This window comes from Drosophila bipectinata, chromosome 2R (assembly GCF_030179905.1).
Source record: "Drosophila bipectinata strain 14024-0381.07 chromosome 2R, DbipHiC1v2, whole genome shotgun sequence".
Lineage (NCBI taxonomy): Eukaryota > Metazoa > Arthropoda > Insecta > Diptera > Drosophilidae > Drosophila > Drosophila bipectinata.
The window spans coordinates 12649444-12857427 of record NC_091737.1 but is presented as its reverse complement, the minus strand read 5'-3'; the positions used below and the strand labels follow the sequence as shown (position 1 = coordinate 12857427).

The window sequence follows — 207984 nt, the reverse complement described above, 5'->3', positions numbered from 1 at the left end:
TTTGGCCGTTTAGCAGTACTTGAAACATTCTCAGGGACGGAAAACACGACTTTTACCCACATAATTGTTTTGATTGCCGATGAAAGTTTATGCTCCTTCCCCTTTGACAGAAACAAAATTGGAAAAGGAAGCGGGTTTATGGAAAGATTCGAGGCTTTAGTACCCTAGAAGATTCTAAAGATCCCAAGATTAAATCGAAAAAATTTAAAAAACATAAGAAGATATAGTACATGTAGTCGAAAATATTATAAGAAATATATTCGAAATATATTCGATATTTTTAAAACTTACCAGATAAAAACATGCAAAGATAAGAAAGAAAAAAGTCATCGAAACCTTATGAATATCATTGACAAAACACCAAAATACAACCTCAAAGGAAGTCTTAAATTGACTGCTAGGTTCCCGAAAATGTATTTTATAAAATCTTAGAAAAAAAATATTTTTAAATTTCTTAAAAATATAAAAATTAAGACCCCTTTCCCAAACAAAACTTGGTCTGTGCCCTTTTGACCAAGAACTTCACCGAATTCGCCTCAAACACCAGCGATCGCAGTTCCAACTCCCGATCGAACATCCAACACTCTCTCGAACATGTTGCAATGCTCTCTTGTATCTCGGCGAATCGGGGAAAGTATCTACAAACCGTAAAAAACGGTAAAGGATAAAGATACAATTTATATGATCAATAAGATTGATGATCAATATAACAGATTCTTAAAGAATTAAGGCCCTAAGCTTGTTTAAAAATCAAAAGCTGCGTATCCATCAGTGCGAGTATCTTGTATCTGAGAGAGGCACAAGCACAAGAGCTAGGCAGCTATATAACAGCCGCCAATAACAACCCCGCAGGTTAAAAAACAAAAATTTTCAAGCGAGTCGGACGTGCTGCGGATGAATTCGATTCAATAAAAGGAGGCTTTTGAATCTTGGCGCGGGTTTCCGGCAAACGAAATCGAGATACGAGATAAAAACAAACGAAGTGCGAATCTAAGATATATAAAATAATTAAAATGATTATAATTAGTGCTATATAACTAGTGCAATAAAAAAAGGATAATAGAAAGATACATTTCCATCAAAGCTAAGAAAAGATAAAATTTAATCTAAGGCAAGAAAAAGGATTTCCAAATAACCACGAGTGGCTGATACCTTTGACATATTTTGGAGATATAATTTATCGCAAATATGTAAAATATAACTTTTTTGAAAAAATCCCACCATAAACGACAGTCGGGGAGGACAAAAACCCCTATCCAGCTCTCCAAGATCGATCGATCAGGCCATCTCACATCGATCTATAGGTGTTCCTGCACCGTTTGTCGGCTCGGATTTTTAATTGCGTCACTAATGAGCTGCATTTATGTTAATCTCCGCACTCGGGACGTCTAAGCGTTGCATGACACAAAGATCCAAAGATTGAGAGGGATACCGTCTTTCGGCGCTTCTTTTTGGCTTTTTTTGGTTTCTTTTGGTAGTTTTCACCTGCTGAGCCGTTTATGGTTATTGCCGCAATTCCGTTGTGACAGTCGGAGGCGCTTTATCATAAATTAAAAAGTCGTGTTGTCGGAAAGGGACAGACAGAGCGGACAATCGGACCAACAGACCAGCGGACACCTGGACGGACAAGAGTACCCGCCCCCGCTTGGCGGTCCAACTGATGGATGATGATGCCGCTGATGGCAGTTTCGGCTTTTGAGTTATGGCCGGTTATGGCCAAGCCGGAGATTTGCATGAATGAAACGTAAACGCACGCGCTGATAAACGAGCTCCATCTCCCCGATTCGGTGATTCGGTCCTCAGCTTTGGTGATCCGATCTTGGTGCTCTCGCGATGACTTAATTGAAACGCCGCTGGCTGAAGCAGCATAAGGTGTTAATTAGCATACGAACAAATAAACAACAATAAAAGCAACAATAAGAAAGAATACAACTTCCCAGCCTCATCCGTCGTGTATTTTTTATATAGTTTGTATTTTGTCCAAGTCGGATTGTATTTCGGTTTTCGGTTCGATCGTCGTATCGGTTTTAGCCTTCCTCGCGATGAAGTATTAAGTGCTGCCGTCTGCTTTTTCGGATCATTAATAACAAAACAGAGGCATTAGCTCCTTCTGGTTCGATCTGTGGGTTTCCTATGGCACTGTTTTATGTGTAAAAAAAAAAAAAATCCAAGGCCCAAGTAGTGAAACAACTGTGGATTGGAAATTGGACTCCGGGTGGGCATTTTTGTGCAAAGCTCAGCGAATAGAAATTAAAACCCCAAATGGGTATTCAGACTTTTAGTGCGAATAGAATATGATGATAGTGGCAGCTGTACGGGCTCTCCTCGGATTTGCATCGTCATGTGGAAAATACATAACAAGCTCTTAATCTACATACTCTGGATTATGGAAATAAGGTATAGTAGCCCCATAAATGGTATGCCATTAAAGAGTTAATGGCCAAACAGTTATTTTTTGTTTTCCTTCTCCACTGCTGTGAATATTTTGAGTCTTGAATGTGGAGCTAGAGCGGTGCCCCCCAGCGGTGGGTCTTTTGTTTGGATTTTTTTTCTTCTACTTCTTTCTAGTTTTCATTTTAAAAAATTTCCCCCATGGTTTCCTTTCGGTTTTTCTCCTTTTATCTTGTGACAGATCTGCACGAGTTGACAACTCTTTCGTATCGCATCGCATCGCTGGACACGATCGCTAATTTTTATCTGCAAAGCCACGGCGCGATGTATGTAAATTGTAAATCCTTATCGAACGCCCAAACAGTAAACGCCTCCTGGCTGGTAGTCGGATCTCTCTCTGGTCGGTATTCTATGGTTGGCGGTTGGTTGGCCCCAGAGTGGTGGTGGGGTGGATAGAGTTGGAAAAAATCTCATTAAAATTGGCAATTAAATGGCAGGCAGCAACTAAAACACAAAACTGACAGAAAGACAGCAGTCTCTCATCGTGGCTAGTGCCATTTGTACTGCCAGCGAATCAAGCTAGGAGCAGCTTGACTGAAAGAGTGGGAGGAGGGGGCATGGGGCATGACAGGGGGGAGGAGGTAGTAGCAACGACAACTGGAAATCAATTTTTGCCATAAACTCATCAACGTTGCATCAGTGGGTCTGCCTGTGTGAGTGCGCTATCTAATTGCCTTGATGCAGTTGCAGTTGCAATAAGCTGAGTGTATCTTTAAGATACGCGACTTTAGTTGGCCGTTTTCTGCATCTCTTTCTCTCCTGCCACTTCTTCTGCTGGCAGTGGGATGGGCCTTGTGGGCTGAACTGAAGCCAAAACTGAACCTGAACTTAACCAAAACCAGCAAGAAGCAAAAAAAAACAAAACATCAAAGGGTCTGGGTCTTAACCCAGAAATGCATAGCTCGTGTAATTGAGGTTACTGCAATTTTAAAGCGCATGCCTCGAACAGGAAACCAGCTGCATCTCCTTTTAGCCACTCCTGCCCCGCTCAGGTGGCTCTCTCCATTCCACTCCACTCCATGGAGCTCTTACATGGACAATTGGAACGCATGAACGTGCAGACAAACGCTCAAATTGCGATCAAGATCACTCTGCGCCAGTTGTTGTCCAAGTCTCTGCATTTACAAGCCCAAAATGGCATAAACTCTTGCCTGTTGCAAGTTGCCTGTTTCCCTGTTGCCTGTTGCAAGTTTCTCAGTTTCCCAGGCCAACCTGCAGCCAGTGCGGGAGCCGTCGGTGCGGTGGTCGAGGAATCCGTTTTGTGGCTCTGACTCTGTTTGCTTCTCTTACCACTTTTGTTGGTCGGTTGTGGCTATGGATGAGTGATCGACTGCAAAACCTCAAAGCACAAACAAAACTATCTGCCGTTGATCTGTTTGCCAGGGCGTGATGGCAAGGGCGAGAGCCACAGATCCCAGCCGAGAGATCGAGAGACCAAAAACTGACTGGCCAACTGTCCAACTGTCCAACTGGCTAACTGGCCAACTGGCTAACTGGCTGAGTGGCCATTCGACCACTTGGCCTCTGCCAATTGCCCATGACGAACGATCCGTTTTGGCTTTTACCTGTTACATGGACACAATGCCCAAACACTGCGAGAAGTTCTTATTTAAAGTACTAGAGCTCTTATTCTAAAGTCTTTTCATAAAAATGAAAAAAATGGAATATGTTTTCTTACAGTGCCTGTACATATGTCTTTCTCTGGTCAATTACGTCGTCGTTTTTGTGGCCAGGATGGCCAACAATTGTTGCTGGCCGTTTGTCTGAGCGTGGCAGCGACATTTTTCTTGGCCCTGACCATGGTCGGCTCGCTCCACTGGCGGCTTGCTCCTTCTCCATCTCTGCCTTCTAGTGCCACCTTCTCCTTCTGCTCCGAGCTCGGAATATTTGTATTTTATTGATGGCATGTTGAACAGCCTTTATGGGCTTTCGGTTGGGTCCTCTCCCCCCTTGGCCACCAGCTCCGCCACTGCCACTCCCTCTCGGCTCCGCCCACTTTACATGCTGCAGCTGTAGACACACACACACACACACACACAAAATATACCTTTCAAATGCCCCCAAAAACCAAGCGAACCCATGAACATTCCCCATGGACCGACGCATTGTTTTCGCTGGATTAAAGCGCCTTTGTTGCTTCCGCCTCCAATTGGCGCTTTGGCTCTTGGACAGAGGATGGTGGACAGACCAGGCAGAAGGATAGGAAGAGTAGGGTCTCAAGCGGAGGTGCAGGAGAGTCATGAACATGTCAGCAAGGCATGTAATTACCAGTCGGAGCGCCAGCCATATATATCTGCCTGCTATTGGAGGCGCTACTGGTCAGATACCAGAAACCAAAGAGCCAAAGAGCCGGGAAATAAAAACAACCGCCTTCGCAGCGGTGGGTCGAAACTATTTGGTCGACTAGATTCGCACAATTATGACAGTGCCCTAGGATCGAGAATCGAGCAAATATATATGTATGTACAACTGGAGACAGCGTATGCGGCAGTCGCAGATTCCAGATCGCCAGTTCGGAGCTCCCAGTTGTGGAGCTGCTACGCCTGCGCGTGAAAATATTAAAGTCATATTTTTATGAGGCTCCAAAGTGCGCATTAAGTTGGCATTGCTTGCTGCATTTTGTGGCATTTTGCTGCTTTTGCTTTTGGCCAGCTTTGCTATTGGGTTTGGGCATTTTTGCTGCTGCCACTCGACTCATAAGTGGCTGTGGCCCGGCTGTCGTTGAATTATGCGACTGGCTTAATCCATTTTTAATGAGTCCGCGTTGTCGTGGCCAATATTTTTGTGCAAATTAGTGCCTTGAGGAATCACCAATTTGTCGGACAGGAGAAGCCATAAGACTGTCAATGGAACTAGTTTCCCATTTTGTAAAAGCCATGCCATCTCTATTTTGGTTCGGGATGAAAGGATGGCAAGAAACGAGAGCGGTAGCCGTGGTGGAGGCGGAAATGGTATCAAGTTCATGACAGGTCCTTGCTCTCACGCAGACCCAACCCCGATATAGAAGAACAGATAAACTCAACTGGCAGTCTGTAAGGACCAAAACCAGGGGGGAACTCAAAACAATGCAAAAATCAAGCACACGTGACTCGGAGTGTTCAAGAGGCTCAAGATCATGACAAGGATTGGAATGAGGGCACTGAAAGAAATCAGGTTTAAGGCAGAGGTTTCAGAACTTGCAGGTAATATTTAAACCTATTTTGGGCTCACTGATTTCTCTCTCTATTTAGGTTTAGTACTTAAATCTGTTCTGGTAATGGCGATGATGATGTTGATGATGAAATTGTCGTTGCTGACATGCAACAGGCATACAGGCCGAGTGGCAGAGGTACGGGGCAAGCGACAAATTAAATAAAGCAGCTCAAAAACAAAAGGGTTGCGAGGAGATGGAGAGATGACTGCCTTGATTGCCGGTTGGGTATTGGAGTAGCCGGCGGGTTAAGCGATGAAGGGCCGGGAGGGGCCGAAACGACGGTCACGCTGGGCGAACGCACGTAAAAGCTATTGACTGAATTACTAAATGACTGAATGACTGACTGACTGACTGTCTGCTGGAGCGGATGCGCTGACAGATCGATCGAGCGCGTATTTCGGGCCAACTCCAAAGTTGAAGGTTTACCGCGATTGCGACCGCATCCGTCCCGTCCCATCCCATTCCATACCTTCAGTTCGGGCCTGTTAAACGAGCCTAATTATTAGTTTTACCACCAATTTCGCCGTCGATCGTCGGCCGATCGGTCCATGTTAACAGCGTGTTCAACAAACCAGCAACATCGACAGCGATCCCGTATCAGCAATCGAAAATCAACGTACCAAGGAGGGTTCACCATAAAGCTCATGTCTTCGTGCACCTCCTCTGCGGTTGGTAAAATGTGTAATTTCTGTAAATTGATTTAATTGCTGCATTTAAGAGTGGCTCACAAACTGGAGTTTGGAGATGGGGGATACTGAACCAGGAGACACTCGAAAGCAGTTTACATCTGTTTAGGCACAGAGAGAAATCTATAAAGATCTCTCGATCTATAGTTTTATAGCTCTTGAAGTTTTGTATAGTTCGAAGGCTCAGTGTAGCCCAGTGGCTTGCTTTTTAAACTTTACATGGCATTTGGAGTTTACGTTGGAGTTGGAGTTGCCCACCCGTGCGTCGTCAGTTGTTTGGCCCCAGGGATCTCTTCTCTTTCCTTTAACAAAAAAAAAATAAAAAATAAAATAAAATTGTAGCTTAAACTCCGGACAAAAGGCGAGCAGGCGATCGAATGATTATTGCCGGTGCAGCTGTTTTGATGCTGATTGGTTTGCCAACTGAAATCGACAGGTTAGACAACCGACACGTCTCGGGAGTGGGTGGGCAACCGGCCAGTGGGTGGTACTTCCACAGAAAAGGCCATATAAAGAGAGAGAGAGAGAGAGGTTTCCGAAAATTGGCAATTTGCAACTCATTGTCAAAACTCATTAATCCCATTTGGCATTTTTGACTGTTAGCATTAATTTCGCCATTTAACTCGACAACTCAACTCACCCGAGTGAACTAAACGCTGGCCTGACTTGATTAGACACTCCAGCGAGTCACGACGGATGGCCGAGCTGCTCCATCTGCATCTCCGTGTAATTATGGCTAATAATACAGCTGGGGGCTGGGATTTGACTAAAACTGACAGTATAACGCCCAAGCCCACAGCCACCTGCCATTGATGCACAGCGAAAAAAATGGTTAAACTATTAGCTATTAATGTCTGAATTTAAATATTAAAAGGCTTAATCATATTTTATAATAGAAGCTTAAATCGCCTGAATTAAAATATATATTTAAATGAAAGCCCTAGTTTTTATTTGTGCATCAAACCACTGCCTCGCATTAATCTTGGCTAGACTTTTGTCTTCGATTGGCTCAGATCTGGAGCCGTGGAGCTCGAATCTTGAAGCTGCCAGCTCCAAGCTGAAGCCCCAGCCTCCAATGGAAATGCATTCGAGCAGCCGGCAAAAAGAGCCGGCGGCATTTGCTGTGCACGACTTTTCAGCCATTGCCAATCGAGCCATTGCGATCGATCCGAGTCTGGATCAATCGATCGATCGATCGCCGCCTGTTTGTTTTGTCATTTATTCGTTTATTTATTTATTGTCGCTCCATTGCTCTAGACTCTACAGTCTACAGTCTACAGTCGACACAGGCTTTTATTTATGGTTCTGTTTGTATTTGCCTTCTTGTCAGATTAGTGTCCAGCTTTACATCCGCCATGCTCTGCGCCCGGATACCGGGCCTGACCCCGGCCCAGCGCCATATGTGCGGCGAGATGCCCGATGCTCTGATCGCCCTGGGCGAGGGCCACCAGCTGGGCGCCCAGGAGTGCCAGCACCAGTTCCGGGGCCACCGCTGGAACTGTTCGGAGGTGTGGCAGCGTAATGTGTTTGCTCATGTTATACCCACAGGTGAGTGTACATCGTTGACTTAATTTATGTTTATTTTTGATAGTCATAAAATAAAGTAATAATAGAAGCATAAATAATTTTAAATTTATGTGAGATTTTTATAAATTATCATCCTTACAGCTTCACGTGAGGCAGCCTACACCTATGCGATAGCCAGTGCCGGGGCGGCATATGCGGTAACTGCCGCCTGTGCCCGTGGCAACATCTCCACCTGCGGCTGCGATGTGCGGCACAAGACTGCTCCCGCAGCCGAGGGGGCCGCAGAAGAACCCTGGAAGTGGGGCGGTTGCTCGGCAGATGTGGATTTTGGAATGCGATATGCGAGAAGATTCATGGATGCCCGCGAACTAGAGCGCGATTCGAGAACGCTAATGAATATACACAACAACAGAGCAGGGAGAACGGTGCGTATGTGTTATATCCTCATTTAGGCGTTTAAAATAAGTTTTATTTCCAGTTGGTTAAGAAAATGCTTCGCACAGACTGCAAGTGCCATGGGGTGAGTGGATCCTGTGTGATGAAAACCTGCTGGAAGAGCCTGCCGCCTTTCCGCCTGATCGGCGACAAGCTTATGCAAAAATATCAAAAAGCCAAAACTGTTCAAGCCGTCAAAGGCAAACGTGGACTGAGATTAGTAATAAGCAGGTAAGGAATGCATAAATATCAACTTAATTGACAAGTCCTTTAATCCAATCTCATAATACGCTTCTAGAAAGAAGCACCCTGGAGTAGCTCGTGCTGCGAAACCGGTGCTCCATTGGCCAAAGCGGATGGAGCTGATCTATCTGGAGGCGTCACCCAATTACTGTGAACGTAGCCTGCAGGCGGGCAGCCAGGGCACCGCCGGAAGGATCTGCCAGCACGGTGGCCACGGCCCACAGAGCTGTGACCTTCTCTGCTGTGGGCGTGGCCACAACACGCAGCACATCCGGGTGACGAAGCAATGCCGCTGCCAGTTCCGATGGTGCTGCGAAGTGAAGTGCGATGAGTGCGACGAGAGCTACGAGGAGTTCACCTGTAAATAGATCCAAGTTCCCAGAGTAGGAGTAGGAGGAGGAGTAGCCACGCCAAGCCGGAACACTGCTAGTATTAGAGCTATTAGAGTCATAGGAAATGCGTTTATTAAGTATTATGAGAAATGTATTACACTCACAACAGACACACCACAGCCCTCAAGGCAGACACATTCCACACTAGGAAGTAACCAGTTAACCCTGTACACTATTTTCAAAACAAAATACAACAACTATCTTAAAAACTATTAAATAAATTCTAAAATTAATAAACAAGAAATAAAATACTATTTTCAATTTGAATGATATTCCATTAGCCCATAACTAGGCTAATTCTTATCCAAATGACAAGTGCTATACCTTCCCGCTCTTGTTTCTTCGAGTAGAATAACTATCAATCAAATCCTGGCAGCAAAAATTTTGACCCATTTTTCGAAATTTTTTGAAAGGGGTAACATCATAATTTTAGCCAAAAATTAGCAGAAAATTTAATTGATGAATTTGGTGAAAATTTTGATGCAGATCAAAGGATAAAAGAGCCCTGATTCATAAATGGTGTTCCGTTTTTGAATTGGTTAGGAAATAGCCAAAATATTTACTAAAATGTGTCTAAAAAATTTTGACCCATTTTTCAAAATTTTTCAAAAGGGTCCCTTTATGATTTTGCCAAAATATGGGACAAAATTTTTATTGTTTGATTTGCACAATTTTTTTATGCAGATCGAAGGAAATTAGAGTCCTGATTTATAAATGGTATGCCATTTTAAGATCGGCTGCGAATTACTTAAAATATTCACTAAAAACTACATAAAAAGTTAAAATTTTGGCCAAATAAATTATATAAAAAACTATATATGCGAATTTGTTCACTTTTAGTTACAGAAAAATGTCTCTAACTTGGCTAATACCCGTCAGATTCAAAAATGTCGTACCTTCCAGATTTTGTTTCTTTGAGTAGCATCTATCTCAATCAAAATTTCACAATGCAATTTTTTACCCATTTTTAGCATTTTTTCTAAGGGGTAACATCATAATGTTGGGCAAAAATTGGTCAAAAATTTAATTGATCTATTTTTACGATATTTTGATGGGATTCGACGGGGATTAAAGTCCCAATTTAAAAATTCTATTCCGTTTTGAAATACTCTTCGAAATAGTTTAAATATTTGATTTAAACTGTATGAAAAGCTCATATTTTCGCCAAATAAAAAGTATGAAAATTTTTGCATCAATTTTTTACTTTTTTTTAACAAAAATTACCATAACTTGGCTAATAATTGGCTGAGTTAAAAATGTTATGCCTTCCCCATCTTGTATCTTCGAGTAGAATCATATTCAATTAAATTCCGGCAAACAATTTTTTGACCCAATTTTTTCATTTTTTCATAGGGGTAACATTGTGATTTTATCCAAAAATTGGGCATTATTTTTTTTTCTTGATTTTCTTTGTCTTTTGGTGTACAACGAGGGGGTTTGGTGTTCTTAATAATAAATGCTACTCCTTTCCGAAATCAGTTGCAAAATGGCTGAGATTTTTGCTAAAAAGTGAGGAAAAAGGTTGAATCATGTGCCAGGACATCTACGTGTTGATTTCTCATCCTTTGAAAGCAGCATTGTGTTCCAAAGAAGAAAATATAAACAACCTATGAATCTGAAAAAAAACATAGCATACCTTTGCGGGCATTTCAAACAATTCGCGGGCAGCATTGCCAACGCAGAATATCCGGCGGAAGACGTAAGGGCCTTTTCGGCAAGCGTAACGCAATGTGCTGGCTCCATATTTTGGTATTGGAATTCCGGAATCCATTAGGCTTGCCGTTCGCACCGAAAATGCCAGCACTCGGCGAACTGCGCGAGCGCCAAAAAAGGAAAATTCATTGATTGCAATCGCCCACTCACTCACTCTCTCTCGCGCAAGGATAGAGCTGCGGCGGTGGGTGGTTGGGCGGGGGGGGTGTAGTGTGGAGAGTGGAAACTCACCACTGGCAGTGCCACTATAACAGCGACTGGCACGGACGAGCGGCGCTCAGTTCTTTGAGGGTAGTTAGTTGGACAACGGCGTTGCCGAAAACGGGCCACCTCAGCTGCCGCACAATACATTTTTGGGTTAGGAACATACACACCATCGCATTCCCTCACACTGACACACTCACATACACACACACTCACGCACGCGGTATATGTATCTGGCCGAGAAATGTATAAGGCCAAGAAAAATTCAACTTAATTGCATTCGCAGTCGTAACGGAGCAAAAAAGAAAAATGTGAAATACAGCGCGTAGAACTGACAAAGCCAAGAACTATTAAATAGACAATTTCCCGTTATAATGGCTCTGTCCATGTGTGTGTATCGATATGCGAGCTGGTTATATGCGGGTGCGAGTGTGAGTGTGTGCGTGTATAGAAGCAATAGCGCCAGAGGCTGCTCCCTGGATACAGAAAAGTGATTTCCTGCAAAATGTGCAAAAAGAATATATAGTTTCGTGTGAAAAAGAAATGCCGCAAAATACTGAAATACAAGTGATGGAATCGAGGAACAGCTAAAATGGGATTTCATATACCCCACTATATATGTATATGTGTGTGTGTGTATTGGGCCTACAAATACTCTCATAGAGGAAGGAGTAATCCGTATCTGGCCCACTAAACGCTGCATATCGATTGTGGGTTGTAAGGGGAGAGACAAAAAAAAAAAAAGGAAAAATTATTATAAATTGCTTCAACCTACATATAAGCCATACGAGATATACACCCACTCCCAAAGACACACACATACAGATACTCCCCCTCACACACAGACGCATTCGCCTACAGAGAGACATTAAGTTTGAAAAGCTATAAGCTGTATAACAGAGCCTAGGGCCGAGCGAATGAAGTGGCAGAAGGTGGTGCCAGCATAATGTTGTACAAAACCACCCAAACACCACCCAACCGTTCAACCGCCCAACCACCCACAAAACCTCGCCTCACCCCGCTCCCCATGTCCCATTCCCCATTCCCCGACCATGCTTCGTTACGTCGAACATTACGTTCCTCGTGAGCGTAACTCGTGCGTAGCCAGCTCTCCACTCCAATCTGCGGAGCACTCTTAAACTCCCTATCTACTCTCTGCATCTGTATGTGTGTCTGTGTGTTGGCCTGTGGGTGAGAGCTTCGTGCGTCGAATGTGTGTCAGTGGTTTTTTTTTTTTTTCTGCTCCCCACTGCTCCCTCTCCGGAGCAAACTCCTAAAAAATTCTCGTTGGGCACGAAGCCACCAAAAGCACTTAAAATCCGAAATCCTGAATGAATACTTTAATTAGTTTAACGCAGAAAAAAAAAGGAGTTGTTCTTCCACTCATGCGGTTTCATTATCCTTTCCACACAGCCATGTACATACAAACAAAACCCGTTTAAACAACAACAACTAAAAAAAACAGACACTTGCAAAATGCAATTAGCCAGCGACAGCCCACGAAAGTCAACAAACTAACTAAGCCAGTGTCATCAAACTAAATTAGTGCAAGCAGCTAAGCGAAGCAGCCGAGCGAAGGAATAGCCGCCACCTTCCGGAACCGGAAATGCCCATTGAGCCGACAACGCCGCCGACACCGACGCCGCCTGACAACAACACCCAAAAGCAAAAACAAAACTAAAACCAAAACCAAATACAACACTAACAACAACAACACGATATAATATTAAAAGCCATAAAAGCCGAAAGCAACAAATCGCAAGCCCCCTTGTCCCCCCACCACCTCACATTAAAAACACACATGTAGTTGCAGCGTGATCCTGGTCCGTGTGCGAGTGCGTGTGTGTCAGTGAGCCGAGCAAATTGTTGCGGCTCTGAAAACCGGAAACGGAAGTCAAGAATAGGAGGAGACGAGGTGCAAGAACCGGTGGAACAGCCGGAGCCGGAGCAGGATCCGGAGGAGGAGAAGGAGACGGAGACGAGGACGGAGGAAGGAGAAGGCTGAGGCGGAGATAGGAAAGATAGATTAGAAAATTTCATTTTCCCGCAGTTCGTAAACGAAAATCATTCAAAATTCATCGTCTAAGCAAAGCGGGTGAGCTACTTAACCACATCAACTTTTACACACTCACACACTCGTATACGTAATATCCACACACTAATACAAAGACACACACACACAAACACATATACAAAAATATATGTGAAAACCCAACTTCAATTTGTGATGTGAACCGTAAGCGATATTGATTTCTGATTTGTGCGTATGCCTTGTGTAACAGGACCTCCCATAATTATGAGTAATCTGATTCGTGTTATTTTTTTTTTCTGTCTACTTGTGCCTGTCGTATGCATTAACTTTTTGGCTTTGTTCTCTCCTAAACGTAGCCGTAATCGTAACCGTATCCGTATCCGTAAACCCGTATCTGTTGTAATTTACTTCCAACATTTCGGCGGCCAAGCCGTAGATTATTGCCATTTATCCTTGCGAAGCTCCCCCATTATAGCCTTAGTTCGAGTCCCAAACAGTAGCCTTAAAATGTAGCTTAGAATATTTATGCATTACCCATACGCCCCGTTGTGCTTCAGTCAGCCAGCCAGTCAGTCGGTCAATCAATCATTCCGATTGGCAAGCAATTTGAAAACTTATAATTAGATATGTGGATGGGTAAATTGCCGGATTTCCAAACGCACTGAAGAACCTGGCTTAGACTTCGATTTGCTCGCATGATTTGTCAGTCTCAGTTGGGTTCGTTTTTTTTTTCTTTTATTATTGGTATAGGGTGGTATGGGAGGGGGGTAACCACCCACTTTTGGGACCACCCCCTTGCGTGTCAATGCTGCGGTGTTTGCCTTTATTATTTATTTCTTTCGGTTGTTATTTGAGTTGCCTGCTCTAATTTTAGATCAGTCGAATAACTTTTATTGATTTCAAATTTTAACCTTATTTTACATGTGGCCCAGAGTATGCCTATGTATGTATGTGTTTATGTGTGTGAGTGACTCTTGGAAGAAAAGAAAACGCCGCCAATCCATACATCGTGCCAATGGTAACAACAAAATACGGCAAAATATTTTACGATGACGCTATTGTTGTGAGCACAACGAGGCGGTTAGGGAACTTGGAGCGGTGACAACGCATTTGCGCACAGGCCCCTCTATGGTGAGTTCTCTCTCCGGCTTTCTCTCACCGGAGACCAGAGACTAGGCTCACTTTTCTCCACCAGAGACACGGCGACACATTCTCTAACATTTCCCTATTTTTTTTCTTGTGCTTCGGGGGCTATTCAACATGTTTGTTTTGGGGTGTGGAGGCCCCCGAAGGCGGTCGGTCTGCGATAAGACCCGGACAACAATCGTACACGGTCCCGTTTATCCAGCTCCTGGTCCCTTAAGTATGCAGGCTCAAAGTGCAATCTATCCGGGTTTCCTCGTCCTAGCCATCTCCCAGCCATCCCCCAGCCAACCACCCTGTTTGCTTAGCAAAGTGCACTGCTTGGGGCTCCTTTAATGGCATGGCGATGTAATCGAATCTCGGCCAGATATTTTATGGCCCGTCTGCCATATCCTGACCTCATCTGCTGGCGTTTCCTTTATCCTTTTTTTTTTTTTCGTTTTCCTACATTTTCTTTTTTTTTTGTGTTTGTCGCAGGCTCAACGGGAGACATCCTTCTTGTGGTTGTGAATAGGCTTCCGGCTTGCTGATTCGTTTAGTTTTCATTTGAACCGCTGCAGTGGCAGTGGCATGTGCAGTTCTAGTTGCAGTTGCAGTTGCAGACGCAGCTGCTGTTGATATCCGCACTCTTGGCCCATTCACACGGCATCAACACTGCGCTTGTCATCGTTCCCTTTTCCGGCTTATTGTTTATGCGGCAGGACTAATGCCAATTTGCAATTCATGACATTCATAGAAATGTTCCGAGTCTTCCATAAGGTCTTAAAAGTTAGCAATTTTTAAGAAAGACTTTCCTTTGAAAAGAGTTCTTTAGTTTATTATTCAGTTACCAAATTTTCTCTTAGAAGACCTAGACCAAGTTCTCTGAAAAATAAGCCGCATAAACTCCTCCTTCGACTGTCAGCCTCCGTGGGTGACTTTTCTTTTTAGACGTGAAGCAGCCGCTCAAGTGGCAATTTGCATGCGATTTGTTGCCCGTCTACCGAGAATACCCCACGAATTTGCATAGACCCGCCATAATGCAATGCTTTGAAAGATGTATTCCGCTTTCTCTGTTGCTTCTTTATCATCGCTACCAACCCGCCACCCGGAAACCACCCGCACTTTGAGACTGTTTATGGTATTTGTTTATGCGCTTATGGCCGGGTTTGCTTCTGGCTGAGATTTAGGTAAAAAGGTTAAGGATATGCAAGAGCTAGAGCCAATTTAAATGCAAAAAAGGAAACCGTTGAATGCTTGGGATGCTAAAATGCTAAAAATTCTAGAAAAAAATAAAAACGTATTATAGCTAGCAGTGTACAGCGGGGCGTATGCGTAATGTAATATATTGTTTTTATGAAGAATATGTATCACAACGTGATGTGTACTATTGTGTGTATGTTTTTTGTTCTCTTTTCACTTCTTCCACTTGCAGATGCCGAAAAGAAAGAAAGAGTTTAAGTCGTTAATAGATCAATCAATCAATCTATGAGTCAATCAATCAATCAAAACCGTGTGCATATCAACCGAAGAAGCCAACACTGAGAACCAAGAATCAAAGTTGAACGTTGCATTTAAGCGAACACCGGACTCACGAGACATTCGTCACTAAACCAAAAATTATCTCAGTCAGACTCGGGGACTCATTTTATTGGCTGGTGATTGCATGCCGCGGATGAGCCGCGGATTATGTCACGTGACGAATATAATCCAGTAACTAGCTCTGGTGTGCGCAGTCCGGGTCGCGTGCGGCGGCTCCAGGAATTGCCGACGGTCGATCGATCCCCATCCCGGGACTACGGCGCACGCGGAAGTCCTTTAGGTGAATGACTCCTCCACCACAAAAATCCTATCAGAAATCTTATATATATATCCGGACCTAGTCCAGGCAATCCAAGCACAAACGTAGTCCAAAAGCACTCAATACTGAAAACTAAATCAAGAAATCCAGAAAAAAAAATAAAGAATATGTCACAGTATGCACTGACGTTTGTGCGAGAGCTTGGCGAACCATGATTTCAAGAAATCCAAAACATCATTATTTCATTGGTCAATTGGCAAAGCTTTAATCCTGATTTCGTAATCCTTAACGAACTACTAACCCCGCTGTGTTGCATGCTGCGATGGCAATGCAACATGGTATCGTGCTAAATTCATTATCCAAAATTTCATAATTCTTTTGTGTTTTGTGAGAGATTTTTTGTACAATATATATATATATATCGCTCGCTAGCTCTCTAATTATATTCGCTAACCATAACTAACCATTTTCATTTTGTACTATTTGTAGTCGACTCAAACTAATGCAATTTCTAACTAAACTCTATTATTTCTGTCTAACATCACACGCATGCGCATGGTACATAAATTTGATTTCATTTCATTTCACTTCGATTCGATTCGTTTCGATTTTCATTTATTTATCGTATAATACGTTTCGCTTCACTCATCTTGCGAATATATATATCTACCGATTTTCATTTCAATTAACCCACCACACCACACTAACTAAAAAAAAAACAAACTCCAAACACCCACAAACACATGCAAATTGAATTCTCCCTCTTGTGGGGGGAAAATGGAAATTGAATTGAATTGGCATTTCCATCCGCCTACGCAACAGTTGCTGGAAAATTGCATTAGTAGACCGGGTAGGACATCCAGGATAACCAACTGACAGGACTGACAGGAAAATGGCCAACAGCTGTCGCTAAAGGAGATCCAAAGAAAGAGAAGATTCAACCCATAAACTGAACTTACTTTGCCGGGGCGCATAGCTTGATATCAAAGCCTCAAACTGGATTACAATTATGGTTAGCTAAACTGTTTTGCACTTCAACGGGGTCAACACTTAATTACCAACTCATGAAGCCCGAAGCTCGCGGCTAATTAGCATTTGGCCGCCATTCAGGGGGCAAAATAAACCATTTATGAGCCGTTCGCTGCCACTACCGCTGACGAATAACGAACAAGGACGAACGAACGAACGTTTGCAGGACTAACCACAAATTCAGTTTCGTGCACTCGACGTGCAAAATGATTTCGTGCTGGCACAAACTTAGTTTATGGCCCTCCAAAGGTGGTAGATGGTTGCAGAAAGGACGCGGCTAGGACGAGGTGTGGGCGAACCACAGCAAACACAGCAGTCTGAACAGGCTCTGAAATATGAGAGCGCCAGGACACACACAGAGCACTGGCAGAGCCTTGCCGCACAATGTAGCAGCTACTTTATGAGGCACTCTTTGTGTTTTGTCAAGGGGGGCGGTGGGGGGGGCGAGGGGATCTGTTGGTTCTAGAGGGGGAAAGGAAGTTGAAACACCAAACCAAAGCCTGAACACGACAAACATTTTCCCGTGCCTTCGTTTGTTGACTTTTTTCCATTTTTCTTTTCTTTTTTCTTTATTTTTTGAAACTTACCTGCGTTTCTTGCCACTAACCAAGCCCGCAAAAAAAAACTCTCCAAAAATAAGATAATGAAACTGAATAATTTAAGAAAATAAGGCAGATCCTCCACTGCACTAGATGCCACCTTAGATACACTTTAATTTCTTACTTTTCCGTTTGGCGTTTTCTGTTTGTGTTTTTTCGGATTCGTTTTTTTCTGTTCTGGTGGCCGTCGGATGAGGTGCCTCCGAAACGAAAACACGAAACAACCACCTGAACCACCACCTCCACCACCAGAGATAAAAACCACCAAGCCACTATCCACCCACCTACCACCCCAACCGTCCGTCTCATCCACTCATTTGGTCATCCTCATGAATTCTGTGTGTGTGTGAATTTCAGCAATGGGCAGTCCATACTACCGCGACATGGATGAGCCAACAAGTCCGGCCGGAGCGGGTCACCATCGCAGTCGGAGTGCCAGCAGACCACCGATGGCCCATGCCATGGACTATCCAAGTAATGACCACACAAGTCAAATAGAACATTTTTATTTTCACATTAGAAGATAACTCTGAACTAACCACTTTTTGAATATCCTTAGGAACCCGCTACCAATCGCTGGATCGCGGCGGACTCGTCGATCCCCATGATCGCGAGTTCATACCCATTCGGGAGCCACGCGATCGCTCCCGCGACAGATCCCTCGAACGGGGCCTGTACCTAGAGGATGAGCTTTATGGCAGATCGGCGCGCCAGAGTCCCAGCGCCATGGGTGGCTATAATACGGGCATGGGTCCCACCTCGGATCGAGCGTACTTGGGCGATCTGCAGCACCAGAACACCGATCTGCAGCGGGAGCTGGGCAACCTCAAGCGGGAGCTGGAGCTAACCAACCAGAAGCTGGGCAGTTCGATGCACAGCATCAAGACCTTCTGGTCGCCGGAGCTGAAAAAGGAGCGGGCTCTCAGGAAAGAGGAGAGTGCCAAGTACAGTCTGATCAATGATCAGTTGAAGTTGCTCAGCACGGAGAATCAGGTGAGTTTCTAGGACATCATAATCCCTAAGAACCAACTAAATCCTTTTAAATCCTTTCCAGAAACAAGCCATGTTAGTGCGTCAGCTGGAGGAGGAGCTGCGCCTGCGAATGCGGCAACCTAACCTGGAGATGCAGCAGCAAATGGAGGCCATCTATGCTGAGAACGACCACCTGCAGCGGGAGATCAGTATCCTGCGGGAGACGATCAAGGATCTGGAGTGCCGTGTGGAGACCCAAAAGCAGACGCTAATTGCCCGCGATGAGAGCATCAAGAAGCTACTGGAAATGCTGCAAGCCAAGGGCATGGGTAAGGATATCTCATTATCCTTTAAGGATACTCTAACTAACTTGGATTTTAACTTTTAAAGGCAAAGAGGAGGAGCGCCAGATGTTCCAACAAATGCAAGCAATGGCCCAGAAACAGGTAAGACTTTGCTTTTGATCCTTTGGCCCCCAAAAAAAAATTTGACCGAAGGATAACAAAAAAAAAGGGACGAGGTCGAACCCCTGACTCGCTCCCTTTCCCCTGACTCTGTACCATTCTCTCTCTCTCTCTCTCTACTTCTCAAACTATCTCTAATTTTCTTTCGTTCGGCAAACAATGCTCTAGAGAATGATTTCGTACACGGGCAGGTGGGGGGCAACAGAGAATTGGAGAAAGTGATAGAATTCTCCCCTCTACGCTCCGGTCTCTGTTGCTCCGGCCTGTCCTTTTTCTCGCTGAACACACGATAACCAACACGAGAAACACTTTTTTCTGCATCTTGAGTTCGAAACATTTGATGCAGCATCAGAACTGTAACAACTTTTCTTTTTTTTTTTATATACCCATACTTGTACACAAAAGCCTTTATATACTCAGCCTAAAAACACACACAAATATACATTAAAAATACACAGAAAAAAACTATATATATACATAACGCTATATCTGTTACAATCTAGTCAGAAAAAGAAAACATGTAGAGCCTAGAATATGTTCGCTTTTATATGCCAACTGAAGCTTGAGTTTGGTCCGTAGTGTTTTCACACTCACTGTTGATTTTTCATTTCCCACACAGACCAACACACAACTCACATCCCTTTTGACAAGTTTCATTCAGTTTTGTTACATGTTTTGCATATATATGTTTTGTGTTTTATCCTTTTTTTGTTGCTGTTTTGTTCCTGTTGCCGTTGTCGCTTAATTAATTTGCAACTTTGTGCCGTCGAGAATGAGGACAGTGTGGAGGAGCAGTCGACATCAATGAACGTCGTTCAAATTAACATTAAGTGCAGTGCACTACAGCACTACATAAAACACACCCACACACATACATACATACATATACGCTCTTAAACACACCCAGACACACGCAGACACACACTCACTGTCAGACCAGCAGCTTAGTCATTTCATTGTTCGGCCCTCAATATGGGCCAAGCAATAAAATCTCGATTTTGTTGCACAGTTTTCGGCGACATAATGGATATGCATCTTCGTTGCCCCATTTGAGCAGCCAGTAATGCATTGCACACAAAAAAATAAGTATCTATATCCTTGCTACTTAAATATTCCCATCCAATATTCATAATGCTAAAAAAATGATCCAGAAATAGTACTCTCTTCTGAAAAGAATGCCCTTTTTTTTGGGGACATTTTCTTGCTGTGCGCAGTGCATTTTCCTGCTCATTGTTGCATTTCATTATTTATCGCCTTCTCAGTGGAAGAAGGCAACGGGGTGAAGATATAAAGTGCCGCCACTGGGGAAATCAATCTGAAATGGCCTGCCATATTATGTGTCGGGGTCTAGAGTTTGCTGCTGTTGCTGCAACTGCAACTTAAATTTCTACTAACCGACCTCCCCAAGGACGAAACAAACCGACCAACTACTTATTACCGATCCAAAACTCTATCCTTACCCATTCAGTTCTCTCCTCTGGCCCTCACTCTTTAATTACATGTTTGCCTTAAGCTATACTCCCACACAGACCCACACGGCGTATGCGTAATATTAAGCACAAACAGAACAAAAGCTAGCCAAGCCAAGCAAACAGCAAAATAGAAAATACAAAATGGGGAGAAAAGCAGAAAACAAAAAGGCAGAACCATTTGCAGAGCATGGTCAGACAGATGGGAATATTCCCAGTGGGCAGCATAAATAACCTTGATACAGAAAAACGAATTCTATTTAAGGACAACACAGTCTCTGGCCAGAGAAAAGGCCAACAGCGATTGGAGACCCAATGCCGGACCATGGGGAATTATCCAGGGTTGTCAAGAAAATATGATTATTATCAGGCTTTGCTTGTTAAGATTCAAGAAGTACTTTAAAGAAGACTTACTTTTCAACTGAAATATATGTAACTTAAACCAATCACTGCCTTGAATTCAGGATTTAGAATTCATTTTGCATGTGCGCCATGCATACATTTATCAATGAATGGCCATAAAAAATGTCAACTAAAGTGCCAGATATTAGTCATGGAAGGCCGCTCCGAGAAGCCACTGCCTCTATCCTTGACTGAATTTAAAACTTCATATTTTATCTCAATTGCACAGAGACCCCGGAGCGTTAAAACCATTTGCATAAGCTCGGCATCCTTTATTCGGTCACCGATTCTTTTTCTCTTCGAAACGGTCGAGCACAATAAGCATTCAAATACTATTTTTTTTTTTGGCTCTACACCCACTGGATTTTCTCATTTTATTTTTTGGGTTAAGCTTTGTACAATTTTCGTGCCAGCGGGTGGGTGGCAGCAAGTCTTTATTATATTTCGCCAATTGAACTGCCTCGAACGGCGATTGGCATGATGGTTCAAAATTAATTTGTCGCTGATATAAAAACAAACAAATGGCCGGAAAGGAAATGTGGCTCAGAGCTACACGGCCCGCAACACCAGTAATTAAAAATCATCCAACAAAACCAACAGAAAACAAAAAAAAATCAAGCCTAAAAAAAGAATACCACCCACAAACTGAAAGAGCACGAATTTCGACTGGTTTTCCCGGCTAGCAATTAAAAGTTGTTGCGTATACGCCGCGTTGGCTGGGCCGGAAAAGAGAGCAATCGGCTGCGGCAGTCCTTTCGAGGTCAGTGCGTTTTACATATCCTACGAGTATTTTCGTTGCAGTTTCTATTTATTGCAAACTGCTGGAAAAGCTGCAAAAAGCCTACCACTTTTGCACACTTCCTCTGTGTTCTAGTTGGGCGGAAAAAAAAGGCAGGAGCAGAAAAAGGAGGAAAAGTTTCAATAATTCATCTTGTTTAGTAGTTGGCCCGAATCGGGTTCGAATCAAGTTTTCCCTCTGACTTTTGGCACTCTTACATAAGCCAAAGGCTCGGCACGCATCATCTCTCTGTATCTCCATGTATCCTGGGCCATGTATTTTTGGGGCTGAAATGTACACTTTTTACGAGAAGATATTCCTCGTTTTATTGTCTACTTCTTATGGCCATTTAACCGACGCCACTTTGTCTGCTTGATGCTCCAAACTTTTGGCTTACACACGCTATACACACACTGACACATACACACTTAGACTCATGTATAATATATGTAAGGAAAATTTAAGAAACTTATGCGAAAACTCAACCTTCTCACTTCTGGTGAACCCAACAACAACAACAACGACAACAAAAATGGAAACAACAACCATACAGCTTGATTTGGAGCGCGAAATCAAGAAATACGCTCAGGAGGAGCAGGGGGTAAGGGTGAGTGTGTGAGCCTTCTCAGAGAAAAAAAAAATAAAATAAAAACAAAAACCCTAGAGCTAAAGACCTTCTTAGGGCCAATCTACCCGACGCCTTTAACCCCTCCGGATGACCGAAGCTTAGCGTTGCTACTCAGTATGCCAGACCACACCAATCCATATTCAAATATTCATGTTGTTTGGCTCGCCCTCTTCTCTAGGCCCTCTAGACCCACTCTTCTCTTGTCGTGCCCCTCCTCTCTGGGTGGGGGGAAATTAGAAACTATGCAAAACGATGCCAATGGCTGAATTTTAATTAGCAGCCTAAGCCGGCGGCTAGAGAGAGGTTTTAGGGGAGAGATCTAGATGTATTACGGGGATTGGCACATGCCGGCCCTGGCAGGAGCGGGTTTAAGTGCGTTTTGGCTTAAATATTTCAAGAATTTGTTAGTGGAATGGTATTTAAGTAGTTATCCCAACTAGAGCTTAATTAAATTCAATATTTTTCTAGTTATTTTGTTGCCTTTTAATCATATTATGAAAATATTACAAAAACTAAATGAACTTAGTAAGTGAAATTAAAGGATAATAAACTAGTATTTTTACAAAGCGGTAAATTACACATAAAATATTCTTATTTAAGAAAATTTAAAACCTCTAGAACCAAACTGGCATAAAATACTGCCCGACTCTATATTAAATTCCCCACTTACTGGCAACCGATTATGGCAGGCGTTTCACTCGCAGGTCACTAAATAAAACTCACACGACAGCCCCTCATAAAATAGCCGGCCAAAGAGCCAGTCACCCACCCAGTCAGCCATATAGCCCGGAATCCTATGCATACGCATAAATAATAATGGTCATGGAGCACGGAAAGCGGGAGTTCTCGGAGGAAGGAGCTCCAGACCTCGAACCTCGATGCTCGGATATCGTTATGGCTGCCAGTGGGCCTTGCTCAACGCTTGATATATTATGCTGTTGGCTGGCAGAGCTCTTTGTTTTGCGGGGGCATAAAATAATTACGCGGCGTACCGCAAAATTCATTTTCCCAGCACAGCAAAAAAAAGAAGAGAAACAATATACAGCCCGGCCACATAACAAGTTAAGTGCGTTATAGAGTTTCAGAGAAAAGAATTAAAAGCATTAAGGTAGGACCTGGCCAGGCAGGTGGAATTTGTACTTCGATTTATCGATTGCCGAACTGAAATTGAAATTCCATTTGAAAATGCATTGGAAAAAAAATGAAAAACAAATGACTGCCTAATGAGTTGCCCACTTAGCATAATAATTGAATGGAAGCTGGAAAAATATGCAAAGTGTTGCCTACTTTTGAGGGCCAGTTGGCCCGGAATGCCATTTGCGGGCCAGATCCGGATGGGTGGTGAGTGTTGGGTGGAGGGATGCGGTGGTGCAACGGAAAAGGAGGCTAGGCTACTGCCAGCCACCCACTGGCAGCTCGCCTGCTTCAAGTCAGCTGCTCGAGAAGTGCAGAGCCTTGTCATGCGCAGGCCATCAGATGCAGCAGCGGGCTAGGTCGATTCAACTAACAGCAGCCATTGGAGGGTTAAGCTACTGGCGAGTATGTTGCCTGTTTAGCGAGTTCTTCTCCCTCGTCACCGTCCTGCCAAGACTCCCCCCGGCATCCCCCTTGTTTTTCGGCAGCAATCAATACCGCCGCCAGCTTTTGAGCGTAAATGAACGTAAAAGCTCTCGCTTGGCGGTTAAAGCTTTTTTTTGGCACAGACCACATGACTAAAATTTGTGAGTGGATTCCGAGAGAGGAGCTCAATCGGGAGCTGAGTTTGAGGACACAGTTTGAGTGAGAAAGTAGCTTTAGTGACGAAAGATCTGATACTTATAAATAGGAGAGCAAATAAGTGGAAATATATTTTTTTGTAAATAAAAGTTAATGATAGAATGCTGCTGCTGCTTTGATATTAAGTTTTTAAAATATTAATAATAATATTTATAATATATAAAACTAATTGCAAGCTATAGAACCCAAAAAGTAACCCTTTGAAACTGAAAATCTCATAAAAACTTTATTACCCTATTAAGTACCGAAAGCTATCAAATCATAAATGCAAATCCTAAACCGCTTTGGTTTGCGAGCCAAAATGAATGAGTGGCGAGAGACCGAAGGAGCTTCCGCTCCGACATCCCAACGGACCAACAGAGCGTATGAGTGATATATGGGGCTGCTGAGTGGCCTCGTGGTTGGGAAAGCTCCGCAGGCGCGAACAGTTGTACACGCAACGCTCCAGCCGACGAGCCGAGACACGGACGACCCAAAAGAAAGAGCCAAAGAGCCCATCGCGTCGCGAATCGCACAGAAAGAAAGAAAGTGTGGCATACAACATACAAAAAAAAAAAAAAGAAAAAAAAATAAAAGAGGCAGAAGGCAAATGGCAGAAAAAATTCTGTAGTGGGCAGTGAGCCAGGCCAACCAAAGTGAATTAGGACTTTGGGCTAGGATACGCATAAGCAGAGGGACCTATTTTTGTGGAAAGCCAAATATTAATCGCAAAAGAAAATCCCACTCGAACGAGAGGTCGTGGCGCGAACGCGTGTGTTTCAAATAAAAAAAAAAAATAATATATATATATCTATGTATATGTATATGTATTTGTGAAAAAATTTCATTCCTTGACCGACGAAGAATGTAAAATAGAATAGGAATGTGGAGCATTTCAATATTGTGCCTTTACCTGTAAATGCCTGTGTCTGTGTGCAAATAATAGCTTGAGTGCAATTCAATTTTCAATTCCTGCATCAACATCGTTTTGGCAGGAGCAGGAGCAGGAGCAGAATCAGCAGGAGCACCACCAGCAGCAGCAGCAGCAGCATAAAATCAATAATTTTTGCTTAAGCAGCCGCAGCAGCCAAAAAACAAAAAAAAGAAAAAATCTTTCGCAGCAGCAGAAGCAGGCTGAAGGCAGCAAACATTAACTAGCAACAACAAAGACAACGAAAATCGGGCTAACACCAACACAAACAAAAACAACAACAGCTAGCGAGGAAAAACAACAATTTCTTTTTATAGCTCGCCAGAAAGTCTCCCTTCTTCTGGCAGTTAGTGTGTTTGCGTTTGCGTTTGTGTGTGTGTGTGTGTGTGTGGGGTGCCTTTCTCTCATTGAGAATATGTACGAGTGTGTGTGGTGGGCCAGAAGGTTACACTCACATTCACATTAAGCAGACAGCGCTAAGAATCAGGAAGCAGTAGCGCTAAGATAATAGAACAACAACAACAACAAAAATACAAGTAACAAGGAAGTTAGAAGTATTATTACAACAACAAACACACACACACTTACCTGCGCACATACTACTGCAGGTCTCAAATTACATAAATAGCTGAAAGCCAGCCACTAATTCCAAGTACAACGAACTGCAATCGCAATTTGCATTGCGGCAACATTAGCTTTTAAAGACCAGGCCCGACACCCACAAACCTATGGACAATGCCTATGTCTACTACAAGGTATTGTAACGAGTTCTTAGCCAAGCGCCTAACCGGAAACCCAACTTCACTCACCAAACCAAACAAAACAGTCAGTCGCGGCAACTGAATACCGAAACTTCACATCAACTCCATCATCGAGAACAATCATCATGTCATCATCAGATCGAAATGTCATTACTTCATCATCAGTACATCAGAACACAAGAAATGTCAACTGCAACTTCGGCTTCAATTTCATTCAAAAGTCAATCAGCCAAAGGCAACTAAAAATAACAAAATCGACGACAGCCCCCCCAGCTCTAAATGTCTGTGTGGGGTGTGTGTGTGTTTAAGGGGTTAGGGGTTAAGGGCTAAGGGTTGCGGGCGTAAATCAAAACGATGGCTATCAATGGGGCCATAGACTGCAGCGGTAGGCGCACTACAATCCCAGACACCCAAAGCCATTTAAATGTCCTGTCAAGGCGTAACACGAGACACTCAACCCCCCCTAGAGGGCGAACAGGATAGAGGAGCACAAAAACCGAGAGAGAGAGAAAACTAGACTGCTTTTTTTTTTATAAATTTAATGTAGATTTGAGTCTTTTTCTGTTTTAAAATTCAATTAAAAAACCTCAAAAACCACTAAAAGCTTTTATCCTTTTACAAATTAAGATCAATCATGTAGATTATCTCTTGCAGTAATTAATTTATAAACATCCAATTAGGATCTAAAGCGGACAAGGACATTCGAAAGTTTTCCTCTGTGTAGAACAAACGAGCACGCAAAACAAACAAAATGGTTTAAACTTCTTCTTCTGTGTCGCCTGTCCTTTTTTTTTTGTGGCCTCGAGTTGCAAATTAAATTCCACACTCATACTAATACTAACACTAATACCCGAACCAGAGAACGGCAACTTGCCACTCGCACAATGAGTGGCACGAAAAACACCGGGTATTTTAGGCACCCGAGTGTCTTTCATGCACGAAGTTTTGTGCATGAGTATTTACCATGCACGAAACTTCGGGTGTCTGGAAACACCCATGATTTCGGGTGCTTGCCTTTTTTTTACCCAGTAAGTTTCTTATGGGTGGATCGCAGGCACAAACAAAAAACGGATGGGTGGATCGCAGGCACAAACAAAAAACGGATGGGTGGAAGAACGGCACAAAAAAAGATCATAAAACGATCGTAGGAAAGGGTTCTAGGAACCCGTGCACGAAGTCTAGACGCGTAGGTAGTTAGAAAAGGACAGAAAGGAAAGAAAAGGAGAAGGACAAAATCTTTCCCCTTTTTTTAGGGTGGTTGGTATGATCCGAACAAGCGACCGAAAAACACTCGGGTGTTTTGCGGCTCAAGACACATAGGCACAAAATCATGGGTGGAAGAAAGGCAATAGGCACAAAATCATGAGTGCAAGAAAGGCAATAGACACTTTGTACTCATCCAAAAATTGTGTGTGTCGTTCTTGCCTTTTTTGTTTTGTGTGGCGAGTGCACTATAGGAAATATGAACACTTTTTCTGGCCAAAAATAATATCTCAAGAACGAAACAAGATATTTAAGTTCTGATTTTTGATTTGAGTTCACATGGTCAATAGATTCAATATTTTAAAAAAATGTGGGCGTGGCACCGCCCACTTTTTAAGAAACACATTCTAACTCAAAAACTAAGCAAGATATTTAAATTTTGATTTTTGATTTGAGTTTATATGGTCAAAAAAACTCAGAAATGAAAAAATTGTGGGCGTGGCACCGCCCCCTATTTAAAAATAACATTCTAACTGTTCGGTTTTGCACTAGTCTCACAGCTAACAGATTCACATTCAAGGTGTTGAGGTTGCCTCCTTAAATTATGAATTTCTTCGAAAGTGCATTTTTATGCATATTCATATTTCACTCATTTGAAGAAAATTAAACAATCTACAACATGGACTAAATTACATTGTCCGACTCCGCCAGACTTGGTTTAAATCTCTTTTTAAAAATGTGATTTATTTCTAAAAATTTCTTATGCTAGACTGCTTACATTTTCACTTTATTATAAGGACAACACAAGTTTTTTGGACACTTCACATACACAAACACACAATACAAACCACTTAAAAAAGTATTCATTTCAAAACTTTTTATTTTGTCCATAAAATTTTAAGTATTCGTGTTTTTAAAATCGCACCAAAAAATCGTAAATTCTAAGCTCATGTAAATGTTAACATCAACAGCTGTTTGTAACAGCTGTTTTCTTCGCAGTGGCGCCATCTATGAAAATTTCTGGTATGCAACATTAAAAATTAATCTATTGTGAATGATATGCAGTTAAAATTATTTAAATCCTTTAACTTTCAAAAAATGGTTTTTGGCCAGAAAAAGTGGTCAAATTTCCTATAGTGGAGTGGTACTCGCACACAAATTTTTATGGGTATGCATAGGGTGTCGAAAAGTGTCACCCGTGCCGTTCTCTGACCCGAACTATATAAAAAGTAACGAAAAAAAGCATTGCCTACTTTTCTGCGTAATTAGTGAAATTCGGCAACAGGGCCGGAACTTGGAGAGAGAGAGTGGCGGCGGCGTGCGGCGGAAAAGTGCAAGATGCATAGACAGAAATGCTGCAGCTCATTAGCAGAAAAGCCTACCGACAAAATTTGTGTAAAAGAGAGCACTGACAGGGATGCACTTCATAAATGTCACTTGAAATACATTTCCAGCAGGCACGTGCGTTCTGCAAAAAAGATGGGGCAGCCACTGACAATGGGTTAAAACTGAAACTGGGACTGGGACTGGAGTGGGGTGGGGGGGTGTCTGCAGGACACAATAGGGGGAAAAGGACTCTGTCTGGCCTTGCTCGCATACAAAACGAACATGAACGTGATGATTTGTCATGATTAACACTAGGGGGGTTTGGGGAATTCCCATTCTTCAATTGGAAAAAGCTGAAAACAGGGACTCTTCCCCCTCTAACAGTCGACTTTTGTTTGTTCTGCGTGATGTGTTCACATGTCAATGTCGCCGGGGGTACAGTCTGCCCCTCAGTCTCTAAATCATACCTCTCTTACTCTCTCTGTTTGTGTGCATATCTCTCTTTTTCTCACTCAGTCTTCGGGGGTCATAAAAGTTGAAACTGCTTTCTTTTCGTTTTTTTTTTGCAATTTTCAGTTTTTATGTGTTTGTTTTTTAATTTTATGATTTGTGCTGGGCACGCAACAATAACAATAACCAAAACCAGAAGAAATGGGAGTAAAACCAGAAAATACACTCTGCTACATGTATTTTGCACTTAACACACTTCCACCAACCAACACACACAGACACACACACACATGGACATTTCTCGGCTTTTGATTTCGCTTCTTACTTGCATTCCTTTTGGCTTTGTTCTAGCTTGCCCCCCGCCCACCTTTTCTTACTCTCAATCTTTCTCTTTCACTCTCTCTCTATACATCTCTCTTTCCTCTATTGTTCAAAAATGAAAAAGAAGAAAAACACACAAACACACGTGACGTATACGTAACCTTGTAACCAAAATGTTGTTATTTCGGTCCGCAATTTCCATATACATATATGTGTGTGTGTGTGCGTGTGTTTGTGTGTGGAAGTCTGCTGGCATTGTGTGGGTGAGCAAAAGTTCTTGGCATTATTTTAAGTGTTCTGCTCACCTGTGCTCTCCCCACTCCCAATCTATCTCTCTCTCTCTCTCTCTGTAGCTTTCTCCCCTCTAGCCTTTCTAGCCTTCTCTTCCTCTTGCCAGTTGGCATCATTTTTCTAAATTTATATTAATCCTTGTTTTAACTTCAAAACATAAATATGTGTATTAATGTGAGTTTTGTAACTGTTTTGTGTGCGTGTCTTAATGTTGTTTGTAAAATTTAATTCCGTAGTACCGTTGTACCTTTTTTCTAGATTTGATCACTTGTTTTCCATTTACTGTTATTTTCACTTGTTTTTCATTTTTCCTTCTCCTTCTTCTTATTTTGATATCCTGTTACACCCACACACTGACACACACAATCCACACTCACACAATGTTTGTTCTGCGTTTAATGTTAACTTAGCATTTTGAACGGAACGCTGATTTTTTAACTCCCTTTTTTTTTTTAAACTGTACTTACATAATCAAAAAGTAATATATAACATTTAACCAACACAACAAAGAGCAAACAAATAGACAAAATCAGAAGAAAAAAAAATTAATTCAGAAAAACAGAAAGCTAAAATCCCACCTGAAATGATCAGATACAAATTAACAAACCATTAGTGAACTGTGATCTATTTAGCATACAAGAATAATTCTTTTGTCATTTTATTGCCAAAAGATGCAGATGATTTTTTCACGAAACTTATCGATTGTAATGGCTCCAATAATTGGCATTATCGAATCAAAATCATAAATCATGACACTTTCTAAAAAAAAAAAAGAAAAAAACCGTAGGCAACAAATCTTGAATAAAAACCAAAACCAAATAAAACAACTTAATTCAATAAATGCAAAATATACATATTTGTTTCCAGAATTGATCTTTTTTAATTATATCATTACAAAAAAAAACTCTATTTTGTTGTTGTTCTAAAAGCAATCAAAAAAAAGTATACAAATCAAAAAAAAATACATTAACAAATGAGAAATTTGTTTACCAAGAATCGAAAAACGTATGCAACTATTTACAATATGCTTTTGTAATATTTTCGCACGATACCAAAAATAATCTAATAATCTATATAAAATCAAAAAATAAATATAAACATCAAAAGAAACAAATAAATGAAGAAGAAAAAGGATAACGATGAAACATCGAGTATAGACGGGCAAGAAGAAGAAAAGGAAAGAATATCGAATCGAAATCGAAATCGAAATCGAAACACTGACAACTCTTTGACGATAAAATGATAAAATAATTACGACGTGTATATATATTCCACAATATGGCTAACAAACATATATATATTTATATATATATATATATACTGCTACCTCTCTGTTTCTGTCTCTGTTACTCCCACTCACTCTCTCTCTCTCTATACCCTTTCTTTAAATATATATCTCTCTCTCTGTCGCTGCTTAAATATACATATATACATATATATATATATACCTATCGAATATCAGCAACTACAACTATACTTTATATATATAAATATATTATTATCCAGTATGTTGTTTTTGATATCTATTGCGTTACTTCGCTTACCAAAACGACAGACCGAGACCCCATACCCACCCACCAGCCCCACCCACCCAAAATCCAAGCCTAGATCTCAAGGCCGAAAGCCAAAGACAAAAAGAAAATTAAAGAAAGACCAGTGTCGTTGCGACTGACTTACTTATAACTTACTGTACACGCCCATATGTGTGTGTGTGCGTGTGTTTCAAAAGTGCATATGGGCGTGTCCTTCGTGTTTGTGTATGATATATTACTTTTTGGTTTTTGTAAATATCGAACTTTCCAAAACGAACTTTAAGACCGGTTCCAAACAAAACTGATCTCACACACACACACAACACGCAATGCAACAAGAACATCACTCCATGATGGGTTCCTTCTCACTCGCACACCGACACACAACTCTTCTTCCATCCCTTTCTCACGGACACAGTTAGACCCACACACTCACACACACACACACAACCACTCACTGTTCAAAAGGATAAAGGATAACCCCCAAAAAGATACTATGCTCTGTCGACACTCTCTCTCTCTATCTCTCTCTCTGTTTCTATGAATCTTTTTGTAACTGTCTCTTTCTCTAACTCAAACTCTGTCTCTTTCACAACACACTCTCTATCTCTCACTGTCTGTCTAAAAAAATATTTAAAAAAAAAAACAACTATATGAATATATATTTTGTTTGTTTTCTCTAACACACCGAACCAAATTATTTAACAAATATACTTTTGCACGTTATTTCTATAATGCATCTGAACTATATATTGTTATACGAATATTTATGTTTCTTTTCTGCGTACAAGATACTGAAAGAAAAAATTGTACAAAAAAAAACATACATACTATGTATATTCCCCCGAAAAAAAAACAACAACAATAGAAAATATATATACCGATACACCAACCAACCAACCTCTCTGCCTCAAAGTTGAGAAATACGAAATCAGAATCCTCCGAGTTGCATTTGTATGCCACGTTGATCTCGCAACAAACTCACACTAGTACATATATGCAACAGAGAACAGCATCGACACCAATATCTTTACACACACCCATACCCATATAGGGACTCTCACACAAAGATACAAAGATATAGCAATACTCACATAAATAGATACAAAAAGCAGCGACATCCTCGTGGCTGTCAACCAAGTGACACACATTTCATGTTGCGCCTGCCTCTTAACCCCTCTCGACCACGCCCCCTCTATGCCCTTTCAGACACACACACACACACACATGCCTCATACACCTCATACACACACACCCACACAAACACAACCTCCGCCCTTGTTGAACTTTTTTTGGGTGCCAACAAGAGCCGCTAAAAGTGCCTCAGAATTAACTATATAACTATATATAAACCGAAAGCTAACCGAACTGGAAAGAAAGCAAACCAAACGAAAAATCATAACTCATTAATCAAAAAAAAAATCTCATCTCTATTACAAAACCTTATTGTAAATTAAGCGCAAAAAGTGTACAAAATTGAAAAACTTAAAAACTAAACAAAAACTTGTAGAAAAACAACAAAAAAAATTATGATAACAAGAACTAAGAAAACTATTGAATTTTTTTCAAATATGGGGCCAGAATAGTCCGTAAGTGTTCGGGCAAAAATCGTTTTCGCTTCAATATGTTAAATGTAATCCAATTCAAAGATACCTATATATCTCTATATAAACGTAGTCCAATATATCATTATATATACAATTTATATATAGATACGTAAATGTCTAGCTAATGTTTGTTAAGCCACGATCATGATAATGCCACACAAACCCGAAACTGAAATCGAAATCAAAAGGTATAGCTGCCAACAACTGTGTGAGCATCGAGACAGCATCGGAGCCGGAAAACCGAAAGAAAGATAACAGATAACATAACACCAGACCCCAAAAACTACTACTACTACTATTACAACCGACCCAGAGATATATAGATATATATATCTCTTTATATAGACCCAAGTTACCAAGTAATCCAGTTAACAAGTCCATCTGCCAAGTCACAGCAGTTACAGAAACCAAAACCATTTGAAATCGCCCCGTTTCAGATGTACAATAACTACGCGGGCGCCAGCGGTACGAGTCCCCCATTGCCGGATATTATTGGCCAGTATTACGGCCCTGGACTGGGGCCGGGCAGTTTGCCGTACGGCTCGGGAAATGGTTACGGACCCGCCGCATCCGGGTACGATCTGTACGGGCCCACAACCTCCGCCGGCTACGGCGGTCTCTATGATCCCACAGCGGCCCAGATCTACGGCCCAGTTCAGACCTCGCCAATCCGGAGACGGCGCTACAGCATCGCCGGTCTGCCCTCGGCCACAATGTACAACGATGTGTACGGCTATCCTGCACCGCCACTGCACCAGACCAGCTCCTCCAACATTGTCAATTTGCTGAACGAGGCCCACAAGTCGATATCGCGCAGCAGCCAGATCCTCAATCTCACCAATCAGGCTCGCCAGTTGGGCCAGCTGGTGACCACGCCTCTGGGCGGTATGGGTCGGGTGGTGTCCAGCTACCCGACGCTGCATCCGGGGGACACCTCGCCGCCGTATCTTAACGACAATCTGCTGCAAATGTCCACGAGCTTCTCCTCGCAACCGAACATGTACTTCCAGCCGCAGGTGCCGCAGCAGCAGGTGCCACAGACGGTGCTGCCCACGCAGCTGACAGCGGCCCAGAGTGCCGCGGCGGCGGCAGCCCGACTTAGGCCCGCCTACTCCGTAACGAACCTGGTGTCCAGCTACCCAACCACGGGCGGCTACGGCGCCTACAAGTACGGGGCCATGGGCAGTGGGTATGGGAATCCGTACCAGAGTGACCTGGGGGTCACGTCCGGGTACGGGAATCCTCTGGCACCCTTCCAGCAGCGCCAACTGATGGCCCATTCGCTGCACGCCTCGAATCCCGCCATTTCACAGTACTACCAGAATCACGGACTCGGAACCGGAATGGGAGGAGGAGTCGGAGCCGCAGCCCTGGCGTACAACCTGCAACAGCAGTTCGCGGGAACGCAACACTACGGAGGAAGCGCCCCGCTAGGACACTCGCACATCCAGGCGTCGGTGCAGCAACAGATGCATCCGCAATACCAGTACCATGTCCACCAGCACCAGAATCACCTGCAGACCCATCCGCTGGCGGCGCTGGCCAATACGAGCGGACCGTTCGGCGGGACGCTGGCCAGCAGTGCCCGGGATTATGTCGATGGACTGGTCGGCGGTCATCATTCGAGTCATTCGCATACGCATCCGCATTCGCATACGCACTCGCATCCGCACCACTCCACGCATCATTCACACCACACGGCCTATCCGCATTCGCATCCGCACCACGCGCCGCACCAGCAGCCGCATCAGCAGCAGCCTTCAGCCCATCCAAGTCACCATCACCACCATCTGCCATACTCGAAACTAGACTTAGATTACCCGAAACTGCCGCAAGAGCATAAGCGACAAGTAAGTTTTAAATTTGACGTAGACACGCTATCCCTAGACTCTTAAAAAAATTCAAATCCAAAAAGATAACGCCCCCCTCCCCCGAAAAAAAATTAAAAAACCCCCTTTTTGAAATTCGAAAACTTCCCAAAAAAAAAAAACATCGAATATCGTAATCGAAACTCACCACCATTAAAAACCATCGAAAAAGCATCATCAAGTTCAGAATCAGAATCAGCTAACCCATCAGCATCCTATATATAAATATATATATAACAATCAGTGAACGAACCGATAAGAATTGGATTAGATCTGCCCATCTATATAGAAGTATATGTATATAGATGACTGGATGATCTGCATTTAACGCTTTCCTCTGCATAACCAGTAAGCCATTTGCAGTGATCGGTTCTCGAGTAGGGAGAAGACAAGACACCAAGTATTATACATACAATATATATATATATACAAGAATATATGATAATAAAATGGAATACTCCTTAATAGAGCCTAGGCTAAGATAAGATGAAGTTGAAGTGTTCGCATTGGAGAAGTTTGGAGAAGGAGAACTATTGTTTCATGTGCCATTTTAAAGTAGCAACAGACAAAAAAAAAAAGAAAACAAAAAGTTACTTTCATTTTGAATTAAAAACATTTTTGATCTAAGTTACTTGCATAGAGCACTCAGGGCAGAAATTTTCAGAGAATAATAACGCCGAATTCGTCACTGAATTCGAATTGTTATGGTTGATTTTTTTTTTTTGAAATTATTTGAAAATTGTAGAACCTTGCTCTTGACTCTCAAAAGTAAAAGACTGTATATAAAACTAAATGAGATTTACTCACAAATTAACAACAATTTATATATACACAGAAAAGTGAAAAAATATAAGTGAATATTAAGACAAAATATGCGAAATAAAAAATTTACTTTAAACCGGTCGGTCGTCTCGCGAATGTGAATGTTGCAAGTTTTTGCGAGCTGACATAAACCGAAATAAAAAATGAAGCTTAAAAATTTATTAAATCAAAACCTATAGAGTAACTCGTACTTAGTATGAAAATTCGAAAACTTAGCCAATTGTTAGAGCAGCACACGGACACATTCTATATCTATAAAAAATATCTAAGCGAATAAGTAACGAAATCCTTGCATGGTCTTAGTACTATAATTCCACGCCGTCAAGGACCTCCTCCTATACCCAAACTACCTAGTAATTACCTAACTAACCAGACTAACTTTAGCCCAATTAAAAGTTGATCTATTAGCGGCCATCATTTGCGTAGAATAATTATTTGAATCGGCCCGAGCTCTATTCCAGATCTCTTTCTATATCTCTCGCTGTGTACGATTAGGGTTTTTTTTTTATTGGATTACGCCCTCTATAACGCCTTCCCCAGCAAAAGCAAATGCAAGAGTTATAAACAAACTAGCGTGTGATTAGCAATGAAGGTCAATTATGAACGAAAACATTGAAATTTAATAAGAAAATGTGCAATCTAGAAAGTCTAGGAAAGTCAGTCGGTCTTAAGGACTTCTTAAGGATTAGTTTTGTGTGTCTGAGACATCGAGCAAGTGAAACGAAGAAGCATTCAAAATGTGTCTATGCGAATATTGTATTGTATTTATTATATGGTATATTCGACTCAACGACTAGTGTTTGTAATTCGTATTCGAAGAAGCGCTTTATACACTTATAGATCGATATATAATAATATACATCTAACTGAAGCTATCTATCTATTTATTCCCTTGAATCGTTGGCTAATACTATTTTCCTTGACTTTAAAGTTGAAACTCTAAGTTAGTTTATTGAAATCAAAATTTATTTATTTCGAAAGCATGCTAAACGAGTAGTGAGAGATTATTTAGTCGGTCTATCGATTAAAACGTGCTATCGATTGTTTTCTGTGCTTTCAAAATCGAAATTTTATGCTTAAAGGATTTCTCAAAGAAAGTAAAAACTCTTGTTAAAGTAGTGATTAAAAAATAACTAAATAAAATATAGATAATCGGGAGTAACTTTTTTTATTTTTTGCCTAGTTGTAGTTGGTAGTTCCAGTCGCAAAAACAAAAAAACAAAAATTGTGTTCATAGATAAACTCTTTTTCAATTGTTTATAAAAAAAAAAAAAGCAAAGTGAGTATAATCGAAAGATAAAAAGCTTATCACTAGCCAATTCGAAAATACAGCACAGATGTGCGAGCGTGTGAATAAAGATAAATAGATACAAAACATACAAAAGATACAAAGATACTAACTAACCCCTAGAACTTTCCACTTCTGTTGTTGCTCAGCCAAAACTGGACGATTCCGAATACCCTAACTTCGAATTAGCTTAATTTGTAACCATTTTTTTTCTACAAGACGACAAGGACAGAACAAGAAACGAGGCATTTGAATATTAATATAAGATATATACATTATACATAACTCTCTATATACTTGTATTGTATTTGAATAATTATGGTTAATATTCTGATTATACGCATATACATTTACGATCCTGCGGGATGTACTATTTATACAATGATTTAACTGTAAACCTAATTAAGATTGCATTCCGACTTAATTCCGACAAGCAAATGAAATATTCTCAAAATTTGTTAAAAAAAAAAAAAACAAAAACAAACCTAAGCTGTAAGCATTATAAAATGGAAACTTTTCGAAAGCAAACAATAAAATTACATACGAAAACCGAACGTTGACCATCGTTCCAGCCCACCCCCCCCAACGACACCACCCACCCAACAAAATAAAAAACACATACCAAATGAGTCCTTAAAGGACTCATCACACAACGAGGGCGGCTAGGATTACGGAACGGGTAGGGGGCCCGACAAAAACGACATATCCAATCCATTTAATCCAAGCTCATTTTAACAAAAAGGCGTAAGCTCGCTCTTGGCACCTCTTAATCGCTCATTTCACACTCAGTTGCCACAGCCAATAGCAATCAGATACTTTCCATACAACTCTGAAAACATAAAAAAACACTAACCACCCAGTACCATACCAGTACTAGTAGTCCTGGCTAAGGCTACACTCATGTCTGTCCCCAGGCAACTATTGTGCGGCACCATATTCTGATCTAATCTCTATCTGTACTTGTTCCTTTTCCAAAAAAAAAAATAAAACCAAAAACCAAATAAAAACCCCCGTACCGTAACACTTCCCTTGGTACTCCAATAATCAGCTGGACGAATTCCGTCTTGAAATACAGAGAAGGGATCAAGAGATCCTGGCGATGGCGGCCAAAATGAAAACACTCGAGGAGCAGCATCAGGTAAATTGAATCGCTCCGCGTCCAAGTTTGTCGTTTGCACAGTAAAGTAATTCCCATTAGGACTACCAGCGGCACATAGCGGTGCTCAAGGAGTCGCTATGTGCCAAAGAGGAGCACTACAACATGCTGCAGACGGACGTCGAGGAGATGCGGGCCCGGCTCGAGGAGAAGAACCGCCTGATCGAGAAGAAGACCCAGGGCACCCTGCAGACGGTCCAGGAGCGTAATCGGCTGACCAGCGAGCTAACCGAGCTCAAGGATCACATGGACATCAAGGATCGCAAGATCAGCGTGCTCCAGCGCAAGGTCAGAAACCCCAGTACATCCTGTAGAAAACCATCCTAGTTGGGAGAATCCTGTAGAGAGTTAGTCTTTTAGTTTGTTTCATGTTTTTGTTGTTCAAAAGAAGGGTTATGTCATTCCCGGGTCATTCCTCAAGTGCTGCTCTCTTCCATTAGATCGAGAACCTCGAGGATCTGCTCAAGGAAAAAGACAACCAGGTGGATATGGCGCGTGCTCGTCTGTCCGCCATGCAGGCCCACCACAGCAGCTCCGAGGGTGCACTGACCAGCCTGGAGGAGGCCATCGGCGACAAGGAGAAGCAGATGGCCCAGCTGCGTGACCAGCGCGACCGGGCCGAGCACGAGAAGCAGGAGGAGCGGGATCTGCACGAGCGGGACATTGCCGACTACAAGATCAAGCTGCGGGCCGCCGAAAGCGAGGTGGAGAAGCTGCAGACGCGCCTGGAGCGGGCCGTCACCGAGCGGGAACGGCTGGAGATCAAGCTGGAGGCCTCGCAGAGCGATCTGGGCAAGTCGAAGGCGGAGCTGGAGAAGGCCACCTGCGAGATGGGCCGAAGCAGCGCCGACTGGGAGTCCACCAAGCAGCGGATCGCCAGGCTGGAGCTGGAGAACGAGCGGCTGAAGCACGATCTGGAGCGTTCGCAGGTACTCGTGCATTATGACCAGTTCCCCCCCTCGATTTAGACCATTAACTTATCGCCATTAAAGCCGTGTGTATGTGCGTGTGTGCTTATGTACATAAAATATATATAAAATATAGTCGGGAGACATTCCTACATACATGCATACATACGTACTGCTATCGTTAATCTATGAACCCATTCTGCATACACATATCTATGTGCCTATCTGTACCAACCATCTATATCTATATATTATATCTATATATATATATATATATCTATATCTGTATCTGAAAATGTATTTACATGTACACTTAACGCATCCCAACTACCCAACAACAACAATAACTACAACAACCAATCAACCTAAAAAAAAACTCACCACCCAACATAAAACCAATAATAGATGCAGCTAGAAGAACAGACCACACTACACAAAGTAAGCCCGAAAATCCAAATGCCAACTTCCAATTACCAAATAGATTGCATAATATCGAATAGCGTAGATTTCGATAGATCATTTTTGAAAATCGTATTTAGACTAATACTAACATTGTACTAACATTTTTTTTTTAAACTAACATTTTGAAATAAGTATTATCATAGTTATTCATTTTCGAAACAAACGAGACTCGCTATTATGCAAAAACCGCACCATTTATATATCATATTACGTATACGTACCGTGGTACATCACGTAACTGGCACTCGTTACTACTATCTAACCCGTTTAGTCACACACTTTTCACCACGTTTGGTATTTTTCGTTTGCCTGCCCTCGATTCAATTGATTTCCTCCAATTCATTTCGCGCTAGAGCCAGCAGGCTGAAGTCTTACTTAGTCCACCACCCACCCACTAGTGCAACCATCCAACGATTTCAGATCCGATAAAGCCCTGACATATTGCGCACTTAGATACTTAGACAGGATTAGCAGCACTCGCCTAGTTGGGTTTTGATTTAATCGTTCTGTGTGCAGAAAACTACATAAAAAAAAAGCGGAGGTGTGAATAAGTTAAATTGCTGCCGAACATGCATTACAAAAATAAATAAGTAACTTAAGATTAAGACATCAAATATGTATATATAAAATACTGTACCTGTGTACCTGTGTCTTGCAGAATGTACAAAAGTTAATGTTCGAAACGGGCAAGATATCGGTAAGTCGGCCCATCTGCTGACCCAATATTATAAACCACAAAGATCACGCCCAAAAATATCCAGAAAAATCTTGAAAAAAAATATATATCTAGAGAACCAAGCGTCAAATGCACCCAAAGCACAACTAATTGAACGAAAATCGTTTTAAAAACTCATTGAAATCATTCACAGCTTCATGGATTGGATCCATTATTAAAAGCTTGCCTGCTGGACTCATCAGACCATCTACATCCGAACATCTAATTCGAAATATTTAATTGATAATTATATAAAATCTTAACTTTAGCTTTTGATTGTTGTGTTGCACTTGTTTTTTATCGTTCTTTTAGTCAGACCAATAAACTAATTAAATTATTTCTCGTTTCTTCGTAATTCTTCGGAAATGAAGACAACGTTTGGCAGGACCACAATGACCACATCCCAGGAGCTGGATCGGGCACAGGAGCGAGCCGACAAGGCCTCCGCCGAACTGCGACGCACCCAGGCCGAGCTGAGGGTTACACAGGTATGGTCCAAAATACTGCCACATTTTGCCTGCGAATCGAGACAGCCATATATACATATATCGATATGCATATCCGAATGCCTCTTTTAGTTAGCTTTACATACAATTATCTTATGTACATGATTTACGTCTATACATTATGTATAAACCGAAACTCTGATTTCGCAATTGCAAGTGCAGTTCTCATACAACTCTATATCTGTGTGTGTGTATATAAGTTTATAAAAAAAAAAAAAACATGAAATACTATATCTTGGTGTGCGTGTGCTTTGTTGATGGACCAAACTTTCGCCTGGCGATGAGGAGACTTCTTCACACACACCACCACCCCCACCACCACCCACTCTCGAACATCCCAACACAAACACGGGGAATCCCAAACGCCTCACCTGTCTATAACTACAAACACAGATACACAACGCCTACACCACCCCGAGCACTTGCAAAGTCCTTTTCGGGCTAAAGATATAAAAAAATGTTTAATAACTCGATTTAAAGTCCTATTTTTTTTTTGTATAATTTTATTGTCCTTGCTTATTTTAGTAACTTTAACGTAACTGTAAATGTATTAGTAACTTGTAAATGTAACTGTTAAAGATTCTATTGCGAAAGCCACCGTTGAAGACAATGTATACTAAAACCAAACTCTATCTAAACTCGTTGTGCTTACATTCATTCTCTAAATATAGGGCGAAACTGAAAAACGTTTTGTGAGTAAACCGCTTCCAACCAATCAATCAATCAATCAAACAAGTTTTTAGTAAAGCAACTAACCGTAATTGAAAACGATTGCAAACTTGAACTGCATCTGACAATGCATCTAAAGAAAATTACCCAAAAAAAAAAAAAAATAATAAGAATAACCAAAAGCTAGTTGCAATCTTGTCACTTGTTCAATTTAATGTAATCTAACTTGCATTGCCTGATGTACTAACATTGCCATTGCCACACATACATACCTACTAATACATATATAAGATGTACATGTACATACATACACACCCACATACCAACATTGTACAATACATACATCGATTGACCTTGTACGATACTGCCTCTCGAACTCATCTCTCACAGTTCCGGCATCTCGGTATGAAAACCTGCCCCAAAAAAAACCGGATGCAAGCAAAGTATGACAAAGTATCCTTCGAGCAGCTAAGCTCCCCCACACACACACACACACATACACAACAAAAATGGATATAAACTAATACACATAAATAAAGCATAAAGCTGCAAAGGGAGGACGAAAGAAGGAAGCGGAAAGTGGTCTATACTCCCAGGCTAATTGACTTAACGGTGCTACGCTCTCACTTTCACTCGCTCTCTCACACCCATGCACCCACACCACCCACTCACTCTCACACCTATACACCCACGCACCTGCAAACATTTCTTGCGCACACTTTGCCTTACTTTGCTCTCGCACTTTCTATCTCTCTTGCCCAATCAACTCACGCTACTTTCTCTCTAGCTCTTTCCCTCCTCTTAATTTCCCACTTGCACTAATGAGCCCATCTGTGGTTGTCTACTTCATGTCGAACTCATTAACGCCATGTGTTCCCTGAACACTTGCTAACTTGTTCCCATCTCCTTGATGTAATCGACATGTCAATCATCGAATTAACGGTTATTAAAGTTTTGGGGAACGGTACAACCTTGCCTTTTGTTAACTTGATTTTTAATATTATTATGATATATATTTATTTTTGAAATAAAAGCCTATCCTTTACCATTTCCATTATCGTCGCTATTTAAGCTATCTCGCTCACTCCTTTCCTTAACTCTATGTCAAAAGCTCCTTTGCAGCATCAATCGCTATCTCTCTCTCTCGCTCGCTAGACGTTGTGATCGTGTTTTTTGTAATCATTATCGTAATTTAAGTACTATTTGTCGTTATATCGTATTTGTCGTTTGTTAACCTTTAACCTTTGTTCGTGTCTACTAATCAGTCAGACATTCAATCAGTCAGTCAGTCAGTCAGTCAGTTAGTCGAATCAGTCATTTAAGTACCTTCTCCCCCATGATGGCCTGTAAATAATATCCGTTATCCAACATCCACTCTACCCCTCCGATACTACAACTACAACAACAACAACGACATAAAAATGAAAAATCAACGAACGAAATCGAAACCCCAACCCCTTCAACCAAAAAAAAAAAAAAAAACAGTCGGATGCGGAACGGGCAAGAGAAGAGGCGGCCGCCTTGCAGGAGAAGCTGGAGAAGAGCCAGGGCGAGGTCTATCGGCTGAAGGCGAAGCTGGAGAACGCCCAGGGCGAGCAGGAGAGTCTGCGCCAGGAGCTGGAGAAGGCGCAGAGCGGTGTCTCGCGCATTCACGCCGATCGCGACCGGGTAGGCATACGAACCGTTTAACTTAGAACCCCCCCCCCCCAACCAAAACCAAACCAAAAAACCATACCAATCAACCCACCACCTACACCTACCTCACTGACCCAACCAACATGATCCTCCGTTGCACAGGCCTTCTCCGAGGTGGAAAAGATCAAGGAGGAGATGGAACGCACGCAGGCGACACTGGGCAAGGCGCAGCTGCAGCACGAGAAGCTGCAGAACTCGCTGGACAAGGCCCAGAACGAGGTGGACCATCTGCAGGACAAGCTGGACAAGGCCGGGGCCGAGAACCGGCGTTTGGTGCTCGAGAAGGAGAAGCTCACCTACGACTACGACAACCTGCAGTCGCAGCTGGACAAGGCGCTCGGACAGGCGGCCAGGATGCAGAAGGAGCGCGAAACCCTCACCCTGGACACGGATCGCATTCGTGAGAAGCTGGAGAAGACGCAGGTATGACCGGGTCCCGTCCAAGCCCAGACCCCCGCGCCTTTCCAATCCACTACCACCACCACCACACAACCACACCACTATACTCTGATCCACACAAAGCCCATCTTCGAAGAGACTAGCTTACCGATAATGTATCTGTAACTGTGAACGTAACTGTGTATGTTGTGCTAACTCCCCCTCAGCGGTTAACTGTAAACTAACCCACTATAGACTAAAATACTAAAATACTTAAATACTATATACTATATACAACCTGAACCCTCGCTTAGATCAATGTGACTGCTATTGCTTAATCCCACAGAATCCCCTAACCCCCGAACCCGAATCCTCTGCCTTGTATATATAACTATAACTACGTATCCCTAACATGTATCTTTACGTATGCGTAACTATCTTTCGACTGTCACACTGCCTTACACTTACAAAACGAACAAACAAAAAACCAAAAACCACCTCGAAATCCCAGATGCAACTGGCGCGCATCCAGAAGGAGCGGGATCAATTCTCCGACGAACTGGAGACGCTCAAGGAGCGCTCGGAATCCTCGCAGACCCTCCTAATGAAGGCCGCCCGCGACCGGGAGGCGATGCAAACGGATCTGGAGGTCCTCAAGGAGCGCTACGAGAAGTCGCACGCCATCCAGCAGAAACTCCAGGTAATTGATCGACATCCAGACTATCCCTGTTTCCCAACAAACCACTCTAATCTCTGAAAGAAATTCAAACCCCAAAACAATTGGCATTATCTACTACTCTAATAGACCTACAAATTGACATGTCTGTATTGCATATTGTTTTGAAAAACGAAACGAAAATCGCATGAAAACTGAACTGAAATATCAGTGATATTGGCTGTTTGTAAATCCGTAGCTTTCCCACGCATCCCCCCCTCCAGACCCAGTTGGTATACCCCTCGGAGTATCCTGGTCTCAACTCTATAACTCTCTTGCAGATGGAGCGCGACGACGCCGTCACCGAGGTGGAGATCCTCAAGGAGAAGCTGGACAAGGCACTGTATGCCAGCCAGAAGCTCATCGACGAGAAGGACACCTCCAACAAGGAGTTCGAGAAGATGCTGGAGAAGTACGATCGCGCCCAGAACGAGATCTATCGTCTGCAGTCGCGCTGCGACACCGCCGAGGCTGATCGGGCCCGTTTGGAGGTGGAGGCGGAACGGTCCGGTCTGGCCGCCAGCAAGGCACGCGAGGATCTGCGCAAGCTGCAGGACGAGAGCACACGGCTGCAGGAGGCATGCGATCGGGCGGCGCTCCAACTCAGCCGCGCCAAGGAGTGCGAGGACAATGCTCGCAGCGAGCTGGAACACAGCCGCGATCGCTTCGACAAGCTCCAAACGGACATCCGGCGGTCCCAGGGCGAGAAGGAGCATTTCCAGTCAGAGCTGGAGCGGGTCACCTACGAACTGGAGCGAGCCCATGCCGCCCAGACCAAGGCGGGTGCCAGTGTGGAGGCGGCCAAGGAGGAGGCGGCTCATTATGCCGTCGAGCTGGAGAAGATGCGCGATCGCTACGAGAAGAGCCAGGTGGAGCTGCGCAAGCTCCAGGACACGGACACCTTTGGCCGGGAAACCCGCCGCCTCAAGGAGGAGAACGAGCGGCTGCGCGAGAAGCTGGACAAGACCCTGATGGAACTGGAGACCATTCGGGGCAAGTCGCAGTACGAATCCGAGTCGTTCGAGAAGTACAAGGACAAGTACGAGAAGATCGAGAACGAGGTGCAGAATATGGAGTCGAAGCTGCACGAGACCAGCCTGCAGCTGGAGCTGTCCAAGGGCGAGGTGGCCAAGCTGCTGGCCAATCAGGACAAGCAGCGCTCCGAACTGGAGCGGGCACACATCGAGCGGGAGAAGGCGCGCGACAAGCACGAGAAGCTGCTGAAGGAGGTCGATCGTTTGCGCCTACAACAGTCCTCGGTGAGCCCCGGCGATCCGGTCCGAGCGTCGACGTCCTCCTCTTCCGCTCTGTCCGCCGGCGAGCGGCAGGAGATCGACCGGCTGCGCGACCGTCTCGAGAAGGCCCTGCAGTCGCGCGACGCCACCGAGCTGGAGGCCGGTCGCTTGGCCAAGGAACTGGAGAAGGCGCAAATGCATCTGGCCAAACAGCAGGAGAACACCGAGTCGACTCGCATCGAGTTCGAGCGGATGGGCGCCGAGCTGGGACGCCTCCACGATCGTCTCGAGAAATCGGAGGCCGAGCGGGAGTCACTGCGTCAGTCCGGACGCAACGGCGGCGCCGGTGGTGCGCATCCCCAGCTGGAGAAGCATGTCCAGAAACTGGAGTCCGATGTCAAGCAGCTGGTCATGGAGCGGGAGCAGCTGGTGCTGCAGCTGGAGAAGAGTCAGGAGATTCTCATGAACTTCCAGAAAGAGCTCCAGAACGCCGAGGCCGAGCTGCAGAAGACACGCGAGGAGAATCGCAAACTGCGCAACGGCCACCAGGTGCCGCCAACTCCCGCCGCCCCAGCCGGCGCCTCTCCCGCCGAGATCCAGGCCATGCAAAAGGAGATCCAGGCCCTGCAGCAGAAGCTCCAGGAATCGGAGCGTGCCCTGGCCGCTGCCGGTCCGTCCCAGCAGCCAGCTGCGGCGACCGGAGCCAGCAAGGAGGAGATCGATCAGTGGCGCAAGATCATCGAGCAGGAGAAGGCCAGGGCCGACATGGCCGACAAGGCGGCCCAGGAGATGCACAAGCGTATTCAGGTGAGGATCTCCTATATCTTATACAGGATACTGCCACAGAACTCTAAACATCAAAAGCTATATAACAGTTTGATGATTCATTTTGATATTTTTAATATAAAGTTTTCAACACACATTTGCATTAAAAATATATATATTTTTAACACATTTTATTAAACAATATGTAAGTAATTAAATTAGCACACAACATAAACAATTATATTATAAGATTGCTTTTAAAAAACATTTTTATAAAAATAAGAATAAGTAAGTATTTGAAAAAGTAGTAACTTATTTTGGTTTATTTTTAACAGATTTTTGATTATTATTTATTAAAGTTAATTTATTTATTTATTGATTTTTTAAAGCTTGATATTATTAACTTTAATGATATTTTTTAAAACTTCCTACAGACTTAAACTTTTCAATTGAAAACTCAACAACAAAAGTCCATCTATAATTTATCAAAAAAGAACTTTTATAAAATATCCATGTTGTCCCTTCCTAATCCCTTGCTTAGCTCATGGATCAGCACATCAAGGACCAACATGCCCAGATGCAGAAGATGCAACAACAAATGCAGCAGCAGGCGCAGCAGATCCAACAGCAACAACAACAACAGCAAGCTGCGGCGCCCAGTGGCTCCGGCGGAGCCGATCCCAAGGAACTGGAAAAGGTCAAGGGAGAACTGCAGGCGGCCTGCACCGAGCGAGATCGCTTCCAGCAGCAACTGGAGCTTTTGGTCCAGGAACTGGAAAAGAGTCAGGTGGGTACATCAATACCAAGAATACCTTTGAGAGAAATCACAATGTCCCTGTCCTGTAGATGTCCAACAAGGAGCAAGCCAAGCAGCTACAAACGTCGCAACAACAAGTGCAGCAACTGCAACAGCAAGTGCAACAGCTGCAACAACAGATGCAGCAACTGCAGCAGGCGGCCAGTGCGGGTGCTGGTGCCACCGATGTGCAACGCCAGCAGCTGGAGCAGCAGCAGAAGCAGCTGGAGGAGGTGCGGAAGCAGATCGACAACCAGGCCAAGGCCACCGAGGGCGAGCGGAAGATCATCGACGAGCAGCGGAAGCAGATCGATGCCAAGCGCAAGGACATCGAGGAGAAAGAGAAGAAGATGGCCGACTTCGATGTCCAGCTGCGGAAGCGCAAGGATCAGATGGACCAGCTGGAGAAGTCGCTCCAGACGCAAGGTGGCGGCGCGGCAGCAGCCGGAGAGCTCAACAAGAAACTCATGGATACGCAGCGCCAGTTGGAAGCGTAAGTATCCTGCTTCTCTCAACACCCCCAAGGACTCCTGGTTATTATCCTTTTTCATCCACGCAGTTGCGTCAAGGAGCTGCAAAACACAAAGGAGGAGCACAAGAAGGCGGCAACCGAAACGGAGCGCTTGCTGCAATTGGTACAAATGTCGCAGGAGGAGCAGAACGCCAAGGAGAAGACCATCATGGATTTGCAACAGTACGTTTTTCTATTTTATTTTTAATTCTTCTAAATAATAATTTTATATCTCTAATTTTTACTTTTCAGAGCCTTAAAGATCGCTCAAGCCAAAGTCAAACAAGCACAAACGCAACAACAGCAGCAACAGGATGTAAGTATTCCTTGAAATAATACTTTTTGGGTCCTTGTAGATGGTCTATAATGATTTTCGTGGAAAAGTACGGTTTCATCCACATTAATGTCTATATCTGTACCAATAATGATCCAATTCTTGAGCGGAGTACCTCAAATTTTCTAGGGGACCCCCTTCAGAAAGTACAAAAATCCTTGGGGTCACATTATACCCCATGTCGATGGCTATAACTTTTCCAATAATCATCCGATTCTTAAGCGGAATACCTCAAACAAATTGTAGATCAATTTGCCATCAATCTGCATTAAAATCTAGAGACAAATAATTTTTCAGATTTTTTTCGAAATTTTCTAGGGGACCCTCTTCAGAAAGTATAAAATTCCTTGGGGTCACATTAAGTTCCACGTCGATAGCTATAACTTTTCCAATAATCATCTGATTCTTGAGCGGAATACCTCAAACGAATTGTAGATCGATTTGCCACCAATCTGCATTAAAATCTAGGAACAAATTATATTTTAGATTTTTTGTGATTTTTTCTGGGGGATTCCCTTTAAAATTTCTGAGGGTTTAATATATTCACATCTAATAAATAACCTTTAATTGTTTGATTTCAGGCTGGGCCAGCTGGCTTCTTGAAGAGCTTTTTCTAAACAGTGCCCACAAGATAACCAACACCAACAACTACAACCACACACACATCAGCAAAAGCAGATATGGCAAAAAGGATAACACCTGTACTATTTACCTAAAAAGCAAAAATAACAAAGATTACCAAAAAGCACTGTCTAACTATTTTGTATACTACCGATGCCGATACCAATACCAACTATGCAGTATTTCTATCACAGATACACACACACACACTTTACACACACTTTACACACACATACACACATTTGTAAATGACACCATGTAAATGCAATGCAATTTATTGTGTAATTAGGTTGCCGCTATACTCAAATTGTGGATGCATTTAAAAAAGCAAAAAGAAAATCAAGAAGAACAGCTCTTATAGCAGCGTAAACTTTGTAAACTCTCTATTAACTCGATCTCAATTCTATCTCAATCCTTTTTCGAACTCGAAACTCAAACTCGAACTTAAAGTTTATCGTTATCCCTATACTTGCTATCAGCCAGAGCTATCTGTCCTACACTTTCTCTCTGTCAGATCGTAGACTACGTCCTTGGGCACTACAACAAGATACTTAAAGGAAGGAAAACCCCCTTTTGAAGACCCCACCATCATACCTTGGAAAGAGAATCAGAAATTAGTTGCGCGAATGTGATTAAATCAAATTAATAATTGCATTATAAACTACAGCATACTGTAATCACGGTTATTGACTTTATATATATGCTAGTCGCTGTTATAGTTAGTTACACCCAACAACCACCCCACTTGAGACACACACACACACCCACACCATACATCACACTGTACATATAGCATTGGCATCATTCATAAGTGTTATCAGAAATCACGAAACAGTCTAGATACAGATACGGATATAGAGCAATAAATGATAAACCACAGATAATACAGATATGATAAAAATAAACTATATAAATACATATATATATATGTACATGTAAATTGTAGTTACATGCATTGAAATTAAAATAAATTCTATTGCATAGCCTTTAGCCGTGTACCAAAGAACTATCTATATATATATGTATACATAGATATATATAGACCCGAAAATTAAGAACACTACCGTTCATTCGTATCAGCTAATATATGAATATTATCAATTAACTACCAACAAATGCAATCGCTATATATTTTAATTAGTTAAATTTTACACAATATCCCGACATAACACCTAACATTCATACCATACATAGATCGAGTCCAGTATGGAAGCTTTACCTATTTGTCAGCTGTGAATGCGCATTAGTACGAGTACTTACTTATATAGTAGATCGGTAGTTCCAGTTTCCACTCTAGTCCAAATTCCCACAAAAAACAACTTTTGCTTTTTTTTTTTAGACCGGAAGTGCGGGAAGTGTTACTGTTATCGTACATAAAAAGACACCTATTATCTATAAACATATACATATATATATATTTACATAGCTATGAGAGCAAACAGAAAATAGTTGCAAAAGGAGTAAAATTGTAAAAAATTATAGAGTATCATATTCGAATAACCGGAAATTAGTGTTTTCTCATTGAGTGCATTTGTGTTGAATCATTTATTTATCATACCTTGATGGAAGTTGCAAGACGATGCGATATATGGAGTTATCACTGCCAGTGTAAGCGAGAATATTGATAGAGCGGTTTGGGGGTATGCTTTAATTTTTGACAATTCACAAAAATTAAAAGTCATACCCGAGAAACAAGATGACATTCAGCAAAAGACGAAGCAAGAGACACAACACAATCATATCATACGAGCCTATATCATAACCCGAATCCGAGAGGATTATAGACCCTAGGGATGCTAGGGTATCCATTTAGCGCTTTAATTCAGATCCTTCCACCCACTAACACACACACATACCCACATAAAAGGAAGCCTAGGAAAGGGATCGATTATTCTATAGATAAAACACTTTCTTTGATAATCGATTTAACGACCAAGTAATATACGATAGAGCTGCATACATTGCTTTCACCTCCAGTTCCATGATCGTTCCATTTGTGTACATAATTTAGCCCCAAAAAAAACCCATTTTCAAGCCTTTCTCGGCGCCAACCAAAGTCCCCCCAAAAAGTTCCTACTACCAGGAACCTCGGGCGTTCAAAGTCAAGAGCTGAAGGCCAGCAAAAATTATAAAAACGAGTTTGCAAGTCAAGTAATAATTAGAGAATTCTTCTGAAAAGTTCTGAAAGAAGGACGACGATGACGTGTACATAAGTGTCTAGTTATGTAAGCATAACAGAAACTGTATAATATATGAAAGTTTACTATAAATACGATATAAAATAATCATCAAACATATAAACCAATCATTTAAATCCCCACAAGAACAAATCGACAAATCAAACACAGTAGGACACATCAAAGGATACACACCATGTTGACAATACAAACCACAACCCACAATAAAAAACACACAATCTTTGGAAATAAAAAACCACAACATATCCACAAGAACGCATTATTCAGATGCATCTGAGTATCTATGTATCTGAGCAATTTCCTAATGCTGCAAATTGATTTTTTTTGGTCACACAATCCGCGCCCCAGTTCACTTTCACCCTCACTTTCACCTTCGATCTCGATTCGAACTCGATTTCCAGTTATAGAGGATGAAACGTTTGCCTTTAACTACTTAACTTAACTAATCTTAACTTAACTTACCACGTATTGTATTGTTAGCCTAGATAGTCTCAATTACAACAACAACAACAACAACAACAGCAGCAAAAGCAGCAGCAATAACGGTATACAGTAAATAGATGAAAAACTGAGAATAAGAACTTGAACTAACGGTACTATCTACTTATATATAGTATTTTGCCGTAAAAAAACAAAAAAAAAAACACTTTAATCATATTATCCCCGCCGTCGTGTACCCTACTTACAAATACAAAATACGAAACTAACGGATAGCAACGGAAAGCTTCGATAACTTTTTCTATCTAGCGAATATAAACAAAATAATAATAATAATAATAATAATAAATCTAAACAATTGAAAAGTCTCGAATAATGTAATTTAGAAAATTTAGCACACACACAGATCCGAAATAATATATCAGGCAATGAAGTTAAGATCCCGAGCAAGGCCACTAAATGAATTTATATGGGAAGGAATCGATAAATAATCGAGAATTACCTATTTATATATTGCAAGCGATGAATTAGCCCCATTGTGTACTTCTCTGTACATAGACCTATATATATATATATATATTTAAATGATATATAGAGATATTTATGACTAGAGCAAAGCATACGATAGATGAATATAGGAATACAATACGGATAACAAGAACATATAAATAGCAGATATGGAAAGCGAGCGCAAATTATATAGATACTACTATAGCATCATCCATCAGAGCCGAAGATCGTAGTCGAAGTCAAAACTTGGATAGAGAGGAAGATGAGGCCCATAGAAAACAAACCCGATATGAAAATCCCCAAAAAACCGATTCCAAAATTCCGATTCCTTCAGAAAAGTCAAAACTCAAAACAATAGAACCACAATTTCGTGTAAAAGATTTTTTTAAAACAAGTTTGGTGATCTACGATATTGGTAATAATTATTGATAAATAATATAAAATAAATTAAAATAAAATAAAATAAAATAAAAGAATATATATATACATATATATATACATACATAAATTATACAAATATATGAAGAAAAGCCTAGTACTCAGATCAACAAACTTTTCAGCAGGAATTGGAAGAATTTCAAATAAGACCAGATAAGAAAAACTTCGCAGTAGATGGCCACACCATGCATGACATTTCGAATTTCGAAATCGAAGAAATTAGGTATTTTCTCCTGCTTTCTATCGAAAATATTGTCGATCTGAGTACTTGGCTTAAAGCTGCAATGAGGTGTAGGCAAAAAAGGATGGGAAACAAGAAGGATGCATACATAAAGTACGAGTAAATATTTATTATATAATGTTTTTTAAGTAACTTATAGTAAGCCATTATATATACACACATATATATATACATATATATATAAATTATACATATATGAAACTACATAAGTTTACAAGGTATATGAAACAACAAAAACAAGAAAAAACCACAAAGAACAACATAAAAAATAAATAACAAACGCAATCGCAGCAACTAAACAATGTAAACGTGAATTAGTGAAGAGATGGGAAAAACAAAAACATAATAATAAAGTAAATAAATTTATTATATACATACATACATAGAAGAATATTACAAATGGGAGAAAGCAAAGCAAAAAAATGAAAACAAGATGAAAATGATTATTTGAAACATGTTCATTATATATAAATGTCATTACAAATGTTCTTCAAAACTGCCTACCAATAAAATATATTTCAAATAATATCAACAAGAGTTTTATTTAATCGATTTCTTAGTTTTAGAATTTAAATTTATATATTCAGACTTCCGGTTGCCATTTTGGCGCGTATTTAGTGGCGCCCTCTCATTGCATTCAGCTCAGACGCATTTCAGAGGTTTGTGTATAAGCTAAATTAGTGCTGCCAGACTGTTTTACTATTTTAACAACGGTTTCTAGCGCCAATTCTTTAAAATAATTCAAAACTAGTTTGAATTTTTAAAATTTGACATAATTTTAAGGTTTTAAACTTCTTAAAACAAACATATTTATTAAAATACTATTCTGTTTCTGTAAAACTATAGGAACTATATTGTATATCTTTCTAAAATAAACTAATCAATGGCCAGATTAGATATTTCAGTCTTGTGGCATAAAATATTTACAATGTCTGGCAAAAATTTAATCAGCCTTAGAAGAAAAGACATTTATTACGGGCACTTTTATTTATTTTATCCGTTTGCCCCAAACTCCTTTTTACGACCCAACAGTTTGTGGGCGCGATGCTCTTTTTTTTTTTTGTGGCAAGTGGAGCAGTGACAGCTGCCCCATAAAATATTAAAAGTCTCACACACACACATACACCGAAAGTCGTTCTGCAGAACCTCGTGTGATGTAATCCATATTGCTGGAGCCATGTAACTTTTATATAGAATAAGGGCATACATATGTACATATATACCGCATACATGAAAATACATTACAAGTTATATATTTAGAATTCCTCTGGCCCACCTACAATTGGATTACCAACAACAGGCTCTCTTGGTAGAAACGAAAAAAAAAGGAAAAAAGCTCCTTAGGCACCACATCCATCCCCAAAAACCCCCATCCCTCTCTCATAATATCAGCCCCACTTTTGGCGCATGTGCCCCACTAGCTGCCTCTGCTGACTTTGCTGCTGCGCTGCGGCTGCCTCTTTTATCGATTGACCCAATTCGAAAGTACATACAAACACACACATAGTTATCTTGCCCCCCACCACCCCCCCGCTTGGAGGCAAAATTGCGCCATTCTGCTAGCTATGTACTTGGTATATAAACATTTACTGGAGTATCTACCCCCGCACATTCCAATGGATTCCTTGTCCTTTCAACGTCCTTTCCGCACAGGAATATTTGAGGGCTTTGGGGCTATGAAAATTTTGGAATTTTAAGCTTTCAGGTTTTGGTTTTTAAAACATAAACTAAGTTGAGGCCCAGTCCCTCTTTTTAAAAAACAAACTTTATTTGAAAAGCTACATATGTATCTACAGTCCGAGGTCCATCCATAAAACTTCATAAAAGATAAACATTAAGAACCGCCCATTGCAGTGTTTTGGCCTAGAAACAAAAGGAAAACATGGAAAAAAGAGGAAAAAACACAAAGAGTGAAGAAGGGAGAATGAAGAATGAAGAATGAAGAACTAAGCAAATAGTAAACTTTTGATCAGGCCACGAAAAGCAGAAAGCAACAAAGAGCTTGTTTGATTATGCTGGCCAAGCATAAGACCTCCATATAGTTAAAGATATGTACATTGTACATATACATATGTACATAACTATGTACATATGTACTGTATGTATGTAAAGAAACGCTTGTGTACATCTGGGCATACACATACAAGACACGTGTAATTGACCTACTTTCCCCACTAGAAAAAGCAAAGCCAGCAGATGTGTGTATGTGTGTGTGAGTGGTTCGAGTATCTGTGTGAGTTGCTTGTCCAGCTATTTCAAATGCGCTGGAAATACGAGTGGAAGTGAGGAGTACAACAAAAAAAAAAGCTGAAGAAGCACAAAACTTAGATAAGATAGTAGACATTAGAGGTACAGTACACTACTTAACCAAATAGAGTATATACCCCACAAACTAAGCCAACTTTTTATTCAGTATTAGATTTAAAATATTAAAATTTGAAAAGTATCTTGCAGATGCGAAAAAAAAAAATATTAAAGCTTTTCAGCAGCTACAAAGCTCAGCGACAGAGACACACTTTTGGAAGCAACAAATAAAATAGTTTGTAGCTTTGTAGCCTTGTCGCCTAGCTGGTTGCTGGCCAGCGACCTATTTACCACTTGGCTGCAAAAGCAACGCGCACTCGTATCCATCAGATACATGCACAGAACAATTGCTCTAGCTCTCCCTCTCCCTTGACTGAAAGTGAGGAATCTATTGGAATGCACTGTAGCTGTGAAAAAATGCATAACAAAAATCGCCCACCAAAAGCTTAGGTGGGGGGGGGAAGGGCGTTGTGAAAGGCAATTACTCGCTATCTGGTGGGGCCTGCAGATACAGATAGTTTTGTTTGTTCTCTGGCGCGACACTGATAAAGGCAATTAGCACCGAACATGTGCGAGGAAACTGAAGCTGAAGAAGACCAAAAAAAAAAATAAAAAAAAAAAAACGAAGCGCTAAACGAGCAACTTAATTAATTAGTTTCAAGTGAAACGCCCCCATACCCCCATCCTATGAAGCGCGAAGAAAACCACATACTCCACAAAAGTCTACTTCCTTATCAGATACTCTTTGTTTTTTTTTTTTGGCCACAATTTACCGTTAGTCAGCAAGTGGCATGGTCCGTGTTAGCCGATTGTTAACACGCCCGTCGCTTTGGCTATTTTAGACTGCTGATGTAATCACCTTTTCTTTTTTTTTTTTAAGCCAAAAGGGTGAGTAAAAAACTGCAGGCGAGTAACAAAAATCAATTGCTATTTAATATCGTCAGTCGGCGGATCGCGTCGACCCATAAGATACACTACCATAATAAGATAATAAGATATTAACCATTAACAGATACAGATACTCGAAAACACTACAATTTCTTAAATACAATGCTTAGTTTAGAATTTGCACTTGATTTCCCTAAACGTTAATTTCCAAAAACAAAAAAAATATTAAAAATAATTATTTATAATTTTAATTTTTTTTGGAAATTAAGGTTTAGTGGCAAAAAATCAATCGGAAGGATCGGGACTGGAGACTTGTTCGGTTCCAAACTGGACACTTTCTTTAACATTTGTATAGGAAGTACGGTTCTGGTTGGCCTGTATCGGTTCCGGCTTGGCGAGATCGGCCCGTCTTCTCTTCAGGTCCTGGCGGGAGGTGTTGAACCTCTTGTTCCGCTTCATGTTGGTGAACCTCACATAGATCTTGCCCCGTCTCTCGGTGCGATAGAACGGCAGCTGTTCCCGCGGGAAGAGCTCCAGGATCTCGCGTTCGAGTAGGTGGCTCCGCTGCAGCGTCAAGTGGAGTTGGTTGTCCTCGTAGTAGCCGCAGATCAGTTGGATCAGCAGTAGGCGCTGCACTGCATCCAGTGGCTCGTTTTGTCCCAGGCAGGCCAGGAGAGACTGGGCCTTCATGCCGGACGATTGCAGAATGCCCAGTACAGAGACGCCACGGTCCTCCGAAGATCCGCCGTCAGCTGGAACGACCGCCTCAGCCAAAGCCACTGGCGTTCCCATCGGCTGTTCTGGTGCCTCACTCTGGACGACCTGGGACCGTGGCTGGTAGGCAGGGGAGACGTCAGGTGGTGGCTCGCTGAGAGCCACCAGGGACTCGGCAGGACCGTTTGCGGTCAAGTCCTCTGTCTTTTCGTCCAGCTCCGCCACGGCCATCTGGGCCGGCTGGCAGCCAATGGGCTGGTTCTGGACCAGCACCTCGCCGCAACGACAGCCGCTACAGTGGCTGCCCCCCTGACCTTGCATCCCCTGGAGGGGCACGTTTAGCCAGCGGCGCCACCGCTCCAGGTGATGCTCGAAGCGGATGCGAGTGCCGAAGCGGAAGTTGCGCAATAGCTCCGATAGGTGGTGCCTCTTGATCATCTGCAGTTCATCCACGTTGATGGCTTCATCTGGAAAGGGATTATTTTAAGGTCTATAGGGTTTATTGAGACATAGGGTGTCTTCTTCTCTTAGATGATAAAATTACAATACCCTTTCCCAGAGTATAAACAACTATTTTTTTAAAGGAAAAGAAAACAAACCATAAAAAGTGTCTGGGAAGTGTAAGCCTATTCCCTAGCCGAACACTAGACACTCTTTAAGATATTAATCCAGTCGGTTAAGGAGGAAAAATAAACAAAGTATCTATAAGATACATATGTATCTTACTTCTGGGAGAAAAGAACTGTTTCTTTTTTGAAGATAAAGATTAATATTAGTCTAAATATTTTTTCAAAAATTAAAAATTTAACAAAATATCTTAAAAAGAACCTCGAATCTTCCAAGGATTGTTCCATTTCATTGCGTTCCACTGTGGAACGAATCTCAGCTTAGTATCTCGAACTCGAAAAAAGAAAGAGAAAGAGAAGAACAGATGTAGAAATTGAAAAAAAAGAGACCAACGGGCATTAAGAAAAAAACAAAAAAAAAAGAAACAACAACAAAGTATTCTGAGAGTTGAAAGCAGCAAACCTATCAAGAAAATGACAAAGCCTCGGGTTGTCAGGTTACGTTAACTTTATCGAAAGCTTAACGAAGCTTCTGCGGAGCATTCTAGTTTCGCGTCGTTGATGTTTTTCATTACCGGTCCGTTTCGCTTACCTTGAAGGTGGGGCAGCAGATCGGCAACATCCCACGACTGTAGCAAGTCGCGCAGCTCGTCATAGTCCTGCTCCTTGGTGCCCATTTCCAAGAGCTGAAGGCCGTGCGATTCCAGGTTACCCGGGGACGGGGGAGCGCCGGTGGCTCCACGGGAAATGTACGGGTGTGTGGGTGTCAGCGGTGATGATGTACACGGATTCATTCGGCTACAACCGGGCCGTACATCCTTTCTTCACGAAAGAGAATCGACGAATGAATGTTGCTTCGGCGATGTAGCTATTTTCGCAACGCTCTTGCCCATCCCTCCGCCCTGCCATCCCTCTTCACCGCCGTATGTGTACGTCTGTTTCGTTGATTCGTAGTCGTCGGCAACTGAACGAACAACGAACGACCATATGTACATTAAGGTGTATATGGTACATACACGTTTGTACGAAAAAAAAAAACCGATTCATACATACATTGTAGTGTATGTATGTACATACATACATATGTATGTATGTAGGTTGTACATTGACTTTAATTTTAGCTTTGAGTTTGAATCATTTGTGAAATAAGGTGAAAATAAGGTGCATATAATAATATATCTTGTCGAGTAGGTCAACAGATATTTAGATATTTTTTAATAAAATATTCTATAAGCTCTTAATTAAATATTTACATAGTTTTATTTTTAATTTTGGTTAAAAGGAAACTAAACTAAAATAATAGGTTTATAACACTATATATAAAAATTGTTTTTAGATAAGATAGCTTTAGTTAGAATACTTATTTCAATTTTTTTTGACTTCCTTAATATATATTTCAGCTTATAGATTTACATATGTATGTACATCAATCTCCAAACAATTCATAGATACAAATATACTGTTAGCTTAAAGATAAGATTAAAGAAAAGTTCTCTATAGAACTTTCTTTCAAAGTTGCATCTAAAAATAGGTAATCTCACTTTTTACTTTATACTCTTGAAATTTTGTACTAAAGATATTTTTAAACATATTAAATATTATGAGATTATAATAGTTATACGATTATTAGCGAAAAGTTCTCTATAGGATATTAACCTCAACTTATACTCTTTCAAGATATACTCATTTTAAAGATTTTAAAGATATCAAGATTATAAAGACCTTTTTTTTTGCAAAAATTATAAGATTTAATAATCTAGAGAGAAAAGTTTTCTAAAGAAAGTTCTTCCAAAATTCCACCTAAAACTAGATAATCTCAACTTTTACTCTTTAAATCTTTTAAGACCTTTTTACAAATTTTAATTATTTTAACATTTTAAAAACCTTCCTTTTGAAAGAGTTATAAAATAATAAGAGAAATTTCATCCAAAAATGCATCTGAAATTAGATAATCTCAATCTATACTATATAAATCTTTTATCTGAAATATTTTATTAAAGATCTTTTTTAAGATATTAAAAATTATAGGATTATAATGAAATTTCTATGTGAAAGGGTTATACGATTATTAAAGAAAAGTTCTCTATGGAATATTTATCCAAAGTTACATCTAAGAATAGGTACTCTTTAAAGATATACTCTTTATAAAGATCTTAAAAATTTATAAGATAAAGATATATAAAGACCTTTTATTGTGAAAGATTTATAAGATTAAAGAAAAGTTCTGTAAAGAAAGCTCTTCCAAAGTTTAATTTAAGAATACCTAAGCTTCCTTATAATCTTAAAATTTTTTATCTAAAATCTTTAAAAATCAATTAGTCCTTTTTTTTGTTAAAGACCTAGAACTATTTGGCTTGGAAAACCTCAACTAGCTCTAGACTTCTGTAAGCTGATCTGCATTCGGTTCGGGACTACCGAGTATCAATTTTTCCAATTCTGAAAAGTGGGTGCTAGGAAGGGGTCAATGACGTTGACATTTCTGTGTTGCTGGGCTGTTGGGTTGTCTTGGATTGTCTTGGGTTTTGAAATTCAACCGCAAGACGTCATCAACATCCACGGGAGTCACTTGGCTGGGTCGTGGCCCATAAGTAAAGTAGCCAACGCTCAGTTCTCCTCCGCTCTACTCTACTCTACTCTGCTCTGCTCTGCCCTGCCGGTTCAATGAACTTTCTTTTGTAAATGTTTTCCTTTCTTCGGTCGCTGTCCCTCTTTCTCCGTCATACCCACCCCTCCCGCTTTCTTTGAGGAGCGGCTGTTCCCTCTTTTTTTTTTTTTGTTTACTTAGCTGCATTGTCGCTTCTCTTTCCTTCTTCTTCTTTTTATTTTTTTGGATTTTGGACACCAACTTTCCGGAGCTGGAGTTTCTTCAGAGGAGTAGGGGGAGGGGTGTGGGGAAGTGCAACTTGTTTAGCTCAAATGCCTTCATTAACGCACACACACACTCTCGTGGAAAGTGGGGTGGCCAAATGGAAATTCCATGTCATGGACTCACTCCGAGGGGGAGAGGAAGTGGAAATGCCCAGCAGCTACGGCAAACGACCTTCTTCTCATCCCCCGATACCGATACGGTTTACATTTTTCGCAACCTCTACCTGACCTGAGAACACACATTTCTCTCCCAAATCCAAGGCAGTGATATGGAAACCTCAAACCTCAAACCCTATTCCTGACAAAATTCCCCCTGAATCAAATGCTGAAGACCTTCCTTTCTAATTAAATTTTCTTCAGTGAGCTCTTCGGTTACCAATTAGAAGGAGATTGTTTTTCCTTCGAAAATATGTGTATCTTGCAGTTCGATTTTGGGATTATCCATATAATGGTAGAAAAGATAAGACCTTGTTAGAAGTATCATACAAGTCTATAGGTATTCAAATGACACCAAACTGGTTGCATTTTCACTTAGCATCCCTTGCTGTCGCTGGGTGTGGAAAATCCCGATACAATGGCAAGAGGAAACCCCTTGATAAGGCGCATTTTCTTGCCAAGTTATCATTCTAATGAAAAATTCCTTTACGCCGCCAGGTAAGAATATGAAACAATGAGACTATATCTGCCCCTATATGTTGGAAACATGCGCAGTACCGTTCGACTTTCCAGGGAGGGTTTTTGGGTGCTTTGAGGTTTTGAGGCGGGAAAAAGCCCAGGGGTGGCTTGTTTTTCCTGCATCGGCATTCATTTGAAGAAAAAAAACAAAAAAAAAAAAACAAGCAGACTTTGAACTACATTGCTGATAAGCGGTCTTCCAATCACTTCCAAGGCGGAAACGGCGAAAAAACTTCTATCGTCTGGAAGTGACTAAGCGAGTCGGTCCCTACATACATAGCTCCCTCCCCTCCTTACCCAGTTTCCCTCTTTTTTCTTATCAACTGCGCAGCAGCTGGGCCAAGTTTTTCCGCTTTTCCGCCGCTTTCCCGCCGCTGACTTTTATGCGCAATTCCCGAAATTCAGATCTTCCATTCAAGATTCGATTCCGAGGGTTTCGAGGTCTAAATTTCTGCCGCAGACATCTTGGGGGCTGGCTCGAGTGACGCCAGCCTCGACGACGACGTCGACGTTGACGTTGACGCCACGGTGCCTCAGTGCCTCGGTGACCTACACAGTGCCACCCGCACACCCACTAGCCCCCCCCTACTACACACACATACATACAGAGAGTAAATGAAAAAGCTTATAGAGAACTTTACTTTATGTACACTTTTTATGGCCCATGTGTATTGGGGAGGGAGGGGAGGGGGGGAGGTAGGGACGATACGCGTATAGAAACGATTTTCGGCCGAGCAGAAAGCGAGTTGGAGTCTGATGGAGCATTCGCCAATCTTGATCCGTTGGCATTAGACGCGTTGTGTTGTGCCCCAGCGGCTGATGTTGCCACTACGAGTGTTATAGGAATGTGCTGATTGTGGGGCATGTATGTACATGCATGTATGCCAATCTGAATCGGTGTGTGTCTGTGTGTGAGACCGCGTTTTCGCTTATCAGTTGCGCTGATAAACCAGTTCCTGGAGAATCTGGACCACGTAAGTAACGAAACTACAGTCGAAAATGCCCTCCCCCCCCCCCCTGCTTTGGTGATAACAGTTCCTCCCCATCATACCAGGGTATACAAGTTTAAAGTCCCCCATGGATGCCAGATGCCAGATGTCTCCCATTAAATGGTAATAGCTATTGGCAATAGGCCGACATGCAGGCTAAATAATTGCATAAAATTACAGAGACAAATAGAGACTATCTCTGACTATCTAATTAGTCACTAATACTACGTGGGGGTTGCTCAAGGTGTACAGGTTTTTGTTCCCAACTGATGGATTAGAATTTAAAGTTCAAAAGCTCAATCCCCAAGGCCTTCTATTAGAAGTGATCTCGGGAACGGGTTTCCTAACCAAAAGGAAGAACATCTCTACAAGATCTCTGTTCCCATATCCGAAATTTGTGCGTGTATATCATAATTGAAAGATTGTTTCCAAAAAGAGTTGGGGGAAGAACATCAAAGATTCGTGCCTCGAGCGCATTAACTTTTAACCCAAAAAACTCTGAAAACATTTTCTCCGTCTCGGCCACAGTCTCCATCTCTGTCTCTGTCTCTGTCTGTCTCGGTTTCTGTTTTGTGGTAAACGTAAACAGAAAAGCCAAAAAAAAAAAGCCGAAAGTCGAAAATTAAACGAAATCACATGCAACACACACGTCTCAGGTGGGAGCGAGATGGCCAGAGATCAAAGCAAAGAAGAAGTGGTAGCTTTCTTTTGTATTTTCTGTTTTTTTATTTCTCTTCATGGGGGGATTTGTGGCTTTTAATTTTTTCAGCATAAAAACATAAAACGCAATAAAAAAAAAACAGAAACACACAGAGGAGCAATTGTGGCGTCATCGCCGAAAATTTGTACGCTTTCGAACTGGTTTTTTTGGTCTCTTTTGATGTCGTCATCATCACGAAGGCCCAAAAATTGATGCAATTTCCGCCCACCTTTCGGGCCAAAAAAAAAAAACGCCTACCCCCCACCAAGCCAACGACGCCGCTATTCCCGTTGCTTGGCAACTGCCAAGTGGAAATGCAGTAGAAAAAAAAAAAAAGAGGGAGATTCGCGCGCCAATAACCCAGTTTTCTGTTTCTAGTTTGTGCTTGCACACAAAGCGTTGCCACTATGTTCGTAGGTTTGTGCAAAAAAAATAAGAAGAAGCAAATACAAATTGTTTTTATTTTATTTTAAATTCAAATTCAAAGTAAAACTAAAGATAAAGATGAATATTTTTAAAATAAAGCATAAATGAAAATGATTATAAGTATGTACATATGTATGTATGTACTTGGTAAATAGCTTAGTGATGACATACTTTTTCATACATGTCAGTATAGGAAATAACCATGTATGTATCTGCGGACACATTACAGCGCAATAACTAATCAAACTAACCCACTTTCTATACAAATGTACTATAGTAGCCAGCATGCAGATTTCTAATTAGATTCAAGTCTCGAGCTGGGGTTTATCTCTTGTAATTTATCTGGGCATAAAGTTGGCGACTTTACATGGTTACGTGCCCGCTGAAAAAAACCATTGCGTTTCAGTGGAAAAACATCGAGAGGCGGAAAATTTCAACAAAAGCCCGCTACACGGCGACAAAGCGACACTTGAATGGAAAACAAGAAACAAAAAAGTGAACAGCACTTGAATGTGTGTCAGCGACAAAGCAGCAATAGCAGCCGCCGTAGCAGCAGAGGAAAGCTACAAAAGCTTTGTATGGCGACCTCACTCGCACTTGGCGCGTTCGGATAGCGTGCACCCTCTCGCACGCGCAGCGACTAGCGCTGCCGACGACTCGGCCAGGGGCGCCGGAGCTCGGTGGCCGAAGCACTTGGGCCCGATTTTTCCGTTCTGCGTTTCATTCGTCGCTCGACTGGCGGAGAGTGTGGTTCGTTCAGCGCTTGCTCAACTTGGTGAAAACTAGGGATGTCGAATTTTTTAAAATTATCGTATCGATAATATTTTCTGTTTTAAAAAAATATCAAAATGATATAAATATATATCGCTACAAAAAATCGATATATCGATGTTTTTGATATTTTTTTTAGTTTCCTAAAAAGTTTTTTAGAATATAAAATAATAGAAATAAAACACAGAAATTATTATTGCTGTTTAGTTTTTCTCATCTTTAGTTTTTTAAATCCATAAACATAACATTTGAAAATCATAAAGAAAAATATAACATAAAGAAAAATATAACATAAAGAAAAATAATATTCTATTTCATTATAGTCTTTGCCTGAGATTCGAGTTCTATTCATAAAAATAACATAAAATTTATCTTAAATTAAATTCAAAGTTCTTATATAATAAAAAAATAAGGAGATTGTATTCCATTATACAGTCTTGGTCTTGTATAAAGTTAGTGCCAATATTTGGCATTAATAGACTTTAAAAATACCCGTTGCGTTATGTGATTATCAGTCATTCGACTCCTTGAATCACAAACGACGCATTTTATAGCCGAAGCCAGTCTCTCCGAAGGCACTGAACTCCCAGGTGTAATTAGGTATTTCCGGGCGAGTTGATATAATCCTGGCATAGCCACCTTGTGTGCATTCCAAAATGTTAGGGGATTACTTTCCCATGATGTTTGGGGCAAACTGAGATATAATTTTAGCTCGCTGTGATCAGAGTTTTGCAAGGAAAGGCCCTTTAAAATTGACCTATTGTGGGCCTCCATAAAATCGACACACTGTTCCTCTGCATTGTCATCAGAAATCTGTAATAATTTAAAGGAAATTAATATATACTTTATTTTTGCTTCGGAATAATAAATAAATTATTAATGAATTAATTACGTTGAGTTATTATTATTATTAATGTAAATGTAAGTATTACTATTAAATTATATACATGATTACGAACTCTAAAATTTGACATACCGGGGTTTCCTTTGAAAAGGTAGAAATTTCGTTCAACAAATCATTTGTTGCCTCCTGTACCCCGATGGGTGATATGTACATTTTTTTAAATCTTGGATCAAGAAAAGATGATTTCACCAATATTTTATTTGATTCAAGTGTAAATTTTATTTTACAGTGTAGTGTAGATTTTATTTCGTGTGTGTGAAATTTTGCGACATTTTACTGCGAAATCTACATTTTTTTTCACACACACGAAATAAAATCTACACCTTCGCGGTAAAATGGCGCCAAATTTCGGCGTCATGTTGTACACATAAATATATATATTAGCGGTGCCCACACAAATACATTTACATATGTGCACAATTATACTGCGAATTTCTTTTCACACACACAAAAACACTGAAAAGAAAACGCTATTTTATATATAAATTTATTAATATGTACAAACCTTTTTTTGCTGACACTTTAAAAAAAATTCGTTATGTTTATTTTTAACATGTGACGTCAAATTTGTGGTGTTTCCACTTGTTTTTACCATTTTATTGCACAAATTACACTTTGCTGTTCCGTTTTTTATTTCACTATAATTCTTTTTTATTAGCTTTATGTCCATTTTTCTCACACCGCCGATCTTCACTTTTTTCAATTTGATCAAAGAGTGACCAACGCAGAAATATCAGATAATATCAAAAAAAACTATCGCACACTCGATATTTGGGGGAAAAAAATATTACGATATAAATATATTATTTTTCCCAAAAAATATCGATATATTGATATTTCGATATATTATCAACAACCCTAGTGAAAACTAAAGAAAAAAAATAATAAAATTGAAAACAAAAAAAAACTGAAATTCAAAATGAAACACAAACGGGAAATCCAAAGGAGAGCAAACCCTATTAACTGAGAGAGAAGGCTGTTGCTAACGTCGAAAATAGTCGTTAAACAGTGGCGCGACGGTCGATTTTGGTGGTGGTTTTTGTCGGCAGTGAACTTTCCCAGTAACAATAAATTCTATTGGAATTAGAAACCCAAGCAGCGGACACGCATTCGCGGCCCAAAACCGATTTCTGGAACATGGAATCTTAACGAAAAATTATACACGCGGATTACGTAAAGAGCAGGAATTTCAAGGAGAACCAGAGCGAATAGAGTGAGACAGCAGCAGGAACTTGGCACGCGGACGCGTCGCTGGATGACACATTTCTTTTTCCGAAGCAATTACGCAACTTGCAAATAGCTCTGCCCTGCTGCCCTGCCTTTACGCCCGCTGGTCGTGTTTCTAAGGCCCTCTGGGCTCTGTGCTTTTCATTATCGGAAGACAGACGGCAAGTTGGGGAGAAAAAAAAAATATTTAAAAAAAAATCCACAAATACATATTTTTTCAACCAAATTCGAGAGAAGCAACCGAGTGAGGGAGAGCGAGAGAGAGCCGAAAGCTCGGACGACGTCATATTTTTATGGAACACACAGACGCGCGCGCGCACGCACACAGTTAGTGGCTTTCGTCGTCAAGTTTGCGTTTCCTTGGTTTCGATCTGGCTGGCTTCGTTCATTCGATTTCCACCACGAACCGGGAAGGTCTGTACGGACCGGGAGGTTGGTGGAAGAACTAAAAAGTTGGCCGCGTTTTTTCCCGCTCGCGTCTCGCGTGTTTTTCGCCTGCTCTGCCCTGCCGTCCGTTGCCGCCACCGCTCTCGCGCAAAATCTAATGGAATTTTTTCGCCTGCTTGTGCAATTGTTGGCTGGTTTTTTTTTTTACAGCCGCGAATACGAATCGTGTGATTAGTGGACTAGTTTTCATTAACGTACTGCAACCTATGTGGGAGCGAGACGGGGACTCACTGTGCTTATTAAATAGTCAGTCTTTTTCTCTCTCCTATACAAATTGCGGGCGTATCAACATGTCGACGTTAATAATAGTTTTTGTGCCTATTCTTAAGCTGACATATATATTTTAGTTTGTAATAGCCAGGAGAAAATAATTAAATTAATATATAAAAATTGAAGTAAATAAATTTTCTTCCATTTCTCTTCCATCAACAGCCATTCAACTGAAACCGTTTGCGCCCTGGCTCTGGCTCATGGCCTTTCTTTTTCCAGTTTATTACACGTTTTATCATTCCACACGCATCACTGGTGCTGCTGCCGCTGTCCCTGTCACACGCATACACTTTGACCCAGGGCTCCCCCCTTGGTGGGTTTTTGTTGTTCTCGCTTTGTTCTCGCACGCAAAGCTAGTGGGGGTGTGTGGGAGAAAGGGAGGCAGATGGTGGTGGTAAAAAGGGGAGAACGGGAGAACCGTTACGACAGCGCGTGGTTGTTGGTGGACTTTCTGTGTCTGTTGCCAAGAGTCGATGTTTTTGTTGTTGTTGTAGTCGCTGTCGTCGTCGTCGTTGTCGACGGTGAATGATGTGTTCTGTTTTTATGGACAAGAAATGAAACTGTACAATGAGCACAGTACAGTGGGTAGAAATACAACAAAAGCGAAACTTACGTAAACACGCACGACCAACCGATCGACTGTGTCAGTATGTGTGTGTGTGTGTGCTTGTGAATTATGTTTCTAGTTTTTCGAAAAGGAGAAGTAGAAAATCAAGTTTCTATCGCCAGAGCGCGGGGTATGAATCATATTTCGAAGAACGAGACACTCGTAGACTTTCAAATACAAGCTCACATAAACAATCTCTTCCATTTGTCATGGGTTTTTTTCTTTCTTTCTTCAACCAACATATGACTAAGAGACTCAAAAAAAAAATCTAAAGAAAAGCTGCAATTTATTGCAATTGCTGGTGATGCAATGCGGGCACTGAAATTATTTTCAAAATATTATATAAATTGGCTTTTGTGCTGCTGCTGCTGCTGGGGGTTGTTCAGGTGCTCATTACCTGAGGCATTCAGTTGGAAACTGTATATATTTGCATAGTACGATAGAAGGGGAGGGTTCGGGAGAGGAAACAAAATATATATCTATACAATTGCATGTTAAAAAAAAATCTCTCGATTAGAGATATTATATTTTTTTTAAACAATGTCTGTAGTAATTGCGTTCACAGAACTGTGGACCTTGGAAAACCACACAATAACTATACACCATGTATAATTTATTTTTTTTATATTTTTTTTTTGCATTTGTAACTTTGAATTGGAGGTCCGGAGTCGAAGTTTTTGTTTCACACATTCCATCTCGCTCACACATTCCATCTAACAACTGCAGCAGCCTGACCTTGGGAGCCGGAGACAAAGCCCGCTAACTCGCAAACAGCAAACAGATCTTTATGTACATTCTAATTTACATAAATGTATGTACATATGTATATAAGAGGCTATATCGAAGCTTCTCCAAGCCCCAAGCCCTCTAAGCCCCTGTTTTTAAAACTAAACTTTCCAGGTTATAAATACTTTTCTGTTAAAAATAATATTTCATTTTAATGGGAACGGTGTGGAAAGGCAATAAATATCCCCCAAAGCACGTACCGATAATTCATTATTTACAAGAAGATTAAAGTTATCTTCATGTGAATATTTCTTCAGTCAATATTTTCCAAGAAACAACAGTTCCAAGTAATAGCAGATAATATTCTATTATGGGTGTGGGCTTTTTAAGTGTTTCTAACCTCAAAAAAAAAAGTAATAATCGATAGTTAATAAAAAAAGAAGATAAAAAAATAAACTATTGTTTCACTGTGGGTTGTGGGGGTTACTCATTAGAGGTTATATTCCCTCCAGCCTCTGACAACTATTCTCGTAATAATCCGGATTTCCAAGCTCAGATGACGCCATCTTGCATTTGATGATCTTTGAAAGCTACATACATATGTATGTATGTATGTACATAGTTTTACATCCAACCGATAGTTTTGAGAGGGGAGAGAATCGAGCTTAGCACTTGATCTTTGGCTCCATTAGTCTGTAATTATATTTCTGTCCTTCTGGCCACTTGCAACGCTTCTGTTCTACTGCTCACATCTTGGCATTTAATAAGAAGTTGGCCTTGAAGCGGCGAGTTTCAAAATTTGTGGCGTCAGAACTGTTTTTTTTTTGGGTGTGTGTGTGTGTGAGATAAATGGTTTTTTTTTTTGGTTAGAGAAGCCTGAGCTTGGCTTAGCTTTCGGTTTAACGACGATTGGAGCTTTCAGAGTTGGGGCCTTTGAAGTCAAGGTGGCTGCAACACAAGGGGCTATATCAGAATGCCCTCTAAAGTTAAAGCCTTAATCCATGACTTTTAAAGTCGGTTTGAAATTAGTCTGGCCATTAATTACAGTTGTCGTTTTAAATTGAAATTTAATTAATTTACCCCATTCCAGGCATTCTAAAGCCAAGTTCTCCCCATCCTCCACATTATGCTGGACATGTCGTTGTCAGCGCTTACATTGTCGCCCCAAATTAGATGAAATGTGGCACATGTTTCGTGTTGTAAATGCAACCAAACTGGTGATACCACCGATCCAACATCGATCCACACGCTAATTGCCATTAATCAGAGGCCTCCATCTGGTCTGGAGTGGATTGGGCAGGCGGGTGGTTTTCCCCCCATTCCCGGTGTCAGCTGACATCTCTACTCAGTCAGTAATTATCGGGCTGCACTCTTGACCGAGGAGCCGCACTTGAAGATGACTCTCCCTGACTAAGTTAGCCGCAAGCCCGAGACCGCAACCACCCCCTCCTAGCTGCCACCACAGTGAACCACATGACATGCGAAGCGGTTCCAATTTATTGCCAGAGGCAGTACTGAGAATGCTGCTTGCCAGTCATTGGAAAAGCGATTCAACAAAATTTAAAACAATTTAGCTTATGTCACGTCTGTTCGCCGCCACGAGGGGGTGTCATCAGGGGCTGCTGCTAAAAGGGGGGGCCTAGAAGAGTTTCAAGCGCTTAGAACAAAGCGCCACAAATTGTATTGTGTCACGCTCGATCTGTGGCCATGTGAACGGGGATATAAGCCCCACACTAGTGTACTATACATCGGATATCTACTGCATATGTGTGTACTTGTACTCATTCATATGGATATGCATGTATGTACATATGTACATAGAACTCTGGCCATATAGTCATGTACATGCTATTTATAAATTAGTTCATTTAGTTTGCCTGTTTTAATTATAATTAACGCCACTTTGTAAATTAACCAGAAAAAAACGAATCATCCATTGGAATTTGTATGCTTGTAGTTGTTATGGATCATTTTTATTGAGAGATTATGTTCTCTGAAGGGGTTTGGATTTTATGATAGATGTAGGTTCTATGATCAAATATATATATTTGTGGTAATGTCTTTAAAACAGAGGTCGGCACGGCCCTATCTCGGGGGCATAGGACATTTCTCTGCCCGAGCTCTGCCACACACACACAGTATAAATGTGTGAAACGTCATGCTCAAAGCCTACTTTCTGCTATTCGTTACTAACACTAATGCGGTAAAATCATATCAATGTATTGGGGTGCCGACCTCTGCTTTAAAAGGTTCTAGAACTACTTATAAGATGGCTTTTTAAGGTGGTCTAGGTAAGAATGGTAAAAAAAGCATTCTTTTAAGGTTTTTTTAGATCTTTGTCTTGGGATATTATTTATGTTCTCTATGAGGTTTTAGATTGTATGATAGATGTAGGATCTATAATATAGATTCTATATTAGTATGTCTATTTTTAGCCAAGTCACTAAAAGGCCCTAAAAGTAGTAATTTAGTTAGGTAAGATTTTCTTTGATCTCTGTCTTGGGATATTCTATTTTTTATGAGGTTGTAGAGGTTTTTAGGTTTTAGATAGATATAGGTTCTATGATAAAGTTCTATAAAACGTCCTGAAACTAGTGGTTTAGTTAGTTCATTCATCAGTACAAACATTAAAGGTTTTCTTTGGATCTTTGCCTTGGGATATTATATTCTCTCTCTATGAGGATTGGGATTATATGATGGATATAGATTCTATTATTGTATAGGGTCCTAAAATTGGTGGTTGAATAATTCTATCGGCTTAAAGTTTTTCTTTTTTTGGATTTTTAGCTAGGAATATTAAGTTTTTTATGAGAATTAATGTTCTATGATAGATGTAGATTATAAGAGAGTATATATATTGAAGGCCAGGTCTTTAAAAAGTTATTAAACTACTAGTACTAGTCTAGTTCTATCTATCGACTTACTAGTTTTAAAAGTTCCTCGATTTTTTGATAGTTTCTATATATATCTTCTTGTAACCAAGTCCTTAAGAGGTTCTAAAACTACCCAGATAGTCTAGTAATCACTTTTAAAACCCTATTCTTTCTCTCTTAACAAAATTCTTCTAAAACCATCTACAAATCCAATTTCTTTAACCATATTTCAGTAATCTCCCATTGCATATTATAGTGCTCCTTCTACTCGACCTGGTTGTCAACTGTGAATGAGTTTTATGGCTTTCGGATGATGTGCTGAAAGCACCTGGGCAGGTTTGTCTGTCAATCAGGTTGTCGCACAATCGTCCCGAGCGGCGCCTTAATAATTGATCCCGCCTGGAGGTGCAAGATGATGTTGATGGCAGTTGAACAGAGAGGGGTATTTGGTTATGGTTATGGATGTGGCAATGGCTATAGCTTCATGGGAGTGGAGTATAGTGGAGTGGAGTGGTTGCTGGCAACGACAGGCAACTTCAACTGGGCCATGACGTGAGGCGAACGCATCAGAGCGAAGCTTAAAGGAAGCGTGTGAAATCCCATTTGGCTAATGGCCAACAGCGTCAGCAGGAAAATCAACCTGTTTCGTTGCCTACCTCCGATATACTCCTCCCCCTGGCCGTGCCACCAAATTGCTGCAGCGAAACTGGGAAAACTCGATTCCATTTTCCACAGCAACTGTGCAAATGTGGGCCACCAGTGTGTAAGTGTGTGCGCGAGTGGGAAAACGGGTTTTTCATTCGGGTTCTGCAACTGTTTTTTGGCGACTCGCTGACACGCTGGCCTCCTTTTCTTCCGTTCCAGCTGGCACTCCTAGCTATTCCACTTGCCGAGCTTGTTTTCCCTCCACTTGACTTTACTCCACTCCCTTCCCATTTCCACTCCCACACCCACATTTTCCTCAAGCTTATCTGATTTTCCTGCAAAAATAAAAAGGAAGGATCTCTGCCGGGCTCCCCGGAAAATAAAATGTAATGCTTTTGTGGCACAGAAGAGGGAGCCTTCCAGGCCAAATTTTCCAGGGGTGGCTGGCTTGGCTCAACAGGGTGTGTCGGGGTCACCTTTGTTGCCATTTTTTGGGGTTGGTTGGTTGCCCCATCTGCAGGGCCATCATAAAACGAGGCGCTTGGTTTGTGGATGTGGGTGGTGGAGCGGTGGAGCCGGGGATGGGCCGATGATATCAGCTATTTGGGGGGTGGAAACCTCTGAGAAACCCAACTGAGATTAAACCCACCCCAACGCTCAGCTGGCTGCCACATAATCATAATCAAAGGTGCCCCGACTGGAAATCAATATTGGAAGATTGCGAAGGGACATTGCTCATACGCAACGTGATCCGTACAAAGAACTTTATTAAAAGTGATTCACCCCAAAAACAAGAAAGCCGTGTTGCATGCATCAACATAAATCTGTGTGCGGCGTGAATCCCATGCAAATCTTTGAATGTTTCATCTCGCCTGACCCACATCGCAACTGATTTGAAATTCGAATTTGGCGCGAGTTCATCAGGAGTTCAACAAACTTCCTCGAAAAAAAAGAAAACTCAGAAAACAAAAGAGCAAACACAAATTTATGCTCAAGTCACAGAACAAAAGGTAGCCTCATATTTATGGATGAATGTTTGCTTCGAACAAGTCAGGAATTTCTTTAAAATTTTAAACCAACCTAGCTGGCATTACATGTTTAATTGTATAATAACATGTTATATCCTTTCTATAATTAAACCATTTAAGCAGCAAAGCAAAGCAGCTTATTATTAAAAAAATTAAATGACTTTTAATTATGAAGGTAGAAAACAAGCAGGTTTGTTGACATAAGAGGCGTGTGAATTCTATCGCCCACTTAATTAAGGACCTTCTCTGATCCTGTTATTAAATAAAACCCAATGGCGTGACTTGAGGTTTCCCTGAGGGGGTCCTATATAAAAGGATGTCTGCTTAAAATCAAAGAAAACCTCAGTCATGTACCCGCGATTTCTGGACCGCAACTATCCGCTGAAGAAGCATCTGTTCTTTGTGACCAGATACTCCTTCGGCCTGCTGGGTCTGAGTTTTGGCCAGAAAATGTCCTGGTTTCAGTTGGCCTGGTTGGTCTTCAACTTTGTCAACCTGGCCCATTGCTGTCAGGCGGAGTTTGACTTTGGTTGGAGCCATCTGCGCACCAGTCCCGTGGATGCCATGGATGCCTTTTGTCCTTTGGCCTGCAGTGCCACTACCCTCTTTAAGCTGGGCTGGATGTGGTGGCGCCGCCAGGAGCTGACCGGTCTGATGGACCACATCCGACAGCTCACCGAGGAGCAGGAGCGAAGAAGGGATTCTCGAAGGGACAATGCCCAGAGGAGCTGCTACGTCATGGCCACCAGAAGTGGTATGCTGGTGTTTACCCTGGGCAGCATTACCACTGGAGCCTTTGTCCTTCGATCCCTTTGGGAGATGTATGTGCGTCGGCGACAGGAATTCAAGTTCGATATGCCATTTCGAATGCTGTAGGTTGTCCAGATCCTTTTAATATATTATGATCTTAGGGATACCTTTTAGGTTTCCGGACTTTGCTCATCGAATGCCCTGGTTTCCCATTTTCTACTTGTACTCCACTTGGAGCGGTCAGGTGACAGTCTATGCCTTTGCCGGCACCGATGGATTCTTCTTTGGTTTCACTCTCTATGTGGCTTTTTTGCTCCAGGCACTCAAATGGGATGTCTTGGATGCCCTGAGATCGGTTCAAGGTATGTGGTGGATTCCTTTTGGAAGGCTTTGAACTTATTCCTGGTTTTAAGATCCTTCAGGAAGAGAGTCCAAGCTTTGCTGTCAACAGCTGGCGGATATAGTGGATCGCCATAATGAAATCGAAAAGATTGTGGAGCGTTTTTCTGGAATCATGGCGGCTCCGACTTTTGTTCATTTTGTTTCCGCCAGTGTGGTTATAGCCACCAGTGTGATTGATATACTTCTGGTGAGGATTTGAATATTAATTTATTTAATTTTTAACTTAGTTTATAGCCTTTCCTTAGTATTCTGGCTATAATATCATCCGCTATGTGGTGTACACCTTTACGGTTTCTTCAGCCATTTTTCTCTACTGTTATGGCGGCACCGAAATGGCTACAGAAGTGGGTTTCTTTTCTTTCCTTTTTTTTTTTAAATATCTTTCTTAAATATTATTTATAATTTTTAGAGCCTTTCTCTAGGGGAAGCTGCCTATTGTAGTGCCTGGTACAAGTGGGATCGAGAGACCCGTCGTAGGGTTTTCCTCATTATTCTCAGGGCCCAGCGACCCATCACCGTAACAGTGCCATTTTTTGCACCATCACTTCCGGTTTTTACCTCGGTTTGTATATCATATTTTAGAATATTTTGTAAGTAGATAATATAATGTCTTTTTCAGATTTTAAAGTTTACTGGTTCTATTGTAGCTTTGGCTAAAACAATATTATAAATGTTTTAGTTTCTTTCTTGGCTATGACTAGCCTGAAAGTATGCAATTTCAGCTTCTTGTTTAAAAAAAAGGTTTTTTAACTTGTATTTTATTATAGCCAATTATCTCAAGGGTCAGGGACTACATGTGTACAATAGTAGCCACTGAAAAAGTACCAGAGTTAGCCTTAAGGGGGGCCGGCTAACTTTATCCCAAGTGCTGCAATTACTTGGGTAACCATAAAGTTCTTAAGTGAAATGTTTTTGCACCAAAGCCATTGACGTCAATAAAAGTTGGCCAACACTTGGGAAAACCCCAAAGTTTCAAAATGAAAATAATAAAATAAAATCATTTTCCAGACTCTTGAGCAATTAAATGGATTCTATATATATGTAACCAAAAAAAATATTAAATCAACTTTGTGGTGATGGCACGTGAGCAAGATTTGGTAACGGTATTGATTCCTTGGCTCTATGATTCCAGTTAACTGGTTGTTCTTGGCCAGCCATAAATGATGATTTGATTGAGCCGTCTAGATTAGTTTTCTTTGGCCAGCGCTGATTAGATTTAGTCTGATACTGATTACTACTAGCCTTAGTATACGGCCTGGTCAGCTTTCAGTCTTCAACCAAGGTCCGTCCTTCACACAAGTCTATCGATCGGCTTTGGCAACGAAGAAAACATGGCCAGGAAAGTGATCCTGTTACTCTTCATAGCCGCTTGGTTATCCGCGAGTGTTAGTGGACACGGAGGTAAGAATTAGGATAAAAAAAAAAAATATCTAAAAAAAGGTACATAGGCCGGGGTCTAACCTTAAAAAAAAAACAAAAAAAAAACTTAAAAAAGGTCGGATCGGATTTCAACATGTATTTCTATTCCATGTATACCATGTATTCCAAGGACTATTTCAAAATAATAACAAAATAATAATAATAAAAATATAACAAGAAAAAAAATTATTCCTTTTTTCTTAAATAAAAATTAAATATTCAAAATATAAAAATAAAAATACAAAAACATAGCAATGGTAATCGGGGCATTAGGGACCATTTCAGAAAAAAATTAAAATATATAAAAATAACTATGTCCAATAAAAAGAGAAGAAAAAAAAAAAATAAAAATTATTTTTTCTTAAATACAGAATGTTTTAAATGTTTGAAATGTTTGTAATGTTTCAAAATATAAAAAATTTTAAATAATAAAATAAGGAAAGAAGAACTCGAGGAGATGTTACATCCCAAAACAAATCCAACTAATGTAAAATTTTAAACAAATCGGATAGAAAAATAAAAAAAACAAAGAAAATAAAAAAATAATGAGAATACGCTGTGAAAATATTACATAAGATCCTCAATCGTAGAAAACAAAAATAAAGTTTATCAGAAGGATTAAAATCTGCTCTTCAGATTACACTGGCCATGTAAACCCACCAACCTATGCCTATAGATAAGACTCGAATCTGCCGATTAAAATAAATATTAATTAAAAAACAAATTTAGGTAAATAAAAAAAGAAAATAAAATAAGAAAATAAGAAATTTAAAAGTTTATAAGTCTTTATAACAAACATTATTTTCATCATCCAGCAAAACAGTCATATATGACAGCAATATGAAGCTCAACGTTATAATCTTGGATAAAAATAATAAATAAATCAGTTTCCAAAAAAATAAAAATAATAAAATAATAATAAGAAGAAAATAAGAGAGGTGAGAAGGCATTGAAGACCCAATGCAGACTGAACTAAATCGACAGCCTCACCCCAAAGGGTAACATTTTTTCGAAGACAAGGCCTACTTCTTAGAAACTTTCTTTCAATTACAACCCTGTTTCGATATTTTAGAATTACTCAACACTAACTAGTAATTAAAATTCCAACATTATTATAGACCGTTATAGCCCAAACATTTTCAAAATATTCTTCATAAAACCATTCGCTTTTTAGATCATCCTGTTCCCGGTCGTGCCCTCGATGGCCAAACCTATGCCATTAAGTATCCGGAAGAGCAGCAGACCCAGTACTGGGTGGACAAGGCTCAGGCCAAGATCCTGTCCAAGCTGGCCGAGGCTCAGGCCACGAACACCAACAAGGCCAAGAACGTGATCCTGTTCCTGGGCGATGGCATGTCCGTGCACACGGTGACGGCCACCAGGAACCTGCTGGGCGACAGTGCCGAGCAGGTGTACTTCGAGGGATTCCCCTACACCGGCCTGTCCAAGACTTACTGCGTCAACCGCCAGGTGGCCGACTCCGCCTGCACCGCCACCGCCTATCTGGGCGGCGTTAAGGCCAACTACGGCACCATTGGCGTCAATGCCAATGTTACACGGTACAGTTGTGATGCCGCCCAGTACGAGGGAAATCAGGTCCTGAGTATCGCTCAGTGGGCCCAGGCAGCTGGCAAGGATGCTGGTCTGGTGACCACCGCCCGTGTGACTCACGCCTCCCCAGCCGGTGTGTATGCGCACATCGCCGATCGCAACTGGGAGAACGACTGGGAGGTGGCCAACAGGGGCTGTGATCCCGAGCAGACCATCGACATTGCCCGGCAGCTGGTGGAGCAGCCGGTGGGTCAGGGGCTCAAGGTGATTCTGGGCGGCGGCCGCCAGATGTTCATCAACGACACCTTTAGGGACGAGGAGGGAATCCCCGGCCTGCGCAACGATGGACGTCACTTGATCAATGACTGGTTGGAGCAGAAGAAGGAGGCCAATGTCTCCGCCAACTATGTGTGGAGTCGCAAGGGTCTCAGCCTGGTGGATCCCGAAAAGACGGACTATCTGCTCGGCCTGTTTGCCACCTCGCATCTGCCCTACAACGGTGACCGGATCAGGAAGCGCAGCCAGCTGGCGGATCCGTCGCTGAGCGAGCTCACTGAAGCCGCCATCCGAGTGCTGAGCAAGAGCTCCGAGGGATTCTTCCTGTTTGTCGAGGGGGCCCGCATCGACATGGCCCACCATGACACCTACGCCCGACGATCCCTGGAGGACACTGCCGAGTTCGCCAACGCCGTGAAGATAGCTCGGGAGCTTACCTCCGACGAGGATACCCTCATCGTTGTCACCGCCGATCATGCCCACGTCATGTCCATCAATGGTTATCCGGTAAGGAGGTCTTAGTCGGGTTCGGCCTTCAAATGCTAATCCCTTTATCCCCCTGCAGGAGCGCACCCAGGACATTACTGGCCTGGCCCAGAATGCAGATGATGGTCTGCCGTACACCACCCTCTCGTATGCCAACGGTCCTGGCTACTACAATGGCTATAATCGCGTCGAGGGACGTGCCAAGCTTAAGGCCAAGTCCCTGGATGATGCCGACTACCAGTACCCGACTTTGGTGCCCCTGGACGCGGAAACCCATGGCGGTGATGATGTGGCTGTGTACGCCTCGGGTCCCTATGCCCAGTACTTCAGCGGCACCTACGAACAGAGCAACATTCCGGCTCTGATGGCCCGGGCCGCTGGTATCGGACCCTACGCCTAGGATCAAGAAAGTATATCCTTGCTCAGTCCTCCCACTTGGGGTGAATCCAATTAAAATGCACCACAGCTAAAATGAGTTTTCCACAAAGGGTGGTGGTCATAGAAGGTGTTGGGAGGGAAATTTGAATATCGACTTTTAATTGAACGGCACGCTGTGCAATTTCCTGCTGGAACTGGAGCTAGACCTGGAGGTGGAGCTACAGCTAGAGGTGGAGCTGGTGCTGGAGCCACACCTGGAGGCGAATTCAATTAACGGTCGCTAGAAAATCGGGCAACTGGCAGTTAACAACCTGCAGGCAGCCCCAATCAGTCACTCAGTAGTCGCAATCATTCCATCAATCTGCTCTCTCAGGTGGTCCATGGACGATGGTTTCTGGCCATCTGTTCCAGCTTTGTTTCGTCATCACAGTTCCGATGTAGAATCAGCATATTGCATATGGAATGTGGAATCAGTGGCTTGTGGCAGAGCCTGCATTCATGTTGCATTCATGAGGGGATCACCATGACAGAGCACTTTCGTCAGGAAAGCTGTGTGTCAAATCCTTCAGGATTTCATTGCCAAACATCCTTTTAACTCTATGAGGTTTATGCGGTTTTATTATTTTAAGATAACTATAATATCATATCATTTTAAAGGTTTATAGTTAGAGGTATGATAGCTATAGTAAGGTTATAAATACAGGTATAATCCTGTAATGTTTTCTGTAATATCACAATTTCTACCCGCATAAACATGTCTGAATGATTGAATTATGTTTTCCCATTAACTGTCAATATCTTCTGATTGACGATTTCACCTGCAATCGATTTAAGGATGAATTGGCCAAAAGGAATACTTTTTGGGGACTATCAGTGCTCTGGGGTGGATTCAAATTTCCGATTTCTCTTAAGCTTTTCTTTTTTTTTAGCAATTTCCGCTGCAATTTGTGTTCATGGAGAGAGAGAGAGAGAGAGAGAGATTGAAGCGATGGTCTAGTTTCAACTGGACTGGGCTTAATCATAGGGTTTTGGTTGTGGGCCGTGCAACTCGGCCAACAATGTATGTAGTCGTGTCGGTGTGCGAGAAAGCCCAAAGTCTGACTAGTCGGTGCAGGCCTAGATAAACTGGGTCAAAACCCGTTGGGCCGGTGGGGCGGAGGGGGTGCAGTAGTGCAGTGCAGTTTTGTGGGAAAAGAAATGCAGCTGCGGTCTGGTTCTTGGCTCTGAAAAAAAACCTTTCAAAGAGCCAGGCAGGAAAAGTGAGGGTTTTCTATGTTTTTTTTTTTTTGTATCTTGTTATGTACAGCTTTTGTATCTGAGTATCTGGTAGGGCTACATAAAAACCTCGACATTTTTTGGAGAGGCAGAGGCAGGGAAGCAACAGCAACAGCAACAAAAAAAACTAATGGCCTGACAGAAGCATACACAAAATGTGCTCCAACTAATGGCGCTGTCGCTGACTCAGCCGCAAAAAGCAGCCAAGAAGCTTGCTTCTGCTCACACACAGATACAGCTACAGCTACAGTTACAGATACAGGTACAGGCTACTCTACAGATACAGATATGCGGCGAACACGTGACTGTGTTAGGGCGGCCGTGGCTGGAAGCTTTTTAACGAAACTCGACGCAACTATCTCTCTCGCACAGCAGCGCGCGCGCGCACTTCTAAGCTCATTCAAATGGCTACCTCCCAGCACCGCCCCCCGCCCCGCCACCATCCATATACGACGAACGTTAGGCAACAAAGCTGCAGCGCCGCGTTTTTGTATCTTTCGGATACCCGCCAGGGATGGCAAATGGCGGGCGGGTAACGGGGTGCTCCAGGGTACTGCGGGGGTACACATTATTATGTATGTACGTTGGGGAATTTTTTTTTTTGCGCAGCGACGTCGGCAGAGCTCAAGTGTGCCACATTCTGTTTCCAAGCGCTCACACAGATACGCACCCATACCACTCAAGCTCCACCATCCAACTCGTTGGGGCATTTGTTCTCTACGGGTTTTTTTTCTCATTTTTTTTTCTTTGGCTTCGTGTCCATTCGTGTCGTTTATCAGCCTTATGACAAATTCATGTGAATTGGCAACGAAAACTAGGGAAGGGGAGGGGGAGAGGGAGGGAGGGAACTACGATGACTGCAGCATTTCAATTAATGCTGAATTCGTGTCACAAAATAGATATAGAGACACAGACATCATACATATCAGAATACACACTACTGTTCAGTTTTCCAAGCAGTAACCACACACACACACACACTCTCTCTCTTTCGGCATTTATCGACATTTTCGCCGAGGGTCCATGTTTACTTAACCCAAATGCGCCCCACCAAGCAGCTGCGGGCGGTGGGTGGTGGTGGGCGGTTGGGTTATGTAAGTCAGGGTGCGGAAATGGGCTACATATGTACATACATACATGTATATGGGGCCTTTGCTCCAATAAAATGAGCTTTTTTAAGTGTTGCCCCACTCACACACATAACGGGCATTAAGGGAGAGGAGGCGGAAAAGGGGGGAAAATATTAGAGCTGCTCAAGTGACTCACGACACGAAGAGTCTTGAACGATGAATAATATTAAAAAAAACTCTTTAAATTTTTTTAAAATTTTGCCATTTATACATTTAATATTTGTTTTTGTTTACATATTAATTTGTTATATATATATATATATATATTTATATATATTGATCTTCTTAATGCGTATCGTTACTTATTTCGATTGTAATGGATTATTATTTATATATGTAGACTTGTTGTGTTTTCTTGTGTCGCAGCTTTTGTTAATAAATGTAATGTATATATTGTGTTGGTTGATCGGTGAACGCATGTCTGTCTATATGTCTGTACATACATCATATACATCAAATTATAATCAATTTCATCACGTCTTGGCCATTGCAAACGGAATTATGCTATAATGAGTCTAGGGCTTCCACCTTCAGTTCTCCTACTTCGCCAAATCTACATTAGCTTTCTACAGATCGGCCAGACATGTGCATTTCTAGCCAGGCTTTGGGCTTTAGGCTTTAGGCTTCAATATTCAGTTTAATTCAAAAATACATTTTTTTTTGAAGTTCGTAGGTAAATACAATGAATGTTCTTTCTGTTTTAACTAAAAACTAATAAAAATTAGGGCAATGTTCATTTGCTGCAGTGGGTGTTGGGTGTTTGGGTGTTGGGGGGGGGTGGTGTTTGAGTGCATGAGTTGGGGGAGTGGGTTCAATAACACACATGAATTTAAGTTTTTTTTAGTTTTAGACCAAATACCACTCCCTGTGTGCTGCAATCAGATCGATTTAGATTTATACATTACGTATTTATATTTAGAAATACATTTTTTATATAATTATATATAGATCTATATAGATAACTGCTGCGACATCTCTCGCTTTCTATATGCATATCGAACTCTTTCTGATTCTAACAGCTTTATCTTTACATTGGAGGATCAATTATACGTTTAACAAGCTAAGAGGTGTTTTTTTAATGCAAAAATTCATGTTCAATTAATAATCAGTTCGTAAAAAAATATTTAAGTAAAATTAAACAAAAAAAGGTGGCGCATACATTTGCAAATAAGATCAAACAGTGATTGGTTGTTGTTGTTGTTGTTAGTACTACTCTTCTTATAGTTCATTGTTGTGCGGGAACATTTTAAAAATTAACGTATACGAGAAGACTGAGTGGGACTCTTAGAGATAAAGATACATTTTTTTTGCAAATTATACATCGTACTTTAATTAGGGGAAGGTGGTAAGCTACTTTGACAACTCGAATTATTTATTGACTTGAGGACTTCAAACGCATCGTATCATCTTTCTGGTCTATACACTAGGTTTCACTAGGTCTCCTCTTCCTGCTGGACTCCTGAACAAATCCTATATATGTATGTGGCTGTTGATGATGCTACTCCAACAATCCTAAGCAACAAATCCTCTTTCTTTGATCTAACTTGGATGGTTGTTGTTGTTTGCCCTTCGATTTGTAGCAACAACAATCTACATATTTACATCGCATTTGTTAGTTTTTTTTTCGCATTTTCTCAATATACATTTTTCAATTTTTTTTTTTGGTTTTTTTTTTTTTGTTTAATTTTCAGTTTTTTTCATAAAGTTTTCTTTTTTGGGTTTTTTTCTTTCGTTTTTTTTTAAAGATTTTTTTCTTTGATTTCTTTACACAGTTTTTTTTTTAGTTATTCTCATCTACCATTTATAATACAACGCATTTAAAAATTTGTAACATTCCACAATCACGTGTGGGCGGGGCATTTAAAATGTTATCGTTTCGTGTTCGTTTAAATACAAGTCGAATTTAGGTTTCCACAACCCCACAGCAGTGTTGGCCTAGCCTGCTGGTTATTCTATAATGTTTCGTGTCTCTTTTTTTTTTGTTTGTTTCTTTTTTTTTTTTGTATCTGATTTCACTGTCTTCTTAAAAAAACGATTTTCTTTTTTTACTAAAAACTAAGCACGATAATTGATAGTAGAGCTTATCGAAGGGTATGATGTTGTTGTGTTGCAGTGTGGCGTGGCGCGTGGTGGTGGTGGTGGTGTATGGTCGGCCTTCAGCCCAGGCAGCTACTGCCTACGTCTGGGTCGGGCACAGACCTCTAGGCAGAAGCGTCGGACGGTGGCGTTTTCTCAGTTGATGTTGGCTACCTCCTGGCCCTCGCCATCGACAGCGGGCATGTTGAGTTGCTGCGGGGGGTTCGATTTGGCCAGACAGGATCGGGCAACCGACTCGAAAAGCCTAAGGAAATACCAAAATAAAAAAATAACACATTTAATTTAATATTTAACTTTTATTTTTTTTTTTGGAATTTTGCGGGGCAGCTTCTAAATGGTTGACTTGCTTGACTAAAAATATTATATTTTCATAGATTCATGCTAAATTGTATAAAAAAGAGGAGTTACAAACGAATATAAAGAAATGATAACATGCAAAATGAGCGGGTTGGACAGGTAGCTGGGGCTTGCTTTTGAACCTTGAACCCTGGCTCTTGGCTACGTTGCACATTGAATGCCAATTAAATGCTCAAACCGTTTAACTACAATCAGAATTTCACCAAAATATCTGTAAACAAAAGGTTGTGGATGGGAGATTGGGTATTATAAATTAGTCTCCCGATTCTGAAAAATCTTATAATATAGTCTTCCCTCCTCCCTCTTTACTTACTTGGTAATCTCCGGCGCGCAGTGCACAAAATCATGGTCCCAGAACTTGTAAATGGGATTCTTAATCAGTTCGATGAACGTGATGAGCAGTCCCCATGGATGCGGGCGGTTCACGATCAAACGTTCAAGAAGGACACGCGTTATCTGCTCCTGAATCGCCTCCGAGTTGGCCTCGGCAAACAGATGCAGCACCGCACAGCTAAAGTAGTGCGTATGGCTGTTGGGGTAGCGCAACTGATTGGCAATCGCATTCAGGAATAGATAGCGTCCCTCAGTATCCAGGTCGACGGCCAAGTTCTGGAAAATGTCCATGTGGGCGCTGTGCGCAATATTTGAGGTATTGGGCACAAAGTTTTTGTTTCTACCAAAGACCAAGAATTAGTTAAAGTCTTTAAAAACTAATCAATTAACTAACCTGATTAACGCAATTGCTTGTGTTCCCACATACATAACAAGGGCATTCATGAGCGTCATGTTGTAGCGAGTACCAGGCTCGCTGGTCACCTGCAAGTGTCCGCGCAATTCCGAAAGGAAGGTTACCGGTGCCCGAGCCTTCAGGTAAGAGTCGAGATCCTTCTTAAAGTTTGGCGGCTGTATGTTCATGATGTAGCTGCTGGACACCTTGGGTGCGTTGCTGCTGTCCGACAGCATGTCCACCTTTAGATTGGGCGTAAACGGATCGGGTAGTCGCATGTTGCGCGGAAATGCCGACAGTATAATGTTTCGCATTTGGACACAGTTTGGTGGAATCGTGTCACAGAATCCAAAGTGATAATCGCACAGGAACTCGGGGAAGTCGTGCAACAGTACCAACAGGACACGAAGGGTGCCCTTGTACAGGAGTTGAACGGGTTTTCCCAGCTCCGTGTTGCGCAGGAACGGTGCCAGATATTTGAAGAGATCCTGCAGCAACTGGGCGTAAAGTGGCCATCCCTTTTGGCCGGGTATCTGGACCAGGATCCGGCCCAAGAAGACACGATGCGAGATGAGCTCCAGCCAGGCAAAGCAGAATCCGGGAGCAACGCTGGGATTCAACAGGTGATAGGTGTAGGCAAAGGCCGACACAATGCTGTGCATCAGCGACTCGAGGATCATATCCGCCGAGCAGAGCTCCATGAAGAGCATCATGAAGAAGCGATGGTAGCCCACCTGCTGGAAGTTGGTGCCGCGCATCTCTTGATCCTTCAGCAGCGTTCCCAGAACGATTCCCAGCACCTTGTTCAGCAGGTTGATTTTGGTGGTCGGATTACCCGCCTCGCCCGAGTGCCGAACAAGCATAGCGATCAGGTGGACGAACGCATCGATCCACTGGAATATCTTGTTCTTGGCCTGGTTCAGTTGGAGATTGGGCTCCGCGAACATGCGGTACACCACATCCGTGCAGATGTGCGTCGCTTGGCGGAAGAAGCGCGTGATTAGATCATCCGTCTTCAGGATTCCGTAGGTGTTCATCTTCTGGACAAAGGCACCAAAGTTGCGGGCATCCCGGGTGGATTGCTGGTTCTGCTGGGTGTACAGTGCCACCCAGTCCTTGAGCAGAAACTCGGTCTTCTCCTGCAGTCCTGGCGGATCGTCCGTGTCGCATGACTACAAAAATAATTAAAGCGATTAGTTAAATGATATGACTAAATGGTGATTTGGTTTCTTTTTTTTTTCTGATCGAAGTGTGTTTTACCCTCACATGATGCATGCCGGAGTGGATGTAGTGCGAGGCTCCCGCCAAGTAGCGTTCACTGGCGTTGAACGGACTGAAGTCACTGCTCGAGTTGAAGTTTCCGCTCCACAGCGTATCGATGGCGTTGACGATGCATTCCGGGTAGCGATGCCTGTGCTGGGTGAGTCTGCCGAGCAGCTCCACGGTGGCCATGAACTCGTTGTCCTGGACAATGTTAATGGCGCGATCCTCCATGATGAGGCGCTCCAGTAGTGCGATGCCGAACGAGATGGCCACGTAGTTGTTGCCATTGTCCATGCAGTCGCGCAGCATACCATCGAACTGGTTCAGATTGACGAAATGGGACGTGATCAGGGATCGGGCCGCCTCCACGTTGTAGCGCACCTCCTCGCGGATGTCGAAGAAGCACTTGGTCACAGCCCGCTCCGTGTTGGGAGCACCGAAGCTGTTCTGCAGGAGACTGAGGATGCGCAGGTGAATATTCTGATAGAGTTTCATCTGTTCGATGTGGTCCGGCACGTTGACCAGCCCCTCGGTTAGGCCCTCCACGGCGCGAGTCAGCAGATTGAAGGCCGACTCCTGGTCGCGCTGGCGGCGGGTGGACATCAGGGCGTTCAGTAGCATGTGCATCTTGCTGGCCTGAACCTGCAGGGACGGCACACCGATGGCCGTGTTCATGAAGGCCTCCATTTTACTGGCCACCTCGGCGTACACCATGCTGCTCTCGTCGTTGGCGAACACATTCGGTGGCGGCAAGTCCTGTGGCTTTGGTACGAAGAGCGCAATGTCCCGATCACTCATCTGCTGGAATCCGGGAATGCTCCTGGCGAACTCCGAGTATACGGCGTACAAAGTTGCCGGGGCAGGGCCCACCTTGATGCGCACCGCTTCCGGAAGGCGCTCCTGCTGGTAGCTAAGGATCTGGGCATCCACAAACCGGTTGCCCTCCTCGCGCGCAATCTTCCGGGTCTCGAAGTCGGTACTCAGTCGCCGATCGATCTCGGCGGCAGCCTTTTCAGCGGATGTTTTCTGAATGAAGGCACAGACCAGTTCCACATTTTCGTTGGCCAGCTGCATGGCAGCGGCCTGGACCTCGGTCAAGCTGGGCATGCCAGTCATCGACGACACGAATGCCTTGTGCACATTCTGGCTGATGGCCCGTGCAATCTCATCCTTTCCCGTTATCATGGCCATGCCGGCGGCCAGGTTGCGAACCATCTGGTGGGCGGCGGTGCGCATTCGGTTCTCATCCGCGTCCAGGGCAAAGTCCTTGCGGATAATCTGCTCGGTGGTGGCGCAGGCGATCCGGATACTCCGGTCAACAACGGGCTGCAACCAATCGGTGATAGTGCGCTCCACGGCGTTGATCACAATCAGTTTGATTCCCGGATTGGTGTGCAGGAATGGGATGTTGGGTGGCAGAATCAGATGCTGGGCGATCAGCTGGAAGTTGCTTACGTTGACGTCCACGTAAGAGTAGCGCGGCTCTGGTGGCGGTAAAACCACTTGGCTGGGATCGGTTGGCAGATTGGGCGAGGCCACCGATCCGGGCGTACTGTTTGCTCCGCTTCCTCCACTTCCCATCATCATGGCAGCTGCTGCCTGTGCGTCCACATCGGCCGGCGGTGGCGGCGGAGGTGCCTGCTGCTGCTGCTGCGGCTGCGGCGGTTGCTGTGGAGCCTGTGCCGGGGATGGCTGTTGACTGGGCAGAGCCGGGGCAGCTGCAATGGGCTCCGGTTGCTTGGGTTTCGGCTGCGACATCTGCTGCTCGATGAGCAGGGCGCGCGTGGGATCCTTCAGATATATGACAGGTCGCAGCTTGGCCAGCTCCAGGTTAAGGGTCTTGCACAGCACCTCGATCTCGAACTTCAGATTCAGTTTAAGCTCCGGCTCCTGGTGGAGTTCGCCCAGCACGTACATGATACCCATTGTCCAGGGATTGGGTGAGCGGAAAATTCGCGACTTGGCCGACGACTCGAGGATCTTCGCCACAAAGGGCACCACAAACAACAGCTCCTGCTGCCCCTTGTGGTAGGCCTCGGCCAACAGAGACTTCAGATCCAGGTCCAGCTGCAGGATGGGTCGATTGCGTCCCAGGGTCATCATGCCCAGCCAATGACCAAGATTCTTCAGCAGGCTGCGATCGGAGAAGTTGATCACTCCCTTGTCAGAGCGCAGAAGAACCTTGATATTGCGCAGCGTCTCTTTGGTCACGAATCGATTGATCTCGCCGTTCTTCAGGGCATCCAGGAAGTTGTAGTACAGGGTGTGGAAGTTGAACTCCATGGAGGCACGCTTCAGCACCAAGTATTGGGCTAGCCATGGCCAGTACTCCTTGGTCATGATTTCCTTGATCTCCTCGCACTTCTGCGGGATGTTCAGCTGGCTCAGGTTGTTGAATATAAAGGCTGTTTTATCCTGGACTGGCTCTGGCGGCACAGTGACCTTCTCCTCCTGGTTGGCAACTAGCAGAGTGTCGATGTTGGTGGCATTGGCAATCGACTTCATCCGCGTGGCATGCGACACAGCAACCGATGTCTTGGCTCCCGATCCGAGGGTGACACCGGGCACATTACCTTCAAGATAGAGTTCAAAATTATTAAAAGTTAAGAAAGATTGGAAGTTAAGTCCTCACCTGGCATGGAGTTAGCTCGGAAGAGTGGCTCTGTTGGCGGCCCTGAGGAAATCGCGGATGGGATCGTGTTGCTGAGGCCAATTAGCTTTTGCGCCGGCGGCTCCTGACCATGCATTCCGTACTCCACATACTGGATTAGATGTGGCGGGAAGTCCGAGAAGTGGGGAATCGAACGGATATGCTCACAGTACTTGTTATAGGTATGTAGTCGAGTTCTGAAACGGTCCAGCGCCGTGATACCAAAGTAGAATAGCTTATTGCCCTCCGGTTTCCGCAGTGCATCCAAGACACAGCGCAGGGATAGGCCGAGGGCCACGAAAGTGGGAACCAGATTGCGGTCGATGATGCCGCCGAATAGCTGCGCCGTGATCTGCAGCTCCTTCTCGGGATACTGACAGAAGAAGCGATACTCCTCGAACAGGTTTCTCAGCATGCACAGGAACACCTCCTGTTCGCGGCGGTTGCTCGACTCCTTGAATCGCTGCAGAATGTCCAGCACCTCGTCGATGGAGAGCGTGGGATTCGGCTGGTGGTTATAAATGCGTTGAAAGTACGAGTTCACTTCATCCTCCACCTCCTTGGACACAGGTATCTGAAGATCTGCCATCACGGGGTTGTTCGGATTGGGGGCCGTTGGCGTTGGCGTGGGCGTCGGCTGTTGTGGTCCGCCGGGCAGCATGCGTCCAAGATTGCCGACATTGGGCGGCGGTGGTGCCTGCGGCATCTGCATGGGGTTCAGTGGATATGGACTGGCTCCGGGATTCATCAGTCGTGATGGCGACGTTAGCATGTTGCCAAAGTTGAACCCGCCGTTCGGCCCACTCAGATTAAGCCCGGCGAGGTTGTTCGACATGTTTGTGAGCGGATCCATGCCAGGAGCGAACATCTGGGCGTTCAGGTTTCCAGAGAAAGGCTGTTGCGGCGGCGGGGGCACAATGCCGCCGGATAGATCCATGCCACGATGGCCGCGCAGCATATTTGGCGGGGGCGGCGGAACCAGTCCTGGCTGCTGCTGGGCACGAGCCTTGTTGGCCATTATGGCGACGTTGGCAGTCATCTGCATTACCACCTCGACCATTTCCGGCTGCATACAGTTGTTGATGCAATTCTGGAGGCAGTTAATCATTGTGGTGACCGTCTCGGGCAAGAGCTGAGCCTGTTTGGGGGGCAGCTGGTCCTCGGATACCTTGGCGTTGACCAATTGCGGACAGCGCCGAAGTAGCACCTTGATCATGGCCTGCATGAACGGCTCGCCGTGGTCTCGAATCTTGTCGGTGAGCCATTTTTCCAGCTTCAGGTACTCCCGTCGCGAAGCAAGGCATGCCAGGTCGATGATGAACAGGAAGGATCGTGCGTTAAGCAGCGACGACAACGCCTTCAGGTCCTGGGCAAGATCTAGGATGCGCGACAACTTCCCCTGATCGAAATCATTTCCCCTCAGGTACCATTCGGACATGGCGTTCATGATGTTGGGGCGTAGCTGGAAGTTGGTCGAGCTCCACGCACTGGCCAGAATGACGTTCGAGTTCGGATGATTGCCCAGAAACGTTGGGATAAGCTGGTTAAACAGATCCAGGCGCAACGGCGAAAGCGGAGGGTTAATGTGCAGCAAAGCCAGAAATAGAACATCCGGACAGTTCTGAGCGGGAAACTTGAAAATCTCATGGACTTGGGTGTAGTATCCCTTGTCGGCAATCGACAGCAGCACCTCGACCAGATGCAGGGACTTCCACGCTGATATCTCCTTGTTTTCCGCATCCGGGGCAGTCTTGAGGACGTCCAGAGCTGGCTGGCTGAACACAAAGTCGGAGAAAGAGAAGAGATCCGGATTCTTAAGCATTGTGGTGATCAGCGACAGCTGCCCCTCCGTGTTCGCCCAATGGCGGTAAATGCATTCTGGATGAGGGAACAAGCTGGAACTGGTGGCCAACCGCAATATGGTCAGGAGCAGATCCAAACCGATGCGATCTTTCAGCACAAACTCCGGATGGTCGAGTTCTGGACAAAGAATAAACTCCAATTAGATGGAAACTAGATAGAATAAGAATAATAATTACCCAGGCACACGTCCTTCCAGTTGAGCTGGGGCACCACCTCCTTGAGGGCCTGTACAAAGACATCAGGCTTCCAGGTTTGTGTAGCTTCCGTCGTCTCCTTCTTGTCCTTTTTATCACTAGACGAGTTACCTTCGGCGCCATCGTTGTTGTTGCTGTTGCCGGAGCCCTGCTGTTGGGAAGTGCTTTGGGTCTGCGAAGATCCGCTACTACTGCTGCCAGCTCCCTGTCCCTGACTCTGTCCTTGTGCCTGGCCTGGCCAGAAGTTGGCTGGCGTTGGAAGGTTTACATTACAATCGAGCAGCGATGAGTGCCGCCGACACATAAGACCCACGATCTTGGCGACATCTTTGGCCTGAACTTCAGCGCGTTCTCGTTCGCGGGAACACAAATGATTCTTGCACTCTTCAACGCTCGATGTAAATTCGTAACCGATTTCATGGATTAAATTAATCCAGGATGTGTCCATAATATTATTTTTCCCCTGGAATTAATGCAATTTCTCTTTATCAAGATGGGTCAGTTTGGATAAAATGATAATACGCACCTGGTTTGTAAATATTATCTCGCTTAAATGGTCATAGATATCCTCGATTCCCACCTCGTTAGGAGCATCCGCCTCGGAACTGGAGCTATTGCTGTTGCTGGCCGTCGTCTCGGCCTCCGCATCCGTTTCACTGGCACCTGCTCCCGCAACCGCCGCCGTCGCCGTCGTCGAGCCGTAAAGGAACGGGGCAAGAACGAGTGGCACCGCTTGGCGCGGAAATTCCTCGCGTAACTTGACCAGAAACTGGTGCTCAAGTTCCGGCTTTACGTAGTCGCTCAGACAGCACAGCAGATACTGTAGCAAATCAAAGGAAATCTCTTGAAGACCACTGGTCGCCGCACTGCTATTATTATTCCCGAGATAGGAATTAATTAGCTCCGGAAGGGAGACTTCCAAGTTGTTTTTCGCCGATTTCCTAAGCTCCGGATGCGAAGAATGGGTCACAGCCAAAGCAAAGATGCACTCACAGAGTTTGTTGATGCCGGTTAAACGCGACACGTGGCTAACGAGATCCGCAACTGCTGCCGGTTTCAAAGACTGCAAAAATCCGGATGGTTAATGATAGTTCTTCTGCTAATGGATGGTATACACTTACCTTCTGATTGGTAACAAAGTACTGATCGAAAGCGAAGCAGATGTTGGACACAAACGATGAACTCTGCAGCTGACGCTGCAACTGGGATCCCAAAAGCTTGGCCTGCAGCTGAACGGTAACCGTCGGCGAGGCGTCGCTGAAGTTGATCACGGAAAACAGGTGACGCAGACTGCTGCGATCCGCTTCCAGGCCGTGCTCTTTAACGAACTGAAAAATTATGAAAGGTGGGGGTGAGCAAAGGTGCATCGGTGTATTATTTCGGATGGCCAGTAGCATACGCGCCCTGGCAACGGCAGCCTGCGATCTGGGACACATGTCATTAGCATTAAGGCTCTTATTGATTCTTCGGAATGTGCGGCGTCCTATGTTTATTTTTTATATCATTTTCATGACAAACTTGGAAATTTTGACCGACCTACTGGGTGCAGAAGTCAAACCTTGACAGATCGCCCCCGCCTGCCCCACTGGCAACTTTGTTTTTCCGTTCGGAGTCTGGGGTCTGAGGTCTGGAGGTCTGGAGGTCGGGAGTCCGGAACCAAGGCGCTTCAAGTTGGAGGTGTATACGCAGAAGCGAGACAACAGCTGTGACCCTCGCAGTCGCAGCTGCTACACAACAAATTACACACAAAGTGGAGGCCAGCCCTCTCACTCCCTCTCCCTGGCACTCTGCCTCTGGCTCTTTTGCGAACTTTACATGGGAGAGGAGAAAGAGAGAGAGCCAAAAAGATGACGATGCGAGAAAGGAAGGGGGTCACAAAAGGAGTTCGAGAGCATATTGCGAATGTGCGAAAAGAAAGCTGCCTGGGATTATAAGGCCCTGGATTTAAAACCCACTCATAAACTTACTAGATCAGCAGTATTCGTGCGATTTGGTGAAAAAGAAAAGGTGGTTTTTTTTTATGAAACCCTTGCTAAGCTTGGGCTTCCACTACTAGCTGCCTTGAATTTGCAGCTAGGTTTACTATCGATTTCACCGCGAATTTCACACTACGCCGCACGCCGAAGTCACGTGCTGGGTTCGGAACACCCGATTTGCCTAATATGATACATTTTAAACCACTTTTAGCTTAAACAAAACTGGAACAATTCGCGCAACGCCGTGCAGAGAAATTTTTTCTCAAAACTGTAATGGCGTCGGCAAAAATGCACGAGTGAGTGAAATGGCAACAGTGACGGGTCGTGAGCCCAGCCAATTGGCAACTCTGGCGGCCAGGTGCGATATATGTGTGCCAGTTTGGCAACCCTTTAGCACTGCCACAATTTCCTCATGCCCCTCTTCATGGACACTTTGTTGTTGTTTTCGTTGACAAAAACAAAAATTTTTTCGAGAACTTTGGTGGAATATGTATATATTGAGACTTACCTGCTTTATATGCTCGCAGGTTTCATTAAAATTTCGCTTGTTCACGTGTTTGACCAGATTGCGTATGTGCGTTAGCGGTGTCTTCAGTTGGCTCTCTACGTTCATAATTCTACGTATCAATTGTCAATTCTTGATCAGATTGGAAGGTGTTGTTCTTCTCGGTGTTAGTTTCCTAGTTTGTTCTTGTTGTTGTTGTTGTTGTTGGCCACCAGAATTTCGAGCAAGCACACACAGTCAGGCGATGACCGATGTGCAATGGTATTAGTATTTGACGTATATGTTGCTTCTTCTTTAAGCTTTTCCTTTCAATTGCGGCGTAATTGCAAGTCCACCGACTTTAGTTTTTGTTTTTTTTTTCTTCTTTCTATCGCGTTCCCTGTTTCGTTTTTTGTCTGTTCTGTTGAATTCGCTCTTATTGCATCGCATTGGCCGCGGCCCCCGTTTTGAAGGGGCCATCAGCAGCTCTACATTGCAAGCGGCATCTATTTGCACATTCAAACATACAACAAAAATACGGCCAAATTCATAGTCGGCCTTCTAGGGCTAACGGGTCAAGTTTCGTGGTGCAATTGCAGTAGGCTCACGTAATGAACAATATGAATCAATCCGAACGTCACGTACAGCGAAAACAGAACTGAAAAATACTACTACACGCCCGCACGCACACACATGCACATTAATATGTACGTTTATATGTATTTCCTGGCCCTCGTAGTACTCCTCTTCTTATAAATATGCTGATGGAATTTTTTGGGTTCGGTATGGGTTCGTTTTGTTAAAAAATCACTGGAGATTTTCTTGCACTCGTTGATTTTTTTCAATTTTTTCAAAATAAATGATTGCCGAAACTGTTTTTTACTCCCAAATTGTGCTACAGAATAGAGCTGGGAAACTATCGATGGCACTATCGAGGTATCGATTTTTACCTTGAGCCACCATCGATATACAAGAAACTATCGATGGTGCTGGATAGATTTCCTACTTGGCACAGAACATTGCAAAAAAATGTAGGTTAGAAATATTTAAAAACATAAAAATTAAACATAAACATAATAAAAATGCACTTTGGATTAACTTAAACTACAATAAAATCGATAGCATCAAATGTTGCTCTCAAAACATCTAAATATCGAAAGATTTAAAATAAATTCTTTGAAGGTTGATTCGTGCCTCTGGTCACACTTTAAGCGCCAAAACCGCCCCAATTTAAATACAAAAATTTTCATTTTTAGACAATTTATTGTTCTTTTTTGAAGATTCATAACGCAACCCATATTTTTTCAGAAAAACCACAAAGTTTCATTGAAGAGCAAGTGTTTATTTGAACATTCTTATTGACATTGTTCCTTGATAAAATCGTTGTAATAGTGCATGAAAATGTCTTTTTGCTCCGTTGCTAAATATTTTAGCTTTTCTTTAAAGCATTCCAGTTCCTTTTTGTTTATTTCACATTTCTTCAATGCAACAATATCCCAGAGATAGGTCATCTGGCTGATAAATTCCATGGACGTATCCCCACATTGGGCCGCTGTGCTTTCTAGATTCTTCCGAATGATTCTGGCTAGATTTTCGTAGTCAAAGTCAGTTAGACTACATACTTGTTCTATTGGTTAGAGAAAGAATAGATTATAAAACTCTTTTGATGTCCCAACATTTATCCTTACCATCCATATCAGCAAAGCAAGTTGTTACTAGTACTCCAGCCATGGTACCCTTCAGACTATGATGTTCCACTAACCAGGTGTCTAGGTTATCGAATTTTTCGTATAGTTCCCGCCTCTTTGAAGAATCCGAACTGGCCTCGATGAGGTCTAGGAACTCGTTGTACCAAGCACAACTCTGCCGTTCATTGCAAAATGGGCAAACAATAGGGTTATCAGCATTTTCTTGCATCCACCAAGTGATTTCATTCTGTTGAAGATTAGGCACAAACGTTTTCTTGCAACTCTCTTTTTCGCAACGGTATTGATGAAAGGAAAGCTAAAGGAATGAGCAAAGAATGATTACACAGATTTAATGTTGATTTGATTGTAGTCCTTACATAGTCCTTGTCAGGTTCAGTTCGGGTGCAAGCAACGCAACAGCACTGGAATTTGTATACCTCCTTCAGTGGCTTAGTGCGCTGGCTTCTTAAGCTATTCTTACAGTCCATTGTATAGCAATTAAAGATTTCCTCATTAGCAGCTATGTTGCTTCTGGCATAGTTGACCACCAAGCATCCATCGAACTTGGTTTGTATCGAGGGGACACAGGCATGATTACACAAGCTCAAGTAGGGAAGGTTAACGGCCGTCACAAGTTCCGAGTGGGAAAGATTGTGCAATTGTCCCAATTTTAAATGGTATGGTTTTTGCCACATGTCCGGCAGGAGTAGGGCAAATTCATTCACCTCCAAGCCCACCGGAATCAGTGCATTGCCGACGTGGCCATTAACTAGTAGTTGACCCGCCGAACGCAAAATAAGGGCTGCAATTATAGTTTTCCAATCTTCCAAACCGGCAGCTGTAGTGCTAAACTGCTCGAAGAATTCTGTGTGCTTTTGTAAGTAGGTCTGGAGCAGATTCGCACAGAGCATGTGGTAGACAAATTCAGGGCGTGCAGCCTGATCCAAGTGGCTTATCATACGAAGGCTTCGCATATACTCAGGAACATTCTTTCCCACATCTGGTTCATTGACTAGCTTCATAAGGCTTTCCCAAATCTCTGCGGAGCTCTTACAATCTCGGAGACCTGGTAATATCTGAGGCATGTACACCACGACCATGCGTAGTGCCAAGTGCGATACGCCCAGAAGCTTGAAGAGGTCCATTCGGTAGCCAGCGCACTCGTATCTGTGGATGTCAGTGTGCTTCTCACGGCACTTTCGCGAACAATAGACTACCCTTTGGTGGCACTGAGGACATGGAATTGGAGCGCTCATCAGACTGGTAGCACACTGCTGGCAAATCAATCGTTGCTCCAGGGGAACAAAGCAAGATGCTCGTTCGGAAAAAATGACTGTCCCTTGGGGTATCGCCTCATTGGCCACCATATAGCGACCCCGCTCACCAGGATCTTCAAGTCTAGCATAGAATGATGATTTTAGTTCGATATTTTAGATAAAAACAAAATCAACCTACATTTTTTCCAAGGCCTTCGATTCATCCTTTTCTTGGGACACCACTGCATCCGCTTTTTGTATTTTTAGTGCCTCCAATTCATTCTTCAGGTTTTCCAGTTGCCGAACAAAAGATTCATTTAATTGAATCTGCTCCAAGCTAGAGACATGCTTTTCTAGGACATCAAGCTGTTCTAGCTTCCAGGCACAGTGCGCCTGTCGCATGATAAGCTTGTGGCGCATATTCTCCGGATAACCGCAGTCCAGGGCATTTGCGCAGTCGTCGTAGGCTTCCCGGAAATACCCGTATTCCTGCAGGGCTATTCCCCGGTTGGCGAAAGCCAAGGCCAATTCAGCATTCACATCCTCCGCTTCGAAAACGGCTCCCGTGTAAAGTTTGCATGCTTTCAGAATCAGTTCCGGGTCCTTGGAAGCACCCCGGAAAACCAGGTTTCCTTCTTCCCTCAGCTGGCGTGATCTTTCGGTGCATTTTGAAGGATCTACTGGTTGGAGCAAATCCTCCAGAAGTTGGAGCGTCAGCTGGTGGAATTTCTCGCTCTTTTCCCCCGGTAAGGTATTCAACGACTCGAAAGTTAAGTATTCATCTTTGTTAGGACCCTCCAGAGCTATTAGTTCATCCTGCTGCGAGAAAACCTTCGCTAAACGATCCATACCATCTGTTTTAGAAATTGTTTACAAAAAATAAAAACGCAATGGTACTTTTCAGAATTTATCGGCAAATGGCGCCAATGATATTAATCGATAACTTTTCAAACTCAACAAATACACAATTATTAAAATTTTGTCTTAAATTCTTAATGCTTTTTCCCATTTTGAAATTGTCTCTGAAAAGAAAGAAACACATCGATTAGTTTTTAAGCAAATTAAACTATTTATTATAAATTATAATTTATATAAACATAAATAACTTTTATTACAATTAAACAAAATCATATTAATTTAAAAAATCTATATCGTTCAATTCTCTCATTTCTTCCAGGACATCTGGAGAAATAATATCTTTTACATTAAATTCGCTTCGTCGCTTAACTAAATCTACATCCTCCCGACCATCTTTGCTGCACGTAGCCGAAGCCCGGCTTGCATTATCAAAGTGGAAGTGAAACGTTCCGAAACTGGGTGCCACGTCCATCAAAAGGGACAAAACGCGCTCCCGCAGATCTAAGTCTGGCTTTTTGTACCCGGGATAGCGGGAGTTGTACTTAAAATGTTTCATATCGAGAAGCACCTGTCGCACATCGCTCAGCAACTTCGCCGACAGGTTGGGAAAGAGTGTCTCCAGAATGGGACCGCGAACCTTGCTCAACCTCTTATCGAATTTGAACAGAGCTTCCTGGTAGGTGGCACCCACTAGGCAACCCTCTATCTGGTTCTTAATAATATCATCGACTGTGAGCGAATCAAAGAAACGATAAACCTCTAGCTTTCGGAAAATAACGTGACTCCATAGAGACGTACCGCCGACCGGCTGTGGACGACTAACCACAGTGTTATTATTACTATTGTCTGAAATTACCTTCCGCAAGGTGACGTTCGCGTTTAAAAGCCATTCCAACTGGGACGAATTTAGGAGAGTGTTGCCCAGGGCGAGATCCTGCGAGGCGGAAATACCCGATGTCGCGGTCTGAGCCACATTTCCTACCTTTGGATCCGGTGGTTGGGGATCTGGTTGTTGTGGATCCTGTGGAGCCGGCGATTGCTGCTCCTGTGGAGCCGGTGGTTGCTGATCCTGTGGTACATGCGCTACATGCGCCGTTAGCGGTAGTGGCCCAGGACCATTCGGCAATGAAGCGTTATCAGTTGTGTTCGGTTCCCCTGAAGTTAGACCTTCCGTGCGATCTGTTGTGGAAAGGGGCAGCGGTCTAAAGCCATGCCTCAGTTGCGGAACATTATCCTTCGCTAGTCGCGGACGTTTGGCAGGCGGATTATTATTGGCCGCATTTTTTTTCTTACGAGTTACTGTAGCTTCTTTTTGACCTAAGATTTCTTCATTTTGCCCCCCTTCTTTTGCATTAACTGTAGAGGGTTTTGGTGTATTGGCGTTTTTCGGGATTGCAAAACAAGCCAGGTCCGATTCTTCATCGCTGTCTAAGCAGACTAGTTCCGTGGATATGGATTCCCATATACATTCAGTGATGGAACTGTCGCTAATCGCTGCTCGTAGATTGTTAAGAAACCGTATGGGCTCTTGCTTGATCGGTGTCAGCGGGTCTGTGGACATTTGTTCTATTTGTGTGGCTGGGCATACGTTGTCCACATCGACAAAGTTGGATGCATTGACCGCAGCTTCTGGTTCTTGAGCATTTTCTCTTTCTGCCTCTGGAATCGTTGGTGTTGCAACCACTGGTTCCAATTGAGGTGTTTCAGTTACAGGTTGATTTTGAACTGGAGGGTTTTGTTTTTCTGAAAGAAACAAGTATTTTAATATGTATTTTCTTTTAGAGAAAGTAAACTTACCAACTACCGTCGTTGTGGAACTACAATTGCTCAAAATTGACATGTTTTCACTTTCCGAATCGATACCTAATTTTTAAAATAACTTTTATTGGAATGAACTAAAAAATAATAATTTCTGAATAACTCACTCTTTTGGAGCTGTGTTGTAGGACAGTCACTGTCCATATCCTCTAAGTTGGAGGCATTGCTTTTGCTATAAGTGTGATCTTCTGAAACAAAACTATTGATTAGCTTGGGTTTTAATTAAAAAAAATAAAGAATATACCAGAAAGTGCGCCAGAGAGTTGACCAATTGGAGCGTTTATTGTTTCCTTATTGCCAAGGCTACTAGCCGCAGTGTCCTCAACAGTTTCGCAGTCAAACACCGGCCCTGGGATAAAACACTGCTATTAGTAAAGTTCCTTTTATAGGCAAAAAAATAAACTTACTCCAAACAAAGTCAACTAATGGTGGCACGTCCTCTACAGGCATCTCGTTTAGTCGCCCGTCCGTAATCTTGGGGGCTTGGTAGATCCACTCATCGTGCTTCCAGCAGGCTGCATAGAATTGCTTACGCTCCTGCCAGAGGGTTTTTTGGTCTGAAAACTTCATACCAGTGCGTTCGGTGTACTGCAACTCGACAATTTGGTCAAAATCTGTATGTTGAACCAACTCGTTCCAATGTAGTATCTTTGGGGATACAAGACTGAGGTCCAATGTATCCATCTCCACACCTTTGGTGCGCATCAAGTGCCTTAGCTTTGAAAGCCGGACATACAGATTTAGTGGCCAGTTTCCCTTGATTACAACATGCTCATAGCATTGTTTCAAGTCCGTTTCGTTAGTATACAGGTTCTCCCCACCGTGAATATTTGTGTAGCTCTGAAATTCCTCCAGATTTAATTGAAAAAGTATACGCCACATGAGTCCTTTAAGTCCAACGTTCGTGCAGATCAAGAGCCGCAGGTTGTGTTCCTGTTTGGGGTAGATTACTTGTTAATAATAGTACACTATATAGAATATAATGTCTAACCAGGCCACTTTGGGTGAAGAATATTTCTTTGGCTTCCTTTAAGAGAGATTCTCTGACCGGATCAACTTTTGGTGAAACTTCCTTTTCTTCCCTGGAAGTATCTGGTCCAGTTTTAGTCGTGCTCGCTGGAGGTCCTGAGGTCTCAATGAAATTATTTTCTTCTGGGGGAGGTTCAACTGCTTCATCTGAACTGGGTTTATCAGGGATATGACAATTGCCATGTAATACATGAGTGCTCAGGTTATAGCGAACATTTTCCAAAGTTTTACTTAAAAAAAAAAAGGAAATAATAAAAATAATAATTGTATATTTAATGTAATACTTACGAATATAATTCTTGTCTTCGGGCGGCATAAAGTTCCTTTAGATCTGATGGGTTTAACTGACTTTGCGCTGGAAATTTCTTTATTGGCTGGTCTTTCGATGGAATCATCAATATTTTATTCAATAGTTCTGGCGGACAAGCTTTTATCTGATATGGATACTTCAACCGTACTCTTGGATTGTTGTAGAACTCTCTGTAGAATATCTTTTTGCAATTATCATTACTTTCTTGTGCATATGTTGGCTCCTCTTGCATTTTCTTAACCACCACATCCAAGTCGAGAAAACATTCAAATATTTGATATGAAATGGGTGGATTGCGCTGCAAAGCTGACTGATTGAAGTGTTTCATTAGGCGATCGATTGGAACCTCCTTAGACTGACACAATATAGGCACAGCGAATTCATGTAGCTTTGCAAGAGTTGCCAGCGGTGCCCCATCAAAAGACCAGATGAATCTTTCTTTTTCATCGCGAGATGTGTAAAAATTGTGGTAGAATCCACGTAACAGGTGAGTGCTTTTCCGCTCGTCTGCTTGTATTTCTGCCACTTTCTTGGAGCTCGCAGTTGGTGCTGCGTCTTTAATTAGCGACACCACCAAGTCTTCTTTATTAATATATTGGATAAAGGTTTCAAAAGTCACTGGAAACTTGTAGACGACACCTTTTACGTTTATCAATTGTGATTTTAATGAATGTTTGGCCATGGAACTCTTAGCTTTCTCATCCATGGGAATAGCATATTTCTCCAATTGTTTTCGAAATTCTGGATCTGCTGTTTTAACATGATAGGCAATTTTTTGTCGATAATGGGGGAACAGAAAAAATTGAGTATATATATCGGTGCAGTACGATGTGTATTTGTTTAGGTCTGCACGTATCACCTTTTTATCATTGGTTTTCATCAACTTGGCCACAATATCATCAATATTAATACATTGGCAGAATTTATCAAACGAAACTGGCATTTTAAAAAGACCAAATCTAAATAAAATGTAATTTTTTAGGAACTTTCGGATTTAAAAATGTTTTCATTTCTTACCCCAAGTCCTCCACTACATCATAGTCCACTTGTTTGGTTTTATGACTAAACGGAAGTAAGAGTTATTAATAAGGATATAAGGTTTAAAATCTACCAACTTACTTAGTTTCTCTCCGATTCTCTTTGTCTTCCACCGCATAGCTACTCAGCAAATCGCGAACTCTCCCAGGACATGGTTTCCATTTGCTAACAAATATTTTTCGAAATTTGGGATATGAAAAATAGTTGTTGTAAAATGTTGTAACGCACTCCATATCCGATTTGTCTCTGTATTTGGGCCATTGTTTCATTTGTAATATTATACTATCAAGGTTTTGAATTAATCGGGTAAACAGCTTGAATGATATTGTTTTAGGTATCACAACTGAAGAAGGTTTCTTCGTTTGTTTCGCCCGATTTTCAGGTTCTATTGCAGGCTCATTAGCTTTTGTTTTTTCATAGTTTTTGACCCACTTTTCAAGTACATCGTTGGGTATTGGAGTTAATTCCAATGCCTCTAAAATTTGTATACCATTATTCACAGGAGAACGTTCCAGTTCTTTATCTGGCTGCGGAGGTATATCCTTTTGATAGCTTAGCAGAATTTGGCGTATTCGAGCCGGGCATGGCTTCCACTTACACTCAAACTTCTTGTGAAAATCGGGGTCTGAATACAAGTCCTTATACAATTGCTTAGCGCATTCTTTTTCCGATTTATTTTTGTATTTTTCACACGCCTGCATTTGCAGAATAACTTCGTCTAGGTTTTTAATGAAACGCTTAAAAAGTCCAAACGTAATTTGTTTCTCCGCATTATCTTTTTTCGTCACTTCCGTGATAATCTCCGGCAAGGGAGTTGTGGTAACCATCGAGTTAATTTGAGGGAGATTCTGGGGCATGCGTCTCTTCAAAAACTCGGCAGTCGCTTTGTTAGGTATTTTTAGAAGGCGATCCTTCATCCGTGGGTGGCACTCTTTAACTTTGAAGCCGTACTTTTCTCTAATCTCAACATTAAGATAAAATGCAAAATAGTAGGCTTGGGAGTAATCTGCCCACTTCCAGTTTTTGCCAGATCTATCTTCAGATTTGATTTTTGCCAAAATTTCTCTTAAGTTTAAAATGTGATCCTCAAAGATTGTCAACGAAATGATGGGACACATTCTAAAAAATAAATTTTAAGTTAATCAGAATAGATTATTCATTTAAAAATCTTACAATTGAACTGTCGTTTCTGCCTTGTCATCTATAGGTATCCCATATTTAAAAATACGTTCCTTTAGTTCTTTAGGAAGTCCAACAAAATATTCTATATCTTTTCGTTTAAACGGGAATATATAGAATTCGTTGTACACCGTTGACAGCTGCTCGGCTAAAGGCATAACTTCTTTGACTTTTTTAGGGATCCATGAATTTAAAACAGTTTCCTGGTTTAAATACTTGAAGAATATATTTCGGTGCAAGGGTAATATAAAGTTCCCCGCGCTGTTGATACAAAAACGAATAAAATTTAAAGGTTTTTCTAGTAGACTATAGTGTACTACTTACTTTTTTATATTAACTTCGACGTCTTTCGCAAACTCCTCAACATTTATTTTCTCTTTCGACACTGACCTTTTATTCGTGCCATTCTTGGGACATGCAGGAACATCAGTGGATTCGCTAACGCTATCCGAGTATCCAGAGCTACTGTCTGGCAAGGCCACCATCCAAGGTGGGGGGTTCTTGTCGGTTGCGTTGAGGGTTTCTGGAGGTTTCCGGTTTTCCTTGGCCTTGGTTTTGGCGGGCGTGGGTCCTAGTTCTAGTTCTGTTGGTATGCTGAAGAACTTTTTCTTTTTAAGCCGTGGACACGGCTTTATATTGACAGGATACTTTTTCCTTATGCTGGGATTTTCGTAAAATTGTTTATAGAAAAACATAGCGCACTCATCGAGCGTCATGGCGCCTTTTTCGCTTTGCAGTTCAAAGCAAATATCTGGCAGATTGGTTACCAGGTTTTTGAACTCTGAAAACAACACCGGATACATTGAATCCCTGCAAAAGGAGAGCATTAGAGTTACTGAAATCAAGATGTTTATGCCGTACCCTTTGCGCTTTGTTCCTCGTTTCCCCTCTGAGGTGGACATTGTAATATTAAATGAATTGTTTTTTCCATGAAAAAAGATTCCTTAACAACAACGCGTCGTAGATAGTTTCGATAAACGATAGACGATTGCTTTATCTCTAGTTTTCAAGATATATTAAAGGAGTGCGATTGCAAAATTCATATACATATAAATTTAAAAAATATGTTTAATATTAGGAAAAGCATAAAAGAAAACCTTTTCTGTCAATATTAATTTATAAATTGTTTCCAATAAAGTTACCAGAAACTTATCGATTAAATGGAAATTTCCTAATTGCCATCTCTAGCCGATAACATAAACAAAAGTAGAACGCACACTCATGCAGGATTGCAAAATTCCATTATTAATTTCGTAAAACTAGATCGACATTGCTAGGCCAGAATTTCAAAAAACCTTTCAATAACCAGTCCAGCTATCATCTTGAAGAATGAAAGACGCCAAGGTGAGTTATCCGACGGATAAAAAAAGGCAAGCGCAGTTACATCATGTCCGGTGTCCCGGCAGTTGCTTGGACTTCGACTGGTGTGGTTGTGGTGCCTGCTGCAGCCGACGAACGTGTGCAGCGATCAGCTCAAGACCGATTCCCCCTTGCAGCCTTTCCCCGTGCTCAAGAACGACAACCTGCTGCGTGCTGCACGCGGTGAGGTGGTGGACCGTGTACCTGTGTGGGTTATGCGCCAGGCTGGCCGCTATCTGCCGGAGTTTCAGGAACTCCGTAAGCAGCATGACTTCTTCACAGTTTGCCGCACTCCGGAACTGGCGTGTGAGGTTACCATGCAGCCCTTGCGCCGCTTCGATCTGGACGCCTCCATTATCTTCTCAGACATCTTGGTGATTCCTCAGGCCCTTGGGCTAACTGTGGAAATGCATGCTGGTGTGGGACCCGTCCTACCTCAACCAATAAAAGTTCCCGAGGACCTGAAACGGCTGACTCCAGATGGCGCTTTGTCGCGGCTGAGTTATGTGGGCGATGCCATTACCATGATGCGTCACAAGCTAGACGGGCGTGTACCGCTTATCGGCTTCAGCGGCGCTCCCTGGACCCTGATGGGCTACATGATTGAAGGAGGCGGCAGTAAGACAATGTCCAAGACCAAAGCGTGGCTGAAGGACTATCCTGAAGACTCTAAGCTCTTTCTCAACCTACTGACTGACGCGATTGTGGACTACTTAGAGATGCAGGTTAAGGCCGGTGCACAGATGTTGCAAGTTTTTGAGTCCTCCGCTGAGCACTTGAGCAAGGAGGACTTCCTGGAGTGGTGCGTACCCTACTTGCGCCGAATTCGTGATGAACTCGTTGACCGCCTAACCAAAAAAGTTATTCCTGTGGTACCCATTGTAAGTATAGCTTACAAATGGTAATCTTTTTTATTATAAAGTACATGATTTCGCGGCTGGTTGCAGACGTTGTTTGCAAAAGGTGCTGGACACTCGTTAAAGGAACAGAGCGAACTGGGCTACGACGTGATCGGATTAGACTGGACCGTAGATCCCATCGAAGCACGTAACATTGTGGGTCCAAACATTACGTTACAGGGAAATTTGGATCCCCAAGACATGTACCGCAACCCCGATGAGCTGCGCAACCTGACCACCGAGATGGTACACAAGTTCGGAAAATCGCGTTACATCGCGAATCTGGGTCATGGGATTACGCCACAAACGCCGATTGCCAGCATGGAGGTACTGGTAGAGGCGGTGCACAAGGCCCTGTAGGACCGAACTCCATTTAATGATTCATTCAATGAAGCTAGTATCGAATGCAATAAAGACAATTTGGCCTTTGGTTATGGGTAAGATCACTGGAATGTTATATTTAATTGATTCTCCGTCTGTTCCTGGAGTAGTTTGTCATAGAGCAGAAGGGTACTGCCGCAACCGATTAGCAAAGTGCCAAGGATGACTTCTACAAGGGGGAAAAAGCATTTAATATTTATCAGTTGACTGTTTATTTGGAAAAACTTACTCTTTCCGGGAAGTTTCTCGCCCAAGATGTAGCCCGTGATGGCAGTAAATGCAAAACTGAGCGAATTGGCCACTGGAACGGCCAAAGTAATGCTGGAATTCTGTAATGTCCACACGTACAAGGCACTGCCGCACTGGTTAAGACCAAATGGTACCCAGTAGCGCCAGCGGGTGCCGATCAGACGGGCTTCCTGCAGGAGGTTCCTCCACTTGGAGCCGGTGTCTTTGACCGACTCGATACCCTGGCTGCCAAGGCGCATAAACGGGTTGGTCACACCCCAAAGGAGGCCGACTGCAAAAAGTTGGGCTATGCGGCGGATTAGCTTAATACAATTAGAATTATTAGGTATTTTTTACCTGCGATTTCCATATTTATAGACGGCTATATCAAAATAACATCGTTAAAAGCATTCTGTTAAAGTTCAGTGTTGTAAAGTGGCAGGTGATGGGACGATAGGTAAATCTGTTAACGATATAATTGGTCTTAAAGTAATCAAAGAACATTTTAGCTTATTTAAGGCATTAAATAATAATGTATAAATGCTGCCAAAAATGTAAATAGTGGTAATACCTTTTATTTAAAGAGTAAAATTTACAAAAATGGAACACTTTATATTCTCCGGCAACGCTATGGAGCCCAACACTGCCACCCGGGTCAAATTTTACAAAAATATCGATATTTGTTCAAAATACATACATGCCATCCATGTCTTCCTCTTTCTTTTTAACCTCTGATTCGAATTGGTATGTACGCCCCACGTGGCTTTTTCCGTAATTTCCAAGCGAAAATACCAAAAATGACATGAATATGTTGTGCCTGGCGAATTGCTTTGCGTTATTTCGGCTGTGGGAATATGCCCCATGTGCAATTTCAGTGAGCATTGTTCAACTTTGCTAAACTGCATTTTCATTGACAGGACAGTGAGTTGCACCGTTCCGGATTAAACAGCATAATGACCAAGACTAAGGGAGAGAAGATCAACAAGTCGGCGATCAACGAGGTTGTGACCCGCGAGTGCACCATCCACTTGGCCAAGCGCGTCCACAACATCGGCTTCAAGAAGCGTGCCCCCCGCGCCATCAAGGAGATCCGCAAGTTCGCCGAGAAGGAGATGGGCACCACTGACGTGAGGATCGACACTCGTCTGAACAAGCACATCTGGTCCAAGGGTATCAGGTACGTTATAAAAGTATTCCTGATAAATTATACCATACTAATAATTATTCTTTTTTTTAAAGGTCTACTCCATTCCGCGTCCGCGTGCGTCTGGCTCGCCGTCGCAACGACGATGAGGACTCTCCCAACAAACTGTACACCTACGTGACCTACGTGCCAGTGTCCACCTTCAAGAACTTGCAGACCGAGAACGTCGAGTCCAGCGACGATTAAGCGAAGAATTAGAAGGCCCATGAAAACGGTTAATAAAAAGTAAATTTTTATTTAGAAAACCAAAACAAGTGTTGTGCAAAATGCTAAATCGAGTGATCTAAAGTGTGGTAAACTGCGGTCGCAGTATGTAAACGGTTTCGTCCGTTGCCAAGGACACCAGCTTCGTGCCGGACACCTCAATTACCCTCAGTTCGTTGGCCTGGGGCAGACTGCTCTCCCCTAAAATCTCCTGGAATCCAGCTGCGCCGCGGTACTCGAATATCGTGAGCGATTGCCGGGGGAGGAGATTCGACACCAACAGAAGGAGATCCTTCGACTCTGGCAGATGCATGAATCGAATTGTGCGCATTTGTTTGGAATCTTGTAGTTCTAGTACTTGGACCAGATGCAGGTCGGTTAGGTCGCCGTCGCTAAAGCTGTGAAAGACTACTTTTGAGACATGATTTTCGTTATTTGCTCGAGGACCTACCTGTAAATTGTGATTTCTGCTGCTGGCGCGGATGTAAGCACCGCCAGTAGTCCCTCTTCCATGTCCGTGTGTTGCGGAATAAGCTCCAGTTGCTCCACCTGCTGTCCCTGAAACAGGTCTCGGACTAAGGTGTAACTACCATTATTCCACTTCCACAACTCCACAGCTCTGGTGGTCCTCAGCAGAATGGGCATGTCATCCGTATCTGTGGCAAGTAGCAGCTGTTTTGCATCTCGCCTGGATATGTTAGCTTCTCGGGGTTTGTTTTGGTTGTCGATGCATTTAACCACTATCTTATCGTCTTTGTTGGATCCCAGACACTGAAACCCGAGCAGGCCAAACTGCAAATCGTTGACTGTTGGCCATTCCTTACGAATGGGCTCTGATAAGTGTTTGCTGAGCTGCATCAGCTGGGACAAGCCTGAAAAAACAATGGCTCTGGTTAAATAAAATAATATGGACTAGTGAATACCCTGATCTAGGTGGTTAGGGTGATTTGAAATAAAACAGATATATATTTTCGTTTAGGCTTTATGTTGGAGGGCAAAGGTAGGTACTTTCATTAATTAATATTCCAATTGGAAGCTGATTCTTTAAAGAAGGTTTTAAGATATTTTACCGAAAAAAGTCAAATATTTTTAGGGAATCAGTCAAGCCTCATAGCCTCCAGGACTCTTTTTAAAGAGTATTTTAAAAACAACCGATAAGACCAAAGTGAGGTTAGGCTGCGGAGTATTTATAAGCAGCTCTCAGTGTTTGGACTTGCAGTATCGCAATCGGAGGCGTAAAAACAAAGCGAATATCTTAAATTAAAAAAAATTGAATTTTAAACAATGAGGGTATATGTTCCAGGATGCGTTTGTCTGCTTTGGCTGGCTTCCTCGGCATCGGCGGACTTGAGTCAGCCGCCGGCCACAACCAAACCCTCTCCGTTTCCAAAAAAGTAAGAATGGGGAGGCGATACCATTAATATAGTTACTAATCTTATAGCCCCACCCCCCAATAGTGAAAAGACCACTCCTCCTATGAATGCAGATTTACAGACGAAACACAGGTCCAGAACAAACGGCCCACTCCTGCCCATGGTGATCAATACATGGAACTTTACGGCTGCCAATGTGTTGGCATGGCGGATCCTTAAGCAGAGCCCGGGAGGGCTACGGCAAACGCGCAACGCCGTTGTGGAGGGCTGTTCCAAGTGCGAGAAACTGCAGTGCGATGGGACTGTTGGCTATGGAGGCTCACCAGACGAGCGCGGAGAGACTACACTGGACGCAATGGTGATGGATGGCTTGACCATGGATGTGGGAGCTGTAGCGGGCTTGCGGCGCATCAAGGATGCCATCAAGGTGGCTCGTTTTGTCCTGGAGCACACACACCACACTATGCTGGTGGGAGACGCAGCTGCTGACTTCGCGGTATCGATGGGATTCGAGTCCGAATCTTTAGTCACGCCCGAGTCAAAGGAGAAGTGGCAGCAGTGGACGGCAGAGAATTGCCAGCCGAACTTCTGGAAGAACGTTTATCCAGATCCCAAGATATCGTGCGGCCCTTATAAGCCCAAGCCTACGGCCCTGACCCGCTGGAAGGAGGATCGGGCCCGGTACGAGTACGACATCGGCCACAAGAACCACGACACCATTGGAATGATTGCCATCGATGTAGAGAACAACATTCATGCGGGTACTTCCACCAACGGAGCTATTCACAAGATACCGGGACGTGTAGGCGACTCGCCGATACCTGGCGCCGGTGCCTATGCGGACAATGAGGTGGGTGCCGCTGTGGCCACTGGGGATGGGGATGTAATGATGCGTTTCCTGCCCAGCCTTCTGGCTGTGGAGGCTATGCGAGCCGGAAAGCCGCCAGCTGAAGCCGCCGAGGTGGGCATACGTCGCATCCTGAAGCACCACAAGGACTTTGTGGGTGCCGTAATAGCTGTGGATCGCCTGGGTAATTATGGGGCTTCGTGCTACGGGATGAAGGAGTTCCCATTTGTGGTCAGCAGTCCCGCGAAAATGGATCAGCCCACTCGGCACGAACAAGTTAGATGCATTCCGCCCCAAGATCAAGTGAATGTGGTAAAATTATAAGCAAGTTCGGGGATAAAATTAAAAAATAAATACATTTTTTTAAACAAAAACTTAAAAATATGCAAGAAATTTGAAAAAATTTGAGTTTTTAATAGTTAACCGCGTATTTCTGTGTTGGAGATACCCATTTTGGAAGGTGCTTAAAATATATTATTTATAACCGGTACTTCTGGAGTACAAGGGTATAGTGTAGTCGTATGAATTAATGAATGTTTTCTTTGCTATTAAGAAAAACTAGAGCATCGGAAGTCAGTTTTGTTTATTTTTGAAGATGGTTGCGTTTAACGCTTAATGCAATAATGGATTTGTAGTTTGTTTGGTTCGGTTCTTTGTTTCGGATTCTGTCAATATAGACTACTTATGTAGGGCCTTTGTGGTTCTGCTGATAATAGATCGGTACTTGCTTAGGTGTTGCAGTACTATACTATACAGTACTATCACCAGTGTGGGGGATAGTCAAAACCCAGGGACTCCTTTTAAGAGATTATTCCAAAAACAACCGATAAGACCAATAGTGTGAAAAGTGAGGTGGTGATGCCGCTGAGTATTTATAAGCAGGTCTCTGTGATTGGACCTTCAGTATTAAAATCGGAGCCGTAAAAACCTTATTTTAAGCAATGAGAGTATTTGTTCCAGGATGCGTATTTCTGCTTCTGATGGCTTCGGCGGCATCTGCGGACTCGGGACCGTTTCCAAACAGGTGAGAATAGGAATAATAGGAAAATAGTACACCTTCTAACCGTGGAGAAACCACAAATATGATTAGGACCAGAACAAATGGAGCACTCTTGCCCATGGTGATCAATACATGGAATTATACGGTGGCCAACGTTGAGGCATGGCGCATCCTTATGCAGAGCCCTGGAGGCCTTGGACAAACGCGCAATGCCGTGGTGGAGGGCATCAACGAGTGCGAGAAACAACAATGCAGGCTGACTGTTGGCTATGGAGGAAGTCCCGATGAGCGCGGCGAGACCACCCTGGACGCAATGGTGTTTGATGGTAAGACCATGGATGTGGGAGCTGTAGCGGGATTGCGGACCATCAATGATGCTATCAAGGCGGCTCGATTAGTCCTAGAGCACACGCACCACACCCTGCTGGTGGGAGACTCTGCTTCGGACTTTGCTGTGTCCATGGGATTGAAGTCGGAATCTCTGGTTACGCCCGAGTCCAAGAAGATGTGGGAGCAGTGGACGGCTGAGAATTGCCAGCCGAACTTCTGGAGGAACGTTTATCCAGATCCCAAGATATCGTGCGGTCCTTATAAGCCCAAGCTCACGGAGGAGATCCTCCGGCACGATAACGAAATCGACCACAAGAGTCATGATACCATTGGAATGATTGCCATCGATGTAGAGAGCAACATTCATGCAGGTACTTCCACCAACGGAATTATCCACAAAATATCGGGACGTGTAGGGGACTCGCCTATACCTGGATCTGGTGCCTATGCGGACAATGAGGTGGGTGCCGCTGTGGCCACTGGTGATGGGGATGTAATGATGCGTTTTCTGCCCAGCTTTATGGCTGTGGAGGCTATGCGAGCGGGAAAGCCACCAGCTGAAGCCGCCGAGGTGGGACTACGTCGCATTCTGAAGCACTACAAGAACTTTGAGGGTGCGGTTATAGCGGTGGATCGGCTGGGAACCTATGGCGTTGCGTGCTACGGTATGAAGGAGTTCCCATTTGTGGTCGGCAGTCCCGCAAATATGGATCAGCCCACTCGGCACGAACAAGTTAGATGCATTCCGCCCCAAGAAGAAGTGAATGTGGTAAAATTATAAGCCAGTTCGGGGATAAAAATACAAAATTAATACATTTTTTTAAACAAAAACTAAAAAATATACAAGAAATTTGAGTAAATTATAATTTTTTTATAGTTAACAGTCTCTTTTTTACTTATGATGGAGATTTGGGAAGGTGCGTAAAATATATTATTTATAACCGGTATTTCTGGAGTACAAGGGTATATTGTAGTCGTATGAATTAATAAATGTTTTCTTTGCTTTTAAGGGAGGAGTAGTAGAGTTTTGAAAAAATCGAAAATTTTGTTTTCTCTTAAAAATTTTCTTAGGGTCTTAAAAATAACATATCAAAAGATAGAGTCCGGAAAAAGTGTCTAAGTGTGGAAACTTTCCATTCTGCGGCGATGCCTCACAGGTATATCCCACAGTACTTAAAACTTCAAACGCGTTTTTCTCGAAACCGCATTTTTTGAGTTGGCCGAACACATAACTCGAAAAACTCTTAACCTATCGATCTAATATTTTGACAGTATACTCAGAATACCTATGTCTATCGACACACGTAGGATATTGCTTACTTTTTTTTATCAAAAATTTTATAACGTTTTTTTTTCGTGAAAATTGAAAATTTTTTTCAATCACTCACCATTTTGCAAAAAATCAATATATCAAAAAAATCCTACGTGTGTCGATAGCCGTTGATGTACAGAAACTAACCAAACTTGATTTTTTGTTCTAGATAAAAAATTAAGGACGTTAGGTGTTCGGCCATGAACCCCCTTTAAAAAAATAGGACCTACGAATAAAGGCTTTAGAGCCGCGATTCTGTTTTCGATTTATTTAAAAAAAAAATTATTTTGTACTTTAAATAAAACTTCATTTACAAATTTTCGATTGGCTTTTTTATTTGTCCAAAAAAAATTCCAGAAAATCCGTTTTTTTCGCCTGTTTCACAGATGTCCCCCGCTAAAGGGGTTATATACAGTTGTGATGGGTGAAAAAATCGGTTTTATTGCATATTCTTTAAGTATATACTGTTGAGAATACTCTCACAAAAATTCATAACGATCGGAGGATTAGAACCGAAGTTGTACCTATTTATAGCGCTCAACTGCACATTAAACTTGAAACCTTAAACGTGATTATCTCAGAATCTTGTTTTATCGAAATTACCTTTGCGGAGGACACGATTACTATAAAACTATTAATCCGATCAACACCAAATTTTTACCACTTATTAATTATGATAGTCATGATAGCTAGTCATGATAATAGCTTATGATAATAGCTAGCTAATAGCATAGGCAACACAATATACTAACAAAGTTTTGTTGAATTTTTGATTTCGGATGAACCGTTCTCAGAATATGGTGTCCACCGCAAGACACCATCGAAAAAAGACGATCTTGGAATTCGGCTATAACTTTTTACTATTTAATATTTTTTTTATGAAAAAATTTAAATAAGTACCCAGAAACATGTACTAAACAACGTCGGTAAAACATTTTTAATAAAAATTTTCTATGGTGTCAAAAAAAAATCTATAAAATTTCATTTTTTTTGCGCGGTACAACTGTATATAACCCCTTAAGGGGAGGCTCTTTTGGATTTTTCCGAAAATTAAGCAAACTTTGAGAATGGATTGCGGGAAAATGAAAAGACATACGAACTTTAGGTTTTGAACTTTTTATTCGTTGTTTATTAACGATTAAAAAAAATATTCAATATTCAGGAAATTCAAAATGGCGGCTTCAAAATGGCGGATCTCGTAGACCTCTATTTTTCTGCTTTGTCGAGTGTAGGGCCGCTGGTAGTGAACTCAAATTAAAAATGTATATAATTTATTAAAATTGAGGGAATTGCCTATGCCTTATACCTAACGACAATTAGTTTTGGTAAAAATAAACCAATTTCATGGACGTTTAAAAAAAAAATTCACATTTATTCTCTTTTTTTTTACTTTGATCTCGTTTAAAAATTATAAATAAACAATTTTTTAGGTATAAGGCATACAAAAAAGTATATACTTTTAAACATTTTTTGAATGAAGGAAATCGGATCAATAGAACGAGCCCTGTGCGCGACAAGAGGTTTGAAAACATGGTTCCGAGAAAAACGCGTTTAAAGTTTTTAGAAACAATGACTTTAGATAGCTTTCTTGTTATCATGGGTATGTTTGAAACGCTCTAGCTCAAGAAATACGCGTCGCATCGAAATATCCCTTGGCACGTATATTCTACACATATTTAACTTTCATTTTATTAAAAAAAAAAAATTGATTTTTTCAAAAAAATCCAAAAGAACCTCCCCTTAAGAAAAACTAGAGCATCGGAAGTAAGTTTTGTTTATATTTGAAGATGGTTGCGTTTAACGCTTAATGCATTAATGGGTTTGTAGTTTGTTTGGTTCGGTTCTTTGTTTCGGATTCTGTCAATATAGACTACATATGTGGGGCCTTTGTGGTTCTGCTGATAATAGATCGGTACTTGCTTAGGTGTTGCAGTACTATACTATACAGTACTATCACCAGTGTGGGGGATAGTCAAAACCCAGGGACTCCTTTTAAGAGATTATTCCAAAAACAACCGATAAGACCAATAGTGTGAAAAGTGAGGTGGTGATGCCGCTGAGTATTTATAAGCAGGTCTCTGTGATTGGACCTTCAGTATTAAAATCGGAGCCGTAAAAACCTTATTTTAAGCAATGAGAGTATTTGTTCCAGGATGCGTATTTCTGCTTCTGATGGCTTCGGCGGCATCTGCGGACTCGGGACCGTTTCCAAACAGGTGAGAATAGGGATAATAGGAAAATAGTACACCTTCTAACCGTGAAGAAACCACAAATATGAATAGGACCCGAACAAATGGAGCACTCTTGCCCATGGTGATCAATACATGGAATTATACGGTGGCCAACGTTGAGGCATGGCGCATCCTTACGCAGAGCCCTGGAGGCCTTGGACAAACGCGCAATGCCGTGGTGGAGGGCTGCACCGAGTGCGAGAAACAACAATGCGAGCTGTATGTTGGCTACGGAGGAACCCCCGACGAGCGCGGCGAGACCACTCTGGACGCAATGGTGATGGATGGTAAGACCATGGATGTGGGAGCTGTAGCGGGATTGCGGACCATCAATGATGCTATCAAGGCGGCTCGATTAGTCCTAGAGCACACGCACCACACCCTGCTGGTGGGAGACTCTGCTTCGGACTTTGCTGTGTCCATGGGATTGAAGTCGGAATCTCTGGTTACGCCCGAGTCCAAGAAGATGTGGGAGCAGTGGACGGCTGAGAATTGCCAGCCAAACTTCTGGAGGAACGTTTATCCAGATCCCAAAATATCGTGCGGTCCTTATAAGCCCAATCCCACGCCCCAGACCCGTTTGATGGAGGATCGGGCCCGGCACGATAACGAAATCGACGACAGGAGTATTGATACCATTGGAATGATTGCCATCGATGTAGAGAGCAACATTCATGCGGGTACTTCCACCAACGGAAGGATCCACAAAATATCGGGACGTGTAGGGGACTCGCCTATACCTGGAGCTGGTGCCTATGCGGACAATGAGGTGGGTGCCGCTGTGGCCACTGGCCACGGTGATATCATGATGCGTTTCCTGCCCAGCTTTCTGGCTGTGGAGGCCATGCGAGCGGGAAAGCCACCAGCTGAAGCAGCCGAGGTTGGACTACGTCGCATTCTAAAGCACTACAAGAACTTTCTGGGTGCGGTTATAGCGGTGGATCGGCTGGGGACCTATGGCGTTGCATGCTACGGGATGTCAAAATTCTCTTTTGTGGTCAGCAGTCCGCAAGAGCCCTCGCGGATCGAAAGAATTACATGCATTGCGCCCCAAGATAAAGGAAATGTGGGACAACAAGCCGGTTCGAGGTAATAAATAATTTTAGTATTTAAAAAATATATAAGAATAAGCAAGAAATTTGAATAAGAAATTTAAACTTTTCATTATTAACGGTCATTTTCTGTGTTGAAAAGTGATCGTGGTTATTACCGGTTCATTTTATGTAGAATATATATCATAGAATCTATATATATTTAAAGTGGAAATGGTTTGCGACAAATATTTTTGAACACCTTAATAAAGTAATACATGACACGACTAACAATAATACAACATGATATAAATATTATTTCATTTTATTAAATTTGTATAATCGAGGGCAAACTGTACGCGTTCTGGTATTTTTCGATATTACGGTCACATTTTCCGCCAAATCGGCGTCGGTTATACAGAAGAGGAAAGAGAAGGCACAGAGAGGCGAAAACAGAGAGTGCAAAACCAAGCGAAAAAGGCGGCTGCAAACAATTTATATTTTTCGCTTGTGGGGCTAAGAAAAAAAACCTCAAAATTATTTCCAACACGCAACCCGCGGGACGCAAGACGCTGACCAAAATGGCAATTCAACTGGATAAAATTCTAGCGGACATTGCCAAGGAGAAGGCCTTGCATCCTAACAATGGCGGATCGACCAAGCAGGAACAGGAGGAAGCCTGGGCCAGGATCGGGCGACTAAACAAGCTATCCGTTCACGAGACGCGCTCCATCTTTATCGTACTCCAAAAGAAGTACGAGCAGGAGAAGGTCAAGGGTAATTCGTCATGGAAGCTCTTTGGTCTGATGCACCAAATCCACCAGGAGCCCAAAGTAGTGGTCAAGGAGGAGAAGTAATTATGGACATTTTATTCACACATAGCGATCTAATCTTTAATGTATTTTAGCGAACAAACACCCATGGACGAGGTGGAAGAGTATGAGATGCTGGAAGTACAGGAGCAGGAGGAGGACGAGGAGGGCCAAAATTTTGGCCAGCCGGCAAATTCAACTGGATCAGCTTCTTCGGACGGTGAGAGTCCCACAAAGTCCCACAGTACCGGCTCACCGGACAAGGAGGAGCGGGTGTACTCCAAACCGATTGTGGACACTCCACGTCCGACTTTCGAGGAGAAGAAACTGCTGAACACGATGGCCAACAATACACCTCGGGCCTCGACAAACAACTCTGTGTCTGTAGCAGCAGCAGCAGTCCTACAAAAGAAGGGTATCACCGTGAAAAAGGCACCCAGTTCGGTTGCAGCAGCTGTCCAGAAATCGACACCGGTACAGACGCCTGGCCAAAGTCAGAAAACCCGAACCACTATCCAGTTGCCCGAGTCAATAAAGCGCAAACTATCCGAGGATTATACGGCAGGAGCTGGAGCAGGAGCAAGCGGCAGAAAATTGGCAAAGACCAACAGTACCAAACAAGGTACTGGTGTCAGCATTCCAGAGCCCACGCAGACTAGTAATGTGGTGCACACCACCACCGCCCAGCTGATGCAGGTGAAGAAGGAACGTGATGACAATGGTTCGCCACCGCCAGGCATCAACATCATAACTGTACCGTCGGCGCAGCAATTGAACGGAAGCGGTGGTGGTGGACCAACATCGTCCACGGCTGCTACCGTTGCATCCACCTCTGTTGCATCCACGAACGGCTTTTCGCCGCATATCGAAGAACTAGACTTCAAAAACGACATAATATTCGACTCAAAGCTGAACGCCGCCTCCTCGAACACACCCGAGATTATTAACCTGGGAAACTTTGAGAACTCGCTGCCGCCCACGTTCTTCAAGAATCTGTGCAATTCGTCGCGCCACGAGGCCCTCGGCTTGTACGTTGCCAATGTGATGAACCGGCTTTCGTCGCGAGCCTCGGCTAAACTGGAGCTGGGCATCTTACGCGCCATTGTCGACGTGCAGAGCGATGAGCTGGAGCATTAGGAACATTTAAGAGCATCTTCATTTGACTTGAATTGACTAAGCGACACAAATTACTCAACTTAATTATTAGAGAAAAAATTGAAGGTAGTTGTGAAGTCCTGATTATACCTTATCTTGTATTATTTATAATAAATTTTTAGAATGTCCAAGTTGGGTTAGTGTACAAAGTATTTCGTCACGGTTACTTTCTTTATGATTGGTCATAAAGAGTTGGGAACTGTCTAACTGACTCTGTGCATGTCTCAACTATGTTCTATTTATTAATTTTAAGTATTAAGATTCCCTAGTATAAGTTCTAATGTGTCACTTCATATGCGAATAAAGCTACATAACTCACTTGAATTAAGCTCAAAACGCTGTTTATCCAATCGCCAATTGTAGTAGATTACCTCCTTTGTGTTTTCGTCCCAAATAGCCAGGACATCTTTGTTTCCTGCATCTATGATTTCCAAGTGATTGGATTTGTGAGGCAACTTTTGCAGAATCATGTTTTTCAGGACTTTTGGTGGATCTATTAGGAGTATAAGGAAATTTAGTTTATTTTTATATTTAGTTTTATTTTATGCTTACTGGAAAACCGATCTTTAATGGCAGCTACATTATCCCGCAATTCGATGTCATTGGAGTCTACTCCTCGCTTCCATTTGTAGCCTCCATCCCACAAGTCATTGTTCCCAACTTCATACTCTCCCACGGAAAGTGGTTGAGTAAATATCAATTGGCCTTCTACATGAAGATTGGGTCGATTTTGAGCCTTGTTGAGTAATAATTCATTAACTGGTAGCTCGTTAATGACGTCCACCCAGAGATTCTCCACATTGTTGCTGTAGATCCGCTGCTGTTCCGGGAAGTTGTTGGCCACCAGCAAAGGACTATTGGATGATTGGTTAGTGTCGCGAAGAAGGAGTTTTTCTGGCTGCCAGAAAATTCCATTAACGGAACCATTAACCCGCAGATCATTATAGAGGCTAACACTTTCCAGTCTAGTTGTACCGGAAATACTGTGATTCCCATAAATGTAAGCAGCTTCGTTGATCCATTTGGCTATCGGGACATCTGCTACCTGGCTGCTATCCGTGGCATAGAGCCTGCTTATAGTGGCTTCTTTGACAATTTTCGGTGCATCAATAGTCGTTAGAGAGCCAATATTATTTTTGTTTATTGTTAGGACATCATTTGCTGGGTTTAATTGATTCACAAGTACATTATTTAAATTTCCGGAAACATAGGCTTTCGATAGATTCCACTGCCCACTGACGGTGTGAACACCGTCAGTTTTTAATGTATTTGCCACAAAGTCATTGAAATCCAGTGAAAAGTTTCTATAAATTAATATTATTAAATAAGAAGTATCAGATTTAAAACAAGCAAATGGCGCGAAGAACTAGTTCATGGTAAGAATACCAAGAATATCTGGCAGCACAGTTTGTATTGCCAGATTTTTATGGTAAACATTTAAATAAAATAAAATCTAAGGAAAAGTAGAAAATCAAAATGGTTTAAATTCTATTTTAAAAATTGACTGTCTACAAGAGCTTTTTGTTTTCCCATTTATTTATATAAAAAATATTTGTTTTTATTATTGATCATTTAAAAGGCCAAATATTATGGTAAAGTTGCCAAGTTGGCAACGCTGTCCACTAGCCTCAGCAGGTAGGCCATTTTGATTTCTTAACTCAATAAAATACAAGGAATGCCTTTTTCGAGGTAGAGTTCGAAGCGCGTTTCGTTTGAGTGGACTACTCCAGTGCTGCTAGGACACCAGTCACCCGGTGTGATATGTTCAGGTGGTCGATTGGATACGAGCCAAAACTGCCCAACCGTAAAGAGTGCATTTAAACAATCTAAAACAGCCTGCAACCTGCACAAAAGGTAATTAACCACCTGTGATTCGAATTGAGTTCCTGGTTAAAACGTTCAGCTCGTTAAAACGCGTTCCCTCGTATTTTGCGCCTTTTGCAAACGTGTACAGAAATTTCACCTGCTAACGCTCACAGCTGATGGCCCCACCAGTGGCTCTCAAACTGTTGGCTCGTAAACAATTGCAAAAGTGAAACGTGATACCTAATAATACAAATGCCCCAATTACCCTTTGCCCCCCTATTTTAACACTCTGTACTCTGGACAACACACTCACCCTCCGCTGCCACTGCTCTCCACATCGCTGCCGTTGCTACTGCTGCTTTCTATGCCACGTAGTTCCACCGACTTGGCTGCCGGAGGCTGGCCAAACGTGACGTCATGCGACGCCAAGCTCATTGGAGTCTTCACTTGCTGGCCTCCGCGTGTCCGGCTGAAGTAGTATTGCTTGATGTCCACCACCTGGCGTCCGTTGATGGGGCCCTGTCATAAAGTTGGGATTTGTTTACTTGCTAGGCATTGTGCTGGGCAGATGTTTACCTTCATCTCCAGCAGACCTTCAAAGTTGGAACTGTCCAATTCCACTCCCGTCAGTTCAATCTGCTCGTTGTCCAGCCACACCTGATCCAAGAGCTCGCCAAGGTGATGCCCGTTCAACTGATGAATAGTGGGCGGCCGTGTAAACTCCACCTCCTCTGCATGGAATGTTTCGGGTAGCTGGCCACCCAAATACCTTGACAGTGGTTCCAAGGGGTAACCATTGAGGCTGCTAAAGTTGCACAATCCTGTGGCCGTCAGATCGCCAGCAATGCTAACTGGTCCGGATAGATATCCGGGATTGTTCTGATAAAGCATATTCTCGGGAATGAGGAGACCGTTCAAGCGACCCACCTGGATATCTGACTGACACACAATGGGGTTCTCTGAAAGGTAATCAGCATGAATCAAGTATGTTTCTCTGTAATGTTTTATATTTTAGAAATGGGCATTGACTCACCAAACTGAACTGCTGCCAGATGCTCCGAGGCGTTGAGTCTATAGCTGCGGCTGACCAAATCCCCCAGAGTGTGATTGTTGAGTTGTCCCTTGAGCCAGATGCCCTGGCGACTCTCCAACGAGGCCAGCTGCTGAGGTGCCGTGAATCCCTGATCGCCGTCGGTTTCCAACCAGCAGCGACCGAAGCGATCGGCTTCGATTCCATTCAACGAGTTGCTAAAGCTCAGGGAACTGATGTTCACCGAATGCCCGAAGCTAAAGTCACCCACGTATTTAATGTTGCCTGCCAGCTGCTGCAACTGCTGCTCCAAGTGGCCTATGGTCACCTGGTTGATGTTGCCATTCAGCCACAGGTTCTGGGCGTGTATGGAACCATTAAAGTCCTTGGGCAAGTGCCAACTGTGCAGAGATTGGCTACCATGTCCGTAGATAGCAGACAGTGGTTGCTTGAAAATCAAACCATTCAGGTTCAGATCCCCAAGGGTTAGGTTCTCAGCGTTCAAGTGGTTGACAAAGATTGTGGCATTTGACTCCTGATGACCACTCAGCTGGAGATAATCCTCCAATGGTCTGCCATTAAGGGCCACTAAGGATGAGTTAACCTGATCGATCACCAGGCCTTGAATTTGAATTGGAATTTCCACCGTTTGATTCCCGCTTTTGGTGAGCAGCAGTTCCGTCAGATTCTCCACATCGACACCATTCATCCACTTAACCTCACCGAATCCCCCACTGATTTCCACGCTCTGGGGAATCGTCTTGCTGCCCTGCACGACCTGCACTTCCTCTACGTTCAGCTGAACAAGATTCTGCAGATCCTGAGCGTTAAGGAAGCTTAGATCACTGTCATTAGCCCTAACTGGTTGCAGAAACTTCAAATTGACTTCCTGGAGGGGTTGAACTAAGCTGAGACCTCGTTTTAAGGTCTCTGCTGCTGACTTCTGTGCGGATTCATCCAGCAAATCCCCCACTTGCAGCAGTCTACCGATGGTCACATCGCCGTCTATAACATAGTCGCCTTGGAGATTCAGAGACTGGTGGGTTACCTTGACGGGAGTCATGGCCCTCAGCTCGGCGCCACTAAGTTGACCCTAAGAAACATAGACAGCCTTAATATTTGTTTAAGAAAGTCATGTCTTTCCCGCTTACCGCGATGGTGATTGGTTCCATGACTCTCACGTTCTCGAATCGCTTGGATCCCTCGATGACCTGCGTGTGATTGGCTTCCCGGAGCAGCAAGTCGAACTGCTGACGATCGATGTGGATGTGGTTCAGTCGCTGATTCATGACCAAACGATTCACCTGCACCGGCTGGGCGAACTGCACGTCCTGCTGGACAATAAAGTCGCCCCCGTCCACTGGAATCAGCTGACCCAGCAGGCGGTTGCTCACCTCGTTGCCGTTCACTTGGACTGCTTCGGAATCCAGATGTTCCAGCTCAACGGCAGCCTTAATGAACTGCACATCCCGACCAGAACGCTTGACAGTCTGATCCTGCAGCTTTGTCCAGTTAACTTGGTTAAGTCTGCCCTCCAGTTGCAGATCTTGGACTGTCAGATTCTCCAGCAGTGGCTTTTTCTGTGTCCTTGGCTTTGCTTTGTACTCCTCACTCACGTACACCTTTCCGGCGTGAATGGATTCGTAAAGAGGAGTCTTTGTATCCACTCCATTGATACGTCCAGCTTGCACAGTGCCAAGGACTACCAGGGTATCTACTTTCATCTCCTCGAACTTGTATTCCACCATCTGTTTCTGCATAGACCTCTTGCTGGGTTTTCTTCCATTAGAGGCTACTGCATTCTTCTCAATGACATCCAAGGCCTGGTCGGCATATTGCAATGCTTTCCAGTAGCTGGGAGTCAGTTTCATGTGAGGATCTTCAAACTGTGGATGTGGGTTAGTGAGTTAGTTACTAAGGATTCTAAAGATTCCCTGACTTACCAGCTTGGCTGTTACTCGTTTGATGTGAGCTGTTTGTAGCTTCTCTTCCCTTTGTTTCAATTTTTCCTTTTAATTAAAAAATTAGTTTTTAAAAGAATTAAGGGATATTCTATTACATACCTCTAGCTTTTTGATGATTCCATCCACATCGATCTGCTCCAAACGCTTTCTCTGCTCCCGTGCCCAGTCTATTATTTGTTGGCGGAGCATGTTGGCATGTTCGTCTTGCTTGAAGAGCGGCTGGAAGATGTTCGTCTCATTGGCGGCCATGTTCTCATTAGAAATGACTGAAAAAGGTTGAGCTAGAGAGTCTGGATGGTTAAAAAAGATATCTTACCCAAGTAGCTCTGCTGAGCCTCCTCATAGCTCCTCATCCTGGCCACTCCGCGGCTAAAAGCTCCTTCTGTGAACTGCACCTTCGACTCCTCGAATCTCCAGTCATTGAGGTTGTAGATCTTCACATCCTGCTTGTTGCAAGCCACCAAAAGCAAGAACTTCTCGGATACGGAGTGCTGCAAGAAATCTGCTCCAGCAACAGTCCAACTTGCTATAAAAGATCACCTACCTGAACGGGTAGAAAGCGCTCCAGGGCGTAGAAGCTTAGTTTCTGATAGGGTACGAACTGGCCCTTTTCGAAAACATAGATCACGGTGTCGGCCTCGCCGTGCTCTGTACTGGAGCCACCAATGGTGTTGCCCAGGATGAGGAAGTGCCTCCGACTAACCTCGTTCACCGGCAAACTAAAGTACTTGACATCCACGGCTCCGTTGCTTCGAAGTCGCTGGAATAGCTGGAACTTTTGGGTCTTGGGATCGTATCTGTAGACCTCCGAGTGGATGGCGGTGCGTCCCTCGGCATCAGCATAGTTAGCCACCGCCACGTAGTCGGTGTAATCGATGCCAAAGGCCTCCAGGCGACGGGCATTGGAGCAGGGAATTGCGCCTAGGCGCTGGAAGCTTCTACCCATCCACTTGAAGTAGGGACACTGCCGCTGCTTGGCGTTCGATCCCGAGTCGAAGGCCTGCAGTAGGGTCAGGTCCTGGCTGCTTATCCGCAGATACATTCCCCGCATTTGGAGGCCCGAGAAATACTGCACAGCTCGTATTCCGGTGTCGGGAGACAGCTCGTAGATGGGCGAACCCTCGCGTGCCAACTTCACGGGCTCCGTGAGGTTGTAGCTCAGGGCTATATAGCCACGCCCGGCAAAGGCCAGGCAGTCCAGGCCCACTGCCATGGGAGCGGGAAGCTCGAGCAGCAGCTTGTAGTCCTGTTCGTCCTGGTGCCAAGCGTAGACGGCGAAATGACGCAGTCCAGCCGGATCTTTGCGCAGGGCCGTGGCATACTTGACAGTGGGCAGCTGGAGGATGCAGATGTCCAAAGGGAAGGGCACTGGCACCGAGGCCACTCGCGTCAAGCCATCGAAGCTAAAGCTTGCTGGAATAGGATACTCTCGTGTGTTAGCCTTGCTTGTGTAGGATTTGTAGGCCTTAAGCTTAGACCGCCGCCCGCTGACTAAACCAAACAATTCTCTCACATTCTCTGTTAGCCATGGCCGAGGATGAGCTGCAAACCTATCGCCGCTGCATTGGCCAGCAGCTGGAGGAGCTGGAGTTGCTGACCTCCATATATTGCGGCCCCGGGGAGCTGCAGATGCTTGATGCCGGCGTGGTGGCGGATTTCAATGAATTCCTAGCCGAAGATAAAGGCAAGTCGTTCACCGATCTGCCTTCGCACCTGGAGTACATCGTGAAATTGAATCTAAGCAACAGCCATAGCGTGGAGGTCAGGGTGGAGCTGCCACATCTGTATCCGCTATTGGAACGGGCACGGGTTAGTGTGCACAGTCCCCTCCTCGGCAAGTCCCGCGAACATTGCCTCAAGACTGAGGTAGAAAATTACCAAAATGAACTGCAAGTCGAGGAGACGGAGCCGTACATCTTCCAGCTACTCAGTTGGCTTCTGGAAAAGATCGAGGAGCTGCTCAAACGACCGGATAGCGAGTTCTCAGAACCGAAGATGCCTCCCGAACCACCCCAGCCAGTGGCTAGCCACCTGGAACGCCTGTGGATCTACTCGCACCACATCAAGTCATCGGCCAAGCGGCAGGAGCTGATACGCCAGGCTCGTCAGTTGGACCTGACGGGCTTCAGTCGCCCCGGCAAGCCCGGCATCATTTGCGTGGAAGGGGCGACCGACAACGTCCAGGAGTTCTGGCGCTGCATCAAGGCCCTGCGGTGGCAAAAGATCAGCTTGGTGCGAACGGAACCGCGGCAAAGGAAGCGCGGATTCGAGGACTTTAGCGAACAGCTCTTCAACGAGGAGGATGGTGTCATGGGCATGGGCCAGTTCATCCGATTCCTGGAGTCCCATGGCTTTGCTTACATGAAGTCTGAATTGTTTGGTTTAGCCTGAGAGGCGGTGGTCTAGATTCTAGCCAGATTCTAGCCACTTTTAAATTATATTTGTTAATAAAGTTGTTATTTGAATTGAATAGAGACCTTGGTCAAAGAAATGCGGCACATCGGCAGCCCGCTTGTGCTGCACCGCTTCCTGATCCGAGCTGAGAAAGTGGGTGGGAAATGTCTCCTCGAAAAGCACTTGGAATCCATGACCCCAAGGCACACTAACCACAAAGACTAGTAACACAAACAGTATTGTACACATTTGATTCACATATATTTCTTGGATTTTTGTAAAAACTATACAAAACGAAACATTCAGAACTGTACCACGTGCAAGGTTAGAGAATACTCCCCAGCTGGTTTCATAAAAACGGTTTCTAAAGCTTTTAGTTCAGAGATCTTGGGCCAGCTGATAGGGGTTACTATTACAAGATATAGTTAATTACTCAGATAAACCCATCAGCTTCGATCTCTGGCACAAGGTTGTCTCCAGGTTCGTCCCGTATCCTTTCCGTGGCCTTGGTCGTCGGATAACTTTCGGTGGACAACTCCCTGCTCAAGTCTACTTCCACAGTCTTGGGCTGTTGAGGTTCCACCGCTTTTTTAATGGAAGCTTTCCCCTTCTTCATAAACGCACAATAGCAACAGTGGTCTTCAGGATTCGATTCCCTCCTTAGCTTTGTGGTTTCTCGGCATCGTCGGACCCAAGAGATCTGGTTGTAGGCCCTACGGAAGTTCTCGTTGTTGAATCCGTAGATGAGCGGGTTGACGGCGGCATTGAGAAACATCAAGTACTGGGAGATGTACCAGAAGAGCTGCATACCACTGCTCACGGATATATCCTCGTCATAGTACTTCTCCCGTAGCACCACCAAAATGGTGAAGGGAAGCCGGAGGGCAGCAAAGACCACCACCACGATGAAGAGGGTCTTGGCCACACTCCGTTTGTAGCTGACCGTCAGAGGATTTTCGCGGCTCCTGAGGCGCTTCTCGTAGCGATCCAGCTGGTTTGAAGAGCTCTTTTAATCCCAGACTTCCCAGGAAAGGAATACTCTTGTAGACTTACCTTGTAGAAAATGGCTATGTAGCAGATGAGCATGATGCCCAGGGGAAGCCACACCAGAATGGTGATCAGCACGTACCAGTACTTTGGCAAAACCACAGTGTTCTCCTTGCAGTACCGCTCGGTGAAGTTCTTCCAGATGCGCACCCTGTAGGACCGGTAGAAGGCCAAGGGTGAGGCCAACAGGATGCCCGATATCCAGGTGGAAACGAGAACTATTTGGGCGCCCCTCGTTGTGAGACGGGTCTCCCTGGGCAGGACGATGGCGGTCAGGCGATCGTAGCTAACAGCTGAGAGATTGAGGACCGCTGTGATGAGGAAGACCACCACCAGGAAGCCCTCCAGCTTGCAGCCGACGCAGCCCAACTGATAGTTCTGGTAGAAGTCGTTCAACATGAACATGGCAGGGCAGATGGCCAGCGTGAGCAGATCGGCCACTGCCATGTTGGCAATGATCATGTTCGTGGGCGTTCTCAGGGATCGATTGGCGACTATCAGATAGACCATTACAATGTTGCCATACAAACCGAAGGCTATCAGGGGCACAAAGGTGCAGATCTTCCAGGTGATCTCGACATCGGGCTTGTGCAGCCAGATGCGCTCCGCCGGGAAGTCCCACTTGCTAAAGTCGAACTAAAGTGGGAATGGGAACATAAAAGTGATATAAACACAGGTTCCTGCTGGTACTAACTTCTTCGCCGTTGGAGAACGTTGTCATCCCGTTGACTTCTGCAGAGGAACTGCCCCGGGCGAGGTGTTAATTAACACGACCAACCTCTGATCCCCCCATGATTTGGTTAACTGATTGACAAAGCCATTAACAGGTGTCACAGATAGGGCCAACTAAAAGCAAATGGCTCTGCGATCCGGCCATCTGTTGCACCTGTCTCGGCGGTGCTCCCGTGTTTCTAGTTAAGCCTTTAATGGAGACCACACTCCTCTGTCCTTTTACAATTAATTTTAATACTTTTTCGCATCTAATCGATGTCGAGCTTGCGGAAGGATCCCTCCACCCCAAAGAGTGTGTCGGCAGTGACTCGTTTGCCGGGTCGCAGTTGCTCATTGACGCCGTACTTGGTCTCCTCGCGGAAGTAGTCCTGGTAGGCCACCAATCCCTTCTCCATCTCCGCCTTGATGTCGGCTATGCGTCCGTTGGAGCCACCAAACTCCTCCGGCAGGTATTCCCTCGGTATCACCTCGGCCAGTTGATCCAGATTTTTATAAACGTGAAACTGCGAGGAGGAAAGAGTGGCTGGGTGAGTCAGGCGGAAGATAAAGTGTCTGCAATAAGCCCGCCCTGATAAGAGCCCTGCCTGCTTGGGCAACTGACCTCAGGCAATGTTGCACTTGACCATGTGTGAACCTTGCCAAGGAACTTGCAGTGATTTGTAAAGTTTTAATTAATATAGTGGTTCAAGGGTGAGCGAACGCGAAACCTCTTGACGGCTCTTATCAGTTTCTGGCCCGGCTGGCTGATAATCCTCGCAAAGTGGCCTCCGATAAGGGTCTAATTTAGCTGAAATTCCCCCCACAACTAGTCAGCTATTTTTGGGAGCCAGTTCGCCGGCACTTACCCGTTGCTGCAGCTTGCTGGGCATGAGGCTCTTGGCCAGATTGAGGAGCGCCACTCCCTCCTTGGGACAGTTGATGAGGTGGACGCCCTTCAGGCGGGTGGGTTGAGCCTTCTCGGCAAATACTCCCATTTTCTTGATTAGCGTAAAGTCCAGCTGGGCCAGGAAGCTGAGGCTCAGTTTGCCCATGTCTATGATCTCGATGTAACCGCTAATATTGCTGTTGTCATCCTGGCTGATGGCCTGCTCCGAAATCATTGTCTGGAACCGGAATAGGTCCAATAGCTTGAACGACTTGGGATCGAACTTCTCGTAGGTGGTAAGCTGCAACCGGGGGCCACCAGGACCCCAGGGCTTGGGCAATCGTACATAGGTCCTAGAAAGATTTTGGGTTAGTTCTTCAATTTGGGACAAGAGATCACTCCAACACACCCCGTTCTACACAGAGCTATGTTCTTCTCGTCCATGGTTCGGTTGCCGAATAGCTCCGGCATCAGAGTCTTGATCGTGTAAAAGTTGTCCAGCTTGGATTTGGTCTTCTCCAGACTGAACTTGCAGCCGCGCAGGAAACCAACGAGGAACTGGTCATCCTGGCGGGCCTTCAGATGCGGCTGCTTGGACAGCCAGTTCCTGAGAGCCTCCAGATCGGCGGGTACTCGCTCCTCCACTTCGTTCAGCTCCGTTTCGGCGATGCGCCTCAGTTCGACGCTCAAAGGACGCAGCTCGGCCATGGCGTTAAAGGCGTTAGCTTTCTGGCAGCTGGATGGCTACTAAAACTTTTCTCAAATCACTCGGCCAATCCGTAGCCAAAAAAATAACCGTCAAATGCTAATCTACGGCCTTTATGGCCACTCATTCTAACTGATAGCGAACGTGGCTCCGGCTCTCTCCCTCTCCTTTCTGGCCAGATATCTCATCCGCTTCAATCCGAACATCGGGCATTTGGAAGCGGTCGAAGTCTCTCCCGCGAGATAAGATTGCCAGTCGACTGCATCAGTGGCAAACATATAGATATAATGGAACGCTGACTGTGTGCAGCTGCTAGGGGAGCTGTTTGGACGGCGTCGTCTGGGCATCGGACCACGCCATAGACTTTATCTTATCGCGGAATCGGGTTGCACAGTTGGCCGGAATTACCCAGTAATCGGTCTTAAAGTTAATGCCATTTCTAGTCCTTTTCAAGAGGATGTAGTTGCAATCGGTAATCTGTAATCGGGGATCTATAAAAATATTATCTTGAAAATCAAAAGTCCAATCCTCGTCCAAAACTAATTAGCCTGAAATTCAATAAATTAAGGAATTAAATATATATCCCAGAGGCTCACATTAAAATAGAAAGTATACCCCTTGGTGAAATACAAGAAAGCTCATTGATTGATTTATCATATCTGCGAAACATTTCTATTTGTGTTTGCTTCTATCGGTCACTGATATGGTCTAATCGGAAGCCACAATTCGTTGGATCATAGTGAGTTTGCCCTTCGGACGAGTTTTTCGGGTAACCGCGAACCAGTGTACGCCATATTTCATATGAACGAGGCTTTCCGATTCGATTCGGCATCAGAATTGGAGGAGTTCGGTCCAGGCAGGCGGCGCTATTTCGATTAGTCGTGTGTGCGCACCTGGCCAGAGAACACACCCACATAACACACACCTTTCGGCATCGGAATCCTCTCCCTAAATTAATTGTTTCGTCCGTATTACAGTTCTCCTGTGACCATGGCCAATATCCGACCGCTGGCACCCGAACTGGCCCAAGTGGCCAGAGAGCAGCTCAATGAGGTGGACTCTGATGTGGTTACCAAAATCCAGGCGCTGCGCAACTGGCTGAATCAGGAGGAATACATTGAGGCGCGGACCGATGATCAGTTCTTGGTGGCCTTTTTGCGATTTTGTCACTGGGATCTCGAGGAGGCCAAAAAGCGGATACTCTTCTACTATACATACAAGACCAAAGAGCGTGAGCTGCTCAAGAGTCGTCTTGTGGACGACAAGCTTCTCGAGCTGGCCCGATCTGGGTGAGTTTTCTGGGGATCCCCGTTTTTTTTTTTTAAATATTTTTCTATTGAATTCTTTTCTAGAATATTCACCTCATTGCCCAATCCTATTGGCCCTGGTGGCCCTCGCATTCACTTTACTCGCATGGGTCACATAGAGCCCTCCAAGCACAGTGTCAGCGACATATTCCGATTCCATGCCTTCCGTGCCGAAATCGAGATAAATACGGACGACAACTGGAACATAGCCGGTGTGGTGGAGATCATCGATTTCACCAAGATCCCCTATTCTCTGGTACTGCAGTTCGATGCTGGCATGTTTAAGAGAATGAACGCCTTCCTGGAGCATGGCATTCCCGCGAATTTAGTGGCCACACACATTGTGAACGCCTCCAGGGAAACGCAGTTTGTTTTGGGATTGGTCAAGGGTGTGATGAAACAAAAGGAGTTGGTAAGTATTCTAATGTGTACTCGGTTTTTCCAAACTAATACTAATATTCCTCCCTTGTAGCTACACATCCATCCAAACTTAGATTCACTGCAAAAGGCTATTGGCAAGGAATACCTACCCGTGGAGATGGGCGGCGAGAATGGTTCCCTGGCGAATGGTCCGTCTTGGTACGAGACTCAGTTCAACAGCTTTTCAACATACTTCAGGGAGGACGAGAAATACGTGGTCGATGAAAAGTTGCGGGCAGCTTGCGAGAGGGATCAGGAGAAGCCACCACCTCTGGTAGGTGGTTGCGTGGCCAACGAGGGATCCTTTCGCAGGCTGAACATTGATTGAGACGTGAAATCGCAGCCCGGGAATTTAGATGTATATTCCGATGCATACACCTTATATACAACCACACAAACACACACAGAACGGTCCGGTACATATATATACATAAACTAAATGTATAGAAACTAAATCGCTATAGGGATCTTTGGTCATAGCAGAACCTGATATTTTATAAAACGGAACCATAAAAAAAAGCAACATCGAAACTAAAAGCAACTTGAACAATATTATAAAAAGTGCACACTAAATACGGAAAAGAAAAACCAAGAAAATGAAATGCCATCAAATGGCTGCAAAAACCTCACATTATTGTCGATTATAATTTATTGTTGTTATCAACGCACATACTACACCTACATATAATACTACATAACATTCTAACGTCCGACCGTGGGGGGGCCTACTTCAAAGGTCTCCCCTCGATTTATCCTTCTCCATTTAAAACAACGCATTTTCATAGCGAAACCTCGACGTCTTCTATTTGCGTGCTAAGTTGTTGTTGGCTTTTATTTAAACGGTACATGATACATATACGCATATATATATTTTTTCGATAATTTTTTCGTTAGTTAAGTGTCGTTTCTACTAATTTTTGATACTAGTTTACACATATACAACATACATCTATATTTATAGATAAATACAAACATATGTAGTTAAAATACCTACAGTTTAAAAAATGACAGTGTATTGTAGAGTCCCAATGTTGAGTGCGTTAATAAATTAAAACGAATTTGTTTAAATGTCGGTATGAGTAAAAATGATGTATTACCTGTTGTGGCGTTCATATATCTTTGTGGGACAATAAGCTTTATCGCTGAGCGATAAAGGTTAACTAGGTTGTCATGTATACCTCGGTATCAATATTTTGTTAATCTGAACACATGCTGTAGATGCTTTTGGGGAAAGTGATTATTATTTCTTTTATTATTTTATCTAATAACATAGCTGTTTCAAAATAGTATTATTCCCCGCCTTTTAGCAAAGACACAAACCAGGAAACAATTGGTGATTTTAGGGACCAGTGTTGGAAAACGTCAGAATTGAACCTTGAACCTTTTAAACATAGAAACCATCTGATCGAACTACATATTTGTGTTTACTATTTCATAAGTTGAATTTAGGAATATCTAAGATGGCCAAGAGCATTAAGTACTACTACGATTTTCTATCGCAGCCATCCCGTGCGCTGTGGATTGGAATGAAATTGAGCAAGACCCCTTTCGAGGATTGTCCCGTGGCCCTTAGAAAGCGTAAGTTTGAGGATCTCATTTGCCGGCTAAAGTAATCTATCCAAATTTTGATTCATTTTTCTACCAGAGGAGCAACTTACTGACGAGTACAAGAAAATAAATCGCTTCCAAAAGGTCCCAGCCATTGTGGATGGTAACTTCCAGCTTGGCGAGAGTGTCTCCATTGTTCGGTAAGCCTACTTCTATTTTTATGTTTAAAGACCCGTTTTTTAACCATTACACTGTAGATATCTCTCGGACAAAGGTCTCTTCAGCGAGGCACTATACCCGAAATCAGTGGAAGGTCGCGCCCGTGTGGATGAGTTTCTGGAGTGGCAGCATCTCAATGTCCGGCTGGTGTGTGCCTTGTTCTTCCGCAGTGTCTGGCTCTTACCTGCTAAGGGATTGGCTCCACCACCAAAACCTGAGACGGTTCAAAAGCTAATCAAGGACGTGGAAGCTAATTTGGGACTCGTAGAGCGAATCTGGCTGGAGAAAGACTTCCTAATTGGCGATAAACTCACCGTAGCAGATATCTTTGGAGCTTCCGAAATCAATCAAATGAGTAAGGAAAAGATTTTTTATTTTTAAGAAATTCACATCTGAACTCTATACTTTTTCCAGAGCTGTGCCAATATAATGTGAGCGAGAAGAAGTTTCCCAAGGTGGCCAAATGGCTTGAACGCGTCCGGGATGCCACAAATCCTTACCACGATGAGGCTCATGCCTTCCTCTACAAAACCTCCAAACAAAAAGCCAGCGCGAAACTGTAATTTGTTTGTTTTAAAATTGTATAAAAAATTGTCTGATTATGTTTGCATTTATTAAGCTTGTAAGACATCACTGCAACCTGTTTGTGCCTTGTCTCGATTATTTTGTTTTCAATTATACTTTGGCATATCAATTTGAACATAACTCTTTGTTTTTAATGGGTTTAGTTTTAAGCTATAGAACCGGATTTCCTAAATTGAAAATTCTCCTTTGGAGCGGGACAACTCTATAATTAAAGCTCATAGCCAGTGCTGTAAGTTGCCGTTTGAAATGTTCATCTCTTTTTGATCAGCTGGAAAGCTTATTTAGTGTTCAGTTTATCAACATACACAGCGGGTGCCAATTCTTGAGCATTATGTCCTCTCCAATTAGGTTTTACTTCGATTTGTTGTCACCTCCTTCCCGAGGACTGTGGCTAGCCTTGAAGTTCAGTCCAAAACCAATCGAATTCTGCCCCATTGCCCTTCGTAAATGTAAGAGTCCTGTGCAAAGAATTCATGATTCTCCTGTCTACATAAGGAATTCTTTTAGTCGAACAGTTGACCGAAGAGTACAAGAAGATCAATCGTTTCCAAAAGGTGCCTGCCATAGTGGATGGGGACTTTCACTTGGCTGAAACAATTGCCATTATTCGGTAAGTATTTTTCCTCCAATCTCTTGGAATTTAAACTCAATTCCATATTCCCCCATAAAGTTATCTCGCCGACAAAGGTCACTTTAGCGAACAGCTTTACCCGAAATCCATAGAGGCCCGTGCTCGAGTGGATGAATTCCTCGAGTGGCAACATCTCAACATTCGACTCGCTTGCTCAATGTTCTTCCGGGATGCTTGGCTATTACCCATCAATGGTCTGGCGCCCAAACCGACATCAGAGAAAATTCAGGAGCTGATTAGAACTGTGGAGGAGAATCTGGTCCTCTTGGAAATTTTCTGGCTTAGTGACGACTTCCTCGTGGGCAGTACACTGACCGTGGCGGATCTTCTTTGTGCCTCCGAAATAAATCAACTGAGTAAGCCTTTCAACGTTATAAATATAAAAAAAGTTATGGTTTTATATGATTGTATATTAACTAAGTTTTATGGAGAATCGTTGTACAAATCTTTTAAGGTATTCCGCTAAAAAATCTGATGATTAATGGCAAAGTTATAGCCATCGGCGGGGTCCATATTGTGCTTCCATGCATTTTTCCACATTTTGAAGGGAATCCTTCAGAAAATTTCATAAAAAATCTAAAAAAAATTAGGTTTCCAGGTTTTGATGCAGATTTGTGGAGAATTGATCTACAAATCGTTTAAGGTATACCGCTTAAGAATCGGATGATTATTGGCACAGATATGGTCTTCTCTGTGGGTCAAATGGGGCCTCCATGCATTTTTCCACATTTTGAAGGGGATCCCTCAGAAAATTTCATAAAATATCTCAAAAAAATGATGTTCTCAGATTTTGATGCAGATTTTTAGAGAATCGATCCACAAATCGTTTGAGGTATTCCGCTTAAGAATCGGACGATTATTGGCAAAGATATGGTCTTCTCTGTGGGTCAAATGGGGCCTCCATGCATTTTTCCACATTTTGAAGGGGATCCCTCAGAAAATTTCATAAAATATCTCAAAAAAATTAGGTTCCCAGGTTTTGATGCAGATTTGTGGAGAATTGATCTACAAATCGTTTAAGGTATTCCGCTTAAGAATCGGATGATTATTGGCAAAGATATGGTCTTCTCTTTGGGTCAAATGGGGCCTCCATGCATTTTTACACATTTTGAAGGGGATCCCTCAGAAAATTTCATAAAATATCTCAAAAAAATTAGGTTCCCAGGTTTTGATGCAGATTTGTGGAGAATTGATCTACAAATCGTTTAAGGTATACCGCTTAAGAATCGGATGATTATTGGCAAAGATATGGTCTTCTCTTTGGGTCAAATGGGGCCTCCATGCATTTTTACACATTTTGAAGGGGATCCCTCAGAAAATTTCATAAAATATCTCAAAAAAAATGTATTCTCAGATTTTGATGCAGATTTGTGGAAAATCGATCTACAAATCGTTTAAGGTATACCGCTTAAGAATCGGACGATTATTGGCAAAGATATGGTCTTCTCTGTGGGTCAAATGGGGCCTCCATGCATTTTTCCACATTTTGAAGGGGATCCCTCCGAAAATTTCATAAAATATCTCAAAAAAAATAGGTTCCCAGGTTTTGATGCAGATTTGTGGAGAATTGATCTACAAATCGTTTAAGGTATTCCGCTTAAGAATCGGATGATTATTGGCAAAGATATGGTCTTCTCTGTGGGTCAAATGGGGCCTCCATGCATTTTTCCACATTTTGAAGGGGATCCCTCAGAAAATTTCATAAAATATCTCAAAAAAATTAGGTTCTCAGATTTTGATGCAGATTTGTGGAAAATCGATCTTAAAATCGTTTAAGGTATGCCGCTTAAGAATCGGATGATTATTGGCAAAGATATGGTCTTCTCTGTGGGTCAAATGGGGCCTCCATGCATTTTTCCACATTTTGAAGGGGAAAATGAATCTCTCAGAAAATTTCATAAAATATCTCAAAAAAATTAGGTTCCCAGGTTTTGATGCAGATTTGTGGAGAATCGATCTACAAATCGTTTAAGGTATTCCGCTTAAGAATCGGATGATTATTGGCACAGATATGGTCTTCTCTGTGGGTCAAATGGGGCCTCCATGCATTTTTCCACATTTTGAAGGGGATCCCTCAGAAAATTTCATAAAAAATCTAAAAAAAAATGTATTCTCAGATTTTGATGCAGATTTGTGGAAAATCGATCTACAAATCGTTTAAGGTATTCCGCTTAAGAATCGGATGATTATTGGCAAAGATATGGTCTTCTCTGTGGGTCAAATGGGGCCTCCATGCATTTTTCCACATTTTGAAGGGGATCTCTCAGAAAATTTCATAAAATATCTCAAAAAAATTAGGTTCCCAGGTTTTGATGCAGATTTGTGGAAAATCGATCTAAAAATCGTTTAAGGTATTCCGCTTAAGAATCTGATGATTATTAACTAAGATATGGCCTGATATTCTCTGTGGGTTAAATGCCTCCATGCATTTATTCACATTTTGAAGTGGATCCATGCCTCCATGCTTTTTAAAATATATTAAAACTAATTGAACTAATTTATGTATATTCCAGAGATTTGCCACTACAACGTCGATGAGAAAGTGTTTCCAAAAGTTTTCAAGTGGCTGGAACGTGTTCGTCAGGCAACCAATCCCTACCATGATGAATCCCTGGCTTTTATAAATCACAAGGCCAAGCAGAACACTCTAGCTAAATTATAAAATTAAAGTTTTAGTTTATATATTGTAATGGCTGTTTTAAAATGTTTATACGGATTTTTTTCAAAGACTGTGCAATAAAACTTTCTATGTGTTTCAAATTATCGCGCCAAGAAAGAGACCACTATATTGTATTATTTAGTAGTTTTGGAAAACGACGATCAGAAAACTTTCTCTTGCATTTTAAAAAGCTTTTTTGGAGATTTATTTGTTTATTTCTAAAGATCGGTCGGAATGTCAAAGGCAATTAAGTTCTATTATGATCTTCTGTCGCAGCCAAGTCGTGCTCTATGGATTGGATTGAAACTGAGCAAGACTCCGTTCGAAGATTGCCCCGTTGCCCTCCGAAAACGTAATAAATAAACCATAAATTTAATTAAAAATAATTGAGGTTCTGCTTTCCAGGCGAGCAATTGACTGAAGAATACAAGAACATCAATCGGTTTCAGAAGGTGCCGGCCATAGTGGATGGTGATTTCCATTTGGCGGAAACCATTGCCATTATACGGTGAGCATATTCGATTCATTTTCATCGAAAATGTATAAATTGAAGAAGTGTTTCTGTGGTGAAGCTATCTGGCGGATAAAGGTCAGTTTTGTGAGACGCTCTACCCAAAATCCATAGAAGAACGGGCCCGAGTGGATGAGTACTTGGAGTGGCAGCACCTCAATGTTCGTTTGGGCTGTTCCCTCTATTTCCGCGATGCCTGGTTATTCCCCATGAATGGTATAGCTCCCAAACCGAAACCTGAAAAGATTCAAAAGCTAATCAAGGGTGTGGAAGACAACCTGAAACTCCTAGAGACACTTTGGCTGGAAAAAGACTTTCTTGTAGGACAACATCTCACTGTAGCGGATCTCTTTGGGGCCTCGGAAATAAACCAATTAAGTGAGTTGCCAAAAAATCTAGATTTTAAAAGTAATTGTTTAATTTTCTTTACTTTTCCAGAACTTTGTCAGTACAATTTGGATGAGAACAACTTTCCAAAGGTGGCCAAGTGGCTGAAAAATGTTAGAGAAGCCGCCAATCCCTATCATGACGAGTCGTTGGTTTTTGTTGAAAAGAAATCTAAGCAAACCTCCAATATTTAAGTTAGTCAATGATTAATTTAGTTTTTAGTACCAGTTTGTGTTCATTTTTTGCAACGAGAAATATTAAAAAATTGACTAAAAAACTAAAAACTAACTAGTCGATTTCGAGTTTTCGGAAGGAGCCTTCGATTCCGAATAGAGACTCAGCATTAACCGGTTGTCCTCGTCTTAGCTTTTCATTGGTACCATAGGACACTTCCTCCTCGAAGAAAGGCTTGTAGGATGTGAGTTTCGTCTTCCACGTGTTGACCACATCCTGGATGGTTCCATTGCTGCCACCATACTCGGCGGGCAGGCAATCCTTGGGCACATATTCATATAGACTTTCCAGATTAGAGTGAATGTGGAACTATATATTGGGATATAAACTTTAGTTAATATTGTGGTTTAAAATTTAAAGTATAACTTACCCTCTTCTTAATCTTGTCGCTCATCAAACTCTTGGCAATGGACATAATCTTCTCGGCACTGGCGGGGGCATTCACGAAGTGGAATCCTTTGGGCCTGTAGGGCAAAGCCTTGTCTCCCAGGACAGCCAGTTTCTTGATCAGCACCACGTCGAATTGGAGTATATGACCTACGCCAACGCCCTTCATGTCAATGATCTCCACGAAGCCGGACACCATGGCATTGTCGTCCTCCCGTATCTGAATCTCACCCAACATGGTGCTGATCTGAACAACCTCGGCAATGGTATACTTTTTGGAATCATATTGGCCGTAGCGGGAGATGTGGATACGAGGACCGTCTGTTTTCAAAGGCTTTGGCAGTCTCAGCAAGCAACTAGGGTGGAAGTAGTAGTACATTAGTGATATATATTTAAGAAAACACATTTTAATAAAGCCTCACCCTGTGTCCAGAATAGCCAACTGCTTTTCACCCACAAAACGATTCTTGTACAGCTCTGGCACTGCTCCTCTCATGGCATAGAAATTGTCCAGCTTTAGTTTCGTCTTCTCCAGACTGTATTTACAGCCCCGCAGGAAGGCCACCAGGAACTGGGCATCCTGGCGAGCCTTAAGATGTGGCTGCTTCGAGATCCAAGTGCGCAACGTGTCGATATCCTCATCGATCCTCTCCGGCACCTCGCCCAGCTCGTCCTGTGCCTTTTTGGCCAGTTCAGGACTCAGGCGACGTATGGTGTTGGCGTCCGACATGGTAATGGTCTGTTCCCCTTATCCTTATCAACACCTGTACGATGCAAAGCATAGGTTTGATTTATTGAAATTTTTCCAGGTGCGATTAGTCAACCGCGGTGGCTTTCGGCCCCCGTTTCCGCCTAGTTATGACAGTAACTGGTGTCTCTGGTGGTTCGATAAGATAGTACCCTCACCATATGGTTATGCTGCTAATTTCGACCAAGTCTTTTAAACATTTTGGTAGTATTTTTGATTAGATTAAAACAGGGAGCTCTTAAGATTCAAATCCGAATTGGATTCCCGGTTAGTCACAATCATAAAAACGGAACATATTATTAAGAGCTTTATTATCTTACTAATTCCTTTGAAATCATCTCCTATTATGCATTTTTTTTGTGAAATCTAACAAGCTTTTGATTGATAAATTTATTGTGCATTTTCATTCAAATGCAAAATAAGCTTAAACGACTGTCACTCACAGTAAAAAGTCATAAAAGCTGCAAAAATATCTTGCTCTAGTTATTTGTCCATTCATCTTTTATAAAAAAATTAAAACTCTTCTATAATATATAGTTAATGACTTCTTGTCAAACTTTTTTGATTAGATTAACTGTTTGCACTCAAAAGTGTATGAAGATTTTGGTAGAATACCCGTCATAAAGTCTCTTTTTTATCAGTCATGATGAAACAAATTCTAAGCTGAATGAAAATACCGATTTGTACAGGGGTTTCACTAAGATTAGCTGGCATGTTAGTCACAGGCTTATAAAATTTTATGTTTATTAGCTTGGAAGCTCACAAAATATCGGGCATCAAGAACACACTGTCCCGAAGATATCGCTTATCAGGAGGGATCACCACCGGCTCACTCAAGTACACCCACACCTAAGATATTTCGGTTTGCCTTCGGCTTGTCGCCGGGTTGGCGGTCTAGCTGGGTTTACTTTTGCGACCTCTACTCACAATTGTTTTTAATTTAATATTATACAGATGTATACAGACCAGATATGCATATAAGTTTTTATATTATATATATAGTATGTGCTATGTATTCGGGTACGCCTCCTCCTCGCGAATCGAAATTCGAGTGTATGATCAACCGCCGACTCTGACTGTGGGCGCGCGACTGTCACCGCCTCGGAGTGGAAACGCCGATTTTGGGTCTGGTCTGGACTGGAATTGTAGAATCGGATCGTAGAACTTGGGGCACCGGAGAACGGTGTGGATGTGAACGTCACGGCAGACGGTGACGCATAAGGTAATGACAGACCCCTATATAACAGGTAGGGTTGCGGGACATGAGCGACCCAGTGAGATATTTCACAGTGTACCTATTACTGGAGCAGCTGGTGACTATTAGAGAAAATATAAAAAATAATATGTATAAATGTATACATATTAACACCTTGTGTCAAACGGCAGCTAAATGCTACATGATAAGATAGTGTCCACGGAGGCCATTTACGGTTCTGTAATCTCATTACAATACCATTACGATCAACAAGGAATTGCCGGGGGCTTGGGGGCTTTAGATAATGGCTTTGTCCGAAAGATGAGCCGACAGGAAGTTGTCATTTCGAATGGACATACCCAATATATACTATACTCTGAAAAGTACTCAGTACTTTCACCCAGTCAGCCGGCGTTTTTATCAGTGCACTTACCCTTTGAGATCTCCGTCGGGCTTGTCTATATATTTTGATAACGATATTATCGCCGAACATGATACATTTGTTTATTTCTGTTATACCATTTTAGCTGGCTCATTGAAACAATACCAACGTACACGTTTCGATTTCGAATTCGTATTTTTAGCTTTATCATGATGGAAGTGTCGAATTTATGTAAGTCGGGGCCGTCATAATTGAGTGGGAGTTTATCTATATTTTCATAGAGGTTTTTTTGTGAGGTAAACACACCTATATAGACTTTAAACGTAAAGCAATTATGGGGTGTTTGTCATTATTGTATACTTGCCAATTTGTTATAGTTTTTGTTTTATTTTTCCCAATTATTTAAACTCAAAATTGCCAGTTCTGAATTGAAACATATTCTTTTTATTGATTCGTCTCGATATATTGTATATAAAAAAGTTGGTTTACAGCTGAAGTATCATTTTTTTAAGATAATATAAAATTAAACTAAAGTATGACCAAAAATGCAACTTCTTTGTTTTGTTTGTCCTCTTTTTTGTCACGGGTTTCTCTCGTTTACAATCGCACTGAATTTATGATAATATCACATTTACACATATAAAATTAAATTAGAAAGTTTAGTCAAAACAAGGTCAGAGGATCAGACCAGGGGACGGCTCTCAGCTAGACCCTGGATCTATCCCCATCAAAAAAGCAATACTATACTTATTTATAAGGCAGTTGTGGTATCGATTTTCAACTTGGAATTTCGACTCGTCCTGTACTACATAGATGCTGCTTGCACACTGTTCTCGCATCCTTAATGCTAGTCACTTATTATTAGGATAGTATATGTATAGAGTATATCTTAGTCGTATTGTTTATCTGCTTAGATCTGGTTAAACAGCCCTGCTATTTGTCGAATAGATGGCGCCAGTGTGCACAATTGGCAAGTGTCCATGAATAAATCAGCCAAGTGGCAGGTCCTAGACACCATATGAAGGATATCCTGCATCTATATCCGACCCTCACTAGGCTGCTGATTTATTTCGTACTTAATTCTAGTGAAAGGCCGTTCGGTGTCGTCTTTGGGGGCAATAATGCGCCAGACTGTCACACAGTTGCGCTCTGCTTTTAAATAATAACTTTATATGTAGTTCCTATCAGATCTGTTCGGCTCACTGATGCTACAGAGTGTCTCCTCTATTTCTAATTAAGTTTTGAGCTTTTGAGAATCGAATTCGAAATAGGAATCTGTAACAATAAAACCAAAAACGTTTCCTACAACTCCCGCGCTTATCCTTATTATTTTTTTTCGTAATTATGCAAAATGGTATTTTATGGGTTTCTTAACCTAGACCCTTTCTACGAATCTTAACTGCTCAGTATTGTGGCGAATAACAGGCTAGTCAGGAGCAGGAGGAGACTGATCGGCAGGTTCTGAGTGCCGCTTCTCCCCGTTCCATCCTCGTTTTCGTCCTCGCTCTCAGCGGAAACCAACGGGGCCGTCCAGTGCTCCTCGTCCACCTCGTTGGCGCTCCGGACGCACTGCATCCACTTGTGCGAGGACGGCAGCGCCTTGGCATGGGCCACCCGCATGCGGTCGTCGTTGAACTGCCAGTAGCCCAGATTCTTGAAGAAGTACGTCTTTCCGTCGGTGTACTGGAAGGCGGCATCGATATTGTAGCCCACGCCCGACCAGATGCTCATATCCCTCGGATAGTCGAGCTCCACCTGGTTGGTGGCATCGTCCAATCGCCAGTACAGAGTGCCGCTTGTCAGATAGGTGCGATTATTGTGTCCCCACACGAAGGAGGCGTCAATGTGGGAGAGGGTGGGCGGTAGGCCCAGACTGGTCAGTGGCTTCGGGTAGCCGGGAGCCAAGTTCACCGAGTTGAACACAAAGTACTCACGACCTGAATAAGTGAATGGATGTAAGATACAATTGTATATATCCTTAAGGATCGACTTACCTATAAAGAACACGATCTGACCCCGTTTATTCTCGTAGACCGCATCCACCCGGGTCAAGTTCTGCGGCAAGGCAGACCAGTGTCGTCTAGTTTCCACGGGATACATGTTATATAGACCCTTTTGTCCAATGCGCCAAACATACTGGAGAAGAGAAGCGGTTTTGGGTTAAAATGTTAATCCTTAGAACTGGAAGAAAGACAACCACTTACATTTTTTCGGAAAATGAAGAGTTCGCCGCGAATCAAGGAGATGGCGTCGTAGCTGATCTTGCAGCTGTCCAGCTTGTGTTTCCGTGGCTTGTGGTGATGGCCGTTCCGATTGCTGGTAGTCGTATGTGTCCGGATGGGTCTCCGCGTGGTTGTGGTGGTGGAAGTGGTTGGCCTTACAGTGGTTGTGGTGGCATATCTGTTTCGGTTCCTTTCCCTTTCCCATTTCTCACGATCCAACCTTTCACGATCCGACCTCTCACGCTCCACCCTCTCACGTTCTGACCTCTCACGTTCCACCCTCTCACGCTCCACCCTTTCACGTTCTGACCTCTCACGCTCCACCCTCTCACGCTCTGACCTCTCCCACTGGAGACGACGTTCCTGCTCCCGCTGCAGTCTCCGCTCATACTCCCTATCCGCTTCCCGGCTGGGATTGTAGGGAGGATAACGTGGTGTCTGGGGATAATATCTCAGCGGTCGCATCGTGGTCGTGGTGGTGGTTGTTGTGGTTCTCGGAGTAGCATTCGGTCGGTAGGGACCCCATACCTTCTCCTTGGAGCCGTACAGCTCCTGGATACCATTGCGATCGTCATCGGGCAGCTTGCCGTCCACCTCGTTGTTCTGGTACCAGGGGAACATGACCGCATTCTGGTCCGAGGAGTGGCCCAGTCCCAGCGAGTGACCCAGTTCGTGCAGCGCCACGTTCAGAAAATTGGTTCCTGCAACACGAAAAGACATGGAATGCAACATAAATACGCTGACTGTTTAATGGCCAAGACAAGGATACGGCTGTCGGGTTTTGGCGGGTTGGGGTTTTGGGAAAAGGGGCTTGTGGTGCTACCAAGTCGCCTTGACGACTTTGTAAGTGGCATAAAAATGGCGACGCTTGCAACATTTTAAAATGGCTGCCAACGTCACGCGTCATGCTGACAATTTTTTATTGGCATTAAAAACCATTAAAAATGCCGAAGCACATCGCCATTGTGGCCATGTTTGCGGAGTTTGCGGGGTTCGCTGACGATTTATTGTGCTAAATTACAAAACGCAAGAGGCAAGAGGCATGAGGCAGGAGGCAGGCAGGATCCGAGCTGCAGGCTGCAGGCTACATGCTAGAGGAGACGCGTCGCCAGTCATGGTCCCTATACCCGCTCGCCACGGTTCATGGTTGGGGCTTCCTTCCTGCCTCATGGCCCACCGCAACGTTTGCAGCCCTTATTGATTTTGCTCGCATGTGGTTTTGGTCTGCACTTGCAGAAATACGAACAGAATTGATAGAAAAACTTATTAACAAATGGTCTAGGATAAGAGGATATGTTTTACATTGTGGGTAGATAATGATATCTCAAATTTAGCCCAAAGATAGAACTATAAAATCCTCTCTAAACTACAAAACCTAAGCTTAAAGGACCCACATTTTCTGTTAGTGTCTTTCATCACCAAACTGGGAGGAAAAAAATGGCCGCAGACCAGACTGCATCAACGCGTAACAATATTATTGCAATCTAATGTAATTAATTCATGTCAAAGGCTGCACACAATTCCGCAAGGAGGCCATGGGATATATGGTTAGTTGATGAAGTGAACTAAATGAAAACGGGGACTCACCGTGGCTATCGTCGGCATTGCCATCAAAATTCCAGGTCTCGTCGGCGTCGAAATGGGCATCCCCGCCACGGCCCTCGCCGGGATAGAAGGCGTGGGCCAGCACCTGACCGGGTCCATCGAATTTATAGCCATCGCCGTGCTGGAGCCTGGAAAAAACCATAAGATCCTGGATTAGTCCTTCAGCGATTTAGCGATCCGGTATAAAAATTACGAGCGTAGCTAAAAGGAAATCATATTCACAGCTTATCTAAGAACAAGCAGCTGCAACATAAACTCTTTGATTCAGGACAACGCACAGGACCTGTTCCTCCTGTTCGACTCTGTCCTCGGTGACATTCCATCATCGCCATCATCGTTTCGCCTTGGCTTAATACTTGGCTTATTTATCGTTCGCCTGGTTTTAAGTGCAATTTTATGTGCGTTTGGCTGGTATTTCATGTTTATGGCACTGAAGACTCACTTTTTTTTTACGATCCACCCCCCTGGAAGCCCCCTACTCACCGTGCAAAGAGTATCTGGATGTCCGCCTGCTCGTTGTACACTTCCCGGAAAGTCAGCTTCGAGTTGTTTTCCCAAACGGCCAGAGCTCTGCCCACCATCATCCGGATTTTCGTGGCATCAGGCATGGTGCGGTTGACCAAACTGCAATGAAAAAAAAATACAAAAAATCTTACATCAGCATGCTAAGATATTCCACTTTGTAAGGGACTCGGGCCGGGCATCTCTCCCCTTTGCATAATTTGAACTTCAGCCCCGAGACTCTAAAACTCGGGAGCAAACTAAGCAAAAGTCACCCACATGTAGGCCCTGTATCTGTCTCTTATCGTACGCCTGGGAATATTTTGTAAAACCGCTAATATGGTGGCCAGTGGTGGCCAACTTTCGCCCTGCAACACCCGCAACTTTCACTTTGTCATGCCGAAAGTTTCGCCCTATTCTTTGGCTTAAAGACGGAGGCGGTCCTTCGGACTTTCGTGGTTTTCACTTGGTTTAGTGTTTTGTACATTTTCCTCAAAAGTTTTGGCAAACACACGCCGGCTAGTAGTGTACGTAGTACCTGAACCAACTCGGGTCAAAACCGCAGCGCAGGTTTCGGTTAGAGTTTCGGGTGGGGAGGGAGCTTATGTATATTTTTTTGGGACACTCTATATATACTCGCCACTTGCTCGATTTCCGTCAACAAAGTTTACCAAGGCAAGGGGGCCCGAGCTATCTGTGTTCCGTGTTTTCACATTTTATGCAAATTAGTTATGTTTCTTTTATGCCGGACCCGTCTGCTGCTGCTTCTGCTGCTCTTAACTACCGCAGCACCCAAAAAAAAAGTATACATAGAAGGGCAGAAAGTTGATCCTTTTTTGTGGTTTACCTAAAGCCCAATACCCAGGACCTGCCTCTCTTGCAATTTGCCAAGTCCCATTTTTTTTTTGTTTTGCGCCAGGACTCTGTTTCCTTTTGGCCTTTTTCCCAATTTCTCTGGGGCGTTGCGTGTCGGACTTCAATATGCATTGAGGCATTTGGCCAAGGACCTGCAGCCGGTGATCGTTTCCATAAATGGCACCGATTGTTTCGGTTTCCAATTACTTTTCTAAGCCATTTAGCCACTGAGATTGCTTATGGCCCAATGGAATTTCCGGTTTCCCTTTTGTTGAAACCGAAATTTAGGCTTTGATTTCATCGATTCTTTATAATTCTCTTAATGCATTGAACTGCAGCCTGAAGCCAGCTTTCATCTCTCAAATGCAGCTTCACTTTGGCGGAATTGAAAGGCTAAACAGCATCCTGTGAAAACATCCTGGGGCACTCACGTACTGTCAACTGCCGCATGCCACTTGACCTGCAACACGGTGATTCGGTTTGGATGCCACTAGGAGCCAGGACCCAGAAGCCATGGGCCATGAGCCAGGGCCAGGAACTAGCCAGAAGTCGCAATCGGAGTCTGTAAACGTCCAATGTCCTGTGTCCGTGTTGTCGACCCGACAAAAACGTGCTCAATTGCAACGCCATTTGTTTGCCCGACTGTTGATCCGTTGGGCCTTCCAGTCCGTTCGGATCCTGTCCGTATGCGGATTCGTTTCTGGATTCGGTAGGAAGGAATGGAACTGAAACTAGAGCCCCGTTTGCCGTTTGCTATTTGCGCAGAGCTTGTTGCTTGCCAGAGTAAATTAACTCAAGTTGCCACTGCCACCCATGCCCCATGCCCCATCCCGGCACCAGGAAACAGTCTAATCCCTTTTGGTTGTTAGGACGGCTTCAGTTACAGAGAAAGAAAAATCAGCACGGCTTAAACAATTAATTCATTTGTGTGTTTTTTAATCCTAAATAGTTTGAAATAAATATTAAACCTAAGAGACTTTTGTGGACTTGTCTTAAAAATATTAAACTTTATTGATAATTTTTGTCAGTGTCCTATGTACTGACCCTTGGGTTGTGCTAATTTTGTTGCTGTTGCATTTGGATTTAAATGCAAACCGCTGCAGTGTATCCGGTCACGTAGCCATTTCCAGTTGCTGGAGCAATAGTAACATCAGCAACATGCAACTACAACATGCAGCAGCACCACTGACGGAGTCGGGCTTGACCTCTGTTTGTCTTTGCCCTGTCACTTTGTGTGCCGAGCATTTAAATTATTATGAACCCAGAATGTGCACGAAACCTGCTGTTGTTCCAAAGGGGCAGGCCAGTCAGTGTATACCCTTAGTATACCCGGGTTCGAGGCTTTGAAAAGCGGAGTTGTTGCCGCGAGCCACGAGCCACGAGCCGGAGGGGGGCCTGCCAGGTGGGCCAACCTGTCTGGGGAAACGTGTGCTTTGGCCAATTTGTAGCCATACACGTAAAACAAACTGAACAATTAGCCAAATGGACGGAGCACTCTCTATGGCCTGTGAATAACAAAAGGAAATCATCCGACTGAGCGGTCAGGTTTGCTTGCAAATCTGAATGGAATTTTTCGGGGTTTCTAAAGCACATACACAGTCTAGGTCTAAGCAAGGCCCTTAGAAGCAGTAATTGCTATCACTTGTTACTAGATCATCAGTGCCTATACTAACTTATACAAGACTTGTCTAAGACTTGACATTCCTTTACTTCCAAAATTAAAAAATCAAACATATTGTTTGCGGCAACAAAAGACTAAACTTCCAAGCCTTTGATGTCCTCACCGCTGGCAAGTCCTTGAGCCAACTTCCATTTTCATTTTCCGTCAGAGTCGGACATGTTCAATACTCATTTGGTGCAATGTCACCATTACGCCAGCCTGTGACAAGCGAAGGCTTGCGAACCCGGAGTCGCAATATATCAGGTGATCCACACATGCAGACACACATGCGAATTTTGATTAAAATTGCACCATGGCAGTAGAGGCGGTGGAGCTACCTGTTATCCTGGCACTTGCCTCGTGCTTCCTGCCTCCTGCTACTTGCATCCTGTCTGTTGGCTGTCGTCTGTCACTGGCAATTGATTGAATTGAGCACATCGAGCCATGAAATGTTTGTCCGCAGGCTAACAACTAAATCACCGTCGGCAGTTTGAAGCTTTGCATGCTCCTCCGGGAAGACGGCACTAAGTCATTGCCCAAAAAAAAAAAAAAGAAAAACTAAAAATTGGTGGACGGGTTGGGCTGGGCCGGAATGAAGATGCCGTAATAGAAAACGCCAGAGGCCCAGTTGCCAGAGACGGAGATGGAGCCGTAGCCACCCACGGGTACTGCAGGCATTGAATTTTGCAATTTCTTCTCAATCGCATAGATTTTTCTTCCTCCTCGCCAAAAATAGACAGCGAGAGAGAGACACAATTTCGTGCACATTTTACTCGAGTTTTCCTGCCATCAACTTCCGCCGAAAGTTTTCGAGCGCGGCATTTTCTTTTTTTTCTCCATTTCTTTTTTTTTTTGGTGTTCCCCCCTTTTTTTTTGTTGTCTTTGTTGTCAGACAGCTATCGAAAAAGTTTCGCCATGTTTGTGCTGCAGCTAACAAAATGAGTTTATTTTTTGCTTAATTTCGCACAAATTAAAACCGTCGATGCCGAACTTAGCACAAAGCTTGGAAGCAGAGGAGTTGGGTAGCAGGATAGCTAGGGGTTCTGGCTCTGAAAAATGTTCTTTTTCGCAATTTTTCCTTGTCGCGGCAGAAAAGTTTTCGGCTTGCGACGAACAACATTTATCCTGTATAGCGGCTATACGCCATACGCCATACTCCATACTTATATGGGCCATAAAATATCTAATGTATAGAAGAGATTTCGAGTCAATTACATAACTCTACTCAGGGATAGGCGGGAGTGGTCCAGAGCCCAGCTGGACGAAGAGTGCTGTCAGCTGGAAATTTCCACAGAAGTGCAAAGTGCCTGGAGAACATGTCTCATAAGTGTCGGGCTCAAGTTTGTTGGCTTTGGATATTGCTTCAAAATACTTTTACACAGGAAATAATTTCCTCATATTTGATATTTCTTATATCGATTATGAGTAACAAAATGTAAACCATAATATTTTTACTGATATGAAAGCCAGGTAATCAGGATTAGCGATGACGAGTTCCTAAAGAAACAAACATTTTCCTGGCATATCCTTTTACACGCGCCGCCGGAGCTTACACACCCACACACACACCTGGTTTTGGGGTCGAAAATCTTAACCGAAAATCCTGCCGGGTCGGCCGCAATTCTCATAACCCCCCAGCCAGGACAACCCCGTCGTAGTACATCGACAAACATAATTATGCCTAACCGTCTGCTTAACATTAAAAATTTAAGCCTTTGTGATGCGATGTGGCATCTGTGTGAGTATGCGTGAGTTTTTGGCCAAAAAGGGTTTCTGACATGGGAAATGAATGGCCGGAGATGGGGGACCAGACATCTCAATAAAATAGCTTGAAAGCAGGACAAAACCTGGTCTTAAAATAATAGCCCGGCCAGATGGGCTTTGCGGTGGGAGGGCGATCGGGTCAGAGTCGGAATACATTCAGCCAAATGACTTTGCATCTTGTGTTGTCATAACAAATTTAATTAATAAATAATCGCAATTTAGCCACAAGAGTAATAACGTAAAAAGTACGGTTTGCAATAAATGAATATTTGCCATTATCCGGAGACATTTGACAAGTCTCAAGTGTTTAAAATTGCAAATGTTATTTTCTCATAGAACGCTGCTGGAGAAACACACATATGGAGGATGCCGGAGGCCCCAAAAGGTAAATATTTGCCACAAGAAGCTGCCCCAAGTATGCAGCCCTGCTGCCAACGTTCGTCCTTTGGGCCCCCGGGGAAAGAACTGACGGAATGGAGCACACACATCCGTGGCAGGAGGAGAGGAGTACTTCAGAGTGCCAGGGCAAAGCTGTTTCAAATATCAGAGGCAACCACCATCATCACCGCTCTTAAAATGGCATATGGGTTTAGAAATTTATTACCAAAAATGATTTTAGCCATTAAGCATTATTAAATTGGCAGACTGCTGTATTTCGTCCTGGGGCGATGGCGCTTAAATTCCATTGAAACTCTGTTTATTTTTCAAATTATTTAAAAAGCCACGATTTGCTTGTTTATACTATTATTTGAATTACAATTTCAGTTTTTTTTTTTTGTGATTTATTTGAACAAGTAACTCGAGTTAGTCTTGTGGATACTCTGTCCTGCTATCGCTCACTCAAGGAGGTTGTGATGGATACCATATCGAAATAACATCACACCCAGGTTGAGTGAGTCAAAGCAAGACAAAAAGGCGGCTAACTTTCGTTTCGGATTGGGGTTCACTGTTTTGTCCGGACAAGCAACTTTTGGCACTTCATTTCGGGGTAAGTTTGCCAAGGCTTAGGTGACGACTCAGCTCTACGTTAACAATAACACTAACACTAACCGTAACAGCAACAGATTTGCAGGACAAAGTGCTCATCCTTTAGAGGTTCTTCTCTACCAAAAACGAAAAAAAAGAGTAAAAATAAAAAAAAGGGGCTGAAAAGGGACCACTTTACGCATGACTTTTGGCAAACAAATTGCATGTTTTATACATTTTTTGATTTGTAAGTCCTGGCTTGGCACTCCGGTTCCTGAGTCCTGAATCTGGACCCAGACAAGGGCTTACTCCCTAATTGAGTGGCAGTCGCATGTTTTATTTATGATCCCGGGACCATGATGGAAAAAAATAAATAAAAAGCACAAAATCGGACCCTGATACCCAAAGACTTCTCAAATTAAGAATCCACACTAATTTGACACTTGATTGAATTGAAATTTTTAAATGTTTCGTCCTGCCAGCTGGAAGCAAAGGATGTCAATGGGCGGAATCCTGCATAGCCGGACGATTTGCAAGTGTTACACAATGGCACGCACTTGCCATGGAATTGTGGCGGAAAAGTGCTGCAATAGTGTATCCTTGGACACACGAGTGTGTGTATATTCCTTACAATAAGTATACGCAATAAATCATAAAATAAATCGCTTACATTCATCGCTGTCAGTGCACAATGCTCCCATTCAGTATACTTCAGTTCAGACCCATTCCTGTTCCGTTTCTATGTTTTTTTTTTTCATTTTTTGTCAGCAGCAGGAGCAACTACGAAGGATACGTCTAACAAGCTGTCACAAAAACCCCACACAGAAGCGGAAGGAGAAATCTATACAAAACCATTTGACAAGCAAAGGCGCACCGCATCGTGGCAAAGTAAGCAGTCAGAGAAGCCCGGGTGCCAAATGATGCGCAACGTTATCTAAACTTCGACAAATGTGGGTGGTAGGTGGTGGCAGGCACTGAGAGAAAAGTTATAGAAAAGTTGTAAATTATTGTGATTTTTAAGACTAGACAGAGCTAGAAAGTCTGTGAGAATGTAAAGATATTAATATACCTCTTTTGTGTCTCTATGTTTAATATTTTGTCATCTATTAACTAGTTTATATATTCATTTAAATTTATATATTTTATATTTATTCTTTAGGTGCATTCAACTGACGAAAGGAGACAGGTGAGACCCATCAGCAGGTAAAAGGATCGAACCAGAAGGAATGAAGCGGTGCGCGCTTGTCACACGCTTTTCAATCAAATTCAAATTTACTCGGCACACAGACACAACCAAACAGACACACACCACCACACACACAGAAAGACAAACACACCCTTACAGACACACACACACACTTCATAGTACCGTAAATTCAACTGTGAAAATTTAACACATTACCAACCGAAGAAAAGGGGAAACCTGTTGGCGGGAAAGCAGAAGGAAAATCGTGGGCAAAGTGTAGCATACAAATTGGGGCCACAAGGAGTGGGAGTGCTAGGGCGAGTCCTAGTGCGAGTATCTTGCGGATATGCGGCGGGCAAAAAAGATAGGAGACGCAAACGTGATGAAAGGGAAGAAAGGCACAAAGTGAACTGCGGTTAATGCATATTTAATATGCAATCTGTGTGTCAGGCAGTGGCGAATGTATAAATGAGTTTGCATAACTTAGACCATCAATACATGCAATTAAAATGTCCTTCCAGCCCGGTCGGGGGACGTATATTAAATACATTTTCGATTCAAGCCAAAAAATCATAACGAGAAAGCCAAGCCACAAGACAAATTAGTTAAATTTTGGATGTAATTTAAATACAAACACACATACATAGACAAATTTTGCAGAATAAGTTTTAGTTTCAGTTTTTCGACTACAAATATTTACCACAACTCATTAGAAAGTTTGCGATTTTTCATTATTACTACAAATGACCGGGCTTTGCTGCAACAAACTCTCAACAAGTGAGCCACATAATTACGTTATTACAGCTGCCCCCCAAAAGGGCCAGGATCCCGGTCATATAAACTATGATATATATCATGTGTCCGAGGTCCTGGCCAACTTTTTTGGAACTCCGGTGTACGGAAAGTTTTGGCTGAAACCAAGGGAACTGTTGCTAAATATTTAAATACAGAGACATCGCTCAGTTGGCCGCAGGGATCTCTCTGCTAAAAAGGCGCCACCAGATTCCATCAGTTGGACCAGCTTTTCGACCTGGTTTTCGTTTTCGTTTGCGCCTTTTGCCTCTTGGACAAATTTTAAGCGCTCTTTGTCGGCGGCTTTGCTTTCCGGTTTTGCTTTTTGGCCAAAAACAGCTTTTCGCCGGTATTTACACGGCCAACTACTGCGACTCATTGGACGCTTACTGCTTTGCGGTGTTTAATCTACTTTGCTTATGCTGCAGCTCCATTTTGATCCTTCCCTCTTGCTCCTTTTTTCCCCTTCCCTATCTACATCCGTTTGGCATTTGGTTTTCCGGGGGATTTTCCACCTCACCCATCTTCCCCTCTCCTTGCCGCGACAGCTGTGTGTTGTACATGTGTGTTTATCCCGATTTTGTTCGCCCCTCTTAGCCGATTCAAAAGTGTGTGTCCTGGCCCTGTTCTGGTCTGGTTTGGTTGGCTGTTGGCCTTGTGTATGTGTGTGTGTGTAAAAAACAGCTTAAGCTGCGTCTCACTGACTTTGAATTTTTTATGCGCTAAGTCGACAGAGGCGGGCTAAGCAGCTTTCTGCGATGCTTTTCTGGTTAACTGCATGCCGAACCCATGTCCTCGATTTTCCACCCAAAAACAAGCACTTGGAAAAAACATTTAGCTAGCATTATTTAAAGGAAGAATGTTTAGGGATTTCCCAATTGGTTTCTCCGAGTGCATCCCCTTGTAGCTCTCTGTTTGCTGGGGATGGAGTTTCCTCAAATTGAATTGCACATTTGAGCGCATTCACCTAAATGCAAATCGGATAATGGAGGTTACCTTTTTCCGCCCGGGCGTCGACACTGCACTAAATTGTTTGGCATTAGGAGTGTTTCTGGGAGTGGGGCAAAAGCAGGAACAACAAATGTCCTGGCCCCCTCTGTTTTTTTTTTGGATTCACACTCTGGGCTATCATAACAGCTGCAGATGCAGCTGGCTATAACGCTTGCCATTATCGAAACGTTTTGCATAGACGGGGTCACTATGCAAGAATACGATGGGTTAGTCGAGGGATAGGAAGCAACTGTTTTGGCTCAGACACAGTCAATTGCCAGAGGCATCCACTTGTGCCCCAAGGTAAACTCAAAGGCAAATGTTTGTGGCATAAAGGGAAATGGGGAGCCAGAGACTGAGACTGAGACTGGGACTGGGACTGGGAGAGAAAGTCTGGGAAGATAAAGACATATTGTAAACATTAAACAGCTATCAGCCGGATACGTTCGACTTTATTGATTTCAGCAGGCGGCTGGCACCCTCTCTGGCGTCCTCAGGTCCTTTTCCATTGTGTATTATTATTCGAAGGAGTGGAGGTGTCAGCCGAAGTACGTACTTTGATTTTACAACCCGTCGGGGCGACGGCAAAGGCAAAGGCAACGTGTCTAAGAAGTCAACTCACCTGCAAAGAAACCAAAGAAAGAAATTGAAATTTTAGTCAATTGTATATATACTATATAGCTTTATATACAGCGGATACAGTCGCTATATTTCCCCCCTTTTATATGACCTTATATATATGTATGTATATTTATGTTTATTTTGCTGACAACGTAAGCTCGCGAAAACGGTTGCTGTGACAACTATTGACTGACTGAGCGGGGCGTTGGAAGGTGTGAGTCTGGGTGTGCGAGAGGGCGTGGCAGGACGCCCTTTTTTCCACTCTGGTATATGGTATATTGTATTCACGTATCGATTACTGGAGTGACGTCGACGGGGACCGAAAAACAAAACAATTTGTCAAACAAATGTGCCAAAAGTTGATGCCATCCAATGGAAAACTTATGGCAAACAAACAAATAAACCAAAAAAGCAAACAAACAAAGCAAACAGGAACAGGACCTGAACTCGGGGTAGAAGGTGCGTTGAAGGCAAGCCAGCGAGTACAGTTTAGAGTCCTTGATGCAATGACGCAAGAACTTACGTAATCCTGCCAAAGGAAAAACCTAATACGCAGGTATTAACTAACAGGTTTTATTTATTTACTTTGGTTTGAGGATATAATATAATTAACTTTTGTTTATCAATTATAAATTGAAAGACTTTTATACCCTCATCAACCCATGGAACATATTGTGGCAAAGGCAAACATAAAACTATGGGCAATTCAAGGAGGCCACACAAACCATTGTTCGATGAGTAATATGCGGTTAATAGCCATGGCGGAGACTGTATCGAGAACAGCCAGAAGGGCTCTGGCGGGGGGTCCTCATATCGTCGTCCATATGCCACATCCATAAAATCGAAGTGTCCCGATGCCGGGGAGGACACCATCAACTTAATGATGCATAATGATATGGGACGCGAGACGCGGCCCATTACCCACACGCAGGACTAACCTAGCTGGCAGGACAACCGCCCTATAGGACATATAGAGGACTTTGTCCCCCAAAAAGCATCCCCCATTTTGGGTAAGCACTTGGAGTTGGCTGCTTAGCAAAAATGGCCCAGCGCCGGCTTGTCAATTATTTATTTTTATTGGCATCATAATGATTTCTGACTGCGATAATGATGATGGAAATGGAAATGGAAATCGAAATGGGGCTTTGACAAGATTTTGTTTATTTTAATTTCATTCTTAGCCAAATATTTAAGCAGCTGTGGGGGACTGGCAAGACTGGCAAGTATCTATAGATTTTTATTGATTAATATTAAATATTAGGTATCTTTTAGCCAACTATCTTATCAATTAGTCGACTGTTTTTCAAAAGTATCTAAATGTCCTTTGGGGAGGTTGTTGTCGGAGCGGCATTGAGTGGCTTCTGAAATGCGTTCTGTGTGTATGGGTATTTGTCATGTACACACTTAATGCTGAAAGAGTGTCACTAACAGTATTATAGTCTGTTTGTCCACACCTCCGCCACCTACTCCCCCGTTTCAGTCATCCTGTTGGCGCATATTTGTTTAGTGCAGGTGACATTTAAATTAAGCTGCTGCCGTTGCCATTTCCCAATCCACAATCCCAGTGTTCCTGTTCCTGCCCCAATTCCCCTTACTGCATCCTTTTTCTCCATCGCTTGAAAGTACTTTCATGTCGCCGGTCGGCACAAACACTCACCCACTCTCGCACAGGACACACTATACTATACAGGATGCATTGGGATATTCAGGGGAGACTGAATGCAGACAGCGCTCGTTAAACTCAATAAACGTTTGCACTTTTTATTTATGTTCCCTTACAATTGTTCGTCGCTTGATTAAATTTCTTTGTTGTTTTTACATGTGGGAGTATTTGTGTGGGCGTACATGGTGGGTGTTTGTGTGTTTAAGTGTCTATGTGTTGGTCCGTCCCACTGACAATTAAACTAGCCAATTAAACTTTAGCCTCTGAACCCCTAACACACATCAGTCCAATAGCCATCGCCTCGTCCTGTCTGTCCTTTCTGTTTGCGTTAAACTGGCTCCTAGCTTCCAGCTCCTGGCTCTTGGCTCCTAGTCCTGATCCTGTTTTTGCTCCTGCTTTTCCGCCACAAGGATCCACTGGTCCCTGGCAAAGTGTTAATACACAAATACCCAAATGTGTAGTTAACACGAGTTTGTGTTTCTTCTTTCTGTTCGTCTTTCTCCTTTTAGCCGTTTGGGTTTTTGGCCCGTTTGCTTTTCCAGGAGGTAGCCAGGAGGTGGTAAAAAAAAATCCAACAAGAAATTAAATAAACTTAAATAGGGAGAAAAAAACCAAAGCCAATTTAAGAGAAAACCAAACATTCGGAAATTCATTTGCCACCAAAGAAATATTTAATGGCCGGATCTAAAAGGTAATTAACTAAGCAGCTAAAACTGGATTGCATTCCTCAATATTCGCATTTCTCTTCTTAAATATCATAGCATACATAAAATTGCTGGAATTTTCAACTTTTTGAATGACAAAGCCAAAATCGTAGAGATTTGTTGTCGTTTTTGGCCTGAAAGCTTTACGGCTTATCAGGCACTTTCCATTCGAATCAATTTAATTCGATTCGATATTAAGAAAGCACACAATTGCCATTCTTATGCGAATGCCGAATGGCCTCTCTTTGTAGCACAAAATCAGAACAAAGTGAAATTATCCTTTCGAAAGGCATACAAATTGCTAAGCATATTACGTATACGCCCCATGTACACGGATCTCTGTTGCTACGGGGTGAAACGAATGGGAACGAATCCATTGATTATTTATTTATGGCAGGCGAAAGGTGTACAGAACGTTGTTTGACAGATTCAATTGTATATACATATATATACATATAGAATATGTACAATGAGAATGCGTGCGAGTGTCGGTGAGTTATTTCCGTTTTATATTGAGTCGAAAATGTCAAATGCATAACGAGAGAAATTCACAATTTTGATGTAATTGACAGCCGGGAGTTTGAAGTGGTGTGGGAATGTGGATGGTTGGGTGGCTAGATGGTTGGCTGGATGGCTGGCTGGCTGGCGGGCTATATGGCTGACTGGCTCACTGGTTGGGTTCACTGGCAATGTGGTCATATCATAAAATGTCAAACTTGTTTGCTGTACCAGTTGTTCGTGTGCTGGCGCAAACGGCAACATTTGGACAAAATGCCTTCTTATTTGACAGGCCATTTGGCAGTGACATGACGTTACAATGAACATCTGCGACCACAGACAAGGGCATAGTTATAGTCCACGATAGTCCACGGCTGATTTATTATGCAAAGCGCTTTAATTAGAGTCTGGCCAGGACTCGGCAAGAGCCATCTGGCCGCACAACACTCACATACACACATAATAATTAAACAATGAACCACAAAACAATTAGCTGACTGTGCATGACATCCAGGAGCCAAGCCGCAACTGCTTGGGATTCTTGTGTTTTGAAAAAATATTAAATCTTGCCAAGGAATTTAAATTCCCACTTGGATGAGTATTAGCAAAGAATATGTCTGAATAATACACAATGGAAAAAGGTAGCTACTAGCTAGTTATTATTCAATAAAGACCAACTACTATAAATTAATTAAAATAGTTTTTTTTTCCTGTGTCCCAACCTCGGGGCAGTCGCATATGCAAAAATCAAGCTGACATCTGCTTAAGTGGCTCTGGGTTTTGGGCCATGCACCTGGCTCTGGCTTTTACCAGATGCTGCCACGCCCCCCCTTGCTGTCTGCCAGGTTGATTGGACATGAAATTGATAGCTCACCCATATGCAATGCACATATGTGTGGCTGTGGGTGGCTCTGTACGGCTCTGTGTGGGTGTATAAGTGCGGTTTGCATGTGTCGGTGCTTAAGCAAGTTAATTGAATTTTGCACTCAAGTCGCCAATGCTGCTGCTGCTGCCCCCGATGGTGTTGCTGGTGTGGCACTTGCTGTCGCCGATGGGGTGTTGCAGTTGCAGCTGCAGTTACTGTCGCTGGCATTGGTGCCACATTCAAACATTGACAAGACATTTGTGAAGTTTTAAGTGCATTAGCTGTCAGGCAGCGTAAACGAGCCATGTCCAGAAGCAAAACGCATTCATGAGTGTATTATAGCCCCAAAAAATAGGCTATGTAAGTAGAGAAGGCAAATACGATTGCAAAAATAAATACCTTGACTACAACTGTTGTGCAATTTAATTCCTAAATAAATAAACAAAGAGCAAACATTTTTCGCAACCAAAATATAGGAAAATTTATGCATTCTTGGTTGGGGCTTGCAGCTAAATTGAATATTTATTGAGCGGCAGCCCAGCCCGTAAGTGCAAAAGCTGAAAATTAATTTTCAGCTACCACCCAGCTACCATGCAGCTCCCACCTCTCTAACTCGCAGTTCTCAGCCAAAAACATTCCCTGGAAACATTCTTCGAGTGCTGAGCTGAAATGCCAAAGCATAGGGAACTGCAACTGTAAGCAAATAAAAAGCTGGAGAATAAAAAAAAAAATAACACAGAAATATGTAAAAAAGCATGGTGGGAAATACTGGCTGCCATTCCGTTGCATAGATAAGCACATGCTATAAGTTTCTTGTATAACTGGCAAAAGAACAAAAAGGGAACAGAAGCAGGAACAGGAACAGGAACTGGAGCAGGAGCTGAAGCCTGAAGACGGAGAGGCAGCCAGAGTTGCAGTCCAGGACACTCTGTGGAGTTGTATTACCATTCGCTCGCGCATCCATAAATACCGCACACCCCGCGACGAAAATGTCCGCCAACTAAAGCAATTTACAGTTCTTAAAACAGGCAACGCGGCGAGGCATGCAACTGAACTGACCTGCCACCAGCAAATGGGACAGGGAACGAGTCAGGGAACAAGAAGAACAAGGACCAAGGAGCAGCAGCAGCAGCCAAACCAAACAAATGGAAAAAATTCAAATTATCTGAAAGATGGGAAGTGCAGGACAATAAGAGATGGCTTTAATCGGGGAAAACAATTATTGAAAAATATATATTTTTTAAAATAAAAGATAAGAGTATTATATACTCATTATAGTTTTAAATATAATATTTATATCTTTCTATAAGTAAGAGTACTTTTCTTTTAGTGTCTTCTACAAACGGACTTGAAAGACGAAATTTTGGAGTTGGTATCCTTGCTCCTTGTATGTTCCACCCTTCCTCCCTTTGTGTGTGGTGCAAACTTGAGTTCTTTGCACACATTCTGGCACTTGAACATTTTTCTTATTGTTCCAAAAGGGCAGGCAGGAGGAGCAAAGAGGTCTAGCAAATTGTGCGCGCCGTGTTCTCTAACGTGTTGGGCTTAACTTGGCTTGGTTTCTGGTCTCGGTTTCGGCCTGGCCCGTTTTATTTGCATGCCAAAAGGCAACACACAAAGGCCCTAAGTGAAAAAGTAACTCGCCATGTAGATGTGTATGTGCACTGGGCTATGTGGTCTGTGGCAGGAGCCAAGGAGCAACTCACTTTGCCTGCTTAATGCATGAGGCTCGGATGAAAAATGAACTTAATACAGTTGCAAACTACATGGACCGAAAGTCAGTGCGAGGGCGGCAGTACAATTTCGAAGCTGTTCCACAAATTTGCTCCTGTTCGGGTAATTTGTACGCTGATTTGCAAAATTGGATATTAGAGTGGCTGGTATTTAGGGCCCAGACCCGGCATTGGAATTAAAGCCAAACTGAAAGTGGCCAGAATCTATTTGCTCTGGTTTTATGGCAAATATTTTCGGTTTATCCTGTTTTTGCGGTAAAGTTGCTGAAACAAGGACCACACACAAAAAACTTGACAGTTGGCATTTGGAGCAATTTAAGGAAAAGGGACCAATCTTGAGAGCGCCAATCTATTGAAGAGTAAGTTATCCTTTTGCGTCCATAGCCTTTTGACTTTCGAGGTCTTCATCTAGCTCTGTTTTTTTTTTTTGGGGTTTTTGTGGGGAAAGCGAGTCATGCAATCGGACAATTTATTCATTGTCCGGCTTGGTTTAATCCATTAACGATCCTTTTCAGCGAAAGAGATTTCTTTAACAAAGTTTGCGGACATTTTGCCTCAATTACAAAGCAGACAAATCATCTTGAAATTCAACAATAAGCTCAAGAGCTGCAGAAAAGCAAATAAAGTTTGCATAAAATTGATTGGATAAAGTGGAGAATTTAAAGAAAGAACTCCTCTTAAATTTATTTATTTTTGGTTTTATCCTTGAGGAATGTGAAGATGATTCCTCGAGTATTTTATTTGATTATTCAGCCACTTTTCGATGCAGTTGATCGCACTCCGAGCAGCCGAGTATTTACTTTGGGAAAACTAAAAGTCCAGGCACGAATTTGAATACATTTTTTCAATTACGACAAAAGTGGCAAAACAGTTGTCAACATTTCCATCCAAGACAAAACAGCAGAAACAGCAAAAAGCGGGCAGGAGTGGCAGAGTGGGGCAGGACCGGCAGGACCGGCGGGAGCAGCAGGACTGGCAGAACAAGGAGGAGCAAAAGTACAGTGGTAACAGCTTCTACGGTATCAGCAGGGCTACAAAAGCTACAACAGCAACAGCAACTGACAGCTGCAGAAAGAAAGATGTCAGTTGTCAACAACAATGCCCCAAGTTGCAACAATAAAATTCTGACACATTGAAAAATGTCATTGTGTAACTTAAGTAGCCGGCATGCAAAATGGGAAAAATGGGTGGCAATAGCGGCGAGTAGGATGTTGGGGCTCCCAAAGGATGTGGGTGTACATGTATTAGTTCTTATGTAAGGCACACACATTACACATACATATGTGTGGGAAAATCACAGACACACAGGATCCTGCCTTTGGTTGCTGACTTGGCCGACTTCATCTTCATGCGTCCTGCCTGTTAATTTACTTGCAGTTCCGTTCCATTTTTATGGACTGCCGCCATCATGCTTTCCCCCTTTTCTAAGCATGTGTTGGTGCGAGTGTGTCTGTCTGTGTGTGTGTGTGTGTGTGTGTCGGCCATTTGTTATGCAGTGATATGGCGTCAGGCTAGCCTAGCAGCTTTTTGTGTGATTTACATAACAATCCCATTAGAGATGGGTTCGTGATAAGCTGAGGGAAGATGACAGATTGGATTGGAAAAGTACAAAAAATAAAAAGAACTTTTGGTACAAAACGAAGATGATACGAAGAGATATATAGGTTCTTAAGAAAACAAGTTATAAATCAAATCTTGAATACAAACTATTCTTTTTTGAAACCCTCTATCCCCAAATATCAACTCACGCACACACCTTTGGTGAAAAATACCGCCAGGACTCACACAACCACACACGTGCACCTACTTACGATACACAGGACATGCACGCCGAGTGTGTGCTGCTTATGCAAGCGAGAAATTTGTTATAATGTGCAGACCATAGAAATATATATAGAAATGGCGTGAGGAGCAGACGAATCGAATAATGCCATGCCATGGCAGGGCAGGGCAGGAGCAAAATCCTGTGTACAAAATATAGCTCACATTATGTGTTGTATGGACGATAAACGCATACAGAACCAGCGAGCCGTGATACTTTTGGGCCTGGCCTAAAAGGGATGAGAGCGGATATGTAGGGGGGGTGGGGTATGTAGGGTACTCAGTCAAAGCCGAAGCCATTTTCCACGCCGATCAAGTGCACTGAGCCGGTTTATGGCTGCGCTTAACAAACCTCGACGATGCTGCCGGCGGCACTTATTGTTGCGATGATTTTTTCGTCGCCTCCCGTTCTGCGTTTGTTTTTATTTATTTTACTTTGTTTTTATTTTTCTTTCAGGGACACTGGCACTGGTACTGGTCACTGGTGCAAGTGTTGTGGGTGGATGCCTGCGGCATCGTCCAGGCAGGCCCAAAAAAAAAAAAAAAAATCCATCGCATAATTTAATCCACACTGCCACCACTCCATGCGAGATTCCCCACAGGACTCGTTGGGTGTTATCACTGCGCCAGCATCATTATTAAGTTGAATGGAAAATAATTGCTTTTGGATAAGGCAAAGTGAAAGAAATAACGACAAAAAATTAAGCCGTCGCGAGGCGACAAGTGTCCTGTCCCAAGGCACTGTCGGAGGACGAAGAATTCCAACGAAGACGAAGAGGACCAAAGTCGAAGAAAGTCGGAGAGGAGGAAAAGTGGAGGAAAGTGCTTGACAGTTGTCTCCGGCGCCTTAAGTGATTTGCGTAAGCCGATGGAATGGGATTCCTTACCGTGTTTCTCTCATTAGCTTACGTTAAGGGATTTTCACTCTCAGCCTGAAATCGGATAGGAAAACACTTCTTGTTGTCGTGCAATTATCCAGAATCGTATTCGTAACTTATGCAACGTGATTAATTGCAAATTGCAGCCTCATAATTAAAGCTATTGATATTCGTTGTTGGCCTGTATGTAGTGCCTTTGGGCTAATCGAATTTGGTAACAAGCTGCTGCTTCATCTACCTTCCAGATGAATAAATTATGGCTTTTAGGCTTTTCGGCCTCTTTGATTTGACGTCTGATAGTTCGATGGATGGATGGATGGATTGTGAGTCACAACTTCCATTAAATTCCATTAAATTTCCATAATTAAATTGAGATATCAATTCAAACGGAAAGCTATGATTCGGTCGAGAACTAATTTAATAAATTGCCCAAATTGTAATTAGTTTTACACCTTGGGCGGATGGATGGTCCAGATGAAAAACATAGCCATTGCCATTGCCTTTAATTTATATACCAACGCTCACTTAAAACGATACTCGAGAGCTCCTGACAAATTTGCATTTTCATGGCTCATATGCATATGCCAGGATTGTTTGCCATTGAGCCGGGATGGGATGGGACGAGACGGGCCAATATGGCGTCAGATGCGGCTAAGACGCTTACCAAGACAGTAATTGCTTCAGTCTATGCGTGTGCGTGCTGCATTTGTCGACGACTTGTGAGCTTTTTCATCTTTTCAGTCAGCTTTTGTAGTCTTTTAGGCAGTGAGAGAAAAAGTTTACTAAAATTATTAGCCTTTAACTAGCTAGTAGCTAGAAATTTCTGGCAGTGCAGCCAAGTTTAATGAGCAAAAATGTTGACACTGCCTGGGCCGTATAACCCACTTAAATATGTCATGTGCATACGCCTAATCATACGGCGCAGCATTTGAATTTCCAATGCCGGCATAAGGACGCCCCTCGAAGTGTCAGGACAGTACTACCATGCCATATATGCAATGAAATATGTAGCGCATGAATGTCAGACACAGCTGAATGTCAGAGAGCCGGGATCTGGGATACGGAATCCAGGATCTGCGCGCAGGACTCCGAATAGAAATGGTAATGCGAGGAGCTGGAGCTGGCTGGTGTTGCTGTCAAAGCACTTTATGTCACAATAATTTGCAGCCTCGTTGAGTGAGTGTACGTTGTACATATCTATTCATTTCACGTAGCCCCGGAGTGAAAGCTAACATCTTCACGTTGGCGGAGAGTGGGTCGAGAGTGGAGGACTTGGCCAATATGCATATGTAAAATATTTATGAGCGCGTGCAAATTCATTTCATTGCTTCAACGCTTTTTGCCTTTCGCACTGTTTGGGGAAAAAGGGAAATGCTGGAAATGCTGAAAACGGCGGCTCATGGTGATGATAAAGGGGTTATGAGAATTTGTCAACGGCACAGCCGGCTGTTCTTGGCTGAAGAAATATGCATAACATTTGGTAGAAATTTTGCAAGTTAATGGCAAATATTTGCACATCACAGAAGCAAAGTAAAAAGCAAGCATCAGCTTGGGGAATCTAACTCAAGTCAAGATTTCCATCTGTGTCCTTTAAAGATACACACACACATCTAAGCTCTCCAACCATTTAATGCGATTCCGCGGATAAGTATCCAAATTCACAGCCTCGGGGGCTGGGCCACATTAGTCTCACTAGCCTTGTTTGTCTTACCCACCAGATAGTTTATTGTGGCTGTTTATTGTTGTTGCCACAGTGTTTCGGCCTCTGAACACGGCCTCGAGTTTAATGCAGCGAGCGACAAATTTTCACAGGACATTTGCAAACATTTTCATGCAATGTCGTTATGTTCTGCTCAGCTTATGGCTCTAACTTGGCCAAATGGGTGGCTGACAAATTGTCAGCATGGCCAGCGAGCCAGTGAGCCACCGAGGCAACGAACCAGCGAACCAGGCAGCGAAATAGCCAACATTTGTTGCCATTTACTGTTCTGTTGATTCTGTTTCAGTGGCTCTTTTTGCAATTTTTTGTTGCCAATGTTGCTGATGTTGCTATTGCTGTTGGCTGTTGCCTGTTGGCTCTTGGCGGGTAAATAAATACAATACAACATTGTAGATTGTACAATATGCACGACACGCGTTTATTTGTATTGTATTTATATTTCATGCTGTGATGCCGGCGCTGTTGGAATCGCAGCACATGGGGCCACCAGAAATTCAGGCACCAAGCACCAGCCACCATGCACCAGCCACCATCCAGCATACACCACAGTTACATCTACAGCTACCAGGATCGTGAATCCTGGATCGGGAATGGCCGTGCGGAAATCGCAAAAATATTTGTTGTGCCCCGCTCTGCGGAAATGAGAAAAATATTTCAACTGGGGGGGGTGGCCATGTCGTTTATGCCATGCAATTTTAATACCGAATATTATTTGTAAATGAATGGAGTTTGTATGGCTATGGTCATGTTTTTTTTTGGCATTCTGGCCGGCTCTTAACCGATTTTGGTCGCCAGTTAGTGCTAGTAATCTTATTATGCAACACTTTTGCATTAAATTCAATGTTATTCCGCTGTCTAGTTTGTTTATGAGTGGCTGGTGCAGTATATGCGGCGTATGCGTAATATTCATACGCCCCGGGTTGCAGGATGATGCTGCTGCTGCTGCGTGGCAATTTCAAAGGATTAAGCGCTTGAGTGCACAAGGACATGACAGTATTGTGCGAGGCGTTGTATCTACGTGGGTTTGACTCCCCCCAAATGCCATGTCCTTGCCAAACTTCCCCTCTGCATTGACTTTGCATACAAATTAAAGTTTCCGAACGCCGGCTGCCGTCGGGCGGGCCATGGTTTATGTAATTGAATTAGACGAGCGGAGACAACGACCCGGTCGAGGGTATAGGACCATATCGGTTAGCCCCTTCGATTTGATTCGATTGGGGGGTGCCATCTCGTGTGCAACTTAAGCCGATTTCATCGGTCACCATGAATCGCAATCGGAATCGGCATCGGAGTTGAATGCGATTTGGTACTTATGCCTGATGAGGTCTCAAATGAATGTAATGTAAGCTGATTGGCTTAAATGGTATGCAGTTATTAGAGTGGGCGGTAAGAAAAGTTCAAACTTTAAAGGACATTCTGTCAATTTTTCAACTATTTTCTCTCCGTGCCACAACACAATTCACAATCGTGCAATCGTTGTGCAACAAAAATCTATTACTCTGCTCCGGCTTTTGGATTTTGACCTACGCGAGCTGGGGGCAGCGTGCATTGAACTGGTCGCGTGTCAGATTGCGTTCAATCGCCTCGCCTAGCCCCAACCCGACCTAGCCTTCCACACCCTAGTTGCCAGGCGGTGCCCCCTTTCTGGGGTGCCCCTGGGGTGCCATAGCGATTGATTGGCTCTGGGGCGGCGTGGAGCGGCGCGTCGCATTTGTCCTTTTGTTTATTGGCCATGTGAGCTGAGCTAAGCGAGTGTGTGTGATCCAGTAGTGTGTGTGTGTGTCTTTCAGTTGGCAAGTTTTTCATTGTATTTAGTGAGCAGCTCTATGGATTGCGGATTGGGTTTCCCTCCGTTTTTTTTACATTTTTTTTTACCAGTAACTGCATTAATCCGATTTCCGAGCCATTGTGCTCGTGTAGTTCAGTTTCTGGCTGCTCCACAGCGCTCTGAACTTTAAGTTATATAATGCCATTGTTTGTTGCATATTTACTTTTTGACGGTTTGCTGTCTCCCTCCCAGCTGGGGGCTTTATGCAGCCATTCTGGCACGTATATATGTCGTTTACGTCGTTAGCTCAACTCCAATTCTCTATTCAAAACGAACACACTCCATCCACTATTCGGCATCCACTCGAATCCTTGATCCATTCAGCACACTCGTGTGCAGGAAAAGGCTGGCAAGCGTAACTTATATTGGCAGTTGCATTTGGGTTATTGTCTTTCGAATCCTTTAGCATTTGGAATTGGAAATGCAAGCGAATCGGTCCAGGGCCCGGTCTTGGTCTCGGGGGGAGCGGCAATCTGCCAAAGGCAATGAATGTTGCATGTTGCATCTGGAATCTAGAGTCAGGTATCAGGCAGCTGGTTGCATGCTGATATTAGCCAATTGATATTAGCTGATATTAGCCACATTTTGACAATCTGGCATCTGCCAATGGAGGTTAAAATTCGTATAGCCTCTCACCGGAAGCTAATTCTATCAAGAATAGTTCAGAGAGTAGATCAAGTGGTTGGAATTTACATTTTTAATCAAACATAATTGATACTCCCCCCTCCTGGTGGTGGTTGCTTTGCTTCTTCAAAGTGAATCCATTAATTAGTTTTCGACTTTTAAACACTGAGTTTCCGCTAATGAGTTCCTTCCTGTATCGGGTCTGAGCCTCGAACTCGTTCAACCATTAAGCCAAGCCAGTTCTAATGGAAACTTTAGCCAAATCTCGGTTCACTTTGCCACAAAATTAAATATTTTCTACCTGGCCACCTGGGCAACTGAGCACACTGGAACCTGTGCCCCCTGGTCCTTCTCCCCAGGACCATTTGGAACCATTCGAATGTCATGCTATCCGGCACTCGAGCTCAACAAATTTAAACTTGATTTTCGTATTTGCTCTGAAAATTTCTTCCTGCCTCTCTCCGGGTGTATTTCCTCTTTTATTTTGCCCTCCTTTTTTTTGGCCTGGTGTTTTGGTTTGCCATTTTTCGGCTAGCTACCTACATTTATGGTTAAAAAGTTTGCACGTTTTTTTTCTGCACCAGGCTCTGGTTTGGATGCAGTTGAGCATTGTGCAATGGCCAGGGAACTGGGTTCGGCGTACCCGTGGAGAACATTTGTTCGTGGGTCTTGTGGTTGGTCCAACGTGCGTGCCGTTGGCCATTATTACACCTCTTTCTCTGGAGTGGGCGGAATTGCTGGAGGTCCACAACCACCCATCCGCCACCCACTTGTGCACCCATGTTGGCCCGTAACTGTTGAGTGGCACGTGGAGTTGTTCCCTTGTAGTTTCGTATAAAGTGCATTTTGTTGCCATTTTTCCACGGCGCTTGGCTTATTTCGTTTGATTTTATGCGGTTACGTGAATTCATTCGAGTGGTGCACCCCCTCTCCCATCCCCCACCCCTTTTATATCCTTTCCGGGGGAAAAAACCGCTCGCCGGCGTATCTCTTGTACCAGCTTTTAACGTAAGCGATTTTTTATGTTCGCCTGTGGTTTTAATTTCAATCATTTGGCCGGTTGGAGTTCGCTTCGTTCGTCGGTTAGTTTGTCGGTTTGGTTAGTTGGTTTTTGATGGGCGCCCAGGATGGCACTAGCGCTGGCAGTAGCGCTGGCACTGCCACTGGATGACTGGCATTTTGCTTTGAAAATCAACGTTAATAAATATGCAAATGCGATTAGCGTTGCATTGTTACCACCTACATACCTACCGTCCTGCCATATAACGGAGATTTTTCATTACACTCGAACATACACACGAATATACTCAAACACATATGGCTAATTGCGATAGCATGGCTCCGATGAATGGCCTTAATGCTTTAATGGCCACTTGAGTTGGCAAAAGTTGGTTGGTTGGTTCGTTCCGGCCACTTTTTCATCCGGAGCGGCGCAGCGGCTCTCTTCCACCTCTACATATGCTACAAATTAGTTATAATTAAGTTGGAGGAGCACACGTTGCCGAGTCACTCTATATACGGTTACGGCCGCACGGCTACGTGCCGCCTCAGAGTGTTTTAATAAGCCAGAAACAGAAACAGAAACTGAAAGCCAAGCCAAGTCAAGTTAGGGGCACAGAGCCCTATCCCCCACCTCCACCCCCACCCCCCTATCGCTCAAGTAACACAATTCCCGCTGCTGCTGCCAACTTGCTTACTAGACACATTAAATGTAATTAGCTGCGCTAAGGTTAACACAAAACTACAGTTAAGTCCCAGTCCCTCTCGCTCTCTCCCTGCCTCTCTTTCTCTCTCTAATTAGTTATCTAAAGTTAGTTGGCGACACTAATAGCAGTAGCACAACTACAACTATACCAACAACTAAAACTACAGCGATGGCGTATAGCCATGGCGGTGGCTAAATTGTGTAGCATACTTTCCAGCATTAGCATTAGCATTTTTGCCCTGGCTGGCGGAACAAATCATTTGTTCAAGTGCAGGAGCCGGGTCTAAAGCGTTGCCTTTATTTTTTTGTTGTTGTATTTCCTATATTTTAGTCTCCTTTCTACACCTCCCCCGCCATGGCCAATCTCGTAAATCACTCAAAACATAATGCGCTGTAGTTAAAATATGCGCACAAAATGCGGGGAAATTTGTTGAAAGTTCTTCATGTTGCTCGCTATTTTTTATAGAATTTTGTTTTTTATTTTGCGACTCTCTCTCGGAAGTTGTGGCCTGGCTTATTGAGTTGCTTGTACTGCTAAGGACACGTCCATAAATGTATGACTAGCATGGAGCTGGAAAACAAAACAAAAAAAGGAAGCTCGAAGGAGGAAAAATCTAAGGACGAGGAGTGCAGCTGAACGCAGAGACTTTGTACTTGAACAAGTCTCTGAAAAATTATTTGATATATGTGCTGTGCTCAGAAAGTTGTGGGAATATATATTTTACCACGATTTTAACGATATATGTATAAAAAATGAACACTTTATACCCTCCACTGACATGAGCAATGAGATCATTTATTGTTATGGCTTTGCCGATCGAAACTTTTAATTTTTGTTGTTTATTTTCGGGAGATGTAATGAACCCATCCTAGAGTCAAAAAAAAAGAATCCTCCTGCAGCATGCCCGTTTTAATTTGCTAACCAATGTTTATCCAATGTTTCATATATATATTATTTTTTTTGTTATATTTTCTTATGCCCATTGCCCGGGGACTGTTTAAATATTTTTATTAATTCCTTTGCAACTGAATGGTTTCTTTTTTATGGGCCTGTTACTTTCATTCTCATTCTTGTAGTTAAACAAGGGAAAAAATTGTTGCGTTTTTTGTGGGAAAGTCTGAGGGGAAGGGATCAGGCAAATGGAAAAAAGTGCCAGAGGGCACAGTTTGTGCCAATTTCCAGTGGCGGGACTTTATTTTTAAACATTATTTTTTCCTTTTTTTTTTGCTTTCTCTGCAGAATGGAAAATCATAATAAATAAATACAATTTTTATTATTACATATTGTACGAGCAAACAGAGTGATGTTGTCAACGAACCTTTTTATTTTATTTGATTTTATTTTTTTGGGGTCGTGTTAGGGAGTCGTGTCAGCCAGCAGCTTCAATTTATTTTCAATGTTTCAAAATAAAGGCGAAAAAGAAAAATGAAAAAAGTACAACACGTAAATTGAACATTTTAGCGCGCTTTTAAGCAATGTCCTGAAAACCATCCACCCTCACCTGGCTGACACAACAACAACATTATTGCACTTAGAAGTTCCGCACGATAAAATTAAATGACGGGCTGGAGCTTCACTTCTCTTCACTTCCCTGTTCGAAGCAATCTATATCAAGGCGGTATCCTGAGAGAAATATGTTCAATGTGGGGTGGGAAAATGGAGAAATCACTTATGGAGAAAGTTGTTGCCCTTGTACGTTGTAAGTCTCTGAAATTATGTTAGCGCTAACAAGGTGAAAGCGCAAAATGAGAAATCACTTAAACAATTTGATATTTGATTTGCCTGCGCCTGCCTTCCTTAAAGATTTATAGAGTTTTTTTTTCTTCCCGTTTCCCGATGAGAGTTCATAAATATAATATCTACATAAAACTGGCTTGATTTTGGATTTCTGGATATGGGTATGGTCTCTGAATTATGGCCATAACAAATCTTCGCCCCAGTTACAGTCAGCGTCACGTAGCAACAGCCATTGGCTGTTGGTTGGGATCGGAGCGGGAGGCCGCCAACCTAGAGACTTTATTGATAAAGGCATAATTTATTTGAACAATCGACAAAACGCTTTTGTCAATAAAGCCAGATAAATATCTGGCATTGTAGCAGCTTTATGGTCTTTTTTCTCTTCGGTTATAGCCATTTTTTCCGCTCTTTGTTTTGCGGTTGCGTGACAATGGCGGAAAGGAGTCTGGGCGTATCGCTGCCTGGCACTCAAAATCGGTTTATGGCCACGGTACAGTGAAGCTATACTATATAGTCTCCACTATAAATAGTTTTAGTGAAGTATAAACCATTAAATCACTCTGTGTTTTCTGAGTGATTTAAATATTATTCTATGATAAGCCCATGATCTGCTTGTTTTAAAACCCACTGTAGGCAATTGATTTTCATTTATTTATTTTTATTAATTTCCTTTCACGCTCTATCTGGGTGGATTGCCCAGTAATGTCAATACTTAATTGAAATGTTAAGCCATTTATAAATAAAAGGTCACTTTTAATGAACAAATTGTTTTAATTACATTCGAGGTATGCACGTTGTCCGCTGCAAGTCAATGAATAATAAGCCTTTGTTTCCTCCATACAGGGCTCATGCAAAATTTACTATTCATCTCAAAAATGCTGACATCATGCAATATGTTTCATGTATACTATACATATGTGTTTGTATATATGCTGGTATACAAAATATATTTGTTCTTGAATATGTTAAACAAAGAGATTTATGCTGAAAGCCCCCAACATACGCTTAGGCTGACAAGACACCACACGTCCAACTATTTTGCAGTTTTTTTCCGCCCTATTTTAACGTGACATGTCAGTCTGGGGGATCCAGGCTACTGGCTCCTGGCTCCAGGTCCTGGCTCCTGCTCCTGTTTAGCTTTCCGTCTCCTCCAGAATGCCCGGCTCACTTGGCAGGCAAACATTATCGCCTACGTGAGCTGTTAGCATAAGTGAGAAAGTCAGCCAGCCAGCCAGCTGGAGTCGAAGTTCGCCACGTGTTTGTGGCAAGTGTATAAAGTATCTGTATCTGTAAAAGTATCTGTGTGTGTCTGTGTCTGTGTCGGGGGGGCTTTCATCAATTTGTTAAGCATTCACACGTTGCACTGATAATTTTATTTGATTTTTATTTGATGCTACAAATTAGATGTTGATAGTGCTGCCCTTTTTGCTGCCAGCGCCATGCTCCACTTAAATTATAATTCTATTTGATTCCTTTTTGGACTCCCGCTCTGCTACCCACTTTTCTGGGTCCTGCCTTATCTCCCACTGCCTTTCACTTCTGTATGCTTGAAATGATTATTTTATCGCTGTTGGCAAACATTTGTAAGCATTTTAATTACATTAGAAAGCGAACACTTGAAACTTTGTCAACCGGCAAGCGCAAAAACTTACCACAAAAAGCGCAAAAATGAAACGCCAAGAAATTACAGCCGAAAGGACCACGAAGTGCAGCTGAAATGGAGCAAAGTCTAGAAAATGTTGCAGCGGAAAACTGTCGCCTTGGCCATAACGACGGCATGTTGTAAGGCATTCGTCTCTCTCTCCTCTCCTTTCTATCTGCTCTTGGCCATCTCTTTCGGTTACAAAATGAAAAGTTGCGGAACTCGCGGAAAATGTCGCCCTTTTTTCACCATTTGACGTTTTAGCCCAGTTTAAAAGCGCTCCCCTCAATATGGTAGATACATACCTGCAATGAGACAGAAGGAGATGGAGAAAATATTAATAAAGGTTCGGCGTCAAAAGGCGTGGTTGGTTGGTTTGGATATATTTATGTCATCCAACTGGCGCCTCTTAAGGCCAAGTTACACAGTTTACTTTGTTAATTGGCACTGGCTTGAAAGACATTTGCTAAAAGTCACCCATAAGCTTTGGCTTTTCTTTGAGAAAGTATTTTAAAAGACGGCTTTTCAAAGGCTTACAAAAATGCTTAAAATTTTAAAGAATTTTAATCCCCAGACCAGAAACAAAATCCTGGCTAACAACATTCAATTAAAAAACTTTCATTAGCCGTTTTTTGTGTTCGTCGCTTGTAAACAACACTTGACCAAATGTCGTCCTTTTTTTGTCCTGGCACCCACATTGATCAAACCGGTGCGTGTTTCGTCAGTCAGCAGTCAGCACTTCTTGGCAGGGGTCCTGTGTACACATGCCCAGGACATTGTACGGCAGTGTGGGGTTAACAGGACACCGCGACAGCAAACAAAGTATTGTACATGGAGAAAAAAAGCGACACGGTCGTCGCCAAATGGCCGCCACGCCCGAGGGCTGGCTAGGGGTTTAATGGTTGTTATCCTGCCATAGGCTTCCCGACCAGCCGGTCAGGAGACCATGTTTGCGTGTCCAACTTTTGCGCAAATAGTCCTTCGACAATATTGATCCGGGCGGACTCAATCTGCGTCAATCTAATTCAATATGTGACTGCCGTGGAATATTGAAAGGCAACTTAATTACATATGAAATAATTACAATCAAATTTTGTATTTCATAATTAATGAGGATTTTTTTTTTGGCCTTTGTTCGATAGTTACTTTTATTCAAGCCCCTACTTCCTGACTTCCTGCCTTACTGACTTTTGAATAAAATCCAGAAACCTCAATTCACTTACAGTTCGCTTGAAAATGCTTAAATAAACAATTATTTTGAATGGAGATCAAGATGAAAATTTTAACAATTCGTATCCCCTTATGCGGAAGAAACTAAGCCATTTATAAATTTATGCAGACTAAACGCAATTCCCATGGATGACCCTCCCTCCCAGGGCAATTGCCTTGGCCCGAAGTTCCTGGGCGAGTTCTGAGCTAGTCCCGGTCTCAAGTCAAGTCGAGTCAAGTGCAATTATAATAACCAACAGTCAGATAGTCGAAAGCTCAATGAATGCAATGCAGCTCGAGTTTCCAGTTTCCCTCCACAGAGATACAAAGATACTCGGAGCAAATGGAGATGTAGATGCTGAGATGCTGACGTAGATGTAGATGTAGATGTAGATGTGCGGCCAAAACTTGTGTTTTGTGTGCAATTGTGTTGTTTTAATTGCCGGCTGGCTGGCTGGACTCTGTGACTGCGACAAAAACCCATCTAGAGACAACAAATGAAAGAAGGAATAATGGCTAGCGAAAAATACATGGGGACACCCCGCAATGGCGATAGAATCGTACAGAAAATGAAACGAAACGGAAAACTAAATCCAGCACTGCTGCATTTGAAGTTTGGTGGTAGCTGGCAACTCACTCACTCTCGGCCTGGCGAAAATAAAATTAATTTAAAAGTTTTAAACAAGTTTTCCATTATATGGCTGCACGTCGAGTCGGGGCAACTATACTATGCTCCGACATCGGGCATTGGGCAACTTTCAGCGCCGAGTAGTTAGAAACATTAAAAGTTATGCTCCGATTGTTGTTTCCTCCTGCCTCTGTTTATAATACATTTTTTTTTGATTTTTGGGATTCGCAGTCTCAGTCCGGCACTCCTCTGGGGATTTAACAGTTGCCGGCATTTTGGGCTATTTAATTATGATTATATTTAAGCAAAGCCTGGCTTTTCGCTCTGGAGGTTAAACGGAAATGGCTGGCACATTTTACCTGCCCCGGCAATTGTTTTAAAAGCTTTGCTCTACTTCCGTTTACGTTTTCGTTTTCCTTTGGCCGGGACAGGGCAGTATGCGTGATAAATAAATTATCAGTGCCATTTTCGCTGGTCTCTAATTAAATTGCAGCTGTTATTTTTAAAACTAATGGAAGCTGACAAACGGCTACAAAACAACAACAACAAACTGATGTCATAAACAACCATGAAGCGGGGAAAGGCGAAAAGCCAATGTTATATCCATTTACAAATAGTTTTAAACAATAATAATGCATTTGGCTGAATAAAAACAAATTTATGACTGAAATAAAGTGGTAGAAATTGACGATAAGCTGGAAAGCTTTAATGTCTGCCACACAGGGCGGATGAGTAATCTGAACTCTCAACTTTTTTTCAATAAAATATGTTTCGTTTTGAAATTATCTCGTTTCATATTAATAAAGGACAGCAGGTATTTAACTGAAAGCAGAATTTTTCCCTTCAATTTCTCAATTGCGAGGCAAAGCATTTGTTCGAGGACCCTATTGTTTTGTTTTACAATGTTGTTTGGGTAACCATTTCACCCCGACAGGACTGTTAAGCCGCCGTTCAGAATGCCGTCACTTAACTTCATTACGGCTGATGCCCATGGCCAGTGGAAAGGGCTAACAGGAGCGGGAAAATAAGAAAGGAGCTGAGAAAAGCTGGGGAAAAAGGCTAAGCTTTATGGCGTGCGTAATGCCAAAGTAGAAATGAGCGCACGTTAGCGCAAAACGTGCTAAAATTTAATGTTTCAGGTTTCGTTCAAATAATGTAAGCGAGCGCAAAATGAATGATAAACGAGCACACGTCAAATTCTTGGCCAGACCGAAGGATTCCAGGCGTAAGAGCGCCGGAGGGGTGTGGTGTTGGTAAAAGGTCCTGGATGCCCAGGATCCCGAAGCAGCTGGCTGAGCTGGCAGGGCCAACGCTGCTACTGGTTATATAAATGGTGCATGAAAAAGCCAAAATAACAAAACGACCAAGTGAGTTGCACGTTTCAGAGCCCCAGTCTTCCCATCCAGCCTTCCTTCATCCTCATTTCGGATTTTTTCCCTTGTCTGTGGGGCATTGTTTACGTTTGGCAAACATCTCCAGCGTTTTTACTCCAGCATTCGGCCGAGAGCCCATCTCCCCTCCATCGGATCGCCATTTGCCGTGTTTTTGTTGCTAAATTAGAATTATTGAAATTTACTTTAAGCCATAGCTCCGCTCCATGGATTGACATTAGCGTCAGCTGCCTTATAGGGCTTATGCTTACGCTTGAATAATAAATCGGGCGCATCCTTGCCCGCCCATCGCCTTTGAAGGCCAATAAAAACTTTGAATGATTAAATACGCTCCTCGGCTTGGTGGCTCAAAAAGGTGTGAAAAAGACTTGTGCGGACAGCTGGCTTGGCATTATCCTGTAAGGCCTGCCACCACTCCTCGCATATATCACATCCCGGACTTTGAAAATGAAATCAGACATAGGTTTTTTTTTCGCCACCATTGTTTGCTGCCTGCATATTTGACTGTTGACAGCTGTCTAGCCAAGGCTCAAAAACTTGGTACGAGGACAGGGCAGAGATATCCTGGCAAAAAACTTTTTGGCATGTCTACGCTTTTTTCCACGAGGCCGCATCGCGACTTTTGCCATTCACGCCGCATATGTTTGCATAAAATGCAACTACAGCATCATCCAGAAGCGTCAAAATGAAAGATAAATTTTGCAAACACACATTGAAATCACAGACTGAGAATCCTGACAAGCCAAACACAGACTCTTTGGCAATGAAATATTTTTAGAAATATCTTACAATTCTTCAACATTTCCGGAGGCTTTAAATATTAATTAAAACAACCTGGCCATACGTATTTATTGGAGACCCATAACGAGAACAAATTAATTAATATTAAGCACCGGAGCATGCCGGCCAATACGTCGATAAATCAACTTTGTTAATAACCATTTTAAATAGTTTTCGAAACTCGTAAATAAAAAGCGAACAATTTTCTTTGCATACCAAATTTATTTTTAATTTTTTTTTGCCGTAATGATTTATGGAGGTCTTTAGTAATAAACTTTACGTTATTTTGTATATTGCAATGTATGGTGCAATGTAATCGATCAATTACTAGTGGTGTTTCATTTCATTAAGTCCATTTCTGTACTGGCTGGTATACAACAATTAAGCCACCAGCAGCCAATCAACGTATAACTCTTATTTTAACCAAACTCGAACCCAATTCCGAGCCAGACCAGACATCGGTCATCAGGGGATGTGATGAAGACAAAAAAACGAGGCTGATATCAATGCTGACCAGTCGGCTGACTGACTGCCATCATATTTCCACTTCCCATTCTGCAGAGAACCAGAACCAGAGAGGGGATAATTTTTCATTTTCATCCCGACACCTTTTTCAATTTCAGAAGTACAAATGTTTGAATTTGTGCCGCTCGACTGACTTCACTCGACTGCTTCTGCTTCTGCTTCTGCCAGCTAGTCTGGCCCGGCCCTGACTAACGTGGCCCAAACTCATTCCCGCTTATCCCCTTTTTGGATGGAATGCAATAAAATTTCAATATGCAGCTCGGAAAAGTCATTTCAACATGGGAAGCCAGGTGATCCAGAGTTTAGTTTTAGATGCACTAAGCAAAAATAGTTCAAGATAGTTTTTTGGTTAAATATTTTAGTTTCTTTGGAGTATATTACTTTATTCTTCTTTTAGAGAGCATAGTATAGAACTTTATAATATCCTGATTTCAAGTTTGTCCTACTGAGTATGTGGAACTATAAAAAAAAACGAGTAGATGAGTAGATGAGTTAGCTGAAAGTTGAGTGAGGAATGCCACTCGAAGGCAGCCTGGAGCGTTGGCTTAGCAATCAATATGAAGCAGCCACTTGTTTGGCTTTCTTGGCCTGGCCAGGACTTGAGGCAAAGTAGCCGTAGCTGTAGCCCTAGCCTCATCCTCCATAGAGGTGGCCCCCAAGTGACCTTTTCTCACTCCGGCCGGCTCTTGGTTTTGTATTTTTAGACTGGTCTGGCATTTTGGCTTCAAGGAGTAGGGTAGGGGGCGGTAGGGGAGAGGCACTGGCAATATTGCAGTTTTGGCTCAAGTTGCTGCGTCTTCTTCGTCCTTTTCTTGTTATTTATAACTTTTTCTTTGCGCGTTCAGAAAATATCAATTGAACACGTTTCCACACACACGGCAAAAAATATGAATGCTTCTTCCTTGCTTCAAGTTGCCAAGGCTTAGAGTGCACTTGAAAGTCCTGGCGAGAGTGAGACGGGGCGCGATTTATGGAGTGAGACGGTAGATACAACGTTGACAGCGGAAGTTTTTTGTTCCTCGGATTTCTCGTTTTTCTCGTTGTTTTTTTTTCACTCCACATTTCATATTTAGTTACAGAGTCAGAGCGATACAGAGGGGGCAACGCTCGGTCATGCTTTTGTTACAGTTTGCTTAATTGCAACGTTTTGTAACATAATTGCGGGACTGCTGTATCCGCCAGATACATTCTGCAGTTGCATCCTTTTGTGTTGCCTCAAGTGGCATTTTAACTCCTGCCCCAGCCACCGATTGTAGATTGCGCACATTTTTTGTTTTTCGGACAAGCCTGCTTTCGAGTGGGATTCAAGAGATTCGAATTTCGCACCGACAATGGGCCCATTGATTGGCCGACGAACACGTACGAGGCGGTTCATTAAAAAGCTCGCCCCGGCTCGGCGCCTGCAAGTAGGCAACACGAAACTCGAAACATTTTCAATGCTTACAAATCATAATTAGCGTTGCGGCCCCTGCATAATTAACGCTATCAGTGAGCAAACACATTATTATGTACGATTATTATCAGATGGGGTGGAGGGGGGAGTCCAGGACGGGGGAGCTGGAATGGGGAGCTGTGCTGTGCTGGCATAAAAGCTCACTTAGTATGCCAGACACAGGGAGAAAAAAAAGCAAGCGTCTCCGGGAGTAGGCAGCTGCCAATAAAAATATTCACTACCACCCCACCCCACACCCACACTGACACCAACACCCACACCCACACTCATACCCATATCCTTGGGTTTTTATGGAGTACGCTGTTGCCTCTTGCCACGGGTTTTTGGTTAGGTTGGCATATGCAAATGACTTTGGCGCCTGGTGCGTCATTATGCGTAGCTGCCACCCTCCGCCCAGGCGTCTGTATGCTTTAGCCCCTGATAGTACACTTAGGAAAAAAAAGTAGGCCATAAAATGAATTAAAATTAAGATTTTTATAAAAGCTAAAATCTTTAAAACTAACACTACCTTCATAACCTATTCCTCCCAATTGGTAATCACTTTTAAGTAATATTTTCTCTCTCTGCATCTAGCTATATGAAGGCTGGAGCCCAAATGAAGGTAATGGCGTCAAATTCAAATCGCGTCTCATATGTTTTACTTTTGTGCGCTAATTTTATGATCATTTGGCAACGAAAACGGGAGGGACGTGTGTCGCTGTCAGTCGAGAGACATCTCTTCCTTCCTCCCGCCAATGGCATCCTCCATCCTCCGACCATTTAGCATGTCACGTGTAATTTGCAGCGACCTTTTTCCAACCCCCCCCTCCCCCTGACATGCCAGCCTCATCCCCCTCACCAATGTGCTAACGACCAATTTGGGTCTCGAAGCGAAAGAAGCCTTAAAATATTTTCCCCAATCCCATTGTTTGGATTTTTTTTTTGTTGGAATATTAAATTAAATGATTTTTAAAGTGAGTTTGGATTTTTAGCTAGAGTAAGCTTAAGAATGTAAAGGAATCTATGATATGCAGTTATAATCAATTAATGCAAGGTAAGGCGCCCCCAAGTATGCAAGGAATTTTCTGCAACTTGCAACGCATGATTAGTAAACAAACCTTCAGATTAAATTTTGCATTTTTGAGATATTTTCGAATGGCTTGCCAAAAACTACAATAAAACAGTGAAAATTTCTGGATAAAATATTGAAAAATTAAGCTGGGTTCTCCTGGGCAACTAGCCAAGTTGATTGGACCGCCAATATAGCCTTTGTGGCTGCGGCCATAACATTTGCTTAGTCGAGCTTCATTAGTTATGTAAAATGCGGCCAAAACCGTATATAGTACGTGGGTTAGCGTATGCGTGGGGGGAATAAATTAATAATTGAGCCTGTTGGCCAAATGCATACCAAAACGGTAGCAGAGAGGTCTAACCCTCCATTTCCCTCATCGGGCGAGCACACTTTTTTTTCGTGTTGTTCTGCAAGCGGTTTTAAATAGCGCGACAGTTTGAAACAAAAGCCTGGCCACAGTCGAGTGCCTGAAACTTAGACAGGCCGAAAACACTCGACAAAGACCAGGGGGCGGAGATAGAGGGGGCGGGTAAAAGACGTTGGGAAAAACGCTACAATTGCTGACTAAAAGATGAAATTCTACATTTTTAATGCGCCTCACCTGACACACCAGTCGCCTGTGTCAAGTCGAGCCAGGTACAGGTAGGTACTCCAGCAGGACACACATACTCACAGGATATACACACACGTATCCACAAAACAATGCAGAAAGGACTCAACTGATGAGGTGAGACCGAGAGGAGGGCTACGAGAGGCGGAGGACTGTGCGCGGCTTGTTAATTTCAAGTGGCATGTTAACTTTCTGACATTAAGTTGGCATTTCATGTCAACTATGCAGCCGTTGTTGAGTGCCACCTTCGTCTCCCGCCCTTCTCCTGCCGCCTATCTCTTTCCTTATCCTTTGAGTATGTGCCTGTGTGTGTAAGTGTGTGTGTGCCAGTGAGTGTGTGTTACATGCGGAAAACGGTGTTTAGCAAAATGCCATCATTATGTTAATTATAAATGCGCCGGCTACGCCTTGACTCAAAAGCAGTGAGGGCAACACCACAAGGATCAGAGCAGGACAAGAACACTGCATTCCCTTGTCTGTGTCTGTGTGAGTATGCTCCTGCGGCAGTTACACTTCCGTTTCCGCTGGCAACGGAAATACTAAAACGCTGCGTTTTTGTGATCCCGCCTCCAGGACTCCGCCTGGTTTTTAATAGCCTGACATTATCTTCTATATCCCGCAAAATGTGTGCAATTATTAGAGGCAGAGAGAGAGACTGAGAGAAGCTCGGAAAGCTAATCAAAAGGCCACTGAAATTTCAAATCGCCAGCCATAAATTACGTATTCATAGAGTTACACATCTCCATGTATTACGGATACAATATGCTTTCGATTTGCGTACAAAGTTCGGTCATATGACTTGACACATTCAGTTGAACTCAATTAAGTTTTTGTGGAAAAACAACCTCGATGACGAGTCATGATGTGATTTCGTTCTCTATCCATTACTATTGTAGTTGTCTCTATCGGTATCTGTCTGTAGCTTTCTAGAAATATCATATTTTTCCCCCTTTGGGTTGCGATGCAAATTATATATTCGATTCGTATGTTTATCTTTTGTTTTTTGGATTTTATAAGCCAAGTTTTTTGTTTAAATAGAAAGTCCTGGAGAACTAATCCACTTGATAAATGAGTTAATTATGTTGTCATTGCCCTGGCACGGCAAGAAGGATAATTCCCCACCACTGTGCTTAACGCAAATTTACTGAAAACAAGGAAAACTTTTATGGCCAAGCATCCCCATCCATCCAAATGGATGGACGAGGCTTGGGCTAAAATTATGTATACTTTCATCATCCGATGGAGAACTTAAGTTGGCTTTCATAGCCTCTATTTCCGGCTACCGTCCGTCCTCCCTCTCGAAAGCAGCTGCTTAACCGCACTGACTTTTTCGGAATATCTCTCATAATCTGAGTCTGTCAACGCCTCGGACTCGACTGCCCGGGCCCCTTTCAATTCCTGAAACGATTCCTTCTTTTCCCGCCCATCCAAGCGAAATCTCATTAAAAATGTCCTTGCGGCCGCCGAGATGGGCATAAATCGGAAAATTAAAGCGCAGAAATCGACAAGGATCTGGTCTGGGAGGAGCAGCAACAGCAGCTGCAGGAGGAGGAAAAGCGCGATTTAAGTCGCGGAAAAACTTTACTTAACAAGATGGTTCAGAGGGAGGCGGCTGAAAAATTGAAGAGAGGTGGAAATGCCTTGAATTTATGGCCTCTACTCCATGTCCTGGATCCTGGCTACTGTTCTCACTCCCGGCTCCGGGTGCCTGGTATAAAAACCCATTTAAAAAGCAATTATTTTGCGTTGATTCAATATGGCGGCGTTTGATAGATGCCAGCCAGCGAGCAAGCATCATCAGCGGCCGAATCAGTGGCAGCCAGTTGGCCAGTTTGCCAGGTGGCAAGCGGCATGTGGCAAGGTGGCTGAAACACAACCTGTACTCATTTTTCTGCGGTCAACCAGTGGCAGTACGTTGGGATGAAGAGTGTTTCAAAAACAATGTAAAAGTATAAGAAAGACAAAGGCTTGCAGAACACCATTTTGCTTTAAAAAATTGCCAAAAAAAAATGCTGTAATTAAATTTTAATAAAAAAAAAACCTCTTCTTTTGGTAGCTCCGAAACCACTGTGTCACTGCAGTTGGCTCTGCAACGGCTCGGTTTTCATTTTTATGACGACCAGCAGGAGGATCCTGCAAGTCCTGCCAATGGAGCCCCTGCTGCCTCAGCAGAAATCTGCATCTGTCCGTGTCAGAGTCCCTATCTGGGTGCTGGGCCCTGGGTGGTGTGAAAAGGGTTTGGGTGGCTGCTCTATCAACACTTTGCGCCTTAGTGCATGCCATGCATAAAACAGTGGGTCCTAGCTGCGTGTCCTGCGATCCATTTTCTGGCTACTGCCGGCTGCCGGCTGGTGGCTGCTGGGCTCGGTCCCTATCTGCAATTTGTGCTGACAGGCAACAGGCAACATGTTGGCGCTACGCCAACTCGGTCAACAGTTCGATGACGTATGCAGACTGCACCCAAAAGTGTCCTGCAGTGTCCCATTCGCATCCTTTCTCCAGCAGCCAGCAGCTAGCTCTGGCAAGAAACACCAGCCGCAGAAATATTAAAACACGTAAATAGCAAAGGAAACTGCAATTTCTGACCGCACATTAAAATTAAAATGGAGAAACATAACACTGGTTGGTGGGATGTCCTTATTTATATTCCATCTTGAAGACAATACTTTCCACAAAGTGCAAAGGTCAACCGAGCTATTGGATACTGGAATGCTGACATTTACGCTCAGGTCTTAGATTACTTTTTGGCTAATTAAGAAGCTATTTTTGGTAATTGTGTAATTAATAAATTGTGTTCTTTTTTTGGGGGGAAATTAACGCTACATTACTCCGCCCATTTCCCTTGACTTTGACGTCCTTTCATCTGTCCTTTTGGGGACAGACCTCCTGCCACTATCTATCACTTTGCCAATTTGGATTCCTCCCACTCTCTGGCTCATTGTCGATAACAATGGATCATCATCATCCAAACCTGCAGCCATAATCTTTCATTAGGACCCCGTACTTTACACTCCAGTTCACACAGCATCCTTGTAACCCATTTGTAGACCGAACATATTTCAATTTCCTTCGGCCGCTCCCTCCACCTCCGCCTCCTCCTCTCGCCTACCAATTTATGGTCCCTTCATTGTTTTTTCGTCCTCCTCCGGCATCCGTTGCGACAATCCTAAAATGTCTGGAAAACATTTAGGCCGCATTTCATTTCATTACGTTTTTATCTTTTTTCGGCAACTAATTTCATTTTGTGCATATTCAAGGCTTGCCTTGCCTTTTTGGGATTTGGTCCTGGCCAGGACTCTTGCTTTTCCCCTGGCCTAGCCCGTGCAAGGGCTTAATTAATTCCTCGCCCCGCCACAGCCCCCCAGCAAAAGCAACAACCGAACGGAAAGCAAAAAATATTTATAACTTTTCGGGCCCACAATACTCTGGTTATAATACTGAAACATATTTTAATTTATACTCCTTGGACGGTGCTGGGACGGTGGGTTTGTGTGGCTTGTCAATGGCCGAAAATCTAAGAAATTTATGCATGACTGCAACAGGGTCAAGTTGCAAAGGCCTTTAGCCTTTAATTCCACGCAGCTGCTACTGGCCCGGGGAGGGGGGGAAAAGTGTTGGCCAGAAACAAAAACTGAAAGAAGTTTCAGCCCTTTTCCATAGGCAGAGGGGGATCCAACTTTCCAGATAAGCAGATTTATGAGCTAAACAACGAAACTCAAATAACTGGAGACACAATTCGGTTTCTCGGTTTTCGTTTTTCGGTTTTTGGTTTTCGGTTCCCATCCTCCGCATCCATTTGGATCAGATCTCTGGGCCTGGTAGCCCGGGAGTCTGGGAGCTGGGGCCCGGAAGCGTGAAAGCCAGATAAAAGGACATACGCACATACGCCCCGTTCGGGCTGGGAAGATTTATGAGCGGACAGGACATGGACAGTACAGAACACAAGGATGTGTGTACGGCTGATGGGCAGCAGAATGTCACAGGAAGTGCGAAGCGAGCAACTATTGACACGCCATGTCCTTTTACACTGAAAAACTGAACAGTTCTCATACCCCCTAACCAGAGTCCTTCGCATAACATATATATGTATGTATAAGGATTGGGTAACTTCAGACGTGCGTATAATTTTACGTTGCGGTCACTCAACAACAGGAACTCTGCTCCCAAAAGGACATCACCCCGAGTTCCTTCGTCCAAAATTAAAAAACAGGTAGGTAGGTGTCAATTTCGTTTTCATTAAGTTCCTTCTGCTTGACTTGCTGGCTGGCTAGCTGGTCCTGGCTGCCTTCAGGAGGGGTTCTCTTAATTTGCGTCACTTTGCTTGGACGGCAGTCTCAAATTTCACCCAGAAACGACAAAAAAAAAATGCAAAAAGAATACTTTAATACAGTTGGAAAAAAAAACTGAGAATCTCATCAAAGAAGGAGGGACGAACGACTGCTCGTTTGTAAAACAAGAAGCAGAAGCCCTACTTACGTCTCGTCTTCATTTTTGCATTAATTAATACTTATTACCGAAAAAATACACACCGAAAAAGGTAAAACACTGGCCAGGTTGGGGTTCTAACCAAAAAACAGAGCAAACTGGCGGGCCAAAAGGGCAGCGGACGCCTTGGACGCCTTGGACTTTATTTTTGGGGCGCTAGGTAAAATTTTAATCACTTCCTTCGGCGGCAACATTTTGGTTTCATTCCGCCTCTGCTGTTGCTTAATTTTGTTCACTTTCAGGCTAGCTGCTGCCTTTTTTGGATTTTTTTTTTGATTTTAAGTTTCTTTGGCCGTGTCCTCTCGGCATTGAGTTGGTAATTTGAGTCTGTTAACATTTTGTGTGTTGGGCTTTCATTTTTTTTTTGCTGGTTGACTTTCGGTTTGGAAGGGAATTTCCTTTGTGGCTACGCCTAACCAAGGCGAGGACTTAATTAAAACTAATTCCATTTAAATATTATATGGAGCATTCTGTGCTCCAGCGACAAGGCGATTTTCACTTCCTTTTTCGGTTTAATTGAATTTTTCCAGCCAGTCTTTGTCTGGAAGGCAAATCTACAAAAGATTCTTAGAGCAGGGTTGACTTTTTGGCTTAAAATCTTTGGTTTTGTTTGTGGCCAGTTGCCGTAAACAAGGCCAGGGGATTTAATAAGGACGTGGGCTGCTAAGAGAAAAGTTTCCCATTGCCTGAGGGGTCAGAGGTAGTCAGAGGTAGCGGTTGGCTAATTTCATCCATCACTTACATTAACATATTTCAGGTTTAATGAAATTTTCACATCATTATACTGTATTTTGACCATAAAAGACCATTTCCATAAATCAGTTATGATAATTATCAATCGATACATTTTTAATAGAATCTCTTACCTTTCAGCCATTTTTTAGTTAATATTATTTGCATATATTTATTTTAAAATATATAATAAGGAGCATTTTTTTTTATTCTTTGAATGCAAATTAATTAAATCTGAAGAACTATATAGAAAAAAAAGCCCAACGCATATCAATTAAATTAATAAAATGAGAGGAGCCCCATAAAAACCATTAGAAATGAAGTTGAACAAATTCAAAGTATCAGTAATCATGTAGAAAATGTTTGACAATTGATGGTTGATTGCAGACAGCCAGTATTCGCACAAAAAAAAATGTCAGCCAAACAACCAAACACACATTTGCATTTTATTGTTAGTGCTGTATACAAATTACGTATACGTAGCTATACAATATTTGTGTATATCTCCTAATTGGCAGGCTGACAGCGACAAAAACAACAGCAAAAAGCGTTGCGGATGAGAAATTGTGGTGTATAATTTCGAATTGATTGCTGCCATATGCCAATAAGGCTAATGGCCGGACCAAGCCCAGACCCAGATCCACGTCCAGGTCCCAGGTCCAGGAAAAGCGGGTGAAAATTGTGTAATTTATGAAGAGATTCAAATCGCACAGACTAACTAGCCGGACCGCACTTAATTAACATGAAGCCTGGGGAAAGGAGGAGGTTAATTTGGCCTAAAATATATGGCCAATAGAGAGTGCAATCTAATATTAATGTATTGACCCGCCTGCATTTATTGGCATATAAATCACTCACTGGCACTCGGCACACTCCATCCATACACTCTCACAACCAAATCACAATTCAGTGGGGGGGGGGGAGCTTGGGTTTGGGAATGAGTGCACCCAATCTTAGGAAGAAGGCTTAGCCGAAGGCACTTACCCAGCTTTTGTACTGCATCCATCCAGTCAGTCAGTGGCACTCATTAACATCCTTTTTGTCTTCCAGCTGCATTTCTTGTGTGTGTGGGTGTTTTTTTATTTCGTGACTCGCTTTCATGTCAATTAATGCGACGCACTCTTCAAATATTAGCAGACATTATGTGCCGGCTTGCAGACTCACTTTAAGGATTTCCGCCAGAGGAGCAAGGAGCAGGCTGCTGCAGGATCTGGCGGCTGTTTGCACAATGAGCACACAAATGACTTGCAGCACTTCAGTCTGGCTTTTTGTTCTTTAATCGGGGGCATTATTATGATGCCTCCACTTCGACAATGATGACGATGAGGACGATGAGGAGTCCTTGTTCGAGTGGCAGGGATTACGTGTTGACGTTGAATGCGCCGCTGATTCAGTGTCCTCCACACTTCCTTCCAGTTGGAGTGGCTTTTGGCTCTATCATGGGGCTGAGTGCCATCAGACGATCTCGGCCACCACACTGTCCATGTGAGCTACTGCTACTGCTGCTGCTGCTACTGCTGAACTTTGGCTTTTTCATTATACTGTTGTTAGGCTCTTGTCCTTGGGGGAGCACCACTCACACTGACCACTTGGCAGCAACTGAGCTCCGTGCCAGCTGTGCCACCGTATTTCAATGAAAACTGTCACCAAGCTCCGCTTGATCTCTGAGCTTTTTCCATCGAGCTTTACCGTCTCGTCTCGCGTATAAGAGATTTCTGCGCCGGCGCATCCTTAATTGGTGCTCGGCTTCCGGCCCGAAGACGAGCCCTCGGTTCTGGTTGAGACTTCGTTGTTTGGCAGTCGGCCACCGTCGGATTCAGATCCAGTTTCGGCATTTAACCTGCCCTGCATGGGGCTCACACATGAAAATTAAAAGCGCTTAACAACAATTAACAATTGGCCAGGCTTTCTTTTCGGGGGGTGGAGGTGGCCGACTAGCTTCGGCCAACAAACAAATTCCCTGGCCGAAGCATTAATCAAGACAGTTGTGACACTAAAACTACCAACAATTAATCAGCAGAGGCTCAGAGGCAGCAAACCCGTAACCGAAAAGCCTGCATTAACTGATTGTTGTTAGTGGCCCAGGACGAAAAACTTGTCAGTTTGAATAAAAGTTTTTGGCCAGTCAGCTGTAGCTGTAGCTGTATCTGAAGCTATGAGATACGTTTGTATCGAATCAAATCAAAGTTTGATTTGACAGCCAGACAAACAGAGGAGACCGTCCGAAAGGATACCCGGAATTGATGTTGTTCTTTCCTTTCCCCAAAAAATCATCAGTAAACTCCAAGTTTGAGTGGAAACTTTTTGGGAAAGGCCAGTGCAGCATAACCAGAAGTTCATATTCCACATAACCACAATAACCACCAATACCAACCCTCTCGGTCGTCTTCTTCAGATTTCGGGGAAGCACGGAAGCATAAGTAGAGGCTGAATATTGGCCCAAAGCCATGGCCAAAGCCAATATCAATTTATCAATTATTGCGGCTAATGAGCAGGCGAACTGTGACTGGTTGCTGTGTCACTTAATGCAAGGCTCTCCCCCCCTAATACATATGTATTGCAAAATTAATTAGGATTCGCTCATCATCAACTCTGACACATAGTCCCATAAATAGTACAGTAAAAGGGGGGGAATACATACATACACCCCACATAATATAAATTGTCTGGCGGGCGACTTGGCGACTCAACTCTGGGACTATATAAACGTAACAAGATTCCACCGCACCGCACCGCACAGCAAATTGTTGTTGGGCTTTAATTGACAATCAAAGCAAGTAATCAAATTTGCTGCCTGACATTTTTCATTAGAATTATTATGTAGTTACAGTGCGTATAACCCAGTTGCGATTGCAGCAGCCCCACCATTACTCCGCGCCCACCAAAGCTATATCAACAGCATTATATCGCGCCCACATCAAAGGCGTAAAATTGTGTGGACAAGAGACCTTTAATCAACACAGACCCTGGGTTCATGCGTAGTTCAAAGTTCGACTAGATAGTGGGGGGATCTTTGGAAGGGAACATAAATACAGGAAGAACCTAAATCATAATCTAGTTTCCCGCATAAACAAGGACATCTTGACTTTATCATTTACGTCATCTAAATTGCATCTTCGTCCTTTTGATTAAGTCAAAGTGCAAATGCGGAAGACCGCAAATCCCATAGTTAGTTGCATTATTCCGGCAAAGCCTTTAATATTCACACAAGGACATGTCAGTGGGAAATATGGCAGAAAATTGGCAAGCGTTGCGGCTCATTTTGTTTTTGTGTTTTCGGCTTTTTGGGTTCGATTTGATTCTGGCGCTTGTCATTTAATATCCGCAATTAAAGTGGTCATCAATCAAAAGGACAAGCGCGGGGCGGCGAATGAAACCTAAATGAATTAAAAGTAAACGAAAGAACAAAGCCTGAATGCACAATAAACGGCGGGAGCGCAGTAAATGAACGGGAAACGAAAGGAAAAGAAGCGACCGAAAAGGAAACCAAAAAGGAGCACCAACTCGAGGATGAAACCCAACACAAACACCCAAAAAAAAAAAGCACACACACACACATAGACATACTAACCATGACCGTTATGGCTGACCACTAATGCACTTTAAGAAAATGGCGGCCATATTAAAAGATATTTTAAGAAAAAATCAATAAACAAGGACCTTTAAGAAAGAAAAAGCAATAATATGAGAAATATAAATTATATTTTAATATTTTCTCACAGTGTACGTTATCCTTGTCTTTTCGCTGTCTCCGCTCATCCAGGGCGGCTATAAACAAGTGCTATACAAACAAAGATGGCGCTGTACGCTGAACCATTGATGATTGAACAGGACATTAATCTAACAAAATGCAGACAGCCGCTTCGCTCTGCTCCGTTTTGGCCAGGAGCCGGGGGTTAGGTAATGGCAGGGGGCGAGCCAGTTGGCGAGCAAATCAACTGACCAACTGTGAAAGTGTCAAATTTCAAGCCACATATTGTTGGCTCCTGCGACCTGACCGCCTGGCAGCCTGGCCGCCCCGCATCCTGGCCTACCATATATACATATATATCCTTGCGGTTCGGGCTGTTGCCGCTGGCGACGTCGGCCACGGAAGCAAACATAATTACGCGGATGCCAATGCTCCACACAGACATGTATAATAATATGGCAGGATCATACGCAACCATATGTACATTGTACATACTTATATTGTGTGTGTTTGCCTGGAAGTCCTGGTCAATCCTGGCGTCATTCGCATTTGCGTCATTGCCATGAGTTGTGGAGGTAAATGAATGGTATTACAATAAGACTTTTCAAGTTTATTTTATACTTTTCCTTAGAAATTATAAACTAGCCTAGGAAGGTAAAGGGTTCTAACTTTTAGTTAGTTATTAAACATGATCTATTGTCTAATCTAATTAGTTTTATCTTATCAGACTTTCATTTCCTAATTTGTTGGCCAAGCAAATCATTCTAATAAGCATTGGTACTACTATTCCATATTGGATTGTCTGTTAAAGGACTTCTAACACCCCTACATCACAAGAGCAGAGTGGCGCAGTGGAAGCGTGCTGGGCCCATAACCCAGAGGTCCGAGGATCGAAACCTTGTTCTGCTATGTGGAATTGTAATATTTTATTTCTTTTTTTATTTTTTTTTCTCTTAACTGATTTAAGCTATGACATTGTTTCGCTGCTATTACCGTTTAATGAAAACATCAATCTGAAATGCCACTCGATACGTGAATGGGACTTTTAATGAAGTTTTGTTAGGCAAATTACGGTGTCGAATCACAAAAGTGGCAAAATGCAATCGCTTTCGTTGTTGTTTGTTCGTATGCAAATGCTCCAATTCGCAACGTCATCTCGTTCTGATGGTTTTGACAGGATGGCGAGAACGAGGATGAGGACATGGACAGAAACGAGGCCTGCAGCAGGAACAAAGGCGTCAGTTGGAGTTGCTCATTTGCTGTCCATGGAAAATTAGACGCTAAATTAGCACACAAAACTGATGCAGTTGGGTACTAGACTGGGATGAAGGGGTCACTGGGTAATTTTGGGCCACACACACACACAGAGTCAGCCAGCAAAGTGTTAAGTTGCCCAAAAACGATGCCTTGCTACTGTGGGGGCGGGCGCTGCTTCTGATGTTGCTGCGGTGCAGTGACTGATGTGGCACAAAAACCAAAGGCACAGTCTGACTGACTACTGGCCAGCGGAAAAACACAGCAGGACCCTTTCACGATTTTACCCACAAAGCACTGTTAGAAAATTATTTAAAAGTTCTAAGCTTTTCAAAAGGTTTTGAAACTAATAGAGAGCTAAGCCTTGTCATAATACTAATGGGTCTGGCTAAGAACCACTTTATTCTTTCAGTGTAAAATGTACAAAAAAAAAACACTGAACCGCTCGTCCGTCAACTGATGCCCTCGCCCCTTCCACAACCAGCTGCTGCTTTTGTTGCGGCTGCGTCAGCGGGCGATTGCCAAATGGGTTTTCAATAGGTCCTGGGTCCTATCCCTCAAAACTCTTCGGCACTCCGACTCCGGCACACTCGATGGCTCAAATTCGATTTGCCCGCAGCTCGAACAGGAAGCGGGGGCCTTGTTGGAATTTGTGCGGTGGCAATTTCAGCAAACCCACTGCTGGTTATTAAATTTTGAAATGCTACACCTTGTGCGGTATCGGATTGCCCCGACTCAAGGAGTACGCGCTAAGACAAAAGGATATACTGTATATGTGAGTAGCAAGAAGGAAGGAGGCCCGACCCCTTCCTTCACCACCACCTGCATCTCCACCTCCACCTGAAGCCTTTCGGAGTTCATGTTAAATTCAAAGGACCCAGCCAGCATAAGAAAATATGCCACATCATAAATTTGGTATATCAAAGTGCGAGCTAGTGTGTGTGTGGGTGTGTGTGTGCGGATATGGGGGTGTGTGAGCAATCCTTTCACAGACACTAGCCCACACACAGACAGATGTTGACACAGTTTCCTTGAGCTCTCCGTCTGAGCTCAGCACAAAATGTCTATTTTAATATGAACCCAAATTGAGGATTTTATTTATGCACGAGCTTAGTTTACAATACTGGGCTAGCTTTACCTCAAGGAGCTCCCTGGCACCGGCTTTTGTTTGCGACTGTACTTCTCGGTACTTTTGTTTCTAGAACTGCAAGGTTTCTCATTTTTTTGGGCCATAAAAAATCACCCAGACAAATGACTTATGAAATAACAAAAAAAAAAAAAAAACAAAACAGATACGGAATTCTATGAAAAAATATCATAATAAAAATCTCCAGCAGTTAAAATAATTGTCACAGTAATAAAGCAATGCACAAAATTATATCTGACCCTATCGAGGGGGGTTCTAAGGGTTCCTGGAGGGAATTCGATCGTTTAGAATAGGTCTATTGATTATTTGAGCACCAAATTGTTGAAAAAAACAGTTTATCATGTGAATCCATTTATTTAGAAGTTCTTTTGTAGAAATTCCCTTGAAACTGCCCTCGAAAATTGGTCTGGAAGTTGCTTACTGCCAGCAGTTACTGTGTACTCTGTGCTTTTCTGGTTGCACTTGCTCCATTTTATAGCTGGCAAACATTATGGCCATGATTAATGGCAGATAATAATTTCGAGTGCCGAGCACTTGACAGCATACGAAAAGTCAGAAAACTATGGCCAATGGACGCCCATTAGCCCTTGCCGCCCCCCGAAAAAAAAAGATGCCAAAAGGAGTGTGCAGGAATGGTAGGGTAAGCAGGATGGCCAAAGAGATACGGGATGAAAGGACAAAGTGCAGTAAAGGCAACTCTGCAAATGACTGCTGCAAAATAAACAGCAACAGCACCAGAAGCTGAAGCTGAAGCTGAAACAGCATAAAACTATTGCCATGTTCTGTTTGCGGCATTAAACGCCTCTCACTCTCACTCACTTTCGCCTTTTCCCTCGACGGTGGGATAGCCCCCTCTCTTTCACTGCATTCGGTTGCCTTCTCTTTCACTCGAGTGCATGTGATTTACTCCGACTGGCGAATAAATTATGATGAGAAAAGCGCTGGCTGCCGTTGATCAGCAAATTATTTTATGCAAATTAAAAATCATAAAAAATGGGTTATAAATAAAAGCCAAAGGGGCAGCTACACTCTGCAAATGGGAATCTCTCATTTTGTTGGGATCTGACCACTTCGGAGTCCACTGACCGCAATTTCGTTTCTGTTATGCGGCCATCTAAAATTGATTTTGGCCAAAACCCTAGCTGCCCCCCCTTGCCACACCGACCTTTGTCAGTGGCAGCTGTCACAAATGATATTTCAATTATGGTTTCACCCCCACTGAACCCCCCCAATATTTGAGTGTCCAATTGTGGCGGAAAGTCTGAACACACTTGTTCCAAAAACTATGCAACTCTTTAAGCTGCGATCCAGACCCGATCCAGGGTTTCCGGTTACAACGCCTTTTGGCTAAAAGCACTGGCCAGAGACCAGGCACCAAGGGCACAATAGCCGACAACCAATAACTGCAGCCCGAGGTGAGGCTGTGGCTTTGGACAAGCAGCCTGCAGGACCTGGGTACTTTTTAGTCTCTTTTGTGTGTGAGTGGCCGTCATAAAATTACTTTTTATCATTGTAACATGGCCAACAAGATGACGCTGTGGGATGGCCTTTTCGCCAGATGTACCGATACATACGGAATGTAGTTTTTATGACGTTTGCCACAAGGCATCCAAGGCATCCATCCATCCATCCATCCATCCACGTCGTTTCTTTATGTTGCATCAGCTAAAAGGTTGCTGATGCTGGCTCTGTTCTTCTACTAGTGCTTCTGTTTTCCTGCTACGTGCCCCTTACCAGTGCAACGTATTAATGGCTCGCATGCACGCTAATAAGCATAAACGCAAACTCAGGACGACGAGAAACTAAGACGGAGACCGGTCTTTCCGGGCATTCCGGGCGTGTGCGTGCCAAGGACCCTCGCACGACGGCTCTGACTTCATTGTGCACTTTATTAATGTTATTAAAAATCTAACAAATGCCCAGCAAGTGTGCAATGCATTCGCTGCGGTTTATTAATGCCACAAAAACGGGCAATTAATGGCCAGCCCTTGACCACATTGTTGCTGCTAATAGTAGCTAGCTGGACTAGAGGGTGCAGGACTTGAGAGCCCAAACGAAAAGGACTCGGATAAAAATGAACTCCTCACCCAATTGCTCAGCAAATTAAGCTAAAATACTCGGGCAGCCCTGGTAAACTTTCTCTCTACTATATTTCAAGAATTTTTCAAACAATTTCCCTTGCCTTCCCAAAAAAATAGAGGAGAAAAATTGAAGCTGCGACCGGAGGTAAGTGGCAAGTCCGGGCAACAGGTGGCTGTGTCTGTCCCTCCTCTTATTGACATTTTTCCTGCCTGGACGATTGTTTGCTGATGCATTAAGCAATGGAAAATGGAAACTGAGAAGGGTAAAAAAAAAAATGTTGAAAAAATAATGGATTTTTACCTTCAGCTATATGCACTTTAAAAACTAACTTCAGGGATCAAGCTTGACTTCATTCTGACTTAATTAAGACAGGTTTAAGAAGAGTCTGAAGAAAATAGGGGAAAATTCTGTCAACACCTCAGAAGAGAGCATCGGTGAGGAGCTGAAGAGACAAAGCTGCGAAAACTTCGTTTGCAGCCAAGTAAGTGTCATAGTACCAGGACACAATTGCCAGTGCCAAACAAAGCTTCTCCCTTTTCCTGACTTCCAGGACAATTGCCAATTTAGTTTAAACATTTGCGCAAAGTGCAAGTTTTTGGTCACTTCCGTTGAAACTGTTGCTGCGTCTGCTACTGTCACTTGATTTGTGGCAAGCTAACAGCAATTCCACAGGAAATTAAAATAAAGGAAAATATTCAAATAGAAGTAGAAGTTACTAGGAAGTATTGTTTTATTTAGACTTCTATTTTTTGAAACATAAAACCTTAATCCTCTAGATAGATAGGAATAATTCAGATCACACTTCTTTTGAATTTTTCACTGTGCAACTGTTAATATCTCAAGGAATCCTGCGATGCCATGCGACAACTTTGTGGCAGGATGTTGTCATTGTGTGTTTACGCGAAATGCGGTAAAAACAAAATGAGTACAAAACTGCTAAGAACGACTTCCGCCCCGCAATTTCCATGCTGAGCGGAAATGGAAAAACACTTGCAAACATACCATCACCCAGCCCAGCACAGCATCGTATAGCTACAGCCTTGTGCTGTCGTTGTGTTGCAATTAAGGCGAACACATGCAGCTTGGCCCAAAAGCAGGTCAATACATATTGATATCCATCGGACCCGGTCTGCCCATCGACTCACCGGGTGAGTGTGTGTATTTGTATGTATATTTGATGTAAAGTCAATTTGATGGGAACAGCCACCGCTGTGAGATGCTGGCTGTGGCTGACTGCTAGCTGCTGGCTGCTGGACCCCGATGCGTAATGCTTTAATTTAGTCGCAATATTGTCCTGCTGCCATTTCTACCCCCTTTTTCGGTCGCTTGCCACTTAATGGCCAATTAAGGGTAGACGACACAAGAAATAATTAAATAGCTATCGCTGCATGAACTCCAATGAACCAAGCTGAACTGAACTGAACAGTATTGAAGCTTCAAAGGGGAATGGAGGAGCGTTTCAACTTAAAGTGCCACACGGCGTATGTGCAATGTGTCCAGTGAATGAGCTTTTTCCTGGGCAGCCCGAAAGTATGCAACGCGAACAACTTGCTCCTCGAGCTATGCAAATTTAATTGGGAATTTCATAATGAGCTGGCCAGGCTCTCCGGCTCTCCAGCTGTCCTGCTTCTTCTTAATCAGAAGAACCTCGTTGGCCAGGTCCTGTTTCCAAGCTGCCCGTTTAATATTTCAAGCGCAATTATGCAGCTGCGCATTAAAAATCAAATACAACACTAAAAGTGATAGCTGCAATCAGAGCGCGGAGCTGGAGCTGGAGCTGAAGCTACATAGATCTGGAGACGTTCCGCCTTCGACTTCGTTTCGGCTCATCATAAAATTCAATTTGGCGCAAAGTGTTTAATGAAAGCACCCCATTCCCCATCCGCGGGGAGTAACTTTTCTGCCCACCCCAGGAGGTCATCTTGAACAGCCAACAACCGGGCAACTACTATGGCAGCCAACTAAAGTTTCGGGAAAGCACTGGGAAAAACACTGAATTGTTTTACATAAAAACAAGCTCGTCGGCCATCAAATTATGCAATCCCATTCTGGGGGCCAGTGCAATGGCTGTAATAAAAATTAACAAGCTACGCAACGTTTGAGTTTTGAATTAATTGACAGCGCGTATGCACAGGACAGGAGGAAAGATCAGGACTAGAGACGACAAGCCCCCCTTGGTGCCAGGACAGAAGCTGTAGCTCCAGTCAGGATGTCAGAACCAGGAGGTTATGCTCCTCCAAACACTGCGCCCTGCTTGTAAAATTATAAATTCGCATCTAAATGAACGCTGCAAAATTAATGAACTGCATGCAGTTTAATTGAAATGAACATCCACAGGAGGGACTGGCAAAGAAACTGCCAAGCTGTTGGGGGCACCAAGAGGGTAAATCATAGTGCCGGGTCGGAATTGAAGCATCGAGATTGCACAAATCTCGCCTCGTTCAGGGCGGGGATTCTGATTAACATAAAGGAAGGAATTCAAAGCCCAACTTAATGATTTTGGAATTCCAAGAGTGTTTTCTTAAATTTTTAAAATGTTTATTATTTAAATAATTTATGTGTTTCTTACCTCCATGTTAGATCCGTTTTGGACCATTTGGGTCCCTGCAGAACATAACGTCGCACTCGAATACTGTAGCCGATGTCGTGGTCCAGGTTATCCGGTGAGAAATCGTACGCATGCTGCTTGTCGCCCACACCGCATCGGGGCTGCTGTATTAGCCTGGCCGTTGCCGAGTCAATTTTCCCCGTAACTGGAATGTTGCCAAAAGTCTGCAGACGGTAATGTTAGTTGCGAAATTGTGCATAATAGATGCTAAAAAGACAGGGCCAAAATGGGGAAAAAAGGATGGAGGAGGGCGATGCTCACCTGGAGACTCCGGATTGCATCTATCAGCTGCTTCTCGGAGCGGAGCGCTCCCGTTTCCAGATCCGACTTGGGCAGATAATCAAACTGCATGAGGTAATTGTACTGCAAGCAGAGATGGATAGATACATTAGGGAAGTGTGCCAAAGGTATCTCAACAGCCCGGCCATAAGCAGGGCGGCAACAATGGGCCATAGCCGTAGCCATAGCCATAGACGATGTCTGAGCCATATGGCCGGTTTGGTGAGCCAAACAATTTGTCGTTTGCAAATGATGCTGCCAACATGACCGGCAAAAAACCCTCTCAAAAATACAGAAGGAAAAAAACAAAAAAAAAACAAAACCAAAACTTTTTGCATAAAGTTAATGATAAAAGCAACGCCAGATAGGACGGCAGGCAGTGTGGCATCCACACAGCCACATAAACAGCAACAAAAACTTTAACATTAATAACCCAAAAAGTATGCCACAGGAAAAAGTGCAAGGAAGCATTTGATGGAGGAGTGTTCGAAGAAGGAACCACCGACAGGACTTGGCAGAAATGTGAGCCATTTTCCTATCTTTTGGCAAAAATAACAAAGCTGGCTTTTAGGTCTACGTTTCTGTTAAAGGGTCTCTGTACTTCAACTTGTAATTATTTGGTTAATAAGGACTGGAAACTTTTAGCTTTAAAGGATACTCTTCCCGAGGGAAGCTCTTTCGAATATCTGTATACAAATTTGGTATTTTTGGGTCATAACTGTAGAGTGCGAAAAAAGAACCCAAATAGAACTTAACTCGATTCGATTCACTGGCCATATGCCATATGTGTGCTGCCTCTGGATTTACATATTTTTACATCGCGTGCGCGCATATTTATTAACTAACACACTCGCACTCTGGATGGGTATGGTTACCAACACTCACACCCAAACACCCACACCCTTACAGCGAAAACAAACTTGACACACACACCAGCAAATTACGTGACCTGCAAATTAAATTTTCTCTTTCATTTTCCCACATATGAGAAAATTGTCACACTCGCACTACTTTTTTCTCCATCCTACCCCTACGACAATCGACAACTTTTCGATTTCTATTTTTTGCTTTTCTTGTTATTTGTCAGTCGTTTAAAAAATTGTTGAAAAATACAAAAAAGAACTTTTGAATGGGCAAGCGATTTGCAAATTTCACGAAAAGAATCGTTAGCCAAAGTTGTGCGGTTGGATTCGGTAGGATTGGATTAGGAATGGGAATAGGAATAGGAATAGGTCTTTTGGATAGGGAGAGAGTTGTGCTGTTGGCATTCTTATACGGACAGTGGACGTGATGTGTGGCGATTAGTTGAGATTTATTTAGAATGATGAATGGCCTATCTACATTGTGTTTAGGTGCTGAAAAGTTGGCATCGTGTGTTGCATACGAAATTCCGGAATCCAGAAATCAGAAGACCAAAGTTGGCTTCGCATAACGTTACTTGAACTTATTGCTAGAGGAAAAGTTATTTTCCTTGGAAATTATTGAGGCACTAGTTTTATGATGAGTCGAAAGCTGTTTTATTTACGACTTCCAATAACTCCAAACTTCTCGAGATTTGTTTTTATAACCGAATTTCTTTAATTAAATATTTAAGTCAGCTCGTAAAGCCAGGAAACATAGAAAAGCTTGAAACATTGGGCCACAAGCTCCTAGCTGAAATGGTAAATAAAATTTTTGGCTGGCAGTTGCCACCACTTTTGTGACTCTGACATTTGAAATAAAATGAAAGGAGCTCCAGAGGTAACCACATGTTCTAGTTTAAACTGACGCTTATCAAAGCAACATTCTCTCCTGACTCTTGGCTTTGATTACTTTGCCAGGGTCTTTGCTGGTTCTCTTGGCCACCTTCGCCCAGAATGGCCAGAGGTAGCATTTTGTATGCTTCTGCCATTTTATTTATTGTTTTTTTTTTTTTTACGTAACTCCCGCAGCGGTGCAAGTGCACCATACTCTCTGCTGGCAACAAAAGGACCATTGCCAGGAGCATTGGAATATAAACCCCACACTTGGACGCTGGAAAAGGTGCCCCATAAACGAGCTTCTGGCCCCCGGTTAGTCCAGATTTCATGGCGGCACACACTTGTGTGTGTGCGTCACAAAAAAAAAAGTTGGCTACTCTAACGCTTCTTGGATTGTCACGTTGCAGGAGAACGCGTCAGCAGCAACTACGTAACGCAGTAGAGTATCGTAAGAAAGCCCGCACTGGGAAATTGAAATTCATATAACGTGCCCCCACTGCTATGTGGGGTCTCGGGCCCTGTCTCTTCCCGTTTCTTGCTTAACCCCACCGGCTACACGAAAACAATATCAATTAATATATGTACATAAGTATGTTGAAATGCAGAGACAAAATCGAGGTACAGTGGGTCCTCAAAGGGGGTATTTGAGGGGGTAAGCAAGATACCCGGTACTTCAGATACCCAAAGTATCCTTTAGTTACTCTTTAAGCAAGCTGAGTTCCAAAACTACATCATACTCGGTCTGGCCATCCAACTCTTTAAAAGGCTATTCTTTTATTTCTTAGAAATCATAAACTAAAATATGTTTAATTATGAAACCTCTTGTTATCCCCCTTAGCGTTGTTTTACTGTATTAACTGCCGAGTGGATAAGTTAAGAATAATGTGACACACAACGGAAGCCGAATGTCTAGTCGGTGGAGACATCAGCAGACGCCTAAAGTTTCTTAATGAACAAACCGACCCCACCGGCCCACCAATCGAGGTTCAGGGCCGAGACGAAGGGCCAAATGACTGAGTTCCTTTCGGGTTAACGCAACTAGTCAATTTGGCTAATCGAAGGCTTTACGGACGGTAAATAGTGGCTCGGAAAGGTGTGCCAAATGGCTGTGAGAGGCTTAGCCCGACAACGACGATGATGGGCCAACATTTTACGACGACAATAAACTATAATTCGTAGTTATGAATGAATGGGTTTCTATTTGAATGTGAATGTGAATGTGAATTAAGCGAACGAGTCTCAGGTAGAGCTCCGGCCCCATCGGATGGCCCCTCTTATGGTATCAATCATTTATGCATTGGCCTTTTGCGTTTTTAATGGGAAATTTGTGGCCCAGGCTACGTGTTTGAAAATCGGAAAGTGCAACGGAGTGGGTTGGGGATTTTGGGAGGAGGTCGGAGTACGTGGCCAAGCCATGATTCTGACTAATAGAAAAGCGTCGGTGAAGCGGAAAATGGGAAAGAGGTGAGCACGGCGTCGTATCAGAAACAATAACACTAAAACACTACTACGTGAGTATTTGTCGTGTAAACAAAATCATGTTATCAAAATATAATAACGGAAAGCAATAACGAAAAAACAATTGAGAAAAGTGCGAACTGGTCGGGGGTCACAAGCAAGTCGTCTATACATACATACGTATATATATATAGCTTTTATTTCACTTCAGCAACCCCCCCGTCACACTCTCCTACAATAATTGTGTTGGCTTAATTTAGTTAAGTTGGCGTGACACTCGGAAAACTTCTCTCCGGACCGACCCAACGTGTGGGCGGCTGGTGAAAGTGTGAAAGTAAATTGAACGATGAACGAAGCGATATGTTTATTATTTTATTGGATTATAATTATACGACAGCGGGTCACACGGAAAATAAAAATAATGGGCTTACCGAGGCGCCCCTTCGAATTAATTAATTCCAAAGGGTGGCCAGGCCAGGCTTTAATTAAAATTAAATGAACAAGGGGCCAGATAGCCGTTCGAGTTTAAAGAACATTAATTGGGGGAAAAAGATTTCTTATTATTATTTTCATAAATCATCGATTTCACAAACAGCACAAGCAGCACTGTGACCGCAAAAACAAATCATAATGCTTCATATGCTTGCCATAACATAACTCTCGGCTCTCGGCTCCACATGCGACAAAAGCTAATAAAATGCCGGCACACCGACCACCTACAAATGTCCTCGGATCGGCAGGCAAACAAACCTATAAAAATGACAGGCAACTGCAACAAACGAGCGCATCCATCTAAGCCGCCCTCCCTCTATGTATGGCAGTGTGTATGCATGTGGCACACACAATGTGTGCCGTCTGCCAAGGAGGACACTGCCTCAGATCCTGCCACAAATTCTGCAAAATGCGCAAAAGAATGGAGAAGGAGCAGACCGAGCTTGAGACCGAGCCGGAAACAGAAAACGTAGCAGCCACAAAGAGCATGAAATCGGGGCCAAATTGCCAGGATATGGACCCGAATGTGATGACTGTGGCACAACAGGTTCTTGCCACAAACAAATTTACTGCAATCGAGTGTGTGAAGTGGAACTTAAATCAATCATGCTAATGGCTTTATTGGCTTTACAGTGAAAACACAAATACGACTGTGTGAAAGTAATCAAATCGAGAGTTTATATTCCATTTAATATAGAAAATATTATGGCCATAAAGAGGCTTAAATATTTTAAGCCAATATAAGTAATAGTTGCCTCTTGTAACTCAGTTGGCTCTCGGCATTCCTCAACATTTCAGACTTCCCCATTCTTCTTTGGGGTGACCTGCTCCATTTAAAGAAACACACGTTCCCACTTTTGGATGCCCAACCCAACCCAACCAATCATTGCCGTACATTTCCTGTTGCTGTCTCATAAAAGTCTTGGATACACACGCGTCTTTTGAAACATGTGCGCGAGTCATCGCCCCAGACCACTATATAGAGTTCCACATCCATATCCCATATCCCCATATGGAGTCATCCCACCCACGCCCATTCCAGAAACTGCATCGGCTCCTTGGCAATTTATAGACTGCGAATTTTAATAAAAAGGATGTGCCAGCTAACGGCTTGCCAGCTTGGAGTGATGGACACGCCCACCATTGGAAGCATTTAATAAAAAAAAAAACAAAGCACATACACCCACACACACACTATACTCGACACTCCACACCCCTTTCCAAGGCTGGACAAAGTGAAGAGATGGTTAAATTAATTGAAATCAACATTGATTAATGTGGGATAAGAAAAGCAACGAAGTCAAAGGAAAGAGCAGAGCAGACTGGGTACTATATTATTGAAAGTTGCTTCGTTGTCCATAGAGCTGATAGTACACAGAGAGAAAGGATTTAGAAATACTTCAAATAGGAAATCTTAGCAAAGGGTTATGGCTTCTGATCTCATCTACTGTCAATTAATTATTGAGATACTTCTTTCAATTTATTAAATTTTTCTAAAATAGTTCTCACTGTTTAAACCATCAAATGAACCGACCACAAAAGCTGCAAACACGCAACATTCAATGCGACTGGCAACTGGCTCGTGGTCCGTCTTTCAACCTGCCACAAGCCGAGGCTGTGTTTGTGTTTGTGTTTGTGCTTGCACTTTAATTAGACCACAGGACGTAAATTGCAATATCCACGCTGACGCCCACATCCCACTATCCCACCTAAAGACCACTCCATCTGGGGCTCGGTGCGCCAGAGTTTATGGGAAAGTGATGAGACACTCGGCACTTGCGAGCCGCCGCCAGGTTCAGGCATTTACTTTGTCGCCATACCAGTGCTACGGAGCAACAAGTCATCAAAGTCCCTGCTACCCACCATCCTACAGCCTCAATCATTCCGCTTTCAATCATTCCCACCCCACGGACACCCGCCAGGGAAAATAAATTCAAACAATAGGTTCTCGAGAGCAGCCACGGCGGGAAAGTGGAAATGGAAATGAAAATGGTCGGGAGACGAACTGAGTTCCAAGGCGAAGGCGAAGGCGCACTCTTGATTAACTACGCTTTGTGCAATTTGCAATAAACAAATAAATCATTATTTATATCAACAGATCTGGCGCTCTGTTCCGCTCAAAAACAAAGCATCCACGTTTGCGTTCAATGACTCGGCATGACAGTTAAATAAACAGAAATCCGATGTGCGGACATGCAACGCCTTGGGCAGCTATCTTAAATAGCTGCAACACACATGGCCCCTGGTCACTGCTAGCCAGCCTCTCGTCCCGCCATCCAATTATATGCAAATACCCCGGACCAGTTGGCTAAAAAGGTTACGTTTGGTTTTAACTTATGACATTAAGACCATTTGCAGACGGAGCATTAAGACGTTGGCAACCCGATATGGTCGTTGATATATGGTCGCCCGTCCATATCCCGGGGTTCGGAATCATCTTTCCGCTTTCTGGGGAACCTTCACACATAAATTCTTTAAATAATTCAAATGAGAATGTCGTATTTTTAGCAACTTTATTCCACCATTTCGTGTAAAATGCCATACGTTCTGTGGCTATAAAATCTTCTTCAGGTTGTCGAGCTTTAATGATTCGAAAAGCATTCCTTGTTAGATAGTTTTCCAGTTTCAAATCAATACTCCGAGATGCAGAGACTCCTTTGAAATCCGATTCATTCATTAACTGAATAAAGTGCAAATTATTCCCTTTCAATCGTTCATCTCTGACGCTGCTACCCTTCATGTAATTTGATTCCCTGTTGGATAATATTTCCCAGGCCGCTGGCCGCTTCTGGCATACGAGAGCTATGTTCGAACCCAGACAAGATATTATCTTGTGGATGCTGCTGGGGCGGCTACTGGTTGTTTGGCGCCAGTTGGGTGTGCGTTATATAAACAAGGCCAGAAACCTGCTGCCGGGCCACCATTATTTTGACTAGCCTAGCTGGATTACTGGCACAACCCATCGACCAATAACTCGCTTACAAATGCACACACTAGGCTGGTGAGCAAACCCGTTTTTGGCCACCAATCTTTTGATGAAATTAGCCTGAGCGAATCATGAGTGTGATGATGAGTGTATCTAAATTGATGCTTAAGCGGAAAAATAAAATCCCCGACCACCTAAATGAGTTGGTCAATATTTGTGCACTCTGAACCGCAGATACCCAAGCGTCAGAGAGATGGCTAAGAATGTCGCTGACTCACACAACAGGGCTCAAATGATCAATCTGGAAACAGGTAAGTAGCCAAAGGCGGTTGACTTCAGGCAGAGAGAATAAAAGATGATTATGACGTATAAATAATAAATAAAAGATATGGTTTTAAATATCTCTCTCAACCCAGTCTCCTTCACTGGGTTGCACACTTTTGACCCAAATTATAGTACCCTCTGCAAGGGTATCACAAGAAACTAAAAAAAAAAAAATTACAAAAAAAAAATTACAACAAAAAAATTTAAAAAAAAATTACAACAAAAAAATTACAACAAAAAATATTACAACAAAAAAATTACAACAAAAAATTACAACAAAAAAATTACAACAAAAAAATTACAACAACAAAAAATTACAACAACAAAAACTACAACAACAACAAAAACTACAACAACAACAAAAACTACAACAACAACAAAACTACAACAACAACAAAAACTACAACAACAACAAAAACTACAACAAAAACAAAAACTACAACAACAACAATAACTACAACAACAACGAAAAACTACATTAATCTACAACAATAAAAACAAACACCAAAACTTAAAAAAAAAACTATTTTTCCGATTTTTGGGGCCTGCTTAAGTGCAACTTATGAGAATCGAGGAGGAGGGCGATGTTTTAATTAATTAATAAATTAATTATTTTCAAAAAAATTTTATTGAATATTTAGCAAAGTAAGGCATCATTTTAAACATTATTATACTCAAAATAACGGTAAAATTATACTCTTACTTACAATAAGACTTCTAAGAGCCCTTAAAAGCAGGCAATGGTGATAGGAGTGTTTATATTTTCAGAATTTAAATTTATAAAAAAAACATGATATTTTTTAGAAATTATAGAATGGAGTTTCTTATAGGAACGTAAATATCCCAAATAAAAATATCCCAAGCTTGTATCTGCACTATCATGAATGTTATAGCAGTGGGAAAATATATATTTTATAATTTAATTTAAAACAAGAAAGGAAAGCTAACTTTGGGCGGAGCCGAATTTGATATACCCCTGAAGCTAAAACCGAATATATATCGCAAAAATCGCAAATATAATATAACCAATTGATTGACCAAAATTATAAATCATAACAATATTCATTATTTACGGTCCCTGCTCAATACTTCCTTTAAATGACTTTTAGAATTTGCATTAACGTTTTTTGAAAACTACCTTTTCAGGACTGGGATTACATTTTTCTCTCTGCATAAATAACCCAGACATACGCACAGCAAACACCTACATAAGTTGCCCGCCGCCTGGCGGTCCTTCTTTGGCTTTAAGGCTTTGAAGTCGAAGCCGAGCTTGAGGCTGAGGCTGTAACTGCAGCTGAAGCCGCCGCTGAAACTGATGTTGGGGCAGCAACATGCCGCATAATTGATGGCACAGGCAGCGCTTAAAAGGAAACCTGCTCGATGCACAAATGTCGCCCAAAAAAGGCGTTGTCATTGCCATTGTTGTTGTTATATTGCTGTTGCTCTGTTGGATGGCTGTGCCAACATATTGCAAGCGTTTCTCTGGAAAAGGCCAATCCAGCAGCTGCGGCATCATGGGCATCATTAAAATCAAGTCAAGGAATCAAGACTACGTTGTTCTGTAGTGTTCTGGCGTTCTGGTGTTCTGCCTTTTTGCCAAAATGTCAAAGATTTTTTATTTCCCCGCACTGCCGCTGTCGTAAGTCAGAGCCCCTTGCTGGGGACTTAACAACTGCCGTTAGCTCGCGTGCTCCCCGGCATTCTGTTTCCCCAAATAAAGCCAAACCAAAAATAAATAAATCGAAAATGGATTGTTTTTATATGCTTGTGATTGTTGCTGCCGCTGCCGCTGCTGCTGCAATCAGAAGAGCGCGTCGGGGCACAAAAATGTGATAATTAATACGAGCACCCAACCAATCCCCAAAAAAAAAAAAGCAAGAAACATCAACAAAAAACCCAGGGCAATGAATCTGGGTCAAATCCAATTGCTTTATATTTTGTTTATATTTCTTTTGTGCAGCTCCAGCACTCTTAGAACTCCGCCAATAACGAATTTCTCTGTGGGGTCATATAGGGGGTATTTATTTATGCACTTCCACCTTTGTTTTGGGTTTTTTCTTTTTTTTTTTTTTTTTGTTTGGTGCCAGCCAGCGAAATCCACTTGGATTTATTGCGCTTTTATTCTTCCTGCTGTTAGGAGAAGCGAAGGAAAATCTGCATACGTCTGCCCGGAGTGTGAATGCATGCGATTCTGCTAATGGCTGGACGTCCGGCTGCGGATAGAGCCGCCCAACTCCACCGCCAACCCATTGAATCTTTCTTGCAATCCTCCTTGAGTGAAATTCATGCAGATAATGCTAAAACTTTCCACACACAATAACAGCAACGATTGTGCAATTCCGATAATGCATTATTCTTTTTTGTCAGCGCTCACTCGAATGATATGCGCGTATGGCAGAAACATAAATACATGTATGCGTCCATGCTGGATATTTATGTGTACATATGTCAGTGGGTGTATGGACTAGGAGTCACTGGAGGATATGCCCCACATGGTGGCTATAGAGTGGACTCTACTCAGTAGACCACTCAGTGTATTAAGTTTGTGACAGAAGTGTCACAGTATCTAAATATTATTTCAGTTGGGAAATGGAACAAGGACATTAAATCCACTTTACTTACTATTTTTTAATTAACTTTTAAGTATCATACTCGTGGCTTTATTAGCATCATTAGCTTGTGCTTCTCATAGATACTTTTTTCATCTTATAACATTATCCACTTACTTGGTTGGACCATTTCCCTAGAACTCTACCTAGACAACCTCATCAAGCCATCTGAAAAAGCCATCTACTATCTACTTTCCCTTGGCCCTTTTGTGTGCATGAATCATTGAGATTGCCAAACCAAAATTGGGGGACAGGACAGGACAGCTCGGCAAACAATTTTTCGTGGATGTAACTGAAAGTATTAGTACGGAGATTGGCTGTCCTCGCGGATGTCCGTATACGTATCCTGCTTTGGCTAATGTGCATGCAGATTGTCGTGGCGTAGTTGGGCGGAATTTCGTTGTCGCAAAAATTGTGTATTCACAACAAATGTCTCATATTTGGGTATATACAGCCATAATGATCCAGCGGATACGCAAAATGCATAAAATGCAACAAAATGAGCGGAAAGCGAAAGAAAAATCAACATAAATGCATCAATCATACGCAGCGTGGGTTGGCCAGACGAAAGTTCCAGACCCGCTCCCCACCCCCCACCTCATACGAATCTCTTTTTATTTCTTACGTCCCGGATTCCCCTCCTCCGAAATGACATTAAAAATCAATCAATGGCACATAAAATTAATGAATAAGACAACAACAATGGAAATCGGGTTGCTTCTGTTTCATCCGCGGGGCTTATCTTCCCGCCAGCTGAGTGGTTTTTTTTTTATTTTTCGATGCTGCCACTTTTTGTGTTATCAGCTTTTAATTAAACATGTAATTCAAACGTATAAATAATTGAAAATGCTTCCTATTTACTTTACATATTAGCTGAAACGTGCATATTTAAATTCCAATACCGTGTAATGGTCAAGTGCATTCGACTGCAGTGATGTTTAATTGAAAAAATAGTCCATTCTTTCAAATATTTGTTTTTTAATATTTTAGCACTATAAAATTCCTTCAAATTGGTGTCTTGTAAACACATACATTTCATATTTATTTACGAACTTACATGTTTGGAAATCCGGATATCAAATATTTTCTTTTTAAATCATTTTTTAATATGTTAAATTTTCAATAGTATTTCGCGCAATATCCTTCGGGCTCTATACCACTGAGATTTTTATATTTAAATATATATTTTTTCATAAACGCTGCACTCGCCGGTGTATTAGCAGTGTTTTTTGTATTCCACTCTTTTGCGAAATGCAAATTGGGCATTATTTGTTCCCCTGCTCGGCTCGAAAATTTTTCCGCTCCTTGCATTTCAATGCGTGCCAGGCAGCACAAATACACGTATCAGATGTAGTTTTTTATTTTCCATTTTGTATTCCGCCTTTTTTTTAGCATCCCGTAAAGCTAAAAAGGCAGCAAGCTTTTTTCTATAGCCGAATGCAGTTCCCTACGTGACACAATTAAAAAAATAAATAGAAACTCCACCCAACCACCAAAGCATTATGTATTGAAAGAGAAATTTAATAAAAAGATTTTTTTTTTCCAGCCAGGTGCATTTGGCATGACTTTGCAGGTCCTTTGGTTCCTTTCTAGGGGGTTTAAGCAAAGTGTTGGGGAATTAAAAAGTCAGAAAGGTGGTACATAATGTTTAAAATCTTTTAATTTTTAGGTCTTGTCATAAAATTTATCTTGAATAACTCGATGATGAGTTCAACCAAATAACCTGCTGTAACTTTTAGCTTATTAATTCAAATCTTTTCTTGTTTTTATTCCAGTCTTACTCATTCATTCAAATTTGATCTGGGATTTCCTGCCCTCCAATCGCTTAGGTAGCCGATCAAGTGTCATTAACGCATTATAACAGGTGTCTAACCCACACAATATTCCATTCATTGACAAATTACCTTAAAATGTGTAAATTTATTCGAGAAGCGGAAATATGTATCTGTTATTGTATGTATTACAATAACGTTAATGTGCCACTTAATTTATTAAAATCCCCCTTTGAGTCTCTACGGATTTTGGAGCAGACCAGTGAATCAGCAGCTTCAACTTAATGTGCCTTGCGAGTTAATTAATAGCGGCAAATTTAATCTGTTTCAAGTCGACTCAGTCTGAAACTGAATATGAATCTGAATCTCTCTGTTCTGTCTCTGTTCCTGTTTCTGATTATCGCACATGGGGAGTTGGCATTTAAAAATTATACGATCCGATCTCGGTCCTACTTTATGACAGTGCCGCTTAGTGCATTCAACTGGCGCTCCAAGAATTGTCATAAGCCTATTAAGATCTGACAATGCTGCCATTCTGGGCATTGTCTTGATCAAGTTGGGGACTGCCCGACCCTGCCCAGCCCCGGCCATAAAAGCAATCGAAGAGGGCTGGAGCTGGAATTGGGAAGTGGGCTCTCCTACCAGGAAGCCATAAAACAATCAACGAAAATGCCCCGAATGACTTCCATCAGCTGCAACGGCGTTAATTGCATTCCGAAAAAGGAGAAATTTGAGGAATATCGAGGGATTCTTATCTGTCGGCCCAGCAACTTGACAATGAATCAATTAAAGTGACTAATGATAATAATATGTGCCATCTTAACAGCTCGTAACTTAAGGGAATAATAAATTTCCAATCGTACAACGCCACTATAATGAAGATTCCCGAAAAATTAAGATGAGATATTTTTGTATTATAGTGGTTTCTGTATTTGAAAAACATTCCCTCCCCAGAAGCCAGCATTTATTTTTGGTAATATTTAATAGTTCCTGAAAACACCCATTTGGAAATGAGTAATGCACATATGCATTTTGATTGTTTGCGCTTCCTGCGAGGAATAGAAGACACCTGTTCTTGGTTTTTTGGCCAGACCAAAATTTCTTTGTGGCCTGTTGTGTTGAATTCATTAGAAAACTACCCTCGACGAGTGAGGAGACGAAAGGAGGAGGGGTCCTGCCACAAATAGCAATTGCAAATACAAACACAAGGCTGAAAGTCCCCAAAGTCTGCGGATGACATCGCTTCCTTCTGCTGTTTCCTATAGTTGTGCCAATTAGAATTTTGCGAAAACTTGAAAGCAAATTGCAACAGTTTGTTAGGTCGTTCCCCCCTCGCCAATCTCCGCCCTTTTCCCATTCTATGTCTCAGTGTCAGTGGCAACGGGATTTATATATATCCCCGACGTATGTATGTAGATATATATATTCGATTTCTTGCATATGGAGAGGGTTGTGCGTGGCGATATGCAAATGTGCGGTTGCAAGAGTGCAGATAAGTTAACTTCACTTCACTTTCTATGTGTGTATGTATGCACTTTCCGGACTACTTCCGCTGGGGCATGCAACTGCAGTGCAGTGCCGTGACCCTGCTGCCCTGCTACTCCTGTCGTAAACCTCCCCCTAGTCTTGGCCCCAAGAACAACACTTACACGGGAAGAAATGCATAATATTAATAGCTTTTATAGCATAGTTATCTGAGAGAAATTTCTCCCAGTGTAGAGCATCTTGGTCTTCGTCTTGGCTCCATTTTCATCATTTATTTGATTACACGCCACTCATAAACGCGAGTGCGTGAGTGTATGCGAACAATTCACTGAGTGTGCCAGTGTGTGTGTGTGGGGATATCTATGGTGTGCGTGTGTGTGAGTGCGTTTATTGAACCGGGAGCTGTGGCAGCGCCTAGCTGGCGACACTCGGAACAACCCAACAACTACTTCTCAATCCCAATTCGCTGGACGACAACTTCGTCCCAACTCGGCGCGCTCGGATTCAGTTCTTTTCTTTTCGGTTCCGCTCATATCATCGCCCATGTACATGTTTATATATAGTGCTCCATATATGCATACCCCATACATATATACATATATCTATCTGTATATGGCATATGTTTGCCCTGCTCATCCAGCGGGCAGCTGTAGAGTGGCGACATCCATCGCCTTTGATATCCTTACTAAATAAACAATATGCGGGCCCGGCGGCGACCTCGACTCGGCTTTCCCAAGCACCGTTTCATAGATATAGGCCACTTTCTCTTTGTTCCTGGGAATGTAAACATTCATTTCAAAAATGCCATTTTCTAATTAAAATGTGGGAAATATTTTAAGCAAAATTTTAACGTACATATCTCACAGTACTCTGTGTCTTACAGGCATGAGCCAGACCTTATTTCCTTTCTCCTTCGCTTAATCTTTTATATTTTTTTCCAGCCATTCAGACCGACCCTTCAATTACAGTTTTCGCACTTTAATAAATGCCAAGATTCGGTCCAAGCCGCATAAGCAGAGAATGCCTGGCTGACTGAATGGCTGGCTGGCTGGCTGGTTGGATGTCTGACGGACGGCTGGAAAGACGGCGGAACTGAAAGACCGGCTACGTACACACACTGGCGAGGTGGTACCCACATACATAAATAGTTCATCCTGGTCGCCTCGCATGTCTGCCACTGCTGAGTCAGCTGCCCCGGGTTCAATGTCCTGGCGCGCCTTCAAGAATGCCAACGCGACTCCTTGGCATACAAAACAAAAGGGAACAATAATAAGTAAATTGCTCATATTTTGTTATTCTGATTAAAAAGGCGCCCGTGCTCATTAACCGTCGCAATCCACCAGCGAATATCCTAGTGGCGAGGTCTTTTCCGGCTGCTGGGGCAGCTGGGCCATCTAAGGGGGCGGGGAGCAGACCCACAAATGCATTAAGAGCCATGGGATGCAATGCCCCAAACAATAAGCATGCATTGTGCACTACGAACTGCAGTGGCCGAACCGGAGACTGTTGGCCCCCATTTCGTGGCATCTGAATGAACACATGTACAGTGTGTACCAAAAATAGTAAATATTTTAAAAACTCATATTAAAATGCTTATAATTTTTACGATTTTTGTATATTGCTCATTGTATTAGGCTATTGAAGAAGTCAAGAACCTTTCCATTACGATCAAAACTTTCCCATTCATGGTCCCTTATCTATGACGCGCACTGTGGTTTCATATGTAGACCGATTTGGGATTTTGGGGTCATAGGCATGAGCAGCCACAGCATAAGCAGGCTGCATCATCGGCCCAGTGGCGCTGGCAGGGGGCTTGGATTTGCCTTATCTCGATGGTCCATGCCCCCTCATCCCTTCATCGGTTGCATCGAGTGTCTGAAGCTGCCACTGCTGCAACTGCAGTGAGCATTTGTGCCTCCTGTGTGTTGATTTAATTTCCAGCTGTTTGCCACTGACCTCGCCCTGTCTCATTTTCTCTTTATGGCCATCTCGTTCATGCAAATTTAAAGATTTAATTTTGTTTTCTTTGGGAGATTAATTATTGATGCCACAAAGGTAATTCATTGAAAAGATACTCGTTTATTATTAAGCTACTATATACTTAATATAGTAGCCACTTACCATTCCTTGGAGAATTCAAAAGTTAATATTATACTAATTTTTATTTGAAATGGGATACAATTTATAGTAAGTATTACAAGTACAACGTGTCGTATACTTAATATGAGCTTTTTTCAGCTTTGTTTTTTAATTTTATTAAAATATTATAGCTCTGGACAAAAACCCTCTAAACACCAACTCACCATAATATCCTCGGATATTTTTGCGGGTTTTCCAGACCTACCCGCCACCATATCTTGCTGCTCCAAAGTAGCTGTCTTGGGATCATCATTATACTGATTTTTGTGATGATACAGCAGATCGGGTAGATCCTGAATTCCTGCGGCTAGGGTTACGAGTGCTAGCAGGGCGGTGGCAAGTAGCGCCAGCCTGCCGACACATGTGGAGCACATTTTTCTTCTCGCTTTTACTTTCAATTCTTTTCTTATTTATCTTGTCGAGGGGCAGGGACGAAGGGATCACTTAAACTTTGCACTTTTCTTTTATTAAATCGTCGCAGATCACTTGCGAATCGCATAAAACTGGAGCTTAATTAATTGATGTGTTGCACTAACAATTCGAAATGAGGAATTGAACTTTTCTTCTTTTTTTTTTGTGTTTCACTTTTAACTTTGTTGTTGTTTAGTGGCCGCGGGGGTTGACACACACACATGCGCAGTGGCAAGCACGCCACAAATAGCCGGCGGCATCAACAGCTGCAACAAAAACAACAAAAGCAACAACAATAGAACCAAAGAAGCAAAGCAGCGGAAGTGGGGGTGAACCGTTTCTGCTTCTTGGTCTGGCTTTTGTGTTGTGTTTTTTTTTTTTGTTGTGGCCACTGTTTCTTGGTATCTGGGCTCTCTCCCTTTTTTTTGCCCTTTTTCGCTGTTCGCTTTTCCGCTCCTTTACATATGACGCATCCGCCCCGTGGGAGGTGGGGGAAGTTCGTGGGCTGGGTCGGAATATATTCAAAATTTCCAAAAGACACACACTATTTAAGACCCATTAGCTTTTGTGAAGCGACATCGAGACACAACCACACAATTAATTGGCATACGAGAGTAAAAAGGCCTTTGTTTTGTTCGTTCTTTCTTTCGTTATTTTTTTAATATATTATCCCGATACACCGATGCTAATGCCCATATTTTCCGATCCGATTCCCGATCCCGAATCCGTTCCCGACATAATCGCTTTGTTCGTCCCACGAAAAAAAAATCAGGAAAAGTGGGCGGACGAGCGCCACTCTTTATTCGGGTTTCGTATAAAATACTATATAATTTATATGCAAGAATAAATCTTTCCGACCGTCTTTTATTTTATGTTTTTGTTGGTTTTCTTTTATTTCGCTTTGTAAAATATATCGTTACACCACTGACGGGGTGGTGTATTATTTTTATTTCGCTTCGACCGTAGTGGCGGGTATACCGCTCTGCGAGACCGACTGGCAGTGAGTGTTGGCTTGGCGGCCAGCGACTTGCCTCCACATTCAGTTCCCACTCAGCTCGAAACCCGTTGTCTCAATTCCGCGCTGTAGAGCACGAGAGAGATCGCTCCTGGCGATCGCTCCTGGAACCCGACGAATTACTAGGGATTACATTGGGCCTCCATGCCCCCAACGGTCTATCGGTCTCCATGGAGCGTCCAATATATTTCTCTTTGAAAAGAGAAAGAGAACTGAAGTAGTCGAAAGAGAAACGATGTCTATGTGGGACCCACATTGTGAATATATTTCTTTTAGAGATTATGCTACCTACTTGGTAGTCCAAAATAGTCCAATCTTAACACTTTTGTGGCAATATTGGCGCCACTTGGAGGATTGCACAATAAACACAAAACAGACTGCTAATAATGATGAATGGACCTCTTCTCGGAATCCAATTACACTTAAAACATGAATAATAAATTATGGAACTGAAAATGAAAAAGCATGAATTAATGTTTCGGAAACATTTTTTACATTGTGGTTTTAATTAATGAAAAAAAAATTTGTTCATATTTAAGGATAAACGTCTAATATAACTTCTCAAGTTCTTACTCAGTATTAAAAGCATCTTTTTTTAAACATTTTTTAAATCACCATAAATGGACATTTTAAACTACATTTATTGTGATTTAAAAATAAAAATTCAATATCTACAAATTCATTTCGTCTTTTGATGACTAAACCATCAGTAATCATTCATAAACCAAACTTAGCTACAGTGAGTTCTACTTAAATTAAACCATCTCATCCATTAAGTCATTTTTGGGTTTCATATAAAAATGAAATATAAAATTATTAGTCGACTTCGATAACCAAACCACTACGTATGTATCAGCGATTATCACACACAGGATACATTCATTTCCCTCAACGGCAATGACAGTGTTAATCGAAAACGCCTCCTCTTCCAGGTAGTAGATATCGGGGACCAATAGATCACAGGTAAGAGACCGTTTCTGTTGACTAGTTTGATTCCCCGCCAAGCCTCATCGGAACTTGCTTCTGGTGGAGTCTTGGCTTCATAATGGAATGAGTTGGTTAAGGTACGATCATCCAGGATAAGTTTGATAGAATTTATTCAAATTATTCGAATTCTTTTGACAGATGTTTCATCACTGGCGGGAATAAATTTTAAAGCCGTAATCCACACTTTGACGACTCTTTTTGATCTTATTTAAGTGTACGCCACTGTAACCATACGTATCCGAAACTACTTGCCGGCAAATTCGTAGTTTAGACCTCGGGTCTGGGGTCAAGTGCTAATTGAACACGAAATTGAATGCAAAACCGATTTCT

The 207984-nt window shown here is 42.9% G+C and overlaps 25 protein-coding genes, 2 long non-coding RNA genes and 1 other non-coding gene across 56 annotated transcripts; 17 read left to right on the top strand and 11 right to left on the bottom strand.

Annotated features, from left to right (window-relative positions):
* The first annotated feature begins 855 nt into the window (after nt 1-855).
* Nucleotides 856-9147, top strand: Wnt2 (Wnt oncogene analog 2). 2 transcript variants are annotated; one of them, XM_017250891.3, is made up of 5 exons: nt 856-2397; nt 7666-7878; nt 7999-8282; nt 8336-8523; nt 8591-9147. In XM_017250891.3, the coding sequence occupies exons 2-5, from the start codon at nt 7686-7688 to the stop codon at nt 8901-8903; spliced, it is 978 nt and encodes a 325-aa protein (XP_017106380.2). In that variant the 5' UTR covers nt 856-2397; nt 7666-7685; the 3' UTR covers nt 8904-9147. The 2 variants fall into 2 exon arrangements, with proteins under 2 accessions (XP_017106380.2, XP_017106379.2); XM_017250890.3 differs by having other exon boundaries at nt 7661-7878.
* Nucleotides 9148-10923: 1776 nt separating this feature from the next.
* brp (ELKS/RAB6-interacting/CAST family member bruchpilot) lies at nt 10924-52114 on the top strand. 17 transcript variants are annotated; one of them, XM_070279242.1, is made up of 23 exons: nt 10924-10997; nt 12258-12939; nt 15434-15820; nt 17785-17901; nt 17987-18420; nt 18482-18728; nt 18790-18845; nt 32755-34167; nt 37344-37433; nt 37503-37739; nt 37892-38380; nt 38765-38797; nt 39908-40024; nt 40714-40734; nt 42197-42379; nt 42509-42829; nt 43296-43484; nt 43781-45541; nt 46041-46286; nt 46346-46788; nt 46855-46989; nt 47061-47122; nt 47722-52114. In XM_070279242.1, the coding sequence occupies exons 3-23, from the start codon at nt 15688-15690 to the stop codon at nt 48021-48023; spliced, it is 7029 nt and encodes a 2342-aa protein (XP_070135343.1). In that variant the 5' UTR covers nt 10924-10997; nt 12258-12939; nt 15434-15687; the 3' UTR covers nt 48024-52114. The 17 variants fall into 17 exon arrangements, with proteins under 17 accessions (XP_070135343.1, XP_017105974.2, XP_070135344.1 ...); XM_017250485.3 differs by having other exon boundaries at nt 37494-37739; nt 47059-47122; nt 47722-47881; XM_070279243.1 differs by lacking the exon at nt 15434-15820 and having other exon boundaries at nt 37494-37739.
* A 2687-nt stretch (nt 52115-54801) lies between these two features.
* Nucleotides 54802-57017, bottom strand: LOC108131459 (uncharacterized). The gene is made up of 2 exons (XM_017250337.3): nt 56651-57017; nt 54802-55959 (listed from the first exon to the last, which is right to left on the bottom strand). The coding sequence occupies exons 1-2, from the start codon at nt 56850-56852 to the stop codon at nt 55064-55066; spliced, it is 1098 nt and encodes a 365-aa protein (XP_017105826.2). The 5' UTR covers nt 56853-57017; the 3' UTR covers nt 54802-55063.
* Nucleotides 57018-59981: 2964 nt separating this feature from the next.
* Nucleotides 59982-62683, top strand: LOC138926060 (uncharacterized). The gene is made up of 2 exons (XR_011442382.1): nt 59982-60575; nt 60656-62683. It is a non-coding gene; the product is annotated as an uncharacterized lncRNA (long non-coding RNA).
* Nucleotides 62684-62685: 2 nt separating this feature from the next.
* LOC122321245 (uncharacterized) lies at nt 62686-65252 on the bottom strand. Of its 2 annotated transcripts, XR_006246029.2 has the most exons (4): nt 65214-65252; nt 63897-64154; nt 63464-63554; nt 62686-63300 (listed from the first exon to the last, which is right to left on the bottom strand). It is a non-coding gene; the product is annotated as an uncharacterized lncRNA (long non-coding RNA). The 2 variants fall into 2 exon arrangements; XR_011442381.1 differs by lacking the exon at nt 63464-63554 and having other exon boundaries at nt 62689-63300.
* Nucleotides 65253-71562: 6310 nt separating this feature from the next.
* Or45b (Odorant receptor 45b) lies at nt 71563-73213 on the top strand. The gene is made up of 7 exons (XM_070278902.1): nt 71563-72086; nt 72139-72326; nt 72378-72553; nt 72612-72710; nt 72776-72928; nt 72986-73074; nt 73134-73213. Exons 1-6 carry the CDS (start codon nt 71563-71565, stop codon nt 73034-73036), a joined length of 1191 nt encoding a protein of 396 aa, XP_070135003.1. The 3' UTR covers nt 73037-73074; nt 73134-73213.
* Nucleotides 73214-73625: 412 nt separating this feature from the next.
* Alp6 (Alkaline phosphatase 6) lies at nt 73626-76570 on the top strand. The gene is made up of 3 exons (XM_017250871.3): nt 73626-73767; nt 74960-76119; nt 76178-76570. The coding sequence occupies exons 1-3, from the start codon at nt 73698-73700 to the stop codon at nt 76496-76498; spliced, it is 1551 nt and encodes a 516-aa protein (XP_017106360.1). The 5' UTR covers nt 73626-73697; the 3' UTR covers nt 76499-76570.
* A 3198-nt stretch (nt 76571-79768) lies between these two features.
* Nucleotides 79769-91404, bottom strand: Not1 (CCR4-NOT transcription complex subunit 1). Of its 4 annotated transcripts, none has more exons than XM_017250626.3 (9): nt 90517-91404; nt 89154-89360; nt 88559-89095; nt 88015-88495; nt 85958-87955; nt 83323-85898; nt 82063-83234; nt 81649-82008; nt 79769-81222 (listed from the first exon to the last, which is right to left on the bottom strand). In XM_017250626.3, exons 1-9 carry the CDS (start codon nt 90619-90621, stop codon nt 81114-81116), a joined length of 7545 nt encoding a protein of 2514 aa, XP_017106115.2. In that variant the 5' UTR covers nt 90622-91404; the 3' UTR covers nt 79769-81113. The 4 variants fall into 4 exon arrangements, with proteins under 4 accessions (XP_017106115.2, XP_017106116.2, XP_070134855.1 ...); XM_017250627.3 differs by having other exon boundaries at nt 83329-85898; XM_070278754.1 differs by lacking the exon at nt 90517-91404 and adding an exon at nt 89432-89576.
* A 415-nt stretch (nt 91405-91819) lies between these two features.
* Smyd4-1 (SET and MYND domain containing, class 4, member 1) lies at nt 91820-94296 on the bottom strand. The gene is made up of 4 exons (XM_017250802.3): nt 93636-94296; nt 92558-93578; nt 92181-92496; nt 91820-92119 (listed from the first exon to the last, which is right to left on the bottom strand). The coding sequence occupies exons 1-4, from the start codon at nt 94283-94285 to the stop codon at nt 91848-91850; spliced, it is 2259 nt and encodes a 752-aa protein (XP_017106291.2). The 5' UTR covers nt 94286-94296; the 3' UTR covers nt 91820-91847.
* Nucleotides 94297-94330: 34 nt separating this feature from the next.
* On the bottom strand, nt 94331-100781 carry tea (telomere ends associated). 4 transcript variants are annotated; one of them, XM_070277979.1, is made up of 13 exons: nt 100530-100778; nt 99993-100478; nt 99663-99929; nt 98571-99608; nt 98469-98513; nt 97430-98410; nt 97104-97371; nt 96520-97045; nt 96357-96461; nt 96220-96300; nt 96092-96157; nt 95151-96037; nt 94331-94458 (listed from the first exon to the last, which is right to left on the bottom strand). In XM_070277979.1, exons 1-13 carry the CDS (start codon nt 100568-100570, stop codon nt 94429-94431), a joined length of 4821 nt encoding a protein of 1606 aa, XP_070134080.1. In that variant the 5' UTR covers nt 100571-100778; the 3' UTR covers nt 94331-94428. The 4 variants fall into 4 exon arrangements, with proteins under 4 accessions (XP_070134080.1, XP_070134081.1, XP_070134078.1 ...); XM_070277980.1 differs by having other exon boundaries at nt 95277-96037; nt 100530-100692; XM_070277977.1 differs by lacking the exon at nt 94331-94458 and having other exon boundaries at nt 94531-96037; nt 100530-100781.
* Nucleotides 100782-100848: 67 nt separating this feature from the next.
* Nucleotides 100849-102369, top strand: Urod (uroporphyrinogen decarboxylase). 2 transcript variants are annotated; one of them, XM_070277981.1, is made up of 3 exons: nt 100849-101012; nt 101075-101908; nt 101975-102369. In XM_070277981.1, exons 1-3 carry the CDS (start codon nt 100998-101000, stop codon nt 102284-102286), a joined length of 1161 nt encoding a protein of 386 aa, XP_070134082.1. In that variant the 5' UTR covers nt 100849-100997; the 3' UTR covers nt 102287-102369. The 2 variants fall into 2 exon arrangements, with proteins under 2 accessions (XP_070134082.1, XP_017105821.1); XM_017250332.3 differs by having other exon boundaries at nt 100850-101012; nt 101165-101908.
* LOC108131454 (transmembrane protein 234 homolog) lies at nt 102353-103007 on the bottom strand. The gene is made up of 3 exons (XM_070277982.1): nt 102893-103007; nt 102537-102842; nt 102353-102476 (listed from the first exon to the last, which is right to left on the bottom strand). Exons 1-3 carry the CDS (start codon nt 102903-102905, stop codon nt 102370-102372), a joined length of 426 nt encoding a protein of 141 aa, XP_070134083.1. The 5' UTR covers nt 102906-103007; the 3' UTR covers nt 102353-102369.
* Nucleotides 103008-103257: 250 nt separating this feature from the next.
* Nucleotides 103258-103993, top strand: RpL31 (ribosomal protein L31). The gene is made up of 3 exons (XM_017250518.3): nt 103258-103279; nt 103453-103712; nt 103775-103993. Exons 2-3 carry the CDS (start codon nt 103489-103491, stop codon nt 103923-103925), a joined length of 375 nt encoding a protein of 124 aa, XP_017106007.1. The 5' UTR covers nt 103258-103279; nt 103453-103488; the 3' UTR covers nt 103926-103993.
* Nucleotides 103950-121569, bottom strand: clos (closca). Its single transcript, XM_017250504.3, has 13 exons — nt 121312-121569; nt 119379-120247; nt 119151-119325; nt 118934-119100; nt 118814-118879; nt 118022-118756; nt 116874-117963; nt 116417-116799; nt 116154-116359; nt 114587-115338; nt 114354-114527; nt 104395-104815; nt 103950-104341 (listed from the first exon to the last, which is right to left on the bottom strand). The coding sequence occupies exons 1-13, from the start codon at nt 121475-121477 to the stop codon at nt 104023-104025; spliced, it is 5523 nt and encodes a 1840-aa protein (XP_017105993.2). The 5' UTR covers nt 121478-121569; the 3' UTR covers nt 103950-104022.
* On the top strand, nt 105151-106537 carry LOC108131570 (putative N(4)-(beta-N-acetylglucosaminyl)-L-asparaginase GD10667). Its single transcript, XM_017250507.3, has 2 exons — nt 105151-105337; nt 105401-106537. The coding sequence occupies exons 1-2, from the start codon at nt 105228-105230 to the stop codon at nt 106485-106487; spliced, it is 1197 nt and encodes a 398-aa protein (XP_017105996.2). The 5' UTR covers nt 105151-105227; the 3' UTR covers nt 106488-106537.
* LOC138925505 (putative N(4)-(beta-N-acetylglucosaminyl)-L-asparaginase GD10667) lies at nt 107259-108343 on the top strand. Its single transcript, XM_017250509.3, has one exon. The coding sequence runs from the start codon at nt 107282-107284 to the stop codon at nt 108272-108274; it is 993 nt and encodes a 330-aa protein (XP_017105998.3). The 5' UTR covers nt 107259-107281; the 3' UTR covers nt 108275-108343.
* On the top strand, nt 110859-112153 carry LOC108131572 (putative N(4)-(beta-N-acetylglucosaminyl)-L-asparaginase GD10667). Its single transcript, XM_070278668.1, has 2 exons — nt 110859-111021; nt 111088-112153. The coding sequence occupies exons 1-2, from the start codon at nt 110939-110941 to the stop codon at nt 112127-112129; spliced, it is 1125 nt and encodes a 374-aa protein (XP_070134769.1). The 5' UTR covers nt 110859-110938; the 3' UTR covers nt 112130-112153.
* Map60 (Microtubule-associated protein 60) lies at nt 112290-114370 on the top strand. Its single transcript, XM_017250505.3, has 2 exons — nt 112290-112920; nt 112975-114370. Exons 1-2 carry the CDS (start codon nt 112649-112651, stop codon nt 114014-114016), a joined length of 1314 nt encoding a protein of 437 aa, XP_017105994.1. The 5' UTR covers nt 112290-112648; the 3' UTR covers nt 114017-114370.
* LOC122320928 (RWD domain-containing protein 2A) lies at nt 115750-121304 on the top strand. Its single transcript, XM_017250513.3, has 2 exons — nt 115750-115888; nt 120360-121304. The coding sequence occupies exon 2, from the start codon at nt 120362-120364 to the stop codon at nt 121223-121225; it is 864 nt and encodes a 287-aa protein (XP_017106002.2). The 5' UTR covers nt 115750-115888; nt 120360-120361; the 3' UTR covers nt 121226-121304.
* LOC108131573 (clavesin-2) lies at nt 115753-127391 on the top strand. Its single transcript, XM_017250511.3, has 4 exons — nt 115753-115888; nt 125556-125867; nt 125931-126297; nt 126358-127391. The coding sequence occupies exons 2-4, from the start codon at nt 125569-125571 to the stop codon at nt 126631-126633; spliced, it is 942 nt and encodes a 313-aa protein (XP_017106000.2). The 5' UTR covers nt 115753-115888; nt 125556-125568; the 3' UTR covers nt 126634-127391.
* Nucleotides 121662-122996, bottom strand: LOC108131569 (neuropeptide FF receptor 2). Its single transcript, XM_017250506.3, has 3 exons — nt 122970-122996; nt 122282-122911; nt 121662-122219 (listed from the first exon to the last, which is right to left on the bottom strand). The coding sequence occupies exons 1-3, from the start codon at nt 122994-122996 to the stop codon at nt 121662-121664; spliced, it is 1215 nt and encodes a 404-aa protein (XP_017105995.2).
* LOC108131574 (alpha-tocopherol transfer protein) lies at nt 123184-125388 on the bottom strand. The gene is made up of 4 exons (XM_017250515.3): nt 125194-125388; nt 124282-125126; nt 123853-124225; nt 123184-123510 (listed from the first exon to the last, which is right to left on the bottom strand). Exons 2-4 carry the CDS (start codon nt 124578-124580, stop codon nt 123256-123258), a joined length of 927 nt encoding a protein of 308 aa, XP_017106004.2. The 5' UTR covers nt 124581-125126; nt 125194-125388; the 3' UTR covers nt 123184-123255.
* A 291-nt stretch (nt 127392-127682) lies between the features above and the next one.
* Nucleotides 127683-128777, top strand: GstT1 (Glutathione S transferase T1). The gene is made up of 4 exons (XM_017250517.3): nt 127683-127883; nt 127951-128053; nt 128111-128427; nt 128487-128777. The coding sequence occupies exons 1-4, from the start codon at nt 127766-127768 to the stop codon at nt 128633-128635; spliced, it is 687 nt and encodes a 228-aa protein (XP_017106006.1). The 5' UTR covers nt 127683-127765; the 3' UTR covers nt 128636-128777.
* A 158-nt stretch (nt 128778-128935) lies between these two features.
* On the top strand, nt 128936-132044 carry LOC108131499 (glutathione S-transferase theta-1). The gene is made up of 4 exons (XM_017250398.3): nt 128936-129106; nt 129165-129267; nt 129328-129644; nt 131802-132044. The coding sequence occupies exons 1-4, from the start codon at nt 128989-128991 to the stop codon at nt 131948-131950; spliced, it is 687 nt and encodes a 228-aa protein (XP_017105887.2). The 5' UTR covers nt 128936-128988; the 3' UTR covers nt 131951-132044.
* Nucleotides 132045-132147: 103 nt separating this feature from the next.
* LOC108131457 (glutathione S-transferase theta-1-like) lies at nt 132148-133039 on the top strand. Its single transcript, XM_017250336.3, has 4 exons — nt 132148-132299; nt 132353-132455; nt 132520-132836; nt 132897-133039. Exons 1-4 carry the CDS (start codon nt 132182-132184, stop codon nt 133037-133039), a joined length of 681 nt encoding a protein of 226 aa, XP_017105825.2. The 5' UTR covers nt 132148-132181.
* On the bottom strand, nt 133035-135314 carry LOC108131456 (retinol-binding protein pinta). Of its 3 annotated transcripts, none has more exons than XM_070278669.1 (4): nt 135181-135314; nt 133889-134230; nt 133450-133822; nt 133035-133388 (listed from the first exon to the last, which is right to left on the bottom strand). In XM_070278669.1, exons 2-4 carry the CDS (start codon nt 134194-134196, stop codon nt 133134-133136), a joined length of 936 nt encoding a protein of 311 aa, XP_070134770.1. In that variant the 5' UTR covers nt 134197-134230; nt 135181-135314; the 3' UTR covers nt 133035-133133. The 3 variants fall into 3 exon arrangements, with proteins under 3 accessions (XP_070134770.1, XP_017105824.2, XP_070134771.1); XM_017250335.3 differs by having other exon boundaries at nt 135142-135312; XM_070278670.1 differs by lacking the exon at nt 135181-135314 and adding an exon at nt 134978-135113.
* Nucleotides 135315-136205: 891 nt separating this feature from the next.
* Nucleotides 136206-206667, bottom strand: Mmp2 (Matrix metalloproteinase 2). 2 transcript variants are annotated; one of them, XM_017250606.3, is made up of 8 exons: nt 205406-206667; nt 190280-190381; nt 189980-190182; nt 140102-140242; nt 139601-139746; nt 137996-138714; nt 137786-137927; nt 136206-137728 (listed from the first exon to the last, which is right to left on the bottom strand). In XM_017250606.3, the coding sequence occupies exons 1-8, from the start codon at nt 205613-205615 to the stop codon at nt 137187-137189; spliced, it is 2205 nt and encodes a 734-aa protein (XP_017106095.2). In that variant the 5' UTR covers nt 205616-206667; the 3' UTR covers nt 136206-137186. The 2 variants fall into 2 exon arrangements, with proteins under 2 accessions (XP_017106095.2, XP_017106096.2); XM_017250607.3 differs by lacking the exons at nt 189980-190182; nt 190280-190381; nt 205406-206667 and adding an exon at nt 180221-180844.
* On the top strand, nt 183765-183836 carry TRNAM-CAU (transfer RNA methionine (anticodon CAU)). The gene has a single exon. It is a non-coding gene; the product is annotated as a tRNA-Met (tRNA).
* Nucleotides 206668-207984: the final 1317 nt, after the last annotated feature.

Excerpts from the sequence above, each read along its gene's own strand:
- Wnt2 (XM_017250890.3), top strand. The coding sequence starts at position 2,342 with ATGTGGAAAATACATAACAAGCTCTTAATCTACATACTCTGGATTATG. Across the intron at positions 8,283-8,335 it reads ACAACAGAGCAGGGAGAACG|TTGGTTAAGAAAATGCTTCG; the intron begins GTGCGTATGTGT and ends TTTTATTTCCAG. Across the intron at positions 8,524-8,590 it reads CTGAGATTAGTAATAAGCAG|AAAGAAGCACCCTGGAGTAG; the intron begins GTAAGGAATGCA and ends ATACGCTTCTAG.
- brp (XM_070279242.1), top strand. The coding sequence starts at position 15,688 with ATGTCACGTGACGAATATAATCCAGTAACTAGCTCTGGTGTGCGCAGT. Across the intron at positions 17,902-17,986 it reads CCATGCCATGGACTATCCAA|GAACCCGCTACCAATCGCTG; the intron begins GTAATGACCACA and ends GAATATCCTTAG. Across the intron at positions 18,846-32,754 it reads AAGCAATGGCCCAGAAACAG|ATGTACAATAACTACGCGGG; the intron begins GTAAGACTTTGC and ends GCCCCGTTTCAG.
- LOC108131459 (XM_017250337.3), bottom strand. The coding sequence starts at position 56,852 with ATGAATCCGTGTACATCATCACCGCTGACACCCACACACCCGTACATT. Across the intron at positions 55,960-56,650 it reads TCTGCTGCCCCACCTTCAAG|ATGAAGCCATCAACGTGGAT; the intron begins GTAAGCGAAACG and ends ATCCCTTTCCAG.
- Or45b (XM_070278902.1), top strand. The coding sequence starts at position 71,563 with ATGTACCCGCGATTTCTGGACCGCAACTATCCGCTGAAGAAGCATCTG. Across the intron at positions 72,327-72,377 it reads TGCCCTGAGATCGGTTCAAG|ATCCTTCAGGAAGAGAGTCC; the intron begins GTATGTGGTGGA and ends CCTGGTTTTAAG. Across the intron at positions 72,929-72,985 it reads CACTTCCGGTTTTTACCTCG|ATTTTAAAGTTTACTGGTTC; the intron begins GTTTGTATATCA and ends TGTCTTTTTCAG.
- Alp6 (XM_017250871.3), top strand. The coding sequence starts at position 73,698 with ATGGCCAGGAAAGTGATCCTGTTACTCTTCATAGCCGCTTGGTTATCC. Across the intron at positions 73,768-74,959 it reads GAGTGTTAGTGGACACGGAG|ATCATCCTGTTCCCGGTCGT; the intron begins GTAAGAATTAGG and ends TTCGCTTTTTAG. Across the intron at positions 76,120-76,177 it reads TGTCCATCAATGGTTATCCG|GAGCGCACCCAGGACATTAC; the intron begins GTAAGGAGGTCT and ends ATCCCCCTGCAG.
- Not1 (XM_017250626.3), bottom strand. The coding sequence starts at position 90,621 with ATGAACGTAGAGAGCCAACTGAAGACACCGCTAACGCACATACGCAAT. Across the intron at positions 89,361-90,516 it reads CCTGCGAGCATATAAAGCAG|TTCGTTAAAGAGCACGGCCT; the intron begins GTAAGTCTCAAT and ends ATAATTTTTCAG. Across the intron at positions 87,956-88,014 it reads CTGGAAGGACGTGTGCCTGG|AACTCGACCATCCGGAGTTT; the intron begins GTAATTATTATT and ends TTCTTTGTCCAG.
- Smyd4-1 (XM_017250802.3), bottom strand. The coding sequence starts at position 94,285 with ATGGATCGTTTAGCGAAGGTTTTCTCGCAGCAGGATGAACTAATAGCT. Across the intron at positions 92,497-92,557 it reads CTGAACCTGACAAGGACTAT|CTTTCCTTTCATCAATACCG; the intron begins GTAAGGACTACA and ends TCATTCCTTTAG. Across the intron at positions 92,120-92,180 it reads TTGCTTTGCTGATATGGATG|AACAAGTATGTAGTCTAACT; the intron begins GTAAGGATAAAT and ends TCTAACCAATAG.
- tea (XM_070277977.1), bottom strand. The coding sequence starts at position 100,570 with ATGTCCACCTCAGAGGGGAAACGAGGAACAAAGCGCAAAGG. Across the intron at positions 99,930-99,992 it reads GTCGAAGTTAATATAAAAAA|CGCGGGGAACTTTATATTAC; the intron begins GTAAGTAGTACA and ends TTGTATCAACAG. Across the intron at positions 98,514-98,570 it reads GAGAATCGGAGAGAAACTAA|TCATAAAACCAAACAAGTGG; the intron begins GTAAGTTGGTAG and ends ACTTCCGTTTAG.
- Urod (XM_070277981.1), top strand. Across the intron at positions 101,909-101,974 it reads TTATTCCTGTGGTACCCATT|ACGTTGTTTGCAAAAGGTGC; the intron begins GTAAGTATAGCT and ends GGCTGGTTGCAG.
- LOC108131454 (XM_070277982.1), bottom strand. Across the intron at positions 102,477-102,536 it reads CGAGAAACTTCCCGGAAAGA|AAGTCATCCTTGGCACTTTG; the intron begins GTAAGTTTTTCC and ends TCCCCCTTGTAG.
- RpL31 (XM_017250518.3), top strand. The coding sequence starts at position 103,489 with ATGACCAAGACTAAGGGAGAGAAGATCAACAAGTCGGCGATCAACGAG. Across the intron at positions 103,713-103,774 it reads ATCTGGTCCAAGGGTATCAG|GTCTACTCCATTCCGCGTCC; the intron begins GTACGTTATAAA and ends TTTTTTTTAAAG.
- LOC108131570 (XM_017250507.3), top strand. The coding sequence starts at position 105,228 with ATGAGGGTATATGTTCCAGGATGCGTTTGTCTGCTTTGGCTGGCTTCC. Across the intron at positions 105,338-105,400 it reads CCCTCTCCGTTTCCAAAAAA|TGAAAAGACCACTCCTCCTA; the intron begins GTAAGAATGGGG and ends ACCCCCCAATAG.
- LOC138925505 (XM_017250509.3), top strand. The coding sequence starts at position 107,282 with ATGGTGATCAATACATGGAATTATACGGTGGCCAACGTTGAGGCATGG.
- LOC108131572 (XM_070278668.1), top strand. The coding sequence starts at position 110,939 with ATGAGAGTATTTGTTCCAGGATGCGTATTTCTGCTTCTGATGGCTTCG. Across the intron at positions 111,022-111,087 it reads TCGGGACCGTTTCCAAACAG|GACCCGAACAAATGGAGCAC; the intron begins GTGAGAATAGGG and ends AAATATGAATAG.
- Map60 (XM_017250505.3), top strand. The coding sequence starts at position 112,649 with ATGGCAATTCAACTGGATAAAATTCTAGCGGACATTGCCAAGGAGAAG. Across the intron at positions 112,921-112,974 it reads GTAGTGGTCAAGGAGGAGAA|CGAACAAACACCCATGGACG; the intron begins GTAATTATGGAC and ends AATGTATTTTAG.
- LOC122320928 (XM_017250513.3), top strand. The coding sequence starts at position 120,362 with ATGGCCGAGGATGAGCTGCAAACCTATCGCCGCTGCATTGGCCAGCAG.
- clos (XM_017250504.3), bottom strand. The coding sequence starts at position 121,477 with ATGTGTACAATACTGTTTGTGTTACTAGTCTTTGTGGTTAGTGTGCCT. Across the intron at positions 119,326-119,378 it reads AGCGCTTTCTACCCGTTCAG|CACTCCGTATCCGAGAAGTT; the intron begins GTAGGTGATCTT and ends GATTTCTTGCAG. Across the intron at positions 114,528-114,586 it reads CATTAAAGATCGGTTTTCCA|ATCCACCAAAAGTCCTGAAA; the intron begins GTAAGCATAAAA and ends TACTCCTAATAG.
- LOC108131569 (XM_017250506.3), bottom strand. The coding sequence starts at position 122,996 with ATGACAACGTTCTCCAACGGCGAAGAA. Across the intron at positions 122,912-122,969 it reads CGTTCTCCAACGGCGAAGAA|TTCGACTTTAGCAAGTGGGA; the intron begins GTTAGTACCAGC and ends TTCCCACTTTAG. Across the intron at positions 122,220-122,281 it reads ACATAGCCATTTTCTACAAG|CTGGATCGCTACGAGAAGCG; the intron begins GTAAGTCTACAA and ends TCTTCAAACCAG.
- LOC108131574 (XM_017250515.3), bottom strand. The coding sequence starts at position 124,580 with ATGGCCGAGCTGCGTCCTTTGAGCGTCGAACTGAGGCGCATCGCCGAA. Across the intron at positions 124,226-124,281 it reads ATAGCTCTGTGTAGAACGGG|GACCTATGTACGATTGCCCA; the intron begins GTGTGTTGGAGT and ends AAATCTTTCTAG. Across the intron at positions 123,511-123,852 it reads CCAGCAAGCTGCAGCAACGG|TTTCACGTTTATAAAAATCT; the intron begins GTAAGTGCCGGC and ends TCCTCCTCGCAG.
- LOC108131573 (XM_017250511.3), top strand. The coding sequence starts at position 125,569 with ATGGCCAATATCCGACCGCTGGCACCCGAACTGGCCCAAGTGGCCAGA. Across the intron at positions 125,868-125,930 it reads CTCGAGCTGGCCCGATCTGG|AATATTCACCTCATTGCCCA; the intron begins GTGAGTTTTCTG and ends ATTCTTTTCTAG. Across the intron at positions 126,298-126,357 it reads TGATGAAACAAAAGGAGTTG|CTACACATCCATCCAAACTT; the intron begins GTAAGTATTCTA and ends CCTCCCTTGTAG.
- GstT1 (XM_017250517.3), top strand. The coding sequence starts at position 127,766 with ATGGCCAAGAGCATTAAGTACTACTACGATTTTCTATCGCAGCCATCC. Across the intron at positions 127,884-127,950 it reads TCCCGTGGCCCTTAGAAAGC|AGGAGCAACTTACTGACGAG; the intron begins GTAAGTTTGAGG and ends TTTTTCTACCAG. Across the intron at positions 128,428-128,486 it reads TTCCGAAATCAATCAAATGA|AGCTGTGCCAATATAATGTG; the intron begins GTAAGGAAAAGA and ends TACTTTTTCCAG.
- LOC108131499 (XM_017250398.3), top strand. The coding sequence starts at position 128,989 with ATGTCCTCTCCAATTAGGTTTTACTTCGATTTGTTGTCACCTCCTTCC. Across the intron at positions 129,107-129,164 it reads CCCCATTGCCCTTCGTAAAT|TCGAACAGTTGACCGAAGAG; the intron begins GTAAGAGTCCTG and ends GAATTCTTTTAG. Across the intron at positions 129,645-131,801 it reads CTCCGAAATAAATCAACTGA|AGATTTGCCACTACAACGTC; the intron begins GTAAGCCTTTCA and ends TGTATATTCCAG.
- LOC108131457 (XM_017250336.3), top strand. The coding sequence starts at position 132,182 with ATGTCAAAGGCAATTAAGTTCTATTATGATCTTCTGTCGCAGCCAAGT. Across the intron at positions 132,300-132,352 it reads CCCCGTTGCCCTCCGAAAAC|GCGAGCAATTGACTGAAGAA; the intron begins GTAATAAATAAA and ends TCTGCTTTCCAG. Across the intron at positions 132,456-132,519 it reads GAAACCATTGCCATTATACG|CTATCTGGCGGATAAAGGTC; the intron begins GTGAGCATATTC and ends TCTGTGGTGAAG.
- LOC108131456 (XM_070278669.1), bottom strand. The coding sequence starts at position 134,196 with ATGTCGGACGCCAACACCATACGTCGCCTGAGTCCTGAACTGGCCAAA. Across the intron at positions 133,823-133,888 it reads TTGGCTATTCTGGACACAGG|TTGCTTGCTGAGACTGCCAA; the intron begins GTGAGGCTTTAT and ends CTTCCACCCTAG. Across the intron at positions 133,389-133,449 it reads GCGACAAGATTAAGAAGAGG|TTCCACATTCACTCTAATCT; the intron begins GTAAGTTATACT and ends CCCAATATATAG.
- Mmp2 (XM_017250606.3), bottom strand. The coding sequence starts at position 205,615 with ATGTGCTCCACATGTGTCGGCAGGCTGGCGCTACTTGCCACCGCCCTG. Across the intron at positions 139,747-140,101 it reads ATCCAGATACTCTTTGCACG|GCTCCAGCACGGCGATGGCT; the intron begins GTGAGTAGGGGG and ends GGTTTTTTCCAG. Across the intron at positions 138,715-139,600 it reads CAATGCCGACGATAGCCACG|GAACCAATTTTCTGAACGTG; the intron begins GTGAGTCCCCGT and ends TTCGTGTTGCAG.